The following is a 213,647-nucleotide window of genomic DNA, read 5'->3' as shown; positions in this document are numbered from 1 at the left end:
TACCAAAAATTCTGTATAAATTGTGTCAGATTCAAAAGCACCAGGGGTGCACTCTGTACAATTATAACACTTGGGTAATACGCCCTCATTGACAGTTATACTAAGCCAGTTTATACGCATTCACACTACAGTACCTGTGGTCGAGCTGTACGGACTTCGGTCTGTGACACAAAGTTCGGGGTACGATTCCTACCTCCGCCTTATGAGTCCCAAAAGGACGAAACCGGTCGTGAAGTGGAATTTTTTTGGTGCGTTGATACTTTTTTTTAAATTTAATATATATATATATATATATATATATATATATATATATATATATATATATATATATATATATATATATATATATATATATATATATATATAAATATATATATATATATATAATATACGGCAACGTGATGACAAAATAAGATCGCGTGATTAATTGCCTCGTAATTGCTCTGAAGAAATATAAGCTAGTGCTCGTACTCAGAAAAGAGTTGGTTATGGTCACGAGAAAAATTGATATGCGGGCAGTCAACCTCAATTCCCAAAACTTTGAACAAGACCGCCCACTTAAATTAAGCAGAAAAAAAGAGGCATAATTTTACGCCAGCCAACGGAAACTCTAATATGTGGTTTTAACTTTCGTTTTTAGAAATCCCTTGTAAAGGAAGTTAACATATAGTGCTTAGCACACTGAAAATGTTAAGGATTGTTAAGCATGGTATCAGTATTTCCCCGTGAAAATCAAAACGATGTTTATATCCAGAGAAATGATTGTCCTTAGATATTTGAGGCCTATTCATCTTCAATCGAATCAATTCAATCAATTCAATCAGTCTAAACGATAAAACAACGATGATATATAAATATATATATTTATAAATATATATAAATATATATATATATATGTAAATATATATATATATATATATATATATATATATATATATATATATATACATATATACATATATACATATATATATATATATATATATATATATATATATATATATATATATATATATATATATATATATATATATATATATATATATATATATATATATATATATATATATATATATATATATATATATATATATATATATATACATGTATGGTCATACAAAGTTTACCAGTTTTGCCTTTCTGGCGTGTTGGTTTTTGCGGTTGAATATAATGAGTGACTTTTCACGCTAGATTTGGGAGGCGACAAACATATTTCTCGAAACTATACATTGTTTTTTTTATAAAACAATACATAGCAGGTATACTGCTCGGAAACTGACAGGATACAAAAGCAATTCAAATAAGGCCGGCACGAATGAATCAAAACAGCTAGTTAAGCTACTTTATTACTATTCTTCCTGGAATTATAAACCATAGGGAACTATACAACAACCTACTTTTATGTGACTTCTATGAAGACATTTGTAATAATATTTGTTTTGAAATAAAGAAAATAAAAAGAGACACAAACAATTTAAAAACAGACACACACGCACGCACGCACTTACACACAACAATTGATTGTATCATTGCGTGTGGACGATTTGAGTTAATATATTAATGACATGCATAATCGATCGGACCAGAGAGGGGTGAGAAGGAAAGGGAGGGGACGGGAGGGGGGGGAGGGGTGGGGAGTGTTCGGGGAAGGGAATCTATATAGCACTGGCAACGTTGCATTCTTTCCAAGTGCAAATTCACTTGATGTTTGGAGATACAATTATCCGGTTATATAGGTTTATTGTCATACCGAATACTGACTGTGACATCGAAATGCTATAATACGATATGCAATATTCAAGTCGACAAATCATTTTGTGAATTCATAAAGGTTAGTGTATGTTGATGAAGACTTCGAAACACCTAGTTATAATCAAAATCAACATGTGATAATGTTACTGTGTGTCTCTATGTGTGTTCTTTTGTTATGAAGGTGTTCCTAACCAAATACCAACACCCCTTCCCCTTCCAACAAATCTAGAATTTTACTCCGATATACGTTCCCTTTATTAAAAGCTTGGTTAACTACCCCACCCCCTCACTAACAACGAAAGCAAATTTAACCCTTGATATAAAAATAACAACAACAAAACAAGCAAAATATGAGGCGGTGGTGGAGTTACGTCACAATCTTATATAGTAACACAGAGAACATAATCCTCCCGACTGTTAACTCCCCTCCTACCCGCAGCTCTCTTCCACCTCCCTGGTACCTCTACCTCCCGTACTACTCCTCCTCCTCCTCCTCCCCTTCCTCCTCCTCCTCCTTCTCCACCTCCACCTCTCCCACCCCCTCACCTCTCCCAATCCTTCACCATGCACCCTTGGGCCCATCGTCATTTAAGGTGAAAGAAACTTTCACGCACGTGCATGAAAAAGCAAGTAAGTAAAAGCAAAGCAAAGGATTTATTCAACCTGTAGACGTGTAACCAGGTGCATTATGGGAAGGGTGGGCACCCTACCCAGCTACGACTTGGATGAAAGCCTATATATAGTTCCAGACACTCATATCTGATTTCGTCTGAAGGCTGATTCCCTGTAATCTATCGGGGTGGCTGTCTGGCTTACCATGGAGCTATCTGTTTATAGCTCCATGGGCTTACAAAGTTCTTTAACCATATTACCGGCGATTTTCAGCATGGAACAAATTTGACATGCCGGCAAAACGAAAAATAGAAATAAATGAATAATAATAATAATAAAACAACAACGATTCAATATTTGCTAATATTTGCTGTTATCTACGCTTACGCTACGTGAGGCTAAGAAGAAAATGATTTTGTCAGAAGCTGTGGGAACATTGAAAACTAGTACGAGACACGTGAAAACAATGTTATTTAGGTGTTGGATCGTATCTGATTTGGAGGTGGGCTGGTGGGGGTGGGGTGCTGGTGGAGGTGGGGGAAGGGTTCTTGTCGAGATGTGAGGGCTATATTTGCCCTCCACAATTACGGGAATGGGTGGGGGGCGGGGTGGGCCTACCCGTCTATAAGTTGACATGTTCTCTTCATGAAAGTGCATTTTCCGCGCTTTCCAAGTTTTCGAGCAACTTCAGTGGTTCTCATTATTTTCGGGGAGTGAAAGCCCAGCCAATAATTTCTTAAAACAATAGACTGGAAATGCGATGGGATTAAATGACAGTCACAATACGATTGGAGTTAATGATAAACCTAAGACAAAGAAATCCTCTATAGGCTTTGTCTTCACCGTGTTAAATATGGTAAAAACAGAAATTCTGGTGGTCATATTTGGAGAGTTGTCGTGGACCTATAGATCGAAGTCTTCTAATATTTGTTTAGAAAGTTTTTCCGTCATTTTGGAGACATGAATTAGCTCCCTGTGTATTAATTTACTAAAATTATAAAATATATTATAAAAGAAAAACTATAACCAACATGTGATATTTCGCGCTAATGTATTTGCGTGGTATATAGTTGATTTAACGTTGAAGGGTGACATTAGGCACCAATAGCTAGCTTTGTTGTGTTGAACACCACTAAAAACCACTGCTATCAATCCAGGGTTACTTTTTGATGGTGATAAAGGACTCTTTAAACATCTGAAGTCTAATCAATTAACTAGGCTGGGATACTAAGTATAATACAGGATATATCGTTCAGCCTGGCAAGCTACTCAAAACTCACGAAACAGCACAAAACCTACTGAAAGGAAATTAGAATTTTGCATACTGGCCTCAAATACCATGTTTAAATAACATTACAACTTTGTCCAGGAAATTGGTGTCGCTGTCGCTCAAGGATGTTATGTTGTTCATATCATGTGAAGTTTAAGATTAACATTGATATTAACATAGCATTTTATTGGTCTGATCTGAGAGATGACGTCATAATCAATTTCACCGTAAAGCAGCATGCCAGGGATACAGCACATTTTAAATAACTGTATTCATTGTAAACCGAATTAGCTTTACAAAACTTGCTACGACTCAATGTTTTTTCCATCTTCTTGGACTGCGATGAATTGAAGACTAAAATTCACATTATAATAATAATAATAATAATAGTTTATAAATAGATAGATAATTAACAAAGACACGAAACGAACCAACAAACAAACAGCTAGGTGAGTTTATCCGTCTTTGCTAGCACAACCAAAAAATCGAGAAATATCCCTAGATAGATGTCTTCAACTTTGTGTCGAGATCAAATAAAACCGACGACCATTACTGTAATTCATTTTCAGACTTTCTTGTGTTTGGTTTACGAAGGGTAACAACGTGAAAGTATTAAGTGAAATGATAACGTGAGCAAACAGTCATCCAGATAATAGGATTTGGTCTATACCGTACATTCCAAGGCACCACCAGAGTATATACAAAGCCTCGGTCGCTTTTTACCTCTTTATTGCTGCTCGGGTCATTTCCACGAAATGGATGTTAACGGCCCAACGGATGATGAGAGCTCATGCTGTTTAGTGACGTCACACAAGGGGATTAAATGACGTCAGAGAGACTCTCAAGTATGCGTCTCTGTTAAGTAGACTAGGCATCAACGACATTATCGGTAATAAACCTCTGCTTGTTAAAACACGTAAAGAAAAAAGCAGAAAAGAAAAAACTTTAACGATGCTCGACGACGGATTGTATTCACGGTAAGATATACTGTAGAACATGCCTATACTTTACTGCTAATAGTAATAACAGATTGACGGTCTGAAGTCGTATTTTATGGTAGGTTGGAATCTTACGTCATTCTAATCAAGACAAACTGGTCCACCCCTCCACTTAGAGGATGCCGCTTCAGTACAGTCTTGATATATCAAAGTCCAAGTAAGATGATGAAGAAGAAGATAAAAGAAGAGTGCTAGTGAATGTTTCTATAACAAATTCCTCTTTCGATATTCACCTTTAAAATATGCTATAAGTCTGGAACGCTCCTTTAAGGGTACATTTGTGATGACGTCGGTTACTCAGTGCAGGCCTAAATGTTAATGTCATTACATTGTTTTATACCAAAAACATGTTCTTTTAACTTCATAGAAAACGACAATAATAATAGAACAACCTTGGGTGACATTCAACATGTAGGCTGCTGTAAATGTGTTCTTTGATGTCACAAAACTTTTTTTTCCCCCATTCAGTTTTTGTGTTGTATCTGAGAAACTAACCTCATCGTCTGTGTGTTAGACTAAGTTGTTCAGTCACTTTTATTGATGATCCTGAGCTGTTTAAAGATTCATTGTTTTTCAACAATTTAAAATGGTATGTAAAACAGCGAGCATTAGCAGTGCTTTCTAAGTCTATATAAATGTATGTAAAAATTAATTGTGTGCCTAAAGTCAGCCTCTCAAAAAATAGAGAGATGTGTAGTTTCGAGATTTTGCCTGGTCCTAATTAAGGAGTTATTAACTACTTAATTCGTAAAAAAATGGGGTCTCACAAAATTGAATGTACTGTGTGTGTGTGTGATGTGCAAACCTTTTTATGTTTATGGCAACTTTGTTTCTGTAGTCAAGTGTTGTAATGGAGTAAAGTGAAGCCAATAATGTTTTCATGTTCCCTGATGTATTGTTTATAGCTGTCCACTATGATGTCACCAGATATATTGACAAATTTAACACAAAAAATGCTGCTTACAAATGATTTTTTTTTGGTGGCTAAAGTTGATCGTTTAGCAGAATTATTGAAAATTGTCTTGATCTACTCCTCGCATCATTTTGTATTTCTTGTTATGAGTTGACCAGCAATGGCAACTAAATGCCAGGAAGTCAAAAAAAGGTCATTTGTATGCTAAACTTCAAATGACACTTACTGATATACCCTCAAAACAGTTTCCAATAACTGAGATATGTTTCAATGTCGACTCCTCAATGTCTGGGAATAACTGTGGATGGTCGGAACCTCCAGTTATATAGTTTTTCTTTTTCAATTATTCTTATTAATTTGTAGGTGTATCCTTACATTGGGATGCATTGCTGAAGGGTGGTGAGTTTTGTTCTTTCTCACCCTTGGTTCCACTCCTTACCCCCTCATCGCCCCATCCGATTTCATCATGCTTCAACAAGTGACTGAATAAAATCTCTGAGGAAGGCATAGGAAATGAATTCATCATTCTAGTGCATAGTGGAGGCAGTTGAGTTGAGCTAGCTCAAAGGGAGGTGACTGGGGAAAGGGTAGGGGGAGGTAGCTCAAAGGGAGGTGACTGGGGAAAGGGGAGGGGGAAGGGAGTAATTGTGTCCTAGTAGATGAATGGCTAAGCACCATCTGTCCGGAAAGAGATAGAAGAAAAATATGAGCAGGAGGTATTAGCAAACAGACAATAGTTTTGATAGAATCTGCATGAGAAGAGCATTAAAGTTATCTAACTGGTAACTAAATCATCCTTGAAAGAGAGTGAGGGAGGGGGGGGGGGTGGATGAGAGGTGTCAAGGGGAAAGAAGAGGTGTCTGGGGATTTGTCCCCAGGGCCCTGGGAAACATGTAGGGAATCGGGGGGGGGGGAGGCCTCCCTGCGTGACACCTCTCAAATAAATCAGATGAAAGAAAAGTAATGTTTGCCAGTCTTATATTTATAATATTATATAATACAGGAAATTCATAGAATCAATATATCGCAAAAAAAGAGAATTTATATAACAATTGATTCAAATTGGCAAAATAAACAATATACCAGAGTCTGGTAACCTTTGGTTATAACTTTTGTAATTTACAAGTCACATGACTCAAATCTTGAGAGATTAAATAGCATCGCCTTATTCACATGTCCTCCGCCCCATCCCATCCAAACTCCCCCCCCCCTACCAACTTCCACCAACCAACTTCTCCCCTACCAACCTCCCCCCTCCCAACTTCCCCCTCCCAACTTCCCCCCTACCAACTTCCCCCCTCCTACTCACTTCTAATACCATTCCCATTCAAATGTCAACTTCCCATGTAATTATGAAAATTACAAATAATAGCAACATAAATCTTACATTAATTAGGTTTACTTAAATGAAATTGTCTTAATATTTTACACAAAACGAACATGGTTATTCAAACTTAAACATTATGAAATTAGGAAACAGCTCTAATGGGACAATTTTTTCCTAAAGCTGACCTTTATAGCCAAGGCCTTTAAGATACTTTGATACTGAAGATCACCAATTTAGATGCAGTAAAAGTCTCTCCTATGATCCCCTTGCCCCCCCCCCTCCCCTCATCTAGAGGTATTCCTTGATATCAACCATGCTGGATAGATGGAATCAATCTTTGACCCACTCTCTCCATATTTCACCTTACTTTACTTTACATATCCATCCAGAAAACCTACTTCTGTGTAAGAAATTTCTTAAATGACAGCAGTTCCACTCCCTCACCCCCCCCCCACCCAAAAAAATACAAGGGACCAAAAATGGTAACTTTACCAACTTTCTAATATTCATTTTATAGATCTCATAGGGGTTACAAATATTGGTTACTTTAAATCCAAAAGTGTCTTGAAACTTTTAATTATAATATAAAAGTGAGAAGAATTAGCTGGCAGAATGTCTAGCAATTTTAGAATGCTAGACTTTAGTCACCCATTGGTGATTAAAATCTAAATTGTTATACAGTGTGATGCACCATTTGTCACATAGGAGATAAAAAAAAAAAAATCCCAATTTGAAGTATTCTCGTCAAATCTCACTTATACTGTATTGTTGTTTAACATACCTTGAATACTATTTTGTCAAAATGAAAGGGGGAAAACACTGATAATTTAAATTGAAATATTTTTCAAAGTCAGAAAATTTTCAAACTCATCATATATTGATGTGTGAAAAAAAGAAAAAAAGACGAGAAAAAAAAAGGAAGCAAACAAAAGTAGATTTAATGATGCAAAAAATCAACCAAGCCTATAGAAGTAGCTTGTATATCATACAGCATTCATATTAAAAATGTAAACATATTTAGAAGCATAAATAAAGATCTCAGATATGAATCAGCCGATAAGAGATTACTGTAATGCATGAAGACCATATTAGCCAAACAAGAGATAGAAATGGTACCATGTTCTGGGTGACCAATAATGAGGCCACCAAATGTGCTATATCATACTTACATTTGGCATTCACATATATGCATTTGGTTTTTTCATATATACAATTTGAACCTTTACGTATGCATTTGATGTTATTGTACTTTCGGTCTCAGTTTCAATGATATCAACGTCACAATTTTTACTATACATAGCCTATTTAGAGAATTTCTAATATTAAATAATCAATGACTACAAAATAATAGTTAATATGAAAAATGGGACACATTTCTACATTATTGATCAAAATGGGAAGTGGTTTTTTGTTGGGCATTGAAGTCTCAATGATGAGTTCAATAATGCAAAAATTTTGTAAAAAAAAAAGGAAAAATAGAAAAATAGCCGTTCACGCCATTGTCATGTTGTCATTTAGAAAGATGAGTGTTTCTGTCCCACATGGCAAAGACCTTTTCCTTTTAACCCTGTTAGTATGAGAACAATGCAGAGGGGGGGGGGGGGATTGAAAGTTTTCACGCAGTCTCCTAAAATGTCCTTAAAACCAGACAGCCAGTTGGCTCTGTGATTCCTTGCCACACAAGTTGTTCAAAATTCAATATAACTATATGACTAATGAAGAGTAGTAGGTGAGTTAAATTTGTCCAAGAATTGAATGAGCACCAGAAAAGATCAGAGATTTCCAGCACTTATGTGTAGGACTCCCTTGTGGGCATCAACCATGTCATTTACTGGTAAGGATGTTACATTATAGAAGTTTGATCTCAAGACGTTTCAGTATCCAGAAAGAACAGTATTCCTATGTGAAATATAGACATTCAGCTGTAAGGACAAAAGGATGTTTCTTTTACTTAATTTTGAGCTAACAAATCCCTTCAATAGTTGCTAATAATGAATGAGAGTTACATGACATTGTTTATACACTGTGAAATATTTTCACAATCTACTGCAAAGCAAAAGTCATCTAGTATAAACCAAAAGAGGAAAAAAATGGCCAATTTTGAGACCATTTGAGATAACCTGTTGATTTCCTTGAGCCAATATTTGCACCATTAGAGATAACCTGTTGACCCCTTGGAGCTCCGAGGGTGAAAACTGATAAGAAGGTTTTAGTGCAGTTTAAAGCAAGAATATCTGAAGCAGACTTCATTCCTGGATGACTGTATGTTCTGTTGAAGACCTATAGAACCCCTTCACAAAACTAAAGTGACCTCATGTGACCTTAGACCTCTACCAATTTTGGGGGGAGTGGGGGGGGGGGACTTTACTAACAAAGCTGGATCTGCAAACCATGTATGAAATTCAACAAATTTTCAGACTTTGACTGAAATTGTTGATCCCAAATCACCATTGAACTTCACAGAAACCAATAGGCTTCTTGTACTCAATAAGATGGATCCACAGACCAAGTATGAAGTTAATCCACCATTAAACTTTTTGAGTTACAGTGTTTACAAGCAGGTGTCACATACCTAACCATTGTATGGATTCCTTCTGCCTCTGGTAAGGGTAAAAAAAGAATGAAGATTCTGTCAGAAAAAAGGTTTCTTGACCTTTGTAGAGTTACTGTACTCTTGTACTCCAAGCTATGAACATATCACCAGGGAGCATGTCAAAGCCAATCATTACATTGTTCCGATGATGCGATACAATTGCTCATATTGCTTCAGGAAACATCACAGCACGCACCTAGCCACTCATACTACAATACTTTTCATGAAAAAAAAATGAAAAAAAACAAATTTAAATGAAAAAAACCATGGCAAAGTAGTGAGAACATGATATTAGCTATTAGGTTTTGATGATATGTAAATGGTCTTCCATTGATACCCAAAGAGTGGGCTGGAAAATACCAGCAAAAAGGCCATTGTATCTGTATTTACCAAAAGTAACATCCCTTGTTCCTTTATGCAATGACTGACAAGTATGGGTAGCCAGTAAAATGCCAAACATACTAGTAGTCCCATGCACAGGGCTGAGCTGGTGGCAAAAAAATATAGTTTGCTGTACTTTTTTGTAGGTTCAGCCTAGGCTATCAACCCACATATAAAGTTCTTACTTTTTTAGTCAAATTTTTTGTATGTTGTTGAACTTACCAAGCATCATTGCCCAAGCTGTGTTTAAAATTTAATTTAATTTGATGGGCTAAAATCATGTCATAACAAAATGATGCCGTTGGTTTAGTAACAATTCTGAACTTTCATGCTTGTTTTTTTAATTTTTATGTTCATGGTGTGTGTGAGGGCTTACAGGTCACAGTTATACTATCTGTACGAAGATGATAAACTCTATCCAGTGCTTTGGTTGAGTGGATCAAGGCGGTATCATTAGAAGCAATGAGACCTTTACTGAAATGTCGTGTGTTTTTCATCCAGGAGAATTCCATGGTTTTCCTACTTGAAAGAAGTCTTCCAAATGTTGAGGAAATCAAAAAGGAAATGAAATACTGCAGATTGGAAATCCAACTGTCGTCATGAAGTGTTAAGTTACAAGCCTCTCAACTTCTCCAACATGCAAACCTGGCTGCGTCGTAAAATAACTGCCTTGCAGGTCGACTTAATGCCTTAAAACTCTCCAACAAGAAACATCACGTCTTCATATTGAAAAGAAATAACTTCAAAACCACACCAAACCTGTATAACGGAAATCACCTCCATAATCACTACCACACCAAACCTGCATACAGAAATCATCTTCATCAAACCTACATAACACCTAGACAGTCAACACCACACCAAATCTGCATAACAGAAATAACCTCCACAGTCAACACCAAATCAAACCTGCATACAGAAATCATCTCCATAATCAACACCACATCACACCTACATAACACATAGACAGTCAACACCACACCAAATCTGCATAACAGAAATAACCTTCTAAGTCACACCAAATCAAACCTGCATACAGAAATCAACTCCATAATCAACACCACAACAAACCTGCATAACAGAAATCACCTAGGCAGTCAACACCACCACAAACCTGCATAACAGAAATCACCTAGGCAGTCAACACCACAACAAACCTGCATGACAGAAATAACGTCCAGTCAACACCACAACAAACCTGCATACGGAAACGAACTTCATAATCAACACCACACAAAACCTGCATAACAGAAATAACCTCCACAGTCAACACCAAATCAAACCTGAATACAGAAATCATCTCCATAATCAACACCACATCACACCTACATAACACATAGACAGTCAACACCACACCAAATCTGCATAACAGAAATAACCTTCTAAGTCACACCAAATCAAACCTGCATGCAGAAATCAACTCCATAATCAACACCACAACAAACCTGCATAACAGAAATCACCTAGGCAGTCAACACCACCACAAACCTGCATAACAGAAATCACCTAGGCAGTCAACACCAAATCAAACCTGCATGACAGAAATAACGTCCAGTCAACACCACAACAAACCTGCATAAGGAAACGAACTTCATAATCAACACCACACAAAACCTGCATAACAGAAATATTCTCCACAGTCACACCAAATCAATCCTGCATAACAGAAATCACCTCAACACAGTTCTTTCTTCTTCAACAAGTGAGTTTTTTTTTTAACTTCAGAATGCAATAACTGTTGTTTTGTTTTAAGATTTATGTGAACATCGATATACGTATCCATGGATTTGGTCTAGTCAAGGAACAGCAATTCTCTCACATTAAATGTAACAACTGAAAGGAAATGTCATGATTTTTATTAATTGATGGACAAACAGGATACAGTAGTTTTATAATATGTAATGCCAAGAACAAACCTTCAACTTCAACATAGTTTTCAGTTAGTTTTGGATTGTGGATATATATATATATATATATATATATATATATATATATATTAATATATGTACACAAATACATAATATGTATATGTCATTATCATACTATCCTAAGCATACTATCCTTTTCAAAAGAGAATGTAATCCAAACATTAGGACTTTTTCCTTACGTCCATATCAAAGCATTTATCTCCTAGGAAACAAGCAAATTATGTTGTGGCAGAGAAAGGATGAACACAAACTATGATTTTTTCTTGACACTTTCCAATTTTCATATTAACCTTTTCGTTTTTGTTTTCTATATCACAATTAGATTCCTTCAGAGTGCTGTTTTTGACATGCCCCTCGGGGGATTTTCAGCAGTTAGTTTTAAACTATGGTCAGGATTTCTCCCTAAAGTGAAATACAACTGCCTGAGGCCGTACAATTATGAGAACTAAAAAAAACAAAAAAACAAAAAAAACAAAAAAACATTACCATGGAATTAACAAACTGTATAGTTGCACATAGTAAAATATATATGTTGGATCATAATTCAATAACTAGTCTCCTTTGCCCAATATAACAGAATCACTGTTTTTTTTTTTTAAGGTACAGTGTAATATACTGGTTACCTGCATAGATAGTGTGATTGGCAATCTACGTTTCCAAGAAATGTCAATTAAGCCCTTCGTGGGAATATACTGGACTGTTATACTAAAAAAGAAATCTAGAAATGGGGCAGCGGATGGCAGAACGAACAGGGAATTCAGGTAAATGTGGAAGTTCATCTCTTTGGGGGATTTAATCAAAAACCAGAACTGAATGAAACATTGCTACAAGTTTCATAGTCTACAGAACTTGAAAAGAATCCATAACTCTTTTTTGTGGAGGTTCACATTTTTCATTAAACATTGTGTCACCAGCATTTAAGGCTGTGCGATTCAACTTAATGAGAGACTCCATGACCAGGTGCACGGTGTGGCTCATTTTTCGCAAAGCGTCAGACGATATCGTGGAAAATGCAATTTTATTGATCTACGAAATATGAGAGCTCCAGATGTCATCTGTGTATCGAACAAGGCACCCCACACTATAGCGCTTTCCCATAAAATTCCTTTGAGCGGTACATAATGCAATTTATTTGTTTGTGTTACATTTTGGACAAGGCAAAGCATATTAAGCACAATCCAAAATTGGAGCAGTTTTTCTGTTGAACTGATGCAAAATTTCACATTTATTTGATCTGGTAAAAACACTGGAAAATGTTGAAATGTGCTTAAAATTTGAAATTCCATCACATCCACATGTTGTCAAAGCAAACTTGTTCAACAACCAATCCTTTCGGTGACGCATAACTTAATTCATATTTTCACACTTTTAGACATCATTTTTGGTTTTGTTAGCTAATTTCTCATCTTGCAGTATACAAAATCGCCTCTTTGGAAAGATGTAAAAGCGGGGCAACGGACAACCATTGAAAACTGAAACATTATTATAGATATCATATAGTTGGGAGGGTTCTGAGAAAAGGCTGAGGGTCTTGAGATAAGGCTGAGGGTCTTGAGATAAGGCTGAGGGTCCTGTGAAAAGGCCCGGGGTCCTGCTTTAAACTTGAGGACTTCTCTGCAACCTTTCCACCCCATCTAAATAGCTCTTTACAACAAACAAATTGTGGGAATGGTTGGTGCTTTCAGTACCGTCATAAAAAAATCACCGAACTTATATCATAAAAATTGGAAAGAGCATTTGTTAAGAAATTTTATATTCCTTTCCCTAGGTCTTTGACATATCAAAGTGATTCACGCTCTTAACCGAACCACAAAACAATAATTTATCTCAAGCACTGAAGAAAATGTATGATGTTATTTGTAAAGGTTCTTTGTGGTTTCCTTTTTACATATCTGAATAATAATGAACATCCTAAATTAAACTAAACTAACTGTTATGCGGACATGAAAGTCACATACAGCTCCACACTGAACAGTGAACTACAATCTGCAGATCATCATACTGACGTAGTTCACTGACCTGAGTGCTGTTCAATGACGCTGCAGTGTTTGCAAACTTCCTAAATTCGTATCGATTACGGAAAGACAAATTGATTGTGTATTTTTATAACTTTTTGGTGTGCTAGTCGAAAAATTAAAAAAAGTATGTTGTTCAGTAAAATGTAAACTAAACTCTGTGTAAAAAGTGGAGAGACTGCACTGTTCTACCGCTATGTGGGAGTAAAGGGGAAGATGGGGAGGGGATGATGAGGGGGAGGGGGTGATGAGGGGGCTATTTACATATCTTGAAACGTTGGAAGCTCTTCTGCTTCTGCGTCTATTACTGGTCCTTCTGTTACGGATATGGTATCCAGCTCTATTGCATCCTCCAAGTCTTTGCTCTGCGAGTTGCTCAACTTACGGAGAGATTCTTTGGCACTCTGACCCACCACGTTGGGCTCCGAATCTTTGGGACACGACGAAGCCGACACAGAGGTCATGTTCACCTGAGGCGGTCCTTTGGCGTCGTTGAAGAGGTACAGCTGGCCTCCTCCTCCCTCGTGGTTGCCCGTGGCGTCGAGGTCGGTGGAGGTCCCTGTGAGGCTCCGTACTCTCGCCTGCGATGCCGGCGGCAGCAACTTGGGGGAATCTTGAGATGCGTCGCTGTCCGGGTGATGGAGAAGCGACGTCTGGGGTTGCTTGCAAGGAGTCAGACTGGGGGGTAAGAGAGCTGGTGGTGTTGTATCGGGGAATGTTTGCACTTTGTAGGCGGAGGGTGATAGGGCTTCCTGAGCCTCCTCTACTTCTGGAGAAGCCGATCCGTCCTGATGCTTGCCCTGCTCATGGCTTGGAGCTCTTATCGGTTGAGGGGAGTCTTTCAAGCCTGCAATCCAAGAGGAGATAAAAGAGTTTGGTATTTAACAATGGTGTGTTATGACATCATTGAACGAAATATCATTGATAATGGGCTTAAAAAGCTTGGGGGATAGGGGGTGGGAAGGGTGGATGGTGGAGGGAATACCCGACAGTCCTACAAGTGTTCAACCGGCTGAAGTTCTTTGCCAGTTTCCTGTTCTGAAAACGGTTGCATCTTTCACTTCCCTGCATGAGGCCGATCTACATTAAATCAGTGCACAGGTTGTAATGAAGTGACTAACAGACAGTTGTTTTACTATAGTTATCATTTCCAGGAGTCCAGGAAGTGACACATTTTCATTAAGCAATCTTTGGGTATGAATTAGGTTTCTGAAAAAAATGAAAAATAGGTTCCTCTAGAAAAGAAAAAAAAAAAGGAAAAAAAAGAAGAAGAAAAAGATTGGAAACAGAACGGAGAGACAGCTATTAATTCATAGAGATAGAGTGCAAGGTTGCACACTATTGATGCCCTCTACGATTATATCCATCCATCCTATACATAGGATGGGGGAGTGGGGGGGGGGAAGGGGTGGGTGTAGGTTACTTATGCATAACATTGATTACATCATCAAATGATAGACGAACGGTACTCATTACAAGACACAACACTGGTGCTGTTTAAATCATGCAAGACTGTCATTAAGATCCCAGAGTGAACACAGAAATTGTACAACGGCACAGTTGCTTGGGAGAGGGATGGGGGAAAGGAAGGGGTGCCATCTACACCATCTATAGTGCAGGCTAGGGGGATGTATAGGTTACTTTATCTGCCTTGTTTGATCACATCATCCAATAATCAGCACACTCACTAAAGACGACACTTTTTGCCATTCGATCATGCATCGTAAAGATCCATGGTGAACAAAGGTAACTGTACAATGGCACACATAGTGAATTGGTAGAGGGATGAGAGAAAAAGGGGAGAGGGAGGGGTGATGGTAAATTATATGTACACAATGCCTTTGATCTAATTGCTAAGCACAAGATTTTTCCTATTCTTCCAATCATTTCTATGCATGTTATATTAAGTTGAAAACAAAAGCTTTAAACACAGCATGAACACATGGAATGAAAACATGTATACATGTCTGTATGCAGATGTAAAATGTTGCTATAAGCAAAAACAAATTATAACAAAATTGGACTCTTGCATATGAGTGATATTTGATTGCAATTCAACTAACATGCAATGCTTGTAAATGGAATGCTATGCATATAAGAGCGTACCTTGTATGTGAACTGATCATCATCGTATGCCATAAGTTACATATGATAAGGTAATAAGAGTGCGACAGTTGTGGGGAGACAGGTACACAACAAACAACTATGTAAATAATGCATCTATATGTATTGCTTTCCTATTTAAACATCCCCAAGAGATGTGGTAACAGTATCTGATTGTGCTGCCTGGTACCATAAGTCAATTGGCACCTTGTGTGGACTGGTACCTTGAGTCGATCATGACATTAAAAAGCCATCTGCATGCAGTTGCGGCTATGCAGTACTGACGGAAACATTACACAATTTGAAATAGTTTAAGCCATTTCAGTTTCAACTTGTGACCTTAAAAGTTGCTGGTTCAAAGTACTTTAAAACCATAAAGATGTTGCAAAGTGCAAAATGTAGAAGCAATTAAACATACATACATGTACAGTATGCATTCAGAGTAACAGAAGGAGAGTCAAACATTTTACAAAGTAAAACAAGGAGAGTCAAGCATTTTACAGAGTACAACGAGGAGAGGCAAGGATTTTACAAAGTAACATGAGAAGAGTCAAGCATTTTACAAGCTTGTAGAAGCATACCATGAGGGGTACCACTTGCAAAGTTTTTGCCTTACAAAAAGAAGGAACAAAGTGACGTTGAACAAAGAGCGGTTATCGAGGCCAGGTCCAAGAGTTTATTAGTACTTGTCCAGTTAAATCAAACATTTAACCCATAACATTTTTATTACACTCATGTCCATATAGTTTCCCAAGCAGGCCTCAAAATTTGGGTATATATTTTACTGGCTTAATGCCAGAGGATTTGGTTGTTGTCTGCCTAGATAAACACTCCAATTCTACTAAACTTATAAGCTTGTGACACTGTCCTATTCCAAGCCATGACATAAGGTAATACATTTGACTATATGTGGACAAGTAACTGTATAGTTGATCAGGGCTTCCCAATAAGCAGACCAAAATACAAAGGAGGGAAAGGGGTGGGTGAAGTGGACAATCTTGTACTAGCCCCTCCAACGCCCCTTCCCCCACTTAAGGCCTTAGGCTTAGAAACCCTATCAACCTACCCCTGCACGTTCTTCAAGCTAGGCATAGCTAGAGTTTGGGTGCTCTGTGGCCCTGAATTAGCACCTGTGAATGTTTCTCTAAGGCCTTAGGCTTGAGATACCCTACCAACCTACCCCTGCACAATTGTTCAATTCCTGAATTAGCCCCTGTGAATGTTTCTCTGGGCCTCGTAGTTTATTGAGAACCACCCCCACCCACCCCCAGCCTGTCATAGACTCACTTCAGTTTGAAGAAACCAAAGATGGTATATGGTGAACTTATAGTGACTGCTGTGATATGCTCAACAAGTCTCCACAGCTATCAAAAACACTTTTCCCAAAAAGATATTTAATATGCTAGAAAAGTCAAATTAATGGTCACTGATCTTCTATACTCAACAAGCATTTTCGCTATCATCCTCGAAGCATTTCCCCCCCAAAAATTTTTTGCTACAAAGTCAAATTAATGTTTACTGATCTTCTATATTATTCAACAAACATTTAACTCCCACTCTTGATGCTCGATCGATCAAACGTTTCCCTCGAAGACACTTTAATTGTCTAAATTTTTAAACCATTTCATTGTCTGGGAAAGGATTTGGAGGGTCATATCAAAGCATCCAGAAAAGCAATATTTGAAAATATTTGATTATTTTCTTTAAAACTTGGAAATACTTGGGAGATACACTGAAGAGCTGTTAAAAAACACAAACAAAAAAATAAATGATGCAAATTCAGGATTTCTCTTTGTTGGTGTAACTTTCGGTCAAAGAAAACATGAAGAGACCAAAAATAAAACTGGACAAATAAGCAATTAAGTAGTCAAAATGATTCGTATGTGCTGTCAAATTTGTGCTTCTAAAAAAAAAACAATTGGAAGGGGGGGGGGGAGGGAGAGGGAGAGGGAGCATGTTCACTTCAAGTCCCATTTCTTGTTCAGGGTATCACTGAATACTGTGCAAGATAGTGTACCTACCCCCTACATAATCCCACCTCGTCAACGACCATAGGGGTGGAGGATATACATTAATGCACCCTTGCAGTTTTCATACCAAAAGTCATTGTAAACTGATTTTATTAACGAAGTTGTCATTTTTCGGCATTTCAAAACTGCAAAACCCCAGAACTTAATGAGTATTTATTTACTAATGACGATACTTATCTGTCTTTTATACATATGCACTCCGATCTAACTAACCTACAAACTGGTATTAACAGATTGAAGCGGCCGGATCAAATATCCTAGGTAAAAAAACAACATGCTTATAGGACTTTTGACTGGTAGATTCAGAAGGAAGAGAGCAGGGAATCACCGGATACAGGGTCATCGGGGGGCGCAGCGCAAGAATGTTAAGGATAAGGGTAGATCAGACCATGCATAGGAGGCGGGTAAGAGGGGATTGGAGTTAATCTGGCGACACTACAGTCACACAATCTGGAAGATATCTTTGTGGTTACCCCCCCCTCCCCCAAGCCCTATTAGCTATGTCAGATGAAGTAGCCAAGTTATGCACTGTTCATAGTCAAACACAGGTATCATTGCACCCCACAAACTTGAAATGTCATTATCAGATTGTTTCATTTTTTCCAAGCTTCATAATACCACCTAAATTTTGTAGGATCCAATGTGCTCTGTTGGTGGATTCAAAGTCAGCTGGGCTAAAATTAATCTCCTTTTGAGGTTGTGGCGAGTTCACCACCGAGAAAGTGCAGCTCCAGTATCTCTCAACTCTACACACAACTAGAGGTGTATACTATGAATTCTATCTAAAGTGATTACAGGGCTCCCTGATATATCAATTCCAAATGGTCTTGTTATAGCTGCACTCTTTGGATTTCCTGATGTGGTGTAATCTAATGACCCTAGAGTCCCTGACATTTTTCTAGGAAAAGTATCTTTACAAAAAAAGGATAAACAGGTTTCCATTGCACTTATTTATCAGTTTACTTTGTAGGAAAGGGAAGCCAAATACCTAAAAAAAGATCTTGCATTTAACAATGTGAGTGTGTAGCTGTAAAAAAAAAAAAAAAGTATTGTTATTAGTTGAGCTTTAGGTAGAAAGAGAGAAACCAACATTTGGGAGGGGAAGTACCAGTGCCAAGTTTTCATTTGTCAATAAATGTGATAGCACATTTTAACAGTGAAAGAGATGGAAAGTACATATCAAAGAGTAGAGTGAAGGAGATGCTACGTAGCTGCCGCTGATGAAACTAAGCAAAAAAGGAATTTCTAGTGTAAAAGAGTTAAAACTCTGAGTTAATTAGAAGAATAAAAGTTGGAAGTTCACATATCCTTGCCCAAGGACACATCATAATGATCTGGCCAGGACTCGAACCTGCAATCCTTAGATCACAAGTCCACTGCCTTTATAACCACTTGACCACAACGCTCTCTCGAACTATAGTTTGGTAAAGTCGGCTGAACATTTGGACAGCTTTAAATGTAAGCAGTGGGGAGTTTAAACAAATTCTCTTAATTTTTTGATTTTTTGTTTGTTGTATCAGCTATACCGGTCCCTGCCTTTCATGCTGTTTCTAACTTCTTCCTTCAGCAGCTCTGTTTCACATTGAATCAAAATTAAAGGTTCATTTCGAAACTGTTGTGTGATATCATTGAGACAATTAGCATACGTGTCTGTTTATTCGATTAAGCATTCTTACAGGAAAAGTTCACATTTCTAGTGTCAGATCTCCCACTCGGTATAAAGGTTCATACCACAACATCCTTAAAACAATACATAGTTTTTTAATGGAAAGTAAAGTTTAGTAGGTAAAGCTAATAAGCCGATCGAGGATGGTCGTTTTGTTTTTCAGGTAACGAGGAAATATCTTGACTGTCAATGAATCATCTACCGTAACAATCAAAACCAACAGTTCCTTGTTTTTGTTTGTGCTCTTACAAAAGGACAATTAAGGATATCCTACAGGGAAGGACCTTGTTTGGCCGTTTTGTTAACTACGAATGAAAAACGATTAAAACTACAAATGTGGTGATGGTTTACGATTGGCTCGTGAACAAAAAGCCTGAAGAAGTTTAAATCTAGTTTTCTTTCGTCAAAGATTATGGTTTAAAGCTTGACTTCAATCTTTTTTTTCTTAGAAATCATAAATGACTGGATAAAAAAAAACACAAGATAACCCCCCTACCCCCCCCCCAAAAACAAACACACATTCAAAACAACAATTCAAAGAAAACAAAAGAAATGAAAACAAACAGGATTGGGCTACAACTCTGACGTGACATAGCAGATTAAGCAAATTCAATGAAGTACCAAAGTGGGCACGTTTTAGCAGCTGCGTGTAATTAATACATAATATACAGTCAGAGTTGGTGCATTGAAAATAAACCGTATGCCCTTAAAATATAGACAAAAGATATTTATGTAACATCCAATTGCATCCATATGATTCTCCTATATTTGGAATATGGCTAGAGAGGAGGGCAATGTGAAGTTGGGATACATGGGTGGGGGGCGGGTGGGAGGGATACTAACCATACTTGGAGAAGAATCTTAAAGATCAAATTTAGCACTTATAAATGACACGCTTCCTAATGCATGATAATTACATTGACGGTGCATACTGACACAGGGTGTGGAAAGTGGGAGTGGATGGTGGGGTGGGGTGGGACAGTAACCATACTCGGAGAAGAATCTAGCACAGAATCTAGAAATCTAGCACTTATAAATGATGTACTTAAATGGCAAGGCTATATTACACAAAGTGGAATACAGTCCCTCCCATCCAATTGTGTGCAAAACATAAATATATGTGGAAAAAAACAATTTGTGCAAATTTAAAGGTAAGCAGATATAGTTCCTTGACACCTACTAAGCTGAGACCGTTTTCTTCAAATATATTACTCCCATTGCTTTCATGCAGGAAGGAAACTGCTGATACTGCAATATCCACGTGGACTTGTATACATACATATATATGTATATATATATATATATATATATATATATATATATATATATATATATATATATATATATATGTATATATATATATATATATATATATATATGTATATGTATATGTATATATATATAAATATATATATATATATATATATATATATGTATGTATGTATATATATATATATATATAGAGAGAGAGAGAGAGAGAGACATATATATATATGTATGTATATATATATATATATATATATATGAGAGAGACATATATATATGTATGTATATATATATATATATATATATGAGAGAGACATATATATATATGTATGTATATATATATATATATATATATATATGAGAGAGACATATATATGCTGCCGGATTGTCACCATGGTCAGATATCACTATGAATACACCACTGCCATTTATAAGCTATATAGACACATGCACAGATATGAGAGGAAGATGGAGAGGACCATCGGACGGGCAGCGAGATTGATGATGCATCGGGGCTCGATAATAAAGTATCCAGAGGAGAATGTTAGAAATAGCCTTAGATATTCATTGAAGGGGCAGGCACTGGAGTATTTCTTCAGCTATCAAGGCAATCCCAAAAGATTTGAAAAGGCAACAAGATAAATTTGTTATTTTCAGGGTAAGACGAAAGATTCAGGGCTTCTCTTGTAAATCCATACATCTGAGATCTTCTAGGCTTCCCAGGAAGCTGCAATGTTACCTGTTTTCCTGGCTCAAATGTTGCTTTACTTTGGGACGACAAGTTAATAATCATGCAGATAGTTATGAGGGTACCACCCACTACTCGATTAAAGGGGTACGGCAGTTGTTGCTTTCAGTAACGAATCATGAGCTTTAAGGGCATTATGGCATATGGAGAGGGGGCACCAAAGGCATGCTGAAAGTTACTCTGAGCTCTGGAGTGCATGGGAGGACCATCTCTCAAGAGCTGCTGAGAGAAGAAACCATCCCAAAGTAAACTCCATTTCAGTCGACAGATCGGAGTGTCTCTTCAAAATGGAACAGAAAAAGCGGAAGCACAAACAATGAATGAAGACGGATTTGTTGTTGTTGCTGTTGTTGTATAAAGACTGCAGGGATATTTGGTGCGTTTGATGTCACTGTTATATACAATTACGACATAAAATGGAGAAGAGAAGAAGAGATTGTCTAGACCTACCATGGAAGGAAAGAGTCACTGCTTACCTGCAGAATCAAGAAAGGATATATAAAGAACTCTGCCCGGCAGGTCTACTGGTTACAATTGATTAATATCACAAAGCAGACAGATATATAAAATCAACAACCACACATGGGCAGTAAAGAGAGGAAAGAAAGAATGAAAATGAAGAGAGGGAAAGTTGATGGGAGGGGGAAGGGTAGGGGGTGGGTCAGGGTAGGGGATGGGGAAGGGTAAGTTATCTATATTTGTACACACTAGGAAATATGCATTAGAAGTATATATATAAATAGCCAGGACAAATTGATGGGTCTGACAAAGGGACGGGAGGAGGTGGAAGGGGAGGGTAAGTTATCTAACACTGTGCACACAAGGATATTTATGAACTTGAGGGTCAAATTACAGAGCTAAATCAAACGGGTATAATTTTCTATCAAATGATCTAAATCCCCGGTTTTCAAAGTGGATCGGGTTCGTGATCCTCTTTGAGGTTTGCCCTAAAAAACGACGGAAAAAGTTGTAATTGCTAATATTTGTGTGGCAAAAGATGGAAAAATCTTTCACAAGATACTTCAAAGCTATAATACCATTTTTGGACCTCTAGAGGCACCCTTAAAAAAATACAAAAACTTCTCATTTGGGAAATGCGAAGGGAGGGATACCTCCTTCCAGAGAAACCACCCCCCCTCCCCCCCCCCCGAGCACACCATTCACTACAGAAGGGTCACCAAGATGATGAAAAGGTACTTATTGGGATCACCACCAAATAGTTTGAATATCAGGGATTTAAATTATGCGTACTTCGATCCTCCATCGGCAGGTTTTGAAATGCTTTTTCAGAAGAGAAATTGCGGTTTATTGTCGACAAGAATGTAAGCTGCGATATGGTTTTGATTAAAGTGCCAATAAATTACTGAATCGAACAAAAACTGTAACCGAGAAAATCAAGATCAAGTTAAAGTTAAGACTGTCTGAAAAACAGGGGCATGGGAATCCAAATAAAAAAAACAAATTTTAAATGGCATCGATAAAGACTATGTGATGTCGGGAAACAATTACTCGACCTTTTGAATGAAATCAACGATAGAAAGTAGGAACTAGTTACACAGATCAAAATAGGGTCTGTTTCAGCAGGATCTCTGCCCAAAGAGTAGCATGAAATAAACCCACAATTTAGTTTGATAATCAGGTGAAGTAATATATAGTAAACCCTCACTGTTTCTATGCAACTAATATCAATGCAATTTAATTTTTCAAGATGGTAAGAATTATTACCAAAAGAAAACAAAACAACAACAAACCCCGCCCAACCCTCCCCCCCCCCAAAAAAAAAAACCCATCACATAACAACACACACTAACAAAAAAACAGAGGTGAAAGGACTAGAATCAAAATCTGATGACTTGGGGGGGGGGGTGGACTGTCGTTAGTTATGAAAATGTACCTTCCAAATATAAACAAGGCCAGATGTGATCCTATAAACTGATATTTCCAAGTCCCTGACATTTTATTGCCAAACGATTTCCTGTTTACCCTTTACTTTGAAAGAGATACTCTCTCTCCATTCTGATCAATTATAGTGTCACGTTCTATGAAATCAATTGATATTCCATATAACATCGGGGACCTTTTGCTGTTACTACAAATAACGCCAACAAACGTTAACAGAAAGGAGTTGCTATGGCCGGGTTTAACCTTCTATACACGCACGCACACCTACGTACGCACACGCACACCACAACACACACACAGGAAGGGAAGAGAACAAACAGTATTGGGCTGCTACACTGTAAAGTAAATTTCTGAAACATTCTTAGAAATGCTATAATCTTTCAATTAGCATGAGTGATCTGTAATCCCTTTGTGTTGCTTTACTGGGGTAATTGAAACCCTTCGAATACTTTATCCTTTGATATCATCCTTGTTAGATTCAATTAAGACTCGAGTATAACCTTCATGTTAACTCTATAAGGAAGGGTTTGACTGCTAATGGTTCTTTATTAATTTCAAGTATATAAATATATATAAATACAGCCTATCAGATATTCTTGGAAATCAAGATAATAAAAAAATAAAAAAACTCTTTTATGTTTTTATCATATCGTAAAAGCTGCAGGTGGTTTTAACCACTATTATATATTATTAATCAACCCACAAGCTACAAGTATCTTTCTTTTGCTTTTATGACTTGCTTTAGAATTGGGGCAGGAAATAATTAATGAATGGTACATTTAAATTTGAAAGCCTTCCCAAATTGATAAAACAGCCTTCACACAAAAAAGACACAATGTGATAAATCTAAAAGGATTTCAATAGAGCTGTATATATAAATATATATACATATATCTATATATATATCTATATATATATATATATATATATATATATATATATCTATATATATATATTTATATATATATATATATATATATATATACATATATATATATATATATATATATATATATATATATAAAATGAAAATAGGCAATAATACATTTGCTATTGTTCCCCTTTTTACAAACGGGTAAGTAACTAACGTACACAAACACCCACACACACACGCGCAAGAATCATATTAATTCACAAAATGACTTCGACTAGTGAGATGATTCATAAAAACAAATCTATATTTAAATCAAATATGACACTGGTAAACTCAGAGTGGTGGAAGGATCCTACTGTAACATTCACAATTCCATTTCCTGTTTAAAAGAAAACATTTCAAATGTGTTTGCAAATGTCAGAAAGAAACACAAACAACGTGGGTGACTTCGCAAACGAAAACTCTTCAGGACATCAGAATGTGGTCTATGCAATCAAAACCATTTATACTTCACTTTTCAGTTTAAATGAACCTTCTTGTGTTTTATTATACGTAATAATGGGTAACACTTCTTCTTTTTCTTCTGCCACTCAAAATTTGAAATAAAATGCAATTTCTTTCCATCCCCCCCCCAATATTATTTAGACTGAATCTACTCTACGTTAGAGAAATATAAGGGGTACAGAATTATATGGATCTTCAAATTTTTGGAAGTCTATCATATTTTTTACTTTGAATTTTTTAAAATATATATATATAATTTATATTTATTTATTATGTGTGTATATAAATATATGTTTTTAAACATGATGAAAATGGGGGAGATCTCGTTGAAGTATTTCACTATAGTGCATACATAAATCATAATATGTAAGTTTTAGAAGCCTGACAATAAACTTTTGCTCAGAACTCACAGCCCCAGATGTGTAGGATGGCGTTTGCTATTTATAAACCCACCTACAATATGGCGTCAATTTTTCTTTTCCTTTCTTTTTTATGTTATAAAATGAAAGGAGAGCAATGAGCGTGGACTATCTTCTCTTCATAGGTTGATTAGTACTGTACCCTGACAAAAGTTATCGCATGCATAAAACGCCTTCTTAATTACTGTCAGCTTTCTGAGAAACCAACCTCCCTGATGTATTTAACGAAGGTCGGTGTAATTAGGTTTCTTTGTTGCTAGAATATCGTGCCATATTTAACCCTTCACTTTTCTTTTTTTGGCAACACATTGAAGTTGATGTGAAAGCTAGTGAGCGGTGGGGCTTCAGCTGACATTTAGTCGCTAGCGTAGGGGATAAACTTGAAAGGGTGGATGGAGGAAAAGAAAGGGACGTGTTTGATCTGAAATTTGAAAATTTTGAATGAAATAATGTAATAATGTTAAACGTGACTACATAGTGGAAGGGAAAAGTTGATGGGTGTGTCTTTTACACATTATACAAATTAAGAAATGCCAAAACAACTTTTTTCCAATTCCAAAAAAGAAAAAACTCCTTCTCGCAAGGTGCTTCAGTCAACCACTACTGGTCATCTCTACAGTTAATTTGTACTGTTAACAACCAGTTACTGCCACTATGAAGGTCGAAACATATTTGGTTCAGGGGAGAGGAAGAGGGGGGGAGGAGGGAGGGTGAGGGGTGGGAGTTGGGAATAAGTAATGAGTGAAGCTAGCTATAAAAAACACACAACCTATATTCATAAAATACATCACCACGCACACCAGAGGTCACATTTGTAAATGAAAACCGAACTGTTATGATAATCCATACATGAAGTAAAAGTGATAAATTCTGACTAAGCTCCACTTTATTAGTTAGGCAATTAGACACAACGGCTAAAAATAGTTGTAAGGATGTATCCTATAGAAAGTGCATTTCCAATTGTCTGTGAACTAGAAGAACATGCACACTTTCTACCCACACACACACATATCATATATATGGATCTATATATATGTAGATTGATATATATATATAGATATGTATATTTATCCTTCATCAACAGTAACATTTCCTATGTAGATGTGAGAGTGCGGGGGATGTGTGTACTTGAGTGTCCAGCTCCGCCAACACATTTAATAATCACGGTATACCTTCAAAAAGGGTTTTTAACTATTTACTGTTCTAATAATAACATACAACTGAACAGCACAACCTCAGATAACATTTGATATATTTTGTTATTGTATCCTTTGTTCAGAACAAACCTATCCAGTACCTGATTGATACTTAACAGTCATCAAATGATGGCATGAGGCATACATTTCTTAAAGAAAAGAGAAAGTTCGTGCAGCATATCTAAACTTAAGAACACAAGGAGAATCTGACCAAGTGTTTGAAAGTAAAACCTGTTGCTTCTACTAAACTCAAAAAAAGATGTAATTTAATACTGTATCTTCTTGCATAGAGTAAGAACTGGACTATCTGAACCTATTTTATTAGTAACTGGGATTATCTTGACCAGTAAATCCAGCCATTCTTAATTTCATGATACTGCACATAAATTAATAACGCCCACTTCAATAGTACTTCAAATCCTCTTAAAAGTTACAACATGTGTTGTCACAGCAAACAAGCAAGCACCTGGCATTCAATATATGTACAGCATTTCTCCATACAGAGGGCTACGACTGTGACACTATGTTACTGTGATGTATTCCACATCATGAGAGACCCACACACATATATATGTGTGTATATGTATATTTATATGTATGTATATATTTATACTTTAATATCTGTCTACATATTTATGTGTGTGTGTGTGTCACTTTTGGCCACACTGCCGAACAATGGTGATGGATTAATCTTAAAATCCTTCTTAATACCTCAATGAATAAACATCAAACGATATTTTCTGAAAACACTTTATTTGGAACGATGCAATATTTCACTCATGTAATTATATACAAAATGGACAGAAAAAAAAAAAAAACTACCACCATCACATAACCAGCCAAAATATTAAACCTTCATCATCAGAAACGATTGTTAACATAATTTGTTTTCTGAAAAAGTTTCATTGTTCGTGGCATATAATTACTTCAGCCTTGTATAGGGTAATAATATATTAAGGCGTGTTAATTAGGTCAAAGAGATTAGATCTCAACTATTCTTGGAATTAGCGTGAGGAGGCAGTTTACTTCATTGTCAGTAAGTATGGATTTGTTTACATAGGCAGAAATAACGAGAACGGAGAGAGTAAACAAAGAGCTGCAGGGCTGAAACCTTAGACAACATCAGTCATATTGTGATATGTTTAGCAAATGTTTGATGACCTATGATAATGAAAGCCCCCCCCCCCCCCCCCCGAAAAAAAAAAATTGAAAAAAAGATGTGCATAAATATTAAGCTTGGTATTTATAATCTCAATGAGCTATATTCCCCCTCCCCCACATGGTACATTTTTCGTTAATTCCTGTTTCCTTTCATTTCTAACCTAGTTATATCCAATTCATGGCAATATTTTGCTTACGTGTTGAAAATTTTCATTTCAAAGGGGATGTTCCCGTGGCCAACGATAATTGATTAGCAAGGTTGCTTCGAATTTTATGTCCGAACCATATCCTGATCATAGCTTTCGGTCGTGTGGCAAGAGGAATATATGATTTTATTTTTAATTTGCGTTGCTTCTTTGGTACATGCATCTGGCAACAGACAGGGCAATCGAGTTGGAAATAATTTTTTTTTTTAAATTCTTTTTATATAATATTTTAATCTTTTTATCCACAGAGTGATGAAAAAAGATTTCTACAAAAGAGTCCCAAATGTAAATCAAATTACGAGGGGTAGATCAACCAGAAGAGTATAACAGCAGGTAACAAACACTTGGAATGTTACCGTACGTGCGAACCGTTGATGACATCACAATCCAGTGCCACATACCTTGGATCCAGTTTAGCATTCGATCGACCTAACTTCGAGTCAGAGACGATCAGATCGTTAAGAGAGTTGTTTTCAACTACTGTCAAACATTTGGAATATTGTTTATCAATCAAAATATTTCAGGATGTTTTACAACGCCTGTCCACGGCAATATCCCTTTCAAAGTGTTCTTTATTTAAATGCGGCTTGAAGCAACTGTGCCAGTTTGAGGTATAAATTTCTACAAAAAAAACACAAAAAAACCCACACATTTTCCCTAAATTATGCATTAACGAAACCAATGGAGCAAAAGAAAACTGACTGTAGAATATCACAGGCCTCTCAAATTATATAAAGTCCTTTTTTTTTAATGCCTGCCTATTGATAATCTTTCTCTTATCTCTTCTTTGTCACTGGAGCCTGCCATTTCTCAGAAAAACCAGGGATAGCCAGATGAAATTTGAGCCAAAAGTTTCGACTCAAGACGCACAAGTCTTGCAGAGGGCATTACTTAAAAGTATTCCTGCCAGAGGAGGGACATTTTATATCAAAAATGTAATTACTGGGATTACGAGGTACTTACAGGGAGATAAGTAACGATATTCAAGAAGTAACAGTCTTGAATTTTTCATATACTATCATAACACGGCCGGGCGGCGTTTAATCAAGCTCAAATGGTAACTTTCGCCCGCCCACCGGTAACATATGTATGAGGGTTAAATTTGACTCAAATTTTAATGGCTTAAAGTGTGACCCTTTTAGTTTTGTGAGAGAAAAATTTTTTTTCACCATGAACATCATTTACAGACTGTCTGGGCAATGGTGCATCTATATTCAAATGAGAAAATTTTCCAATTTTTGTTTCTCACAACAACCAAAAATTCATGAAATTGCAGTGAGAATATAACAGTGAAAAGAGATACAAAAGTGTCACTGCAAATCTGACCACTTCTATCGGACTCTCTGGTGTATTGATGAGGGACAATTTATTGTCTTTCTTGGGATATTACAGTGGCCGACGAGGTGACACTTTTTTCGGAAGAGAAAAATATTCCACACTGTTCGTGGAAAATCCCATTTTGATAGCTTGTCTAAAACTCAAGATGTGGTTGATTGAACCATGGAGCTATATAGCTCCATGATTGAACGGAACTGATTTTGAGTGGATACACACTCCATTCAATCCCTGAAGTAGAGCACAGTGGGTGGTCTGTCATGTCATAATGGTTCTTGGAAAGATCTACTTTCCTAGTATACCTGTCTTGTTGATCGATCATTGCAGCTTTGAAACAATTGGAATGTTTGCTTAATAGCTTGTAATGGTTCTCTGTATTAAGAATTTCATAAACATATTTGATTGTGTTTTAAATTGTTCACCTTCGTCTGTGAAATAAAGGCAACAGTTAAATATTATAGAAGAAACAGAAAAAGAAAACGAAAAAGAAAACAGAAAAATACAATTAAGTTTGTTGTGAAGACATTCACTCTGCTGTGACCAGAGGCATTTTGCCACACAACTGCTACTAGGATGTGGTTCTGATCTAAAGATGCAGAAAATTTCTGGCCTTTTCATTAATCAAGCATCCTTGGCTAGCAGAATATCCCTCTCAAGCCTCATCGTGGTTTAAACAATACTTTTTTCCGTTACTATTGTGTAGTAAATAATCACACAATCACGACGAGGTCCTTTTTTCGCCAAAATCTTTGGTACATTCACAGAGATCGAATGAACGTACTATTGCGACCAAAACAAAGGTGCCCAGTTCTTTGTTATGGCTATAGGTCGAGATTACAAACATTAAAGGTGAGAAATTGGCAGTTTATGTCGCTAAATCGGCAGTATATATTGCTAAAAGCGATGATGCCAGACAACATATTTTCTACGTACGTTGTTTTTTCCGTAAATGTATTTCTCATCGTTACTGTGCTGCTTTTCCGTTTTTACTATCCCTATCTTAATTACTATCGGCTCTAAATCGAACTTCGGAAAAGGGAAGGCTGTGACGTCACCCAAACTCCAGCATACGATATTGTTGGATTCCGCTGAGACGACATAACATCTTTAATCAGACGCGTGCTTTCATCTCAGTGGGTAGTTGTAACATTGTTAGATCAAATAAAATAGCCTACTGGACTGTCACACCAATACTACGTATCATAAAGTCAACGTCACAGCAGCCTTTTAAGATTTGGTCAGAACTTTTAAGAAAAGTTTCTGAGTATGATTACTCAACATAATGTTCCAATTCATGGCCAAAACTGATAAACACGTCTAGCTTTCTCTGCCACCGATGTGATGGTCAATGAATCATTGATGAGTAGGTGACAAAATTGTATCGATGATCAACGTTTTGTTGCCTGGGCACTTCATCCACTGTAGCATTTAACATATTATATACAAAAGGCAAACTTGAAAAGTGCAAAGTATTTTATTTCTACTCTTCCACCTTTAATATCTAATAACATCGACAGAGGGTATCAAAAGGGTACCCCAAGAAGCGGCTCAATACAGCAATCATAGTAGTCCCACGTCACACAGGAGAACCATTTCCCTTGCACCATGTTTTTCGTTAATTCCCTCCTAAAAAAAATTATTCCAAGATGTATGTATCAAGCAGTATTTTTGAAATATTACCGTATTGACAATAGCCACGTAATAACTGCTTCCTGAGAAATACTAAATCGCCAGACCAGCCAAGACAGTCGGAAAAAATATCTAATTTATCAGGCATTTTTGGCTTGCCATACACATCCAAATATGGAAATCCTGATATCACTATCAACCCTATTATCCATTAAATTTCCTCTCATCCAAAATGGTTGCAATTAGCCAACTGGTGATTAGTATTCCACATGTGATATCCATGGCAATTTGGCGATTAATGGACCGAAAGTTCGCCTCACTACCACTGGGCTTGAAGTTCTTGAACAAAAACCCAATACTTCCTTCTGCTGTATCCCTTGGAAAATGAAAAACACTGCCATTATGCCCTTTAATTTAAAGGGAAATATTGCATTGCATCTGTTTTTTTAGCATTCCAATGTTGTCTACATACATATACATACATATATATTGTTATTAGTGAGAGAGGGACTAAGGTGATAGAATTTTGACTCGGCGAACCCTAATTAAAGAGTAACTAACGTTTTTGTAGCAATTGACAATTTTGTTCTCCCAAACAATTATGCATTCAAACCGCACCTTTCTCGTTCATACTTTAAACTCAACCAATGAAATCATCTCTATCACGTGATGTTCTGTACGTCTATATCGCACACAGTATAGTATAGTAGAATGTACGTACAGTATTATAGTACATTATAGTACATTATAGACAATGGGTAAGGGACTATTAGCCAATCAAATCACAGGAAATTTGTAAAAGCATCATTTTAAGCTATTTTTAGCTTGAAATTCTCTGTATTGGATGCATTAACTCTGAACTGTGTGCTGTTGATTCTTACGATTTACTTCCAAAAGGTGTTTTGTTATGTTTTGCGTATGACTACTTGTTAACGTGTGAGTTTGTGGTTTGTTTCTCAAGAGAAAGAAAAAAGATTGCATTCGTCGGACGCAGAATAGCTGGATTCGTAACAACTGTCGTACCTGTACAATTAAACCTCCGGGCTTGCTCTGACTGAATCATATTATCCGATTTGTATGAGAAAAGAGAAATTATCAAATCTCTCCATGTGCAGTGAAAAAAAATGGAAGTTGAAGATGTATGCGAAGGATGCTCGGCTGAAGTAGGAAAATTATTTGTTTTCCACGAATAAATGCAAAAAAAGCAAGAACAAAATGATACGACTCTTAATAGGAGTGTTTAGTGTCCAGTTCATACTACTAGAATCAACAGTCGCAAAATGTGCAATTCTATTGCTGGGCGAAAATTGCTATACAAATTTGGTCAATTATTGTGTAGCATTTTTTTGCTACGCCAAAAAGAGGGCACTAGATCGAACACTGACCATTAGTGTAATACTAACGGCAGTTTGTGTGGTAGTCATTCATAGTGAATGAAACTAATTAATCATGGCAAATGCAAGGTGCATAAATACAATAAATGATAGACTATAGACCTACACTGTAGTCGTAAAGCATTCTAGGCCTTCGGTATATTCCGAAAAATTTCTCTAAATAGGTTAAAGCTACAGTACACGTCAACATGTTGTTGAAATTTTAATAATCCGTGTCCCTGACTCTCCGTCACATACGAAACAGACGTGATTGACAAACACGTTAATGAGGTTGTGTTTTTCCCCCGTAAACCGATGGTTTTACTCACGATTTCTTTGTTTATATTACAAAACTTTGTAAAAGTTCAGTTTCATTTTACGCTTTTAAAGGGTTTAATTTTGAACTGTAAAGGCGGTATTAAAGACTTTCAACTCGATATGCATAACGTTGTATAACGTTCATATAGGACTACATAATGCACTGTACTGTGTGTATGGGATGGTGAGTAATCCAGGCGACCCGGCGTGACCTTTCTGCATGAAATGCATATGCAATGGTAAAGAACAATCACAGGCGTGCGTGGCTTATGGTCGGTTAATTGGCCATATTTCTGACGAAAATGTTCATCCTTTTCCCCAGAATTTTGTAAGCTTTGAGGCGTTTCTCCTGCAAAATATGTTTGGGACATGTTTGGAGTAGCGTAAGGATCACAATTAATGGTATGTATGTGTCACTTTGGGATGAGATTTAAATGGAGATATTACCCTTGATCTTATATATGTGTCATTAGCATACCTCTCACATTGCAATTGTATTAAATATTAATTAATTAATAAAACATACAATCGAGACTACAGACTGTTCTTCTCTGCTTAAATATAATCTTTCAGACAAAGAAAATTGATATTATGCAATAATGTGTTGTGACACCATGACGTCGGCTAATTAACAAGATATTTGGTATTTTGTGTTTATAATTTAACCTCATGATACCTTGGCAAAAAAAGAAGCTCCTTTACATAGGTATGGAATAGGAAAGGTCATACGTTAAACTCTAGAAAGGTATTATAATGGCAACCCTTAATATGGAGAAAAACAGGAGTTCCCCCTCCCCCCTTCCCCTTTATTGTTGATGGGGATGTAGTCATCACTAAATGGTTCAACATTCAAACTATTTTCCTTGAACTCTAAAAACTGCCTTTTTGAAATGTGTCAAAGGTTGAAACCTCAAACATGATGTTGTGGTCAGCTTCTGATTTGTGGGAGAGTTTTCATGAAGGTACTACCTCTGGCAAAGAATTTTACAAGATGCAGAAATCATCTATAAAGAGCACAAAAGCCACAAAAATGTAAACAATTATGCACAAAAGAACAGCCACCTTTTGTGGGCAGCCTTGGCAAATGTCCACCCAGATAATTATTGTCTGGATCTCAATTTGAAAACCAAATTTGCAAATGCTGGAGCAGAAATGTCACAAACAGTGATTTGAGGTGGGGAAGTGGGGTGGGGAAAGGGGGAGGTAAGAGACAAGAATAACTATGCCACATAACGTCTATCCTATCATAGACTTTGATATGATAGCTAGTGGTGCAAAGGAATGATGTTACTTTATGTGATTATTTGCACGGTTCTGACAAATTCTTGAAAATAAACGTCATTTTTCCATGACAAAATTCCATGACTGTTTTGCAAAGAACATGTAAGAACTTTTAGTTTGGGAAAATTTTCAGGTGGAAAAAAAGTAGAGACAATGTATGGAAAATCGTTCCATTTACCGTGATATTTTACATTGAACTATTTTCCATGACTTTTCTAGGGCCAGAAATGAAATTTTCAAGTTTTCCATGACTTTTCCTGGATTATCCATGACCACAACACAAGTTTATTCTTGGGATGTGCAATTAGACAATGGCTGTCTTTTTTTTTATCAGGAGTCTCAATTAATCTCACTTAATTGACAGATATCCTTCCATTTGTAAGATAGGAAACCAGAGGTTTGTAGAGAAATGTAAAGCTTTAATTACTGCAGGCCTGTGATATGCACGTACACGACCGTAACAAGTTTCCACAAAAGCCACACGGCATATATGTAGATCTACGGAAAGTTCCACTGCCTGATAAAAAATACCGTTTAATAAAAATGCACTCAGATTAAACCAAGCAGAACTCTTCAGGACTGAAAAGTAATCAACTTTTCAAACAAGATAAAACTTGTGAAAACTCTACATTTCCTCCAGAATTCAGTACATCACATTGATTTTTTTCTTCTTTTCTTTTTTTAACTCCGCAGAATAAATTCAATACCAGTAAACCGTGCTGCCATGGCAACTATATATCCCTTAAGCATTCTACCGGTGTGGCATTTGCAAACTCACAGACAACTTTCCAAGAAATGATACCTTATCCATAAAAAAAAATTTTTACCACACATTATTAAGCAGTGGAAAGGGAGTTGCAGAATCTCTATACACAGTTGAAAAATACTGTGCAGTCTTTTTGCACGCTGCCACTCCAGCACAGTTCAATGTAATACCTCTATCAGGTCTTGGCAATGTGCCAAAATAATTGTTACATTGGAAAAGTGGGAGAGGGGAGAAGGAGGGTGGAGGATGAGGGGGAGGGAAGGTGAGGGGAGGGAAGGGTGAATGAGATGAGGCAAGAGGCAAGGAGTTAGTGGACGAGGAATGGAGAAAAGACAGGAAAGAAAATAAACATGAGCAAAGACTTGCTGACTTTGATGGAATTAAAGAGCTGCAAAAGTTTATTATTATTACTAGACTGCCAAACTGCTTACGTCACAGGATAACAACTGGGGGGAGAAATGCTCAACAAATGCTTAGGTACAAAGAAAAAACAGGAGAGGGAAACAATTGGGCCGTACAAGCATTTTAAGCGTTAAGCTTTATATAGGTGCTACTGATACCACACGTTAGTGTAATAGCCTAACGAATCCTATCAGCAAGAACATCAGCTATGATTTTGATGGGGGCAAAAAATGTTCTATTTAATAATGGACTTTTTCCATAAGAGATGATACCTCAAAAGTTCAGAAAAGAAAGGCAATTATTTATTGCAAGTGTTCCTGTGGGATACTCTCTGCTCCTTGAGAGTGATCCCACTTTCTAAATATGTTTTTGTTTTGGGCAGGGTAGTCATGAACTGTTCCCCCCCCCCCCCCATTCTAACATGGATGCACCCTAGCTGCATATACAGCAGTTCACTTGACCACAATCTGGCAGACCGTACGGGGTGGTTCATAAAGGAAAGACAATGAAGGTGGAAACCAAATTTCCACCGGGAGAAATGAAATAAGGGGCACCAGAAAGCCAAAAGGCTTAGTGATTGCAGACTCCTTGCCCAAAGAAAGTTTTTTTTTCAAGTACTGTGGTTTCAAATTGACACGTTTTATGTTTCCATGGTGAAGTTATTGTGTTTACACTTTAGGTATAGAATGTTTTAAGATCCATGGGCATTTATACTATTAATTTTTGTGAACCATGAATCATCAAAGTATTACCTCTGAGATATCACGTTTACAAGGCTTCCACAGTTTGACCTCTGATCTTCACCATTTATAATTAGGGTCGTTATACTCACGACAGGTCTTTATTATTAGCTCATCAAATGGAATGATCTATCTTAACATGGTCATAAATGGCCTGATTCTGGCATTCAATTTTGCGCATTACACGCCAAATATATCGTGTTTACAAGGTTTTCACCATTTGACCTTGGTGTCCTCAAATGACCTTTGACCTCTACCAATGCAACATGGTTCTTCTACTCAATATGGGGCCACTACACAACAAGTATGAGATTCATCAAATTTTCCTTCTTAAGATATCTGTTTATAGGGTGTTTGGTTTGACCTCTGGTGACCCCCAATGACCTTTAACCTCTACCAAATACAACATATTTCTTGTACTCAATATGGAGGGGTGGATGCAAGAGACACGGTTAATGGGTGGTATTAGATGCTAAGGGGTGCAAGAGATGCTAAGGGGTGCAAGAGACGCAAAGTGGGTGCAAGGGACACACAAAAGGGTGCAAAAGATGCTATTGAATTGGTGCATGAGACCCTAAGGGGTGCTGCATGAGACACTACAATTTGCGAGAGACGCAAAGATATGCATGAGACGCTATTAACAGGGTGGGTGAGACACTGAGGGAAGCATCCGACGTTATTTAAGGGGTGCATGAGACACTGTCCAAGGGGTACATGATGATGCTACAGGGGTGCATGGGACACTCTATTAGAGGGATGCATGTGTGTCAAAGGGGTGCATGAGATGCTAGCAAGTCCCCGGGATGCTTTGGGTATTGCATTACTGTAATATTTACTCAACTGAATATGTAGATCACAATCAGATAAATCATACGAAATTAAGCAGCAAAATATCAATATTTGCTGATATTTAGCCATTGTCACCTTCAACAAGCAGTGCATTGAGCTTTAGTCAAGCTCTTTTCCCTTTAATTCGGCTTCATTCACAGAACTTTGCAACTAGCAAGCCAGACTCCATTGTGACGTGATCAATGCAATAATTATTAGTTCTGCATTTCCTCGATATTTCTAAAGATCACAGTTTTATCTCTGCTCTTAAAACAAACAATTTAAGTGGATACTTGAAACTGAAACCATTATTTGCTCTTTAAAATCATTCCTTGTAATGTATATAATACCAGGTCCCACAATAGAATATAAAATAATGCAGGGTATATTTATATACAGACGACACTCATTCATACCTGAGGCGCCTTAATTTGATGAAAGGGGTACAAGAATGAAACTATCCATTACAGCATGTTTTCCTACTAACTTGGAGTACTTAAACAATGAACTTAATAAAACAGACTTTACAATCTGTTTCCAGCTACTGCAAATAAAGAAGAATATAAGCAGTTTTAACTACATGAAAATAAAGAATTTCTGTTATTATAAACAATGAACTGTGAAAAGAAATATATATATATATATATATATATATATATATATATATATATATATATATATATATAGATATATATATATATAGATATATATATATTTATATATATATATATGTATATACATATATATATATATATATATATATATATATATATATATATGTATATGTATATATATATATATATATATATATATATATATATATATATATATATACACATATATATCTATGTATGTATGTATGTCAGCATACAAAACAGGGCTTTAAGATGATTTTACTGTCATTTTTGTACTGACACAAGCTCTCTATCTCTCTCGCTTCAGTTCTACTCCAGTGTTAAATTTGGCTGGATATGACCTTTTGGCGTATGATGTTATGAAAACATTCTGTTGTGGATCAGCAACAACTTGGTCGGAAAGTAATGCTTATAATATAATCTTTTCTCTCTCTTGCAAGATACTGAAACACTTTATCCCTCTGATCTTCCTAATCCTTATTCTAATCCCCCAAATTATCGGGGGCAAAGAAATATTGGCCAGTGCCTGGTCATTCATCAGACTTAACTGACAGAACGGGTTGAAGAGACCTTTGGCAGTTAGAATTGATTTTCGTCGTAAGCTAATTGTAAAAATGAAACTAGCAATCTAATCAACACATTCCTAACGGTCAAATAAAACAAGAAACAAACAGACAGACAAATAAACTAAAACAATTCTTAGAAATAGAAATCATTATAGAATTAAAAACGACAGCATATCAATATTAAACAATAGCCTGAGGGGTTTCAGTTCCCAGTAATAGTTGTCACAATACGAAGACAAATAAATCATCTCGCATTCTTGTCTTTTGTCTTGTTTTCTGGGGGTTTGTTGTTTTTCGAAAAAAAAAATGCACTTTGTGTTTGTGTTGAAAGACTGAAAGGAAAGAAGGTACTTGAAAAATACCAGAATCTTTTTAAATTGAGTCAAACACAACTGCAACAGGAAATTATGAAAAATTAGGCATAAACATTAAATTCTATATTCTCTGCACATCACACCACACACAACTTTTTCGTATTTTCTTCTAGTTGTACAGATATTACAACTGCCTGTTTCGTGATTGCCAAACCACCCGCAAGCGTCTAACGCAGATGCGAAAGAGGTTTTTCAACAATCAATTACTACTGAACGCCGTGCCCAGGTGTCCGATCCTTAATGTAAACAAGGCCAAAGTAGTCCTGCAGCCACTTTCAATTGTTGAATATCATGATCTGTTTATAAATTGTCACTTTCTCAAAAATTAGTAGAGATCCTACTTAAATATAAATTGAATGTAGTGTGTATTTCATTTTTCATATTTTTTACCAATAAATTTTGTGCCTTAATTCATCCTTTTAAGCATGAATTCATATATTTACATTGCTCCATCAAAGTCACAAGAAGTTACTTTTACACCATCCAGTTCACCCAGAAAGCATCAAGATTAAAGAGAAAAGTCAAGAAAATGTCTCTTTTTCAGATAAAGAGGGCAGCAAGACCTTAAAAGTGCTATTCAAAGATCAGTTCGCTGCAAAGTCGACGGCAAAGTCGACCACAAAGTCAGAGTATCCTGCACGCTAATGCAAAGACTTAAGAATGTAAGCTTCAAAAAAGTTAAGTGAAATGATGGCAGCATACTACAATTAAGTCATGGAATTGATAAAATTACATGCAAAAAAAAAAAAAAAAAATTGGGGGTTACATCTAGGGAATAATTTAAATGTACAAATCTTTTGTAGTAGTTCGGAAGGCTGAGAATTTAAAGATTCCTAGGTACAACCTCCCATATAAAAAAGAAAAGAAAAAAAGAGTGACATCTTCGGGAATAAATTAGTGTATAAGTCTTTGGAGTAGTTCGGAAGACTCATAACTTAAAATATTACCATTCCTATGTACAAAACCTGCTACAGCTACATCTTTGGACTGGTACAGCAAAGTATTTTTTGACATTTACTTTTTTCTATATGTGATACCAAGTCAAATATTCCTTGGAGAGGAACATTATTTGGTTAATTTTGAGTTGAAACTTCTAATTGTATCAATATGCTTTTTGCAATTGATACAAAAGATAAAAAACATTGTGAATAGGCAAGAAAAAAAAGTCTTAATCATACCGGAAAACTGACAAAGTAAACTTTCATTTTGTTTATTTCTTGCCATTTTACTTTCGTCTAATGTCATCATCCTATGAGAAATGTGAGTCACAATATTTTGTTAGCTGTTTAAACTGTATAATTTAAATGCTAAAATGAATAATCTGTGATGAGTGAACATGAATGAAAACATTTAACTTAGTTCATCAAGCAAACATCTCTGCACATTATAGAAACCACACCCGGAAGTATAATATTCATCGCAAACAGATGCCTAAACTATATTTCTGGTACAAGACAGCCCTCACTTAAATGCGATAATTGTCGCATTTTGCACGCCAGATAAATGATACCGACAGCTCTGTATAGAGTACACAACTTGACACTTAGGGTGGTAGAATGAGGAGGAAGGTTGAATGGAGCTGCTGGTGATCGGTCAACAGGGGAGGTCTGTGTCAAAGGTTACCAGGTCACTCTAGACACGTTAAAGCGAGTAGGCAGATGTTTTGGGGAGTGACGTAAAACATTGCACCCCGGCAGGGTTCCCAAACTCAAGATTCCCCTGATAGAAAATCTGTCATACGTGTAGACATTACCAATTCACAAGGGAAATGCCAAATACGATATTTACCCCCATTTTTGCGGTGAGTTCCCAGTAAAACGGCATCATACCCTGCAGCGTATCATTAGCTTTATCATTGTGAGGGCATTCACTGCAACACTAAACACGTATTGTACCGATTAAACAAAACTAAAGGATATATTAACACGCTAACAATGGGTGCCAATTTTAGATACATTGTTCTGTCCATCAAGGGTATTTCCTTTCTTCTTTTTTGTCATTTAAAAAAAAAAAAAAAAAAAAAATTGAGACGCACACACACAGTTCAAAGGTATCGAAAGCAGATTTTGACAAGCCTGTTTACATAAAATCTGATGATTCATATCTTTAATTGGAACCAATCCATTGTTTGTTTCATAGATGGTTTCGACAATAGCTACAGTAGCTGAGCGAACAGCTATGCGTGTCACCCTTTTTTAAAAATGTGTTTAATACATTTTGCAACGTTAGTCCAAGTAAACAACTGAACAGTTTGAAATTTTCCCAAATTTCTTGTTCAGATTGTCAGAAGGAACAATAAATCTGCGATATTTCCCAAATGGAATATGATTTTTCTATACTAGACAGACCAATATAAACGTTGTCTACTTTAAACAAATACTTCAGTGGGTATACAGCTTAAAACTAATTTTTTTTTAAAACAGACCAAATTCATTTGAATTTGAATTAAACAAACCATAAGGGAGGTGGAAAATTTTTGGGCCGACAACAGGCCCAAGTAATAACGCACGATAACAAAGTCACCGTGGATTGTTTTTCATGAGAATTTGGCGTTTTGGCTTGATTTAGGTCAATTATGTTAGGTTCGTGTCTACAAATGCTTAATTTTAACATCAGGTCTGGTCTTTTCACACTGTAGGAACTACAATATGCTACACTTTATCCTTACTTTACTCTCTTGCCAAATGAAAATGAAGGTTTTATTTGGTTCAAAGTTGACTTTTCACATTAAAATACAGTTCTTCGTGGAAAAACGGAAACAAACGAGGATGAATGAAAGCTTTTTAAACGTTTTTTTTTTTTTTGTCGTCCTTGATACGGGAAATGTCAGACACTTCTCACTTTCAACTACCGTGTACAACTCTCACTTTCAATTGGTTAAAAAAAGGGATGCTGATGAGAAGGGAAAAAAGAAAAGAAACAAAAAAAAAACTCAAGGTCTTCGACAAACACTAGGCGAGTCAGAGAGACATCATATGGATGAAATTTCACCTCAACTTTAATATAGAAGAGCCAAGCCTTTCTTATTTGCATATTTCCCAGAAACACTCCAATTTTAATATCTAGAATAGGTCAAGGAGATACATATATACATGATTCCCCCCTGTCACCCATCTCTTAGGTAGTTTTCTAATAATTAATAGCGATAATAGCCTGATTTTCACGCAGGATTAATCATTCGTGCAAAAAGGGATTCCATGCGGATTGCAGGCATATTACAGAAATACATAATTGTTCAATCGATGAAGAAGCTGCTGAATGCAAGCGTAAAGAGCGTTATAACATGGAGCATTGCTGATTCGTTATTATCTACACTGAGACTGACCTTGAAGCAGATCTTAAAGTCAAGTTATATTTTTAACCTGGAAATAAGTCATATTCTCCCAAATCTTAACTTACAATCTTTTTGATGTGATATTCCAGGTTTTAAAGTCCTTCTTAGTTACTAATTTACCAAATGCATTGTGTTTTGAACTAAACTGATAGTGATGGACGGATGGATGGATGGATATATATATATATATATATATATTTATATACACATATATATATATATACACATGTATGGGACAATTCTCACAGACAATTAAAAGGACCTATTAAAAGAGTGATCAATAATTGAAAAATAAAATAAATACATGTAACACAGATGCAAATTATTTTGGTCATCCTCCACTTTACAGTATTCAAGGAAAATTTCCTTCACGATAAAAACGACAACTTTCAAGAGAAATGAAAGTAGGGCTGAAAAGATGGGGACTGGAGAGGGTAGGTGATACAGCCCAGTGGTCTGAGGAATATAGAGAAAGAATAATGCATTCTCATTTTCATTAAACACTTAACCCATAATGAAGTCTGAAAAAAAAGAGAGGGGGTCCTGGTAACACAATTGTCTCCCAAGGCCTCAATTTGGCTCTCTGAATTCAGAAAAATGTCATCCCACAATTTGTCATAATTCCAGTGGCTGATTCAAGTTTAGTAGACTGGGATAGGAGTGGTTGTTGATCCATGTGACAGTGCAATGCTATAATGTTGTACCTTTCTGCAACATAAGTTAGAGTGCATAAGTATGTTGTGGAGAGACAGGTAAGGGAGGTGTGAGGGAACTTTCACTCCCACAAAATGATTTCATCTGTCTGCTTCAGTGCTGAATATCCTATACATAGATATCAGTATACAGAAGGGGCCGCTTACATGGTAGTGCTTGCATTTAGTGTATAAATCATGTTACAGCTGCTGATTAGTCACATCTGGAATCTACAATCAAAGCGATAATTCCTGTGCGAAAAAAGTTGATTGCTTTAAGTATTAAAAAAAGAAATGCTGGAAAACTGCTGCATGTTTCAGATTAAAACCCACCACATTGTCTTTGTATAACAAAGATATGAATACAAGTCTAGAATACAGAGGAATCAAGTCCCAACTCAATGACTCCAGCTCTGATATATACATTTTTCTTGCAGTGGTTAGGATGTTTGCCTAACATAGGTGATGAGTATCCTATTCCGCGAACGAAAGAGGTCAAGTACTCCCCCCCCTCTTGTCATGCCAACTTATATCTCAGTTTCCAATTTTCTTCTCGTCTCATTAATTGAAGCCACCCGGCCGACGACCAGCTTCAATTATAGAGTTGACTTTACTTTGCCTTCTACATGCTCGGCGTTGCTATTTGCACAGTTTGCATGCCTCACGTGTTATATTGCACCGTCACCCAGCTTATTATTATTACTATTACTATTAATATTATTATAACGGTGCCAAATGATGCCCCAATTTTTGTAACTGTTACACACTAAAGGCAACGTCAGGCAAAATCTTCCAGAATGGTGCTGCTCAATTGGTTATTTGCTGATGAATATGTTGAAATATTTATAATTACATTCTCAATTGTGTTTGCTAATGCAGGCTAGTGTTGTATACGTGTGACTTCCCAGCGCAGTGTAAAGCATTACTGAGCTAGGTTATCGGGGTAACTTTCACATTAATCCTGGAAACTGCAGGTTACAGCTGATATACGGGGAACTAGAACGTCAAATCACAACAAACAATTTACTGCTGAGCGGTACAACGAATGCGACCCCAAAACGCCAGTAATCAAACGGGGGGAAAGATTTCACTCGTTAACGGTTAAAACAAAGCAACATATAGCACACCCTACTGTACGTACCATACTACCAGGCTCCTTCAATTACAAAATACTGTTTGCAGTGCAAATGAAAAGTTTCCAGACAACAACTTTACAGTTTGGAATTTCCTTGTCTTTATCTTTCAATATTGATCTGTCTTAGTATCTCTACATGGTCGTTCAATGTAATCCATTTCTTGTTGAAAACATTCTCTCTTTCACACCATTAAGCCCCCAAAAATATATGTATATTTTAATTCAAGATGCATGTTCACCTTAACAAACTATACTTGAGTGAGTATGTTCAGTCGAATTAACACCTATGTACATATCTATTTTTATCTCCCAAAAAAAAAAATCTAATCTTGCCTCATAAAAATGTCTCATAAGGTCAAAATGTCAAGCCTTGCCAATCAATCCATGAAACAAAGAAATTGAAAGCCTAACGATTTTTGTTTTGTTTCTTGGCTTCTATTATTTTACCCTGCATCAAGGTGAGACTGGATCAGGGCTAACTAACAAAAAGTTAAATTATCCTTTGCAGAATCAAAAACAATTGTTTCGGCTTTTATGGTTTGCTTTGTCATTATTTTTACGTCTATTTTAAGAGTCTTTGTTCAGATAGGAAAGCGTCGCCTTCTGCAAATACCACTTCAGAATAATAAGTAAATAAAACTCAAACAAGAAAAGAAAAAAAAAGTCAGCAATGGAGAGCTAAAGGTAGTTCATATATCTCGATATATTGCTAAATGTAAAAATAAACAATCACGAGATCAAGAATAAAAAAAAATACAAGGTTAGAAAGGCAAATAATGCATGGACTGATTGTCCGCGGCACTATAGTAGGGTGCATGTACGTACCAGTAAACACCATGAATATGAGAACATCCAAATAAAGATGTTTCGACAAACCTTCTGACAAACATTCGATCGATTTTCTGTAGAAAAGACTTTTAATCGCAGTAGGGGACACTTATATTATAAGGAGAGTGTTTGGTTGAAATTTATTGGGCCAACGAATGAGATATCCTATCCTATTCATTCATATATAAGGCCAGAAGTAAACATATAAGAGATTTAGTTGCATCATCATTCTATTGTACTCTCAATGACCTTATATATTTCACAATAGTATCATACTACAGTGGATTTTTTTTTTTTTTGAAAGTTAAACTTCTCTCCCTCAAATTTTAAATTCTGATAGGTTCTTCATGGAATCTCCCGATTCAAATCAAGATTAACACATCAACAAGTAGCTAATGTTCAACAGTTTTTATACACGTCTCCAAGGAGTTGATGACTTTTGCAGGGAAAAAGGTTCACCCAGGGTTCTTGGAAATCCTATTTGTGAGGTACATTAACATAAGGTTTGATAATTAATGAAAAAAAGGCAAATTCATTATTGTTGCCAAAAATATCCTGTGGCACCTTTGAAGAAACAAGAAGAGATCAAACTTTGAGATAGCTTTGTTTTTTTGGAAACAAAGTGTATATTAATAGATCACAAATATAATCTTTTCCATACAAATATCCACGTATATGCATTCCTATGCTGTGTATCACAGTGATCACAATGTATGGGATATAATGTAAAAGTCACAAGATATTCCGGAGACAACCTACGTTATTTAGCTCTTGTATTATCTCATTTCTGTTGATTTAAATTGAGCTTTTTTTCTAACTTTTTTTTTAGCTTAAATTAGCTTTTTTTGTTCATTTTGTACCATTTTAAGTTAAATTTATTCTTACTTCTTTCAGAGTTGGGGAGAGGAGGGGGAGATACAGGGAAGGAGGGAGGGAGAAATTGAGGGGGAGGGGGGGAGGAGTTTACCTACAATTTATCTACAGAAACTAAATCGATATATCAAGGTTCTTGTTTTGGGCAAAAGACATCATTATATGCAGATCATCATTCTATTTGTCCCATCTCTCCCCCACAATACATCCCCCAACTCCCCTGTGGTATTCAGTCGGTGGTTTTCAAAATAAATATTATTAATGAGAGTAACAGACCAGCTGATACCACCTTCTTGTCTCAATGTTAAACTGCTGTACTTTAAAATATAATTAAGAGCAGCAGGCTTTGGCTGGCAGCAGCATAAGACATAAAAACTCTCAACTTTAACCACTTAATTCATATCTGGTGTCTGCTTTTTCCATCATAAATACCCAATCCATGATACATAATGGTAAGCATTCATTGATGAAAAGTGTCAGAACCAAAACAAAAAAAAAAGGGGGGGGGAAGGAGAAGAAAAAGCTAAGAAAGCTTTAACAGCTGTGTATAAATGGCTGCCCACATTGTTAACATGTGTTTTTTTTTTGGCTACCAAAGTTCTCCGAAAAATAGGGGGGATGCTGTTTGAGCAACCCTAGATTAAACAAGTATGCTTGATAATTACAAATACAGAACTAAAACCCTGGGTAAAAAAGGGATACATCAAACTGGCTGGCAGTCTGATCAAATTCGCTGATGGCAGCCAAACACTTGGCTTTGCAGTTTAGGGATTGGATGGAACATTTGTGGACAGAGGGAAATGTCAACTTTTCGTTTTAACAGACTGACATATTGAAAAGGACTCGATCACAGGAAATAATTGTCCATTGAAACCGACACTCAGAGTGTGACATATATATATAGGTATACATTGCTTTCTGTGGTTGTGTTTTCCTCTAGTATGATTGGAAAAAGAAAAAAAAAAGGCTTGTTAATTACTTGTTTTTAGTATACACTTTTTGTTCTTATTCTAAGTAACATATATATAAATTTAGTATTTAAGGGAATACCCAATTTTTTTTTTGAAAGGAAACTGTATGCAGGGTTATCATCGTTAAATAATGAACATACATATATTGGATAGAATAAATGAGTTTAACTAAGCTTGACAATTAGTGTTGAACTACTGTAGAACTTTATTAATAGCCAATTTTTTTTTATGAAATTAGTTACAATATATGAAAGATGAATATGGAGGGCGACATTTACTTGCGTTCTACCACATAATTACAGTATCAGAGACTGAATTAAGGGTCAAGGGTTGATGGAAAGTTGGATTGGGGGGGGGGGGAGGCTTAGAAATTGCCTTGGATTTTTATTGATCAGCGCTCAAAAGAACAAATTAGGCAGCTTTCTAAATTCTGAAAGGAGCAATGGAGACATTTTCACAAAATGATCACAAACAGAAAGTGAAACACATACAACATGAATCAAATTTATCTTCCACATATTTTCATTTAGCATATTCTTTGACGAACGGACAGACGGACGGACATACAGAAAGATAGATGAAACAAGAATGATAACATTTTCTTTCGTGTTTCCCTTACCGGCTGCACAATTGCCCACTTTTGGTGCAACACTCGGACAACTTTTTGTTAGCCCTGATATTAGTTTTGATTATGAAGTTTTTAAGATCAAAGAATATTATGAGGGTACCACCCCACAGTCAACATGATTAAAGGGTCATGGGAGTTGTTGCTGTCAGAAGCAGGGTGAAAAGGGGGGGGGGGTGCAACGGCTAACTGCCTTGGATGTTGCCTTCCGACAAAGTCCAAGCCTCGTCGAGTATGCAGACTAACTTCAATGCAAACATGCAGATGAACCATGAGAAAAAGACGATTGAAATACACAGATGTGTTTGTTCTTCAAGATGACGACAAACTCTCCTATATTAGAACAAGAAGTCAATCACTGACCTTTTTATTGTGAAAACAGGCACACATTCTACCACTGACCAGAAATTATACAATAGGTTAACAGTAAGAGTGCGATAGCTTGGGATTGGAGGGTCCGGGGGGAGGGGGGGGAGAGTAGAATCGATTTTCTTTTCTTCGAAACTCATCAAAATTTTCATAATCCCCCCCCACCCCCCCTCGCCTGTTGCAAAGTTCTGAGATTTGGTTTGGAAACAATCGTTTCTTTTCTATTGTCCTACATTCTTTCCTACTGGCTGGACAAATGAAAGGCAAACACTGCAGTGAACTAGACTGGAAACCCAGATATCTTAAGTAAATGTTACCTAATAGTGACAGAGCAAATATTGACCAACTTGGCACAGATGGGTGGACTCTTTGGAAAACAGGTGTCCTAGTAGTTTGCCTATCCTATGGGCTGTACCAGACAGTACTTACATAACAGGAAAGAATACATACAGTTTTTCATTTGTTTTGTACAGTTTTCGTCTTTTCGAGGAAAGCTGACAAAAAATTGAAACCTATCACTGAATGAAAGGATAAATGAAACTGTGGTACTCGAGACACACAAAAACATTGGGAAAGTTAAACTCAAAAATGGAAGCAACAGGGAGAATTTTTTTTTTTTTTTGGGGGGGGGAGGTAATTTGAAAAGCCAGGGTTTCAGTTAATTGCAATTTTAACAAGGAGAGTGAGTTAACATCACGGACAGGTCTCATCATTTAAATTATACAACATATGTAGTTGACTTGTTTCTCCTATACTATCATGCTTCATACCGTTGGGTATTAAGCAAATTTCAATCTCTAGCCCCGCTCTGCCCAGGTTGCACCAAGAATGCCATCACCCACCTCCCCCCCCTCCCTCCTTATAGGAACAATAGTGAATGCTAAAAGCCATCAGGGTCGTATGAAAATTACAGAAAATCCTGAAACTGTGACTGCAAATGGCATTTGGAAAGGTAATTAACAAGAACAGGCAGGGAAAAAAAGCACCTCTTAAATATATTCCATGTAAGTACACTGAACCCTTGCTTTGACGCAGATATTAAATTCATGCTCTTGGGCATTGCAATGTTATTGACAATGCTCATTTCAATGTTTACGAGAATTTCCGAGTGTGCGGAGGTGGGGGGGGGTGGATGTCATATGACAGGCGGCTGGATCCCACACTGGGATCGCTTTATGCAAAATTGTGAACATACTATATGTATACCCTTTAAATATGGTTCTCATTCTTGGGTGGCATTATGCCAACCAGGATGGCGGTTACGTCCAATGACTGTATTTTTGTGTCATCCTGTACAATTTAACAAAATAGCTGAGTGTAAAGTAAAACCAATACGCCAATTTTGAACCTGACAAAGGCGGTGTCATAAAGTGCATTTACACAGTGTAGACTACTATCCTCAAATATAACTCATGAACTACCAAGAAAGGATGGGTGGGTGGGTGGGTGGGTGGGTGGGTGGGAGGGGAGGGTAGGTGAAACAACACAAAATCATTACCAGCAGAATGGCGCCTCTCATCTTGGTTCCGATGGCTCCCTGGTTGACGTCGGGATGACATAGGACTCGACGTCGATCTCTCTCGTGATTGGCTTCAAGGGAAAGAACAAAAATGAGAGCCGACGTCAAAATTGACTTCGTCGCATAATTCAAAAGAACTAAAGATGGCGCGATGAATCACTGAAGCTTCTTTTCATTACGAAAAGAAATGCTAGAAACTGCTAGTCTTTTGTTGGCAATTGTAGACAGATTGGATGGATCACGTTGTACACAGAAATACTTCAATATGGAGAACAACATTGCAATGATTTTAAAAGGCATTGATGCGACGATCTAATAATCGGCACTGAGGAAAAACTTGTCGAGCTGTATCTTGCAATTTATGGTTAACACTTCGTGTCACCCTGACCAAGCCATATGTTTAGTCACACACCAAATGACTGAATACACCACAGACTAAACTAAAACATGAATGTTGTCCCAGTCAACATTTGGTTGTTCCCAAATTTGGCTAGTAAAAAGGGTGAATTAAGGTGCAACATTAATTTCATATTGTAGACCATTAAAACACACTGCTAACAATCGAGGTTGAATAACTTTCTATCATTGATTTGAATTTTTAAGGAAAGACCATAAGGTCAGTTCGTCGGATGCAACCCAAACTATGACGGCGAAGATATTTGTCGTTTCATAGCCTCAAGTGACGTGTCTACTATAGTACATGGCTGTCTCTTGCGACAAATGCTGTTGAATGTCATGACACAGAAACATCACAGCAGCCTAACTGCATATATGACAGTTTTCTAGGTAATTCAAACATCCATCTCACTGTTTTGTGGAGGTGGCTGCCATCTTATTATTTTTCAGGGGTGGCAAGAATGGCAAACTGCCAGCTCATTGTTTCTCATTGGTGGCAGATATTCCAAACTGCCATTACATTGATTTCTGGATATTGCAGACATCTGAAACATTTGTCCCTATTTTTCTTCTTTATTTTCGGTTTCTTCGGACAAGGTGGCAATATTCTGAAACTACCATACTATATGTTTGGAAAGTGACAGGGCTACAAACCACGCTAAATCACCCAGATGCCAGAAAGATGACGACTGTGTGTGTATTTTAATACCTTAAACCCACACCATCTTTACCATGTTTTCCTTTAAACAACATGACGGCTTAGATGCGATCTAGGCGGCCCTAAACCTTTCACTTAAAATTATAAAGCAAGAATAACCGAATGATTTTTCGGCACTTCACTGTTAATAGTCTTTTGAATATATTCATTTTTTTTATTTTTTAATTAGCCCCAAAAACAAGTTAGTTCTTTTCCACGAGGTTGTAAAATGACTTTAGTATCGTAGAAATAACAGCGAGCATTCGTTATGATAATTTTGGTGAAACAGTTTTTTTTAAAATAGCCTTTTTTCTTAGTAACCCATAACACACTTATTATGTCACAATGATATTAACTTTCCTTGACCGGTTTTTTCTTTCTTCTCTCTCTCTCTGTGTTTTCTCAACATGGGCATCTGCTGGTAGATATTATTTCTTAGAACAGACTATAAACATTTGATCATGATAATTTCCCATGGAGGGCTAAAAATAAATCCCAAAATACCTGTACACATGTCTTGAGTTTCCAGTTTGAGTTCAATCTATGTAGATTCATTTACCTCAGCTCCCTAGCCTTCCAGATAATCCCAGGTAAGTTTTAGGTTATATGATTGTAACTAAATCTATCCATTGTCACGGAATAATTTAGTGTTCATATTTTCTTCCCCCCCCCCTGTGTCTTGTGTTGCTGTTTCTAAGTTTTAATTTCTCATAAAGTAGTGACAAAATGGTATGTCTGACATGTACCAAAACGGCTAAACAAATTTGCATAATTTGTATCTTTATCGCAAATTGGCATAATGCCATATTTCGTAGCTTATTGCTAGATACGATACTGGTCAGCTATACATATATATATATATATATATATATATACTATATATATATATATATATATATATATATACCATTCCCTGATTGTAATATTTTGAGTTTTACTAGTGTTATACTAAGCATATCAGTGTTTTGTACAAGTTTAATAACATGGATCACATACCAAGTATTGTACAAAGTTCTTCCTAGTTTTGATGCTATGGTTATGCTTTCACACTTTGACCTGTCAACCCTGAAATGACCTTTGACCACAACAAAGAACACCTGATGCTGTTGCACTCAGTATTGTAGACCAACAAATATATATCAAGTATGAAAGTAAATCAAGCTTTATTTTTGAAGTTATCATGTGTCCACGCAGTTTTCACACCTTGAAACTTTATTGGTCTTGAATGACAATTTGACCTACCTGTACAGAAAACAGCAGAGGAAGGGGAAGAGGTGGGGGGAGGGTGGCTTGTATTAGACTGTGTCCGGTAACACTGGATCAAAGTCAATGAAAAAAAGTCCCATGGAGAAGATTTTTTTGTTTTGGATTATCCAATGTGCACTTTCATGTGTATATATATATATATAAATATATAATTATACAATTTTAAAGATGATGTAGCGTTAGATTAAATACATGCATTTACTAATAACGGCATTAGTTTTATAAAATGCACACTTCCTGAATGCACTGTACAATCATCACCAGAGAGTACATGTGTACTTTTAATCTATTGCATTTTAGTAAAATTCACGTGTTGGGGCAAATTTTTCCAAGGCAGAACGCACCAGAATCTCTTTTGATCACAACAGGATATGAATTTCTTTAGTTTGTATAAACATATTTTGCTGGTATTGCTGTGATTGCAATTTTCCGTTAAGAATGTCAGGGTACACTTTTGACAACTCAAGCATGAAGGATCCTATCCAAATTTAAACAGAGTACAAAATATCTGGAAATGTTTGGGGCCAGACAGAAACAAATTTACAGTACATGTAGATAAAAGTGTCGTCAAAGGTATTTTTAACAGTTTTTAACAGAAATGCCTTTCCCTCCTTTAAAATACAAGATTTACTACCCTGCGTAATGCATTGTTCGTTTACACACAAAAAATCCCTGCAAATCGTGCAGTTCTTACTTTATACGAAAAAAGAAAATAATACAAAGCATTTTTTTTTTCAGACCCAAAAATAGCAAACAGAGTACAACTGAATGAAGTGCTTCTCTGATCAACAGTTCGGATGGACTTCCTTTTATGGCAGCTGTAATCACCTCACTGCACTTTGCCTTTAGATACTAGATTCTTGGAAATGACCTTAGACTATGGAATTTAGAAACCTTTCTGACAAGGATAGATAGACCCACTAAAGCTTCTTTACAGAATGCAATAAAAGCTGATAAGCATTCCAGTAATGACTCTGTACATGTATATATATATATATATATATACACACTATATGATGCATGACAAAACAGACTGAACATTATGGGACTCCAAACACCTTCAAGAAAGATCCCGTTCTGAAGGATATTATATCCATGTTCCCAAGGATATATCCATAGTATGAAGGATATACTGTATGTCCATCTTCTGATGGATAAATATATATGTATGTATGTATGCAGAATGCCCAAAATTTACCAAATTTATGTTTTTAAAGATCTATAGTAACTTCCCCCTCCCACCCCCACCTCCCCCCCTTCCCTCTCTTTCACAGGAGAAGTTAGCATTTAGGAGAAAGTTGTATTTTGATGACAACACAATAAAGACAGAGTACATGATTTGTGAGCCAAACCGATACTCTAAAAAGTATCACACATTTCAGAAGATTTTGAGTGAGAGAGAAAAAACAAAAGGATAATTAAAAGCAGGTATTTGGGTATGCTTAGATTACATGAATAGCCACCCGTGTGTGTCATATTGTATTAGAATTCCCTAACAATTGAGGGATTACTGCCGATTTCCATTCTTCAAAATCTTTACTCGCAGAATTATTATCGACACAAAATTTCCTGCACCTTGTAAAGTTACTGGAGACGACCGGTGAAAGTCGCCACAGCAGGTGGCCTTTTTGAGTCAACAATGTATGAACAACGTTTAATACCGATTACATAACGAAGCTTTCATCATTCCCAAAACCAATAACTGGTAAAAAAAATTGAGGTGGGGGGACTTTGAACAATTTATAATCAGTATTCTTGCTAAAAGGATAATTTTAGAATATTGAGTGATAGAGATGTTTTGAATGCTATTCTGGTTTGCAAGAATTCGGCTTTAAATGTTACTTAACCTCTGGAATGCTCCTTTAAAGCTAAATTGATGATGATGATGATGATGATGATGATGATGATGATGATGATGATGATGATGATGATGATGATGATGATGATGATGATGATGATGATGATGATGATGATGATGATGATGATGACGACGACGACGATGACGATGATGGTGATGTTGGTTCCTCATTGCAGGCCTTATTGTACATGATATTTTGAGGCCATAAGAGTCTTTGTGTTTGAGTTTTGTATGGCATCTGAGAAATGAACATGTTTGGTCACTGTGTTTAAAAGTATGCAAGGGACATTTTGCCAAACTTAAAGAGCGAAATTATAGATAATGCAGTCTAAGTGACTGATAGCATTGTGTCTTAAAGGTCTGTGACATGTCAATTATACTGTGCCTTTAAAGTCTGCCTAATAATACATACATGTATGCAAGTATGCTACTTCCATGTGACATGTGGAACTTTATAAAGACCCACAGTTTAGCAGATTTTAGTTACCAAGTGCTGCCAACATTGAATATAGTACCCTTTAATAATGGGCCTTCAATACAACAGATAAATACTTTTAACAATGTGTACAAACTTTCTGTACCCAAACAAATTGTTTTACCCAATTTTTGCCTATGCAACACTTTCTGCAGAGTAGTTTGCCTACCAGGTTAGTTCTTTGTGGTTTATTGGATCTAACTGTTAAGAAATTCTTTTATTTCTAATAAAAAGGCCAAGTATCTAGAGGTTAAATGAACTTTACACAATAGAACTTTTGATACAATAAGTTTAAGCAGAACGTTTTTTTACACGTGTCTATAATAGATATATATTTAGATTCTGTGGTTTAATCGAGTATGTTCAAACAAGGCGTGGGAGGGGGAAGGGGGAGGGGTTCATAAATTAATATCTTGATATAAAGTAGATATATACTGTATTGTAATCTGTCAAGGTCTGTGTATGCAAATATGTAAGGATTGATATAACGTACATATATAAGTAAGGGAGGTAATTAGTGTATGGATACATGCAATGCTCATGGATTACTGATCTGCAGTATGTACATGGGTATATGTGAATCATTTCATGGATATATATGATCAGTACGTGGGTACCAATGAGCAGGAGCATGTAATCTGTGCATGACTATATGATCGGTACATGGGTACAAACCAAACAAAGCATGAATATAGAGTGTAATCAGTACTACGTCCATGGTTTGTATGTTAAGTACATGGATACGATGAGAGAGTTGGTCCAACCAGCACACACAGAGAATTACACTGTGCAAACAGTGTGTATATTTGGGTAAGCTGTTAAACATTACAACCTTTGACCTTTTGTAAGGGGCACTGTAGTCTTAGAATGCATGACATATGTGCCTTGATGACTATATATATATATATATATATATATATATATATATATATATATATATATATAGAATGCATGACATATGTGCCTTGATGACCTTCAAGTACACCCTGCATAATTATATGAATTCACACATTTTCCTTGTTTCTGATGATTGCCTAGCTCAGACCTGGCAATCCCACACACACACCCACCCACACAGTCCCCCTCCTCCACTCCAAACCTACAACCTTCCCCCCACCCATCCCTCCCCCATCAAAAGAAATATGTAGGATGGAAAATTATGACAAATAAAGATGACATTAAAATGTTTAAATGGTATACACACAAACATACAGAACATATATTACCTTAATATATATATTATTATGATATAATATATTAAGTATATTCCAGGCATACAGGAAATGAGATTTATATTGGCAGGTTGTCATTAAAGCAGCATTTTGCGTCATTTTCTATGATTTTTCTCAACCTCACTGATTCCACTTTGCCATAACGACCTACATAACTAGCTAATCTATTTATATTTTACTTCAAATGGTGGCATAAAAGTCGAAAAATTTGCAACTTTCAACTTTGTTGTTCTCCAAGATATTTTCCGTTGGGAACCCAATAAACCTCGCCCATGATATGAATATTTAAACACTACGAACGTCATTGACAGATACGTAATATAACACCACGCTTGATTTGTGTACAGTCTATATGGCAGTTGTACCAGGGAGTTGCATAACAACTCCCTGGTACAACCAACGCGAAGTCTTGAATCTATTTTTAGCAACGGCTCATAACTAAACCTGCATCTCTGATTGGTTGAATTCAAACTAGTGGGTTTGGCGGAATTGTATGCGATTAATTTTAACTGTGAAATTTGTCGAGGACACTCTTCTCATTTATCGACATAAATCGTTAATTACTCGCTAATTAACGCTCTTGGCAGGGTGAAACTTGGATGGTATCTTAGATTGCTGTTTTATGATTGATACATGTAAAAAAATCGATGCACATGTTAAAAAAGTGGAAAAAAGCGACCCAACGCAAAATGCTGCTTTAATAATGATGTATGCCAACTGGAGGAGCCCTTACTGTATAACATGATACAGACACCCCATACCCTCATCAATAATGACACTGCTCTCATGTTTCATGTATGTATACATTCATTGATTCAAATATGCCAAATAACTCAGCCAACATATGTTTCTATTAAACTTCATTTGCCACAGAGGATAACATTAGATGGCATTCAACACTATCTGTAACATTGAATACTGGAAGCATATACTGTATATGATATATGTGCAGTCACACTGCTGCAACTTCCTAGAACTTTATATTATTTTTATAATTAAAATTAAATTTAAAATTATATTTATTAGCTATCATCAAATAAATATATTTGCTTTCGTCAAAATTAGACGATGTCATTTTCTAAGATTTTCATTATCAGGTTATATAGCTCTTCTTTCCCTGGTCGATAATGTTGACTTCCTTTCCATGGAAACAACCGGCCCCAAAACACTGGCAATGTATCCTGCGTTTATTAATTAAATCACACGTGATTCATTAAGAATCTTTTACAAAGTGAATAATAAAACACACATACACACACACGCGCACAGACATTAATACACAAGCATCCATTCCCCTAGATTTATTTTCACTGATAGCGACTTTATTCAAAATTGATCAAAGCCAAAGAGAGCTTTAAGTGTGACATTTGATTAGACTCCTCCTGTACGGTACCTGCAGAAAGCCCTTCCCTCGACTGATTTCCGAGAAACCTTGCTAATTTTAGAGACTATATTTTCAATCAAGTGAAGGAGGCCTGCGTTATCCTGAGTGTCAGTGCCATCGGCCGACCGTATGTTTGATTAATTCAGCATCCACCGCTATAAAAGCCCACGAGTTATTTATCTCCGAGCACGCTGCGACAAGGGAACAGATAAATTAGTCCCTTGCAATTCTCCGTAAAACCCAGATCTATGACAGTGCTACAAAATCTATCTCTCCTCTTTCTGTAATTTGAAGCAAACTATTTGCATGTATTTGAAAAACTTTGTTCTATGTATATAATTGTATATATATAGTTTTGATAAATACTTTTGAAAAACATTATTATCTGTGTCTATTCTTGTAACACGTTCTCACAGGAATCCAACAACCCAATTCATAATACATTCATAATACATGACGACTGCCTTGCAGCGTCAATATATGATATTATAAACCTTTAGGAAGAACCACAGGTTTCTGAACAACGTAAGCACGATTTGCAAATGTCAAGATACAGGCAAAAAAAAATTTGAATTGAATGTCAATTTTGATATCAATATCGAATTCAGAAATGTACGAAAGAAAAGTGGATAACAAACTTGATATTTGGCCTTTAACAACAATTTTTCCAGGAATTTTAACAGTGATTATTGATCAAATTTATGATAAATTTGAGAATTAATACTCAATGGCAACTGGCAGTTCTTTGGGTGGGAAGCGTTCAGTCCAAGGTTGCCATGTTTCATCTGAAGGAGTACAAGGTTTCAGGCTTTTCTGTGTGTGTGGGGGGGGGGGTGAGGAGGAAGAAAGAGGGTTAGGTTCCCATCTCTTGGGGGGGTTGGGGGTACTGAAGGGTACACCTACAAATGAAACAGGTACCAGTTTTGTAGCTTCTAGAGTTCATCTCAATGATAGATGAGGGTAGTTGAGGACTGTCTCTATTTACAATTTACTTCTGTGTTCAAAGTGGGCTCGCTTGACATATCATCAGATCGAGTGAAAAATTTGACACTGTATTGATTACAAGTTTGTTGGAATTAACCTACAATTTTTTTATTGTTGAAGTAAGATAGAAGAAAAGCATTTGATGCATGTCCAAGGAAAACGGTTGACATTGTAAACTCATACTTTTATTACCACAATTTAATGAATCAGTCTTTATCACTGATTATCATTAGCCTATGCTGTAGATGATGTGAGAAGTTGGATAAGAGATGGACCTACTTGAAATAGAATAGTACTAACATGTGATAGTTATATACACTAAAATCACAAATCACAAACCAGCTTCGAAGTCTGTTCGCACGGACGGAGGTCACTGTGGATTCCTTAGACTCTGACAAAGGTTCTAGTTTATCCACTAACATTCGAGCAACGGCCTTAGATATTCTACTAATGACTATAACCATAGACACATTTGTAATTTGGTCAATTTTGTAATTTATTTTTATTTGATAAAAGTCCACTTTCAAAGATCTTTATCATTTATTTATTTTGTTTGATTATTTTAGAGAAAAGTCTGAGATGAAAAAATCATAAACGAGCTTTATATCATTATTATCTCCTTGTTAAGATATCAATACCGAGTTTGGACAGATTTTTCAGACTGTTTCCAAACATCTATCCACAATAAATTACAAAGTCATATATACTTTCCACTATATCTGAGTACATACATGGCATTGCTGAATGGTTCTGACATTATTCTCTACGAGGACCCAGAGAGTATGATATTCATGATGGAAGCCAATGATCAGAACTTTTCAGAAGGAACCAAAAAAGTATACCTACATTATATAGTTATATACCTAGGTTTAATAAGTGTTCATGGTAGGTCGGTAGGATGTTATTATTACTTAAAAGGCCTAAAATAAATTATATATATTAAGTTAAAAATATTAAGTTATAAATTAAGTCCTAAACTTAATTTACGGGTCAGCACACCAGTAACTACTGTAAGATCATGGGCACTGTGACAGTATTTTATTAGTAGACATTAAGAACTTAAAAACACTATGTAAGTCTGTTTACTGTATAGTATGTCCAATCATCAGCCAAAGAATCTGTATGATTTCTGTACCTACCCTGCTTTATTATCAGCAACTGTTATTGGGCTGCTCCGAAAAGCCTATATACAGTAATTGAAATGGGTGGTAAATTCAGGGAAAAATACCAACTGTGAGCACTGAGAAAACTTGGGAAATTCTAGGCCTGAGAAGCAATGATTTAGTACTAAGTAGGAACGTCAACATCCTGATAGATGCAAGAGCGCTGTTGTAGTGAGGAGACAGGAAAGTTCAAGGTAGAATGTTTGATATACTGTAAAGAGCACATGTAAGTAGGTAGACATGTGCTATCCCTAACCTATGCAATTGCCAACCAAACCTTTGTCTCATTGCAATTGAAAGATCCCAGCCAAAATGTTTCTTTCTATTTCCCCCCTTTCTTTGCCCCCTTGATTCCCCCCCCCCCACCCACACACACACACGTATGCATATTAAATCTCCCAATTGTAGCCAGGTCCTTTTTTCTTTAATATAACAGTAAAGACTTTGCAGAAAAACAAAATGATCATCACATCATATTATTCGTGGGTTAAAACCCATGTAACTTAATGGGATGACTTGTAGCCTAGGCACTTTATTTGATAATCAATGCATAAGTGTGAGTTGAGTTCTACAAAATCACAAATAAGTCGATACTTCAAATGTGATAAAAACAAATATACATATATACAGTATATAAGAAAAAGAAGAAGAAGAAGCGCCTCTAGGACGAAAGGAAGGTTTTTTTGATCACGCGGCATATTTGGATATTCTTGGAAACCAAATTAGCACATGCATGTAGTCCACACATCCTTGAGCATGCCTCATGAATAATAAACAGACGACTGCTGGGACTGTGAGGAGAAGACATAACACCAGGCGTGATCATCTGTGCATACATAAATTTGTATGGAAAGTTTTATACGTCTTCTGGGAAAACAACGACCGCGACTATTTATTTTATCGGTTTTTTTTCTTTTCTTTCTTCATCGTTAGCTCTGTGGTGTTTACACAGTTCCTCCCAATACATCTGTCAGATCGTGGGAGTATCTGTTTAATACGTTCACTTAGAATTAAAAACTATTCGGCTTACAGGATTTTTTACGTCTAAACAAGATTGTGTACCATAGTTTTCAAAATATATCAAAGTATCGAAAGTTGTGTGTGCGTGTGTGTGCGTATATATATATATATATATATATATATCATTAACAAAGTCTGTTCAAAGTATCTCTTTCGAGATCCGACTTTATGAATCACAAATGATTTCGAGTTGATTAGCATCATGTTTGATCTCCAGAGTAAGGCAAATATGTCACTAAAACAGAACTAGTATTGTTAGATACAGGTACAAACGCCTACAGTGGAATTACGACCTTCCTTACCGGTTTCGAACCTCCGGACATACAATAGCCTAGTGGTTAGGGTGTCCGCATATAAAGCGGGAGGCCCGGGTTCGAATCCCGGTGGAGGCTGGAAGTTTTTTCACTGTTCTGGATTTCCAACTCACTACTATTTCAATACTAAATACACACACACACATACTATGAAAGATCAACACACCAGAAAATTATTTAAAAAAAAAAAATAATTACAAAAAAACCTTATAAGGGAACAACACCCAAGTTTTTAAAGCATGCATCACCCAACCACCATACAGTCCATACAAGAGAACATCCCAACACCGGGCTTTAGCCTTTTGATGACCGATACATCACCTTAAAAAGTCGTAACATGTTTTGCAATCGCTTGGAAGACATATAATATTTCTGTTTGTATCAAATAGTTAGTCTAATACTCTTCCAAGATAAACATCCGTCTGTGGAGATACACTGTTATTTAAAGTTTAATTGCAATAAAAACAATTCCTGGAAACATTCAAACAGCGTTTTATTTATTTCGACACAAGGCAGATCGGCATTGCATAATGTAATTAACGATACTAATTATGACATCACTGATTATTATGACATCACAGATATGACAGCTCCCACACATGACTTTTAATGTACAATATTTATCTCTTAAAACGGAAACAAGATTATTCTAATACGCAGTTTTTGTCGTTCTTCAAGAAAATATCTGTCTTATAAGCCAAAGATAATGGCTGGGTTTGTGTCTCCTCTTCAGACATGAGCCTGACTTCTTAAAAAAAAAAAAAAAAAAAAACTGTGAATGGCAGAGTCAGTGAACCCACAACGAGATGTCCAGTCTATGGCCGGCTCGTGTGCAAATATCTACCAGACCATACACATGCTGGACAATGCATCATTACATGCCAGGGCGGCCCCTACAAACTTCATCTTTTGTGTAGGCTTGTACTAGTTATGCGAATGTTCATATTGGGAATTGACAGGCCTATGTTTATATGCATGCATGTATATACACACGCCTACAGCGGAATTACGAACTTCCTTACAGGTTTTGAACTTCTCGACGTACAATCAGCGTCCATAGCCTAGTGGATAGGGTGTTCGCACATAAAAAACGCAGGAATGTTAGGGGGAAAAAAGCGAGGTGAGATCAAACAAAAAAAAGCAGAAAATTTGCATTTCGGCGGAAAAATGCTCATGTCTGCCTCTTAAAGGACACTCGAATATCAACGATTTCAGCCAATACACTTTCTAGAATTCAGTAGCGACAGTCGACATTTGCTCTTAATATCCTCTACTCCACGTGATTTGAAGATTTTGAAGAGTCCCTTTAAGTGGTTATTATTCCCAAATTCCAACTTTCCTAGAAGAGATCCATCTGTTTCATGATAATTGCTTTAAATGAGTACTTCCCGGAATGAACCTTTTCAACTGATGTTTGCCCCTTTTTTTTATGAAGGGGATATCCTACTGTAAGCTATTGTCCCTGATTTCTATGTATTTCTCAATTAACAAAAATTTTCATTTTGTCAAATCTCTGTGGTCTTCTTCTATTTTGCTTTTTAATTCACTGAATTCTTCTGAGAATATTTCAAGAATTACTATGTATTTTCCTTTTTTTTTGCTCCATTTTTTGCTACAGTAACACATATATTATGGAGGGCTTCAACTGTTTTGTGTTAGAACGTTTCATGCCCCACAGAACACAGGCAATGAACTGCAAGTAGTCATAGCATCGTGCTCATAGCATACAGTACGACAAATGCTGATAGCAAAAGAATGAAAGAAGAGTAAGGAAGGAAAACAATTTTGAAAAAGGTTAAAACATAAAAAATGAATTTGCTCTTGCTATTAGCTTTTGGCCTCAATGCATGGTTTTATCACTTAACATTATAAAAGTAGGTAGTATAGGCTATGGCAAAAAGTTTTATTGATAACTCCATCCACTTTGCAGAGAGTTCACATTGTGAAGCTGAATGGGTATATTTTCTTTCAAGTGACCATCTTTAATGCAAATTGATTGCATATAAAACAGTAAACTCATTACACTTGGTATACAGGGGAAATTCCCAGGTGTGGTGACTGTTTTTGCCTTTAACAAGACCAGCAAATTACTGCCTTTTTGCAATACTTTAAGCAGTTTTATATCACCTTTGCTGATTCTTTCTTTTCGTAATGACAACTTACAAAATGCTTTCAGCAAAATGGAAAGGTGCATCAACGACCTTCATAGCTGGTTTACTTCTAACCATGGATCTAAAATTGAATTTGTGATAAAAACTGAGTTTATTGTTTTTTCATTGCAAAATTGTCTGTCGTTGGACGAAACTACCCTCCACTTTCTGTGTGTAATGAGTCTGTACGTGTATCTTCTACGGTCAGGAACCTCGGTGCCTTTTTCGATACGCACCTTTCTTTCAATAAGCATGTTGAGAATGTCTGTCGATCCACTAATTGGAAATGAAGAAACATTGGTCTTATGAGGAAGTACCTTGATCAGAGATCATGTGAAGTTCTTGTACATGCATTTGTTACTTTAAAACTACTTTACTTAAATTCTTTTTGGACTGCCTGAGTTCCACAAACTTCAAAAGATTAAAAAAATTGCAGCATGAATAGTCAAAGGAAAGAAGAGATGTCATACCACCCCCACTTCTAAAGGATCTTCACTGGCTTCCTATTGACTTTCGAGTAAAGTTCAAAATACTCCTACTTTTACAACAGCCTGTGTATCTCGCTAACCTTTTATCTTTCCTCCCTGTACGCACATTACGTTCGACAAGCAAATCATACCTCTGTATACCTAAACCTCATGTGAAGGATTACGGATTCAGAAGTTTTACTTACTCTGCGGCAAGTCTTTGGAATCAGTTAGCAGACCATATTCGAACTTGTTCTAATCTATCCACTTTTCAGAGTTTACTGAACACTCAATTTTTCTGTTGGGCACTTTCAGTGTTGATGCGTCCCACTTTGTGAAGCGCCATGGGCAGTTAATCGTTTTCTGGAGGGCGCTTTATAAATCTACATTACTATTATTCTTATTATTTAAAATCATAAATTGTGGTTTTGTCAATTTCCTGTCCCATTAAAAAAAAAATTATATGAGGGGGATGGGGGGTACTCATCGATTTCATGATGTACTTGGTCTTGGCTGGTACTAAATTAATATGTACCGATGTGGTGTGAAGGAAAGGTATGGGGAGAACATGCTGCCAAGGAAAAACAAGCTCTGTAATCTGTTAATCATTCTACCTGGCTAACTGTGAACCTCTGAAAGATCATTTCCATGAATCCATTAATCCCTGGCACAAAACAACAGGAAACTAATAAATGTCAGCCACGTTTTCAAAGTCCCTGTTTCTATGAAAAAAACTTGAAACAATCTTTTGGCCTGCAATTACTATCTTTCTAAATCACTTGCCTGATTTAATGAATCCTTATATACTTCATGTGACCTTGTGTTTCTATGGGACAACTTTTACTTTTGACCTCTTCCACGAAATACACTCGCTTAATGATTTTTTTTTTTTCATTTTTCATTTTCATTTTGTAAAGAGCCTCTTTCCGGCATCTTTGAAAAGAAAAGCTAAATTACTTTTTCACTTTCACCTTGTTTCTCTTTCTCCCCTTTTCTTCAATCTTTTTCTGATTTGGCAAAAACAAAAGAGTCACTTCCTCTTGTGATTCCGAGGATCGTCCATTTACACTCTAGAACGATCATTTGTGCTTTCACTGTAATTTCTGTTGTATGCTATGTTGTATATTAAAAGCATTGTAAATGCTAGCAACAATTGAAAAGTGGTATATATATATCTATATCTATATATATATATATATATATATATATAGATATGTATATATATAGATATCTCACACCTACGTATATCAAATAATGCTCCTTTCTGTATCCATTCTGCTTATGAAGGCCTTCTTTTAAGTGGGAAATATATTTAACATGAAACTGATCATTATAATCTTTTTATACTTAGTAAACTCCTACAGGAGATGTGGCTCCATAAATGGCGATCGTTGAATGTTTCAATATCCAGAAAGTACAGTCTACATATATGTGAAATATAGACGCATAGATATTTGCATGACATGAATCAAATTTGTAGCGTAGTCGCTCCAATAAATCTTAATTCGAACAGACCAAATTTGTACTTCAAAATTCGGTAGATTTCAATTGGTTAGAGTTCAAGTGACTTAAAATCCACACAGAGACCAAAATAGATCAATTTTTTTTATTATTGTAAAATTCAATTGAGATATTTTAAATTTGACAGAGTCTCAAACCAGAGAAATGCATTAAATATGGATGAGAATCTTGAAGTGCTTGTGCAGTATCAAATATAATTTTTTGATTTTACCAAAAATCAATACCAACCAGCTGCTTTAACATTGGGCACTATGGTGACAGTGAAAAAAAACATTTCCTAACAAAAGCTAAAATAAACAGCTAGGACAATGTTTTGGTACTCATGAGGCTGAATCGGTGTTGATATTATTACTTGTGTAAATAACGGACCTTCTCTCCATCTGCTTTGTATGTATTTGGATCACTTACCGATTAAATACAAACGCGTTACGCAAAAACGTACGCTGGTGTCATGAGTTTTTTTTTTTCTATAAAATAATTTTGTATTTTTACCTGTACATACATGCAGGTCCCATATTATTTAAAAGATGTGTTACATACAGGAAGATTTCACTCATAGACAGCAGAAGGGGAGGGGGGGGGGTGTTTATTAACTGTAAGGGCAATGGGCTATGAGACTTTGTTCTGAGGGAACACACCACATACAAAAAATCACCTAAAAATTGACACTTTCTAAATTACGTTTTTTCTTAATTTCTCGACAAAATGGACATTTTTGATGTAACAAAAGGACACTTCAAATTTATTTCAAAAGTGGAAAAGAAGTACTTCTACTTAACAAAACAGGGACATTGCTAATTTATGAAAAGGGTCACTTTTCATGATCGTATAATTTATGCCGGGGTTTTTCAAACGGTCAGTTCCCATAAAATTAATGAACAGCTTGCTTGATATCTAACCTACATTTTGCCGCTAAATGTTGAGAATTACTGATGTGTCTTAATTTAACAATTATTATAGCTGGTTTTTAGTTTTAGTTTTATGTCTTCAAATTCATCTTTGCGGAACTCAAAAAACCTACGATTGAAATTTGTCAATACTAGGACATACTCTGACATCTAAAACCAAATGAGGGCCAAAATATAGAGAGGTTTACTCCATCCACCAATGTTTGGTCTCACGAGCACACTTCTTTCTTTTATATACTAGCTGTTGTCTATTAAATGTTAATAGCAAACTGGAATATTTTCAAATATTTTTCCTACTTTGAATTGAATCGTCAAAGTCAAACTTCAAAGACTGTCGTTATGATGGAAATTTATTACCAAAATAAATTGAGAAAAAAAAAACTAATCAACTCAGTTCAAGTCTTTCTGGGTCAAAAAACCTCGATTTACCCCGATTAATAACTACATCCAGCACACACATGCACGAGGGGAACGTTAATACGCTCGAGAAGTGTACCTGATGAGCTTACCGCCCACTCAGCAGAAGCTGAGCACGTTTTCCTGTGAATTCCGAGGTACCTACTGTTGGATCAAAATGTCCAATCAGTGCTTAAATTATGATAAAACTGCAAAATGTAGAATGACTAATACAGTGAACCAAGCCATCTTAAACAGCATCAACAGAATTGACAGAAATCAGGTGAAGGGGAGCGGTGGAGGGGAGGCATGTGGGTTTAGCTACGTCGGTTCATATAATTATCAATATTGAAGTTTTCCATATTATCATTTTTTTTTATCCCATATGTCAGCCACATCTTCCATAACTCAAACAACATTTTCTGCACATGACCGAGAAACATGGGCAGAAATTAATATATATATTTGTATATACATATATATGTACATACATATATATATATATATATATCTATTTCTATATATATATATATATATATATATATATATATATATATCTATTTCTATATATATATATATACACATATATATATATATATATACATATATATATATATATATATATATATCTATATATATTAATCTGATGTGGCACTTTGCCTTAAATGCCAAAAATACCAGCAATGAAAAATAAGGCAGACAATAGGGAAGTGGCAAGAGCATATTTTTTGGCCTTTTAAGTCGCATAATTACTCGTATCTCCACATCTTGAAAGCCGAACCCCCCCGCGTCTATTATAAGCCGAGATTTCTTGGAAATCCATACACTTTCAAAATGATCAAAAGTGGAGTTTCCTATCAGACAGGAAACGTGGCACTTGTTCAGTTAATATATGACATCCTATTCTGTGCACGGATGGAGTCAGATAAATGTGGCTTTCAGCTAGGGTAGGCTTAATACAGACATCAGATTACACGACCAATCGAAAGCAGAAATATGGAAACCATCGTCACAATCTTTTCCTTATGATGGGAAGAGATAAAAGTCCAGTACTATACTTTATTATTAGGTCGCCTCTGGATGCCTGGAGATTGTTTTTTACTCTCGTTTTTTTTTATTCCTTTTTACGCATTTATATATATGTACATATTTATATATTTTTTATGCCCGCGTTTTTAAAATAGAAGATGTAATTTCCTTTACGAAGATTAGTGTTTATCCACTCAGGAATGTAAAAATGGTAATTTTGTTTGTTTTTTGTAGCATAAACTTGTCTAGCTCGTTCTTTCTGACCGTCTTAGAACCCATACAGGAAATAGTTCAGCATGAAAAGGACATATTCAGAGGGAATGTCCTAAATGGATGGGATACTTCAAACTTGATGAATGCAAAACCGCAGAGTCAAAACAAACAACAGAGGATATCATACTTCAGAGTATTCACGAATGATCAAACCAGACAAACAAAATAATTGCTCCAGTCATTAATAGACAGATGGCAGTATAATTAACTTTTTTAGCTAGAAGATGAGAAACAAAGATTTCGCAACCCTGCAGTGTTTCCATTCATGAGCAGCGATTTACACTTAATATTTACACCATTACACTGTACACAGATGTAATAGAATTACTGCCATCTCGTCACAACATTTATCAATTTTCAGAGATACTTCTGATATTCTGAAAACTTTTCTTTCCGTACATCCCAGTGCTTGATTGCTTTCCATGTTTTTCATTCTCCTCACTGCATCGTACAAAAATACATCATATACCAACATGTCATTGTTGAACGAGTTGCTGTATCTTGTGATCACAACAATTGATATTGTCATTTGTCCTATACAGTACAGGGAGCCAGGAATATAGAGAGAGGAGGGGGTGGGAGGGGAGGAGGAAGGGGGAGGAGAGAGGACTCATTTTGTCGACCTTCTACAAGTTAATTGAAACTGTATTACTGTAAGGACAAATTATACAGTTCTTCTAATCAACGGTTAGTTCCAGCAGAAATGTGCATCTTTGTGTAAGAGTTGACATACGGTACAGTGCCGTATGGAGTGGTGTAATGGTAAACAGATGGATTACTTACAAGGTGAAGGTAAGCAATTTCAATATGGTTTTAACTTTATGGTTAAGAGTTGTTCTGGTTTTGTAGTCTCTGTGTCAAGGTCAAGGCACACAACATCACAACAGTTTAACTTGTCACATTCACACATATAAAGTGTGCACATTTCAAACGGTTGCTCCCTAGGGCATGACAGTCTGCCTTATATATATAGATAGATCTTCAGATCACCCCTCGGGAGACTTCCCATATTTGTTACACAAAACTGTAGGTCCCCCCCCTCCCGCCCCATTTATACACTGGATGAAGAAAGACAATTAAGATCACGTATCTTGCCCAAGGACACAACGTAATGATCCCATTCAGGACGGGAACCTACAATCCTCAGATTACAAATCAGTTTCTAATCACCTGACCACAAAGTTCTTGACCATGGATTACTTTGGCCCTGTTAACAATAAGATTGATGACATAGGTGTTCAGACCCCGCGATTTGAACCCTGCGATAGAGTGGGATCCAAGGTGGATCGGACCCTGCGTTATCGTTCGGAGTTTAATTCGAAAAGTAAATGCTGCTCTGGGTTGGGCCTGGGATAAGCCAAGACCTTTCACTTCCACTGTTGTTTGTTATTTTGCATAATCTGCTGCAACGTCAGTAGACGGCGTATGGTCTTGCATGCTTTTCTCCCGGTAGAGAAAACCTCAGACTTCCTGTTCGATGATGGCAAGCTCGGACGGGATGTAATGTAATCGCATGGGGCTTCAAAGTTAATATCAATACTGAACACCGAGCGGGGGGTCATATCTGCGACGCAAATGCGGCATATGTGAAAGTTTTAACAAGTCATTACCGTCTTCAACCAGTGCGTAGGAGAACGAGGGGGCGCAACATAATCCAGGTCAAGAGAAACTCCCACAATACATTAAGAGAAACTCCCAAAACAAGCTATAATGTATGTAAGAGCATGAAAGGACACACCTAAGAATGCTCACAGTCAAGAGATGATCTTTTACCTCTCTCCACCTCACCCCCCTTCCCCCACCCCTTCCCCCTCCCTCTTATAAAATTGGAATAAGACTAAGCCTCTTGTAATTAATCTTCTTGGAATAAATGATTATTGTTACTCCAAGAAGGTAACAAAAACAAAAACAAAAAACCACAAAACGACAAGACACGTCTTCATTTATTTCTTTGTCTCTCTCAAAGTGAAACTCCATATTGTATTCTTGTTTGGTTTTCCAACTTCAAAGAGGAAATCATGGATAGACTGAGCCGACAAAGGTTACACAATTCTTGATTTCCTTCAAAGTTGCCACGACGATGGAGAGCTGTCTGATGTAAGGTGTACACACACTTACACAGAAGATAGTCAACAGACCAATCAGAAGCAAGCATTTTGTGTTCGGCTCTGCCCTTTCCGTCTGGAAACCCTGCAGTTACACCAAGACAGTTACGACTCAAATTCCGGGAAATGCGAATTAATTAATATCGCTACATATTTGTGTAGTAAGACTTAGGAAAATAATAACTTATGAACAAAAAGCCAGGCAAGCACTTCATATTTGAGAAGTTTAATAATAATAAATATAAAAAAATGTGGGGGAGGGGGGAAGAGGGGGGAGGGGAGGAAAATGATATAAAAGAAAAAATAAGAGAGAAAGGAAAAGTAAAGAAAGGAAAAAAAGAGTCATTGAAAGATGCCGCAGCAAGGAAAAACACTTTGATTATCTCAGACAATCATATAAAGGAAACTATAAATACAGCATTTATGAGATCTGACTAAAACTCAGACAAAAGACGACAATATCGCGCTTGAATAGAAAGTAAAAACACAAATATAAATAAGAATGAAAAAAAAAATGTGAAACTGAGTTTGAATAGAGCCAAGCTAGTCAATTGTATTACAAAATGATCAATAATCTTTGTAGACAACTGTAGAGAGGAGAAGAAGCATTTCCAAATGAAAGAAATAGCCAAAAAAATTGAAGAAGAAGAAGAATGAGATATTTATATGTGTATATGATAGTGTATTCAGTACTGTTGAATATAGTATCCTTAAAGACAACATACAGCCACACATGCTATGAAACGTGACACGAGCCGCTTAGGTAATCAAACATGGAATCACATGTACAAAAGTCAACACTTTTACAGGTTTCCTAGAAGTGTGGTAAAATAAACTCCTTGCGTGCCCCGACTGTAAAGTAATATCAACATAGTCCAATCAACAATAAACATAATCTTTTTCTCTATGTATCATAACAAAAATGTGTTTTGGTTGTGTCTTAGTTCCCAAACAAAAGGGCCCAAAGAGATCATTAATTTGCATACATTGTGTACATGAGAGACATTGATAGGCAGGCAGGTTTAGGCAGGATTAGTGCAGCTATCGACAGCCGATCTATCCAATACGAAATTCACAAAGTATGTAAACCGATGCACTGTATGACACCGCAAACACTAACAACTCAACAATATATGATGCATGGATGGCAGAAGCCCTTCATCAGTGGTGCGTGCAGGGGTGATGAGGGTGGGGGGGGCGTGGTGGGAGTCCGTCCCTCCGAAAAAATAAAAGTCCAGTCGAGAGTTTGTTCCAAAATTCAAGAATATTTATTAGTGCAACGTTGCTATTTAAGCCTAATTTATGATCAATCGTGATTGACAAGATTCTTGCGGAAATTATGCACGGAAATCAAGCAAACCCTAAACTGCATTAGGGTAGTCCACCATTCAACAGGGTAACCATATTAACCAGTTAATGGGAGCACCTACATGTGAGATTCACATACACATACGTGTTTTTGTGTGTGTATAAATATATATATATATATGTATATATATATATATATGCATATAAAATTGAAAATGCAATGAGCAAGAAAATCCAGAACATTAACATTTCATTAACATAAAGTCTGTTCAAAGTATCTCTTTCGAGACCCGGCTTTAGGAATCACAAATGATTTCGAGTTGGTTAGCATCATGTTTGATCTCTAGAGTAGGGCAAATATGTCACCAAAACAGAACTAGTGTTGTTCGATACAGGTGACAAACTCCTACAGTGGAACTACGACCTTCCTTACAGGTTTCGAAGCTCTGGACATACAATCAGCGTCCATAGCCTATTGGTTAGGGTGTCCGCATATAAAGCGGGAGGCCCAGGTTCGAATCCCGGTGGAGGCTAGAAGGGGAAGGAGGGGGGAGGGAGAAAGCAGGAGATTGATACAAGGCTGGATGATCTTTTCTCTCTACAAGATTTCAACCTTGCTCAGCTCACTGACTTCTGTGTGTTCCCTGCAAATACTTCTGCCTGCATTGACACATGTACTGCACAATAGATCATTCATATAAAATATTACCCCCTCAAGTTACAATTAATGCTGATGATATAACACAGGTTTCTTATTTAGAATGGTAGCACTTGGCTGTAGTACAGTGTTGCAACCAAACCACAACTTGTTATCCAATGTGCAGTAACATATGCATTATTCTACGCCTGGAAAAAAAAAATCCTGAACTGGTCAAGAAGACAACAGATAGACGTTTGTATATGATGTAGGGAAAGGCAGAAGGTGAAAGGAGTATGGTGGAGGGGTGGGTGGGGTGGGGTGAGGGGTGGGGGTAGAGACAATGGAGAAAACTAAAACATGGATGAGCATATGATCTCTAATGTAATATCCAGACTTCTCATTTCATATTGATATTTCTATGCTATGCGTTGAAGACTGTTTACACAATTGAAGTTAATCATGTCTCGTGGGAGGGCAGATATGCTGACAACAGCAAAAAGGTTAACATTACAAGATACTTTCACTAACTATGAAAACAACATCTGCTGAAAATGTTCCCAGGACAAAAACCAAAAAACAATGATTTTCTGTACTTTGTGAGTGGCAAGAAAAGACATTACCTAACAGACGCAACCAGCTGCGACGACTTACGCCGGTATAAATTAATATGTCGGTGCAATGCACTATTTGGCCCGCAGCACGTGTTAGTAGATAGTTAAATGCTTAAAGAATAGGGACTTGGTAATTCTGCTCTGATATTTTTTTACTGTCTGAATCATCAGCAAATTTTCTTTTATGTAGAGTAAAAAAAAAGAATAAAAAAAAAAAAGAAGAATTCTGGTAAGTAACTTGAGAACAATTACAAAGTTGCTACCTAATTTTACATCCTTGACGATTGGGTTTGAACTACTGTAATTACTACTGTAACTACTGAAATTAGTCATTAGGTAATGTCGATGACATTGTTTTAAACGTTACTCATGTCTAACTTTTGGTTTCCAAGAAAAATGCGTGTGTTAGAACTAAGAAATTAGTCATTAGGTAATTGTTGATACATTTTCTTACGTTACCTTTGTCTTATTTTTGGCTTACCGAAAGGAAAAGCCATGTGGTCACCGACCTTGAAAAATTGATAGGGAGACCGCAGATTGCATGGTCGGCAATGAATATCAACGCAGGTCGCAAAGTCGGTAATTACTATCAGGGTTAGATTTGTCCAACACGGCAGCGTGCAGAAACATTGTACTCAAAGCCGAAGCCAAAATGAATTAATCAGGTGACACATGCCTGCAAAGTTCTACCGCCCTCATTTCTTTTCGGGAAAATCTTGTTCCTTCAGGTAGCAATAGTATAAACAGTATTTATTTAAAGTGTTTGCTTTTTACCAAGTGTTAATGTCTACATCTTGCTATTCTGGTATTGCAACGGAAGTTTCACGATCAGCCAAGGATAGAGGGTGAGTGTGGGTGGTTTATGGGGTAAAAAGAAATGGGTTGGTTGTATGATTGTTGCCCAGCAAACAAACAAGACAGAAATTGCACTGAATGTTGGAAGGCCGTATGTCAAACGGAATATTCTTCAGTATTCCCCTGCTTAAGAAGTCATGTTTACAAGCGAAGGCATCACATACATACATGCTGCATACATACACCCACACACACACACAGGCACCCACACACATCCATACACCCACGCACATACCAATTTGACTGCATACCGGACTTGCCTGCCTAAGTCAACCAATAAAATGCTCTCTATGCCTCTTTAGAGTTTGCCTTTCATCATTACATAATTACTTTCTGTGTACATTATAAATGCATCATACTAACACTACAGCTCAATAAACAGTCAGAAAATAAAAAGAGAAAGTGCACTGTCTCTCTCTATCTCTCTCGATATATATAAATATATATATAGATATATATCCCGAAATTCCTGGAACTAATCGCTCATGAGACACATGTTCTGTTTGCTGTGCGAACCAGGCATCAAGAGAAAATGTATTGACTCAGCCAATTTTGTAGTTTCCGGCTGAGCGCATGTCATGATCCATTCCCCACGGTTATGGAGTGTGTGTCTTTGTTAATGTTTTGTCAATGGCTACAGTCACCGAGTGATCAATTTTCGCCCGTTCTAAAAGAGAACGTACAAATTGCACTTCCAGCTTAGGAGACTTGATGAATGGGGACATGCAGCACCTGTGTCAACAACAATTTTCCAATCGTATGGTCGCTTTTGAAATACCTATTTTAAAAGACCAGCTTCCATCCTCATTATTCAAATATATTATGCATACATATTTGGAGAGGTGGTGAATTGAATTATAACGAGTTTGTAAACTAGTTCATGGCATTCTGATGATCCATAGCAGAAAAGGGAATTCAGAGGAAATTTTTAATTTGAGTATCATTCGTGAAAAAACAAAAAAGGACGATACTTGCAGATAGGGTGTGTTCGTTTTCATAATGGTGCGACAACTTATCGTTCGTCTAGTTTAGTATAATCTTCAAGTGTAACAAAGCAATTTTGCATCCAATTGCTGTCTTTTAAAATAAAGCTCTCTATATTGCAATGAGTGTGTTTCCAACATGTGACTACAGTTTTGATCGAAATCAAAATCAAATACACAGAGATTGCTGATTAAAGATGAAGTAATGATTCTGCACCAATTCTAAGATAATTTGTTATACGACAAATCATTTTATCTTTCTTTAACACACTCAAGTCCAAACTGAAGGTATTCGGATCCCAATGGATCTCCCCAACTGCGAAAAACAGAATCAAACAGAGGGGCCCTGTTATTTCAATCCTGTCTAGTTCTGAGACGATTGACCACCTGTTGCTATAAGTCTTAGTACTCAATTCATCAGCAGTAGCAAGGGGGGTACCATGAGTTCATTTGTAATTACTGAAGAAGGGATCTTTTGAAAAATGTGTCCCAAAGTTTCTCAAGTCAAACTATCAGTTATATATGCTTTAACTCATGTCATATCTAACACGTGATATCCATTCTGCCTGGAATGCCAATGCCAACAAACTGGAATCTGGAAGAAGTCAATCACCCAGCGAAGCTGCATGCAAATTTTGTACTGTTTTTGCATGCGATCCCGTTTTATTTGATTCAGAGGTCTGTCAAACTCCACTGACCATGCACACTAGGACCTTAATAACAGCACCCTCCTTTCTTTTGGAGAGTCCCCCCCTCCATTATTTCTCATTGTTTCCTTCTTTGATATTAAAATTACATTGTTTTTTAAGATTCAACTTGGTCAGAATATTTCATTTGGTACATTCGACCATGTAAAATGAGAGACTTGCTGAGTTGATGGATTGAGATATGAATTTATTACAGAAGTTTATCAAAGACAATAAAGTATTGTGTGTACACATATACAAATAATATTAATACGCTACTGTTATCTTATGGTACCCTCTGTTGCACGGAAACGGAGAACACAAAATGTTAAATGCTTATTCAATCGTTAGTGCCAATGCCCCCCCCCCCCTCCCACCCCTCTGACATTCTTCTCGAGCTTTCTCTGGACTACGCACATAAAGAAAACGACAATACACTGGTAAACAAGAAAACAAGACCAACGAGAAATGAAAGGAGCAGACTTAAAACAATAGGAATTTAACAGCTGTATGTACGCATCGCTAGTTTGAACAGATTCTTAATGTACGAAAGTTGAATCGAACCCATCTCAGATCTCGATAGCTTATGTTTGTACATTTTCTTTAAAGAAAAAAGACCTATAGAGTTTATACCATTTTTTCATAATTACCATCAAGTGAATTCCAGAGTTTGACCACTCATGTAGAACTGCAAAGTCTTCTATTTCCATTTTATTCCCCCCCCCCCCTTGCGTGAAATCAATTCTTTCCTATTGTATTATATCTATAACCTGATGTTGAAGAGAAGACAAATTTGGCAAACACTCCATCTGGGAGAAGATGGTGACGGGGTATAAACTCACCGAGTGGCGGCGTCCGTCGCACCCGAGCTACTCCTCTTGGCCACGTTTTGTCTGACAGGCATGGCCATACCTGGGTGGGCACTGAGGGCGGCAGTCCCATAGTTTCCTGACGAGTGAGGGATCTCCAACAGGTCCGATATCGCCATCATTTGAGCTTGCCGGGTCTTCTGACGTCCTGGTGAAGGAAACAAGAAAGACCGCAGTGAGTGGCACTGGCTTATTTTGCAAAGAAGATGCCACAATCAAAGCTCTTAGAATGCTCAACATTTCAATCACTCGTAAAATATGAAAAGAAATATTCTCTATTTGCAAATATCTTAATTATGCTACATGAAGAGGCGATGTAATATCTATCACAGTACAGAATGGGTCCCCATTACTCTGTAATTGGACCATCTATCACAGTACAGAACTGGTCCCCATTACCCTGTTATGGGACCATCTATGACAATACAGAATGGGTCCCCATCACCCTGTTTATTGGACCATCTATCACTGTACAGAATGGGTCCCCATTACCCTGTTATTGGACCATCTATCACTGTACAGAATGGGTCCCTATCACCCTGTTTATTGGACCATCTATCACTGTACAGAATGGGTCCCCATTACCCTGTTATTGGACCATCTATCACTGTACAGAATGGGTCCCCATTACCCTGTTATTGGACCATCTATCACCATACAGGAATTGTAATGACTGGTCATATTCCCACTCTTCTACAGATTCATCGATATCCATTAGAGAAATAGCATTTTATTAACAAACTATATGCAAATTAATTTGCAATATATGCAAATTAGACTTTGCATAATTTTCAAACACAGTACACAAAAGTCTCAGAAATTAGGACAAGATTTATGGCTTACATTCAAGCATATTCAGAACCCTTTCATGGCAGGACTTTTCACGACTGCTTGAGCAATCAAGTGTCATCTTTCCAATGCTAGTTACAACCAGTCATGACAAACACAACTTTATAGGAAGAATACCGGTGAGCTTTGATCAAATAAGTTTTTTAACGATTATTAAGATTATTAAATAAGTTCTATCAGCAGCTAGACATCGAGTCACTGCCGCTACTACCTTTCGTAAGTCTCTGTTTAGCAGCCATACACCTGATGTGATCGTCGAATTGAAAGCGTGCGTTCAGGATAGGGGTGGACTTGGCGTGAGGCGACACCATGGAACGTTTGTGGATGGTCACGTGGAGGGAACGACTGTCATCTTTGTCTCCTGTCACCTCCAGGTCCTACACGACAAAGGATAAACAACATAAACCAAGAATAACTAGAGCAGCAAATTCTGCAGAATCTCAAAACTCTGCTGCACAGTGAAAGGGATATTCCCATGGCTAAAATAATATTTAGAAAAAAAATATTTAGAAAAAATATTTAAATAAATAATATTTAAAATAATATAACAGAACTGTTGAAAACTTTGTTGCACCTTAAAGTGAGAACCACATCGTGTTGTAGCACTTTGCATTTCTGCAAAGATGATGTTTTAAACATTTGCTGGTATTTTGAATGCACCTGGCAACAGTAGAGTGAATGTCTTCATGGCAATTGAGAGTTGCAGACCTCTGTTTCATAACATATATCATTTAATCACCAAGGAAAATTGGTATTATTAAAATACCAGTTGCATATTGGCAACATTAGTAACTTAATACTCAAAACATTTTAGGCAAAACATTCTAAATGTACAGCAATTAGAGTTCTTGTACTCACAAAATTTGGATCCGCAGACTACGATATGAAGTTACAAGATTGTTATGAGAGGTTGATCAAAAATATTGCCCAGTATATACTTGCACTAATATTATTCTTAAAATATTAATGATTCGATCTCAAAGCAAACAAGACCATTAAGCAGCTCGGGTAAGATTACAGGGTATTTCCTTCGGCAACTATCACATTTGCAATTTAGGCAGAAGGATATTGTGGCAGAGCACTTTTCTCTGAAGTTGTCAATTCTTGGCTGCCTATGCTGTATAAAGTCCATATAACCGTTAGGGGCTTACACATGTGAGGATATAATGATATATTCATATGATACAACCTTTTCCCGGATTAGATTAAATGACTTTTAACTCTTTTAATCAGAAGTTGCCAAATGGCTGTAAACAAAAAATAGATCTCATTAGGTAGATTGAGGTGTATCCTAATTATGCATGAGTATTAATTACATTCTTGGATCAAATTTAAAACCTCACTGCAATATGCAGTTTGTGGATATGATATAAGGTCCCTTGAACATAACATGTTTTTTTGTCCCTATCTGCAACAGAAGGCTTTTAATATTCACCTGCAGCAATCCTACAAAGCGTGCGACACCCCAGCCTAGTTTACGATTGTCTGGTTCGACCAGAACCAACTGATGCGTGCTGATCACGAGGAATCGTCTGACCCTCTGTGGGCTGTGAAGAAATAAACCACATCAAAATAATGTTTCAAAATACTGTGATAAACCACGACTTAATTAGAAGATTGATTAGGAGAGAAGAAGATGATATAGGAGCAATGGATTCAGTTGGCTTGTCAAAGCAAGACATAGCCTATTTTACAGAAGACTAGGGGTACATACATTTATTTGTCACGCGAGACGAAACACCATTCATACTAGCATTACTCAAACTAGAGCACCAATGGTGCAGAAGCTCATACCTTTTCGAGCTTAAAAATGTAGGGCCCACAAAACTTTATGGCCCACCAAATTTCAGGCCACTTTCAGATTCCACCAATTTTGGGCCCATTAGGGATACTCCCCCCCCCCTCAGTTAGCAGAATCCTTAGCAGAATTCCTTTTTCCCCCCTTTAAATCCTATTTTACTCACTCTCTCAAACCATGGAGCTATTTATAGCTCCATGCTCAAACAATACCACTGACCTACCCTATTATCTCCCCTCTACCTGAGCACATATAACTTCACAAGCACTCCTTGCCAAAATTTTGGCTGGCTGCTTACATACCTCAGGCTCAAAGACTTCTAAGAATCGGCAAGTGCTGATTCGCTATAGGGCTCTCATGCTTACAGTTCAACAGTTAATAACAACTCCCAATACTGCTTTAATTCCACTAACAGCCTCTGCAGAGCTTAACCACAAATGTAAACAGACACTGCAGAGACTGGGAGACAAATTAAAGGAGCTTTGGGAAAAAGGTGAAGGCTCAGATTTTTTTAAACAATGGGGATTAATTGTAATTAATTAACTTTTGACCAAAAATTATTAGGCATCACCTGATTCATACACAATCCAACAATCATCAGTTCAACTTTCAATATTATCCATCAAAATCTTGAGGAGATTGAGATGTTTGAAAATATTACAAAGAATGACCCCCGATGACCCCCTAAATGACATTTGACCTCAATTTTCCGAACACCCCTTGTAACCCTCATCCCGAGGAACGTTGTGACCAAGTTATATTATAACTGGCCATACACTGTACGAGCGGAAGCAATTTGAAAATATAGGGCCGCGGCCCGGGCCACAAAAGACCCCTAGTTGATCTTTGATCTCAAATTCATGAACACCCTGAAGGTAAAACTTCCATAGTACTATCGTGACAAACCCTCAACATTGTACCATAGAATCTGTAGGAGAAGAAGCATTTTGCGTATTTCCACAAAATGGCCCATTACGGCCCACAGGTGACCTTTGACCCCAAATTTCGGACAATCTCTCATGGCCCTATACCCAATGGTCCTTGTGTCCAAGTTTCATGAAATTCCATCAAACACTGTGTGAGTGGGAGCGGTTTTACCAATTGTTGACGGATAGAGTGATAGAGTGATAGACGCCGCACTGTAACAATAGCTCACACCAGCATGCTGGTATGAGCTAAAAACCCTTATAGCATATCGAAAGGGTGGGGGGGAAGTATCGAGAGGGTGGGGGACTAAGATAAAAGTTAAATGAGTACTTGAACAACAGGAAACAGACTGGGAGGTTATAAACGAAGAGCAAAGAAATTTATCGCTAAATCAGGATTCGAACCGGTGAGCCTTGCGTTACGAGCCCTGGGTTACGAGCCCTGGGTTACGAGCCCTGCACGCTGCCAACTGAGCTATCCAGCCCTTAGTTGCCATTGGTGATTTCCTTCACTCATGTCCAGGGATTACATCGCACTTCAAATTTGAAACCATTCCAGAAAATGTCAAGGAAAGAGATTCCAGGAGAAATTTGGCTTTCTATGTTTATATATTTAAGTATTATTATATACAAATGGAAAACTGACTGAGAAATTATTAAGGAAACTGGCAAGAGGAAAGGCAATATTGGCAAGAATGGAATTTGAAACGATGACCTCGGGCCGCTACGATTCTTTGCTCTTCGCAACATTAGAATGTATCTACGATTAAAAGACGGAGATGTACCTTACAATATAAACCATCAAATTACATTCAAATAAAAATATGTCTTACCTTTTGTCTTTGGTTATGACCGTGCAACCAATTAGATCACTATTGTCTGTAAAAACAAGAAATTAAAGAAAGAAAATAATGGGGACAATGACAAGAATTTATCAATTCTTTAATTTTTGTCAAAAGAGTATTTAAAGAATCTGTTTATTCAGAATTGTTTTCATTTCCATAAAATGCACTCTTTTTGTTTAATTTTCCATGAGCAAAATTTTGTTTCTTTCTTTTTCATATGTGAAGACAAAGTCTCCTTCACACGTGAAAATTTGGAGGTTTAACCTTCTGAAAAATCAAATAGATTTAAATTTGAAACATGAGTCACCGTCTGTTCACTGATAAAGTAACTAACTGCAGGATTTAAATGACATCACCAAGATTTAAAAAGAGAATGAAAAAAAAAAACAGTTTTCCATGGATTCGTTGTTTAATAGTAGTTTATATCTCTCCCGTGGAAAATAATTTGAAAATGGGTTTGTAATCTGTTAAAGTAATCCTTACATGGGCAATTTAGATAAACACAGTTGGGACAGAACCCCCTTAAAGATAAACCGGATTCAACTGTAACAGCTTATGAAGATCAGAGCCGAAAATAACAGACAGCTTTTGAGCTTATCTTTTGACATTACTGAATACTGTTCACTCAATTACCCTTGTCTCTTGAGTGGTTCAAAGTCATACAGAATGACAAAACAAGAAAATAAAAAAAAGACATCAATCTTGTGTGGTTGTCAGAATATGTATGAACAAATTCCAATAAAACTGTCTACGTTTACATTGCATCCCAAAAGACAAGATAAACAGGAGATTGGGTAGATTTGGCAAGAAGGGAAGTGGTTGGATGAGATTTTATGACTGAACGTTCAATAAGCTTGCGTGCTCCTGGAAGAGAGATTCTTACTCATCGGATTATTCCCAGACTGTCAGCAACCTCTTTTGGGGGGAGGGGGAGGGGGAGGAGGGGGTGGGGGAGAAGGAAGCTGGGTGAGTTTTCCGGGCATGTTGGTAAAATGAAACCAACAAAGGTATTTCTTACACCAAGGAAACCCATTGCTCTGTGCCAATGTTGGATGTATGTTTGTACATGCACTTCCAACATTAACACCTGTGATTACAGAACGGCACTTGTGAAACATGAATGTCTAATAACAGGAGATCCACTTCTTTTCATACTGTTCCCTAATGGGATAATTACTGACTACAAAGGAGGAACTTGTTAAAAGGATTCCCTGTCAACGCAAGACTTCCTAATGATCAGCTTCTTGAGGATAAAGAAGATACTTTTAGCTCGCTGTTCTTACATGCACTTTACTAATGGTTCAATTGTAAGAAACGTCATCTCCCGATATTCCATATCATATTTATCTGTTCTGAAACAAATGGTTGAAACTCGGTCCAAGATTCCCTGTGCAGATTAATACTAAAAATAGTGGAACCGAATGAACAAATCCAAATGTACTCTGCCTTTATTAACACAACTCTATAATGTTTTAGAGACCAGAAGTGTGTTTTCTATTCTGACGACATTATATACAATGCAATACAAATACCATACAATATAATACAATGCAATACAATTCAGTACAAGACAATACAATTCAGTACAATACAATGCAACACAATACAATGCAACACAATACAATGCAATTCAGGACAATACAATGCAGTTCATTGCAACACAATGCAATACAAAACAATAAAATACACCACAATACAATATAACACAATACATTTGAATACAATACTAAGATATGTGTAACAATAAGATATGAAGAAAAGAGATTTTACATTCAAACAACATGGAAGAATTTTGATTTATTTTAGTGTTAGCGTCATCCAATCTAAAGGTTACTTACTTAGGTCGAGTTTGTCATTCAATGACACCAGCTGGCTGTCTTTGGTCAAAGGTAGTTTTCCTTCCACCTCCTTCCGTAATGTCATTGACAAATCCCTCAGCTGGAAGAAAGCTCTGATAGCCTAAGAGGTATCCAAAGGAAGAAAGAACATTCAATTACCATTCTATTCTGTTTTGATCTGTTTCCTGTACTAAGGCAAATACTGTAGATTTATCAGAACTTGCCTAAATTTTGTCAAGCATTTATACTAGACTCATCCACAAATGAACAAAACACAGGCTGCTATTCATCTCACTTGCATGTACAACTGACCTAGCCTAACCAAAGCCTGACCTAAAAAGTCAATTATTTCCTAACATTTGAACAGGAACTAATAATACCAAAACGATCCTCTCCTCTATGGTCCATTCCCCACCCCCTCCCCACCTACCTCCCACCAATTTCCTATCTTGATCACTATACACAGTTGGAACACCCTTCATATGATTTTGTTGTGTGGTAGTTTACTAGCTGTTACTACTAGTTTGGTATCCCTACACTATAGGACATCACAGCACGTTTGCAGAGTGTGCTAAGTGTGAAAGAAATCAGATCAATGGGATGGTTGCCTCAAGCAATGAATCCACCGTTAGTTCCTACAAGAACCTCTTTGCTGTGAGGAGCCATGACATCACCCTCTACCCTCCCCCCCCTCAGGTCCAAAGAAGAAAATTTGGCACATTAACCCCCTCCCCGAACCGGGTAATTTTACCCCCAGTTTGGGAAACATTGCATGATTTGTTTGTCTTTCATAAATGAGATATGTCTTCTCTCAAGTGTCACTTTAATTAACTTAACATAACAAAACAACACAACAGAGACACATCTTATTTCACCCGCTGATGGAACAATGGCATTGAACAATGCATGTATTATAGGCCCTGAAAATTTTTACAAAACTACCTCATCTTGCAAGATGGAACAATTTCTTGGATACACGCGCTATCAAACGAGGATAATAATACACCTAGTTTTGAAAAATTCTTTCGGGTTATTTCAGATCTGCTGTGACACAAAAACATGACAAATTTGGGTTCTAACTCAAATATTTGCGAGACAAGAAACGTTGCTTAGTAGGCATGAGGAAATACATAAACGACATTAGAGGCTCATTCATTTTGCCATCATACAAATACCTAAACTAATAAAGGGTTCTATGAACAAAACTGCTTCACATCCTTAGCAGTTGTGGCATTTTGCACAACATTTTGGTCACAGATCGCACCTGGATCAAATCTTTCCTGAAAGCACTCTCAAGCCATGTAAATAACTCACTCTTCTTGTCCTTTCAATTTCTCCAGAAGGAAGACGTTTGATGAAGTCGATCCCGGTTAAAGGTGTCCCTGTCGGCCTCAGAACGAGACACTCGTCCATCATCAGATATTCCACATTAAGCGGCTTCCTCTGAGAGAGTTTGAACAAACGAATAGGTTGTTGTTAAAGATACTGAATTTGGCATGAGTGTAAAAAAACAAAAGCAATTAAGGCCTTCCCATTCGTCATCGGTTGTTACTTGGCAAGGCTGAAGAAATGGCTAAATTTCATAACTTTTAGGGGAGAAAAGAACTATTTGTGAAGAACCTTAAAAAACAGTTACTTGATTGAATCTGGATAAGTGGAATAGGACTTTTAAGATTGAAAATTTTAGATTGAAAGGGTCAATCAGGCTACTTTGACAGTCACCCTCAGATAAATCTTTCCTTAATCATCAAAATATGGGACAGAAACATTTGAAAGTGATTAATAATCTTGATAATAAAACAGTCTAATGTAAAGGGACGGAATAGACCTGCAAGATTTGTTTGCACTAGTAATGCATATTATTATGTACACATGTGGGATATAATTGTGTGCATATCATCACATGACCCAAGCTGGATCACAGAACACATGAATGTATATATAGACGTTGGAACTGCTTACTGTTTGTTATCCAGGATACACATTCAGTAAATGTTAAAGCAACAAGAGTCAGTCAAATCTTTACAGTCTAAACACTCATTTTTGTTTTCTTTCTTTTCTTTGTTACTTTTCTTTTATAACTAAATACTGACACCATCCTGACTATTGATACATTTTTGGGCAAAATGTCTGGCCCATTCCCGGGGGTTGAGCCAATGAAGAGATTCAAGTAAGACCATTGCATATGCCGCATCTGTTGATCCGAAACATTGATCGGATGCCGATGCAGATGTACTGAACTTTCTGTTCATAGCTGTACATAATATGCTATATGCCGTGCTATGTATTTTACCCAATCTTTATGCCTATCTCCATTATGCAATGCATCTCTCTCTCTCTTTAAAGGACACATTTAACAAATGGCCTCAATTCATTAATATCTTTGCTGTCAGCTAACCATATTGAGAACAATGAAAATTGTTCGCAGTTCACCGCCTACATTGTTTTTCGATATTACATATTGACCTTAATCGTTTGCCCGAGCATGCGTTCTTTCAATGTTTGGACAATAACCGACATTCTTCGATAAGTACAACAGAGGCTATAGTTACATTGGGATTGTCTAATTTCCTCGAACTCAACGAAAGGGCCAAAAATTTGGGCAAGAAGACTTACATCGCCATGATTGTGCTATTAGTACATATCAGTGCCAGAGAGACTGTATAGATAGGTATGGATTGTGCTGTGTTTTACAATTTGAATACACTGTGTGCCCTGATGCACGACAATATGATCGAAGAGCTGTATTTCTAAGATTGATTTTGAAGAAAGTTTTCACCTTCATGGTCTGATATTCGTCGTCAAACATATCCAGAAAGAGTTCGTCCCCTTTGTAATAGTTCCTGAGCAACAGAACACTCTCCTCTTTTGCTCCCTGCCAAAGAAATCCAAATAGAATATATTTAGCAAATATTCATCAGGAAATGGGCATAGTTCTAAATCATATGCTGAATATCACCGACCATGCCAAATACTATTTGAACGAGCTTTCAAGGAAAAGACTACGACTGCAATCAAGACGACCCTTCACAATACTATTTATCTTTACCACACTGTTTATCTTTGCGGTACTATTGATATTTACGATACTGTTTACCAATATATTTCCATGAAAGAGGCTCTTGGAATCGTTGTTTACAATGTTTGGAAAATGAATAGTTTCTTCTTTTTTATTGTTCAACTACACATCTGATGTTACTGATTAATAACACTGAAATGTACATAGAATTTTACTGGTAGTACTTGGAAAGTTTTCAGGAATTTCGACTTAATTGAAAATGATCATGTGAGTCAGATCAGCTGGATGTAGTTACTTCTACATTGGGTTCAATGGCTGCTATCTTAGCAATAAACTGTGAATTTTGCAAAAAAAATTCCAACACCCCTCTGCCCTCCTTCCCCCACGACAACATATAAACAAAACAAACCAAAAAACGACATACTGCCAATTCTACCCACTTTAGAATAAAATGATAATAAGAGGGACCACATAACTACATTGATAACCTATCAATCATTCACTGGCTCCATATATCAATGGCTATAAGTGTATGCTTGAAACCCAACATAAATTGTATATATTGACATAAATATAATTTAATAACATTGAATAATATTAAAATTTTGAAATGATTGAATATATTCCAAAAAAAAATATATATATGTAAAACGTTTACCAAAGATGCTCATGTTTGTAGATGCACAAGTTCTACTTCCAATGTTGTATATGGGGCATTGAATGGTACATGGTATAAAGCAACTCTCATAACACTGATAAAGCAATACGTGAGCGTGGTGGCCAATTGGCTAAGACGTCGGATTCGTGATCCAAAGAATGCTGGTTCGACTCTTGCCTAGTTCATTACGTTGTGTCCTTGGGCAAGATGCTTTATCTCACTTGCCTCTCTCCACCCAGGGGTTAAATGGGTACCTGTGAGGTAACTTGTCATTGGGCGCAGTATATAACTGCTGCCGACTGGAGGGATTGTCTCTGGGACAGGTTTTCATTGACCAGGGGTAACATAACGTCTGTAAAGCGCTTTGAGACCTATCGCTGGTATAAAGCGCTATATAAAAAGCAAAATATTATATATATAGAACAAAAGCGATAAACTTCTTAGCTCCTGTAATAGTATGGAACCGAATATACCATCGCAGACACGGCCGACAATTAAAATGAGAGTTCTCCCACGACGGTGAAAGAATGAATAAACTTCTTAGCTCCTGTAATAGTATGGAACCGAATATACCATCGCAGACACGGCCGACATTTAAAATGAGAGTACTCCCACGACGGTGAAAGCATTAATAATCTTCTTAATAATGGACCAACCTCGATACAAGCCAGGTGCCTGTCTTCCAGGTAACAGGTTCCGTTGGCTGAGAAGACCAAGACTTTGACAAGTCTACAGACGATGTCGAGAGTGACTGGTCTGATGAGGCTATTCGGCTGACAGCCTTGGTTCATCAGCGCGATCAACCGCTCGGCCAGGACGGTATTGTACCCCGATTTATTCTGCGACCTGAACGTTAGAGACACGCTTTCAAACAGCTTCTGTGGTATTCCTGACATGGGACGGGAAGAAAGAAAAATAGAAAATTTTGAGTTTTTCAAGTCAAACAGGTTTAAACCAGGAATTATGTGGACAAACCAGCACTGTGACTAGTTTGAGTAGAAACAAATAATTATACCTACCTGTCTCCTCTCATAATCATGCACTATCCCATCTACCTAACTAGCCCGAATCTGCGTCGGCCCCTGACCCAGCCCGGGTCACCACCCACTTCCTCTTCCATTCAAATCTATTTAATCTATCTGGTATTTCACATCAAAATGCCACTCAACGTTGCCCAAATTTAGTTGCGTAATATGAAAGATGAAGTGGTAAATTTCATACTAGTATTCTCAAAACTGCATGGGAAACTTGTTTGAAATTGAAAATCAGTCTCTGTAACAAACAAAACTCTTGATTCCAGAGTCAAGAATAACAGAGGGTTGAAATTTAGATGAATAGGTTGATAGGTTAGAGGAAGATACATTAATTACTTCGATCAAATAATAAATATAAAACACAAAAATATAAATCATCACCTTTGAACTAGGTAAGGGATATGAAACTACACATATATATCTGCATCCGAACAGAACTTGTACGATATAATGAATAACCTTCAAGCGCCATTGGAAAGATGTTACAAGATTGTAACAAGATGTTATGTTGTTGAATATAAACTGTGAATACAAAATGTGATGTTGGTGAATACGAACACCTTAACCACCAGCCAGTTCCAAAGAGTTAACTCTTGGTTTACCTTAAAACTGGTAGATTAAAAAAAAATTAAATTAAAAAAAAAGTTCCGTCCATGAGAAAACAATTTAGAGGAATATCTGGGCATGAACATACAATATACATTTGAATATTAAAATTGATCAATTGCAAACTGCTTTGAAAATGCAAGACCCTCCATAAAAAATAAATAAACCAGCTTTTTCAATTTCAAGCAAAAGAATTTTGCATCAGCACAGAATATCCCAAATTTCCACTCACCTTGATTGAAGCTCATCGCATGCAACAAGCAGAGCGTAAGAAGGGCCTTGTAGTCACCGCTGGTGCAATCCAGGGCATTTAATATGGCTGCCAGGTAAGGTCTGGAGATGGGAACCAAACAGACAAGTGGTGATCACAACAGGTACAAGCAGATGACTTTATTGTGTACAGAGTATCTTAAATGAGTTGTAGGATACAAAACAGGTGTGATCATCACCTAGGGCATAACTGAGAGCCTTGTGGTCAAGTGGTTCAGGCAATGGACTGGTGATAATAATAATTATAATAATTAGTCTTATATAGCGCTGAATCCAAACTAAAGTTTGCTCAATGCGCTTTACAGATGTGTGTAGCGTTTAGAAAATAAGTTAGTTTTAACAGCACGTTTGGATTGTTCAAGTGAATCAATTTCCCGCAGATGGACTGGCAGCGAATTCCATAAGTGCGAGGCGAAATAGCAGAAACTGCGATCACCAAAGGTTCTCGTGCGTGTCACAGGAACAGTAAGTTGATAGAGGTATTGGGAAGAGTAGGTCTATCCGCTGTTCGCTCTTGGATAAGGTCGTGAAGATATTCGGGCGTACCGTACTTCAATGCCCTGAACACCAGTATCTATCTAAGGATTGCAGGTTTGAGTCCTGGCCAGATCATTACGTTGTTATACTTGGGAAAGGCACTTTATCTCCATTGCCTCTCTTCACCCAGGTGTATAAATGGCAACCTGTGAGATAAAACTGTCAGTTGGGTGCTGTTTAGCTGCTGCCATGTGGAGAGATTGTCTCTATGTTTGACAGGTTATCGTTGATCAGGGTAATATTGTGATGCGCCTTGAGCACCGTTATCGGTGGATATGTCTGCGCTTTATAAACCCTCAATATCATTAATATATTATTTAAAGTAGATGAAAAGATCTATCAATAGGAGATTACTTTCAAACTAAATTGAGTTGATGGCAGTAGGAAATATATGTTATAATGGATATTTTTGGGGGCTTTCATTAATTAAAGATAACTTCTTTTCTATCCAGGGGAGTACTGTAACTCCCATGGCATGGTGTCTTTGAAATCCTGTAAATAAACCCCAAAACAGTATTTGACTTCAACCTACAATTTTCTTCTAAGTCAAGTATTTTGACCTGCAGAAGTCACTAAAATGAAATATGTACTATAAAGAATCGCTCTCCACCCAAATTCTTCCACCCAAACGTTATCTTCAGGGCGCGTTTAAGGACTCTTCCATCGTAAGTTTTTCTGGACCACAAATCTGAAAGCTGTTTGTCTTACCCATTCTCCCCCCCCCCACAACCCCTCTCCCCCTCCACATTGTATGACGACATAAGATGAAGGCATAACCACACTCAACTGCACTGTTATATAGAGCCCTTTACTCGGCTGTATGTGTTTACTCTTTACTTTCACTACAATGGTAGCTTGAAGGCCAGAACATAGAGGGAGAAACAAAGGACATTAACATCAACACATGTGGATGTAAACAGCACAGGCTGGTGCCAAGCTGTCCTGACCTGATCTTTTTCCTTTCTTTGCTGTAAAATGGGCAATTTGGTGGTAAACTTTAAAAATGCACATGGGGTTATGTCATATCTACCATGAGAGTGGTTATACTTCTTTTTTATTACATTTCTACATCTTTTACATATACAACAGTAGCATTTGTGTTTTAAGACATTAGTCTTTCTCACAAAAGTAGAGAGATTTCCTCCCTGGTAACTTAAACATTTAACTAATGCAACAATTTTTATGTTGTGCTCCAGTCTTCCTTCAAATGGCACGAAAGATAATGCTGCAATGGCAGTGAGCTTATTTACAAATCATGTATCCTCCAAATCTTCTGGAGAATCTAGATTGTACACTCTGAGGTCACTGATCCCGTTCTAGCCAAACATGTTCTTTGCTCTTTCCCGGCTTCTTTATCATTTTCCCGCTCAGACTTTAAAACCTGTAAAATTTAACTGAAAATAATCACCTGTTGTTGAGCTGTTCAGAGCACTTTCTGGACGCAGCGAGGGACTTCTCTTCATCGGTGCTATTAGAGACAATGGCAGAAGATGTACCCGCCTCTGGAGGGCCCTCCTCCGGTTTTGGAGACGGTTCTGGAGGATGGCCTTCAGCGGTTGCCTCTGCTCCTCTCACATCTGAAGAGAGTAGAGAAAAGAAGAAAAAAAAACACATTATATGGAGATCCCTGTGATACATGGTTGTAGTGTGCAAGATACGGTGGCTTCTGACTGGCATCCCAGTTCACAATGTATACGATCAGATCCTAAATGACCCAGGACCTTCCATGAGCACTGAGCCACGGTCCCATCAGACCCCCTGCCCCTCACAATGTAAGTAAAGCTACCTTGGTCTACGGATTTCATATTGAAAGACACAATTTAATCAATCTTGGTGGGCAGATGGTAGATCAATTTTCAACACATGAAGAAATCTTGCGCCCCCCCTTTAGCGTCGCACTCCATTGGTTGCAAACCCTGTGTTAGAGTACACAACGTTCACATGTTTCCCATAAATACCTTCAATCCGTTGTTGCAAAGGAAAAAACACTTGTTATGAAGACCCATCAAACTTTTTCTGATACATTGTTATACAGTCTACAAGATATTTGTGGCATCCTTCAGCGAAGAAACAGAAAGTTAGGATCGCCACCCACCAACATCCACCAAGTACTTGATAGATCAATGTGTAGAGAACCTTGTATTCCTAAGGTCTTCAATTTTGAGATACATTTTGGCCAAATAATTTCTTTACTCTTCAATATATTTCCATAAGTACAGAGTCAGCCTACTGCTGTTGTAATTGCTGACATAACAGATGGAAGTAAATTCAAAAGTGCTTGCTTTTCATAAGCAGATTCATTTCACACCAGTTGAAACCATGAAAGTAATAAAGTGCTTAAGAACTAAATAAAGTTTTTTTCCTCAACGAGTTACGTTCCGCATAATTAGTCTGGAGAGTTAGTTACAATCATAAATACCGGCCCATTCCTTTTAAGCAACGTACTCTATGCTAGGTACATCTGATAGACAAAAGTGTGGTAGGCTTAGACAACTATCTGATGTTTACCATGAACTGCAACAGACTTTCTCAATGTTGATACAAACTATGACATCTATGCAAGTAAAACCTGTTAACATTACTTCTGTGCAATATTTTTAAACCACGAGATGTTTAACACTGCCAACACAGTCCACTGATTTTTAAAGCAACATTCAGATGTTTTGCTGAATTTTTTATAACCTGGTAGCAATGGTTTTGCAAGAACACAAGGATATTTCTCCTTTATCTTTACCCTCCTTTTTGCTATACAACAAGCTGATCCCAATCTCTCCATTCTACCACCCAAAAGCCTTGACAATCACTAACCTACTGCTTGTTCTTCTTCTTTGGTTGCTTCTTCTGATCTTTGACCGACGGAGACTTCCTCTGCCTCTACGGGGGTATCGAGCTCAGTGGGTGAGTCAATGTTTCTGTAGTTTGGTCTCTTTCTCTGTGTCTTGATGTCCCTCTCTTTACTACTGTCAAGAGAACTCTCCAGACTCTCGGATGGAGCCACGAATGCTACGAAAGACATCTACCGGAGAAAGATTTGATAAATGCAGAGCAGGTAAGTTATAATACATAGATAACATGTTACTGTGCAAGGAAGAAACACAAGCCCTGTATTGTATATATGTAATATGCCCTGTGTAGTAGTTCCCGTACAGCATGGTTAAAACTAACACCATCATGTGTTTATGTCATACTATGTAAAGATGATACTATCTATGTGTCTTCCGATTGTATACAAAGCTGTGCAAGAGGTAATCAGACAATTACAGGTATAAAAGGGCAGGGAATGGAAGAGCAATATAACTGGCCAATTAACAGAGCCACTCACTGCCTTTTTAGCCACGGCTAGAAAACCTGCTTGCAAACTATTAAACTGAGTTATTATATCCTTACCCATCCATGCTTTGGTAAAGGGCTTCCACAAAAATAGTAGGGTTTTTAATACGTCTGTTTTGAAGTTTTCTGCAACATTCGTGTCAGGGAAATTGAGCAATTGAATCTGAATACTGCCACAATAATTCAAAACCATTATTTGATAAAACATCTAGGGTCATTTTTAGAATAGCAGCATTGTTAAAAGAGGTGACCAACAGCACACAATGTGACACTTCTGAATGTGATATCTGCAAGATACCAACAATTTGAAAAATACTACGTAGAAACCCAGTGCTGTGTCTTGTTGCTTGTGACTCTCAAAATCATGGTTATGGGGACTTTTATCTTTTAAAGCCATTGTTACTCCAAGGGAAAATGGTTTCTGTCAACATATGGTGTGTGGGCTGGGTAAATATTCTAACACAAGCTTCTACTTTCCAATTATAATCATACTGATATGTATCTGTTTTTGACCAGGGTTTGCCTGTGAAGTCTACCAAGTAATCAAAGTTCTGTGAACCCAAGGTTGAAAGTCAAAGTTTCAACAACAGTTGTTTCATTTCTTTTTTCTTTTCTAAAATTCAATACACCTTCTTGAAGTATTGATTTTACATAGTTGAGAAAGCAAAAGGACTTTCAATGCACTATAAATTGCAATAATTATATACACCTCATGCTTTTGCCAGATGTGTTCATAAAATATACCAACTTTAAACAATTCCTTACCTCTTTTTGCAGTAAGAACATGACATCCTGATTCAAGCTAAGCATTTTCGATAAAGAAATATTTGAGAGCAGTTTCTTAAAAAGTTCACTTGTGCTGCTTGTCAATCTCTTAAGCCCCCCACCCCCCACCCCCCCCCAAAAAAAATTTGAGAAGTAGTACTCACATTGGTGATACCGCTGGTATCGATGGGAAGCTGGGCTAGGGTCTCTTCGCTCCCCTCGAAAATTATTTTGGCAAGAGTAGAAACAAGTGGAGGGTGCATCATGATTAGAAATACCTGAGGATTATGGGTAAAAGACGAGGAATATTAGATACGAGATATAAAAGATGACAAACTGATTTGAATAACCCACTGAAAAGGGACTTATTGAAGATGATTATAACAGGGAGAAATCTGACATATAATGGAAGACATTTATCAAATGGAGTGGCATTTAAAACATGTGAATTCTTCAATAAGAAATGGATATAGGGTCTGCAAGGTTATAGATTCATACTATAAAGAATAATTTAATCCCACTTACAAATGAGATGTAACTGGAAGTATGCCGGGAAGAGAAGGGGGTGGGGTCTTGGGTCTTGCCAACTAGGTACAAGGGAGGTAAGTGCTAATTTCAGAGGGATACTGGATAGAATTGAATATTTTGAACTTCAAAGGTCGAGTTGAGCTCGATAAGTGAGGTACGCATTTATAGATAGTTACAGCAGAGGTTATTCAATAAATCAACATATTTATGATCACTGATAAAGAATCACATCTTGTAAAAACATTACTCCCTGCAAAGGATTAACTATTCATAGATGAACGAGTACAAAACGATAGTAAAATAGTTATAAAGAGAGAAATTAGAGATCTTAAGGAGAAACTTAACATGAGTTTATTTAATGCAAGAGCACCAAAAATGGCAGTTCTCAACACATCACATAGCATTACGTTACCATTATATTATATATCAATGTATTACAATACACTAGGTTACATCACAGTGCAAATTACAACATCAAATAACTGAATGCATTTCTTCCAAACTAGATTGATTCTATTTTTAACCACTACTAACTATCATTATCTTAAGAGATTCCTACAGTAGCTTAAAAGTGTCAACAAGATAAGATTATCTTTAAGGTTATTAAGTTGATATTTTGCAGGAAATTGTTGCGTTGTCGAGACACCGGAAATAAACAATTCATAATTTTCCTGTTTTTAATCAAGATATTATCTTTTTAGTTTAATATTTTTTATGAGGTAAGTCAACTCATTAGGGTACAGATAATGTTTAATCTAGATGGCATAGCTGCCATGGTTTCCTAAGAAGATGAATTGTTTGGATGTTTAAACTAAACCAGTGTTCCAGAAATATTTATGTGTCCTTGTTTTTGTTTTCTTGAAAAATATGGGCAGAATACTTTGATTCATAACACAGCATACTTGAAGATTAACGTGAGGAGATCATCGGACTCACCTGAGAAAGCAGAAATAGTGATAAAATCTGACAAATATGGGGATGATCTTCCTGTAAGGAAAAACAAAATGAGAACATATTAAGAGATATTTGAGCAAGAATATCCTGTTTCTATTACAAATCAGGTTTGGAACTGTTCATACTGTCAGTACGATTGCTACAGACTGAGTACAGTATACAGTGGTACAAGTACTAGAGAATTGTTCCAAATGGCTCTTTGGTGTGTCTGATGTGAAAGTATTTGAAGGTTTATGTTACATGTCTGCATTTGTAGTATTCGGTATAAATCTTCTGGAGGTGCTGGCCAACTGTTTATGGACCCCAGGCATAGGGTGCATCACCAATGAAAACTCGACCAAAACCATGGTTGAACCCCAGACATAGGGTTAATCACCAATGAAACCTAGGCTAAAACCATGGTTGGAGACAAGTCCTGGAAAAAGTCTGGTTTTCTTGGCCTGGGAGGGCACAGTTTTCAAGATTTTTTTCCTGTCTTGCCAATGTGTAAAATTCAGTAAACTGTTGCCAGACCTGTTCAGCTTTTATGGACCCAAATTTGCCTGCAAACCCCTACGGACCACTATGCTTTTCACAGACCACCAAAAAATGTTCATGTATGCCTTAGGGGTTCCAAATCCCAAAATTAGTAAGATGGCATTAAACCATTCACAGTGTCTGTCAACATTGGAGACAATTTGATGAATTATAAAAATTTATAATATTTTTCTTTGTTCATTTGAGAAAGCAATTTGACTGAAATTTGAAAATTGACAATTATCTTATACCAACAAGATATACAGAAAGCAACTAACATGTTATGAAACAAGGTATATACCTGTTGCACCTCACAACTAACACTATATGCCTTTTACTTTCTATTTCAATTGTAATTTACCTCCTCAGAGCCAAACCTTGAATGATTTTTTTTCTGGTTGTCCCTCAGACAACCAGGTCTGACTTTTTGATTATCCAAATAGAAAATTTGGTTGTCTGGATAAAAATGTAGCAAAATTACAAAGGATAAGTAATATTTACACTGTAGAAGAAATGATAAGGATTGGTGAATAGAAAATTTTTGCCCTGCTCCTTGACTACAATTCTACGACAATGCTACATCTGGGGACAACCGTTTACATTTTCTCATACATTTCTTCATTCTATTGCCTTAAACAAAGAAAGCACAACAGAACAAAGTCATCCAAGGCTGCCCCCCCCTGCCAAAAAAAAAAAAACCCACACAAAAGTTAAGTATGGCTTAATCTAAGATATAAACTTTGCTTTAAACGATACAATAAGAAAACGAAAATTAAGCAACAAAGCAAAATCTTTTCAAGTCCACTTACTGCCAGTCCATAGGCTCTTTTCCTGGTGAGTGAGTCGACATAGAGAGGTACCAGTAACCGGTTTAACATGTGCTCAGTTAAGACATCGTTCAGGTACTCATTGTCAATGCTGAGAATGTCATTGACATAGTGGAGGTGGTCCAGATGTTCCGCGATTAATGTTTCCAGACGATTCTTGCTACGATGGCTGCAAGGGACAAAACCAGCATTGACGATTAGTGACATACATGTGGACTAGGACTGACAGATTGAGAACTAACAGAAATTCAGACTTTTGACAACAAATTTCGAAAATGGGTCTGGTGAATTGTAACAAGTCTGATTTTACCACACGAGAGATTTTTATTGGATAAACAAACCAGCCTGCACAAACCAATCACAAAGACCAATTACCATATCATAAACTGCCATATGCTGTCTAACTGTCCCATGAATATTATAATATAATATTATATTACACAGCAGTCGAACCAACCAATATCTTCATTTTCTTCCTTTCAAGTAATTTGCATCCACTCCCACAAAATCAAGGTAAATTTTGCTGCAAAGTTGAGTTATTAATGTTAACGTGAGTATTCTCTATTAAAAACATTGTGTTTCACTGGTAAATTTTGTAAAAGGTTTGTCTAAAGATATTTTCATAAAAGAGCAACATTTTTTGTTTAGTAAAGTTGACAAATAAGCAGCAAATCCCTTGTTAAATGACTTCATATAGGAGTCATTCATATCTTTTAATATTTAATTCCTTCCTCTTGGTAAACTTCAAGAACACCGATAAAAGCCCTGTATATTTCAGTTATGAACAAACTTTAAATAGTCTTTTTTTTTTCTTCAAATCACAACCCATGTTAAGACTTACTCTACATCATGCTTGACAGCTGTGTTCAGATTGAGGACGTTGTTTCCGATGAACCAGACCAGGTTGGAAAAATATGGGACGGCGGTCTTGTTTCGGATGTAGGTCAGCATGGCGTTATCTTGCACTGCAAGATGTACAGAGGAACATTTATATAATACTAATAAAAAACTCGGATAGACACTATACAGCACCTTACCCCCCCACCCCCACCCCTCCAAATGTGTTCCTCCCCATTGGTCCCATCCTCCCAGGTCAACTTAAACCAGACCAACCTCCCACTCAAATATCAGAAGGGCCTTGAACAAAAATCTAAACCAGATTCCCCCCAGCTTGAAGTTTATTCAGGCTGTTGCATCAAAATTGTTGTTGGTCATTCGTGTGAAAATGTGAAAACGAATACAACTCACCTTTGTAGACGTTCAAGGTCAGAGTCCTGACGGCTATCCTAACCATACTCTCTGAATGGTTGAAGAATTTGATAGCCTCAGTATACAGTGCAAAGTCATTGGTATGCTGCGTGGAAATCAAGATGTATATAAACACATTAAAGATTAGGGTTAGACCTGTTAAGAACAAAAAGTAGATATACATGGACGTTCCTTGAAGATCACATGTGGTTAGGCAGTGTCTCTAAACTGAAAAAATCAAGGTTTAAAATTTGAAAAGAACAACAACAAATTGTTGTCTAGAAAACAAATTTCCCCTCTTTGAAAATTTCTATTGTTCTTTTCAAATTTGCTTTATGATTTCTCACAGTCACTTGTTCATGAACTTCCACATTCAATATAACAGACAAAAGGTCCAGATATTGTTCACTTGCATCACTTACAGGTACTGGTTACACCATTTGGTTGGCTGGTACCAGCAGATGACACAAGTAGTGTATTATTAATGGACTTGGCTAACTTAGAGGAGACAATAGCGTCACTTCTGTACTTGGTGTATAGACATTTTAAAGGGTAGGACTTACTGAAACATCTTGTAAGGGTACCAGCAGACACAGTATTTACCATGATGTAGTCTCTCACTGTTGTACAGCATATACTTGTACTATTTTAATAGATGGCAATGTAACATTTATATATATATATATATATATATACAGAGTTCAGAGCAAACACGGAGGAAGGCTATAGATCTATGATCACTAACCGTCAGTCTCCCATGAACTTCTGGCATGTCTGTGTTTCTACCCCCAAAATTTATACTTCTAGTGTACATATCACAATTAAGGACGTACAAAACTCATTCAGCCATTTCTATGAGTTTATACACAGGTAGAGAAGGTTGTAAATGAAATGATGTCAAACATCATTTGAGAAAAACAAAAATGTCCTGATAGCTGTTGCACTGACAGTGTAATCCAAACAGTCCAAAACAAAAATTTGAGATTAACCTCAATGAACAATAGCAGTGCCACCACATTTATGAATTTACTAAAGAATAAATTTACCATCTTTGAGCTCATTGCCTTTGTTACTTCATGATGTAGTAAAATAATGTTCACCTTATAAACATGAAGGTAATGGGTGAGTTTCTCTTAACTACAATATCTGTCTGATCATGTCCAGTAAGAATCATGAAACTGGTTAACTGTATGAATGGATACAGTTAACACTTAAAGACCAAATATGGAGGCAATTTTTTTTTTGGAGATTTTCCATTAATTTAGGAGTTTACATACCCATAATCAACATGTGTAAAAAATAATCTTCGAAAACCTACTATAACCCATCAAAAACGACCACGAAAATGGACATTTTGGGTAGTCACGTGACATGAACCTCTGGAATGTCTGAAAACAGAGATTGACCCAAAGGAGCCTCTGGTCACCGTGTGACGTCAAAGTTTGTATACCGCGAAAATCAAACGCTGATATAGGCACTGTTTGTACACAGATAGCGAACAATTGTACTGTTTTTGACTTCCAATTTCGAGCGTTTGAAAAGCTGTTAGCTTAAAACAAGAACACACGAAGGTTAACAACAAGTTTTAAGACAATTATAAGCAGAAATTTTAGTTAAATTGCCTATTTTATTAGCAAAATTTCCACTCAAATTTCCACTCTTTTACATAGCGTAGCGTCAATAGGTCCGTATGGTACAATATACTTACAAAGTACTTACTCGTTTTAATATCCAAAAGTATACAAACACAGAAAAAGTATCCTGTCAATAAACAAATTAAGCAGTGAATATCCTAATCCACGTTTCTTGTTCAATCCTGGGCGAAAAACTACCGTGAGTCTGTGTAATTCCATAGAGTTAGGTCTAGTTGAAACAGGCCTTGACCAGTACTAACATCCCACAATCACAAGACAGTCACTAACGAAATAAAACGTCCGATCGCTACATACTACCGTTTTTATTCAACTCCTTGGACCATGCAGATGTCGGAATAAACAGAACGGACAATATTACATATGTATCACAAACTCACGATACTGGAATACAACAAATGAAATAGATAAATCCTAACATGGCTATTTACACATGCTGTGAGCCAACGCCGGCGAGAGTTGTAACTAACTACCGTACATGTACTAACAATGCTATACCCTTGGCACGGTATATATATACGGTCATCTCTTACAGTAAATATATTACTGTCAATTGCGTGATATAATGTTACATGTAAGGACGTCCAGGGCGTGTTTACGGTCAATTTCACATTGTCTATGTCCGACCATGGTCCGCCACAGCTATCGACAGTATATAATTTTCACAGAATGAGACATTTGCAGCATACACAGAAGCAGGGTCATGCATGTGGACTCATAGGCATGAGATACTCCGGGTGCTGAAAAATCTTTCCGCGTGGATCTCAAAAAATTGATCCAAAGTCTGCGGCGTTTTACGTCGGTTCTTTTACTCGGAGATCTAAAAAAGCTGATGCTTTTGTTGGATGAGGTATAACTGCAACCTCCAACAACACAGAATTGTGACATTTTGAGGAAAAAGGAGTAATATCGTTGATGTTTTTGGCAGCTCAAGTATACGACTTTACACACTAAAAGTATAGTTGTGAGTGAGGTATACAAACGTTGACGTCACATGGTCACCTGATGTCTTAGGAATGTTTCAGGAAAGTCTGAAATAGAAGCTGACTTTTCGTCCCATTTTTCACTTATTTAACGTCCGAAATTGGTAAAGTTAATTACAGCAATGTAATTGGAGTCAGTTAAGGATTACATACATGAAAAATGGTGGGATTTTATGTTCATCGAAAAGTCTCCATAGTTGGTCTTTAAAAGAAAAATATATGAACAAGTTACATGACAATCAACATGCTATAATTTTTTGTTCTAAATTACAAAAAAAGTTTTGCACTTTTCCGTCAGTTTGTTCTATGACACTATAAATTTTATCATCTCCTCTATCACTTACTGGTTACCTATCCCACAAATGACCCCTCCCCCCCCCATATAAAAGTTAGCATCACTCATCATACTTACCTCATTATAGAAGAAGTGTATGGTATGGACATTCAGTTTGAAGGAAAGTGTCTTGAGAAAAGAAATATAGTAGGCCAACACCTGCAAGAAAAGGCAACACAAGACTTTTGTTTCCACTGACAGCAGGTAAGTGTATCAGAGTGATAACCCACCTTCCCATATCCCACCCACAACCCCAACTTCCACCCACAGTCCCACATCTAACCCACAGCCCCACTTCCACCCACAGCCCAATTTCTCTGACTCCCATGTTCCAATCAAGTAAAGTCTCTGTAGACACTGGCATATCCAACAAAACATTAAAATCAGCTTGTAAATATCTCTTCTCAAATCAGATCATGAGAAATATATAGGCAAAATGTAAAAATATACTAGTGAGACAAATTGAATTATCACTACCAAACTTATTTCACACATTCCTGTTCAATTCTTAGGTCTGAAAATCATTTGCTACAGTTTCAACTTCAAGAAGCAGAAAATATTATGTGATTACAGTATCTTCTTACAACTGGTCCTTATTTCATGACAAAACATGTCGTTGATGTGTTGATTAGTCGATTCAACAAGAATCCAATAAACGCATATTATTTGAACAGAAGTAAAATTTGTCCTTTTCTAAAGCTGAGATAGCTTTACCATTTTCTAACCAAAAAATGATGGATCTGTCTCAAATACACATTAATTTCACTGACCATGAAGCAGCTCTATATACTTGGAACACTGTCATTAAAAACACAGCCAACACTGTTGGATTATAGCAATGTAAACTTCCAACTCACAGAGTCACTGCATGACAAGTGTTGACTTCCTTAACTCAATTTTGAATTGACCTCTCCAATTTGGAAGTGACTTTACATCAGTTCTGATAAACTCTTTAAATGTAGCGTGTATACTTTTGCACATTAAGAGACATACACTCTTTCGATACATCAGCAATCTTTTCATCGGCTCTTTCATGTCAATGTGCGAATGTTATCTCACAGATATCCACCGCAGAGGAAATCTTACCTCTTCGTCGGAAAAGTCAAATTTATGTACAATGATCGAGTTGACATGATTGTTGGAAAGCAGATAATCTGTGAAGAGCAGAAATAGGTATTTAACACAACATTGAATAGGGATAACATGTTGCAGAGAAGGCTGAAGCTGAAAGTCATCATGCAATTTTTTCTCCGAGTCCTAGAGGGACATTTTTCCGGGGGAAGACTAGAATGTTAACCATGCAATACAGAATGCGTTGTGACTAAATTCCTCAAAAAGGTAAAATGATAAATTGTTTTGGAGATATTGAAATATGATCCACCCAAAGGGGAGTTTTATTGACCCAAGGCTGGTGTTCTATTCACCAAAACCTACACATACTACTGTATCTCCTACAGTCTACATACTGGTCATTCTTTGTTATCTTGGCTACATGCTGTTGGACAAATAAATTTGCTCTTGAAACAACCGAAAGGTAAGACCTGATTGACTGAGAGGATGACCAAAAAAGGTCATAAAAATTAGCAAGGTCTTAAAAAATTAATTATTACCTTTGCATGCAGTGTACTGATTAACTCAGCTTTTACTGCTGACTAAACATCTATACACTTCCTCAAGCCATAGTGACTGTGAAGTATGCTTAAAAACGAAAGTGATGATCTGAAAGTCTGTTAACAATGCTTGTCATACGGTAATATGGAAATAAAGGAAAGGAATATGGAAAAGAGCATTGATCAATAGGGCTTTATAACGAACAAACTCCTAATATTGAAGGCTGAATCAGAACTATAAATAACCATATAAATATACTGATTAAATGTAGCTGAATGTAGAGGACTTGTTGTTAGAGTGACCACAATAACTTTATAGTATCACCTTGACCTTTCCAGCTTACTGCCCTAAAAGCTCAGAGAAAATGACATGAAAGTTCATATTAATATTCATTATTTTTTTTTGAGTTATCTGTCTTTAAACATTTTGAGCTGAATAAAATTCGCCAGATTTATTAACGAGTCCGTAGATTCTATAAACTTAAATCAAAATTTGCAAGCCCCACTCAACAGATCATGCACACATAAAAAACCTTTCTGTTTTGTTTTCGACCGTTAGGCCTACTTTCACCTTCGTGGCTAGCCTGTGTTACGTTTCTTCTCTTGAATAGTATCTTTCTTTTGGTCTTACTGATGTAGCTTGCAAAATTTTGTCATATACTTCCATTGCAATGAATAAACAGGTGTTTTCAGACGATTCCTCCGTGGAATTGGGTAAAAAAAAGTGGACGGTATGAGTTTATATAGGTTACATTTGTGTAATGGAAATGTTGATATGGGCGGTCGCAGTGATTTTACGGTAAATCACTTGCACCCCCCCGTTCATTTGTGAACCCCCATAATTGTGGTCCGTTGCCTTATATTGTATATTACTTTATTCCCTGTTATGGTATTTGAAGATTTAATTCAGTTGTTTACTATTGCTTTCAAGGCTTAACAGTATCATTAGGAACTTTGCCATGACATTTCGAGTAAGCCTTCATAGACTGGCTTTCTGTTAATTGAAGCTTGTACAGCTTCACCTTGTGATTGTTTATTTATGATGAAACTTTTGTAATTCATCAGTCAATTATTTAAAAGAGGGCTCAGAGAATGATTCAGTTTATTTCATTTTAGCATTTTGAAATTTTTTCATTCTCAAAGCACAATGGTTTTGTGTACAAATATCGATAGGTGTACGTTATGATTTTGTTCAGCACTTCGTTCACATTTGCATGGCAAATTGTTAATGCGATACTAGAAAAATTATTCTAGTTTTGGGGTCTCAATCACAAGTTTTACTACGTTTCAATCACACTTTTTACTACGTTTCAGTTACCTTTTTTTACGACGTTTTAAAACCAAAAGACACCAATCTACACACACAATTATTTCACGGACCTTAATTGCTAGCACTTGTATACTTTTGCAGGCTACAAGAAAAAACATACTGAATGCATTGATTGCATTTTGGTAATATAATTTCTGTCGTTCATTTTGAATAGAAATTTGTCTGCTATGAACCATCCATACAGTACTGTGCTGTACATGTAAAAAATTAGATAAACTGCTGTTTGGGATCTACTGAACATCAATGTGTCCCAACTGTGGATAAAAACACCTATTGTGACTTAACATCATATCAAATCGCTCTGTATGATTTCACCGTAGGTTAAAAGTCAACTTACAAAGTGATGTCTCGTTTCTTATATTCTCAAAAAGAATGTTAAGTGTCTGAAGAAGCTGCACGCAGATGTACTTTCCAGTTTTCTGTCGCAGAATCTTCAGAAAGAACAGGAGCATATTCTTCTCCAAGAAAAAGCTGAAAAATGAAATTTTAATGATCAATAAAAAGTGTCCAGATATGATAAATTAAAGATCCACTGGCATATAGTGAATAGCTGGAATTTCAAGGCATGGTCTTCTGTGTCCAAAGGAAAATCTTGATATTGGTGGAGCCAGCTTTTTCTTTTAATATGGAAAATTAATTACCAAATTTAAATTTCTTATTTAACAAGAATTGTCATTTTGTCAAGATGTTGACAGCTTACTTCCCTTTTGATCTACATGTTTACTTGAGTTTTGTATCCTGTTTCGTTTCTGTTAAAAATGTTTTTGCAAGGACTGAATGTTTGAAAGGTTTTCATCCTTGACTGTACCTTGCCTTTAAGGTTTCTTTATTTGTGTATACAGATGTGCATATAATGTGCAGTAGTAATCCACATTGAATATCATTAATATACAGAGCATACTTTTCTTTATTCTAGCAATTGTCTTTTAACACATGATTTTATAAAACATGATGACTGCATAGGTTCCTCTTGTCATCAAAACCAAAACTTCCATGCGATGATTTCTTCTCACTGAACTGTGAGAAATAAATTTACGTCCCTTTCTGCATTTACATAACTCACCATGATACTGACGAACATATTAGGAAGTCAAAAGCAAACAGCAGAAGATGTGTTAAAGGGATACTTACTCAAATACAGAACTGTCATTCTGATCACCCCAAATCAGGATTTCTGAAATTGAGCGTAGAGTCTCTACTAGCAGACTGCTGTTCTGTTCAGTAATGACGGCATTGCGCATGAGAACACCATGTAAGTGGCTGAAGAGAAAGTCATCAAACGGGATGAAACAAAGAGAAGAAGAAAATCAAAATTCAGGTAACTGGGGCAATGGGGAGGGGAGGGGGAGAGTTTGCATGTGAATAAGCAACAATATATGATATAAAATTACTTTACAATGGGGTAAGAGCTCTACATTATTCTTTAAAATGCTAACAATAGCATTGATCAGTTTTCTGATGCTTGTTTTGTCAATCTATGATATAATTTTATCCTTCAGCTAAATAACATCACTTTGATGATAGTTTTGAGAGAGAAAACAAAGAATAACTAGTTTAGACTGTAAATGTCCTAAGTAGGGAAACAGTTTAAAGCAAGCAGAAATTTCCAGATTTCCAGATTCCAAGGAATTTATCATAAAGGCTATGCTAATACAGGTTAGGCTATTCTTACAGAGGGAAAATAAATTTCATACAATTTGATGTGTCTTTGTTACTAACTATAGACCTATTATTGTATGCTTCAAGTCATTTGGCAATGGCTGTGGGAGATAAAATGGCAATCAAAAATGTATTCACAGATTTACATTCAAACACAGCATTTAAATTGTTGTGAATATAATAGAACAGCTAAACTATGTATTGCAGAACAATTAGATTAACAAGGCCTAACCAACTATTTTTTGTCATAATAATATTACCCTTAGTTATTTAATGAAGAATCTGTTGCATTCAAATACGTTTTACACCTTGTCAAAGGGTATGATGGCATACAATTATTCCAGGACGTTAAGAGCACAAATGTTCTTTTAAAGGGTGAGAGATGATGATGATCCCTCTGATTTTGCTTTATGATGAAGTTTTATCCTTCAACTATGTGATTCCATCAAATTTTTATTAGATTACACAAGAATGAAATGATCTATACTTGTTATGTTCCCAAGTTAAAACTGCAACTAGGCAGGAGAAATTTCCTTTAATTCAAGCATGTATTCAAAGTTTGCTGTAGAATTCCAATAAATGGGTTAAATGTTTCAAGCTAGCTGTGCAGATTAGAAGTTGCGTTAAAAAAAGTAGTTAAAATTTGACATTTTAACCGGCAGCTACAGTGTCTATCAGTAAGCCTACAGCTGCAAAGGCATTACACAGTACGCAAATTTACTGTAAACTTTCGTAGTCTGTTATCATTCTTCAAAACTGTTTCCACGGATTCAGTATGAATATAATAAATTGCATAATGAATTAAGTTAGGCCTATCATCAGAAGTATGTTATAATCCACTTGTGTCAAGATTAAAACTTCCTGACAAAATAAAATACTAGAATGCATTTTCTTGATGATGCATACTTTTTATTCCATTTAGCCTAGTAGTATAGTCAGTATTGCGAAGTTCGGCATACTGCGAAAGTTCGGACACCCTAAGAAATACACGATTTCACCATGAAAATCTACAGGAAGAGTCAAATTTCACCAAAAAGTACGAAGCTACAGTTATTTTCTCTCCAAAATGACCCGTGTGCAAGAAATTACTTACATATTTGTCAATAAAATGACGAAGATCTATGAAGTCTGTTATAATTACTGAAAAAGCAACTGCGCCACCAATTTTATCACCAGCACCACACTGTGTGTTGCGTGTCCGAACTTCGCAATACTCTAGCAAGAAATACCAGTTCCACAATCACGAAGAATCTTCTTGGAAAACAACGTGAAAACAGTTTGCAGGAAAGAAAGTTTGGCCGTGTATCGTACTATAACAAAATTCTCCCACCATATGAAGTATATTTTCAAATGATTTATACCAGAAGATTTAGTTTTGGGGTGTTTTAAGTCTTAAGTGGCCGAACTTCGAAGTCACCATCCTAGTAGTATTAATGTTTGGCCTATCCTATTCTTGCTAGGCCTAGTGCTAATGTAGCACTAACAAATAACAGACATTCTGTCTTTGCAGCCACCAATGAACACATGTTATCACTTTGACGGATAAGAGTACCCATAAAAACTAAGCTTACGTTACGGGGACTTACATTACACATCCTTAATGGGCCTAGCGTTAGTCACATAGTTGCACCTGCAAACATAGAAATTAGCCTACACTGCTACAGTAGGATAAGCGTACAATAATGTATGCAACATTGTTATTACTCTGTTAGGCTGTAATCTTTCATTATAATTTACGATTAGCAACTTATAACGTAGGCTACAAGAAGCCTACTCACCGAAGTTGTTCCAATGAATGCAAATTTTTGGTTTTTCCTCCACTGCCCCACATACTCTTCGACTTAGAAAACATATTTTTGAAATGTTCTACGCCATGAATTAGGTGACACAAACAGGAGCTGGAGAATTATATCGAATACGGTGGGTGGTTGTTTGTTTTCAGGATTAAAAGTCGTACTATGGTTTATGTTAAAACGTTATCACACAATTCGTTGACCAGGCCAGACGTTCATTAGGTGTATATGCTAAGGTTTAGCTGAACACAGGGCGCTGAGTTTGAAACGTGGCTGCGAAATCGTTCCACCAATGTCCGTGAAATGGTGTTTGCATGGCATAACTTTGACAGACGATACATGTGCACTTGTTGTCAAAACTATACTGACCCAATGTTGTAGTAGAGATCAATATTATTTGGTCTCTAACGATCTGTTTTAGGCATAGGCGTACGAGGCGGGGGGGCAGGGGGGCAGACTGCCCCCCCCCCAAATTTCCAGAGGACAAGAAATTCGGGCAAAAGGCTTGAAAAATTCGGGCAGCCTAAGAGGAGAAATATATATATATATATATATATATATATATGCAGTAGCTTGCCCGAATCTTTTTTGCCCGACAATTCCATGATTTTCTTTATTTAGCATCATGATGCCTGAATATTTCCGTGTAACACCACCGCGAGCGCAGTTCATCTGGGCTACCACGCTTTTTGCACTATCAATTTTTTCTCTAACTAGTCAATAGTATACCTGGACCAAGGGCGGCGGAACCGGGGGGCACAGGGGGCAGGTTAAAACTGTGCCTTTTTTCTACATAAAAATTGAGGTGCCTCAAGTTAGCAAGAGGCCAGGGAACCAGAATGAACACTCGGGAAGGGCCGTTTCCTGCCATCTGAGGGGTTTGTAAAACCAAAAATTTTCTAGTACGCTCCGCGCCAACCGATGGTGGCGCTCCGCTCAGATAGTCGTGCATACAACTTTGCAAATCCTGGCTAAGCCTGTGACTTTTAATGAATTTCTGTGGGTCAAACTCAAAGCTATTTCGAATGGAAAAAAATTTGTTAAGATATGAACAAGAAAAAAACTCTAATTCGGAAGATTCCTACATTAGCAACTAGCATGATTTCACCACATTTTGTGTCAAAAGAAAACTTGTTCCTTGTTTCCCAATTTGGATATTGCAGTGCTAGTACTGCATATTTTCCTTTGGGGGGGGGGGGCGTTGATGGAGTGATGTGTATACACAAATAAGATAATACAATAAGAGTTATAAAGGGTACTAAAGGTAAGGCTGCATCAGTCCAATCGAATTTCTGCAAAGTGCCCTTTGATGTCGGTGCCCCCCAGATTAAAAGTGCTTCCGCCGCCCTTGACCTGGACATCCCCAATATGAGTGTATATAAAAAACATTTTCTTTTTCATGGATGTTGAGGAGGGGGGGGGGGCAGTGCCTACACGCCTAGAAGTACAGGTTTATCGTTTTCTTTTTTATATTTTATACTTTTTTGTGAGACAAATTGCAGTCTCACCCGACACAGCGACATTATCCCGCCTACGTGTCGTTGAACAATGTATCATGGTTTTTCTGGAGGTAGCTGAGTACTGTGTTAAAATAATAAATAAGGTAACTAAATAGGAGCTTAAAAAATGTACTGTCCCATTTTTCCCCTTCAAAGTGATTTTACCATTTTTTCTTCTTCTAATTTACCAAATTTTTGGGGAAGTGTAAATTTCTAAAACGTGAGATTATAAAATAAAGAATGTTTAGATGCAACTTGCAAGGCCTCAGAAGTGCCGTTTCCGGCAATCTGAGAGGCATTGTGTGCCAACAATTTTCTTGTACGCTACGCGCCAACTGATGGTGGCGCTCCGCTTAGATAGTGTCACGGGAACTTTCGGGCACAAAAAGTTCTGCCCCCCCAAACTGAAATGGTCCCGTACGCCTATGGTTTTAGGTTTGATGAACCTTCCACACACACGCCATGTTCTTTGCTATATATAGGGTATTTTACATGTCTCAGAGAGCGTGCTAAATATACACAGTTGACTACGTGCATACACCTAAACATGATAGAGTTATCCAAATGTACATAAAAGATACTTTTGTTACGTCATTCGCTATTATTACATGGGGAGGGGGTGGGGGTAGCGATTATATAAACTTGTTCAAGGAGACTAGTATATCTGTTTTGAACAGCCCTTCAAATATTCCGTACAAGTTAATTTGTATTTGCGCCCTCTCAGACCGTGATCAACATCGAGACACGGCTTTGTAGATGCGACAAATCAAGAACGCTCTGTTACAAAATTTTACAACTACACAAATATGCCTAAAGTTAAACGTAGCAGAAAGCCACCACCAGAAGGATGGGAATTGATTGAACCAACTCTTGATGAATTGGACCAAAAAATGCGAGAAGGTGATTGCATTTTTTACATGATGTGACAGAAATTAATCAGAACACGAATTTGTCATTGCTTTATAATGGTAACTGGTTTCGCGAAATTGTACTTCACAGTCTCCCTGGCTATATCGTGGACGTCCTTAGTTATAGCAATTAGCCATAGCCTAACGCTTTGCCAAGTTCGAGTTTAGTGTTCGCCGGGTTTGTATGCTTGCGATATTGCAAATGGATAATATGTATTGCCAAAAAAGAAAGAAAGAAACAAGGCTTAGGCCTAGCCTACCTGACTTAATGCCACTCAGAAGATATGCTATCCTTGGATGGCTTGGCATTCACTTCCTAGTTTTCTTATTTCATTTTCATTGTCATTTTTCTTGCCTTGCCATTAGTAAAAGAATTACAGAACTTGAGATAATAGGTAACCAGTGTTGTGAAGGATCTGGCAGATTTCGAGAGATATTTACTGGTAAACTGATTGCTGCAATTAGCATGTTGATAGTTTCAATGGTCTTGACTTATTTATTGGTACCAGTTTCAGTTTACTTTTATGATCAACTATTCAAATTTAGTCAATGTACAAATATTTTACGCCTAATGTGCACTTGTTGCAGATCTGACCAACAGCTCTCATTCTGCATTCTACACAGTACAGAACATACCACATGAGAACATTATTAGTGAGCCATTGGCTGCAGTTGAGATAACATTGCTGGTACCCACCACACACAGCAAACAAAAATCTATCAATAGTTTAATGGTACAGATGTAAACAATCAACAAATATGAAAACATCTACTAACTTTGACCTAATTTGTTTCTTTTATTCAACTAAATAATTGCTACTTAACATTCTATTTTTTCAGCTGAAACAGAAAGCCATGAAGGAAAGAGGAAAGTAGAAGCTTTGTGGCCAATCTTCCGAATCCATCACCAGAAATCTCGGTATATCTTTGACCTATTCTACAAAAGAAAGGCTATTAGCAGAAGTGAGTAATTCTCATGCAATTTTTACCAGTGATAATATGATGCTCAAGTTTGGTACTTTAGAACTGATGTAAAGTCCCAACTCAGTCATAGCATATTCAAGTAGAAAATCCATGAAAAAGTTAACAGGTAATATCAAAAAGGATAGATTCCATTGAAAACTGGGTTAGTCAGGTGTACTTTACTAACACATAACTGGTGTAAACTAGTTGAAAAAATTTTGTTCTCCATTTTAACGTGATGTAGATGTATAAGTCATGTCCCTTATGACTCTTGCTATCAAGTTTAAATACTCTCATTGGTTTTCCTTTGTTTATTTACTTGTATATACCAATGTATACTCTACAGGAAAATTGCCAAATTTCTCTTGAATTCCATCCCTGTCACCTTCGGGGTTGTATCAAATACTATTAATGTGTGATCCACGGTTACAAGATATGCAAGTTACTGTCGCTTCTGACTGACACCTATAGCAAAGAAATGTCTATGTTAGGATGGCATCCAACTAAATGCTTGATAGTTCATTAAGTAGAGCAACGAGCCCTTAACCCTGATTGGTAGAGCATCAGACTTGTAACCCTGATTGGTAGAGCATCAGGTTTGTAACCCTGATTGGTAGAGCATCAGACATGTAACCCTGATTGGCAGAGCATCAGACATGTAACCCTGATTGGTAGAGCAGCAGGCTTGTATCCCTGGTTCGTAGAGCATCAGGCTTGTAAGCCTGATTGGTAGAGCATCAGGCTTGTAACCCTGATTGGTAGAGCATCAGGCTCATAACCCCAAGGTCACAGGTTCAGTTGCTTTACTAGCCTGTTCAAAATTGTTTGCTCTTTTTCCTAGTAAGTTTACTCTCTAGCAGGATAAAAGGTGCTGACTAGTTTCTCAAAACGAAAACACATCACTGCTAATTAGGGCATGCATTTTAAGTCATATCTTCCGATTGAAGCAGACTTTTCTAGTGTTTCCAAGACAAGCCAATATCTATCTAACGTTGGAACTCCACATATTAATTTGCTGAATCTTTGTGAAGCAAATTATTGCATTATGAAGTGTATGTCTTGTAACGGTTCTTCATGTCTTCCTCTCTTCAGCTCTTTACGATTACTGTATAAAGGAAGGTTATGCGGATAAGAACTTAATTGCCAAATGGAAAAAGCAGGGCTACGAGAATCTGTGCTGCCTTCGTTGTATCCAACAGAGAGACACAAACTTTGGAACCAATTGCATCTGTAGGGTACCAAAGCCCAAACTTGAAGAGGTCAGTAGTTTCATTAAATTACTGTGCAGTGGACATTTGCCCTTGAAATGAAGATACTTAGAACAATAAATTTTTATTGTGTGGTTTAAAGCTTTTGGTGTTCCACTGCACCCATTAAAGAACACAAAAATACATTTCCGTATCATTACCCTGTAAATTTTAAGCTATGAGAGCCTTAAGTTTTTGTCACTTGTAAACAAGCCTCTTTACTCACCATTAACTGATTTTTGAACACTGTGCTTTGAAACTTAAGTGGTTTAAACTTGCCCCAGTTTACCCAATTTCAATGTATCGAAAAAATCTCCCAATTTTCCTGAGGGAGAACACCCAGGTGGTTTGATACAACTCTGATAGGAGTTATGCCTCCTTAAAACCAGATTTTTCTTTGTAACACACTATTGTTGTTCTTCTACAGGGAAGGATTGTGGAATGTGTCCATTGTGGCTGTAGAGGGTGTTCAGGATAAAATATCTTCCAGTCAATTAGCGGATGCAGTTACAGTACCAGCCATTCCAGTAACAGAGAGGATAACTTGGGAGGGGGGGGGGGGGTAGGGTTGAGCTGTTATAGGTCAGTCAAGTAACTAATTTCAGCCTCTCGATACACTGAGAAAGCTCAGACTTAAATGCAGGATAACATGAGGAGAGATGTTGTCCATGGCACAGTTTGGTGTTTACATGTTGCCTTATGTCTTTAAATGCTAAAAACACTAAGGTTCGGTAAACAAACACTGCTATACTACTTTGCATTTTTTGTGGCAGTGTTGCCATTTCAAAAAGCATTTTGCTATACCAGATTATTCCCTGATATCTACATACAGTAGTTGAGACACTGTTCAGCAGGGGAGAGCATACAAATGTGAGACACAATGAAATTCTGTACCTAATCTGCAGCCAGAACGATGTGAATGTACAACTGCTCCTTGTGATAAGAAGTGAAAACATTGTAATGAAATGGGAAAGTTCTATGGTGTTCATTGGCCATATGTTAGTTTGGATATATCTTATCACAAGGTGGAACGATATACAAACTCCCCCAAAGTATACTGTAAATGTCATGTTTTACCATGTTGTAAGGTTTCACCTGCCATATTAATAGGGTTCGATTAAACCACACTGGCCGCAGAGGATTTGCCAGCTGGTAAGCACTTTGCCAACCTGTGCTGTGGATTATTTTAATGTGAATCAGCATTGCTCACAGCTATGTTAATTTGCATGGTCACTACCACCTTCAGAATGGCAGGTGCTATTTCAGTCATGAACTGTTCATGCAATTTGATGCAAGGTTTACATCCAGCTTTGTTGTTGTGTTTTAATGTTTAAAGGGATATTCCGGTTGGCTTAACTCAAACAAAAGTGCAGGAAATTTTCAGCAACTTTTGGTTAAAACTATATCCTTGTAGTTTTTCTTTTGTATGATAAAGATACAATTTTTTTCAAATTTGGTAGTGTTTAAAGAATGCATCTGGCAAAGCAAAGTGAATGATGTCATCACAGCGATTTCAGTTGGAAATGTTATTGTCTTTCTTTGTAACTCACTTTTTCATGGTGGAAAATAGTATTTCTACAAAACAATTTTTGAATTTGATGTAAATACAGAGAACCTTGACAGAGAGCTAAGTCAACCCTCCAAATGTATCAAGTTTCAAGGATAAATCAATGAGAAGATTGTAATAGGAAAACAAAGTGAAGAACATTTGCCATTATGACATGATCATCACAGGCCACCTACTGTGGCTCACTTTAGTTTATAATCAAGGGTTAAGCCAGTCAAACTGGGTTACATTCAGTCAACCCTATCTTGAGTTAGGGACAAGATACTGAAATTGGGTTTTCCTCTAATGGAGGGAATATTGACAAATCAACTTTCTTCTTTTTCTGTGCTTATTATGAATATAATAGATATTCTATTATGTAATTTTAACCTCTCCAGGTGTTTACAAATGGTTTCATCTCACATATATTCATATAAATTTCACAGTTTCACATCTTCAGGAAGTTATACCAAGATGTTGCAGTTTTGGATCAAGGGAGTGTAACCCCCCCCCACCCCACTCCTTGTAATACCCACCCAAAAAGCAAGCAACTCTGGCTAGGGCTGCGATTGTAGGCTCCCTTCTGACCAGAGACATTACGACCTGTATTTTGTTTATTGCATTATTTGCAAAAGATGGATGGAAACGCTCAACATTGAGAAAGTCTGCTTACCTTGTCTGATAGATCAAGTTTTGTCAGCAATTGGCCTACTGTTAGCAAACAACATTCTAATTTTACATATAACAGTCGGTGAACAACTTGTCAGTGATAATCTGTAAAGTTTTTATAATTTTGGGCATAGGGAATCGTTTCATAATTATGGCATAGAAAAATGCAGTAGTCACATGAGTGAAGAACTAGTAAACTACCACTTTAGCTTTGTACCACTTTAGCTTTGTACACATGTAAATGAAATACTGTATACCATTTAAACATCTGTCGGACACAAAGTTGAATCTTCCTAGCATGATTACATATTCTTTTTCAATTTTTGACTGTATATTTCAAGTTTTAGTTGTTTTTTTTCCTTTCCTTTTCATTTCCTTCTTTGCAACCTCGAAATTTCTGTTTTCAAAAGTGGAAGATAATAGATATGTTGAATATTACAGTTAAGTATTATTATCTTTCCTTGTTTCATATCCATCCTGATTTTTTTTTTCAATCCCCCGCCCCCCCCCCCCCCACCATACCTAAATTGATATTTTATACTTTACAGATTAGTTAAAGCAAAAGCAAAATAGTTGTGTTTCTACTGCTATTCCTGTTGTTAATATATCCACCTTTAAAATGTGGTTTAATATCAAATTCCCCTTTAACGGCTGTACATTGGCTCCTCATTCAACCCCACATTTTATTATGATTGTCTTTTAAGTCCCAATTACTCGACTAAAATGTCCTTCTACCTTCATGCACACATCAGAGCAACCATGGATGATATCTAGTCCCACTGGAAGATTTAAGCATGTTACCTAGGACCATCAAAGTTCTGTTGAGTTTGTGGTGCACCTTAGGGGCTGACCTTATAACCCGTGAATGTGTTAGATTTTAATTTGGGTATGGCGGTATTGAATGATGAGCCTCTGGTGATCAAAGAATCAATCCTTAAAAACTGATCGTGCTATAAAATTGCAACCTGGATTGTTAAAAGTGGTATGAACGAACCACAACATATCAAAGTCAATTTGCACCTACAATCATGGTGTAATATTTGTTATTAAGTTTTGTTTCTTACTATATTGGTTAGAATTGATGACATTCTTAAAGGCCGTGAAGACTCGCGCACAAAGAAACGTCTCATGACGGTAATCTGACGTAGTTTCGAATGAGGTGTAACAAGTGTTAGACACCATCGATCCCAGAAAATACACACACAGCTTGCTACCGTCGGTAATTAGACACTAGTGTACAGTCAATACATTACAGCTACGATCAATACCCACAACACAGTGTACATAGCAGCATAGACATTTCAGGTCTAGATAAAAGATAACAAGGTATCACGTTTCATTACTGTCTGCATTTTGTTGCGACAAGTAGAAAACGTCATTTGCAAGCAACAGAAAGTTAACTTTTTCAGAGCGCGACCCGCGGTTTGGGTCGAGTCTTCGATGAAGACAGGAGTTTGATGATGCACATAGCCATTCCAAAAAGGAAGGTGCAATATTGGTCTGACATCTCACCGTTTTCTGTTGCATCTCGTAGTAGACGTTTTAGTGAAATGACGGACTTGTTAAAAAATATTTCTTTTGAAGGCGTTTTACTTTGGTCAGTACACGTTTGGCGTGCCATATAAAGTGCAACTCTTCAACCAGCTATCATCCAACCACAGTTGACAGTTTATCGTCTGCCACCAACTTACGAAAATATAAACATTTTCAAAAACATGAAAGTAAGTCGCATCTCCTACCAACGTATTTGTGCTCATCACTTGAAAACGGAATGCATCCGGTGTTTATCAACCCCTACTGGTTTATTCAGACAAGGAGCTAAAAAATAGATATTTGTCAAATCCTTACTATTAGTGGCAGTAGGCTAAGGAAGGATTCGTATCAACAACTTCGTGGAACTGGTTTAGCCTAAGCTGTGATGTATTACTATTACGCCTAGCCTAGATTGACGAACCAGTTGAGGAGATAATCGATTCAGTCACTAGGCCTAGAGTTATACAAGCGTTATCATAACAGATTAAAGAGGTTGTCACTGCAGGATACTTTACAGGTTGGTTTCATAATCTTCCAATCTATGTAGGCTGGGCCATTTTAATGACCTTTTTGAGGTGCATCTGCGTGCACGTTGTGGGGGACAAACTAAAACGAATGACAGCGAATGACCGAATGACAATTGACTTTGTACAGGGTTAATTATCATTTGCGAATGACAGCGAATGACAACGAAGGACAGTGTTGAGTGGAGATAGAATGATTAACGGAGTGGAGTACGCGGTTATTGGTTTTCTGCGCAAAAATGATTTGAGGAAATCGCATGTTACGTGGTTGCAGGGTTTTTGTGTAATTTATGGATAGAAACCACAGGGAAAGTTTTTGTGTGAGAATGCGCCTTAGTTCTGTGCTTTTTACCTCCATAGATTTATATAGAAAGATTACTGAAGCCGTTTCAAGATTATAGTATTGTTAGTTTCTAACAATTAATATCGGAAAAATGACGTTAAATTTACTTTTTAAAATCAAACTTACAACTTCGCTTACTATAAGGTGCGTTTTTATCTTGCCCGTACATTATCTAGACACCCACGAAGTCTGAACTGTGATACCCGGTTGAAGAAAATGTCTGTGCTGTCATTACTGTCATTCGTTTTAGTCAACGCAATTTTTTAGTGTGTACAACATATTGTCATTCGTTATGTGTAACGCAATTGTCATTCGTTTTAGTAACACCCCGTTGTGGTACCGGTACAAATTACATGAAAATACAAACAGACATTGCAATAAAACAATTTCGATAGTTAGTTGGGGAGTTTAATCTATTTTCTTGTTATTAATTTGTGAAATGGCACCCAAGTGAAACACAAATTAGTTTCTACAATAAGTCACAAGCCTTCAAATTCAGGCTATTTACTGGCTAACTGCTAGTACTAGTAGGCCTAGTAGTAGATTTCACTGACATTGTCAGTAGAAAAATAGCACCTATCATATTTGTTGATTATTGTCATCAACACATGACAATCGTCAGTCCAATAATCACATGAATCCAGTATTACTGCTTTGGCTTATTATCAGCAAATATTATTGGGCTGCTCCCATAAGATGTGTGCTGTACTTACCAGTATGAACTTGATATTTTTAATAGTAGATCTTTTAATGCACTTTGTAGCAAGAGGCTAAAATCATGAAATTCCTGCCCTGGCAACTAATGTTATACTCCAAATGGTCTCAACGTAGTTACATCTAATTGGTTTTTTCCTTGCCAAAAATTGCCTTTCGGTCGAAGGAATTGAAGGGCTTACTTTTAATAAATAATAAGTTTTGAAGTAAGTAGTCATAAAAGTGTTACAAGGCCCAGCCCGCTAAGGTTCTGAAAGGCAGGAAACCCAAAGCATACAAGGAAGACAAGAGTAGAAAGCACTCTGTCAGTTTAATTGTAAAGTAGATTATAGCTCACATGCTTTGAGCAAAGCAAAATTACAATAGCAACAAAATTAATTAACTTACTCAAGAAAAGGCACATCCTTCCAGCCAGGACAGCTCTGACTAACAGCTTCTCAATCAGTCCTGACCACCAAGGGGTAAACAATGGAGTAGCAGCATAGTAGAATGTTGATGGATGAAGGTGAATTGTGAGTAAAATGAGCTGAGCATGGAATGAAGGTTACTGGCATGCTCTAGCTAGAATGAAAGGATGGAATGAAATGGAATGGTTTAATGAATGTCTGAATGGGTTAGTAACAGAATGCATAATTTATTATAGCTTCTTTTAATTTATGAATTTCAAATTATGTTGGATTTTCTTTGATATTTGTTTTTTTTAGAATGAAAAAAGCTGGAACACTGACAGAGGCTCTTGGAGAGGTTGTGTCTTCCTACTTTTCTCATACTTCAAGGATGACTAGGTCAAAATTTTCAAGATCAGAGGAGAAGATGAAAAATCAGCCACAGGAAACATTGTCCGAAGGTGACAGAGTCCAGCTCTCAAGACTAAAGCCTAAAATTAAGAGCGATCCAGACGACACTGCTGTGAAGAACGTAGTTAAGAGGAAACATGTACCGATCCAATATGAAACTGAGGTTAAAGTGAAGAAAGAGCCGAGAGAACATTCAGAGGAAACCCCTTGGGAGCCTCTTAACTGGAAAGAACAGTTGCTGAATATGCATGAGATGAGAAAGAATAAAGATGCTCCTGTTGATGTGATGGGTTGTAATAAATTACAAGATGATGATGCTGATCCAAAGGTAAAACAGGATTACCTTTTATTCAATAAATATTAAGAGGAAAGAGGAGTGGATGGTTTAAGAGATGGGTATATCAGGACAGGAAGGAAGAGAAAGTGGAAAAGAAAATTATTATCATATAACTTAAGCAAGTGGAATATGACCTATATCAATGCAACCGGAATGTCACCATGCCAACACATATATACAAAATTGACAGAAAGCTACGGTTTGAAGCTGAACTAAAATATAACTGAGATTAGGTGAAGGTGGATGTGGGTTTAGGGACAGGGGAAGTTGGGACATTGGGAAAGCAGTTGAATTTGAATGGCTGGAAATGCATAGAAAATATTGCATCATGGGTATGGCGTATCACCCTGTAACAAGTCAATCCCTATACCCCTCTCCAATAACCTCATCAGATTCTCAGACTGTTGTTTCACTTACCCTTTTACACACATTTACCAGGTCAGAAGGTACCAGGTTCTCATTTCATTGATGCTGTCTAGTCAAACCAAAGATCAGGTCACGTCAGCGGCGATGATGAAGCTACGGACACACGGTCTCAGTGTTCCAAGCATCCTACAAACTTCAGACAAGAAACTGGGGGACCTTATCTACCCAGTTGGATTTTGGAAGGTACTGTAGTCTGTATAAATTAATACTTATGTTTAACTTTACAAACTTTTAAGTGTATCTTCTGGTAAGGTTGTCTGTGGTTATTTACAGTTTAATTGGCTAGGAAATCACCTGCATGTTTGATCACTCAAAGCTTCTGGAGAAGTGTAAAAAGTGGTTGTAATTTCCAGAAAACTCACTGAGTTTAGCATATATGTAAACATTTGCATTGCAAAATGGACAATCCTCCACCCCCCACCCCTGTTCCCATACCCTTGTAAAATAAAACAGATTGGATCATTTTCAATATTACCAAGAAACTGTAGTGTTAATTGATACAAAGAAATCTCCTCCCCCCTCCCCACCACCAACCCCTTTCCCCATAAAATATGAGATCAGGCCGAGTGTCGGCTTACTTTGTTCTGGAAGACTTATCTCTCTTGTTCTACTCAGATAGCCAGCACAATACCTAACAATGGTTCATATTTTTATGAAATAATTTTACATTTGTCGTTTACATGTACTTTCTTTGCTTGTGTGGACATAATGTATCTTATGACTCTTTGAAGGAATTTTAATTACATTTTACTGCAAAGAAGTGGATAAGACCAGAGTCTAAAAATTTTACCCGGGTCTTTGTAGAAATGATACAAAATTTATCTCAGCAGATCTCTTGACCAGCCCTGTCCCTCAACCGCCTTCACATCTACCCATCAATTGTAAACTTTTTTGTGTATGCTTGATATACCTCAAATGTTTTCTCTCTCTCTCTCGTTTTGAACAGAAAAAAATAATTTTCATTAAAAACACCACCAAAATATTGGAACAAAAGTATGACTCTGACATTCCACCGACATTAAGAGAGTTGGTACAGCTGCCAGGTGTTGGACCAAAGATGGCCCACATAGTGATGGATGTGGCATGGGGAGAACTAACTGGTATAGGTGTAGACACTCACGTTCACAGGATCTGTAATCGATTGAAGTGGGTCCAGAAACCAACCAAACAGCCAGAGGATACTAGGAAGGCTGTAGAGAAGTGGTTACCAAGGTAACTTTGTGATGAGTGGGAGTTGGGGGGTGGTTGTTTTGATAAAATGTTTTGAATATTGCTTCAGTAGCAACACATGTGAAAAGAAGAGTATTTTGCCCTGAAATACACAGTTTTGTATAGTATTGTACAGAACTATATTTCTCAGTAAACTTTAATCGAGTTAGAATGAATTTGATTCACGGGTGTAAATTTCTCTTTCAATTATTTAATAAGGATCCTTTTTAAGTGTGTAGACATTTGTCAGCATTTCACCATAATCTATGGAAACAATCAAATAAATGACATGAATCAAGTATCAAAATCCTACACAAACCCAGAGACCAAGCCTTGCAGATGTCAATCAAGTACTAAATCATTCTTTTTCACTTTTTTTTTTCTTTTTCTCATTTCTTCCCTTGTAGGGACAAATGGAGAGAGATAAATGTTTTGATGGTTGGCTTTGGTCAACAAGTATGTCTTCCAGTGGGACCAAGATGCCACGAATGCTTAAATCGAAAGATTTGTCCTCATGGGAAAGGAGTCGTCAAAAGTCCGAAAAAGAGTCCAGCGAAAAAGTCCAAGCCCTCATGATACTGCCCAATAAACAAAATCCATCTCAGGTAGAATTTATCCCTTCCTTAAAATCTTCTTGTTCTAAACTTTGAATTTTGCTTTTAGACTGTTTTTTATAATTTATCAGCGAGGAGTTTTTATTCTTTTATTTGGAAAGAAGATCGCTGTGAAAGAAGTGGGGAGGCATATCAACCTACAGTGCATAAATGGACACATTTTGACACATAAGTGTAAAGATGTATGACACATTTTCTACAAAGAACTTTTAATATCGTCCTCGGCGGTAGAGACAACATTCACATGGAGCCAGGTTCTGCGGTACTCTACCTGGGAGCAGCTTTGGGTACCGCTGTACCTCACGTTGCTGGTAACTATAATCAGCAGTTATTTTACGACGCTTAAGCGACCACAAATGTGGGAGAAACCTGCAAGGGCTTATGGATTACAACTTACACGTTGGGTGGCTTCCAATTCAACATTTTAAACTCAAATTTGGAATCTTTTCGATGGTGGATTCAATGGTCGATTAGGTGGAGAAGTATAGTCTTGCAGAGAGTCCTAGCAGGATAGCAATGTAGCAGAAAGGAAAAAATGGGAAAATAGAACAAGAAAGTAGAAATTTGTTTTGCCCCTCAAATATTACCTAAATTATTCCCAGATTAATGGATTGAGACAGGGAATCTCCCAGAAAGTCATTAGTTCAATGGAGGTATAAGAAAATGTTTCTCATAACAAGGTTACAAGATTTATCTTGGTACAGGGCCACACACAAGATAAAACAAATCTTGATCAGCTGAGTGCAAACAATTGTAGATCTAGTAGACTTCATAGAAAGGATTACTACAGTTCTATTTATTTTACATTGTTTGTAGACAAAAGGAGTAGATATGATTGAACACATTAATTATACAGGAATGCATACAAGAAGAGTCGTTACACATCTGTATTGATCATAGGAAGTATAAGCATCAATATTCCCATACCCACCCCCCCCACCCCTCACTTCCCCTGTCAGATGGAACTCTATAGCTACCTTTTTCAACCAATTGTTAACTGGTAAAAAAGAAACATTTGAAAGAGAAGTTTATCCTTCAAAGGTTCAATTTTTTAGACTCTTTTATCTTAAACCAGATGTACAATACAGAGAGACATTTGTTAATATCATAAAGTATTTGGACAAAATTTAAAATTATACATTTTATTCTTTCTCACTTGTCTTAGGGACATAACGTTCTCAAGCAGAGTAACAATTAACAAGTGAAAGTTACCTCATACAGTTCTTACGTACATATTTCAATGTGTTTCACTTGATCTGGGTAGCGTACAGGACCTATTTAAATTAATTAAAAGATAAGAAAGGAACCCAAAATATAAAAATACACCCCCAGAAAAAAAATCACACTTACACAACATGACTCACCATTGGCAATGTTGGTAGTTATGTTCCTGGGTCTAAGGTAGTGATTACTAATCATACAGGGTACCAGACTTACAGAAGACATAAGTTCCAACTACAATTATTAAAACATTTTATAGCGATGTGTACACCTCCCTCCCTTGGTCAGACCCAAAGTTACCTATGTGGTAGAGTTGAAACTGATAACTCCTCCCAAACAGAAAAGCCAGTTTCGCAGTTGTGAGATATCAGGGAACTGTTGTCATTCAATATGTGAGACAAAATGACTTGAGCAAGTCTAAATCTGTCATTACAAATGAACTAGTGCTTGAACTTTGAATATATATATTTTTTCGGTCCTGATCCGTTTCGTCTGTGCTCATTTCTTTCTTACGTCAGAGATGTCATATAATACAAGATTCCTTCGTTTTAAGTTTCCATAGCGTCCTATCACTGGCGTTCATTCCAGGAGAGCCGCGATGATCCCTTTGCGACCGGTTTATCCATCTCCATTCCAATAACTCCATCCTCATCCTCTGCTATTGCAGCTCATGCTTCCGTCCCGGATCTTGTCTTGCATTCTCTCCTTTACCGCTGTACGTCACCGTATTGTCTTTGGCCTGCCTCGTCTCCTTGGTCCTTCTAGTGTCCAAATCAATTCAGTGCGGTTTTTACTTTAGCCTTGACATTTTGAAGAAACTCTGCCTGGTTGCACTATGACATCACACATATTGGTCAAAGTGGCTACACATTGATACAGCAAATAAAGAGTTAAAAGTGGACACAAACACACAAGTATATAGTCACTGGCTTTAAAAATGACAGTGATCTTTGTGAAAGAGCTATCCTTCTGCTGGATTCTAATTTTGAGACTGGAAAGTTGAGACCGATGTGATCATTAGGTCTCGTTATTAGGTTCAATATTTTACATTCTGCATTTGCAAATCACATCTCCATATACAGAAATAAACATTCTAATAAATACAGAAAAAGTGACATCAGATGATGTCATGTTTAGACTTGATAAAGTCTTATATGTGAAGAAACGCTAAACCTGCGATCATCTCCCGAATAGAATAAGTTGATTCTTAGCTGTTTTGGGGAAGTTATCTCTATCACATAGATCAATGATGATGGTTGGTTTGGTGTCTCCTTGCAAATAAACCAGTCTAACACACAAAACATTTCTGTACTAACAGACTTAATACATTAATGGAATGACTATAAGTGAAAAAGGAGTATATTAATTTCAACAGTAATTATGATTTTGGTCAAATTGTGTTTTTTTACAGTTAACAGCAAAATTGTCATCATAAATACATCTTTGGATTTACTGTTTTTGTCTTGTTTATTTATTTTTATTTTCAGTATTATAAAGACATAGTAAAAAAGAAGTTTTACTGTTGTTCATATGAGAAAATACAGGTATGTTTGACACATCCTTTCTCCTGTGTGGAAGAATAAATAATTTTAAGACGAATAAAAAAAAATTAGCAGAACAAAGGAGAACTGAAAATTTGACTAAAATTACAACATTTTAGGATTTAAATTAGCAAAGCAGGACAATGAGTACATTTTGCAGCCTTTAAATAAATATGCAATTTGCCAGATTAATTCTTTTTGAGTTTTCTAACTTTTTCATTTGTTTCGATTTACTTTTGTTTCTCTTCGTTTCAATTAATTGTGTTTTTCTCTTATTTTCTCTTTGCAAAGAAGTTAACTAACTCCAATACACCAATCTTTGTAGATGAACCAGGAGTATGGTGGGCGAGAGGGTGCCTGTATGGGTGAAGAGTAGGTGTAGGTTACCACCACCCCCCCCCCCCCCAACTACCCTCTACTGGTTGCCTCTCCAACTTTGATAACCTAAATGTCTATGATTAGATTTCGGGATCCATGTTTACCATAAGCTATACAATGTAAAGTACAACACAACAACAAAAAAAGAAGGAAAGAAATGAAAAAGAAAATCTCAAAATAGTTGTTTTTTAGACCAAACGGTAAGTTCTGTAGTAAATTTACTGAGGCAACGACCAGTTTACAATGTTTCGTATTAATATATTTTGTAATATTTACAAGTGAGTGAATTTGCCTTACTTGATGCAATCACTACAAATAAGACACCACAGCAGGCCAGAGGACGGGCCTCTTTTATTTTTAATGTTAAAATAATGAAGAGGTCATGGCCCAATGGTTACTTTAAAAAATGTTTGATTTTGGATAAGATGAACCGTGAGAAATTAAAGAAGAAAAAACAAAGATATTGAAAGGCCTGTGAGAGTGGCGAGGGAGTGGGTGAGTGTGATAGGGGGAGGGAGGGGGTAAGTGGAGGAGGCAGTGTATATATGTGACATGACAAGTTCTTATTGGCAGTAGACTGCATATTCTTTCCTTTTATAAAATAGAATTAATGTAGGTTGCAGCATCATTCAGGCTAGAACATGACTAAGTAGTTAAATACAATGATGTAAAGAGAATAAGATAGACTAACGAAAAATAAAATAAATAAACTGTACATATGAGAAGTTCACACTATTACCTCTTACCAAACAAATTATTACTATTAGCCAGCACCTACTGACATTTTCCAGTTGCTGTACATATCAATTAGTAAAATTAGAGAATCCACCGTCACTGTTCAACCCGAAAGTGATTTTCCTCCAATAAGTTTCTGACAAAAAAAAAACAGTAACTTAATTTGTTCAAAATCACATATAAATGAATTTTAAGCGAGCGTGACAAATTTTGGCCACTAGCACAAATATACTGCCAGTCTTGTAAACCAATAAGTAGGATTCCCTTTTTATTTATGTTTTTATTTTTTTTTCAATGTAATTTTCAGTACTAACTTATAAATGTTGCTGGTTTCCTAATTGGCATTAGTTATTGCTTTTCGAATTTCAATATTAGTACTGTAGGAAATCTTGGTTGATTTGAGAATGTTTTCTCAAAAAGGTTACATCTGGGTCTTTCGACTCATGGAACGTGGCAGTTTTGACGACCCATGAAAACGATATCTTTGTCGATATGTTCATCGTATCCTTGTCGACATGGGAGCATCCTTGGCGAAATTGGCGTATCCTCGTTGATATGGGTGTATCCTTGGCGAAATGGGCGTATTCTTGTTGATATGGGAGTACCCTTCACGATGTGGAGTATCCTACACGACGATGTGGAGTCTCCTTCACGAAATGGATGTATCTTGGATAGTATATGAAGTATCATTGACGATATGGAAGTATCATTGATGATGTCGAGTATCCGTCACGATATGGAGAGTTAAGACTATCGAACGAGTTAAGGAGACAATGACACCCCTCCCTCCTCACACGAACCCATCCCCCCACGATGGGAAGTTCCAACTTTATTCTGCTACTTACACCCAACGTAACTCGTTACACTCCGATATCAGAGTTTTGTACATATCAAATATGCTAACTCGATACAGTCCGAGAAGCAATGGAATATTATAGTCAACAACCTTATTGCCGCCAGTACGTTCTTGCAAGTTGAAAACCAGATTCAGTGTAAGATACGTAAGATACTCGACTTGTAGTAAAGACAGTGCAGGGTGCGATTTCCACTCACAACTTAACAAGGCCAGTTTTCTGCCTTCTCTCTCTAACAAAAAAAAAATAAGCTAACTCAGTAAACGACATCATTGGTGACGTGTATTACTCTAAAAGTGTCCTATTTGTGATAAAATTGAAGAAGTCATGCCAAATGTTTATTTCGTGCCGGCCTTATATGCGAAGTAACAATAACGTGAATATGCTTTAATGTCTCGCTTGATTTTCCTTTGATATTTCACTTGTGAAGTTTCTATTTCATTGAAGTACAGAATATGGACTTGTTTCATATACTGCCTTTGCTGTAGTATGCATTGTCTCTTAGCTCAATCCGTCACACTGAGTGAACCCATGAATCATTTCTATGCTGTATACCAGCTCAAGTCAATAACCCACGTCGCGGGTTAACCTTACAACGCCATTCAACAGGGCAGCAAGTGGCCTGCAGCATGACTGGAACAAACTCCCTCCAATGGGCCTGACCCTTCATAGGCCTTAATTGTATAGGTCTGACATACGCCTTCCGACGGTCTCTATTTATACCATCCGATCTCCTAAACCGTGTCCGAACAACCCATGAAATCTATGGTGAAATCCCTCGGATATCCCCAGTCTGGTCTCCGTAATCTAGGGTTCACCCTGTAATATTTCTTCTCATGAAGTATGTATGCTTGACCTTAAAAGAAAAACAGGATGGGAAGAAAAACCAGCAATTAACTATAAATAATTGAAGTAGACTCGTTTCTCATTTTGATAACGTACAGTTCCATTCTCTCCTCTTTCCCCACCCCTTCCCCCTTTTTTTGACTGGGTTGCGATTGCATACACTAAGAAGACCGTTTATTAATTTTAGGAATTACTGAATGACGCGACTCAGGAATTACTGAATGACGCGATTCCACGTCTACTACACTACACCCTCACTCCCCCCCCCCCCCTCTCATCCCTGTCTCTTTATTTTCTCTCATGGAAATCTTCGTGTTGTAAAACATTCCCTTATAAAGGCTACGAAATAAATCGGGTGTCTTTTGCAAATCCCAGAGAATAACAGTTGGTGGTGAAATAAATTGAGTGACGACGCTAGCAACCCACCTCATCCAACTTGCTCACGCCCCCCTGATCTTCCCATCAACCCCCCCCCCCCCCAACACACACACTTCTCCAAATCTCCCGGCTTGCCATGTCCATGCAAGTCATAACTCACCATCTGTATATGTAAATGCATTGGTAATTGTCTTCGGTAGGCCGGAGAATACTTTGCTGATTGGCTTTGGATAACCCGGGGCTAGCCTTCCTTTAGATTCGATATATTTTGAGACTTTCTTGCCGTGGAAGAAATATGTTCTTGATCCAACTGCAACGATACCGTCCACGTGTTGTTTCAAACCGAAGTCACTAATCGGTCTCGGATAACCGACTATTCTATAAGGACCGTTGTATTTCCAGTAGTTATTACCTGTGGGGGAAAAAAAGAACCAATCAGAACGCATTATTATACAGGCTTAAGCGTGAATACAAAATCATCAAAACCTCAGAGAGAAATTATAAAGAGCGAGTATGCAAGGCTTTTACCCCCGGCCCCCTCCCACGTTGTGTTATATATCAGTAAAGTTGATGTAGTGTCATGTTTTGTAAATATTAAAATATAAATGGGAAAGAAATGTGGAACTGTTGGGTGAATTCCCCTAATTATAAAACAAAACTCGCCTTTAAAAAGTAGTTCTATAGTGACCAGCCACCTATGCCCATGACCCCTCCCCTTCATCACCCCACACCCCCCCCACCAACTTCCCCTGGTAACATTATATCACAGTAAATGACGGAGAAACATCTCACCTTTAAAAAATAATACTGTTCCGTCTGGTCTTGCATATGCAGCTTTTATATTAACAGGTAAGTCGTTCCATTGGGTCGATACTTTCTTCCCATCTCTCGCTGTCAAGAGTTTGCCGTCTTTCGCTTTCCAAAAGAGATACCCCTGTACAACAAGAAATGTTATACACAATAAGTAATTATAGTTACAACAACAGGCGCGGCGGAACGGGAAAATTATTGGGGGGGGGGGGGCTAATGTGTGGAGACTATCTAAGCGGAGCGCCACCATCGGTTGGCGCGGAGCGTACAAGAAAATTTTGGGTTTTTCAAACCCCCAGATGGCCGGAAACGGCACTTCCCGAGTGTTTTATGCTGCGAATACCTAGCCCTAAAATATGGGTCTCAAGCCTACAATTTCTCAGATTGCACGTAAAAATCTGTAAAAACATTGTAATTTGTATATTCGATGGTGTTTTAAGAGAGTAGCTATTACTCGTAGTGTACTCGCAAAGACGTTTTTGAGTGTAGTAAATTACTACTTGCAATTAAATGCAATAATTAAATAAATGTCATAAGAAAAAACAGAAAGCATTCTTAATGTCAACAAATGGATAATTCCAAAACCATGTGCAGTTGCCAACAAATTTCTATGAACCAAGCACTGTCACGAATGCATGTACCCTATACAGTACTGGTGAAATGCTAATATTGTGTTTTTGTTCGTTTAATAATTGATTGCGTTTAAACATAGAGCCATGTTCCACGCCTTGAGTGTACTCGTAGTGTAAACGCAAATTTTGATGAGTGTAGCGTTTAGCTTATTACACTCTTATTTAAAACACTAATATTCGATGAGGCATGATACAGACAATCAATTATCATATCGTTTGAATGCTCTGGCTGCAATGCTCCGCACCTACCCCCCCCCCCCCCCCAAGTCATTGGCCTAAGACGAAGTTGTGTTGAAAAATGGGCAGATGTACGTTTCGGAGCCTTGGTAAATATTGGGGGGGGGGTCTTATCATGCATTTGCCCCCTCAACTTTCTCAGCCCCCCAAGCCCCCCCCCCCCGGTTCCGCCGCCACTGTACAACGATGTGCTTTAGGAGTCTTTGTAATAAATACGGTTACAATTAATGGCTGAATGAGAGAGCAAAGAGTGATGAACTTTTTTACTGTAACTGTCAAGCACCTGAGGTTTGTTCAGACGGGGGAAGTGGGGGGGGGGGTTAATAACTCCCTGGTTCAGACGTGATACCGCCCCGGAAAGCCCTATGTTATATGAACGGAAATACATGAAGTGCGAAAATTGAGGCAATGTTAGACCACGTTATAGGCCTCCAAAGAGTAGCTTATAGGTAAGTTAATCACTTGTGAGCAGTGAAAGGGATCTCGTGTTGCTAAAATATTTCATGGTCAAGATTTGGAAAATTGAAATTATGATGATTGGTAGATTTTTTTCAGCATTTCAGTGAAGCTGGGTTTGAGAGCAGCCACCTTATGCATTCACCTTCGATGGTCTGAACTTTTTTGATGATTCTGTTGTGTAGTAAATTATTACACAACCATGACGATGTACTTTCTTCCCAAAATTAGCGCTCATTCGCAGAGATCCAGCGAATGAAAAATTCCGACCAAAAACATTTCACATTTGTCCCGTCCAAATATTCCCATCAAAAGAATACTCCAACGCATGCGTGGGCAGGTGTTGACCCTTGTGATTTATTTACTACACAATAGTACCCCCCTCCCCTCCCCCACAAAGAAAATAGAGAGAAAGGAACGGTTTTCGATCCTACACTATAGTTACACCAAGCAGGTTCCACAAGATGCTTGTAGAACTTCCTTGGTTACACATGATTATAACGACATTAGCCTTAACTAAATAACATTTACTAGTGAAGGCGTGCACCATCAATCTGCCAGTAGTCATTGCGTGCAGACGCTCGGCAAGCTCAAAGCTAGAGTACCAAAGTAAGGCTTGGTTTTACTGCTGCTAATATTTAAAAAAAGATGAAACTATTTAACCAACATTACCCTTTTTGGGGGGTGGGGGGGGGGGGCAAACGCCAATTTTTTACTGGAAAACTCGCTTGTTGCAACACACCTGCTATGCCAAATACCCGAACCTCTCGGCTTCCGTATTGACCTGTTAGACTTACCCTGATAGCGTAGATGAAACCTTGTATGGAGAATACTACGGGGAAAGAGGTACCACAGTACGTTCTCCGAAACATGGTTTTTAGGGCTGGTAAGTTAGAGGGCGCTCTCTTCCCTGCAAAAAAAAAAATTAACAAACTTCTGCATACATGATCGAGTAATTTACTTTGCTTGATTTTGATTGAGAGTATACTTTCATTTTATAACCGACAAAGTTTTTCATCTAAAAAAAGTTACCGTTACTACGTATAGAGAAGTGACCAAAATGTGGGATGAAGTGTTTGAGGCTGTGGTTGAGATCCAACTGTATACTTAGTAACGTTATACTCAGTGTACGTTGTGTTAATGGATTCTGGACACGAGAGAGGTGAGGGAGGGGTAGATACTGGTACGGAGAAGAAACACCTCCACCTCCCATCTAACCCGTTCTGGAATACCACGTACCTGAGAACCTTCTTCTGAGGTTTCGGACTATATGCATTGTAGAAAGAGTGTATAATTGTCTTACTAAAAAGCTGTCTGTCTTTCGCATCATTAAATATATTTGTAGGTTTACGTGATCCAAAAAGGATACCATCTACGCTATTCAGACAGCAGCTTTGTTACATAGGCTTTATATGCGACGATATAAAAGACTTAGGATCTTTCTTAGCATATAAAATTATCCTTACGTAAAGGTAATCATAATAAGGTACTTTATTAATATATTGCAGGTGAACTCTCGGTTGGGAAGGTAGGGCACCGGGAGCTGAAGCGGCACAATAGCCTTCACAGACATTATTTTAACATGGACGTAATGCCACCACAGGCGGTAATTTAGTCACCACTAAACATTGGTCTGACTCCTGATAGAGGGCCTTGACATAACTTGGCCAGCCTGGACAAAGAGAATCCGTGACGTTACAACCACGTTCGTAGTTTTGCGGGCTTTTGGTAAGTCTAAAATTTGACTTTCTCTCAGAATGTAAATCAGACAAGTAGGCCTATATGCTTTAGTTAAGTGTGTTATATGTTTCGAGTTATATTTATGATTAATTTTAATTTTTTAATTTTATTATTTTACCCGTTGGCAATGGTACATACCGTAGAGAGATTGTATTGCTGATACATCGTCCGACGGTAACCGGTTTTCTGTCCAATAACGATACATAGGCCACATGATAGACCTACGATCTTTAGAGTGTAGTAATCCAAGAGCGTGCCCGATCTCATGTACTGCTATTTGATATAGATGGTAGGCTGTTAAAGAAGGCGGAAGAAAGTATATATATTAACGATGTGACGGTTGATAGAAGTCTGGCGCAGAGCACAGGAGTCCATCAAATCATTAAAAAGTCACTATTTTTTTTACTAAGTTATTTTGGGTTCACGTGTATATATTATAAGCTAGAATAGAATTTAAATACCGGTTTGTGGTCCTCAATGTGTCATGAAGCAAATGTGTGAATGCGTGTGTACGTTTGTGTGTGTCTGCTCACATTTCCAGTAAGTAAATGTGCACGTGCCGCATGCATCGCGGTATAAAACGTAGCAATGCTGTGAACACTTTCCGGCCAACCGTTGACGAAAGACTAGATCCGGTAGCAGAGGGGAGGTGTGGGGGGGGGTGCGTGGGCTACCATTTCACAAAGGCCCACATTTTGGTTAGGGAATGGTCTTTTGTACCGCGAGGGACGTTAAGGCTAACTGCGTAAAATGTCACACAACAAATTGATATGGTTGCAAAATCTGCCAGCATTTTGCATCTAATCGACATTAATGACTACTCCTCCAGGACGGTGTTTAATAAAAAAAAATGTCCACATATTTAGTAAACCCACCAACCCATAGAAAATCCTGCGTATGGACCTGAAAGATCAAAACTATTTTTTTACGCCCCAATTCACAAGAACAGAACGAGGGTTGGCACAGACACAGACGGAAAGATCGAAGATATGAGATTTACAACAAATATTTCTCTTCAAAAAAGTATTACCTGACCTTCCTCTCACTGTAAAGACCTCGTCGTCATCGAAATGAATGTCACCATCAGTGTCTCCCCAGCCCGTTCTGGGGCTGAAGGCGTGCGCCAAATCTCCAGAGGGACCGTCAAATCTTGGGTGATCGGGATCACTGGCGTGTCGCCCTTTCACGAATGCGATACGAATGAGTGCTTGGTTAGCCTCTCGGCCAGTGAGTTCTCTGAAGTTGATTGGCGCGTACAAACTCCAAACTTCGAAGGCCTTACGGATCACAAAATGAAGAGATTTCGGAGTAATTAATCCTTTAGTTGGATAGTTTAAGATCCTGGAATAGCAGAAAAGTAAAGATAAAGTCCACATATTGGGCATAATTTGTTACTTTAGGTCACCGAAATCACAACAGGAATGACGAAAGCAAACGTCAGGGTTTGCCAGAAATCGAAAAGAGAGAGAAAAAACCCAATACATTATATTTGTACGACACAAACTTTTCTTTACAGGATCATAAACATTTAAATAACCTGCTTATAAGGAACATACAAATGATTTGAACAACATGGATCACTTTATTATAATGAAACCTATTGGACGGTGGCTTATATGTCTTGATAAGAGTGACTGAAAATTATAACCCAACGCCCAGTTTTAAACATAGTAATATAGATTAATTAAAAGGACAACAAGGGGTGATACTACAAACGCAAACAATGATATTGTAGAACTCAAAAAAGTCAAATTATGTATCCTGAAGCATTGTTTAGACTAAATTTCCCGGGTCTATAATTAGGTTTAAATGCAGGATTGTGCAAATCACTTGTTGTTTTGGTGTGATGTTGAAAAGGAGGGAGGGTGGGGGAGGGGCACCCGCATCAGCTTCCCCTCCTCCGGATCCGCCCATGGATATGTACGTCGAATGTTGTATTCTGTGGATATATGTACAATTACCAATATATTTGCCTCTTAATATAGTGTATAGTGTGACTTCACCACATGGACATTGTCATAACTCTGAAAGTCACGTGTCTTTTCTTCGTTTTCTTTTTTAAAGTTTTTTTTTTTTTTAAATATAAACTAAACAGCCCTCTGTCAATTTACATCTGGTTTTCCAATTTGTTAAGATAATGGATCTGTCTGAGAGCACGTCTGGCCGCGATAATAACGTGAGATGACAACGCATAGAATTCCTATTATTATATTAAGTTATACCCTTTTCGCATAACTGCTACCCCGTTTTTAATGTCACCATTTGAGGTCATTAACGTTCACCTGGAAACCAAGGTGGTATGAATCATTCACGGGTTACTTAACTCAAATGAAAAACAGTGGCCCAGACACTTTCGTAACGGATACGTACAGGTATGTTATCTCAGAATGTTTGTGCTGTATCAGATTATCAAAGGAAGGGGGGGTTGATGATGTCAAAATGTGTTTCCAGTCACATCGGCATATTTTGGCTGGCAGTCACATGAATGATTTATCGTATCAATTTTATACGTTAGCACATGTTATTGCAATGGTTTTGACCGCTTTAATTCTTAGTTCTGTACGGTTGAGGCCTCCCTTTCCAGAGGCTTCGAGAGCCAGATCGCCCCCTGGGGACAATGAAGGGATGATTGTCAATGAACTCCAAGTTTTTGAAGTTACTCGAACTTCTTGTTATAGTTCTGCCCGTTTCCTGTTATTGAAGTTGAAAATCAATCGATTTCTCACTAAAGGATGACTAAAGGTAGATCTTTACTCTTGCTATAATGTAGTCAACGCAAAAACGAAATAAAAGTGAGTGCTATAGCAATGTTTCTATAGCTATTGAGGTTAACAAGATATTCACTTTTAAAATATACTAAGTGTGTTAAATGTACTTTACCCTCCCCATTGCTTGTGCTCCTTGCCTTGCACTGTTCTTTACCCCTATATCTCTACCCCTGCCCTTCATCTCTGTCATTTGCCTGCATGCGTTTCCTTTGTCAACATACGCCTTAATACGCCTTTGTCTTTACCGGTTACTCGTGTATTTTCCTCTCTCCATCACCTCTATCACATGTACACCCTTATCATATGCCCATGCAGTTCTATCAGCAAAGTTAGCACATGCTAATATGTATGTCCCTTCCGTGAAATACTACAAGCGGTCACTGCCATGCAATGTACGCCTTCATTATTTGTCATGTGGTTTTCATTAATGCTGTATGATTCCTTCTGTTCAAAACACGATCGAGATCACTATGAATTAGGCTAAATCATAGCAGGGGGTTGTCGAATTTGGTTTATAAAACAATCTTTATACATTGCTATTTTGACTCGAAGTCTAAACTATGTTGGTATAAGCTTTGTTACTAAGATATTAAGAGGCTATTTAGTGTATATATGCTCGACACGGTATTTTAAAAGCGTAGAAAAAATGTAATTCCCTATATGTTATAATATTGAATGTTTGCCGTAGCGTTGACGACTATGATCGCGTTCTGCGTAAAAGTTTTAATGCAATGTGAGGAAGAGAACAGAACGTATTATTAGCCAATAAAAAAAATAAACAAATAAAACAACTTGCATTGAAAGCTGAATTCTGCGTTGGGCAAGATCTGTTCAGGTAATAATTCAGTGTTCATATTTTGTTTAGCACTTTTGAAGGTTCTGCATTATGCCTCTTATAAATAATATAGTGTCTGTGTACGAGGTACCGCTCTCAGTGGCGTAGCTAGGGGGGGTCAAGGGAGGGCACGGGCGCCGGGTTTAGGGGGGCGCTGAAATGGGAGAATGAGAGTAAAAAAAAAAAAGAACTTTTTAGAAAAACATGACGAAATTGATGCATGTCGCCAGGCATGAATATTTTCCAGTTACTAATAAGAATCTGAACTGGATATATTTGTTTTTATTAGCAAATTTATAGATTGTGATTTCTTTTCAGTCCATTTCGACCGTTTTCTCCTTTTCTGTTCTGTATTCTGTAATGACTACATGTCACGGAAATTTCGATGTATTCGTACTACAAGTATGTGGATCAGCACTTAACTTACCCGTATGTGATTCTACCTGTGTCCCACTTAAAATGTTTACCAATCACATTGAAGCGTCGGACCCTGTTGCTGGTACTGTTTTCGGGATGTTGCGATCCTTCTTCGAGGTCAGAAAAGCCGCACCTTGCCTGCTTCATTATCTTCCTTGTTTCGTTATCAAGTTCACCGGTAGCATTTAAATCGAAGAAACCTTGCATGTCGGAGAGGGCGCTCTTCAAACCGACCTCATCTTGTTTCTCCAGAATCTGTATGCTCTTTGACCTTGTGATGTAACCATTGTTCCGTAAATACGTTAACTCGTCCTTTATAAAGAGATCAGAGAGTATGGGTTGGTTAGGACATCATGTATATTGGATATATTGTCGACAACCCTGGTGAAATATTCAATCAGTTCCTATACAAGCCGTTTTCGAGACGTGCTCATTTGAAAGTTAACACGTTTTGTGTACCGAAAGTGAACTTGAGGCAAGCAGAATTGATGTCTAGATGCACATCATGTGAGATTTAAGCATCATGTCATTTCTACAGTATATGGCGACATAGCATATATGCATAAATAAATACAAAAAAATACACATACATGGCATGCATACAAACGGCGTCATGGCCGCATAGATCCTCCGTATAGCCTTCGAGAGAGCATATTAAATGTACCGCTGTCAATATTTTGTCATTTGTTGGAATGACACATAGCACTTAGAACTTAATGTTAATAAGACAAAAGAAATGGTGATTGATTTTCGGAAGTCCACGAATGTTTCAACTGAAGCTATTATAAAAGGATATATCCTTGAAAGAGTGGATAATTCTAAGTATCTCGGGTGTGATAGACAAAACGGCTTTCCTGACATGGACACCATATATGTATTATTGATAAAACTGAACTCTAGAATGTGTTGTCTGCGTATGATGAAGCAAATTCAATGTTAATAACAATGTTCTTGCATTGTTTTTTTTTAACTCTGTTGTTGTGGGGGTATGGCAATATCATTTGGTATCGTGGGGTGGAAAATGCGAGTAAGGAAAGTAAACACCGAATTGAAGCTATTATTAGAAAGGCAAGTCGTGTTATCGGGGAAATTCAGCCAACATTGGCCTCGTCCTACCAACATGCAACTTGTAGAGGTCAAACTAGACAACATTATACGTGATGAAGACCACCCTCTTCGTGTGCTTTTGGACAGGGCCGTGATCCCTCGAAGTGGTAGGATGAGGTTGCAATTGGCCAGTACAAATCGACACTCCTCCTCATTTATTCCACAATGCATAAAACTTGATAACTTAAAATTAAACGCTAGAGTTTGCCTGTTTGAAACGTTTTGTTATAGGACTGTTCCCGTCTCCTGCCTTGACCATTGTATTGCTTTAGGATTGTTGTATACATGTCTTTATAAGTTTATATTTTTATATATATTTGTTTAATGTTTACAGTTTTATGCGAGCATTCAGGTGCCCTTTGTTGGGTTTAATAAAGTTGATCTTATCTTATCTTACATACTGACAAATGACCAAATCACTTTAGTATAATATAACTTAGTGAATAAATGTAATGAGATCGAGGACTACTTTGCTGTCCTTCTACATTAATTTAACTGCAAAAGAAGAGACTTGCACTCACCAGAGTATCATAGAAATGATCCGAATCAAATAAATTTACTTGTGGCGGGTCGACAGCAACCCCTTGTAGCGATGATCCACCAATGGTAGTAAGAACTGTTATAAGGATCGCACAGACATGAATATAGACTGACGCCATTTTATATCAGTAACTGCCACCGAAAGCTGGTATTAATCTATGAGAGAATAGGAAAAGAAATGCGAAAACTGATAGTTGCCAGTAAGGACTCAAAGGAAGTTGAGGACATGCATTGGTACAGCTCAACGGATCCATCTCCCGTTAAATTTGGTTATACCTTCTGCTCTTACCTTCTCATCTTCCTTCTCCGCTTCTAATCTAAACTTTACCTCACCCTCACTACCATCGTTCTGCCCACCTCCCCCCCCCCCCCTCCTCACCCTCATTCTTTCTCCTCTGATGTTGCAGTTCATTATACAGATGGAAGAAATGATACCCTTAGAACGCGACATTCGCAGAACAGGATCCCAGATATCTATATATAGGGGGTGGTGTGGGGGTGTTGGTGGGGGGGGGGGGGGGTAATGCACTTCAAATTTGGAGATTAAACCATGTGATTGACCATGTGTTCTGAGGATGCAAGGGTAGGGTTTAGTTGTTTCGTTTTTGAAAAATTAGTTACAGTAGGTGATACATTAGTTGATCCTTTTAGCCCCCTTGGGGTTATACTGCTTTCTTTTAACCTACTTCTTAAATGTTTGTGCCCGTTTCGCTCAACTCACCATGCACTGCTACCATATATATACACCTCTGGTATGTTAATGTTTTTTGCTGAGTGACCCCCATTTTAACATTGATCATCGATCCTCCAGTGGCGTGCGGATGTTGTGGCCTGCAGAGATTGGGCCATGGAGAGGAGGTATCCCTTCTCCTTTTGAAAATTTTTCATATTACTTTCTTTGTTGACTTTTTTTTTTAAAGTTATTTTATGGTCACGATTTTTCCACTTCCTTTTCCCAAAATCTCCGCTGTTTTTTTTTCTTTCATTATTTTGTTTAAGCGAGCCCACAAAGTATTTTTGCGACTCTTAAAAATAAGGTTCGCGACCCCAAGTTTGGATACCAGGGTATAGACTACACAATTATTGACCTTGCATGAACGTATAATATTTTACTAAAATTTGAAAGGCTAACATCATTGTTATTCTGCCAGGGTATATATAGTGTTGACAATTCTAAAAGGGCAAGTATTTCCCCGAAGCCATGTACATATTACACTAGCCCCAATCTATGGACCGTTATAACGTTATTCCATTAAGCAGATTAAATATTTAAATCGAAAGGAAAAAAAAAACAACGTAAAGAGTAAATACTTCCAACGTATACATGTTGACATGACACTCATGATAAATTTCGTCCATTCAGGAGAAATTTCAAGACGTGCTTTAGTTATCATGCATTTATATACGAGAAGGTAACCACGGTGGATTGAGCTGTCATTTATACAGCTGTTCAGAAGGCAATACACACACATAAAGCCCGGTATATAAACATTTATTTCTCAAACTAACAACTTACCAAAGTGTCCTAATCTTCTAAGTGGTTAAATAATCGGATTTGGGCAGTCGGTGGATTCAACCTTAATTATAGCTATAGTTCGAGTCCAGAGGTTGCAAACTCCGCAATCGAGGAAAACCTTCCACATTTGAAATAGCCCTATTTCGAACTTATAAACTGTTGCAAATATTTCGTATTTAGATAGTCACAACACTTCTGTTGTATAGAGTTAAATTTTGCTTACCGATCCCCCCCCCCACCGACCCAACCCCACCACCCACCCACACACACCCAGGTGTGGTGAACATTCAGACTGACGATCACATTGTTCTTTCCATTGTTAAATACCATTATATCCCAGTATTACTTAGCAACGATTGAGGACGTGGTGATTCTTTGCAAATGACGTTTGAGGACTTGGAATTTCTGTGTTCAAGTCCCCAGTCAGAAAACAATACAAAGGCGCGCGCGCATGAGACACGCCGAACACCCTTTCCTCTGTTATATCTAAGGAAACGTTTTCTCCCCCCCCCCCCCCGCACCCTCTCCCCCTCCCTCTCTTCCTTTCTTTGAGACGTGGCATATTCCTTGGTTTCATCTTTATTGGACGCAAAGTCAATTCCAAAAGGGACATTACGACTTAATGGATCATTTCATTATTTTAGGCAGACACTACTGTCAGCCCGGGTTGTATTCTATATCACTTTTATAAGATCTTTTTTTTTTCATTTTGCAAAATGATGTCGAGTTCACATTGCTATAATAATGTTCATAGATAAATAAATAAAAATTGTGTGGTTTATCAACAATGGATTAAACTATAAACATTCAGGTTTGGCACAAAACAGCCGATTTCACCGTCAAGTTAGCCTAAGAGCGAGCATTCCAGCATGATTAAACTTGAATTTCTCAACAAAAAGAATAGCTACAGAAACATATATAATAGAGCGCCCAAAGTTGTCTTTCTTTTATTTGCACTATGACGTATCAAGATTAAAATTCTGCCTAAAGGTATCGTTTGATAACAGCCAAAATCAACCCCTTTAACCATTTCCATTACACAGAGCACACTTATCACACATCATCTATATAAAGTTACTTCATTTGTTGCTTCAGTTCCAAATTAATCCCATTCAAATCGGTAACGGTGTATAGCTGACGGTGTGAATCAGTTCATGGGAGGAGGATCGTCCGTCATATATTATATAATTTGAAGGTTAAAAGTAGAACGGCAAATATAAATATTGTATTTAGTCAGAAAGGCTTAACAAGGACCGATAGTTTCTACCCTGGGGTCCTGCAGCTGGCAGCTTACTTTAACTTATAATCTCACATCCATATTTTATTATATACTTTTTTTGTATATTTAAGAAAACAAATATTGCATTGATTTTGGTATAAAGAGAGAAAATGCAACAAAAGGTACAAAAGTAAACACCGTAGGCTAATGAGGGCCAAAGGTCACGGTTAAGCGCGCGGGCCAAAGAAGGAAGACCTTGAACAACAAAACCATCGAAATATTCGAATTATTTACATTTACGGAAGGCATATGGGGGGAGGCGAATAAAAACCCACGTGATCCAAACAATGTAACAGTATCGCGTCTGTTTTGTTTGCAATACCTTCACGATAATAGCTAAGCTACCCTCTCTTGATAATAAATGGCGTGTCACTGACGTTAAACAAAAAGAAAAGAAAAAAAGAAAAACTTTCAGCCGTAGGTATGGTGTGTTTAAGTCATTTTATGTCTGTTATTTAGAACTTCTTTGCCCGCACTGGTTGTGAATTCCCACACTTGATAACATTACGGATCATTTAAGCCCTTGGCAGATTAATTGTAAAGTACACTTGTTTGGCTCACGATAAGGGCAATGCTCTACCTTGGGTTGACAGCATCCTCTCTCTATACCATACCTCCTATGTAACCCCATTGAGGCATATTCTTCAAAGGGGTATAGTGTCTGTCATATATAGGTCTATATTCGGAAAGTTTACCAAGTATAGGCCTTTATATATGCGGTGGTGAGAGGTCTTGCAGTAGCGCAACGTTTATACAATACGTACACGCCGCCAAAGGAGGGCCATGACGTCTGACAAAGACGAGGTGTCATCGAAACAACGACATAGATTCGCTTCCGTCTTGCCGAAGTTCGATAACTTCCATGGCGCGTTCCATTCAATTAATTCCGCTAAACCTGATCGTCAGATTTCGAAAACACGGTTTGCATGGTACGCATCATAAACTTCATGAAACTTCCGATGTCATGTTTCCGTAAATTCTGTTACACGCGTTGTCGAGTCCCGACCGGCGACGCGTGAACGAGCGTATCACATGAAGTGAAAAATTCCCAATAATTTATTATGATTATTTCGACATCGCGCATGCAGTGGACAAACACAGCACAAGTCCGAGACCTTCACGTATTACATAATTCATTACATAATAATTCCAAATAGTTCAAATGTCTTATAGCAACGTTCAAACTCCGAGACCACAGAGGTCCGAGACCACAGAGGTCCGAGACCACAGAGGTCCGAGACCACAGAGGTCCGAGACCACAGAGGTCCGAGACTACATAGGTCCGAGACTACATAGGTCCGAGACTATATAGGTCCGAGACCACAGAGGTCCGAGACCACATGTGAGGTCCGAGACCACATGTGAGGTCCGAGACCACATGTGAGGTCCGAGACCACAGAGGTCCGAGACACCAGAGGTCCGAGACTACATAGGTCCGAGACTACATAGGTCCGAGACTATATAGGTCCGAGACCACAGAGGTCCGAGACCACATGTGAGGTCCGAGACCACATGTGAGGTCCGAGACCACAGAGGTCAGAGACCACAGAGGTCAGAGACCGAGACCAGTGAAAAGTAGTCTCGAGAGCCGATACCACTGAATTCCTATCCGAGACCAGGGAGGTCCGAAACCAGGGAGGTCCGAGACCACAGAGGTCCGAGACCAGTAAACAGTGGTCTCCATAGTCTAGACCTATAACACTGATAGGTCAACACGATGTACTATATACACCCGTGGCACTTTCGTCCCAAATTCGTATTTTTTTTTTCGGAAGAAGAGAAAAGTAAAATAAATTAATCTATAAACGTCCTTCACAAACCCGGCATGAAATATTTTATCTACAACTTTTAAAGGCGGAAAACGTGTCAGGTTTACAGACTAAAGGTCTATACTTGCGTCTACAACCCTCAACTATCTGACGATGTCATGAATAAGAACAGAAATAACATAATATGTGTGACATTCATATACAGGAGATTACGTTGCCAGAGTTAATTAACCTTCGGTCGGCCGCTGTAGGTGGCCTAATGTTAATTACTAACACATAGTTACAGCAACTAGACAGCCAATTGAATTAGAATCGAAGTTAGAACTTAATTTGGCTACAAATTTATTTCGAGCTGTGAAGCTCATGAAAGTTGCTATAGTGATTGCGTATTATAATGCACTGCCGACTTCATGTAGGCCGGCTATGTATAGCAGACATCGTGGAGTGGCAGTATAGTCTGGTTAACACATTTTATTCGTTAGTAAACAGTGGGCTATCTTCACTTCGGTATCTTTTTCTCACTTAGAGTGTTTACCTCGGTGACCTGAACGCATATATAGTGCAGATTCAGCGCGCGGAGTAGATAACCATGGTATGCTTTGTGTGAAATCAAGTTTCCTAAAGTGGTTCAGTTCAATTGACGTGCACGGGATTTCTAAGGTGGGGGAGGAGGGAAATCCTCTATCCACTCCCGACTGATTTAGGTAGGGACATGAAATTGTATGGACCAGGGCCGTCTTAAGGCATGGGCCCACTGGGCCCTGGCCCAGGGCCCCGCGATGTCAGGGGCCCCGCAATCGTAGTAACCCCATGTCTTAATCTGGGAGGAAAACTTATTGAATAGGCCATTATGACTGATTGAATTCGATACTTGACAACTTGTGACGAGAGTTGGTGAAACACTTGAGAGTTTTACATTAAATATTCGAATCTGAGTTGGACACCCTGGAATATTTGTATTTGTATATTTGTATATTTATTTGTTTCATCACAATTTACAGTGTGACGGGAAGTCTCCTATAAAGCCTGTAAAGGCTTAACAAAGTAGGAGACTCCCCAAAAAGAAAAACAAGAAAGAAAAACTTAAGAATAGAAAAATACAATACAAATACAATACAAATACAAATACAATACAAATACAATATACAATGCCCGAAGGCTTACAACACCTCAAAACACCTCAAAAAGATTGACTTTCAGCCAATCATACAACAGTTTACGATCAAGAAATGCCGCAAGTTTCGTTAGTTCCCCCAGTTGAAAGACTCAACACAAGGGTGTTACAAATGGTGAGTCCAGTATTTTTATAGGGAAGGGATGGAGGGCAACTGGAAGATTACTCTTCTATAATGTATTTCAGCTTTTAGATATATCACGTATGTTATTCAGCTAAAGTTTTATGCTTTATGCGCGACATAGGGAGGGGCATAGGCGTAGGAGGCGGGGGGGGGGGGGGCTGCAGCCCCCAAGCAATATTGTTTGTGAAAATTCGGGCAATATGCTGAGAATTTTTCGGGCACCTACTGGAAGAAGAATAATTTGCAGTGTGTTTTTCTTTTTTTTCTTTTTTTGGTGAAAATTCGGCAATATGCTGAGAATTTTTCGGGCATCTACTGAAAGAAGAATAATTTTCAATATGTTTTTCATTTTTTTTTTGGTGAAAATTCGGGCAATATGCTGAGAATTTTTCGGACACCTACCAGTGGCGGAGCCTCCATACAGTCAGGGGATACCCCCCCCCCCCTCCCCCTGACGGACTCAAATGGACTGCTGGCGCCCTTTTCAGCTTTTTACCACTTTTTACTTATTCGCGATTATTGACTTTTTTATTGCGCTCTCAAATACCTATTGACATTTGTCACATTTGGTGCAATTTTCTGACAAATGGCGATGACACATATTTATTCTTTGTTTATCTGCAAATTAGCAAGGCATGGAAAGGGTCAATTCCGGCGATCTAGGGAGTATCTTTACTCAAAAAATTTCTGTAAGCTCCGCGCCAACCTGTAGTGGCGCTCCGCTTAGATAGTGTCGAAAGCGCCCCTACAGACCATTCTCTCCCCCTGACCAATACCCCTTGCTCCGCCACTGGCACCTACTGAAAGAATAATAATTTGTGTTTCCAATGGTTAAACTTATATAATTATTATCATTATTGTTGTAACGACTTCCCAATAATTCTAACCAATATGGAAGGGAATAACACGGAAAACGATTTTATGATATTGGCATGTGATGATATGCACATTGACACGTGGAACGCGCGCGGAGCGCGTGAAAAATGTTGGTTATATTTTTCGGGCAAGTCGTTGCAGCCCCTCAAATCAAATGAGGCTCCTACGCCTATGGAGAGGGGTGGTAAATGCAGGCATATGTATTCTTGAGCGATTGTCAAGGATGTCACTTTTTCACGCAACTTTTTTCGAACTCACTTGATTGAGGGGCCCCGCTCCATTGTCGGGCCCAGGGCCCGGTGATCTCTTAAGACGGCCCTGGTATGGACGGAGTAATGGAGGGGTTTTGGTTCCCCTATATCTGTTTTATGCAGGCAAATAAATATTTGGTCTGTGTTCTAAACCTTTGTTTCCGGCCACTTTGGCCGACGAACGTGTTGTGAATTATGAGACAAAAAAATATCGCTTCGAATGAACATGATATTTAAGTATACCACATGCACTTAACATTGCTCATGGTGGATCAATTTTGCCTTAATTATAGCTGAGACATCTATCACCCAGGAACGTCATTTCTATAGTTTTTTGCTGTTGAAGTTACGATAACAAAGGCTAGACGAGAAGGCAATTCTTTGACTGCCTGTTTGCATATATATAAATATATCTACCTGTTTAGACATACATTATATATTTATTTAATTAACTTTAACTTGCGGAAATTGGCTCGTTTCGGGCAAGTATTTGGCCTTGGCATTTAAGAATGATCAGAAAAGAATCTGTTGCTCTTTGACGATGAACGAACATCACCCTAAATAACAATTGTATCATGATGCAACAATTGACATCACGTAGTGATGTACTATCATTTTAAAGGCCGACTTTATCTAGGCACAAAATTAATATTTGGTCACGTTGCAGACCGTCAAGTATCAATACTATCAGTCTATAGATGTATCCCTATATAATACATTTAATTATTCGTTAATTACCCTTTTAGCATCCGGAGAGGACATCCTCATCTTAAAGCGGCTGAACTATACTTATAGTCTACCATACATAGACTAATTCGATCATTCCCTCAGAGGAAAACACAATATGTTTCATAGACTCAAATAACATATTTCTAATGCATTAAAAAATGTCTCAATGACAATGGTGTTGATTTTCTTCCAAGGGTGCCCTGTTGTTCCTACATGAAGTGAAAAGAACTTGTCTTGGTCGAGTCCATGCTAAAAACAAGATATTAATATTAACATGTATAGGTCTACACTGAGGAGCTGATGTCGTCATCAATCTAGCTTAAAAGGAGCAAGAATTCACCATTCCAGTCAATTATCATAATTTAAAAGCTGAATTATGTTGAAAACCGGAATGTACCTGAAAGAACATTTACTAGCACTCAATATATTCTTTGACAATTTCAAGATTAATGTTTTACGTAAGGGAACCCTTAAAACGGTTACTCGGCCAGCTGGGGTTATTATATCATATAGATATGTCATAGATATGATCCAGATGTGGTTCCAGTGACATGGTAGGCTGACTGACGTATGGTGTCATGAATGATGTTGTAATTATCTTATAGGATGTCAGGAAAAAAATGTGACGCCATAGTTGAACCCTCAAATTGCAATGGCAAATTTTCTGTCTACTAAGAAAAAGGGGGATTATGTGTTTATGTTCTCGTTGCAAGATGATGAAATAATAAGAATATTATTGTCCTTGCTGTCGAACATTTTTCGATTCATAGAAGACAGCGTAACGATTCACCGGAGAATAATCTGATACGAAACCTTCCTCGTTATGTTTTTTTACGATTCCTTTTAATAGAGTGTCAGAAACCACTTGAACCCATTTCGACGCTCTCTTATTTGTGAATTACACCTCATTATTGTGCCGCTAAGGTTCTATATAAAACATACCATGAGCAACACATTCATGAGTAATATTTTCTGCGCGCCATTTGCGTCTCTACTATAAGTAATAGGCATATCACAGACGTATATATATGACAGTCATGTTATACTGAGAAATATTTACTATGTTTATGAAAACTAAGTATTGGCAGCTGGTGTGGGGGCGTGGGAGAGTGGTAACTATATTTATCTATCCACAGGGTATTATATGCAGTTGTTTGATTGGACAACATTTCAAATGTTCTCCCGATAACATGAATGATGCATTTATGATGTAATAAGTTGTGTTTTATTTTGTACACTTAAAAAAGTAAAGGGAACTTAATGACCTTGATGCATGCGGTTACTATTAACCTCACTGCATTCTATTTTCTTTGCCAATTGGCGCTTTCAAGAATGAACCATGCAAGAGGATATATTAGATTTTATGAGCGGAAACGTGAACGGACTTAACACTTTTGTCGCGGGTCGCTTTAATCTCAGGTCAATCTCGGTTCACATATATAACATACATAGGAAGGTTCCACCCATCCTCCATGCAAGTACTGATGGTTGTCTCTCTATACCATATCTATGATATATCAGAAGATCTGTTTATATTTATTAATAGAACATAGGCTTAGCGTCGTCTCATTCGGCTTCCGGTAGGATGTTATATGGAGCTCTATACTTGCCAAGATATACAATTACTGAAGGGTCATGTACAGTATGAGGAGTCTAGGATTTTATAAGGAGGGTATGGCTCGGGGGTTCGTAAAGCTAAGTCCTAAGCGGGGGGGGGGGGGTGAGGTCTGGAATCCTCCTCCACAGAAAAACATATTGTCGAGGGGAAAACACATTGTGAGCGTCAAATAGTGCATTCCGAGGCATATACCGCCTTTAAATTATATATATATATATATATAATTTAATATATAATTTATAATATATAATATAATATATAATTTTTATATATATACATATATATATATATATACATAAATATATATATATATATATATATATATATATAAGGTCTGAACGCAATGTTATGCTAATAAATCCTTTTTGCTTTGTGCGAGGTAAAGGGGGGGGGGCAGACACCCCCACACTACATGGATTCGCGCCTGTGCGTGGTCCCCTTGTCCCTTCATGGAGCACTGTGCACCATCGTTGATCGTAAACAGATGCGACCAAAACAGTTCCAATATGACATGTTACCCATAAATGGAACAAACGCCAAGGGAATTAATAGCCTCTCCTTATGTCTCGATAGAGATGGGTAATCCTGATACTCGCCAACGATCACCTAGTCCCACCTCTTCCTATCCTGCCTCCCAACCCCCATTCGTCATTTATACCTTGCACCCGATATCGTCAAATTTGATGTAATATACGCAGAGAGTATTTGTCAGCTTTTCCAGGTGCTGAAGGGGTGGGGGGGGGGGTGGAACCTCCTTAGAACTTGTATCCAACATTTTTTCAACTGTTTAGATTATACGGTACATACGTGTTATACATTTATGTATTATACGCTATACGGTACTTCTTTATAATACTCTGTTAGTTGGGAAGCTGGACCCGCCCCCTGATTATTCTGGGGAATAAGATCCCCCCCCCTCACACACACACATAAACACACCGCAATTGTATATGGTTGAGCCTCTGAGCTTTACCTCAAGTTGCCGCTTTATCCTCCTCACTATCACAAATAAGGTTCACTTATTAGCAAAAAAATGCATCAAACTTTCATTTGCGCACGTGTTTTTTTGTTTATAAACAATAATAATAACAATAATAATTTCCTACACAGAAACGTGCCAAAAAGAAAAATAATTCTTAATTTAATACAATATTTTCAATTGTACTGATGGAAACATTATCGCACCAGTTATTCGACTTACTTTCAATTTCTTTCTTCTCCGGTCTGCAAGTCTTCCCAAAACTGCTTGGTCTCTGCTAAGCGAATTCAACTGGAATTTATCGAATAAGACCTTTATTAAAGAAAGAGAGAGAGAAGAAAAAGACCCTAATTATCCGTACTGAATGGTCGCCAATCCCTGATCTTTTCAAGTGTAGTTCCTCTCCTGACTCGGAAAGAAAACCATTCTGCCCACCACCTTTGATAAGTGTTCGTATAAATGAAAACTGGGAAACCGGTAAACAATTTCACTGACCAATCAGCGATTAACATTTCTTACCCGAAGAAAAATTGCTCGCGATGAAGTTCCCTGTTCAAGGGTTGACCAGTTTGCGTGTAAATATATATCTGCATCCAAACAGACCATAGGTATTGTTTGTATGTTAGCGAACCCCCAAAACGCTAGATTACAGATATAAGCATATATCTGAATATGGCCAAAAATACTTGAAAAATTCCTACAACAGCTCTTGAGCCGTCGCGTTTCTTCCAAGGCCGTGAGTGAGTGAACTTCCACGATATCGATAATCCGAGAAAAAAAAACTCAAAATGTTTCAAATTGTAATATTTTAGCATGACTAGCCAAGTTCGTCTTGATAATTCATATCACAAAGGGGATATTAAGCATGGGCAATGAAATAGTTTGCTCTTCAGTTCTGGTAGATGTATATGACTGTTTGAATATTACGCTGAATTTCAATGCTAACAGCCTCAAAACAACTATATTGGGTACATCTTTTAAACCTATATTTGAGTCCTTACGGCGTACTGCATTGAATGACAAATAAGTTGTATAATTGCACGATAAACAAAGCTTTAATGTGCGGCTATTCCTCATGTGAATATTAGCTATGAAAAAAGAAAAGGTTATAGAGGGTAATGCACTTGTATCAACCTCCATAGGGGGGGGGGGGGGTACGTCTAAAGGCCAGCAACAGCTAGGCCGGTATGCTGCAGTGTACGTAAGGGCAAAAGAAGTATAACCCATTGTGCTTGATTACCAGAGAGGAGTGAGTGTAAACCAAAACAGATGAATATAAATATATGAAGTAAAATCAATTCTTTGTATCTGGAGAGATTATACATTATATGTTAGGCCGTACAGATGACAATGCTATCACTCTCGACAGCGATATTTCAGTCTTGTTTTGCTTTTATTGAAATTCTTTTAGGCATGTTTTATTGCTGGACGGATGGTTCCATTTCAAAGGTATCCGTGGAACTTTATCTCGGCAACATGGTGTAGATGTGTTTAGGAAAAAGTTGTTTCTCTAATGACTTCGATGTTCATAGAGTTCACCTGGAGTTGAGAATCAAAATACATATTCATATATAGTGAGCCCATACTTGGGAGGAGTGTGGACAAGAAGTCAGTCAATCTAATTTCCCCTCCCCGACCCGTTGGTCTTTCGTGACGACCATGGGAAGATATGCCAACAACTCTGATAAGATATAGGTACACAGATCATTGCTATTCCGTCCACAGATGACAGTACTTCCAGAGGGTGAGTCTAATGTGTGTGGGGGGCAGGTGATGGGGGGGGGGGTGATCTGCAGCATGTCAAGCTCCTGGAGGCAAAAGGGGCTTCGTAGAATTATAATACATGTATATTTAGGTCATTCATATATAAATTAATGGTATATAAGTAAGTTTTGGGCTTGGAAGGATCAAGACTATATATAAGCCGCGCAGGCAAATAAAATGATCTCTCTAGACAAGTGCCGTCGCTTCGTAGGTCAACGAATGGTAGGCAAACACAGCCTTGAACCTCATGCACGGGGCAACCATTGGTCAATAGATGGTGCCCTGATTTAATTACAGTTTGTCGGGCAAAATGAAGATACTTGTCATTAACCCGGCAGGGATCAAGGACTGCGGCAGTGAACAATTTATACTGGCAAAGAGAAAGAGAAGTATAGAAGGAAGGACAGATATCAAAGTCTGACAATGACTTGAACGAGTGTTCTTTATGTAGGCGACCGCTTAAACAAATAAGGATAGGCCTATATTACAGTAATGGACCGTAACGAACAACAGATGAAAAGCTCCTGCAAGGTGTAACGTTAGGTCAAGTTGGTGAAATAAAGAGACAATAAATAATAGAGTTAATCAGATAAATAAACCTTTGTGTATTTAAATGTTTTGATCAGTAATTAGCAGCCTTTTTTTTGGGGGGGGGGGGGGGAGATATAACTCCATTTAGTTCCGTTTTCATTTTCTGTTCTGTGTATAGGCAGTTATCTGTGTTACTCCCCCTTGTCAATAATGGATTTTGTGACCAAATTTATCCAAAGCGGATGTCTTATATGGGGGTCGTTCTAATTAGAATAGAGTCAAACAAAATAATTAATCGAGAGATTTCTTTCTTTCTGGGTGTCCTAGATAACGGAGCCTGCAATATTGACCCTCTTCATTCTTTATTGTTTAGTATTTATGGGCAAGGTCAGAAGAAATTCCTACCAGTCTTATAAGGTATAGTGTTCCTACTTGAAAACAATCAGGGGTTCTGAACTGTATCCGTTGCCCTGTTTCTATATGGTACTGACAACGCAATAATGATTAATGCAAGAAGCTTACAAAATATTGTAACGTTACACAAGGGAGTTGTTAAGGAAACTCCCTAGTTATACAATAATGTAAGGAGTTTACAATATATCAGTTGGAAAAAACTCTAACTTCACACCTTGAATCTCATATCCAGTGGCGGAGCGTCCATACAATGAGGGGGCGGATGCCCCCCCCCCCCCAACCCCTGACGGACTCAAATGTACTGCTGGCGCCCTTTTCAGCTTTTTACTTATTCGCTATTATTGACTTTTTTTATTGTGCTCTCATCTACCTATTGACATTTGTCACATTATCTGCAAATTAGCAAGGCTCGGAAAAGGTCATTTTCGGCGATCTAGGGAGTATTTTACTCAACAAAATTTCTGTACGCTCTGCGACATCATGTGGTGGCGCTCCGCTTAGATAGTGTCGGAAGCGCCCCTACAGACCACCCTCGCCCCCCCCCCGACTAATACCCCTATAGCTCCGCCACTAATATCTGGTATGATTTGTTTGACCTATAGACTGAAGCTCTTATATAACGTTACGGTACTTCCTGAGCCTTAGACATGTTTATACTGTATGTGATAGTCTGTACTGTTCCAGAATGTGCTGGCTGTAAAAACATCCATATGTTCAGCTGTACTTATAGGGCAAGGTCAATAACAGTGAGCAAGGTTTCTAACATGGAACAAGGTCAGATATGCTTATAGTCAGAACATTTTGATCACCTCGTGTAAACTATAGTTTCTGTGAATTAAAGAAAAGTTAAACTTTGCATGTAGGCCCTAGCTCAATTCTGGCTTATACTTGAATAACTAAAAACTAGCATAAATTAAACCTCCATTGCCGGGCACTACTTCATATTATCTGTGCTCACGTTATACTCAATTTTGGTCATAGAACGGTTCGTTTTTTCTTCAAATACGGAATGTACGGAAAGGACTATTTGGTGTTTGCACAATCGTCCCTTTTATTTGTGTTTGTTTGCATCGTATACTCACAATAAAGGTCTCAATGGATTACATGATTATACTCCGTCATGTGCACATGGTTCAATGGTAGTGTGTGTGTGGGTGAAGGTTGAAGGAATGACTCCATTCCCCCCATCCCCTCCCACGTTTGAGTTAAGTAGGCGGATCCGGGTGACATGCGGTCGTTAAATGCGACGCCCATGAAGGGGAGGAGGGAGGTCCTCCAGAAGAGGGGGCGGGCTTCTAGGAGCTACAACCATGCATGTGTAGCCCGGGTCAAGGAAGGGGACCGGGAAGGTATGTGATAGAAAATAGTTTATTCTTACATTCATTATATATATAGTGCAAACAGGGAGATCGGTGACGCAATTGTACCCGAGGTCCTACATGGCATTCCACGTCTTTTACCACAAATCTCCAAATTCTGTATATCAGCATCGGACGAAGATATCAGGATATCAAGAAGATATCAAGAGTTTGGAAGGGAAAAAAAATGTTTCTTTTTACTCAATCTGTACGGCAGCCCATATATATACATCTTTGAAAGGTGAACGTCGATATTCCTTTAAGGGTGTAGACTAATCCTGTGTTCCAAGTTGATATGTAACTGACCGCATTCTATGGCAAGCCAACGGGGCTATTCTGGGTCTTTCTACGACGCATCGTTGAAATAAGCAGTCCGTGAAGCGCTTGCGTGCAGTCACGGCCTTATATGGCTGTCAACCCTTCGTGGATGGTTGGCAACGGTATACGAGATTTGTTACAAATTAGAAATACCAATAGTCTTTTTTTAGGTTTCTTTATGTTAATTTGATGTGTCTTTTGACATACGCGTGATGAAACCTTTTTAGCACATCTATAGCATTTGTATAAATGTTACCGAACTGGTTCTATTTCATTGTTAATTCTCACAAATCCTGTCATTAGAAATGACAAAAGAAGTACCCCCCCCCCCACCACCGCGATCCCTTTCACGGCATGTTAACCGTCCAACTTGTGTAACTTGTATAACCTATTCGTGGGGATTATTCACGGTTCCGCTTCGCAAGGGAGTAAGCAAGAAACTTGGTGGGGGACAGTGTATTACTATTAGAAAGTAAAGAGTTCCATTTCAGATCAGGCCTTTTCAAGGGACTCACTGTGCAGTCAGTATTGTTGAATAGCAATTAACTCCACTGCTGTGTGTATGGTTTATTGACTTTTGTATATACTAAACACATGCACACACGCATAACCGTCCACGCTAATTGTAGCATGCGATACATTTCCCCGCAGAAAAGATGCACAATTTTTGTGAAAAACGCGAGAGCGACTCAAGGTTGGTAGTGGGCATTCAAGAAACCATTATAGAATCTTCCTCGACCTTCTTTCATCCTATTGTTGCTTCAAACGAGAGAAAAAAAAAGTAACAAACACGAACAAGACTATAATACTGCAGTTACACTCGCGAAAAACGACGCAACAATACAGTGTCCAGTGTCGTTAGTTATATGGAAACACTTGTAGTGTATATATATATATATATATATATATATATATATATATATATATATATATATATATATATATATATATATATATATATATATATATATATATATATATATATATACATACATATACATATATATATATATATATATATATATATATATATATATATATATATAGTTTATTGCTTGTAAATTATAATGCCGGGGATATGATGTCACTAACTTAGTTCATTGTAAACTAAGGTTTCATGTTACCGTGACGATATCGTTTGTCCAACGAAGAACATGTTTCTACATATATGGCAGAGATGGGTTACTCGCGATACATGTTTGTATCCTACGTTTGCAAGGTGGATTGGCCCATATTTAAGTGTTTTGTAATCATTGTTCGTGTATCATGCATTTATAGCGTTTCCGTTCTTTAAATTTAAATTTGATTAATATACCCCTCATTTTGGATGCCGATTATAAACCCATTTTAGACATATTTCATCATCGCAATTTTCGTTACAGTTGAGCCAATGCTAAGGGTATATTCTAACTTCTTTCAAACTTGATTCGACCTATTTCTGAGGTGGTTTGCCCACATTCAACATGCACGTTACCCATGTAAGGGTTATTATGTTTATATACACTTGACGCCACTTTTCTATGTACGAGCTGGTTTCTAGTCGAGCAGGTTCTACAGTCACAATCATTGTCACCTTATTTCTAACGCTTTTCTTCTGACGTTGTTGCTGAAAGATCTGGTACGACGTTAACTAACCTCATCCTTCACTATTTCAATATATATGGTTTGAATTGGGTAATACCATAATGACAGAAATGTCGTAATAACTGTTTACGTTTCGAGGATCACTTACTCATATATCAGAGAAATTTGAAGAAAAGATTTCAAGTTAAGATAAACACGGTAACAATAGTGACTAAATTAAACGCGTAAGATAAGTATGTAGGGTTTGTATCATACAATGATAGTATATGAAAGATGTAATATCCGTTTGCACAATCTACCGGCATCAACAGCGTACTGTTGCTAGGGACTAAAGCCTAACATACATTAGTTTGTGGTTTAGGTGAGCCTAAGTTCAAACTAAGGCCATTGACACCAACATTATGAATGTGACGTGTGGTCGTGTTTTCATTGAGGGGAAAGGACATAAGTTTCAAACTAGGCATTATACGAACCGAATTTTTTAGCTGGAGATACGATGCATACCTATAGAACTTATGTTCTCCATTTCTATGTGCATTTATCTCCTTTTTTTTTTGACGAAACAGGTACATTTTTGCCCTTTCCATAGAATGTACATAAGACAATCGAAACCTATATGCATAGTCATGGACAAAGAACACAATGAAACTGACGATCGAAAATCATCCCGGCCCCTTCCCTTCCCTCCCCATCTACATTGCATTTGCAGTCAGCATTCACCCCTCCCCTCTCCCCTCCCCACTCTACCCCTATACGATCAAGATAGGCAGCAGAAGCATACCTTTCATTTCGTCTCCCTGTGGCAGCCATTTTAGCTTACGATCATAAGTATATATGTGTATACAGCCTAACTCTCTGGTTATATCGCTCATATATCAGCATATAAGACATCACACATTAAAAAAAAGAGATACGAAGAATATTTCTTTCTTTTATGTTGTGACTCATTGATGAGCGAAACAGCTTCCATAAACAGTCTGGAATTATGCTTGCTATCAACTTGTCAGAAAATTACCACCCAAGAATACCCGTCACTTTAGTTAGGTGCTCAAAGGGAACGTGGATGGTATATGACATTGTTTGCATCTCCCAAAATAACAATGAGCCTGGCAGCGTCTATGTCTAGTGAAAAGATCTCGTCTGGACACTGTATGTGTACGGAAACTGTATCAACGAACAAAACGTACCCTTAATCAGATCCGCGTACAGCTATACAGGTGCTATGTATACTATGGTGTCTGTAACGTGGTTATATGGAGAATGTTAAACTGTCGACGTTCAAAATGATGTAAGGCAGTTCCACAGCGAAAGGATGAAAGTATTGTCAAACTTTAAAGGTCATAGGTGTTGGCCACATCATATTTGCTCGCTAAATATTACTAAAAGTTATCAAAAGTGATATCTTGAAGGATTCATTGAAGTTATTCTCACACATTTGGAGTGTTCCAATTAGATAGCTAAATTTCTTCGGGAAGGAGAATACATTGGGGTTGTGAAAGAACATATGTTGCAGTTTGATGACGGGTTAGCTTTATCTGACTTTCCAGCATATAAATTTGGGACGATGCTGTTGGCGCCTTCAATTCTTCAATACGCGATATTTAAACATAGCATATTATTTATACTAAGAGACGGCGAACTTGTGCAAAATATCGTACAGACAATGATGATATACATACAAAATCAAAATATCATGGAGTTCAGTGCTGGATTTATTCACCAGGTTTGACCTAGGTCAGCATATACCGTATAACCCTCCTCTCCCCTCAAGTTTTGCAGACACAACCTGAAAAGAGGAAGTTGGTATATCTTGCCTGGAATTGTCCACGGAGGACCCTAGACTTTCGCAACCCCTTGACGTTATGGTCCCTATAACTGCCTAATCTGACATGTCTTTTAGATTTTGACTTGGTACAAGGTACTAATGGCGTTTTATAAGGCGCTTCTTGCTTATATTAATTTAGTATGATTTATCTAGGGCTCTTTTACGTGACTACACTATCTAGCTTCACGCAAGAATCATATTTACCCTACCTGAAACCACACAGTGCGTGCAACATGTGACCTTGCAGCCTTTGCTCAAGTCGTATACCCGTAATATCAACCCCTTTTTCTTCTTTCTTAAAATGAAGTATCACCTAGATTATGTATAATGAGAAGTTCGTTGCGCCCTCGGTCAATGGGGTATATGAATATATGTATAGGCTATATAGGCAGATATTTGAAAACAGTTTCGTGTGTTTGAAAGGAATCTTTCTATGTGGCTATATGAGGATGTAGTTTTGACCTAACGGTGCCGACCATTTCCACCCGAGTGCCGTATTCGAGTATTAGTAATGACTTGAACAAAACCATATTTACTATACTGTGTCGTGTTTTCTCGATCAAGAAGGTTGGAATATGCTGATATGACTAGAGTTATCCTCGACAATTTTTTTTAGAAATAATAACAGCCTCCATCTTGATTCTTATATGCAAATAAGGTTGTTTGGCAATAGGACAACAGAAAGGTAAGTTTTGCCAAAATGCTGTAAGTTTCTTTGAATAAATACAGCTCTGTCATGATATAATGAGCTATCATTTGAGAGATGCATTAACATTACGTAGTTATTACTCGTCACAGCATTAAATCTTATTGGATGGTCAGTACTATAATGCAACCAGATAATTTGATTATATTCTGTTTATCCATGCATCAATTAATTAGAAATTGGACAAGATTAATCTGACCAAATACCACCGCTGAGTTGTTGAATTTAACTTCCATGAAAGGGGGAGGGAATAAGTTCTACTATCATACTTTTCCTCCTAACTATAGACGTTACTGCAGATTCAGTAAAAGATTAAGTGTAACCGCATGCTTAATCCGAAAATCAACGGCACGTCCTTCAAAATATATCCTTCTTTACACAAATATAGAGAGTAAACAAAATACATTATTTGGGTAATTAAAGATAATTACAACAACCTAATAAGTATAATTGTACCGCTGTTAAATAAACTCCGTGTACTTCATATAGTTTTGTTGCAACAACAAGCAAATTTTCGCTAACTGCAAGTAGATGGTGCATAGTGTGTTCTCGTATGTTTGAAGGGGAATTTATATCGCATCGGTGTTAAATTTGTGGAAAATAACACAATTTTGGTGCTTGACCCCACTGTCGTTACGGATGGGAAGGGGTCAGTATATATATATATATATATATATATATATATATATAGAACTTAATATATATATACATTATATATGTTAATCATGAAGATCACATATCAACATACAAGCTTCGTCGAAACAGGTGACAGTGCAAAATGCTCACTTTAAAGTTGGTTCCTTTGCTTTACACATTATACAAAAACCACGCAGTTTCAATGTCTTGTCTTTTTACGAACATCGATTAATCGATAAAAGTGGGACTTGTCGACAGACTGTTTACTATACCGGTCATCAATTGTGTTTCCATACAAAGCTGGACCGTTATATCCCCTGGTGCAATTACCCCCATGATTACAATAGATGGGTTCGTAATGGGATCACCATAGTACAATAGCTTACAGATCGAAGCAACTGTCATTCAGATAATTATACGCAATACGGAATAACTGTGTCCAATTAGAGAATCCCGCTTGACGTTACTGGTTCTCCTGTGTGTCTGTCGGAAGGCAGTGGAGTAATATGACACAAAACTAAGCTACGCAGGTATATGATAAACGCCAAAACATGCATTGCTTCAATTTGCTCATAATAATATATGCTACACTGTTGTAAGTACGAAATCAACACACACACACACACAATGGATTTATCATACAAGCTAATGGAATTAATTCTGTGATTATCACGTTTTACATGCAACCATTCACAGCCCATCACAGTATTCATTACATAAATACTTAGCATATAGCCTCATCATATTTGTTTAAAGTAGTTTTTTCCCCATGCAGGACAGAAATGTCGCACATTAAACACATAATGTGGTATTGTAAGTCATGGAAATTGTTGCGCTCTATACATACATTTTATTATAATTATTTACTTCAACTATATTTAAAGACTTCTATACCGATATAATAACGAATGAAATGAAATGAAATAAAAGGGGATCAGTCTCCTAATCCACCCCCCCCCCACCCATCTCACCGGCAAACAATATTACACAATCTTAGTGTACAGTACATAAATATACTATGACATTGCTTCAAAACATGCAAAATATTGCACCATTATAGATATATAAGCACCGTCCATTTACCAAAATAATTATTATTTTAAAATATTTATTCTTAAACTATTTCCCTTTCCCCCCTTTTTGTACATTTCACATTCTTTTTAATAATGTTACAAGCATACGTTAACCTCCGATAATTGTTCTTATCTTTCCGAATTTCATAAAAAATTATTATTGTTGTATGTTGCAGCAAAGTAATATATTTATAAATATTAAACATATAACCCAATAAATATTTTGTTACCGATGGTCAGAACTGAAAGTTTAAAAACTTATTGAGAGTTATATATACTTACATTCACGGAACGTTACGCGAAAATATACTGGGCACACATCGCGTATGTCCCTTCTACAGTCAACATGTTCGTCGATGGAATGGTATCATTATTATGTTTCTTCTCATCGACTCTCTGACCAGCACCCTAGTTTATTTGACGGTCGTGTTTATAACAATCGATATTTACAAGAAAGGTGACACAATAAGCCAAAGAAATACGAAGGGTGTAGCCATCGAATCGATTGATCAACCTATTGATAATCACATTTCTTGTAATGATACTTATGTCCATGCAGATTGCTATATATAATATAACACTTTAAGAATCATTGATCATTATATTGTATCTGGCTTCTTAGCTGCAGCTGATGTACATTTAGGTTAAAACATCACATGGCCGTTTCGCTTTATCATTCGTTCGTTCGTTCGGTCGTTCGTACGATCCGTTCGTTCGTTTGTTCGTCCGTCTCAGTTCTCCATCCAACTATTCATTCATTCATTCATCCATTCATTAATCCGTTCCCTCATCCATTTATTTAATTTTTCTTCATTCATTCGTTCGTTCGTTAATTATACAGCTATACGCATCACCTTCAATTAAATGTGTCAGTTTCGGCGGCGCCCTGCCTAACCCTCCCCCTCCCTCCTCCCCACCCCTCCCCCTCCCCTCCGAGACATAGAACCAGACACCAGCCTTCTGAACCATCTCTCTGCTATAGTCAGTATTTCACCAACATTCATTACACGTGGTAAAGACGCAATTTAACAAATTCCACATGGCTGTAACGTGCATAGCATTCTATATGACATCCGTTTCAAATGATCCCTTTGACTTTGGAAACAAACGATGACTTTATGTTAAACATTAAAATCAGGAAGTTATTTGTGTTGCCAATTACTACATTATATTCTATAGTTAAGGTCTGTGATGTGAAGTTCAACGACGTCCGTTATTAGGGTTAAATTCTAATTTAAGTCCTAAATTCAAATCGCGTTTCCTTGGTATACTTGTAACCGTGTATACGTGTCATGTTAAGTCTTGTCTGGGTCTGTCAGAAATCACCGCGTAAGATTTTAAATTTTACTATTTTGCAGAGTGATAGTATAATTACCAAAGGATATGCCTACATCAACACTTTTTAGTTTCAATGTACAGAGGCGTAGGAAATTGAGGGAGTGTGGGGAGGAGGAGGGGTGCAAGACGGTATAAACCCCTAATAATTTTGTGTTTGAAAATCGAAACGAGAGAACGAGAAATAAATTCAAGTTTGCAGCTGCCCCTTCGGCGACTCCTTCACCCACTAGTGTACCGCCATCATCGGAAATACCCTTCTTAACCTTAGGTTAAGGCGTAGATGTATTATATTAGTCATGTAGCATCGCAAATAATCGCGGTGGATTGGGAAACCGGCTATAAAATGGCTACACAAAGTAAAGGTGACCCGCGCAACCCCCCCCCCCACCACACACCCAATCCCCAACACCTATTCTAAGGTCGCGAAATTTGTTTGACACATTAATTTAATTGGATAGCCCAACCCCTCCTTGAAAAACCTTCAATCGTTTAACATAATATAATATAACTTATATAAAGTACTTGTAAAGAGAATATATTTCTTTAGACAATTACGAGTTACCCTAGTACTTAGCTGGTTCAATAAGGTGGTCCTATTTTGGTAGTTTACTGGTTCATTTGCTCTAGTCTATAGACCTAAGTCAATTTACAAACTTGAACAAATATACATATGAAAAGGAAATAGTATATTGAAACCTTACCGATTATATACCGCAGGATGAAAATATGTGTTCCATTTCCAGTTTTGGCAGAACCTCGAATCGTTCGACTGCAGGTAAATCTATATCATCATCTTGGGTTGATAAGTCATGACCCACCACCAAGCCTTAATAACTTTCAGATAATCTTGTTACCAATTATTTGATACGAGATGGTTGATCTGTAGAGTAATAAATTGTCATTCCTAACAGGATCCGCAACTCACGTCAGAAAGTCGTTAAATGAATCCACAGAAGTTATAAATGACCATCTAACAACAAAAAAGGGCAAAAGAAAAAAAACTCATGTGAATCCAAAAGTTGTTAAAGAACGCCGTTTGTAATTCATAAATGATTCTATCGTTTCTCTCTCCACCTCTCTCTCTCTCTTTTTCTCTCGTCGTCTGAATAATCTGTTTCTGGTATAGAATTGATCTTAGTTGCAAAATAAAGCAAGGTAGTGAGTACTTCATCTTGTACAGACATCATGGCGTATTACAGATATTAATAGTCCATCGTTAATGTATTTAATGTGTGTCTTCAAACTGATATCATCAACACAAGGAAAATGAATTTCCTGGCGCGCTTCTTTATACCCCGTGCCGTCCCCGTGTTCAATTCGGATCCCTCGCCATAATATAACCTAAACTGCAGCTGTTTCTATGTAGCTGGTCCTGTTACCATACACACCTGTCTGGCATTTATATTGAGCACATAATTAATCAATTCAAAATGAAAGCCCCTGTTATCAATATGTATGTACCAATGTATGGATGCCTTGAATTACATTACGTCATTTTAATGACGCATGACTGCTCATAATATATTCACTGCCCAATTCCCCAACCGCTAAAGCACCCTTTCCTCCTGCCCCCTCACCCCTCCCCATGTCTCTGTAAGAATATATAGATAGTAAATTAACAACACCATGTTATCAATATGGATGTGCAAACGTACGGATGCCTTTAATCACATAGCTTCACTATGATGACGCATGACTTTTCTCAACATAGCTTTGTGTTTAATCCCCTGCCACTTTCTCCAACGCTAACAACCCATCCCCTCCTACCTCTACCTCACCATATCTCTGTAAGAAATGTGACTATTAAGTCAAGTATTAAATCATGTGACTATTAAGTCAAGTAAAAGCTCATGTCATCAACAGGTATGTGCAAATGTATGGATGCCTTTAATCACATGACGTCACTATAAAGAAACATGACTATTCCCACAATAGCTTATATAGGGAATTCCCTACCCACAACCACTTACCCCTCCCTTCTCCCACGTCTCTGTAAAAAAAAATATGACTATCGGTTCAGCTATGCATGTTATACAAGAATTGTAAGATTAAAGAGTAAAATTGCTTCATCACAGTAATGTTGAATTATACGATCGACTTCCGGTAACGTTTAATGGGATATATATATATGTGCATTGCACACAATATAATATTCATCGTAAAGAGATCAGTATGCTGCGGAGTGAGCTGAACCAACCCCCCCCCCTCCCACCCATACCCCATCTCATTATCTGGTACTTACATCGAGGTATTGTAAGGAGTAAAATTGCTTCATCAAAGTAATGTTGAATTATACGATCGACTTACGGTAACGTTTAAAGGGATATTTCCGTGTATTACACACAATATAATATTCATCGTGAAGAGATCAGTATGCTGCGGAGTGAGCTGAACCACCCCCACCCACCTATACCCCATCTCAATATCTGGTACTTAAATCGAGGTAACACCGGTTGAAGGTAACGTACTTTTACCGGTTAAACCCCTTCTCCACTCACAGTATACGCGCATGGAATGTGACGTCATCAGGCTTAACTGATCTTTCTTTTCCTATTAACAATTTCTTTTTTCCTTGAAATATGTTAAATATAGAATGTTTGCTAAGCAGTCAATATTCTATATATTATAGAGTATCACCAATATGCATCTTATGTGCCAGATGCATTTAGAATTATCACCAACTTTTAAGCAATTTAATTGGCAAAAGCAGTCAGCTCTAGCCACCAGAAGTCCCCCCCCCCCCCCACCCTCCTTTTTTCACTTCTTGAAAGATTAAGGGCGATGGAAGAATGAATATTCATTAATATATGTACCGTACTGTAATAAATATTCAAAATGACTTCCCAAGAAATAGTCTGCCAAAGAAAGGTACCATTGCATTCCGAGTAGGTATATTTAATGTATTTTCATTTGATACGGACGAAATTGCCCTTGACGTTCATCAAGTGATTATAATCAATTTTATTTGTAATAAATGTCACATTGACGCTAAACATACATTTCTCATATTTAAAGTGTTCTGACAATTAATTTTGACATTGCGCAGATGCAGGCTAAAGGAGAAAAGTGGTTGAAAATAAGCCTTTTGTCGTAAATTTATTGCAAACAGTTTTATGACTGAAATCGATACAGCAATACCTCGCACGTTGTGATTGAGAAATTTATTTCGACTGGTGTTATGCACGTGTTTATTTATATTGTCCAATATACTCGAGTGAAAAGTGTGTGTGTGTGTTTGTTTGAAGAAGAAGCTTAGTTTTTATCTACGGTAGGAACTTAACATCTTTCTGAGCAAGCCAACACATCTTACTCATATTCTGAAGGTTGAAGTTTGGTCGCCCCATGAACAAAATACACACATCCCATTTTCAAGTAGACATCTGTATATGTTACATGGATTTAGGTTCAGGATGAGAAACGACTTTTGAGGTTCCATTAATAAAATAGCATAGTTTGCACCAAAAAGGCTCATTACGAGACCAGAAATAAACAAGTGAAATACTATAGGCCCAAATGGGGCAAACCAGTGAAAGTCGTAAACGGGCGTAAACCATGACCTCTCCCGTGCAGTCCAATGCTCACAGTGCCGTAGCGGGGGTTTCAGAGGCCCCTGTTAATTAAAGAGTGAGATAAGTGGCCCTTCACCCTCACTTCATCGAAACTGCACTTGACACAGACCCTATAAAGTTAAAAGACGAGAATGATAAACAAACGCTGGCTCTTACATCGACTCGAGGAAAAATACACGTTCTAGGAGAATTTATTCCGCGCAATATCTGCCAACTCGGCGATTTTTCAACAAACCGATTTATAGTGAAATAAGACAGACTAGACCGTATGCTCTTCATACAAAAACATTGTTCAAAGGTATATAGCTGTGATCTGTTGGCTCAAAATGCTGTACCCAACTTCCGAGGACAAATGGATATTGGGAGCCTATATAGTTAAATGAACCGTGTGCCATCTGGCCAGTGACAAAAAGAACAGAAAAGGCCTACATTGTTGTACTTATTCGGACCCTCAACAGCTTATATGAACCCTACCGGTCTACCATCGTCACTAGCTTTGGACCTATAGTTGTGACCTTTTTCGATATTCTTTGGCCCTTTTACTCTAGCCGATTCTTTTCTCCTGGTTCTATTCATGATAATTGATTGATTACTATAGGTTATTGTCCCATTTACATGATTGGTGTTATAATGATGTTATTCGACTTTAATGGACTTTTTTCTGCGATTTTTCATACAATACATGTTTGTGTGGATTCCAACTGAGTTGCATACACCCATTGACAGGGGTTTCAGATATCTGAAGTACATTTAATCTCTTCCTATAGACATATAGAATAAACCATATACCACGTTATGCAACCCCCAGCTTATGTTGGCGTGTGTCTATACGAGTAATCACTCATTCATTTAAGAAAAATGCATCACTATTCCACTATGAAAAGGTGCAAAAGGGATTTCTTTCATGTAACTAGGTAACGGTTTATAGTTCCTATTCCAGAAGATAGCAATCCAAGCCAGTCAACAACGCGTAGCGTTTGTGTACACATGTCCAAACGATCAGTGTCTGAGCCAATGCGATATTTTTCAAATAATACCTTAGAAAAGGAAAATGCTATTAGCCGCGGGGAAAAATTGTCCAAGGTTACCTAGCAATTATTGAAAAAATTATATTAGTTAGTTTTCCTGTAATTGATTATGTCTGCTTATGTGTGCAAGTTTGTTTGTATCTTGCCAAGATGGAAAATTTTAATTCAATGTCAGTAACGAATTTACATTTTCGACGCATATCAGAGAAATCTTTATCTTCTAAGACGGCAGAGAAAAACTTTCAATCTTTGCCGAGAATGACTGAATGTATTACTGAATATGTATATATATATATATATATATATATATATATATATATATTCGTTTCGTTTTCAGCATATTTTTACAACTATATCGATTCATAAATTGTCTAATAGCCTGGTCGCTATAGCTGAAGGTCATGGCTTTTATCAGTTAATTGAAAACCAGTTTAATTTGGGTATCAGTAAATTTTGAGATAATATTTTAAGATAAACTAAAAATATCGACGGTAGAAATCCCAACACAATAAACTGAGTTAGATAACGCGTGATTTTGTGGTGATCCTCCGTCTCTGTTAAAACAATAATTTTTCTGCCTTTCTGCAATAAAATTCATTTACTGAAGGAACACAATGGATATCTGTCACGAACGCCTTTGCTGTTGGTTTAATTTTCTGATTTTCTTTCACGAATCATATTTCTGCTTGGTCCTTGTCCTCGGGTAAAACAAGCCATATGATGTATGGTCAGTAAAGGTTTTGATGGGAAGGTGCACGATCGTCCCTTCCTCTGCCCCCCCCCCTGCACATGATGTGTAACTCCCCAGGGATGTCACGTGAGGGCCGAAACACAGCTGGGCCTTCTGTAGAGCTTTCAGTTATGATGAAATGTAGGTCACAGATCATATAAACAATGGTCATGAATTTGATTTACAACTTATTGGTATTCATGACCAGTATGCGTTTTGGTGTGGGTAGCAAAATGTCTTCAGTCATTTTGAGAAATAATCCCCCCCCCCCCTGGGAGACTTGATCAAGTCGTATATTTACATGTTATTCAAGCTTCCTATCTAGTTCGATGACATTCTCTGTAAAAAGGACTACATGGCAGATTTGTAATTTGAACTTTTCTACAGTTTTTGTGTGGAATACGACATGTGAAAATAATATATTGTTGGAACCGATTCCGATTGCTACTCTTTAAAGTTTCTCTGTGATACGTCGATCGTAAATAAGTTGCAGGCCGTTCTATATCATTGTATAAGTTAAATTTTCGTGAGCAATTATGGGTCAGCACAATTCAAACGTGTTATCCACAACATTTTAGCAGAGGAATACTTTTATGTTTCCGTTCTATTATTACATGAATGAAAACTACAAAGTGCATATACTGTTGGTTCTTTGTGTTTGCAATGGGGGCATGATTTATACACAGTAATAATAAGTACAACGATCTATTACATCAAATAAGTTCGTGACAATGTTTCCACTTTGAAGGGAACTTCCCGGAATACGACAATATCGGGAATGTTTTCGGCGACTTACAAGGGACGGTTTGTATTACAAAACAAATATTTACAACTTTCTAACATTGTAACACAATATGTCTACTAATAAAGAGCACAAGGCAAGGAAACAAATGATGTAGGATTAAATGACACCGTTATCCCGTTTATGTTGTATACTTTTCACACAAACAAATGGATAATCTGCTCTTTAATCTTACCAATTAAAACAAAATTCTCAAATAGAAGCTATATAGCTGAGCTTCTTCAGCTTTGCTGCACTTGTTTAATAATAATAATAATAATAATAATAATAATAATAATAATAATAATAATAATAATAATAATAATAATAATAATAACAATAATAATAATAATAATAGTGATAATAATAATAATTATCATAATAATTATAATAATAATAATAATTTTAATTATTATTATTATTATTATTATTATTATTATTATTATTATTATTATTATTATTATTATTATTATTATTATTATTATTATTATTATTATTATTATCATTATTATTATCATCATTATTTCTTATTACTTTTATGATTTGTTTCTTGTCGTTTTTATCTTTCTTTTTCTCTCTTGAATATACAGTTGACATTCAAAACTCGATCAGTCCGATGTAAGATAATACTTTGAATAGAATTTCACCTTGATAGAGAAAGATCAATTCAGCACATGTTGCATTGAGACTTTTTCAAGTTCACTATTGAAGTATATACGTTGTATCAGATAGACCCCACATATATAGCTGGCTATTCACCTATCTATTTCTGTTCTTTTTATAGCGTTTTTTATCTCAAAACTCACAACTAAAATTTCCTTTAGTCGGCCTTGGCTATTTCGTTCAACTTTTTATCTTTTCCACATCGCGAGATAATCGTCACGTGACCATGACCATACAATTTCAAGGCAGTGGATATTACGTATTGATTCTTACAGTTTTTTAGAATCCCAAAAGGACAAAAGTCATATCGAATCTTGCTTTCTTTCTTCCTTTATTTTATATTTTTAGGAGAGGGGGGGGGTACGTTGTTTTTCAAGAAAATCGATGATATCATCAATCAATATTAACACGTCTCGAATATTCTCATAATTTATGGAAGTTGTGGCACGACGGATTCAATTAAAGTAACAAAACCTGTCTCGTTTGCAGTGAACTTGACCTTCATATATGATAAGGTTAGTTTCATCGACGGACAAGTTTTGGTTGCTTGAAAAGTGGAACCGAAAGGTTTAAATTAACAATGGCGAAGGAAATGCTGTTGTCAACACTTTTTTTATGTGTGGTTTGTTTGGTATATCCGGGGGCGATTTCTTCACCCAGAAATTCTTAGTTGGTTGGGACACCAACACTTTACGGCGGGGACCAACAATTTAAAGGAGGGGCGCGATACTCGTGGTCGTGCAACTTGTAAACTTTTTTGGTACATGATGGGGAGGCTACAATAGTATGCAAGTAGGGACACGGTCCCCCTATGCCTCGGCCTGGCTAAGGGCCGTCTCCAGACTGTCTATTGAATTTGAATAATATATCAAAAAATATTAAAAACACACTGAGAACTCATTACTGGTGTCTGGTTGAGAGGGGACCTATATATAGCGTCAATGAATAAGATTGAGGTAGATTAGACATATGAACTTATCGATAGTGGAAATAAGACTAATGCCTTGATGGCAATCAATCAACTCTCGAAACCTTTCATATGCAAATTAGACTAAGCTTCATTGTACTGTGGAATTGCTTTTGGCTTACGGGTTAACTTTTGCGGCTATAATGTCAGACCTTTCGCGTGAAAGGGGGGGGGGTATAGGGGTCATGATGTGAAGGCTTCAAAGTGGGAGGGGAACGTTGACATAATCGTCCCCAGGGTCGTCCGAATGTACTAACTATAAACACTACCTTTGGTATACATATGCAAGAAATGAAATAATAATTGTGTGCATATAGGCGTGTTGTGGAATAGAGTGTTAATATAGCCAATATGTTCGTGAAGTGTACCTTTGTCTGTCGCGTTCGTACGGTCGCGCGCTCCCTCCCCCCCCCCCCCTCTCTCTCTATTGGCCTTAAACATGCGAATGACATGTGGATATTATGATAAAGGTATAAAGAAAAATATTATAATAATAACAATGAATCAAGGACGACATAAGTAAATACAAAAAACATTGAATGGTAGTATGAACAAATGGCGGAATAGCACAACAGTTTGTGGATCGAAGCACAATATTCAAACTCTCCCACCTTCATAGCATGTTCCGTAGCGCATATATAAAATTGAGCTTGATAGCAGTTGCGGAGCTATAGGGGTATTGGTCAGAGGGGGCGAGAATGGTCTGTATGGGCGCTTTCGACACTATCTAAGCGGAGCGCCACCACAGGTTGTCGCGGAACGTACAGAATTTTTTTGAGTGAAGATACTCCCTCGATCGCCGGAAATGACCCTTTCTGGGCCTTGCTAATTTGCAGATAAACGAAGAATAAATAGCCGTTAGAGCATTTTGTCAGAAAATTACACCAACAAAATGTGACAAATGTCAATAGGTAGATGAGAGCGCAATAAAAAAGTCAATAATCGCGAATAAGTAAACAGTTGTAAAAAGCTGAAATGGGCGCCAGCGGTCCATATGAGTCCGTCAGGGGGGGGGCATCCCCCCTGACTGTATGGACGCTCCGCCACTGCTTGATAGACCTTTATACTTATAGGTAATTATGTCTATGGCCCTATGGTCTACAAGAATGGTCTCTATGGTCTACAAGTATATTGTATAACCAGAGATAGCAGTCGGCTATATATTATTTTACTTCTTCATTTGCAAACGACTACAGTTTTATAAATACGTTGACTTTCCTGCCTGTTTTTATATCTATTTTATTGGAAAAACGTGCATGGGTTTAAGTTTTCTTCCTTTTTTTCTCATTACATCAATTGTTCTCTATTTAATTATCATTAGGCCCAATTGACCTCTTCCTGACCTCAACTAATCATTAAAACTGAACTAATACTTCATCAGTAGTCAATTTGAAGAAAGCTTCATGCATGGTTTCCTTCTGTTATACCTCAAAACGTCTACCGAAAAATAATGTCCTGTAAATATAGAGAGTTCGTTTACGTTATACTTGTCCTTGCAGCCACGCTTATGGGTCCAGGTAATCTGATCACAAGATGTCTTCATAACAATTTTCAATGATTTTCAGTAAATTGACCTTTCGTGACCTCAGTATAGGTAAATGGTAAAAACGTATTGGCGAAATTTCTATTTTTGAGTTGATCACACTGGTCATGATGTCATGTGTCCCTGAGCCCCGTAATCACTTATTTTGTTCACTTGCCACATTGATTTACTTTAATCATTTATTAGCGTCTTGCTAGTATATCATTTTTTTGTTGAAACTATAACTAAACCCACGACTGATGTTATAAAAGATGTCTTGGTTAAAGAGGTCAAGAGAGAACCTGATTCCCCCTCACCCCAACCCCGCCCCCACCCCCAAGAAACACCAAGATAGATCAAATAAAAAAAGTTAGATTGAAACAAAAAGCAGAACACATTTTGTGTGACTATACATTGTACGTATTTTAACCTTCTGTTTTTCCACCATTTTTGTAAAGTCCGGGTGTAAGTAAACAGTTGTAACAACAAGGCATTGTTTTAGAAAGCGGGGCGGGTGGGAATCTCATATATTTATCAATATCTACTTTAACACACTTTACTCTGTTCTATAACTCATCAAACATCTACTGGTAAGAATCGGGTAAAACTGAGCCGTTTTATCTGTTTATTGGTGTGACTATATCACCGAGTGGCACGAAAATATAATTCACAAAACCACTTAAAAATATCAACAAAGATTTCTTTTTCAACAAGAGACTAGAAAATGGTATTTCCATTTTTAATATGGCTGAATCGGCATATGAAAGGTAAAAAACCAAATGTTAAACGTGCCCTTTATATGTGGTAATTTCATAAGGCCATTTGGTGGTAACAGTTGTACTTTTGAAATCCCCCCCCCAACACTTACCTGTAGATGGTGATCTGTTGAATTAAAGACACGTCTTATTGTTGTAAATATCTTTCCAAGGATTTCCCCTATCGGAAGTAATCAGAAATTAATAGTTTGTCGATAGGAAGTTTGAAAACAACGATTTCACACGAATACGAATTGTATTGTAATGACATTCAACTTCTACTTTTTTTTTAAGGCGTATATGTTTTGGATTTTGAATTTAAAGGTATAACAAAGTATATAATATTTAAAATGTACATACATACCCACAGAGTTTGTGAGACGAAGTATATTAATTGATTCAAATGGAGTTTCGTTGTAGAAATTTATTGTTTATTTAAACAGTGCATTGTGCAATAATCTGTGACAATTTATACATGGATTTTCACCCACTGCTGGAGTGAAAAACATTGTTAATACTTTGTGATCAGTAGCCCCCATATCCCCTCACCCATCCCATCAACACCCCGTCGCTATAAAATACGTCCAAAATGTTTGATATTCTCAATGATATGCGATTTTATTAGGCTAATCCATGAAATGACATGGAACGATCTGTGAGAACAATTCAACACCTATTGGCCGAGCTCTGTCGCCTTCCGCCCCCCCCCCACCCCACCCCCACCCCACCCCCACGTCATGCTAGCTCAAGCTGTTATATTTCTCTTCTTCTTCTTTTTTATTTTATTTTTTATTTTTAAGTTTTAACCGGGCTCACATGTTGTGTTCGAGGAAATCATATTAACCGGTATAGGCCTATAAGACGATGAAGGATTCGCGAGTAATTTCGACTATCAAGGTATAGTGATATACGCTTTAAGTATTATGTGCAGTTCGGTGCTTGCCTGGGGACGAGGTGCTATTGACCTTTTTCTGTTTACTGAAGCTGTTTGGTGAATAGCTGGATAATGACCGTACCCTCCCAAGAAATGCATTTAAGTTATGTTTCGCGGCAACCTGCATGCATGCATACACATTGTGTGTGCTATATACGTACTCTTATTTACCGCTATTTTGTCCTGTTTGATATGATTTTGCATATAAATAACCTATTATTCGAAGTCAAACATTAAGAGATTGAAAGAAAGGCTCTTTAGCTATGTAAATATCACACGTTCTGAGTTTTCAAGGTACAACCACGGAACTATATATAACGGAATCAGTGGCGGAGCGTCCATACAGTCAGAGGGGGAGGATCCCCCCCCCCCCGACGGACTCAAATGGACTGCTGGCGCCCTTTTCAGCTTTTTACCATCTTTAACTTATTCGCGATTATTTCCTTTTTTATTGCGCTCTCATCTAACTATTTCTATTTGTCACATTTTTTGGTGTAATTTTCTGACAAAATGGCGATGACGCCTATTTATTCTTCGTTTTTCTGCAAATTAGCAAGGACCGGAAAGGGTTATTTCTGGCGATCTAGGGAGTACCTTTACTCCGCGCCAACCTGTGGTGGCGCTCCGCTTATGAAGCGCCCCTACAGACCATTCTCGCCACCCTGACCAATACCCCTAGCTCCGCCACTGAACGGAATATGTATGTATGTATGTTTGCGTGTATGTGTGTATGTATGTATGTATTTTTAGATCCTCCAGCATGCTCGCGAAGAAGCCTCATTGGCTTATCAAAGCCGCAGGCTGACCGAAGTCAGCCTCTTAGATTCATATTTAACGTCCATGATTATGAATTGTCAATTGTCAACAACTCTGTAACTGGACGACATACATTAATGTTGGAGTGACTCGAGCTGGGGACCTTATGATTGGAAGGCACCGGTGTTAACCACTGAGCTAACACTCCACTGAGCTAATAGCTCCATGATGCAACTCTTTGTGCACGGACAAAAAATAAATTAAAAAAAAAACCGACAATAGATAATAGTCATGCAGAGCCATCATAGAAATCATAGGGAAGAATAGAAGAATCTTGCATTAAAAAGAATAAATAAATGCATAATTAAATAAATAAAATAAACACAAAAGGATAAGTGTCTTTCACTGTAGAAGTCTCTATTAATCCATGGATTTGTTAGACCTAATAACTCCCACGTTGGTCTTACAGCTCCGTCCCTGTTCTGCGAAAAGAGACAATGATTAAGAACAGAGTGGTGAGCAGGAGTTCGTTCGTATTGAATAACGTCATGCCATGGGGAGGAGTATATATTGTTTTATCACTAAGAGTGTTTCGATGCAAATTGGTGCTTTGATTTGCGACCGTATCAATTTTGATTTGGGACGTTTGACGCAGTTATAGTTTCAGGGACCCTTCGAAGAACGAAATATCATTCTCTACCCATGAAAATGTGAACCTTTGAAAATCGCAGGGAGGGGGGGGGGGGTGAGTGGCTACGTACGCATGCGCCCGACGCAACCATTTTGTAACCAACACGAAACCAGTTAACAAATCGTTGAAGCGACTCTGTGAAGTTTTGGTTTATTCTACAGAAGCGTAGAAGGGACATCACATTGACAATTTACACATATTTTATGCAGACCGTCAAAATTCTGAAAATTATGGTACTGTGTTGCACACTGATTTTTTTCTCGTCCAAATGTCTGCGTGTTTTGATGCGATGCACTAACAACGGTGTAAAAACCGTCTCACGCACTGGATACCATCTTGATAAATCTTGACGAATCTGAATATAAACCAAATCAAAATATTGTCTTACATCGCGCCGTCCATTCGATCAGGGTAGTTTCTATATGAGATTACACAAGCACCATATGGCGCAGTAATGTAAATCAATATATTTACCCAGGGCATGTGGTTTGTGCAGGCGGTGCGCGAATGTAAAAAAAACAAGGTTTTCATTTTCCTTGTATGAAATCTCATTTAGAGTATTAACTCATGGCAGCATCATTTGCTAACCTGGCTGACGATATTTTTGCAAAATTAATTGTTAAGTTTTTACAAGTAAGCTCTTTTAGGTGATTCTACCTTTAAAAGATCATATTTTAATTGCTTCCGATTGTACTTAATAATGTTTAACTCAGACAGTGATGTCATCTATCGTACACGTGTACAGTCAAAACGAAATGTATTATATTGTATCGAGGGCGCTGTGCAAGAATAATTAGTAGACCCGCTATCTCTCTCTCTCTTTGCACTCGAATAAGCACACTTGTCCATGTCTTATAAAGGACTTAAAATGGTTTTCGAATAACAGCTGAGACCCTGTCTATGGAGGGATACAAATCATCATTTGTGACCTTGTTAGTTAATCCAATAGTGTAGAGTCCCTGTCTAGGAAGGGACTCGAATCACCAGTGTAGAGTCCCTGTCTATGGAGGGATTCGAATCTTTTTTGCATTGTTTCAACACTTAATACCCAGTGTATTCTAGAACTGACGCTCTCTTTCACAGTCATGTACGCAATTATTTTTGAATGTTTTTTTGTCGTTGTGAAGATTTTGTTTTGAAGATATGACGAAAAGAGCTAATTATTTGACATTTACAGGGTCGTAGTGAATCCAGCTTGAAGGCCGAATCAAGTGAAAATTCAAAGCAGAACCAGCCGGACAAAGATCCAAGGGAAATTATTTACTCATCGTCAACGTGAGTCGAGCTTTTTGATTATTTCTTTGTTTTGTTATTGTTGCTTTTAGTTTGGCTTTGGGTGGGGCGGGGGGGGTGGGGAGTGGTACACATTTTTTTTCCCGAAATTTGTCGAATCGTACAGAAAAAGTGGATTTGAGTTCTTCGGTCCTGCTTGTATTCGTTATGAACGCTGCTATGTAAAGATGCGTTCCAAGAAATCAATATAGATCTAAAAGGAAAAAAGTATGCTGCACCCAACAGTGACACACTGTAGCGTAAGAGCCTCACAATACATCCAAATGTTAGCAGCAGTTACAAACATACGTGCACAAAGTTACGTGAGAAGAAAAACGACGATGAAGGCTAGTTTTTAGAAATGCATTAGTTCGATTTAAAATGAGGCTGAAATAACAAATATCAATATGTCAAAATGAAAAGCCGAAATTTTTTGAAGATCAAACATCTTCAAATTCAACTGAAATAATGGAAATTTTTTACCAAATTGAATTCTTTAGGGACGAGTTGACATGACACAGTCGATCGAACTATTGGGATATTAAGAGGTCAACAATTGGAAGTGACATCTTCAGTTTCGAAATTTCGACTTTGTACGTCGAAAAAGGTAGTCCAAATGGTGTTAAAAAAAGTCGAACTTTCGAGAATCAAGTTTAAATAGTAGAGATAAATAGTTGAATCTTATGAAATAACAAATTTGATAAATATTTCCAATGTCCCATATGGTCCACGTTAGTATCTACAAAACTAAAACTTATTTTTTCTTAACTGAGAGAGTCGCAGCGAACACAATATGGGCAAGCATGGTAATTGTGATGGTAATCGGGCCTGTATAGATTCTGGTCTGTGAGCATAGAGAGCTATATAGTCGGAGTCATCAACAGATAACTCACTAAAGGCGTATAATCTATATAGCATCCCCCTCCCCTCCCCACCCCAACCCACCCCACTCCTTACCCACCCATATGAATGCAGTTGTCATGGATGTCCAAGTTTCATATTGGACGTATATGGTGCATTAACCTGTTCAAGTTATTGTTATGTATGTTCTTGAATTTGAAAGAGCGCCACGATTATGACGGACGCGCAAACCGGTAATGAGGTTTTTCAGGTAATGAGGTTTTTCAATAGGCTCAATCTTGATACGGAATCAAATGCACTCTTCTCCCGGATGAACACCAACCAACAAATCTAACTCTAGCGACGGGCCTGGTGGGTAGAGGGTGTGGAGGGGCATGGACAGGATGAGAAGTGTGTGTGTGGGGGGGGGGGGGTCAGAGGTGATTGCAGTGATATTGGCCCTAAGAATCTTCTGACAGGTTTTAAAGAAAGGACTATTTGGTACAATAGGTTATCTACTTTTAGCTTCCATCTATATGTGCGATTAAGTATTTGATCGCCAACGTCCGGTAAGTTTACTGACCCTACCTAGCATTATCCAAAAACGTCTGTAGTTTAAATAAAGTAAAGTTAAATTCTAATATAGTATTAGACTATAAGTACATTTTGGGCTCTAATCGTATCGTGAATCAAATGGTTCCTTTACAAACACAACCAACCAGCTTTCTTTCTCCCCGAAGTATTTCTTAAATTGGTGGCGCTATCAACAAACAAATACCAGAGCCGTGTCCATATATACGACTCTGACAAATACCAACCTGCCAAGAAACCACGCCTGTTCAAATCTTCTGTGGTCACTATTTTGTGATGCACTAATTCTGTAATGAACTTCCTTGTTGCACTTGAACTATTTTCTCTCTCTCTCTGTTATTATGTTGATTTCATTGTTTTCTCGGAATGGAACTAAATAATCGATTCTTTTGGTCAAATGCTTCCGATGAAACAGCAAAATAGTTTTCGTCCTAAAACTAGAGTCATCAGTTATTTCCCTGCACTATACATATATAGGAAGTGATCTTGCCCTTATGCGGTATAGCGGTATCCTTCCATTATACGCAAACATAAGCAATGATAGATAGGAGAACGGATATCCATGTAACCAACACAGGAGGACGGTACGAATACGGAAAGAAGTTATTCATTTAGAAAATATTACAACATGATAACTCTTCTGTGAATTTTACCGGCATTTTTGAGTATCATTATGCTCGTGTTTTCACTGTACCATACAATGTCCGGAACGAAGCGACGGTTCGGTATGATCACTTTCTTTGTATATGTTACGAGGTCATAGTTTTACTGTTAAATGTAAAATGTGATGCGGCAGTGGGGATCATGGTGTTGGTGAGAGGGACTCAGGAGAAGGTTGGTGGGGGGGGGGGGAGGGGGTAGGGAGGACGGAAGAAATCCAAGGTGGAAATTAATCATTAGTGCAACGACTATGGTTGATATCTGCATTCTGAAAGATGTTAATAATGCCAACTGGTTCCTCCTTAATTACAGAATATACCAGTATATGTATCAGTAGTTTTTTTTTACTGTTATTTCATATGAGTGTATACAGGGCGTTGCATGGACGTTGACATCACAAAAGCTACTTGATATGAGCAAAGGAAGGGGGGCAGGGGGGAGGGTGTGCGTTAGGGAGACGACCTCGTTTTAAAAATGGGGAACATAAGGAGAATATAACGAATTTAACAACAATATTCTGTGCTAGCAACCGTTACCAGGGCAATCCGATGATTTCTTTCATTTCTTTGATATGAAACTTTTGTAGACCTTCAAATTTGATCTAGTCCACGACTTCAACTTATCGTATCGCTCTTCAACTTCGAAATAAGAAAAAGTACCCTTAAACAGCAATTTTCTTTTATCATATTATATTTATTAAAAACAGCATGATTTTAATCATGGAACTTGTAAATCATATTCAGTTATTAATGAAAAGCCCACACTATAGTATATAGTATCGGTTGTCGTATATTAAAACACATAACAGAAATATCATATGCACATCCTCCCCAGTGTCGAAATCCAGGATTTCAAAAGATGCCGTGTGGCCCCGAGGTCGTTGAAACCGATGACTCTAAATGTAGAATGTAGAATAAATATTTAGAAAAAAGAAGGTATACTTAGACTAAAAATTAAGTTTATAAGTCTACGCGCAAGGTTGTACTTTTAACTACTTTTCGTGTGGAATTGAAAAGGTAGGTTAGATATACATATACATATATATATATATATATATATATATATATATATATATATATATATATATATATATATATATATATAAAACCATCATATTCTGTATTTAAAAACAATAAGAAGGGTGTTAATGATAGAAGATTAAAGCTTTATTTACAAATAAATATATGATTATTTTATTTTTCAAACAATGTGAAACTAGTATTTAATGTGTCCCCTCTAGAAAAGAATATAAAGAAAGCAAACCTATGGTTTCCTTTCAATGTAACTCTTTTGACAAACCTACATCATTGCATTTGGGTCGCCTAAGGCCCTGGTATTCACATGCGGTGGGTGTCACAAACCTTTTAAAGGGACGTCAACAAAAACATATTTCATAAATTTCAGATATTTGAGGAAAATTTTGAACATAAATTATTCAAATACAAAATTGCAAAACAAAATCAAAAGGCAAAAGGAGGGATGAACCTCCTCCTTGTACACCCCATTCCCCAGGTTACAACATCCAACACGAGGGAAGGGGGGGGGGGGAGGTCACCAAGATGAAGGTGAAAAATTGGGTCACCAAGCAAAAGAAGTTTGAAATACCAGGGGCATAAGGTATGTTAAAGATGATGACGTCACATTTCCAGGGGTTCACCAAACATTTTTTTCTTCTACTCATATCACGAGAACTGTAAAAGTCGCTCTTTTCCTTCTTTCTTTCTTCTTTCTCACTTCCTTTTCTTATATGTCTGTCAAAGTATGATAAATATAAGACATTTTATGCCGATGGACACCTCAGAAAATCTTGGCCGAAATTAGAAAGGCCGCCATCACTTTGCAGATTCGGATCGACTTTGTAGTAGTTTAGACCAACCAGAAGGTAATGGTACCCATCGAGTCCCGTAAAAGCGGCGGTGACACGAGTACCCCTCGGTACACCTTTAAACACCTTGTGGACCTTTACCGCTCCTTCCTTCGTGAGAGCCTCCTCGAATTCATCGTAAGCGTAGACCATTTTTTCTTTGAAATAATAAGTCACCCCTTCGCTGGCCCGGTGCATTGCAGTGTCTACCATTTTAGGGATGGAGAGGTCTGACAGGAGTTTCGGGTACCCTTGGTCGGCATTGTTGCTGGTCATCTGCCATATTTTCTTGCCTGTTGAACGAAATTAAAAGTAACAACGATAAAAAAAAATTGGTGAATTAAGAAAACGAGACACGGTTGTTGGTATAGTTTGTCCATACGATCGCATATTTAAACTGATAACGGTAAATAAAAGTGACCTTTTGTTATCAAAGATCCACGTACATGTATTAATTCAAAATAACGGTAAAAAGGGGGGGGGGGTGTATTTCAGGATAAATCCACCACTATTTTAAGTTTTAAAACCTTTGGTCAGTTCACTACACCACCCATTCCATGCCATCCCACTCGCCGCACCCACCCCACCTCACCCCACCTTTTCGTTAACACCCTGACGCGAATAGCTCACCTTTAACAAAGAGGACCTTTTCATCGTACCATCTTTCAATGACAGCATTTGCTATAGATGGCACCCCTTTGAAGAAACTCCTAATCAGCGTCCCTTCCACTGGGTTAATTAAGTGGCCATCGATGGAAAATCGCCAGAATCGTTTACCCTGTAGAAATGAAAATAAGGAAAATATCAAGTTTAGTTATTTATATACATAGTGATCTCTATATAAATAGCGATCTATATATAAATAGCGATCTATATATATGTACGTAGTGATATACATATACATAGTATTCTATATACATAGTGATCATTATATATAGTAATCTATATACATAGTGATCATTATACATAGTGATCTATATACATAGTGATCCATATACATAGTGATCTATATACATAGTGATCATTATACATAGTGATCTATATACATAGTGGTATATATACATAGTGATCTATATACATAGTGATCTATAAACATAGTGATCTATATACATAGTGATCTATATAACATAGTGATCATTATACATAGTGATCTATATACATAGTGATCTATATACATAGTGATCTATATACATAACGATCTATATACATAGTGATTTATATACATAGTGATATGTATACATAGTTATCTATATACATAGTGATCTATATACATAGTGATGTATATATAAATAGCGATCTATATATATACGTAGTGATATACATATACATAGTATTCTATATACATAGTGATCTATATACATAGTGATCTATATACATAGTGATCTATATACATAGTGATCTATATACATAGTGATCATTATACATAGTGATCTATTTACATAGTGATCTATATACATAGTGATCTATATACATAACGATCTATATACATAGTGATTTATATACATAGTGATATGTATACATAGTTATCTATATACATAGTGATCTATATACATAGTGATCTATATACATAGTGATATATATATAAATAGCGATCTATATATATACGTAGTGATATACATATACATAGTATCTATATACATAGGGATCTATATACATAGTGATCTATATACATAGTGATCTATATATATAGTCATCTATATACATAGTCATCTATATACATAGTCATCTATATTTAGAGGATATGTTTGAAAGACGCCATTACTTTGGTATCAGAGAATTGGAGGATATGTTTGAGGGATACCACATCAATCGTATAATATTAGGTAAAGGAAACGTTGATTCATCGTGAAACTAAACAAGACTGCTCCAAATTGAACGTACCGAGAATGCAAATATTTGTCCGCGAATGACTTCTACGTCATCAAAGGTCAAGTTGCAGTAAACAGGTGGAGGCATTTCAGTTGTGGCCGGTGGAGGGGGTGCTGTTGGTTCCTCTGCTGGTGGGTTAGGATTTTCACCTGTAAAACAAGGAAGAATAGTCCACAATTATTAAGGAGACCGTTAATAAAGTATTAAATACTTCAAATGCACATGAAAATTATTAACTTATTAAAAAACAGACACGATTCATTTCATCTCAAAAAAAGTTCATGATTGGGACAACTGTGGTGGCGTCGTCGTCTTCTATATCATATTCCGATAACCGTTATTACTAAATGTTGCTTTTGAACTATAGAACAACAAAAGAAGGGATGCCAGCCCCCCCCCCCCCCCCCGCCCAAAGACAAACAAAGCATAATTTAAAATATAGTATGATTAAGTTACTATTATATTGAAGAAAACTGCCCATAACATAGACCAATGCAACAACATTTGCCCCAAAAAAAAAGGCAAACAAAAAAAGGGAGAAATTGTGTGTCGCCTCGAGAGGATACTAATTTTTGCCCCCATTTTTAGAGCTTATTTTATCATCAATGACGACTTTGCAATTTAAGTTGAGTTTTCATTTTATAATTTTTTTTATTTTTTAAAGTTCCATACCATAAATTGCTTGAATTCCCAATTTATCATCTTCGGGCAGTTGGTAGTTTGCTGTGTAACCAAGGATAAACGGCCACATGAGCGCCCCCTGTGTGTTTGAATGGTCCAGTCCAAGAGCGTGACCAACTTCATGTGCCGTCACGTACTGCAAGTTGCGACCTGTCAAACAATTTTTTTTATTTTATTATTTATTATTTTTTGTTAACTTTATTCGTAACCAGGGATCCTGTCACTGGTAAACCAGTGTTCTCCCCAGGATCCCTGCACATATAAAACATACAAAATATAACAAACAGAACACATAAATAAATAAAGAATATAGATATAAAAAAATAAATAAATATAAAAATACAAATCTAATATCTAATATATAAAAATACAAATATAATTTAAAAAAAATGATTTACATGAATTATTCCCATTCTCTAGACAAATGTTCAAGTAGCAGAAATGTTTGGTTAGAAAGAAATTGGCTTATTGTTTTCTTTCTTAACCTTTTACAGACATAAAATCCAATATACGCAATATCATATTCAGACATTCATTGATTACCCCCTCACTTAAGCCAAGTACTTTTATGAGGCTACGTCATGTTTAAATCACATTTTGATTTTCAAACTTGTTGTCAGCTACATTTATCGATTTGTTTGTTTGTTTGTTTCTTTCTTTTCTGTTTGTTTTGTAGTTGTTGTGGGGGAGGGCCATCTTTTGCAAAAAGAAAGGGAAATGCACCCGGTCTTTCGATTACGACAACTAATACCGAATTATTGATATAGATATATATATATCTTTCTGGTAGTTACTGAATGCTTGCGAAACACAATGCAACTATTTTGCTCTCAAAGAAACGTCCTTCCCCCTTTCTAATCCCCTCTGCTCTCTTCACCTCCCTTTCCCTCCCTTTCCCTCCCTCTCCGCTTCTCCTCTTTTCCTTTTCATAGACCTCTATAATCTAAGTTAACTCACCGAAATATTTCTTGTGTGTGAATGTCTCATCGTCATCATAATGTACATCACCATTGAGGGTTCCCCATCCACTATTTGGGGTAAAGGCATGGGCCAGAGTACCACCTTGTCCATCAAATGGAGGATCCCCCGTCACAGTGGTATGTTTACCCTTGCCGAACAAGAGAACAATATCTGCTGTACTGCTTGAAGGGACACGAGTGAATCTACGTAAACCAGGGGCCAAAAAAAAAGAGACAAAGAATAAAATAACAATACTTTACAATGAAAAAAGTGAAAATTGAAAGGGTAAAAGTGATCGATGTTTATCCCATTTCAAATAGTTCAGTGATCTAATAAAGCTTATTAATATTCATAAATGGTACCTTTTTGAACGAACTTAAAAATAAATAAATTCAGGAAACAAATATAAGTATTCATGCATCCATCCCAGTTTGGACTGGATGTGGCTCTGATAATCCTCCAACTTATCATACCCGTTCCCACATCCACTTCCCACCTCCATTGCCCCCGTCGCCTTCCCGTACCGCCTCCTCACATCGCCTCTCCCGTTGCCTTCCCCTTATCGCTTTCCCCCATCGCCTTCCCCCCATCGTCATCCCCATCGCCTTCCCCCATCGCCTACCCCTGTAGAAGATGGGGTGGACAGATAATCGTGTGTAGTGGTAGGGGGCGAAAACACATAGGTATTACTTACGTCAAGGGAGTGACATCACTCCATAGTTTGAAAGCAATTGCAACGGCCTCGGCAACTTCTGCTTCGGTAATCACAGATACGGACATATTTGGGAAATTCTTTATTCTGTTATGAGAGAAGAAGCGTTGATCAGATAGGCTTTTAGGATATAACGAAAAATAGTGGCACGAAAGCAGTGGCGTCTAAACATCTTTCTTTCTTTCAAGTTCTTCTTTTCTTATTGTCGTGTTCGGTTTGTTAGTAATATTATCTTTCTTCCCCAAAAGGCTTTGGTATATATTACCTATATAACATAATTTCCTAAATTGGTATATGAATTGTTGAAAGTCTTTTTAAAAATAATTATTCTGTTTAATAATTCACTCACGACGTCACACAAATTCATGCAAGAAAGTTCCATCGAATTTCTTCAAGATTCTTCTAGATTATTATCATCATTTTGTTATGGTCACAATGCCGGTATAACCGGTACAATATATACATCGGTGTTATCGCCATACACACGGTTAATATTAATATAACATGATATACAAACTCACTTATAGGTAAGGTCAAACTTATTCCACTTGTAAGTCCCTCCACTCAGCACGTAACGTTTCTTACGCTCGGCGTCCTCTGTTACTTGTACGGTGACGTTGTCGGTGTTACCGCACCGTGGCCAGGTCATGGCACGAGCCGTCGGTTCGTCGATAGAACCGGTTTCTTCTAGCCCCGCCAACTTTTGTAACATTTTCATACCGTCCTGAAGATTTTCCGCAGCCGGTTTTACTACCGTTTTACCGTTGTCTACCATCATGTACTTCTTGATGTAACTCTGCAAAATGACCGAGAACAAATACATAGTTGATTGAAAATGTCTTCATGAATGATTTAGCTTGGTGAAGGAATGATTTAGCTTGGTGAAGGTGTTTGAGGAGATGAGGATACTCACTCCACCCCACCCCACCCCCACTTCTTATACATTTCGGGTAACCACGGATCGCAGAACTAAGCTTCTTTTGATGCAATCAAAAAGTTGATGGCTCAAGAAACGTTGACTTTGACGTTTGTGTAGCCATATCTTTTATACATGAAACATATATAAATCATGATAAGAGAATTTACTGTCTGGGAAATTTAAACATAAACAAGTACTGTAACTGCTGACATGGCAACCCTAGCTGATGGATTCTAAAGAGCGCCACCACTTTGATAGGGGCTGTTGATAGGTTACAGAGTTAGTCCTTCTGATATTTAATGGTTTGAATCTCACTCATGTAAAAGAAAAAGATCTTTCCGAAAGATTTAAAAGAATGGTGTAAATGCAAGAGGTTATGTTTTGCTTCTTAAGCCACATAAAGAAATGGAATACTGTTTTTTTTTTTTTCATTGAGTTAAATAAATTAACGAATCTTGTATTAGCATCTCTTATGCATAAAGGCATATAACAACATATTCATGTATCAGAACGCATGAACCTATATCTATATAGCAATCATTTGCATATAACAATCGAGTCGGAGATTGCTATAAATTATGACTTGAATGAACATTGTATGGATCATACTGCGGACGCTGGATTGTTCATAATTACAGTATATCAATACATCACGGCAACGTTGCATATTCTTTATAAAGAGAATATAGATTGTACCTTTACAAAAATTAATGAAATATCATTCTAACGAGACACCGGATACCCATAAAACGAAGGTTCGTTATGAAAGGCGTTACAATGAAAACTATCTTTTTTTAAGGGTAACTTGACCCACAAAGAGGAGATAAGATATTGCGACTATACCCGTAACTGGGTATCTCATGGTACTAGTGCCATCCAAACAATTTGCCTAACTCAAATATCAGGCATAAGATCAAATTTCGTAAAGTCAAGACTTTCAATTGGCTGTGTGGGACAGTGTGGCTACGTAGTATAACGTCTTATCGCAGTTTATGAATCAAACCGCGCTGGCAAAACTCTCACCTTCCCCTTCCCACCCCCCCCCCCCCCAGCCACATCTCGCTTCATCCTAAAACGTTCCAAAAAGGTAACTTTCTTTCGGAGCCCTGTGTTCCACCAGATTACAATGTATAGAGATATTAGGAAGATCAAATTGAGGCTACACTATAAAAATCAACATGAAGATTAAAAAAAAAACGCCTTGTAAATCTTTGAACATGTCCATTATCCGTTGGATGGGGAAGGCGTATGAGAAGGTTATATTTAGGGACAAAATTATTTCACTTCAAAGGAGGGCGGGCAATTTTCTTTATTAAACCAAAGCTCACTCAACTAATAACACACCAGCATAGTAAGTAAAAGATACGATTAAAACTTTTACAAAAAAATGAATAAATAAATAAATACTCACAAAGCCTTTAAGTTTTTTCTTAACATCACTTGTCTTCAAGCTTGCTCTGTTTGCGTTTCCACTGTTTCCGTTGCTCTCCTCGTTGCTTTTGTTGTTCCCGTTGTTACCGTGGGGCATCCCGTCACATATACATATCACTACGAGTACTGCAGCGACTGGCACGATGGTCAATGTCGTCAATTTCATTTTGAATAGGAAAATTTCAAAGATTGCACGAAATGTTGAATAAATAATAATGATAGGAAGATAAAAATAAAAGAATTGTTTTTGTAAAGAAATTTTGGAAATAGTTTTGGAAGTTCTGCTTTGTCACCTTCTTGTTCTGATCTGCTACTGAAACTTTGTCGCACCGACGGAGGGTTTTTATAGCTTGTTCGAAGTCCAAGCTTGGATAAGTTTCAACAGACCTTATTCCGAGTATCACAGGAACTTCCGTCTGTGTGCGTTGATTCACCGAAACTTCGACCAGACCGTTAGCAGGAGCTGTATGGCCTTGGTAACCGCGAATCAACAAATACTACGGGAGATGATAAGAGGCATTGTAAATGAGGGTTTTATATATATATATATATATATATATATATATATATATATATATATATATATATATATATATATATATATATATATATATATATATGTATATATATATATATATATACTATAATTGTTTGTTACTAATAAGTCTGTCATGAAATGCGTTCCATACCCCGAGATAGCTTTCCTGTTGTGTAGCTCGTCGTACATGTATATCTTAGCAAGGCGTAGAATAATTTGTACAAAAACATGAACCTAATTTACTTTGAAATATCTCGAAAGCAGATGGTTAACCAGCAGACATGGGCGTCCGCACAGGGGGTGGGGTTAAGCATCTGAAAGTTACAATTTCACAACTCTCTTTAAGGAGAATAACTAGTCTCCGAAACGCTGCAGTTTCCTGCCCCCCCCCTTCCCCTGGACCCACCGTTGGGCCCTGATATACAGTATTCCGCAAATTAACATAAGAATAATTCTTGTTTCTGACATGTCTTTTATTATGTGGTTCAAAATCTCTGCCAGAAGCGATAAGCTATCTAAGAATGCGGTACCCAGTACCCGGTACTACTCTCAGCCAATAAATGGGTACACAGTCGGAAAGACTTGCCGGTCTGAGTATACAGCTGTAAATTATAAAAGAAAGAGTCTCTTGGTTGGTTTAATATTTCAAACGTTGCTCGGTGGCCAGTCACTGCTGTCGGTCTCCAAAATTAAAACCGTTATCGGTCCACTGTACAACACTTCCCCCCCCCCCCCCCTCCCCGCACTTAAGACACGATCTTCCCAGTTTGCCATATTCGCGGAAATTACTGGACCAACTGACAAAACAGGGTACGGTACTGATATACTTATAATCTGGAGAATGACTCCATGACAGCGGTGTGAAAAGTACCGAAATAGACTCTCCTTTGCAAAAGGCCCATGCATGCTAGCAAAAAGTGGTTTAATAATAGTATAATATGCACTAAGCGGCCCATATTTCAAGAAAACGGAAACACAGAACTACACCTTCGAAATTTGGCTCAGCCGGCGGAACTGTAGGGCTGAACTTAATTAATTGGTGAAATAAGGATATCGCCTGAAGATCGAACGGTTTATTAAGCACGCATCTTTCTTTCTTTCTTTTTTATGTTTTTTTGTTTGTTTTTTGGAACACATGCAAAATTCGAGGGACATGCGATTTGGCGTGCATCATTAATAAAGACAAGTTTTTCTTCGCAATTGTTGGCTAATCCGTAACGTTTAAAATAAATATAACGGACACATATAGGTTAATGGGCCCTGAACAAACTATACTTTATTTGCATTTAATGAGGTCAGACATATATCCGTTTCACCTTACTGGAGTTGTGTTACTGTTATACAAGAAATACTGCATTGTTGAAAATGTTTTTTTTCGGTATTATATTACTTATACACATTATACGCTTCAATGACTTAACTATATATATTTTTTTACAAAGAATCTGGCAAACATGCAAAATAGAGGTGTGTAGTTAGAAAGTGGAAAATCAAAATAGACATAATTGCCCCATCGCGGTCGTTAGCACCTTGCATTAGTTTGTTAACAAGAAAGTTAACTAATTGCCCCATGACGATACATTTTTAAAGGAGCGGGATGGCGCCACGAATATACTTGAGTTTCTACTTTCTTTCTTCTCCGGCAACCATAGAACATGAGTCAGGTTATATACCACAACACCTCCGACATAGACTGTGACTGTATTTGTCATATAGAAGAAGATGGTACAGAAGTCATATACCCGAAGCCCGGCTTGCATGACTCGCAAGTTATTGGACAAATTGTGAACATGAAATGGAATCAAATGGGAAGTGCTTAGTAATTCGAGTTCCGTTCATTTAATATTGTGTGCGTGCCAAGTCATGCGTTCCTGTATCAAGGGGTAGAGGGTCAAGCAAATTCAAGAAGAAAAGACAACTACGTATGCTAATGATGCTATATGCATGTTGCATGAAAATGATGATGATGATGATGATGGTGATGGTGATGGTGATGGTGATGGTGATGATGATGATGATGATGATGATGATGATGATGATGATGATGATGATGATGATGATGATGATGATGATGATGATGATGATGATGATGATGATGATGATGATGATGATGATGATGTTGATGTTGATCATGATCATGATCATGATCATGATCATGATGATCATGATCATGATGACCTGTACATAGAGGTGAATGGTCACAGGCAAGAACTGACACAAATAGCATAAGGTCAGCGCATGAGGGAAGTTATTCCGTTTACGTGATCAAATATAATGATGTAGTTTACATTTCCCATTGCGCCATGCACGATTTGCATCACATCATGAGCTCATACAAACGTAAATAAACAATGGCAAAATTCCCATTGTGTGGAAAGTAAAAGCATAACATAACGACGTCACAGATATAATCAGCCTATTTGATATTATGGGAACTTAATCTACCCAAGCATATATAAAGAAGGTGAAACAATGCGTGTAACATAACACCACCACTAAGAATATATATATAGCCTATATATATGTATTGGGGTCATCAACCTGTTCAGTTTATAGTATTATTTTTTCTAAGAGGACAACAGAACAACTTTCATGACCTGGCCTTTGTATAAATTGGATAAAGTGATTAACAAAGTACATGATGAGAGCTTAAAGGAGCAGTGTGAGACTATGAACATCGTATGTACTGCACATGCGCAAAGTAATATTCACAAAGCAAGATTTAGAGAGAGAGAGAGAGAGAGATCACGTGTACCCTCTGGAATGTGGAGGTTCACCATAACTCATCAAGTTTAATTCATGTGAGGTAAATAGTTGGTAATTGAAAAGTGACATATAAGTCTTAAACAAGTCAAGTTTTGTTATAAAGTTAAGCTTCATTTTAGCGAAGATGAGAAACTTTATAGCATATATATATCTGTCTTCTTTATTTCTCACTGTATCCTACATACACGACACACGGTACGCAATGTAGTACGAAGTGCTTATGTTGTATGATTCTCTATCCAATTAAATTGACTAGGAACCACGAGACGAACGTACGATGAAAAGCATTGGCATTTAAACTATAATCAATAGTGGTCGATATTTGCCCCTCACCACCGCTTCACCCCCACTCGGATGTGTATGGTTACCGAAAAATTGACGTCTGAATAAGGTTCAACGTTGGGAAGGGGAGAGGGGGAGGGTCAAGTGACCTTGATTTTGAAAGGGAAAACCACAAATTACCTCATGTCCCAAGAGAGTGGAATCTCTGTGCATTCTGTACCACACATGAAGTCCGGTACTTGATTTTTTTCCCTCAACAAAACACTTCAACACTTTTTAGTTACCGTACTATTTTGTTTTAAATATTTTAACAAAAGGGCACTTTTTAATTACATTTTTCTTAAATCCTTTGAACAGATGAGCAAAAGGCCACGTTTTCATAACAAACATTCTGTAACAAAAAGGGGGTACCTCTTATTTATGAAATGGGGCATATTTTAGCTTGGTAACCATACTAGGACAAGTGCCCCCTCCTTCGGCTCCGCCGCCCCAGATGGTTATGTTATTGTGGATCGTTATAAAACAGTTAAAATGAGAATACGACGGCACTTCATCTACTCCGTTGTTCGTTACCACGTAATGATCTCGCCGATCGATATGTATCAGTTTCAAATGACAGGTACTCTGTAGGTGCAGTCATATTCTCAATTTTATTAATTGCGTTAGGTTTTTTCTGATTAATCATTTTTTCATTCTTACAATATACCAAGAATCGCTGTTAGCAGCAAAAAAAAAAAAAAAAAAACTGTATGCATATATGGTATACATGTCATTTTTGAAGCTTTAACCAAAAATTACGAACTTGTTTTCACTACTGTGGCCCCCGTAGATATTAAGTTATCACAGCAAAATCAGACAGCATATTGACAGATATCGTCATTCCGTAGAGCAGGTGACTATCTTTAAAAGACAGAATTGTCAGCCGTGTTTGATCAGAAGACTTGCTGGAAGTCGTTTTTTGTTTGACCATCAAAATAGCCAAATCACGTGATATTCTTGTACAAAGAGTGGTTATACTTCTCAATAATACAAAATGAACATAAATTCGACATATAACCCGAAGAATATTGGCATGACATTTTCGATGATGTTTCGGTATAATGTGTGTGAATATGTATGTGTGTGTGTGTGTGTGTGGTGTGGGGAGGGGTTGGGGAGGGGTTGGGGGGCTCGGGAGGGGTTTCAGAAGTCAACCGTACTTATGCTGTAATTTTCTTATCTATACTTCCTCCACACCTGTGCACCTACCCTACATCCGGACCCCTAGTCTTTTGTTACGCCATTTAGGTAATTCTTTGTACAGAAATATCGATAATAATTTGGAAGAGCGATCTACAAAGTGCACTGTAGCGCCGTCCCACACCCCATCACCCCCCTCCCCCCCCCCAATAAAATGTCCTACTCTTCCAAACGGCTTCAATTACAATTTACAACACACGCACAAGTCATTTATACTGGCAAACTTTTCTTACTTGTACAAAACCAATGTAGTGAAAATGACGGAAATGAAAGCAAAATATTTATTCATTCCCATATAAATAAAAAAATCATAAGGAATGGGACACTTCCCCCACCCCGTAGACCCTCTCCCCGATTGGGTATCGGCCAACGTGTGTTCCCCTCCCCCCCCCCACAATAGGTCCCTGTTGATAGGTCCATTTCATAACAGGGCTGAGACAAAAAACAAAAAAAATCAAGGTACTTCTCATCTCTTGAATGACGTTACAATCCTATTGAAGATAAAAGTTCTGGCGCCATTTCAGCATTACATCGATGTGAGCTATTGCACCATGATGTGAAGTTGGCTCAATACATTTAGTCGAAAGTACTCAGGAATATTGGTAAAGTTATCAACAACAAATTGTCTCTATTCACACTATTCAGGTATAGGTTTTTTCCCTCCAATTTCTTTTCTTTTCAGGTTTTTCAAAAAGTGCAACAAAACCACTGATGTTCGCAAATCAAGTTCAAAGAACTACCCAACTTTTCAACTTCAGTCATTTTCATGGAAACTTCATATAACTAGGTCATCGAAAAGGCATTCGGCAGTGAAACATTTCCACTCGGACCACCTGATAAATCACTTAAGAGTGGGTACATGGCAACTATTTGGAAAATAGTTTGGAAGGTTCTAGAACCTTTGGAACGTTCAGTTAATAACAATATTCTGGGTGTCAATATACTGTTTTTAAGGAGAACGAACCCAATCATCATCGAACGCCTAATTGTACAGAGATGCTCGTCACAAACAACTCTCTCTCTCTCTCTCTCAGAAAAAAACCCAGACACGAACAATCACATTCCAGTTGGATGATATCATGTTTTTAAGTGACGAGAATGGCGACTTGGACAAGTTTGTAATATGATTTCATTGGGCCACTTGTGCTGGATTTATAAATGTTTTGTCCCCCTCTGTATTTAGGGTATTTTTAATTTTCCTTGATAGATGATGCTGATTATAAAGTACAAGAAATTACTAACGTAACCTTAAAACTGCTGCAGGCATTTGATAATGCAACACTTTTTAAATCCACAAATAAAATATGAAAAGAGAAAGAACTAAAATTCAAATATAAACCGGTTGTAGTATACCTGCATGTGGCACAAGAGATAGGCAAATGGCAGCCCCCCCCCCCCAACCCTCCCCGGCGCAACTGTCCAAATATTCAGATGATATATGCCTATGGTACTTTTAGCTCCTCCATTTCAGGTGCTCTTGAAACCAAGATTTATCCCCAAATGGAGAGAGTGTATATAGCCTTCCTTTACCATCTTGAGGTCACGCATCGCTGGCATCGCTGAGTTGAATTAGAGGTTGATTGTCCCTTACAAGTATTATTATTTTGATCATTTTTTTTTTTGGCCTTCTGCTCCTCGACACTCAAAACCTTGGAACATTCACTGCTAAATGACATGGGAATTATGTCAGTATAATTTACCACTCACTTTACCGCTGTTGTTGAGATATAACGGTACCTATTCAGTTTTTAAAATGTCAGAATCTTGTAATATGACAACACTGAAGACTTTTCGTCTATCAGCTGTGACGATGGCCAAAATACCTGCAAAATATTTAGATTTTATTTGATCTAAACTTGATATAGATCTGGACAACTGACAGTATACAGTCGTAAGAAAGTGAGGTCCCTTCAAGATTCAGATTAACTATGAGACCGACAAGTTTCGAGCGATACAGTACCGTACGTATATATCTACTCTCACATGCAGTATGCACTGTTTACATTCCTGACGTCATGTAAGAAGAACGTCATAATAAACCTTTAAACTAGTTGTGAACAGTTTTTCTATCGTTTAGTGACAGATATTCATCTGATGATGTTTTGATGACTGGTAGTTAAAAAAGAAGAAAAAAAGAAAGAAGAGAGACAAGGTAGGGCTAAAATATGAAAAGAAGAAATGAGGTTTAAGGCTCATAAACATGTCAAGGATTCGCGTCAACATGCGGTATTACTATTTATTTTACGCCTACTGGTTATACTTGTTCCAAATATGTCCTCATTGATGTGGATATACTGGGTCAAGATATACCTTGAAATTCAGGAAACGGCTTCAATAATATGAAATTTAAATTTCATAAATATTCATAATTTGTTAGGGGGCAAAAAACCACTGCAAAGAAAAAAAGAAAAAAAAATCGACTGAGCATAGTTAACATATAGAATGTCTTGACAAAGAATTCCTCACGATTGAATGTTACAAGCGAAGTCTCTCGTTAATGTACGAAAGCATTGGAAAGGGAAAGAAAAGTTAACTTATGAATCTGCTGTAAAATGCATATTTTGCCTGGTTTCAAAATATTCAGATTTTAGGGAAAAAAATGTAGTATATGACGTAGGAAATATACCAGCATGTTACAAATTAAAATCAGCATGTCAATGTTAAAATCAGCATGTCAATGTTAAAATCAGCATGTCAATGTTAAAATCAGCATGTCAATGTTAAAATCAGCATGTCAATGTTAAAATCAGCATGTCAATGTTAAAATCAGCATGTCAATGTTAAAATCAGCATGTCAATGTTAAAATCAGCATGTCAATGTTAAAATCAGCATGTCAATGTTAAAATCAGCATGTCAATGTTAAAATCAGCATGTCAATGTTAAAATCAGCATGTCAATGTTAAAATCAGCATGTCAATGTTAAAATCAGCATGTCAATGTTAGAATCAACATGTTCGTTTCAAGTATATATCAGTATATATATATATCAGAAATAATATCAACATGTAACAACTCATTATCAGCATATCATATCATTTAAGATGGTCAGAAAGTAACATATATTTATATTTCCTGACAAATATATATATATTTTTTTACTTGCATTGTGAAATGGATGTTTAACGTGAACTTTATATTAACTCACGTCGCTTTACCAGGACAGCAAACACAAGACGGACATACATATATACATACATACATACATACATACATACAGACAAACATTGGATAACTACAAGATATACCTTCCAAAACCATGAACGTATTATCCCCGAAAAGCATTGACTAAGATTCTTAGAAAAAGAATTCATACTGTTTCTCCTTTCTATAAGAATGTTAGAACAAAACCCTTATTGACACGATGACATTGAGTTTAATGTTACAGGTCACTAATGATGTGGTTTTAAAGCTCTATTGGTTGCCAATCACTGCTTCAATATAACACGTGCGTACATCACTTGTTTTTTCATAGTAATATCACGGAGACTTAATAACAGATGTGTTTATTTTTCTAACTAATAAGCATATTTGAACTCATTTTTGGTTGAAAACACTTCATCTGTATGGTTTTGTTGTTGCGTGTTTGTGTGTGCGTTTCAGAGGGTCAGATTAAGTGTGTTTTTGTTCTATCCCGCTAAGAAATTTGAAATAACATTGTTTGACGCATCTGAGCTTCACGCAACATCATTTCAACAAATTATTGATCAATTGATTACCGGTATCCCCGATTAGCCACTCTAAAGTTCCATTTGTTATACTTGTCTATGCGTTTATGTTTTTATTCACATTTGAAGCAAAATTTTCTATATGTTGTTAGCTTGCAAGTACTGAATGGCAAACTTATATCCACAACTAAAATGTTAAAGAGGGAACCAATGAAATGTAGAGAGAGAGAGAGAGAGAGAACAGAAGAAAACGAAGAAAAAAGAAGATAATGTCCCGAATGTGTAATTGCCACTCCGCATCTACCCCGTCCCCCCCCCCCCCCACAAAAAAGATTATTGAATTCCGTCAATAACGTATTTCTCGTTCTCCTGTTCAGGCTACACCGTGTAATGACACGGTAAATTCTTTAAAATAGTATACTTCCGCTGATATAGTAAAGTACTTCCGGTAGGTCATTTCCTTTGGTCTGTAAATCTGTTTTCCTTAAATGGTATTCCTAAATACTGGTCATACAGGGTGGTTTACAATTCTTACATTGTCAGGAAAAAGTTCACCAAAGTTTTGTTACTGAACAATCTGTTGGCCACAATTTTTATCCTGACATTTATGACAAAGCACCCGATGTTAATGGGTGAAAACGGTGTCAAATTTCTGCAACATTTACCACTGAACTGCCCGTAGTGATATCAGTACGGAAGCCGAAAACGTTCTTGGATTATATATAGCAACCTAATCACCTGATACAAGACTTGCAACTTTAAATGCATTCAGGTATACGACGTTTTGCATATTCATATATTATGCAAATTTAATGTATATTTAAAGATGCGGAACCGGCAATATATACTGCTGAATCGACAGTAGATATTGCTAAAAGCGATGATACCATCGTAACCATTTTGCTTGATCGGCTCAGAATCGAACGTCAGAAAAGGGAAATCTGCGACGTCACGCAAACTCTCGGATACAAATATTGTTGGATTCCGCTGAGACTTTTAAGTTTAGTTTAGTAGGAAAAAGGATCAGGAGGGACACTTAAGTCCCAATCAAGGACCCTATAGAGAGAGGAAAAAACTGAAGACACAAACATTCAGACCCGATTACAATGCTTAAAGTGCTTGTCCAAAGCATTCTTAAACCCATTGACACTACTTGCAAGTACAACTTTCTCAGGCAAACTATTCTACTCATTCACAACCCTATTAGAAAAAAATTATGCTGAATATTAATCCTACTATGCGACTTTTGGAGTTTAAGACAATGACCTCTGGTACAACTACTATTAGCAAACATGAAAATGTCGGTGAAGGATAAATTGTCGAAACCATACACAATCTTGAAAACCTGGATCAAGTCCCCACGTAACCTCCTAAGCTCCAGTGTGGTGAAATTCAACAGTTGTAACCGCCTATAATAAGGAACACTGTTTAAGGAACTAATCATCCTAGTAGCCCTCCTGTGGACCTTTTCAAGTACTTCCTTATCCTTAGCAAAATAAGGGTTCCAAGCCTGCACAGCATACTCCAGATGAGGCCTAACCAACTGCTTATAAAGCCTAACTACGATGTCCTCTTTCAGAAAACTGAAGTTCCTCTTGATCATACCTAAAACCCTATTACCTCTTTTAGCAGCTTCAAGACAATGTTTAGAAGGTTGCAGAGATGAGTCAATGAAGATACCTAGGTCTCTTTCAACAGAGACCTCCTGTAACTCCACACCATTAAGATTGTATGTAAACTTTAATTTAAGCGCAGTTAAAAATGCTTTGCATATTCAAAGCACTTCATGCTAATTTAATGTCAACTTATAACTCAACGACCATCCCTCATCACTTTTTTTGTGTGTATTTTGTTCGTTTGTTTCGAAGTATTTTGGTTTCGTTAATTCTTTTAAAATACCGACTTACCTTTAACTTTGTTCCTTTGTGATTTTCTAGGCTAACAATGTCAAGGAACATTCTCACATCGGGTATGTGAGTTAATTCACGTTAAGTACATTACACTATAACTATTTCAAAAAAAAATTATAAGTAGGAATCTTAGGAGTAAGAATTAAGAAAGGAAATTCTTAAAGGCTTTCTTAGTCATCTTACTTCGCAACAGTGCTATCCCTAACCTTCATTGGCGTAACAGACATGTGACTGCACTGAGCGGCAATAACCTTCACCCGTTCCTTCCGCCCCACCCTTCGCTCCTAGGAAAAAGTCTGAGTTGGCCAAAAGGTGTCAAATCTCGGTCAATTATTGCACCCTATACGCCTAAACAGATGGGTATTCCTTTTTTTTCCCAAACGTTTCGGAGTTTTCTCTGAGTAAGATATTGATTCTATGCTTTTCTGATAAATGTGGTATGCAATGAAATTTCGTCGGAAATGTTCTGTTTTCCATGCATCTCTCATATATAAGTTGTTTTTTTGTGTGTGTTTTGTAATAAAACTCATTACATATTTACGCATGTGTATGATATCATTCGGTGCATGCAATATGGACGAATCATATTTCCAACAATCTTTCAAGATGTATTTAACAAGTGTAAAAGTTCTTACAGTTTAACTTCGACCTTAGTTACTTGTACCAAAGTCATTTGACGATCAAAACTTTAAATCATATTCTAATCGATTCTTTAACATATTTTACCTCTATAATTTAGAAGGATTTATTGACTTCGGTGAAATTTTATGGTTAAAACCCGAGCGGGGCGGGATGATAGTAACGGTAATAAATAATCATGAAATTTTCAAAGAGAATATGACAAAAAAAAAGAAGAATAAAAAACATATAAAAAAAGGTAGAAAAGGGAGTTTATCTGTACTTTAATCCTCCCTCATAAAAAATAAAGAAAAACAAATCAGTGTAAATCATTTTCTCGTTTTAAATGTATCATAACTAAATGATTTATCTTTTATGAAAATGGGTTAATTCCATTTTTGTTTTGTTTTTTTGAAGTGCGACATTTCTGCGAATGAGTCCGAATTTTACTGTATAGCCAGCCAGGAACTACTTGTGTTTACAAAGTACGCTCACTTTACCTCCCAAACAAATTATAATGAGTTTGCAATATATCGTTAGTCCATGGTGTTAATGTCACCAAAAAAAAAATAATAATAAACAAATGCCAGAGAATAACTCTTCAGTATATACCCCCAATTTAAGTTTAAAGGCGCTGATAAGTTTGGAAGTTTTGACCCTCCAAGTTATTTCCAGACATTGAAAATTAATAATAAAATTCAAATTTCCATGCAAATATCAATAGCGAATTGCTTACATATAGGGTCCCCAACATTCACCCCTCCCGGAGTATTTCATACCGAGGGAGGTGTGGGGGGGGGGGGGTAACTTCACTAGCTACGTTTAGTTGATATGGTTGCAAGATATAGCATCACTTGGAGAAATGCAAATGCAATTATTATTTTAAACCGGTAGGCCTATGATCCATAGTACATCATGCAAGACTACTGTGCCCGACAGTACACAAATGCTCAATATTTTAGGACGTAAATTGAAAAGAGTCATTTTAATGCCCAAAATCATCGTTGACTGCATGGTACCACCTGCCTTTGGTTTTAGCACCAAGACATTTACGAGGCATTTCTGACATTGCCATTATCATGGTACAATATTACTAGCGCCGCGACATCACTGTATAATACCACCTACTAATATTAAAGTAACCCTGTGACGTGAACTTTGACCCCGAACGCCTTTTATGTTTAACATTTTGTTTCGCGTGGAAAAAGCCATCGGAAAAGATCCACCGATTATCAAGTTCACGTACAGTGCGTGTATTTGATATACGGTGCTTCTGAGGGGACATACAAGGTACAGAGGTACACTTGACGTGTTAGAATAACACGGGCACCACACTGACGGACACAGTGTTACACACGCACACACATACATGTTTGCATACATTCAGACCGAGGACCCTATTGAATTTTCCATTGTTCAAATCCACGTACCGTAACATTAACAATACCCATACAATAGAATTCTTCCGAGGACGTGGTGATTCTTTAGAAATCACAACCGAGGACCTGAAATTCTTTTGTTCAAGTCCTCGGTCAGATAGCAAAACAAACGCACACGCACACACACACGGCAGTTATTTTTTGTCCCAGTTGCTGAGTTTCAGAAACGTAACCAACTTTAATATAAAGCCCAAAATAATCTTGTTCATGTCATGCATTTCAATTGTACAACATATCAAAGCATAAAGTCTGTCGTGACGTTGTTGTTATATAAAAACCCAATCAGCAAGAAATATTGTACTAAATGACCTTGTAATCTCATTGCACTTAAATCAACATCCGTTATTTCGATTTTCCTGCCACAGTTTTCAATAAACCGGAAGAAAACCATGTGATAAAGTAATTCATGTTACAACATGTACATTTTTCGTTAATAATTTCAAAACATCGACAGATTTTGATATTATTAAAACATACATCAAAATATACATTTATAAATTTTACCAAATTATGCACATGTCGATGGTTACATTATAGACCAATAGAACCACGGAAGTAACGTATGTATGCGAGTGCTTTCAGGTTACATGATGCCATGACCGTTTTTAGTATTATTATTATTATTTTTTTTTTTTGGGGGGGGGGGGCATGTATCGTTATACTTTTGAACCTTCGAGGGTCTATAAGTCAAAATGACTGGAATACCTAGTCTAGCACTTAGATCATATAAGTCAGCCCATTAGCGTTGCACTAACATCGATATAGGAAGACATCTCTGACTTTTTGTGGTCTCATGTGACATATTGATACTGCTTTGCTATGAGTTCATAGATCATTCCAGAAATTTAAACAAAAATAAGGTGAAAATGTGAATATTTTGAAAACAAAAGTGGATGTAGAAAGTGACCTAAACCAGGAAAGGGGTGGTAAGAGTGGGGGGGGGGGTGGGGAGGGAGGGGTAAACGTGATCTGACGGGCCACTGTGAATGTTTTCACCCAATCCAATCCAACAACACTGTAGCATATATACCTTACTCCTGTGTCAGATACGAACGTATCATATTTTATAGGAAATAAAACAACACAAATGTTTACACGTATACGTTGTCCATCTGGTACGTGGGAATATATTACTAGTATATGGGACCGCATGTATAACAAACTGTCAACTTCATTTCCTGTTGTACCTTGCTATATAAGATTCCACGGAATGTGTTAGGAGGGGTTTTTTAAAGCCTTCTCGCAGGCCGCAGAATTATCTTCCCATGGGCTCGCAATTTACCAGCCCGTGACCTAAACTGTTAAAGCCAGTCTATTGTATACCATGTATCTGTCGTTTTATAATATAAATATGTCGTTTAACATACATCAACCAGTAACTATAATTATAGTTTATCAGGTTACATCGACATATCGTTATTCTCGTTATGAGAACACGAACAGTTGATTTTCTTCTTTAAATTTTTTTTTTTCGCAGAATATCATAGTATTTGATGCGACCCTTTGCGTTACATAAATATCAGCTTACATAAAATTTAACATTATTAACAATTTTTTTTTGTTCAGAATTTGGAATATGGATATTTATTTAGAATGCGGGAAATCGTTTTACATATTTTTTTTTTCATATTAAATTTTCGACTTTTTCTCCGTGTCAATTTACAGCCTAAGACGGAGTCGATTGTCGTCGTGTAATACAAAGAAAGATTTCGGAACTGGATGACGTCACAACATACAGCTATACGAAGAAGACGTTGCAGGGGTGCCATTATTAGTCGAGGTTTGGTTAATCATGTGGTATCCGCTAAAGGGATACTTGGGTTGGTATAATTGATTAATAGTTAGTGCAAGTGTTCAGTTTATAATTACATTCATACGTATACGTATAACAAGTGATATAAGGTTAATGTTGCAGGATTTAGTTTCTCCAAAAGTTTAATGACATGTTATTGCCCATTCGAAGACCGTGACGTATAGCCATGCCTATTTTCGTCTCGTTACTGAAAATGCACTAACCCGAGGGTAATATATTACAACAATAATTAATGACTACTTCTTACCAGAAATGTTTATGCGAAATATATTAAGATATTGATGCGCCGATTTTATTTTGATCACACATAGAGGTGCCTGCATGCGATCTCGCTCGAAGCGCCAAATGCGCCGCTTTTGCGCCAAATGCGCCGCTTGTTTCATGACCCCAGCGTAGTATTTTAGTAGTAAGTATATTTGATGTTCCGTTCCATTTCTATCTTGTATATCTCTGATGCTTTAAGAAAGGATAACTTTTACTGTATTGTGTAAATATAGGCCTATACAGACCTACAGCGGAACTTGGTCCCGGATGGTAACATTTAATTGAACTTAAAAAAAATTAATAATAATAAATAAAATGAATTTGGTCAATAGCTGTTCGACCATGCAGATCAGATTTCATATCAATTTCATTCCAGATCGATTTTTGTCAAGTTTTATAGAGATGGGCAAGGAAATGAAAACACGTGACCTTCAGTTAAATGACTGTTTCATTAGAAAAGAACAAAAAACTGACGGAATGTCACATGTGTCAGTGCTAAAAATTCCTGCTTGAAAACCTTCTTGAAATTTTCGGAGAAAGGGGGGCCAAACGAGATGATCGAACATGACAGCCTCGCGTCAGATGTGGCCTGAACATTAAACTATATAAGGTGCGTAAGGTTACTTATATTGCGGATATATCCACGGCTGTGGTATAGGCTACATGTATTTCTCTCTACAAGAAGTAGTATTATGGAAGTTATACATAGTGAGATTAACATTTGCTTTTGTGTGGTATAGGCTACATGTATTTCTCTCTACAAGAAGTAGTATTATGGAAGTTATACATAGTGAGATTAACATTTGCTTTTGTAGTGTTAAAGGTGAAGCAAACCCAACAACCATCTTCAGTTTTTAGGTGATGTATATCTTTGTGATGAACAACTCCCTTACGTATATCATAAGGAAAAGATTTGCTCCGTTTGAGGGAGAGGGGAGATAGGTGATGTATATGATGTCAAAGTGCCTCTAGTCTTCTGTCGTGTGTGAAGCTTTGACATTGTCCAAATTGGAATAAGAATTTCCTTAGCTGTATGCGGACGTTGTTGTATGCTAATTATATGCTAATTTCACCAGGATGATATGATATTTCCTATTTCCTCTGTACACGTTTACCCAGATTATCCTTTACGTCATCGCTTCATGAAGTTTAAGAAACACGACAGAGAATCTTCCACGAGGACTGGGCCACGACCCATGTACCATTCCCCCTCCCCCTCCCACCCCCGCCCCCATCCCCCAACCAGAAACGATGCTCAAAATGCATCAAAACTATATCTATTTTGGCTTATGGACCTTGATGGTAAACAAAATAACAGAATCTACCTCCATCGGCAAACCCAGAAACCTGTAGATCAAATGTCATAGTCTTTAAAGATGTCAAAACCCTGCAGCACGTTTGAGAGGCGCCCCATAGTTTGTGGACCGTCCCTTTATACGTTAACCTCTGCATGGGACACCTGTTTGCCCAATCCCTGCATGCATGGTACGGTTCAATACAACAGCGAAAAGGCTGATACAAGGTCAAGGTCAAAATTATGTTGCTCGGTAAATGATTTTTTGTGACGTAGTTTTTAGACTCCTTGAAATGAGGAAAGCCGGATTTAGATCTCAACATCCCACCATGCCAGCTATTCCTGGACCATGTTATTGTTTGTATACCGTTGCTACAGACAACATCGTACTATCACCAAAGCTATTCCTGGGGCAGATAACATGCAATACTGTGTTTTCCGTCGGAAGGAACCATCCGTTTGCATGTGCGTGAGTGTTTAATAAAAAAATATATCTCTAATAGTAATTACAGATGCCTTCCCAATCTGAAAAGCAGAAGAGGAAGAAGAGGTGGGGTGGTGGGGGGGGTATTGTCGGATGGAAGGTGATATCCGGACCAGGGGATGCAATCTGCTTCCTAGGAACATTAAACGTGATTAACATTCTATAAAACTAATGTAACAGTGATCTGTAATCACGTTTATGACCATGCTGTTCTTGTGTGACTCCGCACAGTCTTGTCAAACCTGCGAATGAGTAGGGTGTCCTCCCCCACCCCCCGATTTCCCCACACCCAATTTGAGGGATGCTCTGTAGATCGACGGGCTTGGCGAGAAGGAGTAAGAGAATACAGTCCTTAGGACCCCGGGTCAATACGGGGGACGGAAAATGTGAGACCGAAAATATTTATTACATTATTCTTCTTATGATAATATTCTTAACGAAATGAAGAGTGCATGTGGAGGGGCCGGGGGGGGGGGTGCGTCGACATCATTGGCCAGGCTCTTGACCCTTCTGTAGGTATAGAATGTAGACTATAGCATGAATCGAGAAGCCAAATCGAACAAATCATGTGATAAGAAATAGTTGAGAACGACTAACACATGAAAGCAACGAGAGCAAAAGCCTCCATCGAACAACAATCTTTCAAAAATGAACATCAAAACTTTTCTTTAGCACTCATCAACTGTTGTTTTGATGGCACGCATTATTGTTCTATTAAGGGCCCTATTTGTAGACCTGTCAGTCGGTCTCAAGGAACCTTTTGAATACAACCATATTTTACTATATATTGTTTTATAATTCTTCATGGATGGCCGATAACAACTACAGGGGGTAGTGGGCTGGCTCGAGACGTACATACCTGCAGTGTTCACAAAGCTATTTGAGATTCTTCTGTAGCATGTCCTCGACGCAGGACGAAATGCGTCATCGTTTCCATTTGACCGGAAGAGACCAGTCACGCCCCCGATGCCCAACATGTATAAGAGAAGAGCTAAAACTGTACTTCCAATTTCTTATAACTCCACAGTTTTTATTTTTTATTTTTAACCCTCGTTATCAAAATTATGTAAATGATGCTAATCAAATACCACATTAACGGGATGAGGCCAACTAATGTATATATAGATAATCCCGTCCAACAAATGTCTTTCTTTATTCTACCTTTCGATATATTTATCACACAAGCCGCACGCGCCCTCGACTTACTTACCCTCCCCTTTAACCCCTGTCCCTCCTGTCCTATAACCCCCCTCCCCCCCTCAAGTGCTCGGCATATCCAAGTATTTTATTTATTTATTTGTTTGGCTTTCACATTGTTAAGCTTTTAAGCTTTATGGAAGATTTCCTCCACTTTGTACTTTTGTGGCAAACAAATAAATAAATAAATATCCAAGTAGCTCCATAGTCGATATTATCCTGGTTGTGAATTCATCGATTTGCGGTGGTTTAAATGTCAGATCTCTCTTCATCAAGAAGTTCCACATAGACAATGTTTTTTTTTGTCCTACTTGATACTCAAGTATTTTGGCCTGCTGTTGTTACGTAATAACTGTTGAATCCTGCATGTTCTCATTATGATATGTTACTACGGTCATGCATTCAAGGAGATGTCACAGACTATAGCAGATCCCTGATTTGACATTTTTTCCCCCAAATTTTCCAGACACACAGACGCATTTTAGTGTGAAAAAAACTCGTTAGAAATGCACACGATGGTGCTACACCTCCGGGGCTTCTCCTGGACACCACCGGTGCTCGTTTCCCTATACGACTCCCCTGTACTATCAGACAACAAACTTCACGAAACATGCAGGGTACACGGCGACCGTCTCATTATACATGTTCTCTATATTTAGTGCTATAGTGTCTTATTCAGTGGTCCGCAAACGTTTAGACCCACGATCAAGGACCTTCCATGAAAAACTGACCCACGACCCACAGATCCCACCCATCCCTGCTCAGTATGAATGAATGGCGGCTTGGACTATCTGCTTGAAGTTATAAAGAAAACTGCTTCATCGATATCAAGCTTCGAAAACCGAAGAAAACTTTCTCACGTCTGCATGGAAATATCTCGCGACCCACCGGAACAAACTTTCCGCGACCCACTTCGGTATAGAGTCTCGCCCCATACCGTAGTTGGCATGCGGTTGGTCTAATTTAGCATTCTCAATCTCTAAATATTGAATGTTAGAAATCTTGGTATCATCTAGGTCACAGGTTCTTGCACTTTGGAACATCATTGTACTATACTATAATTGCGTTTTTGTTTGTTCCTCTGTTGTGCGTGTGTGTGGGAGAGGTAATTCGCCGGCATACAGTCATCAAAACAAGTTATTATTGAGAGCCTATATGAGTCACCGATGCAAGATTGATTCTTAATCTTTATGACAGTCATTGTTTTCCCTATTTTGGTCTAACTTTTCTGTCATGTTTATCAGATCTATGACTTTGCTTTTACAAAAAAAATGATATACAAATATTAATCGCAACTAATTTTTCAAATTTCTATGTGTATAATGGGCTACTTCTAGTAACCAGCAAGCTCTTACACTTGAACAGTAGTGGGCCTACGCCTGGACTTACGCCTAAATAATATCGTCCCTATCAAACATTTGACACCAAGAGCTATATATAATGTCTTATCATGTTACATATTAACTTTGCGGATCTTGTCGGCAATTAACATGTCATGTATCCCAGCCGAGAGAAAATCACAGTCAGTGTTTTGATATGCTGTTGTATAACCATAATATCGGTATAAACCTTTCTAAGTTGAATTGTGTGTTTGCTATACAGAAATGGTTAGTTTGTGTCTGTACGCATCCAAATCATACTATCGCACGATTTAACTGCCCCGGATAAGATCCTTGTTGTATTTAAATATACGTTCAATTAGCTTTCTTCGTTTTCTAATGGAATATGGTGTGTCCGACACCAAAGGAACCACTTACCTCTTCTTCCCCTTCCTTCTCCCTTTCCCCCTCCACCTTTTTGCTCCCTCTGCCTCCCCCATACCATCCCCGGGCCCTCCCCTTGTATTGTTAACACTCCCAACGTTATACAAATCCTTCATATAACCTTCCCCTTCTACCCTTCCGTACAGGTTCCCCTCTCCCTTTCCCTTCCTTCCTCCTCCGCCCCCCCCCCCCCCCGTTTCCGTCCTTTCCGCCTCACCTCTCATTCTTTTACTCTGCACCTTCGTGGTTATATTTTCCAGTCAAATCTCCACACAGAACAGTTTTACCTGTTTTTGTACATTTTAAGAAAAAGTCGCCCAAGAAAGAACCTGGGCACGAAAACCAAACTACCGAACGACTGATCCGCTCTCAACCCCAGTCCCCTTGCATCGGGACTGTGACTGTGTGATCATCGTCAGGTGTGCATCACCATTCCCCTCGAAAGGGAACAGATACTACACATGATCTTAGCCAAAAGGCCGAGAAGCCTGTTTTTGTATATATCACTTACTATGACTGACGCGTCCTGGCAGAACGTTCTGCAGATCAACAGATGGGCTATATTGTACTATAGTTTAACACCTATCCGAGTAGTGAATGATATAACTTAAAGTGTTTTCTTTTTCCTAATATTTTACCTTACTTATATAATAAATTGTTGGTGATTTTATTCCCTGACCCTGTTTCATTACAATAGCTTGAACCCTTCCTCTATGACTGTACATCTTTTTGTCCCCCTATATTTCCTTCTAATTTGTATTTCTTTCTTGCCTTCAATGATATTCAAAGAATTTGTCAAAAGCTCTTTGATTCTCTTTCTCTCTACAATAAACAAGTATTGTTGTGGGCTGGAGTGATTCATACAGCTAAACAATCCAGCCGTTTTATTCTATTTACAAACTGAGTAAAACGAGGCAAGTTGACAAGAGTGACAAATGAACAGGTATTTTCAAAGAATTCCTTAACGAGCCTCAGTGGGCGTCTATGTATAGAAGTTGTAACTATAGTTGTAACCTTCCGTTGGTCGAATTATTAAAGGGACAATATTACTTAAGGAGAATACCCGGTCCATCATTCAGAAATTATTCTTCCGTTAACACACATGCGGTCTGTTCGCTGACGTAAGTAACGGACGCCGAATGAGACACAAAAGGAAAACGTCACTAGCCTACGCATAGCGGACCCACCGTCGTTGACTCCTATAGCTATACATGTATAAGTATAGTCAATTGTCGCTTTCCCGAATTATGAGCAGGTAAGGCTTGTTGACTACATTTCTCCGAAATTTACTAAATTTTCATAACTAAAAGTATTGTGACACTTTTAGCAAACCAGCATGCATTGGTGGAATTGGCGCTGTCCAGTGTATAGGAACATAATGTCAAGGAGCTACAGGACCCAGTGACTATATGCATGCTCCGAAATTCACTTTTGCTGGGTCAGCTGCGCAATGCCTCAAGGTAAATGGCCTTGTGTATGTTTTTTTAATCATAAGTAAACGATCCCGAATGTAATTTTCTTAATTTGCCAAATCGGAAGGTAACGACTGGGAGGGGATGAGGAGGGGCAGGTGGGAGGGTGGTTACCACCCTAACATGTAAGCATGGATCATACATTGCGAAATAATGGTATAATCATGGTCATTTACGAATACCATTTAAGATCATTAGCGCCGTTAAGACTCGTTGAACGTCCAGGTGACGGAATGATATGAGGCGTAAGTTGGTTTGTTCTGAGGGTCGTTTGTTTACCAAAAGCACACAATTGCAAACTACCGCGGAATGTGGATATATTTATCAAGTGATAGATGAACAAAGTTTTTGATAATAATTGTCTAAGCGTGACACTGCATACTCCTGTTGTACCGTAGTAGCAGAGAACACTAAAAGTACACAATAAAGTAGTATACAAAAGAAAGATCAAACTTAATATCCCGGATGCTAAAAGTGTAACCTTTTGTTTTCTTTAAAGATCAATCGAGCGTACTTAAAATATCAAAATCAAAAAGCCGTTTCTCTTCGTTGTTGATGATCAATAGCCCAGAAAAGCCTGACAGCTCCTTCGTCGAAAAAAAGAAGAAGAATTGTTTAAACAATGGACCGCTTTGAACTGATGTGGCCATATCTCTCACTGTATTGTAATTAATTTGCTATACTTACCAAGGTAAAAAGCCTCCTTTGATTCAGAGTCCACAGGTATAAGAACTTCTACCGGAACTTGATCCTATAAAGCCCCGGTATTCGAACGTCCTTTGCTCGGTGACCCCAATTGGCACTTTCATCGATGTTGGCGACCCTTCAGTGGCGGATGTTGTGGCCTGGGAAAGGGGTCTACTGGGAGATATTACAACCCCCCCCTTCCCCTTGCCTTTGATATTTTTATATGATTAATGTTGCTTTTGCAACTTTAGAAGTAATTTATGTTTAAGAGTTTCCCTCTCTTTCTTCCGATTATTTTATTTTTTATTTAATTTTTTTGCAAAATTGATAGTGAGCAGACCCCGGTTTGAACATCCTGGTTCTAAGGAATCCCGAGCGGAGTAACGAAGTGTCCTCCAAACTTGTATTTTACTGTCTTTACCATCTTCTGATGTTAGATCAACATGTTTTTAATGTCTGTTTGATCATAATACACGGGTTGAGCCAAATACGTATCCATTTTGGCACCGTTTACCATGAGAGCTGTAAATACTTTCTAGATTTCATTTTATTCATGAACTTGCCACTGATGCTGTCTGTGTTCCGTGTAGGCCCCGACGAGAGAGGGAGGCCTGCAGGAAATCAGGGTGCTACAGCACCGGGACCAGGGCTCAGTTAAGGACCCCTGGAAAATATGCAGAATAATGTATTCTCATCTTCATAAAAAAAAAACTGAAGGAAAAATGACTTCAAAAAGTCGACCCAGTGATGTAATTCTCCCCCGGGCCGAATCTGGCCCTCGACGCCCCCAATTCTTTGTGTAAGACGGGGCATTGTTCATTGCCCCAACCTATAACAAATCACGTGATTTGTATATATGTATAAAGTTATCTTTAGCAATAGAGTCCACGTGTAGGCTTGCACATACAACATGAGATCCGTTTGAAGGTAAGCTGACGTTATAAAGCGTGACTGTCAGTGACGTAAGGATTGTTTCATTCAGGTACTCAAAGGATTACGCAACATAATGACGTCATCTCGTCCACCCCCCCCCCACTCCAACCATACATTAATACATAGGCATTATTACGACGCATTTCTCTGTTTGGCTTTTGCCTATTTCTTTCCGTTTTCTCTTTCTTTTGTTTCATGTAACTTCGTAACTGGATATAATATTCCACTCCTTCGACCAGGGGCCTTCGAAGTCACCGCCTGTTATACACTCCTGGAAGAACTGAAGTATACAGAGTGGCAACTGGTCACACATCGTGGTAACTAATAGCGACTTAATTTGCTTCTTACCGCAAAAGGTGTTACGATGCTGGATCTGTTTGCTAACGGTTAGAAAACTAAATTACCATTTTTCTTGTTTTTTTCTTTATATCTTAATATTCCCTTATCCAGTTTGAGATTTGATATATTGCACCCTGCAGTGTGCTTGTCAAATTCACTTGTTGTATAAATTCCGATGATATCATAATTCCGAGTTGCAATTGGTCAAGTCGACTTGGTAGAAAAGAGAAAAACTTCCCTCTACATGGAAAAAAAGAAGTCAGAAACAACGTGAAAGCCGTCACGTATGAAGTATCAAAATATTTCCTTTTACTTTAAAAATAAATTATTACGTCACCTGAAGTTAACCGCTTATACTATACAGTTCTCTGTTTGGGAATAGCTTAATTTAGATTGTCGGTCATCAAATTGCAAAATTCTCCCAGGCGGTTGCCAAAGTGTTCGATGTTAGCTGCACGCGGATATACGCGTGGTACGTAACTTGATCCGTAAATACAAGACCGTGTCTACGAAATGAACGTCACTATATAAAGTACCTTATATGATTCCCCTATAGCTTCTTGGAGCTCAGACCTAAATGTAGATATAATATGTATAGATATGATATAAAACTATAGTTGCATGAGTGTATAACTGGTTCAACCGCAAGTCACAATATAACATATAATGGGGAATGAGATAGAGTGACTGATTAATTGAATCGTCCAAGCGGACGAAACCGGTTACCGTCGCAAAAAGATTCCGGTTGTATCGACACCGCGCAGGCCATCAGACAGTAATACTTATACACATACAGGGAGGTGTACGGTGTATGTTCCTCATTTACATGTAATTTGTGTATTTTTACCCTTAAGATAAAAGTTTGTAAATAGTATACGGATTTCATGACCAACATTTTGATTCCTTTGCATGAAAGAAATGTTCAGCACGATTTACTTCAATCCATTCAAATGAACAACCTGCTTAAGGTCCTCCTCCTCTCCCTTGCCCCGCCATACGCATTTCCGAACCTACACTTGTCGACTATTCACGTTCAATGCCGAGGTTTATTGCTTATTTCATTTCTATATATGAGCTATTCGTTATTCGACTGCATCTTCAAATTCTGTACTTTTTTATAAGTCTTTACGCATATCAGGTATCTAATGTAAAATAATTCCCTTTTGGCGTTACACTTCCCCCGGGACGGAGATTCAATTAAGGGATTTCTAAGAATGTGCAAATAGCTTGTGGCTTAGGTCATATTCTAGGTCAAGATCACGGCAATGGATAATGAGTTGATGACGTCAAGTATGTTTTGAGAGGCTATAGTGATTGTACACGGGACAAAAGGCCAGTACAGAACGGTAGGAGGTAAAACGCAGAGTCACAAAGTACGGAGTATCGTACGAGACTGAATTCACGTCAAAGTCAGTGCAACATTTCAATAAACTGAAGCTATAAATTACAAGATCATCCGCTTTCCTCCCCCCCCCCCCCCACAACCCACCCCTTTCTTCCTTGTAATTTTTGTAGCTATACATGGAAGCTGTTGGTGCCATCTACGGAGAGCTGTTTATATATTTATATATAATACACTTATTGTTTTTTATTCTTGAATTATGAAAAAAGAACCTTTATTCATATTATTTGTTGCCACGTTAAATTTCAAACACATCGGTGAACGCTATACAATTTTTTCCTTTATAACAAGAAATCTTTTTATACAACGCAAGATGTCATATGCAAGGTAAAGGCTCCAGGGAGAGAGAGCTTCCGAAGCGTCCTCAGCTGGCAACCCTTCGGCAAATTATTGCACCACACGTAAGCTACAACCCATGTAGTATCACTTTTTATTGTAACAAGGTACATAGGGGAAACATCTTTAACACACTTGCGTACGCGTATATTCCTTACACTTTATTGCAGATTTCATGCACCGATCTTTCGGTAGTTATATGACTAATTTCTACATATTCATACTCTCCTATCCCAACCATCTTTCGAGAAATCCTGGAGCCGACACCGACACCTGACCAATTTGTGCACTTGATATGGTATTATTATGCCGCCGTCCCATCGTCCTAATTCCTAAACGTTATCGTTAAACGTATACATTATTCGTATGGTGTTAGGCTGAAACAGAAGAGACCGATTTTTCTGTTGACAGTATACTTTTAATTTAAGATTTCTTCCTGGTTATATTCTTAATTATTTGCTTTCAGTATTTCAGTCGAGGTGTATTTGACCGGGTGGGCTGGTTTTAGGGCTGGAAAGCCATGTGGTCAGCAACAACGCCACTTTAGAAATAGACTGCGTTCTTCTGTGTGATTTTAATGAAATCACCAAAAGGGACTTGAAAGCTGGTTGCATGTATATATATATCTACCGTAAGACCCAAAAGGATGGGAATGCAGAGGCGAGTCCATGTAGAGGCCCGCGCCTCTCTTCGTGACAATTTTTCTGGCACTTAAAATTACCTACAAATATGATCTTGCTCATAACACGGTACATAGTGGAAGATTTTACTAATGTTGTCTTACTGCAGCGTTACTTGGGCAGTAATTGTTGTATCTGTCGATACTTATCTCATGAACCCCCTCTTCTGAGAAATCCTAGATCTGCCACTGGAGACGGGGAGGTGGGAGGAGGAGTGGGGGGAGGGGGGGGGGAGGTTGTAATCTTCATTGCACCAATCGGTAGTTCTTGTCTGTGAGTCGAGGCTGTATATACTGATTTGTGTTTATACACAAATACGCCGCCCCGCGACCTATACCCCCCCCCCACCCTTTCTCGAATTGTTAGGAAAGGTACTTACAACCTTACCAAATACGAAGAATATTTCACGTCCGTTCCTCCCCGGCATCCGGCCCGCACCCCATACACCTGTAATGATGATGAGTTTATGTGGTTAACATGTTGTCGACGAACTGTTGTATAAGGAAATGACTCTGACAGTATACATGTAGTCATTATACCAACAAAAACTAATAGCGCAACTGTAATCCCTTGTTCATTGTGTGAAGTTCAGATGGATGTGAGAACGGAAATATTGACTCAAATTTTAAAGTTGTAACAAAAATGATTACCTCCGTCAAAAGTATTATGAACAGTATTTTACTAAAAAGAAAAAGAAAAAAATATTCCGATGTTATTGTCAACGACGTTACTCCGAATTATGCGTTAAAAACTGTAAACAATTAGTAGAATTTTAAAACGGTTGGTTGCTATGTTTAAAACGTGTGTGATGGAGGGGGTAGATAGGATCAGGGTTGAGGGCGGGGGGGGGGGGCTGGTATTCAAACAGTCACTTTGTCACGAGGTTGAGTGAGTCTTTCCTCATTCACAAGCAGTAAAAGTAAGTTATTTGAAATTCATTGATAGCTTCGAAGATATGACGTCATAGAGGTGTGAAATCAAGTAAAAGACACACTAAAAGTGATGTATTGCAGTGAATTCCATGGCATACTATACTGGTAAAAGAACAATATGATACCTAGGCTATATATATATGATATATATATATATATATATATATATATATATATATATATATATATATATATATGATATATATATATATATATATATATGATATATATATATATATATATAAATATATATATATATATATATATATATATATATATATATATATATATATATATATATATATATATATATATATATATATATATATATATATATATATATATATATATATATATGTATTTATATATATATATCATATATACCTAAGCAATATATTGAGAAATGTCAAATTATGTGCAAATGTTACATGGCTTGATAACAATGTTGATAAGTTACTTCCCAGGGCAAAATATGGCTGTAATAGCAATTACTGGGCTCGACACATGTTGGAGATGTGCTGGGGGAGGGGGAGGGGGTGGTTGGGAAATTGGGGGAGAGCAGGAGTCAGACCAAATTTGAGATGTCTTGACCGTGCTGCCTATATGGCCCGTTGTAGTGTGCACCACTGGCGCCTGATGTTCACAAGGGGCGACATCTTCGGTAGAAGGTGCAGGGGACGAAGGTAACAGAAACTCTTGAAATGTTGGACTCTTGTGAAGTATATCTCTATAGCCCCTACCCCCCCCCCCCCCACACACCTCGGGCGCAAATGCGAAAAGTGACTCGGATCCCATGTTGTTGATTGTGGAGGTATGTTTGGAAAATATTGCTCTGCAAAATAATTGGGGTGGGGGGGGGGGTGCACCCGCTTCCTCCGGGCCATGTTTGTCATAGACACGTGACATATCGTGTAATAATGTGATATGTGAATGAAGTTGTATTACACGATTTACCTGGAAACTACGATCCGTGCATGCGCAGTGGGAAGAAAAACACTGCGTGTGAAACGAAACTAACGGACGTAGACGTAATTCAGCCACGAAATTGCCGCTATATATAGGCCTACTATATCCTGTTTTTATTCCTTTTGAAATTTTCGAATATAAAAAATCATCTGGAATTAGATTATAAGTTAAGAGACCAGAAAACAAATTAATAAGATCTTCAACAATTTATTATTGATAAATTAGGCCTAAAGTATGAAATGCAGCTTTATTCCTGTATAGAAGTTAGATTTTTTTTTTCCTTTCATACCTCAGGGTAAACTTTATAGCTTTAATTCTAGCAATAAATTGTATAAAATATCGATCGATATATTTTCAACCGCAACGTCTTTATTCTGAGTAAGCAATTAAGGAAATGATAATGAGGTTATTAACTTTAACAAAAATGTGAAAATTTCGTAACCATTTCCACCATGAAGGAAATTATAGAAAAGACATTATATGGAGGTTTGGTTTAGCTATTGTTTTTCCAAGGCTTGCGAGTGATTTAAAGGGTCACAGTATAGCATTGTTGTGATGACGTATTATTAGTCTCAGGAATGCGTGACCAGGGACCCACATTTACGGTACTTCTATTTACATATGTAGCTCGAAAAGTGAGGTATCGAAGAAAAAGTGCTTTATTCCCCCCCCCCATACAATACCAGCATCACATCGAAACACACGAAACGTGGAATTTTTCCCCCTTAGCCACCTGGCCACCTTCGACCTACCCTCTCACCCCAACCACCTACAACCTAACCCCTAACCAGGCTACTCCCATACCCCATCCTCTGCAACCCCGCTCCATTAACACAGAAAACTGAAATGAAATATTGTAATAAATCAATACATTTTCCCGTTTCATTCTTAATATTACCTCATGCAGATGAGAAGAGAACTAAGTTCTAGCTGTGTTTTCTGTGATGGAAGATCTGAATAATATTTATAATGTTTACAATATTTGACTACTTTTAATTTAAGAAAACTAAAATGATTTGCGTTTTGCTTGATAATACTTCGTATTTATTCGAATTTTATCGAGTAGCAGAAACTAATTTTCTCGATAGGTGTTGAATATATTTGATAGGCCTAAATTCCCGTTTCATTAAAAATATACAGTACCTGTACAGTACTTGTACCAGAAGAGTAAATGTGTTGTTCGTATAAGGTCATACAAAACCTTAATATTTATTATATTATTCTCTGATTCACATATTATATATCATACTTTATAGTTGGCCGAATGATGAGACACCATTTGGGTTTGTGTCACCGCAAGTTAGATGATACCAATACTAGGGCGTCGCTCCTTAAATCGTTGGTGCTCCCAACCCAATCCATTTTACCCTACCCCACCCCTCATCAGCATTCCGGGCTAAGGGGGTGGTATGTGCATGGGTATGAGTTATCCCCTCCCTTGGGCTCAAATGTCAAATTGATTCTCACAAATGAAACACGCTATTAGAATCCCGCGTCTGCGGTCACAATTATTCGAAAGAAGTAAGTTTTAGTTTGGATATTCGATATTCAAGCACCAATACACAACAAATATAATACAGAATACATGACATAGTTCCACTTACAAACAAGTTTGAAGAATAAGTTCATTCCTGCTAAACCACTCAATTCAAGGACAACGAACTCACAAGTTGGAATATGCTGTAGGAATGTGTGGACTTGATTTATGTTTCTGTCCTATGGAATGCGTATCACTTGGGTGATAAAATCGTACACTGGTGACGTATAAGCATTAATTAATCTGTCTTATTTGTAAGAATTATGGAATTTTTTATATATTTTTATTCTTTAGAGTGTTTTTCATTTTGAAACTTTATAAGTCTCGTCTTTTTTTTTGTGTTTTTTTGTTGTTGCTCACATCTGTCTTCAAGGAAGAGATTTAGAGATTGTAGTTGAACGCTGAATGTCAAAACACTTTATGTCTGACATGCAGCTATTCCTTGAAAGTTAAATTTAGATCGTAAACTGATGATGTTAACCTTTATCTCTCCTATTTATATAAGAATTACTGGAGATGACTTTTATTTATCTTTAGGGCGTTTTCCAGTTTGAAACTTTTTAAGTCTCTCTTTTTTCTTCTTTGTTTTGTGCTCACATCTGTCATCATGGAAGAGATTGAGAGATTGTAGTTGAACGCTGCCTGTCAAAACACGTTATGTCTGACATGCAGTTATTCCTTGAAATTTAAATTTAAGTCGTAAACTTGGCGATGTTAAGAATTACTGGAGGATGGTTTTTGGTTTCGATGATAATCGTAACCTATGCATTCATGATGGCGTATGTGTATGTGTGTGTATGTGTGTGACGCCCAGCTTGTAAACACGATATCTCAAGAAGTGAAGGTCAAACCAATTTCATATTTGATGTGTAGAAGAACCACTTTGAGTACAATTGCCTATTGTTTTCGGTGGAGTTCAAAGGTCACTTGGGGTCACCAGGGGTCAAATTGTGAAAACCTTGTAAACAAAATATCTTAAGAAGGGAAGGTCAGACCAATATCATATTTGATGTGTAGAAGTATCACATTAAGTACAAGAAGCCTATTGTTTTTGGTGGAGGTCAATGGTCAGTTGGGGTCACCAGGGGGTCAAATTGTGAAACCTCGTAAACACGATATCCCAAGAAAGGAATCATGGATGGAAAGACCTCATATTTGGTGTTTAGAAGTACCACATTGTTTAAAAGGAGCGTATCGTTTTTGTGGAGGGCAAAGGTCATTTGGGGTCACCAGTGGTTAAATTGTGAAAACCCTGTTATCACGATATCTCAATACTGGAAGCTTGGGCGGACCTCTAATTTATTGTGTAGAAGTACCACGTTGAGTTAAAGAAGCCTATTGTTTTTGGTGGAGGTCAAAGGTCAAATTGTGGGTCATCACAGGTCAAATCGTGAAACCCTTGTAAACATGTACAACCTCACTATACATTACGTCAGATTCATGAAGAAAACTGCTCATGTTACATCATCGAAACCATGCACAATGCATTTTTGCATTCTGGTTTTTATTTATCTTCTTTATGGCTCTTTTTATTATGAACGTTTATAAGTCTCTATTTTGTCTGAAGTCTGTCATAATCCAAGAGATAGGAGTTAAAATGCTTTTAAAAAAATGTTTAAACGACTTGGCGAAGTAATTTTTTTCCATCACAGTAATTACCAACGAGTGCGCGTGAATTGAACGCCAATGGCTCACTAAAATATGATGATATTTTGAAATATGTGTATATCCTGTTAAAAGAAATTGTATGTTCCAAAATATGTTATTATTGGCGTGTATAAATCTCTGATATTCAACCTTGCTTGGGGACCCTATTTTTCACCTTGGTGATCATGGCGACCATGCAGTGGATGTTGTGACCCGGAGGAGAAATTTGAATGTGCTTAAGAGAGTCTCAAAATGAGGTTACATTTTGCAAGTTTTTAGTAATTTGCGTCCAAGATTTTCCGCTTGCTTTTTGGCGAACCTCCAAAATCTTTTTTGTTGTTGTTTTATTTAACTTTCAGTACCAGTTGTGTACATGATACTTTACACAACATCAAAAGCAATGCTTACACAATCCACATATCAGTTTACGTTATGGACGTATGTTTCAGGACATGGACATTTCCTTCTGCACTAGGACATATCTGGTGACCCTTTTGGCGTTCATTAGGCGTTGACAAGAAGGAGGACTTGGACAGGTATTTCTATCACCTTATGGTTACACAAGTACTCGTGTCTGAAACGTAAAAGGCTTACTAAATATGATAATGTTCAGAAAGATATATGCTGCAAAATGTGATATGAAAATGCGTTTTTGTTGTCGTGTATACGTGACACTTTACTGCGGTAACATAGAATGTTAACATCGGCCATATATCAGTTTATAAAATCGATATAGCCTTAGGGATATCTTCACATCTGGTGTGCCTTTTGGCGTTCCAAAGGCGTGTACAGGTATGGGCTAATGATATCAGGTAAACTCTTTTACAATGAATAACAAGGTATACTCTTAACGATCATGTGAAAGGACGTTGACATGTGATATGTGATATATGGGTTTAACTTGAGGTTTGTCATGCCACGATCAGCATTAACTTCCTTTTCGCTTACATGCATTAATTATTGTCTTATATGATTTGAAGGTGTAATTCCTTTTAAGTGTTCTAATTAAATGCGTGTTACACGAATCACCGTAGTCCAGCAACTTTATTTGTTGCGTATCAAATACTTCAAGGGTTTTTTTTTTTTTTTTTTTTTTTTTTTTTTAGCTACAAAATCATCTGTAAGTATTAACCTAATGAAGAATTCTCTATAAAAGTACGTTCACATCTTGTATGGAAATGAAATTTCTTTTATGATATGTACTTTATAATAGGGAAGAAAAAATGTTGACGGAATCGCAACCGAAACTCTTTCACGATATCATGTTTTTTATATCAACCATTGGTTGTCATCATAAACAGAATCAGAATATCGACGACATCAACTGCAGCCAAAATATCTCCGTATTTCTTGGAAAGGGTGACTCCATTGAAAGGCGTTAACTGGTGATAAAAAAGCCTTCCACCTTCATATCGAGAAATTTGAGTTATGAACATAATCAAGATGAACAAAGGAACGGCTTGCGCTACATGTCCAGGAACGACCCCACCCCCCCCCCCCCCCACACACACACATACCTCATCTTAAAGGAGCCGTTTGCGTTGGGTTTTGTTTAAATCACTTTCGATGTTACTTGGTACTAAATATCCCTACAGAAATGCATGTTATTAAGCTTAACTAATCAAGCTTCATTTTAATGAAGAAAAGGACGAATTCTGCATTTATACTTCAAACAATTAGGAGCGGAAAATGGCATCTGGGTGACAACTCTTTTGTTTCAGTATGGAATGAAATTCAAACGTTCAATAAATGAAAAATGAGACTCAAGTTTTTGATGTGTTACATATTTTATGGAAAATTTTCGACAAAGCGATCGAATTAGAAGTTATCATGTTTATCTAACTAACGTCCATAGTATAGTTTAAATAAAAAATCTTGATCGGTCATGAATATCTTTGTTTTTTCTTTCAATATTTGTCTAAACAAATTTACAGATTTTTTTTCATATTTCTTAATCTCTCCCCTCTCTCTTCTAATAATAAAGTTATCATAATAATTATAAAAAATATAAATAAAAAGATGTAATGATAAGATTATCAAATAGTTAGAGAGTCTTTCGTGATATTAGCATATCCAAGTCGCGAAAGCTCAGTTTACAACCAGGGTATTACTTCAATGTATATATACAATCATCAGTTTGTAATCGGTATTCGGTATATCGTGCTTAGGTAGAACTCGTGACCACAGTGATCTCACTCATTATTTGTAGGAAAAGAAGAGAGATTAACAAAGTGTATTAACCTGATGATCAGATGTTTATACGTGACCAATATTCAGCCACAAACTTTATCATCGTGCGGCATTTAACAACTCACATGATGAAGGTCAAAAGTACATGTAGTTCAACAATACTGGCCTCACGTCTGAGGGCTGCGTATGTGTGTGTGGGGGGGGGGGGCGGTGGGGTGATAGTAATCTGTCTTTATAAGATTCTGGCCATGTACGGAAGATCTGAAGAAGATTTGAACGATTGACCTCAAGATTACAAGCCGCTCACTCTACCAGATGAGGTGCCCAGTCAATATAATTAGTTGGTTACGATCCTACTTAACCATTCATGTGTGTGTGTGGGGGGGGGGGGTGAGAGGGGTACCAACCAGAAGCTTTTTCTGTATAGTGTTACCAGGATATCACACCATATAACCCAGAATAAGCGGCAGGGAGGGATTTCATGAGAATGTTGGTACATATATGTATATATGTATAAAATGATTCATTTAACCATTCATTTTTTTTTTCTGTTCTCTAGATTTATTTTGTATTTCATCATCATTTCCATTAGCACCGGAGAAGACCCAAGATGTTCCTGGAATTTCTTGACGGCTCAGTAAATGCACATTCTTTTACCTACTGTTCAAATATAGCAAAAACTATCGTTAACTCTTCAGTTTTTTTAACTGATTTTACATACCTGTGGTGAGTTAATTCGAAATATGACGTAAGCAGGTTTTTGCTACGAACAAAGCACATTTTATGCTATATAAACTTTCTATTCGACTATCCCCCCCCCCCTCCCCCTCGCCCTCTCTCTCTCTCACATAATCATAACATTTCTTACTTCACTTGAACTTATATTCCGTCGACATTTTATTCAAAGAGAATTTTTTTTTTTCCAGGATAGTAAATCAAGTGACGACAAGCATGAATACAATGACTAAAATTAAAATTGAAATCCAAACATTTCTGTCTGTTTTACATAAGTCGAGTTGATCGACAGATCGAAATGGACACTTGACCAACGAACCAGTGTGGTCATATAATTGACCTGTTATGTTTTTACGTAATAGTTTGTAGACAATGGACCTACATGCTATCCATAGTCATAATGTAGACAATTCCAATTGCATATTTTATCCTTTTTTTAATTTAATTTTATGCTTGTTAGACGCGTTAAAATGTTATGCATTCAATGCATTTGATAAGAGTATATTTATATTACATTACATGGGTCAATTTAATCGTTGACACATTGGCAACAGAGTGTTAATACCAATCCCCCTATTTCAATAGATTCGTTTAACACGACAGCATACAGAGACGTACTCAAAGCCGAAGCCAAAGTGAAACAATCAGGTCACACATCCGGAGTATATGCATAATAAGTTCTTCAATAGCGCCCTCAATACTGTCGGGAAAATGTTTCATACTGTAGGTTTGATTCAGTTTTGTAATTGTAACAACGACTCTCTAGATACATAAGTTCAAGGAGCGATGGGGTTCGAATGTTTACAATCTCTTTATATGTTTAGGCGCATTGTCTTATGGATACAAACATAATTATTCAAAGGCAGTTTATATGGGTACCAAGTATTATAAATTCTAGAGAAATATATAGTCTCTTAATAGATGCAAACACATTCTTGCAACTTCAACAGCGTTAAATAGTAACAATTATTTAATCAATCTGTATCGTAAATACAAACAAATATGAATTTATCTAAACAGTAACAATTATAAATGAGGCAGTGTGAAAGGAGGGCTAAGTTAGTAACTTGTTACAAAATTAAAAAGGGCCCTTTTGTTACCGTTTTTCATGGAGCCCATATAGCTCTACGGTGTCATAATGATTGTAATTCAAAAAGTGCCGTTTTATTAGGAAATAAAGACAAATTTATTTCGAAATAAAAAAAGACCCTGTTGAAAACGTAAACGAAAAAATCTAGGCAAAATGTTAAAAATGCCCTTTTGTTGAAAAATTCAAACACTGGAATGTGTGTTACGGAATCCAGTTTGTCAAAAAGGTTTGAGGTACCTTTTTGGTCAAATCAAAGTCAAACGTCCCACTTCCCCTCGAAGTTTGTTCCCTAACCCCCCCCCCCCCCTGCCCAGACTGAGGCCTTTTCCCGTCGCTTCTGCATGCTAATTGGACAATGTTTTTTTGCTGTAATGGTATACGTCACATTAATTTGGTTATATTAAATTTGGATCTTACTAACTTAAATGCACTTTTCAAACGTTTCAACAAACCCTGTACAGGTGTCATTCAGCCTTTGGGCATACAGTTTTGTCTTAATAAGTTTTGTCTTAATTATTTTTCAGTAGCACCAGGGGACCCAAATATTCCTGGAATTCATCAAGGGATCCCTGTGTAAACTTCTTCTCAAGA

The 213,647-nt window shown here is 37.4% G+C and overlaps 5 protein-coding genes across 16 annotated transcripts; 2 read left to right on the top strand and 3 right to left on the bottom strand.

Moving 5' to 3' along the window:
* Nucleotides 1–8,332: 8,332 nt before the first annotated feature.
* LOC139959560 (protein CLEC16A-like) lies at nt 8,333–104,160 on the bottom strand. Of its 4 annotated transcripts, XM_071957277.1 has the most exons (24): nt 103,942–104,160; nt 101,636–101,764; nt 100,842–100,975; nt 98,651–98,718; nt 97,643–97,723; nt 94,596–94,701; nt 94,189–94,345; nt 93,330–93,516; nt 91,987–92,037; nt 90,687–90,800; nt 89,236–89,443; nt 87,836–88,004; nt 85,853–85,953; nt 84,637–84,869; nt 83,083–83,178; nt 81,618–81,746; nt 80,304–80,424; nt 78,454–78,499; nt 76,332–76,443; nt 75,108–75,273; nt 74,021–74,195; nt 48,437–48,528; nt 22,053–22,078; nt 14,497–14,636 (listed from the first exon to the last, which is right to left on the bottom strand). In XM_071957277.1, the coding sequence occupies exons 1-23, from the start codon at nt 104,013–104,015 to the stop codon at nt 22,068–22,070; spliced, it is 2,760 nt and encodes a 919-aa protein (XP_071813378.1). In that variant the 5' UTR covers nt 104,016–104,160; the 3' UTR covers nt 14,497–14,636; nt 22,053–22,067. The 4 variants fall into 4 exon arrangements, with proteins under 4 accessions (XP_071813376.1, XP_071813377.1, XP_071813379.1 ...); XM_071957275.1 differs by lacking the exon at nt 22,053–22,078 and having other exon boundaries at nt 8,333–14,636; XM_071957276.1 differs by lacking the exon at nt 22,053–22,078 and having other exon boundaries at nt 8,333–14,636; nt 94,189–94,312.
* A 2,018-nt stretch (nt 104,161–106,178) lies between these two features.
* Nucleotides 106,179–111,226, top strand: LOC139959830 (protein BUD31 homolog). Its single transcript, XM_071957711.1, has 4 exons — nt 106,179–106,355; nt 107,204–107,326; nt 108,419–108,585; nt 109,001–111,226. The coding sequence occupies exons 1-4, from the start codon at nt 106,262–106,264 to the stop codon at nt 109,049–109,051; spliced, it is 435 nt and encodes a 144-aa protein (XP_071813812.1). The 5' UTR covers nt 106,179–106,261; the 3' UTR covers nt 109,052–111,226.
* A 1,134-nt stretch (nt 111,227–112,360) lies between these two features.
* Nucleotides 112,361–196,427, top strand: LOC139959829 (endonuclease III-like protein 1). Of its 7 annotated transcripts, none has more exons than XR_011790232.1 (10): nt 112,444–112,838; nt 114,607–115,027; nt 115,475–115,645; nt 116,409–116,674; nt 117,079–117,276; nt 126,882–127,101; nt 168,216–168,313; nt 190,274–190,341; nt 192,961–194,030; nt 194,113–196,427. XR_011790232.1 is itself a non-coding variant. In XM_071957710.1 (5 exons), the coding sequence occupies exons 2-5, from the start codon at nt 114,608–114,610 to the stop codon at nt 117,245–117,247; spliced, it is 1,026 nt and encodes a 341-aa protein (XP_071813811.1). In that variant the 5' UTR covers nt 112,444–112,838; nt 114,607; the 3' UTR covers nt 117,248–119,965. The 7 variants fall into 7 exon arrangements, 1 of the variants encoding a protein (XP_071813811.1); XR_011790231.1 differs by having other exon boundaries at nt 192,961–193,115; nt 193,749–196,426; XR_011790234.1 differs by having other exon boundaries at nt 112,361–112,509; nt 192,961–196,427.
* Nucleotides 120,607–155,696, bottom strand: LOC139959828 (interstitial collagenase-like). Of its 3 annotated transcripts, none has more exons than XM_071957707.1 (10): nt 155,344–155,696; nt 143,318–143,407; nt 132,762–132,936; nt 131,144–131,445; nt 128,144–128,454; nt 127,252–127,407; nt 126,171–126,283; nt 124,031–124,172; nt 123,399–123,650; nt 120,607–122,870 (listed from the first exon to the last, which is right to left on the bottom strand). In XM_071957707.1, exons 3-10 carry the CDS (start codon nt 132,897–132,899, stop codon nt 122,749–122,751), a joined length of 1,536 nt encoding a protein of 511 aa, XP_071813808.1. In that variant the 5' UTR covers nt 132,900–132,936; nt 143,318–143,407; nt 155,344–155,696; the 3' UTR covers nt 120,607–122,748. The 3 variants fall into 3 exon arrangements, with proteins under 3 accessions (XP_071813808.1, XP_071813810.1, XP_071813807.1); XM_071957709.1 differs by lacking the exon at nt 155,344–155,696 and adding an exon at nt 153,587–153,604; XM_071957706.1 differs by lacking the exon at nt 155,344–155,696 and having other exon boundaries at nt 143,302–143,524.
* LOC139960023 (collagenase 3-like) lies at nt 171,074–179,227 on the bottom strand. The gene is made up of 8 exons (XM_071958032.1): nt 178,818–179,227; nt 177,009–177,283; nt 176,470–176,574; nt 175,773–175,978; nt 174,807–174,965; nt 174,147–174,283; nt 172,896–173,043; nt 171,074–172,558 (listed from the first exon to the last, which is right to left on the bottom strand). Exons 1-8 carry the CDS (start codon nt 179,001–179,003, stop codon nt 172,182–172,184), a joined length of 1,593 nt encoding a protein of 530 aa, XP_071814133.1. The 5' UTR covers nt 179,004–179,227; the 3' UTR covers nt 171,074–172,181.
* Nucleotides 196,428–213,647: the final 17,220 nt, after the last annotated feature.

The sequence above is a fragment of the Apostichopus japonicus genome, chromosome 19, assembly GCF_037975245.1.
Source record: "Apostichopus japonicus isolate 1M-3 chromosome 19, ASM3797524v1, whole genome shotgun sequence".
NCBI classification, from domain to species: Eukaryota; Metazoa; Echinodermata; class Holothuroidea; order Aspidochirotida; family Stichopodidae; genus Apostichopus; species Apostichopus japonicus.
Note: the sequence above shows the minus strand (reverse complement) of the source record. Positions and strands in the feature narration are given on the sequence as shown.

Excerpts from the sequence above, each read along its gene's own strand:
- LOC139959560 (XM_071957275.1), bottom strand. The coding sequence starts at position 104,015 with ATGTTTTCTAAGTCGAAGAGTATGTGGGGCAGTGGAGGAAAAACCAAA. Across the intron at positions 94,702-97,642 it reads TACACTTCTTCTATAATGAG|CATACCAATGACTTTGCACT; the intron begins GTAAGTATGATG and ends ATTTCCACGCAG. Across the intron at positions 76,444-78,453 it reads GTCATAACCAAAGACAAAAG|CCCACAGAGGGTCAGACGAT; the intron begins GTAAGACATATT and ends ATTTCTTCACAG.
- LOC139959830 (XM_071957711.1), top strand. The coding sequence starts at position 106,262 with ATGCCTAAAGTTAAACGTAGCAGAAAGCCACCACCAGAAGGATGGGAA. Across the intron at positions 106,356-107,203 it reads GGACCAAAAAATGCGAGAAG|CTGAAACAGAAAGCCATGAA; the intron begins GTGATTGCATTT and ends CTATTTTTTCAG. Across the intron at positions 108,586-109,000 it reads CAAAGCCCAAACTTGAAGAG|GGAAGGATTGTGGAATGTGT; the intron begins GTCAGTAGTTTC and ends GTTCTTCTACAG.
- LOC139959829 (XM_071957710.1), top strand. The coding sequence starts at position 114,608 with ATGAAAAAAGCTGGAACACTGACAGAGGCTCTTGGAGAGGTTGTGTCT. Across the intron at positions 115,028-115,474 it reads ATGATGATGCTGATCCAAAG|GTCAGAAGGTACCAGGTTCT; the intron begins GTAAAACAGGAT and ends CACATTTACCAG. Across the intron at positions 116,675-117,078 it reads GTAGAGAAGTGGTTACCAAG|GGACAAATGGAGAGAGATAA; the intron begins GTAACTTTGTGA and ends CTTCCCTTGTAG.
- LOC139959828 (XM_071957707.1), bottom strand. The coding sequence starts at position 132,899 with ATGGCGTCAGTCTATATTCATGTCTGTGCGATCCTTATAACAGTTCTT. Across the intron at positions 127,408-128,143 it reads TACAGTGAGAGGAAGGTCAG|CCTACCATCTATATCAAATA; the intron begins GTAATACTTTTT and ends CTTCTTTAACAG. Across the intron at positions 122,871-123,398 it reads TGCATTTACATATACAGATG|GTCAAGCATACATACTTCAT; the intron begins GTGAGTTATGAC and ends TTTTCTTTTAAG.
- LOC139960023 (XM_071958032.1), bottom strand. The coding sequence starts at position 179,003 with ATGAAATTGACGACATTGACCATCGTGCCAGTCGCTGCAGTACTCGTA. Across the intron at positions 175,979-176,469 it reads AGTGATGTCACTCCCTTGAC|ATTCACTCGTGTCCCTTCAA; the intron begins GTAAGTAATACC and ends TGGTTTACGTAG. Across the intron at positions 172,559-172,895 it reads AAAGGTCCTCTTTGTTAAAG|GCAAGAAAATATGGCAGATG; the intron begins GTGAGCTATTCG and ends TTCGTTCAACAG.